Here is a 288,358-nt window from a genome sequence, read left to right as displayed (position 1 = left end):
GATTTTATTCTTTTATATGGATGTTTCTAAATACTCTTCTAGCATGGGAGCAAGTGGAATTATCATGTGCAATGTTGAAGAAAGGAACAAAAATTGACAACAATGCTTTTGTCAGTGGACAACATTTTAAAAAGTCATTTATCAATCAATGGAATATAATCCTGAAGATTAAAAAACTAAGTTATATGGTAGAAGATGTATTATGTGCTTCAATAAACTAAATTTAAAAAGTGATTCTAAAAGTTTATGCCAGTACATACCAGTTAATAATACTAATATTGAATGTGTTTTTCCATTAATGAATGTTCAGTGGACAAGAAGAAACTAAAAAATTTTCCACGGACCACTGTAGAAACTATGTCACAATGCAAGACTGTAATGCAAAATTTTATAAGTAAATTTTGCAAGGTAAATAACTGTTAAATACAATCAAATCATGAGGGAAATATGATTAAAGAAAGAGGTATGTAGTTTAGATATTTTTAAAATTTGTTTCGGTTAAACAACAAATACTTTAGTATAATTCTGTCCCATGCAATATTTTGTCTTTTATCTCAATTTATATTAGCATAGGTGATTAGAAATCACTCAAATTTAACTGGGCATTCTGTATTTTCATTTGCTAAATCTGGCAACCCTAGGTTGGATTCAGTAAGAAGACAGAGTCTGCTCTCCAAGTGGTCATTTTGTGATTTTATTTTTTTCTTTTCAAAAAATGACAGTCAGAAATCTGAGGAGAATCAGTGGTCTCACACTCTGGCACAAGCATTCATAAGCCTTAGTAGGTTGCAGGGAATTCCCAATCTCGTATCCCATCACCTCCCAGACCAATTCAGAGGAGAAAAACAAACTAGGAAGGACTATGCTATAGAATTGTTTAGATAAAGCTTCCACAACTGAACTTTTCTGAATATGAACAGCTACTTCAGTCTGAAATAGAACTCTTCCAAGACTAGTTGTACCACCTTTGGCTACCATTCATATATAGCAAATTTGTAGAGAAAGGCATTGGGCTATAAGGCTCCATGAAGGACACAGGTGATTTGCTCCTAAGGAGTCTCCATTTTTCATATCATCAGTGGTTTTCTGTCAGTTACCTATTATGTTACATACTTTGCATGTCTTACCTATAGTATTTTTATTGTATTAATATTTATGTATAAACTTTGTGGCATTAATTAATATAAATATATTCATAAATTATTTTAGTTAAAGCAAACTTTTAATATCCAACAGCTTTTTTTTAAGTATAATTGGCATACAATGTTATATTAGTTTCAGGGGTATAACGTACTGATTCCACAGTTCTATACATTACTCAGCACTCACCACAATAAGTGTAGTAACTATCTGTCATCATACAACATTATTATGACTTTTTTTTTAAGGTATAAGTGTTTTTATTTAAATTCCAGTTAGTTAACATACAGGATAATATTAGTTTCAGGTATGCAATACAGTTATTCAACACTTCTGTACAACACCTGGTGCACTCCTTAATCACCATCATCTATTTAACCTATCCTCCCCACCTACCTCCCCTCTGGTAACCATCAGTTTATCAGTTTGTTCTCTATATTTAAGAGTCTGTTTCTTCATTTACCTCTCTCTTTTTCCTTTTTTTCCCTTTGCTCATTTGTTTCTTAAATTCCTCATAGGAGTGAAATCATAGGGTATTTGTCTTTCTCTGAGTGACTGATTTCACTTAGGATAATACTGTCTAGCTCCATCTATGTCATTGCAAATGGCAAGATTCCATTCTTTTTTCTGGATGAGAAATATTCCATTTTATATGTATACCACATCTTTATCCATTCATCTATTGATGGACACTTGGGTTGCTTCCATAAGCTATTGTAAATAATGCTGCAGTAAACATAGGGGTGCATATGTCATTTGAATTAGTGTTTTTGTTTTATTTGGGTAAATACCCACTAGTATTACTAGGAATTACTAGATCATGTGGTAATTCTGTTTTTAATTCTTTGAGGAATCTCTGTACTGTTTTCCACAATGGTTGCTCCAGTTTACACTCCTACCAACGGTGCCCGAGGGTTCCTTTTCTTCACATCCTCGCTAATACTTGTTATTTCTTGTCTTGATACTAGACATTCTGACAGGTGTGAGGTAGTATCTCATCATGGTTTTGATTTGCATTTCTCTGATGAAAAGATATTGAGCATCTTTTCATGTTTGTTGACCATCTGTATGTCTTCTTTGGAGAAATGTCTGTTCAGGTCCTCAGCTCATTTTTTAATCAGATTGTTTGGGTTCTTTGGTGTTACGTTTGTAAGTTCTTCATATATTTGAGATATTAATTCCTTATCTAATATATCGTTTGCAAATATCTTGTCCTATTCAGTCGGTTGCCTTTTTGTTTTGTTAATTATTTCCCTTCTATGCAAAAGCTTCAGTATATAACAGCTTTGATAGTCAATCCTGATTATTGAAAGATTCCATATTTGGTAATTCACCAACTCACTGATGTTTATTTATAACACCCAAATCAATATTACAGTCATTTTATGGTCAATTGAGGACATGAGCATGCAGAGAGAAACAAAAAAATTGAGTTGCCTTACATGTAAGTTCCTAGCTGAGGTCAAAAAATGTAATGCTTAGAGTTCTTGTTTCAGCTGTCATACTGTAAATAAGTGTCCTTTCTGTGGTCTGTTTAATGCCACACTTTAGTATTTTGTACTTTCTTTTTATGATTTTGCTGTTTAAAATTTCCCCAACCACAGTACTGAAATGGTATCTAGTGTTCCAAAATATAAGAGGGATGTGATGTGTCACATGGAGAAAATACATATTCAGTGAACTTCATTAAGGCATGAGGTGTAGTGCTGTCAGCCATTAATTCAATGTTAATTAATCAATATATATTAGTAGAGTGTCTTGAAATAGAAACACACAGAAAACAAGGATATGTATTGATCAGTGGATGAAAATGTTGTGACCCATGGTTCATAGGAACCTAACCCAATATATCCACTAGAAGCAATGGTTCAGTGTTTAAGGCAACTGAACAGAACATAACTACCTTGATAAGAAGAATCAACTGTGTGTGTGTGTGTGTGTGTGTGTGTGTGTGTGTGTGTGTGTGTGTGTATTTATATCAGAATCAGTTTTCCTGAAATATATTACTTACCTTTACTATGTGTGACACACTTGGATAATCTCTCATATTTCCTTTTAATGCTTACAAATGTCTGAACTCCCTGCATTAATTTATAACCCATTAATAGATTATGATTAGCAGTTGGAAACACTGTTCTAGCACAGAAAGAACAGCAGTTTTTTCTAAGATTGTAAATAAAGGTGGTATTCAGTGTTTATGGGAAAAATATTGGGACAAGTTAAATGATTGCATTCTGATGAAATTTGAAAAGTGGTAGCAGTACTGCACATTTATTATTTTTCATCCTTTCAGATACATTTTAGTTTCTATTTTCCCATTGGATATATAGCAGCCATTGAATGTAAGAACTGTTTAATTCATAGACACTATTTTTCTTTTGAATTTGAGGGAGTTCATAACCTTTTATAAATGAAGCAGTAAAGAAAAGGATGGTTTGTGATCAAGTTTAAGGCAGAAGGCCAGAAACTTCATAGGTGAAAAAGTGGACAATTATTCTTTGCATGCTAAATAAGACTGGCTAATATCTTTCAGCAAATATTTGGTTGGAACAGTTCTGTGTGGGATATTGGTTCGAAGGGGCAATGGCAAGATTGTCCCAGCTTTGTTCTGCTAGGTTATTAGCCCAATTTAGTCCAAATTAGTCTGTTCTGATATAATAAAGGAAGAATTTCTATCATGATTATTAATTAGTTTTTAATAACATAACAGTGTATTAGTCAGGATATATTAGAGTATGCTGCCAGAATGAATAAGTTCCAATAAATAAGCAGCTTAGTACATAGAGGCTTATGTTTGTTCATGTCTCAATTCAGTGCCAGCCAGATAGCTCTCCTGTGGGCAAAGACTCATGAACCCAGGCTGTTTCCTGTGTTTTTTAATTTTTTAATGTTAATTTTTGAGAGAGAGTGGATGAGTTGGGGAGGAGTAGAGAGAGAGGGAGACACAGAATCTGAAGCAGGCTCCAGGCTCCAAGCTGTCAGCACAGAGCCCAACACGGGGCTCGAACCCATGAACCGTAAGATCATAACCTAAATTAAAGTTGGACACTTAACCGACTGAGCCATCCAGATGTCCCTAGGCTGTTTCCATTTTGTTCTACCAATATGCAGCTTCAAGGTCACCCTGGCATTACTTTTCTGAAGATGGGGAAGGGAAGACAAAGAACATAAAAGACTGTTCTGGATATTTTAGACATCAAGTCTAGAAGTGGTTCTTTACTTTTGTCCCTGTTCCCCTGGCCAGGAGTCAGTCACAGGGCCAACCAAACTCCAAGGGAAGCTAGGAAATGTGGCGGAGCATTCAGATATGGAAGAACACTAATAGTCTCTGCCACAGACAGCAGTTTTTCCAGCCTCCATGCTGATGCTCGCATTTGTGCAGGAAACTTGAATCTTGGTTGATTATGTGGCTGAGGATACTTTAACTCTCTGTGTTCATGGTTATTAATAAATATTATTGTCTTTAATAAAAACATTTGAAGACATCTATGACTGTTGTAAAGATGGGACTAAGAAAGAGGCAGGCCTACAAAGTAGATTACTCCTACATATATTTTATAGTATCTAAAATTTGCATTTTTCCAAATGTGGCTCCTAGATAACTTGAATCTGAATCACCTTGATTAAAATTGTTAAATCTAATTTTTTAATGTAGATTTCAGGGAACCACTTCTGACCTATTAAATCAGAATGTGTCTTCGTAGAGCTCAGGAATCTGAATTTTAAGATACCTCTTTGATTATTCCTGTGTGCACTGGTATCTGAGAACCAGTGCCCAACAAACTGAAATCTCTTCTGCTTGAAAGCTTAAGCTTTCTGTGATTACAAAATAACCTCAGATCTGAGAGCCAATTTCAATCTTCTTTTCTAAATGAGAAAATCCAAGGACAGAAAATTCTAGGATTTAAATTGTCGCAATTTTGGCTGAAACAGATGGTAACAGAGCCCAGATAATCAAGGCCAGAAAAAGAGGAAAGCAGGACAGACCCAGCTCAGACACCAAAACCCCCCAAATCTTTATTTGATGTGTGCATGTGTGTAAGCATCATCTCTACTACTTCCTTTCTCATCACATTTTCTAAGTCAACCCTCCCTTCCCCTTCAAAGTGTCTACTGAACAAAAGCCACCTGCCAACCTAGCCTTTCTGCTAATATTAAATGTTGTAATAACATTCTCATCACAAGGCTACTCTGAAGATTCAATAAGAGAATGTGTGTGAAGTATTTAATCAGTTCCTGACCTAGAAGGCTAAATAAATGACAGCGATTATAAAAATCTGACATAACCACTGACAGACCAGTGGTGTTTCCGGGATTATGGTGGGCCAAGAAATTGAAAGTTCTGACAGACCATTTCCCAAGGAAGAGTTGTGAATGGTTGATACAGATGACCAGATGGATACATCATGACATCCACCAGAAGATGAGTTAGGAATGTCAGACCACCCAAGTACACCCTGTCCCATGGAGTATTGCCAGGGTAAATGATACATAGCCCAACCCCACCTCTACCACTACCCAACCCACCCACTCAGAGAAGGTTTTAAGCCAAATGTAAATCAGTGGATAACTTGCCTACATTTGCCTCTTATAGACATGTCCTTGGAGTCTCCTCAAACAACAAACCAACCATCAGTTCAGAAAATGACAGGGTTTGATTTTAATGGGTCTCTCTGCCCCCTCACAGGGATGTGGTCAGGAAGAGAGAGAGAGAGGAAGGGGGAGGGGAGTCCAAAGTGCCTAAGACCACAAGAAGAATCATGCTACAGTGTTTTACATGAGCTATTACAAATTTAAAGAAGCAAAGGCTAAGACAACATCCCCTTTAATTTGGGTATGTGAGATCTAAGCAAAACTGAAAAGAAGACTGTTGTTTAACATTGAAAAAGAAGGATTCTTCCAAAATATTAATGGAATGGTCGTAAGAAAGGGAAAATAGCTTGCTGTGTTTTTTAAACTGTGGGTCACAACCCATTAATGAATCATAAAATCAATTTTAGTGCATTTTTAATGGAAAAATAGAACAGGACATCATACATAGTGAAGATATTTGACAAAGGTTTATTTCTGTTTGTGTCTGTATTTGGGCTGTACTATAATATTTATTTTTAATAGTGGATTATAGTAAGAAAAGTTTCAAAATGTGTAGCAAAAAGCCACTTGCTCTGGAATCACAGGGAGTTTGAATGCAGGCTCTATTGCTTTTTAATTTTATGACTTGTAACAAGCCTCAATTTCTTCAGATGTAAAATGGGAATAATATCTATAAGAATTCTTGGGAAGTAAATAGGATCTTGTATATAAAACCCTTTAGCACAGTGTCTGCCACAAAATAGTCACCCAATAAGTGTCAGTTTCCTTCTATCCACTTAAAGTATTTTGTATATAGGTATATTCAGGTACCACAGCAGCAATTATTTAATTTTCCCTTGGCCTCAGTTTCTTCATTCTGAAATAATGTAGAGCTTTGCCTGCTCTATAATTGTCCAATTTAATTAAAAAAGGTCATTCTGTTATTACATCAGAAAGATTCTCATTGAAATGTATTACAAATCGCAAATGACAAATGGATTTTTTTAATTAAACTTTTTGTTTGGATATAAATAGATTCACATGAGGTTGTAAGAAATAATAGAGAAACTTTGTATACCTGTGATAATAAGAATATACATTTGGTCTTTGTCCTTGGTTCCTGGCACACAGCTGCTAAAACCTTTGGCATCTCCAGAATGACAAGAGTGCCTTTTGTATACTAATGAGATGGCTGGTGACCAGAGCTCCTAGGTACATTCAGCATGGATGCTGGTCATCAGAAAGACCAAAGCATGATCAGAGGGTTGAAACTTATTTATTTTAAGTTTTTATTTTAATTCCAGCTAGTTAACATATATCGTTACATTTGTTTCAGGTGTACAATAAAGTAATCAACAATTTCATACATCATCCTGTGCTCATCCTTAATCCCTATCACCTATTTAACCCATCCCCTACCCACCTCCTCTCTGGTAACCAGCAGTTCTCTATAGTTAAGAATATTTCCTGGTTTGTTTCTCTTTCATTTTTTTCCCTTTACTCATTTGTTTTGTTTCTCAAATTCCACACATGAGTGAAATCATGGTATTTGTCTTTCTCTGACTGACTTATTTCACTTACCATTATACTCTCTAGCTCCATCCACATCATTGCAAATGGCAAGATTCTTTTTCCTAGCTGGATAACATTATGGGGTGTGTGTGTGTGTGTGTGTGTGTGTGTGTGTGTGTGTGTGTACATACATATACATATCTTCTTTATCCATTCATCTATTGATAGACACTTGCATGATTCTGCTATAAATATGGGGTGCCTATCTCCCTTCAAAGAAGTGTTCTTATACTATTTCCCATGCCCTCATCCTCAAGTCTGATAATTTGCTAGAACCTTTCACAGAACTTTAGGAAGGCACTTTACTTACTGGTTTATTATAAACCATTCCTGCCCCCTGACCTCCAAGGAGGGGAGAGAGGCTAGAGATTGATTCAGTCACCAATGGCCAATGATTTAATTAATAATTCCCACATAATAGAACCTCCATACATACCACTAATGACAGGGTTCAGAGACATTCCAGGTTAGTAAAAAAAAAAAGTTGAGGTGCTGGGAGGATGGTGAACCCAGAGAGGACATAGAAGCTCCAACACCTCTCCCCTCTATACCTTCCCCTACACATCTCTTCCATTTGGCCATTCTTGTGTTGTGTCTTTACAATAAACCAGTAAGTAAAGTGCCTTCCTAAAGTTCTATGAACAGTTCTAGCAAATTATCAAACCTGAAGAGAAGGTTATGGGAATCCCTGATTTATAGCCAGTCAGCTAGAAGTGTGGGAGGCCTGGAACTTGTAGTTGGCATCTCAAAATGGGGGTGGTCTTATGGAACTGAGCCCTGTACTTGTGAGATCTGATGCTAACTTCATTTAACTTTTCTGAGCCTCAGCAATTTCACTGGCAAAAGGGTGAATAATAATAATGCTTTCTATGCCTACCTCACAGGGTTATTGTAAGAATCAAACAGGATTGTGCTCATGAAAATACTTTGTAAACAGAAAAGGACTATAAGTGCATTAGTTATTATTGTGGATATAATATTTTCCCTTTTACTATGGAAAAGGTAATTATACCTAAGTATTCTATAGCCTAGTTCTGATATGGTTCACATGGTAGATACTGCTAAGTAAAAGAATATGGTAGTATTTTCCAGTCTGCTGACTCCATGTTCTTCTTTAAACCCCCACTTCCTGCTGCTACTCCTACTGCTACAACCTACAGAACATGAGTGAGCTGGGGGCACCTGGATGGCTCAGTCAGTTGGGCATCAGACTTTGGCTCAGGTCCATGATCTCACGGTTCATGGGTTTGAGCCCCGTATCAGGCTCTGTGCTGACAGCTCAGAGCCTGGAAACTTCTTTGGATTCTGTGTCTTCCTCTCTCTCTGCTCCTCCCCCACTTATGTTCTGTCTCTCTCCAAAATAAATATTTTAAAAAAATTAGTGAGTTGTGTACCTCTACTGGGACAGCAGCCTTCCTCTGTTCTGGTGTGGAGGTGGTAACAGGAAAAAGTTGGCAGAGAGAGGATAGATGTAGACACCAAATCAGTGGACAGGGAAAATTATAGCAAATTGACATCACATGCACAAAATGTTTAGAAGAGACTATACCAAAGAACATTGCAAAGTAAATTATTCCCATTTAAAGTTAAAACACTGTCAAAGTTAGAAAATATAAACCAATATCTCAGTGATACATGTATTCAAGGAAGGTATTATTTTGCACAAGCTTAAGTTAATGCTTAGTTCTTTTGCTATAGAATACCCCCTCCCTGATATCAAAGGATGTGTCCTCTGTGAGAGACAGGTTGGGACAAGGATCAGTCCCCACAAGAGAAAGCTATTTAAGTTTGGTGGGCCTAGGTCTTCACTTGGAGTATTGTCACAGTGCTCAGTCATAAGGGAAATTTACCAAACTTTCTGGTTTTCAGGGCCATAATTATGTCTGTATTTTGTCTAAATTGATGGCTTCTATGTTTGAAAAGGCAGGAAGCTATACCACAGTCATCCTCAGAGTTTGAGGATGTATGATAATTAATGTCACCAACATGCCCAAGTTGCAAATCAGGACAGGATTGATTCATTATTCAGAAATGTGGATGCTGTTTTCATCAGGGCTGTATTTCATCAGTATCTAAAATCATGTCAGAGGATGGAAATAGTAAAAGGACACAAGATCACAGTGTACAGTTTGACTTAATCAGCACAACATAAAATCACATCTCTAAAATAATTCTGATTTGCACTAATGCTGGCAAATCAATTTTTTAACTTTATTTCTTTATTTTGAGAGAGAGCATGAGGAGAGGAGGGACAGAGAGAGATAGAGAGAGAGAGAGAGAAAATCCCAAGCAGGCATCAGCATGAAGTCTGATGTAGGGCCTGATCCCGTGAACCATGAGATTATGACCTGAGCCACAATCAAGAGTTGGACACTTAACCAATTGAGCCATCCAGGCACCGCAGCAAATCAGACTTTTAAGCAGGCATACTACAAAACAGCAGAAAAGAATATTCTTCATAAATAATTTTTTAAACTTTAAGTTTGAATTACACGTTTTAAGCACAAAAAATAGCTTCATAAAGGGGTGCCTGGGTGGCTCAGTTGGTTGAGTGTCCAACTTTGGCTCAGGTCATGATTTCACGGTTCGTGGGTTCAAGCCCCGCGTCGGGCTCTGTGCTGACAGCTCAGAGCCTGGAGCCTGCTTTGGATTCTGTGTCTCCCTCTCTCTCTGCCCCTCCCCTGCTCACACTGTCTCGCTCTCTTTCTCTCAAAAATAAACATTAAAAAATTAAGAAAAGAAACTAGCTTCATAAAAATAAGAAAATAAGCTTTTCTGTATATATTATGTGTATTATATGTTCAATATTATATAATGAAGTAAGAGCAATTTTAAGGTAGGACCAGATTTCTTGATTAGTTACTATCTAGATGAAAAGGTAAACAGAATTTTGATAGATATCATCCAAGGTACAAGTGAATGATACCAAGAGACCCTACCCTGGGGTCTACTACTTGGATACATCCTGTAGAAAATCCAAGTAGGTCTTCATTCAGATGCTCTTCTCCTCAGATTCTGAGCCATTGTTTCTTTCATGGATGAGGCAGACAATTGGTGTAATTATTCTTCAGACTCTCTCTTGTGGATCTGTCACATTAGGACATAGGGTTTTGAGGTCTCCATCAAGTTTTTATGCAGACACTTTCAGATAGCCATAGGTTCTCTTCTGAGGAAAGAGGCTTCCTGCTATATCTTCTGACATAAAGCAAGAGAATTGTCCAGATTCTTAATTTTATTAAGAATTTTTTTACCTTTGCCCCTTTTTGCTTGATAACTAAACGGTATAGACCTTTAATCAGTTATACTCAATAGGTACACTTCAAAATTGAGGACAGAAGCTTCAATTTAGAAATAACTATGACCAGGTACCTGCTGTCTGGTTGAGGAAGTGATATTGAGAAATTGTGAGAAGCACATTAAATTTCTAGGCCTCTAGATTGCTTTATCCTTGTATAAACTGGAGAAAGTAACCCTATCCCAACTAATAACAGTTGCTATATCTTTTGAGGATTTAAATATGTGCTAAGCAATAAGAGCTTTACATGAATTAATGTATTTAATTCTCACAACAATCCCCACTTCACAAATGAGGAAACTGAGGCACAGGGAGGTTAAGTGCTTTATTCAGAACCTGAGTAGTGAATAGTGGACTCAAGATCCAAACAGTTGGTGGAATGGGTAAGAAAACCTAGAGTCACTTTTCTGGCTCAATCCAAAGAAGTCTGTGAAACATTTTTGTAACTCATTTTTTTGGCTCGATTTTATATTCCTATTCTTGTTTTTCCTTCCTTCATCATCTATTTCCAACATCTTGATTGTATTAACTTTTGTATGTTCCCTTGGGTTTTTTCTCCTTAATCAAGTTTGTTCATAAATAAAATGCCAATTATGACTTTTATTCCAAAGTATTGTTATCTGTGATTAACCATAACCATCATTATCAATAATATGAAACAGGTATATTTGTTCAAAATATCCTGGACCCTTAACTGAAAAATATCAAAATTTAGTCAATAGAAAGTGAATGGGATTTGGCCAGATTGGTACCATGTAAAATCTGTGAAATGAAATTTATTTTTTTTTTTTTTTCAACGTTTATTTATTTTTTTTGGGACAGAGAGAGACAGAGCATGAACGGGGGAGGGACAGAGAGAGAGGGAGACACAGAATCGGAAACAGGCTCCAGGCTCTGAGCCATCAGCCCAGAGCCTGACGCGGGGCTCGAACTCACGGACCGTGAGATCGTGACCTGGCTGAAGTCGGACGCTTAACCGACTGCGCCACCCAGGCGCCCCGTGAAATGAAATTTAAAAGGCAGTGTCTTGTCCCTTCCCCTTCCCTTTCCCACTGTGAAGAAGTCAGCAAGATGGCTGAAAGGGTTAGTGCAGCAAAGAGTTCAGGGCATCATGGGGAGGCATAGGCCGACAGGTGTATTGGTCAAGGGCATAAGACAATAGGGAGCAAGGAGACTGAGGTAGCAGAAGGAGGAAATGACTGATTTAGTTGGGAATTGATTACACTGAGAAAATGAGTAAGCATATTGGGGAAAATAAGAGCCAAGTTTCTTACTGCCAGAAAAGGTATTTGAACCATAGGAAGGGGGAAATGTTAGGAAAAACCTTGACATATGGGATTAGAGTCAGAGGTAACAATGTAAACTTACTGTTTTATAATACATATATACACATGGAAATAGAAATATTTATGGATGCGCGCACACACACACACACACACACACACTTATATAGCCTAGTTCTGTCTACTAAGAAAACCTGGAAGCAATGATACTCCAGGAGTAATGAGCACACCAGGCACCTATATTTTGGTTTCTAAATACCGTTCTCCTCCAAAAAGAAATCAGAGCACTTTGGAAAAATCATTGGTTCTAACAATGAGGCAAATAAAATACAGAATGACCCGGGAATATCTTTTTATATCAGAAAGTGTGAAAATACTCATAGAAGGATGAGGATATGTCAAAGGAGCACAGGAGCCTGGGACCCCCCCCCCCCCCCCACTGGCCAATCTGGGGACAATTTGAACATCAAAATAAATAATAGTAGTAACTGATTACAACCAGTAATAAAATAGGAATCCATGAGTCAATACAGGTATAAAGGAATGAATAAATAAATAAATAAATAAATAAATAAATAAATAAATAAGAAGAGAATGTTTTTCTTAACATGTCAACTATTAAATGTAGAAAATAGAGAATAACTGTTTTTGCAACCATTATAAAGGTTGATTGAAACAAACTGTCAGTGGATAATTAAACTGGTGGGCAGAAATTGGATGAGGTACAAGATATACCCCAAATACTAATCTGTTGCAAAGGGGGAAATAATGACTTTGAGGTCAAGAAATCTGGTAGAGAGCAACATGGCAAGTAATCAGGATTAACACCACCAGCAGTAGGATGAGTTAATATCATGTCCCCTGGATGTGACGTGCTGAGAAGAGTACAGAGTCATTTCAGCAGTAACCCTGCTAACAATGCGTGGCCTGAGTCTGGTCATGAAAGCATCACATGGACCCCATTGAAGATTATCCTATAAAATTCAAGGCTTCTACTCTAAAACTGTCAAGCATGTGAAAGGCAGATAAAGAGTAGGAACAAATGGAAGATGTCTTAACAGACAAGACAGCTAAATGCAACTCATTTTCCTGGTAGCATCTGGAGTCAAAAAGGAAAAAGAGATATTTGGCAAAATTTGGATGATGTCTTTTGATTAGACAGTTGTGTTGTACCAATACTGACATATTTATATGAGTGTCATTAATTTTAGGAAATACACACCAGAGTGTCTAGAGGTAATGGAGCATTTCTGCATCTTTCTCTCCAAATATTCAGAAACAGATTAATGATAATGGAGTGTGAGTGATGGCAGCAAATATTGTACAGTAATATTATGCAATAAAATAGAAACATTTGAAGAATGTAGGTGAAAGAGACCCTTCAGTTCTTTATTCTGGCAACTGTCCTATAAGTTTGGGATTCTTTCACAATAAATTATTTAAAAATGTAAAAGTAAGTATATTATATCGATAGAATCGTAAGGCAATTTGATAAAAGGCAAAAAAACCCAGCCACTTATATTGCCATACACATTATTTTAACAAATGTTTTTCGACTAAAATGATCAGTAGTGCATAGATACTTATTCCCTGCCACAGAAAGTAACAGCAGGTTAGATTTAGTTTTGTGTGATTACCTCTTGACATAAATCTCTAACTTTGAGTCAAATTGTGTGTCTAGTTTTGAAACACAGATGCAAAAATTATAATTATCTGTCTATGAAAACACTGTTTTTCTATGAAAATACTATTCTTTGGAAAGCAGTTTATGTGATGCCATCTTAAAACTTATAAACTAGTGGCATAAAACACAAAAAAGGCCCTTAAACAAAAAGTGATTCTGGAGTTTAGACATAACAAGAGAAAGTACTGTCAAAATACATGATGTGAACCTGCTCTTTCTTCTAGTAGTGATACCTTTATGACCCACATTGGCCACAATATATGATCTTTTTCTAATGTGTATGTGTGTATTTATTATTTCAGTATAGTTGACATATAGTGTTACATTACTCTCAGGTGTACAACTTAGTGACTTGACAAGTTTATACATTATACTATGTTCACCACAAGTATAGCTATTACCTATCCCATTACAAACTATTACAATATCTTTAACTGTATTCCTTATGCTATGCTTTTTATTCCTGTGACTTATTACATAACTAGAGGCTGTATCTTCCTCTCCCCTTTATCCATTTTGCCCAACCCCCAACCCCTTCCCCTCTGGCAACCATTAGTTTGTTCTCTGTATGAGAACATTTATGAATCATACAGTATTTGACTTCTTAGTCTGACTTATTTCACTCAGCATAATACCCTCTAGGGGCATCCATGTTATCTCAAATGGCACAATCTCATCCTTTCTTATGATTAATTGTCCATTGTGTATATATGCCACATTTTCCTTATCCATTTGTCTATTAATGAACAGTTATTTTGCTTCCATGTCTTGGATATTGTAAATAATGCTACAGTAAACATAGGGGTACATATATCTTTTCAAATTAGTGTTTTTGTTTTTCCTGGGTAAATACCCAATAGTGGAATTATTAAATAATATAGTATTTCTAATTTTTAAGTTTTCAAGGAACCTTCATATAGTACTGTACCAATTTACATTCCCACCAATACTGCACAAGGGTTCCTTTTTCTTCACATTCTCCCCAACACTTGTTTCTGTCTTCTGGTATTAGCCATTGTAACAGGTATAGGGTGATACGTAGGGTGATATCTCATTATGGTTTGTATGTATATATTTTTTTAATGTTTTTTTTACTTTTGAGAATGAGAAAGAGACAGACAAAGCATGAGCAAGGGAGGGGCAGAGGAAGAGAGAAACAGAACTTGAACCAGGCTCTGAGCTGTCAGCACAGAGCCCAATGCGGGGCTCAAATTCACTAACCATGAGATCATGACCTGAGCTGAAGTCAGAGGCTTAACCTGCTGAGCCACCTAGGTGCCCCTCTCTTTGTGGTTTTGATTTGCATTTACCTAATGATTAGTGATATTGAACATCTTTCCGTGTGTCTGTTGACCATCAGTATGTCTTCTTTGGAAAAATGTGTGTTCGAGTCCTCTCGAACATTTTTTAATTTTTTGTTTTTAATCCAATTTTTTGTATGATCCAAATCTAAAATCCAATCCATTTTTTAATCCAATTGTTTGTATTTTGGGTGGTTGAATTGTATGAGTTCTTTTTATCTTTTGGATATTAACCCATTATTGGACATATAATTTACAAATATCTCCCATTTGGTAGGTTGTCTGTTTGTTGATGGTTTCATTTGCTGTGCAAAAGCTTTTTAGTCTCAATTGTTTATTTTTGCTTTTGTTTCCTTTGCCTTAGGAGAAGTATCTAGGAAAATTGTCCTGTGCCTGATGTCAGAGAATACTGCCTATGTTCTCCTCCAGGATTTTTATGGCTTCAGGTCTCACAATTTAGGTCTTTAATCAGTTTTGAGTTTGTTTTTGTATATGGGGTAAGAATGTACTCCAGTGTCATTTTTTTTTACATGTAGCTGTCCAGTTTTCCCTGCACTATTTATTGAAAAGACCATCTTTTCCCCATTGTGTATTCCTGCCTCCTTTGTCATAGATTAATTGATCATATAAATGTGGGACCTCTATCCTGTTCTGTTGATCAGTGTGTCTGTTTTTTGTACTGGTACCATACCGTTTTGATTACTATAGCTTTGAAGTATAGCTTGAAATCTGGAATTGTGATACCTCCAGCTTTGTTCTTCTTTCTTAGGATTGCATTGGCCATTCAGGATCTTCTGTAGTGCCATACAAATTTTAGGATTATTTCTTCTAGTTTTGTGAAAAATGCTGTTGGTATTTTAATAGAGATTGCATTGAATCTGTAGATTGCTTTGAGTAATATGGACATTTTGATAATATTAATTCTTTCAGTCCATAAACATGGAATATCTTTCCATTTGTTTCTGTAATCTTCAATTTCTGTCATCAGTGTTTTATAGTAACTGTTTGGTTAAGTTTATTCCTAGGTATGTTATTCTTTTTTGGTGCAATTGTAAATGGTGTTGTCTTAATTTCTCTTTCTGAAACTTCATTGTTAGTGTATAGAAATGCTACTAATTTCTGGTTGTTAATTTTGTATTTTGCCACTTTACTGGATTTGTTTTTTGCTTCTAGTGGTTTTTTGGTGGAATATTTAGGATTTTATATGTATAGTATCATGTTGTCTGCAAATAGTGACAATTCAACTTCTTTACCAATACATATGCCTCTTATTTCTTTTTCTTGTCTGACTGATGTGGCTAGGACTTCTAGTACTACATTGAATAAAAGTGGCAAGAGTGGACATCCTTGTCTTGTTCCTGACCTTAGAGGGAAAGCTCTCAGTTTCTCACCATTGAGGATGATGTTAGCTGTGTTTTTTTCATATATGGCCTTTATTATGGTGAGGTATGTTCCTTCTAGCCCCATTTGCTGAGAGTTTTCATCATGAATGATATTAAATCTTGTGAAATGCTTTTTCTGCTTCTATTGAGTTGATCATATGATTCCTATTCTTAGTTTTGTTGATGTGGAGTATTGAACCACATGTGCATCCCAGGAATGAATCCCACTTGATCTTTTTAATGTATTGTTGAAGTGTGGTGTGCTAATATTTTGTTGAGGACTTTTGCATCTATGTTCATCAGGAATATTGGCCTGTAGTTTTTTGTGTGTGGTGTCTTTGCCTGGTTTTGGTATCAGGGTAATTGTGGCCTTATAAAATGCATATGGTAGTTTTCCTTCCTCTTCTATTTTTTGGAATAGTTTGAGGAGAATAGGTTAGCTCTTCTTTAGAAGTCTGATAGAATTCACTTGTAAATCTATCTGGTTCTAGACTTTTATTTTTTGGTAGTTTTTTGATTCATTTTCATTACTTGTTATCAGTCCATTCAGATTTTCTATTTCTTCCTGGTTCATTTTTGGAAGATTGTATGTTTCTAGGAATTGTCCATTTCTTCTAGATTGTCCAGTTTGTTGACATATAATTTTTCATAGTATTCTCTTATAATCCTTTGAATTTCTGTGGTATAAATTTTTGCTTCTTCTCTCTTGTTTCTGATTTTATTTGGGTCCTTTCACTTTTTTCCTTGGTGGGTCTGGCTGAAAGTTTGTCAATTTTGTTTATCTTTTCAAAGAACCAGCTCTTGGTTTCATTGACCAACCCTCCTTCCTTCCTTCATTTTCCTCCTCGTCGTCGTCGTCCTCCTCTTCCTCCTCCTCCTCCTCCTCCTCCTCCTCCTCCTCCTCCTCCTCTTCTTCTACTCTCTGCATCATTTATTTCTGCTCATATTTTTATTATTTCCTTTATTTTACTCACCCTGGACTTTATTCTTTTTCTAGTAATTTTAGGCCTAGAGTTAGATTGTTTGAATTTTTTCTTATCTCTTGAGGTAAGCCTGTATTACTTTATACTTCCCACTTAGAATTGCTTTTGCTGTGTCCCAGAGATTTTGGACCATTGTGTTTTCATCTTCATTGGTCTCCATGTATTTTTTGGATTTTTTATTTGCTTCATTAACCCATTGGTTATTTAGTATCATGTTGTTTAGTCTCCACATGTTAGCATTTTCTCCAGTTTTTTTCTTGTGATTTGTTTGTAGCTTTACATCATTGTGGTTATAAAAGATGCATGTTATGATTTTAATCTTCTTAAACATATTGAAGCTTGTTTTATGGCCTAGGATGTGATTTGTTCCGGAGAATATTCCATGTACCCTTGGAAAGAATGTGCATTTTATTGTTTTGGGGTAGAATGTTCTGTGTATGTCTGTTAATTCCATCTGGACCAAAGTGTCATTCAACCAAATTGTTTTCTAATTGATTTTTCTGTATAGATGCTCTATCCTTAGATTTAAGTAGAGTGTTAAAGTCCTCCACTATTATTGTATTGCCATGAGTTTCTCTCTTTATGTCTATTTATATTTGCTTTACGTATTTAGGTGCTGCAGTATTGGGTTCAGTGTTATATCATCCTGTTGGATTGATCCCTTTATCATTATGTAATGCCCTTCTTTGCTTCTTGTTACAGTCTTTGTTTTAAAATCTATTTTGTTTGATGTAAGTATTGCTAACCTGGCCTTTTTTTTTTCACTTCCATTTGCTTGGTGAATATTTTTTTATCCCTTCACTTTCTATCTTTATGCATCTTTAGATCTGAGGCAAATCTCTTGTAGGCAGCATGTAGATAGTTCTTGGTTTTTGATCTATCCCACCACTCTGTGTCCATTTAGGTCATTTACATTTTTTTTCAATATATGAAATTTATTGTCAAATTGGTTTCCATGCAACACCCAGTGCTCATCCCAAAATGTGCCCTCCTCAATACCCATCACCCAGCCTCCCCTCTCTCCCATCCCCCCCCCCACCCCCGCCATCAACCCTCAGTATGTTCTCAGTTTTTAAGAGTCTCTTATGCTTTGGCTCTCTCCCACTCAAACCCCTTTTTTTTTTTCCTTCCCCTCCCCCATGGGTTTCTGTTAAGTTTCTCAGGATCCACATAAGAGTGAAAACATATGGTATCTTTCTTTCTCTCTATGGCTCATTTCACTTAGCATAACACTCTCCAGTTCCATCCACGTTGCTACAAAGGGCCATATTTCATTCTTTCTCATTGCCACGTAGTACTCCATTGTGTATATAAACCACAATTTCTTTTTTTTTCAGAATTATACTCTATTTATTTATTTATTTATTTATTTATTTATTTACTTAATATATGAAATTTACTGTCAAATTGGTTTCCATACAACACCCAGTGCTCATCCCAAAAGGTGCCCTCCTCAATACCCATCACCCACCCTCCCCTCCCTCCCACCCCCCATCAACCCTCAGTTTCTTCTCAGTTTTTAACAGTCTCTTATGCTTTGGCTCTCTCCCACTCTAACCTCTTTTTTTTTTTTTCCTTCCCCTCCCCCATGGGTTTCTGTTACGTTTCTCAGGATCCACATAAGAGTGAAACCATATGGTATCTGTCTTTCTCTGTATGGCTTATTTCACTTAGCATCACACTCTCCAGTTCCATCCACGTTGCTACAAAAGGCCATATTTCATTCTTTCTCATTGCCACGTAGTATTCCATTGTGTATATAAACCACAATTTCTTTATCCATTCATCAGTTGATGGACATTTAGGCTCTTTCCATAATTTGGCTATTGTTGAGAGTGCTGCTATAAACATTGGGGTACAAGTGCCCCTATGCATCAGCACTCCTGTATCCCTTGGGTAAATTCCTAGCAGTGCTATTGCTGGGTCATAGGGTAGGTCTATTTTTAATTTTTTGAGGAACCTCCACACTGTTTTCCAAGTGGCTGCACCAATTTGCATTCCCACCAACAGTGCAAGAGGGTTCCCATTTCTCTACATCCTCTCCAGCATCTATAGTCTCCTGATTTGTTCATTTTGGCCACTCTGACTGGCGTGAGGTGATATCTGAGTGTGGTTTTGATTTGTATTTCCCTGATGAGGAGCGACGTTGAGCATCTTTTCCCGTGCCTGTTGGCCATCCGGATGTCTTCTTTAGAGAAGTGTCTATTCATGTTTTCTGCCCATTTCTTCACTGGGTTATTTGTTTTTCGGGTGTGCAGTTTGGTGAGTTCTTTATAGATTTTGGATACTAGCCCTTTGTCGGATATGTCATTTGCAAATATCTTTTCCCAGTCCATTGGTTGCCTTTTAGTTTTGTTGGTTGTTTCCTTTGCTGTGCAGAAGCTTTTTATCTTCATAAGGTCCCAGTAATTCACTTTTGCTTTTAATTCCCTTGCCTTTGGGGATGTGTCAAGTAAGAAATTCCTACGGCTGAGGTCAGAGAGGTCTTTTCCTTCTTTCTCCTCTAAGGTTTTGATGGTTTCCTGTCTCACATTCAGGTCCTTTATCCATTTTGAGTTTATTTTTGTGAATGGTGTGAGAAAGGGGTCTAGTTTCAACCTTCTGCATGTTGCTGTCCAGTTCTCCCAGCACCATTTGTTAAAGAGACTGTCTTTTTTCCATTGGATGTTCTTTCCTGCTTTGTCAAAGATGAGTTGGCCATACGTTTGTGGGTCTAGTTCTGGGGTTTCTATTCTATTCCATCGGTCTATGTGTCTGTTTTTGTGCCAATACCATGCTGTCTTGATGATGACAGCTTTGTAGTAGAGGCTAACGTCTGGGATTGTGATGCCTCCTGCTTTGGTCTTCTTCTTCAAAATTACTTTGGCTATTCGGGGCCTTTTGTGGTTCCATATGAATTTTAGGATTGCTTGTTCTAGTTTCGAGAAGAATACTGGTGCAATTTTGATTGGGATTGCATTGAATGTGTAGATAGCTTTGGGTAGTATTGACATTTTGACAATATTTATTCTTCCAATCCATGAGCAGGGAATGTCTTTCCATTTCTTTAAATCTTCTTCAATTACCTTCATAAGCTTTCTATGGTTTTCAGCATATAGATCTTGTACATCTTTGGTTAGGTTTATTCCTAGGTATTTTATGCTTCTTGGTGCAATTGTGAATGGGATCAGTTTCTTTATTTGTCTTTCTGTTGCTTCATTATTAGTGTATAACAATACAACTGATTTCTGTACATTGATTTTGTATCCTGCGACGTTGCTGAATTCATGTATCAGTTCTAGCAGACTTTTGGTGGAGTCTATCGGATTTTCCATGTATACTATCATGTCATCTGCAAAAAGTGAAAGCTTAACTTCATCTTTGCCAATTTTGCTGCCTTTGATTTCCTTTTGTTGTATGATTGCTGATGCTAGGACTTCCAACACTGTGTTAAACAACAGCGGTGAGAGTGGACATCCCTGTCGTGTTCCTGATCTCAGGGAAAAAGCTCTCAGTTTTTCCCCATTGAGGATGATGTTAGCTGTGGGCTTTTCATAAATGGCTTTTATGATCTTTAAGTATGTTCCTTCTATCCCGACTTTCTCGAGGGTTTTATTAAGAAAGTTTGCTGAATTTTGTCAAAGGCCTTTTATGCATCGATTGACAGGATCATATGGTTCTTATCTTTTCTTTTATTAATGTGATGTATCACATTGATTGATCTGCGAATGTTGAACCAGCCCTGCATCCCAGGAATGAATCCCACTTGATCATGGTGAATAATTCTTTTTATATGCTGTTGAATTCGATTTGCTAGTATCTTATTGAGAATTTGTGCATCCATATTCATCAGGGATATTAGTATTAGTTCTCTTTTTTTACTGGGTCTCTGTCTGGTTTAGGAATCAAAGTAATAGTGACTTCATAGAATGAGTCTGGAAGTTTTCCTTCCCTTGCTATTTTTTGGAATAGCTTGAGAAGGATAGGTATTATCTCTGCTTTAAACGTCTGGTAGAACTCCCCTGGGAAGCCATCTGGTCCTGGACTCTTATTTGTTGGGAGATTTTTGATGACTGATTCAATTTCTTTGCTGGTTGTGGGTCTGTTTAAGCTTTCTATTTCCTCCTGATTGAGTTTTGGAAGCGTGTGGGTGTTTAGGAATTTGTCCATTTCTTCCAGGTTGTCCAGTTTGTTGGCATATAATTTTTCAAAGTATTCCCCGATAATTGTATCTCTGAGGGATTGGTTGTCATAATTCCATTTTCATTCATGATTTTATCTATTTAGGTCCTCTCCCTTTTCTTTTTGAGAAGCCTGGCTAGAGGTTTATCAATTTTGTTTATTTTTTCAAAAAACCAACTCTGGGTTTCATTGATCTGCTCTACAGTTTTTTTAGATTCTATATTGTTTATTTCTGCTCTGATCTTTATTATTTCTCTTCTTCTGCTGGGCTTGGGGTGCCTTTGCTGTTCTGCTTCTATTTCCTTTAGGTGTGCTGTTAGATTTTGTATTTGGGATTTTTCTTGTTTCTTGAGATAGGCCTGGATTGCAATGTATTTTCCTCTCAGGACTGCCTTTGCTGCATCCCAAAGCGTTTGGACTGTTGTATTTTCATTTTTGTTTGTTTCCATATATTTTTTAATTTCTTCTCTAATTGCCTGGTTGAGCCATTCATTCTTTAGTAGGGTGTTCTTTAACCTCCATGCTTTTGGAGGTTTTCCAGACTTCTTCCTGTGGTTGATTTCAAGCTTCATAGCTTTGTGGTCTGAAAGTATGCATGGTATGATCTCAATTCTTGTATACTTATTAAGGGCTGTTTTGTGACCCAGTATGTGATCTATCTTGGAGAAGGTTCCATGTGCACTCGAGAAGAAAGTATATTCTGTTGCTTTGGGATGCAGGGTTCTAAATATATCTGTCAAGTCCATCTGATCCAATGTATCATTCAGGGCCCTTGTTTCTTTATTGACCATGTGTCTAGATGATCTATCCATTTCTGTAAGTGGAGTGTTAAAGCCCCCTGCAATTACCACATTCTTTTTTTTTTTTAACGTTTATTTATTTTTGAGACAGAGAGAGACACAGCATGAACGGGGGAGGGGCAGAGAGAGAGGGAGACGCAGAATCGGAAGCAAGCTCCAGGCTCTGAGCCATCAGCCCAGAGCCCAACGCAGGGCTCGAACTCGCGGACCGGGAGATCGTGACCTGAGCTGAAGTCGGACGCTTAACCGACTGAGCCACCCAGGCGCCCCATGGAAACCACATTCTTATCTAAGGTTGCTTATGTTTGTGAGTAATTGTTTTATATATTTGGGGGCTCCGGTATTCGGCGCATAGACATTTATAATTGTTAGCTCTTGCTGATGGATAGACCTTGTGATTATTATATAATACCCTTCTTCATCTCTTGTTACAGCCTTTAATTTAAAGTCTAGTTTGTCTGATATAAGTATGGCTACTCCAGCTTTCTTTTGACTTCCAGTGGCATGAAAAATAGTTCTCCATCCCCTCACTCTCAATCTGAAGGTATCCTCAGGTCTAAAATGAGTCTCTTGTAGACAGCAAATAGATGGGTCTTGTTTTTTTATCCATTCTGATACCCTATGTCTTTTGGTTGGCGCATTTAATCCATTTACATTCAGTGTTCTTATAGAAAGATATGGGTTTAGTTAGAGTCATTGTGATGTCCTTAGGTTTCATGCTTATAGCGATGTCTCTGGTACTTTGTCTCACAGGACCCCCCTTAGGATCTCTTGTAGGGCTGGTTTAGTGGTGACAAATTCCTTCAGTTTTTGTTTGTTTGGGAAGACCTTTATCTCTCCTTCTATTCTAAATGACAGACTTTCTGGATACAGGATTCTTGGCTGCATATTTTTTTCTGTTCATCACATTGAAGATGTCCTGCCATTCCTTTCTGGCCTGCCAACTTCCAGTAGAGAGATTGGTCAAGAGTCTTATAGGTCTCCCTTTATATGTTAGAGCACGTTTATCTCTAGCTGCTTTCAGAATTTTCTCTTTATCCTTGTATTTTGCCAGTTTCACTATGATATGTCGTGCAGAAGATTGATTCAAGTTACATCTGAAGGGAGTTCTCTGTGCCTCTTGGATTTCACTGCCTTTTTCCTTCCCCAGATCCAGGAAGTTCTCAGCTATGATTTCTTCAAGTACACCTTCATCACCTTTCGCTCTCTCTTCCTCCTCTGGAATACCAATTATGTGTAGATTATTTCTCTTTAGTGCCTCACTTAGTTCTCTAATTTTCCCCTCATACTCCTGGATTTTTTTATCTCTTTTTCTCAGCTTCCTCTTTTTCCATAATTTTATCTTCTAGTTCACCTATTCTCTCCTCTGCCTCTTCAATCCGAGCCGTGGTTGTCTCCATTTTATTTTGCAGCTCATTGATAGCATTTTTTAGCTCCTCCTGGCTATTCCTTAGTCCCTTGATCTCTGTAGCAATAGATTCTCTGCTGTCTTTTGTACTGTTTTCAAGCCCAGCAATTAATTTTATGACTATTATTCTAAATTCACTTTCTTTTATATTGTTTAAATCGTTTTTGATCAGTTCGTTAGCTATTGTTATTTCCTGGATGTTCTTTTGAGGGGAATTCTTCCATTTCGTCATTTTGGATAGTCCCTGGAGTGGTATGGAACTGCGGGGCACTTCCCCTGTGCTGTCTTCAATAACTTGTGTTGGTGGGTGGGGCCGCCGCAGTCAGACCTGATGTCTGCCCCCAGCCCACCGCTGGGGCCACAGTCAGACTGGTGTATGCCTTCTCTTCCCCTCTCCTAGGGGCAGGATTCACCATCTGGGCTACTTGCACAGTGCCAGGCTTGTGGTGCTGGGAATCTGGCATATTAGCTGGGGTGTATCAGCAAGGTGCACGGGGGCGGGAGGGGCAGGCTCAGCTTGCTTTTCCTTGAGAGATCCGCTTTGGGAGGGGCCCTGTGGCACCGGGAGGGAGTCAGACCCGCCAGAGGGATGGGTCCACAGAAGCACAGCGTTGGGTGTTTGAGTGGTGCAAGCAAGTTCCCTGGCAGGAACTGGTTCCCTTTGGGATTTTGGCTGGGGGATGGGCGAGGGAGATGGCCCTGGCGAGCACCTTTGTTCCCCACCAAGCTGAGCTCTGTCGTCCGGGGCTTAACAACTCTCCCTCCCATTGTCCTCCAGCCCTCCCGTTCTCCGAGGTGAGCTGTTATTTTATAACCTTCCAGATGTTAAGTCCCGCTTACTGTCTGAACACACTCCATCTGGCCCCTCTACTTTTGCAAGCCAGACTCAGGGGCTCTGCTTGGCCAGCGGGCTGCCCCTCTGCCCCGGCTCCCTCCTGCCAGTCCGGGTAGCGCCCATCACCTCGCCACCCTTTCTACCCTCTTCCGTGGGCCTCTCGTCTGCACTTGGCTCCAGAGACCCCGTTCTGCTAGTCTTCTGGCGGTTTTCTGGGTTATTTAGGCAGGTGTAGGTAGAATCTAAGTGATCAGCAGGACGTTTGGTGAGCCCAGCGTTCTCCTACCCGCCATCTTCCCAGGATCCTCAGGTCATTTACATTTAAAGTAATTATTGATAGGTTTGTACATATTGCTATTTTAAAAATTTGTTTTCTGCTTGTTTTGCAATTCTTCCTTGTTCCTTTCTTCTCTTGTTCTCTTTCTTTGTGATCAGTAGGTATCTATAGTGTTCTATTTGTCTTTCTCTTTATTTTTTGTGGGTCTACCATGAGTTTGGTTTTGTGGTTACCATGAGGTTCTATATAACATCCTAAGTAAAAAGCAGTCCATATTAATTTGATGGTCATTTAAATTCAAACACATTCTAAAAACAAACAAAACAACAACAAAATTTTAAAAAGATTTTTTTCTTTTTCTTTCCCCCTTCTCTTCCCTTTTTACTCTCTTCTCCACATTTTATGTGTATGTTGTCATATTTTATTTTGTCTTTTTATTCACATTTTTTGTATAATTATGTCTAATTATGGCCATTTCTTTTCACCTAAAGAGATCTCATTAACATTCTTGTAAGGTTGCTTTAGTGGTGATACACTCCTTTATCTTTTGTTTGTCTGGGAAACTCTTTATCTCTCCTTCAAATCTGAATGATAACCTTGCTGGGTAGAATATTCTTGGTTGTAAATTTTTCCTTTCAACACTTTAAATATATCATGCCACTCCCTTCTGGCTTGCAAAATTTCTGCTAAAAAATCATCTGATAGCCTTATAGGTTTTCTCTTGTAGGTAATTTTTGTTTCTCTCTTGCTGCTTTTAGGATTCTCTATCTTTAACCTTCAGCATTTTGAATATTATATGCCATGATTTGGCCTTGAGTTCCTTTTGTTTCGGACTTTCTGTGCTTAGATTTGGATGTTTATTTCCCTTCTTAGGTAAGGGAAATTTTCAGGTATTATTTCTTGAAATAATTTTTCTTCTTTTTCTGGGACCCCTGTAATGTGAATGTTTGTTTGCTTAATGTTGTCCAAGAGATATTTTTTCCCATTAAAAAATTTTTTTCTCAAAAAAAAAAAAAAAAAAAAAAAAAAAAAAAAAAAAAAAAATTTTTTTCTCTTTTTGCTGTTCATCTTGTGTGCTTTCCATTACCCTGTCTTCCAGATCACTAATATGTTCTTCTGCATCCTCAACCTGTTGATTGCCTCTAGTGCGTTTTTTTATTTTAGTTATTATAGTCTTTAGCTCTGATTGGTTCTTTTTAATATTTCCCATCTCTATTTTTAATGTTTATTTATTTTTGAGAGAGAGCAAGACACAGACCATGAGAAGGGGGAGGGGCAGAGAGAGGGAGACACAGAATCTGAAGTAGGCTCCAGGCTCTGAGTTGTCAGCACAGAGCCCGATGTGGGGCTTGAACCCACAAACTATGAGACGAAGTCAGGCGCTCAACTGACTGAGTCACCCAGGTGCCCCTTTTCTATCTCTTTATTAAAGGTCTCACTGAGTTCTCCCATTCTTTTCTCCAGCCCAGTGAGTATGTTTACAATCATTACTTTAAATTCTTTACCAGGCATATTGCTTATCTCTATTTCATTTCATTCTTTTACTGAGGCTTTTTTTCTTATTCTTTATTTTGGCTCATAGTCTCTCCCCCCCCCCCCCCCCCCCGCCATTTTGCTTGATTTTCTGTTTGTTTCTATGGATTAGGCGAAACTGCCACTTCTCCTAAAGTTGAAGGAATGGTCATGTGTATGTTGACCTTTGTGCAGACTCTGAGTGCTTGGTGACTTGCTGGCTGGCTGGACCCTTGGTTATATATGCTAGTTACTCTTTTAAACCATAGCTTTTTACAGGAATAATAATAAAGAAAAAAATGATGAAAGAAATGAAAAAGAAAAAGGAGAAGAAAAAAGAAAAACAAAACTAAAAGAAAAAAATAAAAACAAGAAAAATTTTAAAAAGTAAAAAAATAAAACAGTAAAAATTTAAACATATATACACACACAAAACCACATATTATTTTTTGTACCACAGCACCACAAGGCAGCTGATATGGGCTCATGGACCCTAAGCTCACTGAGGTCACAAGCTTATGATGAGCCAGACCTTGGTCTGGTCTTGATTTGGTCTGGGCTTTTAAGGTGGGAAGAGAGGAAACATTTCCTACAGTTCGTTGACTCTGTTAAACTGTGGCTTTTTTTTCTGTGCTTCAATGAGACCAAGACTGGTGTGGACCTCAGGATCCTGAGCTTGCTAAGGTCACAAGCTCCCTGTGATGATCTGATTCACCAGTTATGGTGTCTGGACCCTCCCTCCATGGCACCCAAACCCACCCATTATGGCAGCCAGACCCTGCTTCAGTCTGGGCTTTTGAAGTAGAGGGAAAGCATTCCTCTGCACTTTTAAACTGTGTTGGTTTTGTGTGTGTGTGCCCCAGTGCATGTAGAGCTGGTGTGGGCTTATGGACCCTGGGCTCATTGAAGTCGTGAGCTCCCTGCAACAGCCAGATGCTGGACTGGCCTGTTATGGTGTCTGGACCCTGCTCCATTCTGGGCTGTTAAATTTTTTTATGTTTATTGGGGCACCTGAGTGGCTCAGTTGGTTAAGCGTCTGACTTTGACTCAGGTCAGGATCTCATGGTTTGTGAGTTTGAGCCCCATGTCAGGCTCTGTACTGATGGCTCAGAGCCTGGAGCCTGCTTTGGATTCTGTGTCTCCTCTCTCTGCCCCTCCCCCCCACCCCCACCCCCCTCCCATCTCTCTCTGTCTTTCTCTGTCTCTCTCTCTTTCTCAAAATAAATAAACATAAAATTCTTTAAAAAATTTTTTTTAAAGTTTATTTATTTATTTTGAGAGAGAGAGACAGAGAGCAAGCAGGGAGGGGCAGAGAGAGAAATATCAAGCAGGCTTCATGCTTGCAGTGCAGAGCCGAATGCAGGGCTCAAACTCATGAACTGTGAGGTCATGACCTAAGCCAAAACCAAGAGTGGGACGATTAACTGACTGAGTCACCCAGGTGCCCCAGGCTTTTAAAGTGGGGTAGGAACATAAACCATGTCATTCTTTAGTGCCCGTAACCTGCAGCCCTTTCCTGTAGGTCCTCCACTATTTGGCAGAGTTCTAGGGTTGTCTCTTTTATATGCCAGTTGCTCTTTTAAACCATGGGTTTTTTCTTGCCCAAGGACAGAGGGATCTGTTCTCGGTCCCTCAGTACCATCCTTCCCCACTACCATTTGAAGCATTAGAGATGGGGGTTCTTTTTGTTACCATGCCTCTGCATCTCTTGGTGTTCTGTTGCCTTTCTTTGTCTTTGGTTGTTTGGTAGCTGTTCAATCAGCCCTCAGTTCTTTTTTTAGAAGGAATTGTTCTATTAATAGGTGTAATCTGGTATTTTCTGTGGAGAAGGGGAGTTTAGAGTCTTCCTACATCACCATCTTAGCTTATAATGTTGCAATGGTTGAACTATGCTCTACTTAGTTTTATTCTTTCACTCATTCACTCATCCTTTCACCCAACAATAATTCAGTGAATTGCTAGTATGTTAATGGCAACTTGGAAAGCTCCTTGAGAATTACAAAGAAGTGTGTAACATATCTTTGCCTATGAGAACTGCAAATTGGTTAATCAACTTGCTTGGAAATATGCCAGAAATGTGTACCTAGTACACTTTCTGCATAGAACTGGACTTGGACAGAGGAGAAAAATCAATGATATTCAATACCTTGGACTATGAGGTTTGCAAGTTACTGCAAACCTCAGGATCTGAATATATGTGGAACATGAGTTTTTAAAAAAAGAATTCCTGGAATAGTCTTTTCTAGTATTAGCAAAAGGGTCTTTATTTTTGGATTATTTTATTTTTTGTTACTTTCACAGCCCCACGGATAAGGATAAGAGTGAGAGTGGAGTTGAAAACGTACCAGCTCCACAGCACAGTGTGTTTGCTTTTTAGAATAGGGAAGAATCAAGTTCATTAGTGCCCCATCGTTGATAGCACCAGACCCCTCCCACCCCCTCCAGTCCCCTCTACACCCAGCCATACAATAGTTAGACACACTATCCAACTCCTCTGCATACACCTGAAATTGCGCAGAGGAAAAAACCTGATGACATTTGGTATTTCAGGCTGAAAGGTTGACAAGGTACTGGAGGTCTCTTAGGACCTAGTGTACTTAGAAAATAAATAAAAGAAGAAGGAAGGCTAAGCTTGCAGGATACCCTCAGTGTGGGAAGCAAAATGTTGACTCCTGTGACCTTTGTCCCCTGGTGTTACACACATGAATATATTACCTTACATGGCAAAAGGGACTGTATGTATAATTGAGGTTATGAATCAGTTGACTTTAAAATAGGGAGATTATCTTGGATGACTTGGGTGGGCCCAAGGCAACCACGGAGACCTTGAAAGCAGAAGACATGGAGAGAGATTTAAAGCAAGAGAAGCATTTGATGCACCATTGCTGACTTGAAGTTGAAGGCAGCCACCAAGGCAAGGAAGTCAGAACCTCAGTCTTACACCTGCAAGCAACTGACTTCTGCCAACAACCTGAATGAGTTTGAAAGTTATAATTCCTCAGAACCTTCAGAAAAGCATACATTCCTGCCAACACCTTGATTTTGGCTTGTAACACACTAAGCAGAGAATTCAGCCATGGCCATAGAACTTGAGATAAAAACTGGGTGTTATTTTAAGCCATTAAGTTTGTGATATTTGTTATACAATAGAAAACTAATACACTAGATACTGAGGTTGTCATCTTATGTGATAAAAGATAATGACATAGTTAGACTAAAGGCCTAAAAACATAATCATGTCTTACTCCTACTGCTTAAAACTTTATCAGAATCCAGAAAATACTGTGGTTCACTGATGCATTCCCTTCCTGCACACACACATTTTCTAGGTATTCATGCATCTAGAGTGAGACCATAGGACTGAATGCTGATCAAAGGAATGTGGGCAAAACAGGCAAATGCTCTTCCATGCCCATGCAATCTTTTGTTTTCTTTCCTCCTGTCTATACATGCTGAAAGCAAAGGAATCTGTGATAGCAGAGCCAGAACATACAGGGACTGACCTAAGTTGGCAAACTTAAAATTAACTCTCTATTGTCACCAGTATTTCAAATAAGGAAGGATATTTTTAACACTGAATAGAAGGGATGTACTCTCATTAAAAGATGACAGTCTTTCTTAAGAGAGAACCATGGGCAACTCTACATGACATACATATATATATATATATATATATATATATATATATATATATATATCACACTGTCTTTCCTTTTCCTTTCATTTTATAATATTGAAAACTTTGTCAGGAATAACACTAACCTGAAGGCAAGTCCTGGGGAAACACTGTACTAGGTAGAAACCTCACATGACATTTATGGTATGGGGACAGCAGAGCTCCTACACATTTCGCCAAGGTTAGATTTCACGAAGACAAAAAAAAGAAGCATAAGGTTCAGAGCCCTCACCTGTACAACCCCTTCCAGAACCCTGACCATATTTACATGGTCAGATGATTTCATAAAATCTGAAAAAGTAAGAAATTTTAACCACAATCCATAAATACTTCTATCTCTTTCCACGGCAGCTTCTCCTTATGTCCACTGATGCAGGCACTTTTCAAATCTAAAGTGAAATGTGAAATGGAGATGCATTCAGTTTGAGTTAAGTGGGATATATTTATGTGGTTTACAGTCATTTCCATATATAGTAAAGTTATTGCTAGCTGTCCCATTGTAGAAATGGCTTCCAGGAATACCCCTACCACCTTCTGTGCCAACTCACCCAGCATCATGAACAGAGCCAGTTTAAGAAATGAGCCTCTCATATTGCAATTGGCACCGGAAGCATCTGGGTTGTCAGTGAGAACCAGAACTAAAATGTATGGAGGCAAAAGTTAGTTTTGAACACCAGACATGCAAAATGGTAGTGGAGGATTCCGTTATCATGTATATCTTGCAACACCAGACATGCAAAATGGTAGTGGAGGATTCCATTATCATGTATATCTTGTCAAAACGGAAGCTCTTGCCTGTCAAAATTATATACTCAGTGATGCAGCATGTAGACCTGCTAAAACACCATACATTATTTTTTTCTTTTTTATGAAAATGGCATACTTGATAAAGCTCAATTTCAATCTGGCAAAAAGTTTAGTTTTTTAAAAACAATATGAAATTGTAAACTCCTGATTTAGTTTTATATAAAGTGTAGCTTCTTTTGTAATTTAAGTTTATTTAATAAATTTTAAAAGGTTAAATAAAAACTAGTGGATTTTAAATGAAAAGCAGTAAAGATGAGAATGAAATAAATTAAAATTAGTTTGGTGTTGAGAAGGAAATTGTAAAATCTTTTTTAGAATATACCAAAAGCAATAATTAATTAAAGGAAAGTAATAAATTTCAAATAGTAGTAATATGTAGTTGCCTAGATTGTTTGAAAAATCTAAATAATGAAGAGATGTGAATCATTGGAAAATGTTTTCAATTTTCTTTTTCCTGATTTGACATCTACAAAGATAATGACAACAAATCAATATAATGAAGACATAGACACCAAACCAGTTAATGTATCACCAATTCAAAGTATTAACAATCAATCACTGCACAGGAAAAAATATAATGTACTGAAATCTTTAATTTCATAAATGAAAGAAAGTTGAGAGATATTTCCTCAAATTTCACAATGTTACAGGCAGAATTGTAGTCCCTCAACATTCATATATTGAGTCCCTAATCCCCAGTGCCTCGGAATGTGACTATATTTGGACATAGGGCCTTTGATGAGGTAATTAAGTTGAAATGGAGTCATTAGGGTGGGCCCTAATCCAGTATGACTGGTGCCCTTATAAGAAGACATTAGTATGCAAACAACAAAGAGGGGCAACCACATGAGCACACAGAGAGAAGGAGGCCATCTCTGAGCCAAGGAGAGAGGTCTCAGAAACAACCAAACCTACCAACACCTTGATCTTGGACTTCTACCTCAGAATTGTGTGAAAACATATTGTTGTTTTTGTTATGTGGTATTTTGCTATGGCAGCCCTAGCAAATTAATACAACAATCTAACAGTTTTATATGACATTTTTCAATAACAAGTTGCAAAGCTGGAAGAAACTTTTCTCAGCTATCATCAATAAAAAATAAACTTGGGCACCTGGGTGGCTCAGTTACTTAAGCATCAGACTTTGGCTCAGGTCATGACCTCACAGTTTATGGGTTCTAGCCCTGCATCTGGCTCTGTGCTGACAGCTCAGAGCTGGAGCCTGCTTCAGATTCTGTGTCTCCCTCTCTCTCTGCCTCTCCTCTGCTTGTGTTCAATCTCTCTCTCTCTCTCTCTCTCTCTCTCTCTCTCTCTCTCTCAAAAATAAACATTAAAAAAATTTTTAATAAATAATAAACTTCAGTCCAACAATATTGAAGGAAAGGCCAAACAGTTGTTTTATTCTCTCTAAACATAAGTTATAGTATGAATCTAATAAATATAATGTAGAAAGTACTAAAGAGGCTATGTAATGCAGTTAATTAGTAAAAATATTTTTATGGATTTGTTTATGTTCATGAGATTTGTCAGCCTTTTAAAATTTGTAATATATTGGGGCAACTGGGTGGTTCAGTCAGTTAAGTGTCTGACTCTTTTGTTGTTTGTTTGATATTTACTTATTTTGGGGAGAGCATAAGACGGGGGAGGGCAGAGAGAGGGGGACAGAGGATCAGAAGCGGACTTTGCACAGACAGGCTGACATCAGCGAGCCTGATGTGGTGCCTGAACTCAAGAATGGTGAGATCATGACCTGAGGCAAAGTCAGATGCTCAACTGACTGAGCCATCCAGGCATCCCAAGTGTCTGACTCTTGATTTTGGCTCAGGCGATGATTTCATGGTTCATGAGATCAAGCCCCTCATCATACTCCACGCTAACAGCCTGGATCCTGCTTGGGATTCTCTCTCTCCCTTTCTCTATGCCGCTACCCCACTCATATGCATGCATTCTCTCTCTCTCTCTTCCTCTCTCTCTCTCTCTGTCTCAAAATAAATGAATAAACTTTAAAAAAATAAGATTTGTAGTATAACTTGAAGTCGGGAATTGTGATGCCTCCAGCTTTGCTTTTCTTTTTCAATATTGCTTTGGCTATTTGGGGTCTTTTGTGGTTCCATACAAATTTTAGGATTGTTTGTTCTAGCTCTGTGAAAAATGCTTGTGGTATTTTGATAGGGATTGCATTAAATGCGTAGATTGCTTTGGGTATTATAGGCATTTTAACAATATGTGTTCTTCCAATCCATGAGCATGGAGTGTTTTTTTCATTTATTTGTGGCATCTTCAGTTTCTTTCATCAGTGTTTTATAGTTTTCAGAGGACAGGTCTTTCACCTCTTTAGGTTTATTCCTAGGTATCTTATTAGTTTTGGTGGAGTTGTAAGTGGGATTGATTCCTTGATTTCTCTTTCTGCTACTTCATTAGTGGTGTATAGAAATGCAACATATTTCTATACTTTGATTTTGCATGTAGTGATTTTACTGAATTTATGTATCAGGTCTAGCAATTTTTTGGTGGAGACTTTTGAGTTATCTATATAGAGTATCATGTTATCTACAAATAATGAAAGTTTGATTTCTTCCTTGCTGATTTGGATGCCTTTTAATTCTTTTAGTTGTCTGATTGCTGAGGCTAAGACTTCCAGTACTATGTATGTTAAATAATAGAGGTGAGAGTGAAAATACTTGTCTCATTCCTGACCATAGAGGAAAAGCTTGCAGTCTCTCCCCATTGAAGATGATATTGGCTATGGATTTTTTGTATATGGCCTTTATGATGTTAAGGTATGTTCCCTCTATCCCTCCTTTTTGAGGGTTTTTATCATTAATGAATGTTGTGCTTTGTCAAATGCTTTCTCTCCATCTACTGAGAGGATTATACGGTTCTTATCATTTCTTTTATTAATGTGGTGTATCACATTGATTGATTTGCGAATATTGAACTACCCATGTAGCCCAGGGATAAATCCCTCTTGATCATAGTGAATGATTCTTTTAATGTACTTTTGGATATGATTTGCTAGTATTTTGTTGAGAATTTTTGCTTCTATGTTCATTAGGGATATTGGCCTATAGTTCTGTTTTTTAGTGGAGTCCTTTGTCCAGTTTTGAAATCAGGGTAATGACGGCCTCAGAGAATAAGTTCGGAAGTTTTCCTTCCATTTGTATTTTTAGGATAGTTTGAGAAAAATAGGTATTAATTCTTCTTTAAATGTAGTAGAATTCCCCTGGGAAGCCATCTGACCCTGGCCTTTTGTTTATTGGGAGATTTTTGATTACTGATTCCATTTATTTGCTGCTTATGAGTCTGTTCAAGTTTTCTATTTCTTCCTGTTTCAGTTTTGGTAGTTTATATATTTCTAGGAATTTATCCATTTCTTCCAAATTGTTCAATTTGTTGGCAGATAATTTTTCATAATATTCTCTTATACAGTAAAACCTTGATTTGTGAGCATAATTCAATCTGGAAATATACTTGTAATCCAAAGCACTCATATATCAAAGCGAATTTCAAGAACTATTGGCTCAGTTGTGATCATGTCATGTTTGGCATCATGTGCTATTTGTATTGCAAGACATGGCTCATTTATCAAGTTAAAATTTATTAGAAATATTCATCTTGTGAAACACTCACAGAACAAGTTACTCACAATCCAAGGTTTTACTGTAATTGTATTTCTGTGGTACTGGGTGTTATTTCCCTGCTCTCATTTGTGATTTTTATTTAGTTGGGCCCTTTTCCTTTTCTCTTTGATAAGTCTGGCTAGGGTTTTGTCAATTTTATTAATTATGAAAAGAGACCAAGTGTTCACTGACTGATGAATGGATAAGAAGATTTGGTATATATATGCAATGGAATATTACTCAGCTATCAAAAAGAATGGAATCTTGCCATTTACAATGACATGGATGGAGCTAGAGAGTATGATACTAAGCCAAATAAGTCCAGTAGAGAAAGACAGATACCATATAATTTCACTCATACGTGGAATTTAAGAAATAAAACAGGTGAACATAGGGGGGAAAAAAGAAACCAAGAAACAAACTCCTAAATACAGAAACAAACTGAGGGTTGCTGGAGGGGAGGTGGATGGGGAGATAGGTTAAATGGGTGATGGGTATTAAGGAGTGTACTTGTTGTGATGAGACTGGGTGATGTATGGAAGTGATGAATCACTAAATTTTACACCTGAAATTAATATTGCACTGTATGTTAACTGGAATTTAAATAAAAACTTAATAAATAGATAAAATACTATTTGTAATTTATTGTGCTTTATTTTGTCATTCTACATAAATGTTTATTTTCCTACTTAATTTGTACTGTTTCTTAAAAAGGACTCCAAAATTGTACAACCTTCATGCTCCACCAAACCTGGATCTACCCCTGCAGTTCACTGATCTCACTTCTTAGTGACAAGTGAACTCATTCTTGTCACTCCCCCAGTCCAACTGTACTCCCAAATCTGTCAAGTGAAAAGTTTCAGAAACTTCCCTCTTAATTCCCTGGCTATTCTGATTTAATAAGTCCTATGTGAGACCTGGGTATTCATACTTTTGCAGTTTTACAAGTAGTTCTGACGTATGGTCCAGGTTCTGAAAGCCACAGTCCCGCGATGCCTGGGATGCCACGCTTTGGGACACTTGACTTACAAATGGTGGGTCATCACTCATTATGGGTTGTGAAATCAATTCCGTGGGCCCCAATCAGCATTGTTTTAACAGAATGGAATTAAGTTAGCATGCATCACAGAGTTAGTGGTTTTTGCCAAATTTTTGTTTTGTTTCAAAATGAAATAAAATCTACAAGATCTACATTGCCTTGGGGGACCCAATTCTTAATGTCTTGGTGATTAGAATTTTCATAGCTTCGATGTCAGGGATACTAGAGACTGTTAATGACGAAAGAGAACTACCTGGATTTAACTAATTGTAAACAGCCTATCTTATTTATGTCCTTAAGGATAACTCTGTTACAAGACTTACAGGGAAAACTTCAGAATAGAGAAATTATCAGCTCACAGAACTTTTTTTTTTTTAATATAGGGATTGTAGGGGGTGGGGTGTGTGTGAACACATGCTTTGAAATCCTGGAAATACTAAAATAGCTGTAGAAAGAGGAAAAGCAACTTGAGATATTTTTTTTTAAAAAATTATTGTTTTACTATGGAATGTGGTAAGGAAAGGAAATAGGAGTTTGGAAAAGTTTCATTCCATGCTAGCAAAAGTTTCTATCTGTGTACCTAAGAAGTAAGTAATAACCATAGACGAAAGAACATGGTATGAAAGCAAACTATATGACATTTGTAGGGCACGAAGACTGAGTTCTTTTTACTAAAAATAAGATGCTTAAGTTATGCTGTCTGGCAAAACCTACTGAGTGTTTGTAATGTTCTAGTACCTGGATATCTTTGCTTCCTGGAGCCCTAAAAATAAAAGGACATATTCTATGTGGCATTTAGATTTAGTCCTTAACTAACCCGGGACTTAGGTTTTCACTAAGAACCTGCTGCACTTTAATTTAGGCAGCAATGATTCATCTTTTCTTCTAGCATTCATGAGCTGATCATCATAAACTTGGAAGATCTTGAAAATTAAAGGTAGTGTTTTTTTGAAGCATTTTAACAAGAAAGTTTAAAATGATGAATCAATAGAAACTACACTTTCCTATGAGAAAAAGTATTTCATGTGTTTTAGTTTGATTCCTGTTGAGTGATGTTAGGACATTTTTCTATTAAATATATTGGTATTTACTGAAGATAGTATTGTAAATGAATTGAAGCCATGGGCTCAGGAGTCAGACAAACTTGGTGGCGAAACTACTGTACTTAGTTGCATGAGCATTTGTAAGTAGGGATACTAATGCATGTAACTCATGCGGATATTGTGAACATTAAATGAAATAATACATACAATGTGCTTAAGATGATTCTTGGCATGTGGTAAGCATTCAGTAAATTAAACACACACAGAGAAAGATCAAAGAAGAGACTTTTAATTCAACATTCATCTAACTGTTTTGTCCAGTTTCAGTTCCAATATATTGGAAACAAGCAATGTCAGGAAAAATGGAGCTGTTATTAAAGAGGAACAAAAATTGATTTTTAAAAAAGACTCTAACGGAGTGATTTTCAAATTAAGGCATTGAGGATTCTCACGTTTCGTTTAACAACACTATTGTTTTTAAACAAATTCTGGGTTTTTTAAATTAAATATGTTGTCAATAAAAATTTTATTTATTACTTTGTTACAATTGTATAACCTGAGATTATTTGGGCTACCCTGGGATGACCAAACTAGGAAGCACAGTTGTATGTAAGAAATGTTGACCAACAGAGGTAGGAGGGATTGGAGGAGGGGATTGTCAGGAATCAGAGGTACTTGGAAAACTTCTGTAGAGAGGCAGGGTATAAAATAGGGAGGAAAATATAGGTACATGTTAGAAATTATGAATGTTCTCATTTTCATGCTGCATGGTGCATATACAGGTATTTATTTAATAAACAAATATGTAAGTAAACAAAAAAATAAATAAATAAAGTCCAGGCCTGGACCAAGGTTGAGACTATGTCATGGGCCAAGGATTATGATTAATCAAATTTTAAGCACCAAGTATTGGAAAGACAACAACTGGACTTTTGATTGTGTAGGTACATTGCTGATTGAATCAGTGTTGGAAACAAGAAGAGCTCTGGACCTGAGATGGGAGGAGGGACAAGATAAGGCCTAAAAGGTCAAGGGAAAGGAGGCCTAAGAAGGTCACAAACATGGCCTAAGGAGAAAGGCTTGCGAGAAATTCCCTGTTGAGAATGGTCTGGGAGCTAGGAAAAAAGAGATGTGTAGGGTTTCATTTTAAATTGTTTTCCCATTCTGAGATCTGATTTAAGTAACCTCCATTATCCAAAGCTCACAGTAAAAGTCTGCTATGTAGATTAAATAAATAAATAAATATCATTAATAATAATAAAGTTTTCAATCATTCATTCATCACGCACATATTTATTGAGTTCCTTCTGCATGTGGAATAGCACTTAGGGATGTAGGAACAAATAGAACGGACCATGTCTCTGTCCCCATGAAATTAATATATAATTTTCCAGATGATGATAAATTCTAGGGCAAAAAATGAGATAGAGTAAAGGAGAGGGAGAGCCAGCAGTGGAGGTGAAATATATTAGTGGTACTTGAGTGAATGAAGAGAAAGTAAGCACAGAGGGCTACTCACACAGTAGAGTGAGAATACAAGTGAGTGGGGATCCAGAATTCTGCAGAAGCAGGAAACTTCAGTAACAAATGTCTGGAAGAACATTAATCTCTTTTACAGCAAATCACAGGATCATTGGAGAAGGTTCTGGATTTCCCATTGTATGCGGAATGTGACTTAGATCACTTCGTTTGTAAATTAAAGAAAAAGTTAATTCCAAAGGTTGGAGAACTTGGGAATGCTTCCATTATACTTCCAACACTTCAACTATTAAGTTGTTTCTCTAAATTCTTTTGTATCAGTGGTTCTTGCTTTAAAGGAGCAGTACATGGGGAGCATGGGCATTTCTACTTTTTTCCAACATGGGGCTCAAACCCACAAAACCGTGAGATCATGACCTGAGCCAAGATCAAGTGTAGGCCGCTCAACCAACTGAGCCACCTGGGTGCCCCACGAATCTCCAATTTTAAAAGATAATGCCAGATTATTTTCCAAAGTAGTTCATCCAATTTGTACTCCCACCAGCAAAGTATAAGCCAGTCTACTTATCCACATCATCTTCAGTGTTTGATTATATTAGACTTCTTCAGTTAACTAATTGGGTTTTAAATGGTATCTCATTGTGGTCTTCTTATTACCTTATAGATATCTTGTATATATTCTTGCTATCAGTTCTTTGCCAAGGTGTTACAAATATTTTGTCTTCATTTATCTTTTTGCTTTCTTAAGGATACCTTTTCATGTCAGAAGTCTTTAGTTTAATATGTCAAATTTATTGTATGATAGAAATTAGGTATCATAAATGTTTAAGTGATACCCTTGAAACATAGTGATAAGGGAAATCACCCAGTAGGCAGAGCTTCAGGGCTGTATACCTAATTATCCATTTTGTGTGAAGAAAGAAACCACCAAAGGTCAGAATATACATGGACTCTTGCATAGTAGCAGATGCTTGGCCAGCTGGTCAGGGACTATGCTCATTTCCTAGAGCTGCCATGCAGATTAAACAGCTTAAATTTATTCCCTCATAGTTCAAGGAAGCCCGAAATCTGAAATCAAGGTGTTAGTAGGGTTAGTTCTTCTGGAGGCTCTAAGGACAAAACCATACCAAGCCTCTCTCCTAGCTTCCAGTAATCACCAGCCATCCTTGGCATTCCTTGGCTTGTAGACTCATCATTCCAATCATTGTCAATAATGCCTTCTTCTCCATGCACCTCTCAGTGTCCTCCCTTCTTCTTATAAGAGCCCCAGTCATTGGACTTCGGGCCCACTCTAAATCTGGTATGATTTTATCTGAAGATTTTTAACTAATTATATTTACAAAGATGCTAATTCCAAGGAAGGTCACAATCTGAGTTTCCAGGTAGGCATGAATTTGGGGGAAACACTTAAACCCACTATATGGGCCTATAAGGAGAAAGACTGGAATATCAGGAAAAAGGAAACCTGGTAAGTAGGCAGATAGTTGAACATTAGAGAATGAGCACGAAGTATAAAGAGCCTGAAAACATGTAACACCTACCCAAGATCAACCAACATGGAAGGGGTACCAAACAGCCAGGTAGACAAAAATGACTCAGCCAGGTGACATTATTCATCCTCTCATCAGCCACCCATTGCTAGCACAATGGGAAAATGGATGAAATAGCTTTGTCTCAGGGAGAGAGACTATGCATATGCCCAATATATGCTCCTGTTCACCACGGCTAATTTATTGCACCTGCCAAATGTATAACCTGCAAGCAAGAGAGACCAATTCTGTGTACCACATATAGTATCACACTCTTCTGTATCTTGTTTTCCTCACTCAACAATAATTGAATTATTGTGGGAATTGCAGAAAATCATTTGTATTAGCTGGAAATTCATTATTTTTAGTGGCCATGTAATACTCCATGGCATTCCAAAACTTTTCCTGCTATGGCTTCCTTTCACATACAACACCCTATCAAATTCCTCTTGCTGTAGGGAAATGGGACAAGTACCCACGGACAAGAGATGGTGAGGACACCTGAGAAGACCCTATGTGACCTGTCCCCTCCCACCCCCATCAAACAGCATGCTCCTGCTCCAGTTTCACAGTTCGCATCCAAATTTAACAGTTCAGAGAAGAGTTGAGTTTCTGCAGCTGGTAAGTTTAATTTTGGGAACTAATTATATTTTTTAAATCCATTTTTGGCCCCAAGCTAATAAAGCTACTATTCTCTTAAATGATGAAAGCAGAGAAAACTCTTTGAAGAACTTTCCAGGACACTTGGCAGTAAGATAATAGTGTTGAAAAAGTTAGCTGCAAAAACATTCTCAGAGTCAGAGTAAGTGGAGGAAGGTCAAAAGCAATTATCCAGTGTAGGTCCTTTTAAGGATCACTGTATACGTACAAGCCTCAAATTGATTTAGGAAGGGGAAACGGAGATGGTGAAAGAGAACATGTCTACCTTCCAGCTGCCAAAAAGTAGCAGCTGCTACAGGATGCCCTTACATGGAGTTTGTTTCCTGTTGTCCCCGAGTGAAGTCTGCCGGGACCAACTAAGGCAAGTGGTATTTGCCATTTCCTGGAAGACAACCACAAGGCCAACTCTATAATTACCCCAGAGGCCGTGTCTAAGCACTACAGCTGTAATCAGGCTTTGGTCACTGGGGTAAGAAACTTACTGGGGCTCTGGGTAGGTATGTTGGGCATGTAGAGTGAAGGGTCCAAACCACATCTGGTCAGATCCTACCAGGAAAGCTTTGCCTCTACAGGTGCCGCAAGAAACATCTCTGTATGAGGCAGCTGTCAGCCACCTCAAACTGCTCTGCTGTCCAAAATACCTGCATGAGGGCAACATTTCATGGGAGCAAATAAAGATTTTTTTGAATATTTAGAGGTGCAGTTTATATTGGCAACAAATCCTACGTTAGGCCAAGCTGAGTAGTTTTGTAGCCGTTCTTGTCTTGCCTAACTGGATCTCAGATTGAAAAATCACTGCTCTACCAGCTAACTGCCAGTTTTAAATGACTTCTAGGAAAAGTCCACCAACAATTTCATTTCCCTGCAATGCAACAAGCAGTATGTTAGCTCTGGTTAACGTCAGCATCTGTAATTTCATAACAAACCAGGTCTCATACCATGTCTAAAATATGTGGCTATTTATAATAACTTCCCTTGGAAGCTATAACTCTTTGTTACCATAAATAATAATCAAAATGCCTTCTAAAGCATACCTACTTTTCTTGATTAAAAACTAAATTATTGTACATGATTTGATTTTGTCTCAAGAAATGTCTATAACTTTTTATTTATTTTTTTTTTTTTTTTTTAAATTTTTTCCCAACGTTTTTTATTTATTTTTGGGACAGAGAGAGACAGAGCATGAACGGGGGAGGGGCAGAGAGAGAGGGAGACACAGAATCGGAAACAGGCTCCAGGCTCCGAGCCATCAGACCAGAGCCTGACGCGGGGCTCGAACTCACGGACCGCGAGATCGTGACCTGGCTGAAGTCAGACGCTTAACCGACTGCGCCACCCAGGCGCCCCTGTCTATAACTTTTTAGAAGTGGTTTTCAGACTGTATCCCAAGAACTGTGTCTACATAAGAAATCTTCCCATAGGTAAAGCAGTGTGGAGGTTCCTCAGAAAATTAAAAATAGACCTACCCTATGACCCAGCAATAGCACTGCTAGGAATTTACCCAAGGGATACAGGAGTACTGATGCATAGGGGCACTTGTACCCCAATGTTTATAGCAGCACTCTCAACAATAGCCAAATTATGGAAAGAGCCTAAATGTCCATCAACTGATGAATGGATGAAGAAATTGTGGTTTATATACACAATGGAATACTACGTGGCAATGAGAAAGAATGAAATATGGCCTTTTGTAGCAACGTGGATGGAACTGGAGAGTGTGATGCTAAGTGAAATAAGCCATACAGAGAAAGACAGATACCATATGGTTTCACTCTTATGTGGATCCTGAGAAACTTAACAGAAACCCATGGGGGAGGGGAAGGAAAAAAAAAAAAAAAAGAGGTTAGAGTGGGAGAGATCCAAAGCATAAGAGACTCTTAAAAACTGAGAACAAACTGAGGGTTGATAGGGGGTGGGAGGGAGGGGAGGGTGGGGGATGGGTGTTGAGGAGGGCACCTTTTGGGATGAGCACTGGGTGTTGTATGGAAACCAATGTGACAATAAATTTCATATATTGGAAAAATAAATAAATATTAAAAAAATTTAAAAAAAAAAAAGAAATCTTCCCATAGGAATAAACAGATAAAAAGCAGAACTGTTCTGATTAAAGCAGTTTGACATTCTTGCTCCTCCTTGCATTACTTCCCATAAAATAAAATAAGTAGATTAAAAAGTAAACTGTAGTATTTGGTGAGTTAATATAATCAATTTAAATTTTTTTATTTGCAATAATTATAAATTGACAAGAAGTTGCAAAAATAGTATAGAGAGGTCCCATGAACCCTTTACCCAGCTTCTCCAAAACTAACATTTTGCTTAACTGTAGTACATTATCAAAACCAGGAATACTCTTCCTATAGAATTTACTCAAATTTCACTAGTTTTCACATACACTCCCATTGTATGGTTCTATGAAATATTATCAGCATATAGATTTAATCACCACTGAACTCCTTCACGATGCCTAGTCATACTTCCCTCTTCCCCCATCCCTAACCCCATTGATCTATTCTCCACTGATCTGATTCCTATAATTTTGCTATTTTAAGAGTGGAATCATATAGTAACTAATATTTTGAGTTAGGCTTTTTTCATTGAGCATAATGGCTTGAGATTTATCCAAGTTGATGTGTATATAAATAATATCTTTGCATTTCAGAATAGTACTCCATTGTATAGATTTACCTCAGTTTGTTTATTCATTCACCTTTTGAAGGACATCTGGGTTGTTTTTAATTAGGGCTATCACAGTTAAAGTTGCTAAAAAAAATTTGTATACAGATTTTTATGAGAGTAAGTTTTAATTTTCCTAGGATAAATGTCTAAGAGGGCAATTGCTAGATTGTTAAGTATATGTTTAATTCTCTAAGAAATTGCAAAACGTTCTCTGGAGTAATTGTCTGCCTTTGTATTTGACCAACTATGTGTGAAAGATCCAGTTTCTCTGTATTTTTGTCAGCATTTGGTGTTAAATCAGTATTTTCCCTCAGGCTACTTGGTGCGTAGTGGGGTAATCATTTATTTTTAAGATCAATATTACCTGTCTTTCCTTTGTCTGATTTAAAATTGAGTACTGTTTAAATTATTAAGAATAGTACTCCCCCAGAAATAAAATTAGCATAAAAATACATGTGATGGTACGAACTCAAGGATAGCTATTCCAGACTGAATCTTTTTTTTATTTATTTATTCATTTTTTTTTTTTTTTTAAATTTTTTTTCAACGTTTTTTATTTATTTTTGGGACAGAGAGAGACAGAGCATGAACGGGGGAGGGGCAGAGAGAGAGGGATACACAGAATCGGAAACAGGCTCCAGGCTCCGAGCCATCAGCCCAGAGCCTGACGCGGGGCTCGAACTCACGGACCGCGAGATCGTGACCTGGCTGAAGTCGGACGCTTAACCGACTGCGCCACCCAGGCGCCCCTCCAGACTGAATCTAATGGATGAGATTAATGATCTGGTCCCAGATCTAAATATTCAGAAACTTTCATTTACTCATTGACTTAGAAGTAAAAAGATACATAGGCATTGAGCCATGTCAAAAAAACTTCTAAAAGATTTATCTGCAGGCTAGAAAATTAGTTGTAACGATATCAGGCAAACCTGGCCTAGAGAGAGGGTACCCATTTCCTCTGGCATGGTGGGTCGATCCAAGAGCGCAAACCTCAGAGCAAATGTTTACAGAAGGAAAGGACAGGATGTGGATGTTCTTACAGGCATTTTTATTAAGCTATGCTAGCCTGATGAAAGGCTGCCTTCACTTTAGATATTCCCTGATGAATCATAATCACAGTATGTGAGATGAAATCATCCTTTGGCCATGACTGTGTGGAAGAAAAAGGTCTACTTTTAATCTCCTTTCTACCACAGAGTCACTTACCTTTTTTTGGATTTCACACTGCAACATGAGCCTGCTTCTTTCAATTTCCATTAACATGCCAATTCCCAATTGTACTAATTTTCAGTTATTACATTTTACAATTGACTTCCTTACAGTCAACGGTATTATAATAGTGCTATATGGTGACAGAGGGTAGCTACACTTGTGGTGAGCATAACGTAATGTATAGAGTTGTCAAATCAGTATGCTGTATACCTGAAACTAATGTAGCATTTTGTGTCAAATATACTTTAATATTTATTGAATGTGTGTGTGTATATATATGTGTGTGTGTGTGTGTATATATATATACACATTTATATATATGTTTATATATAATTTATTTATATATATATATATATAAATTAAAATACTGACTTCCTAAGGATGCTTAAACTCACTCTCATAGAGCAGTAAACTACCTCTAAATCAGAGGATAATTCTAAACTTGTAAACAATCAGTCACAACCTTAGCATGTAATTTTCTTTAAAGATTTTGTTAAACATAAAAGCAGTACATACAGTAAATGATTCAGGCTTGTAAGTCTTGAGCATGTCATTCCCTGATGTGATTGTATCAACTTCTTACTGGCATTTTAATATAGTTGTCTTTTATCCTAAATTTTAGGGTCTATTTTACTTTGGTGTCTGCATCTCTCTAATCCATGAACTGAGTATGTTAAAACCCTAAATAAAGGCGATGTAGATAATAACATTAGCATTTGTTTGAATTCTAACCATACAAAAGAGTATCTAACCACAAACCCAAAGAGCACTGGTAATTGATACCATTGCAGACATAACTGTTATGAGAAAAAGACTTGAAGAGTGCTTTGAAGTTCAAAACTTAATGTAGTCTTTTAGATTTAAAATGATCTACCTGTGGGGCACCTGGGTGGCTCAGTCAGTTTAGCATCTGACTTCGACTCAGGTCATGATCTCGCCACCCATGGGTTTGAGCCCCACATCAGGCTCTGTGCTGACAGCTTAGAGCCAGGAGCTGCTTCAGATTCTATGTCTCCATCTCCCTGCCCTTCCCCAACTCGCACTCTCTTTCTCTCAAAAATAAATAAACATAATAAATTAAAAAAATAAAATAAAATGATCTACCTCAAAGACTGAGGTATTTCCTTTCTGAAAATGTTTTCATTACATTCAAGCAGTATGACATTGTCTTCCTTTATGATTGTGGTTGTGTAGAGTGCCATTTTTATTGAGTTATTTTGGCTGTATTAGTTACAGGCTAAGAGATCCTGAAGTCTAGCAGCTAATACAATATAGAAGTTTATCGCTGTCTCTCATGTGAAAGTTCAGAGATAAGACAATCCAATGTTGGGAGGGTATCTGTGCCATCCTCATTAAGAACCTTCCATCTCTGGATCTAAAGCAGATGCTCTAACACCCCCCATCATATGTACATCCCAGGTAGTGAGAGGAAATAAAGGAGAAGACATGTGTATTACTCGTTTCTTTTAAGGTGTAACCTGGAAGTGGTACATATCACTTCTATTGCCATTCTATTTCAAGAACTTAGTCACAAGGGCACAGCTAGCTACAAATAAATCTGGGAAATAGAGTCTCCAACTAAAAATCAGAGTGCCCAACTATGACTCAGGAATTTTAATATTAGAGAAAGACAAAACAGATATTCATAGAGAACTTTCTGCCTCTCCCAGAGTGACCAGTTATTCCTCAGTTACAGCCAGCTCCTTGTTCCTTCCATTATTTTCAGGGATGTCAAGTTCCAAATAAAATGAACCGGAAAACAGGGACTTTTGCCCTCAAAGATGCTGTTCAAATTATAACCCAAGGAACTCCACGCCTTCTAGAATCTAGAGTCTAGAATCTGAAGTGCATCCCCTTATTCCGGTATCTTGATAACATTCACCAATTTCTTTTGATAAATGCACTGCAGGGATAAACAAAGGAATATGGATAGGAAGGTGAGAGAAAATGTCTTCAAAATCTGTAAACCAAAGTCTCTATGAGAGTAAAAGTTTATGGGTTTTTTTCCAGCCTTCTCACATTGCTAATATGGTAATAGCAGCATCAGCTGTGGTTGCAGTAACAGTAATAGTAGTGGTAGTAATTGTAGTGGTAAGAGTAATAACCGTTGCCTTTTATTGCACACTTGCTATGTGTCAGGTGTTTCAGAAGTTATTTTCCTAAACTGTTTTGTTGAATTCTCCTTGGCAGTAATTTTTCCCTTAAAAGTGAAGCTGAAGCAGAGTGATGTGAAGTATCTTGCCCCAAGTTGCAAGGCAAGAAAGTAGTAAAGCCAGGATTTTAATATAGGCAATCTGACTGCCTGTATTATACAGTATGCTTAAGAGATACCCTTTGCTCAGCCTTGCTGGACACTTTACATATATAGCACCTCATTTTATTCTCACAATAATCTCACAATACTATTAACAAATGGGAAAAACTGAGGATGAAGAGACTAAATAACTTTAGTCATAGCCATTTAAGTAATGGAATGAGATTTAGACCCAGGCAGTCTGATTCGTAATTCAGAGCTCATGCTCAGAGCTGTGCTCACTAGCAGAATCCTCATACTGGGGAAGAAAGTGTAAACTAACGTGACCTTTTAGTCTTCTAATAAACTTTCCATTTTGCCTTCTAATTCAGCTGGAGCACACTGGAATATCACATTAAAACAGCTTCCCAGGAGTGAGCAGGTGGGTTTGTAAAACTAGATTTGTTTTGTCTGATGAGTCATCTTTGTCTTGTGTCTGGTAAAAATGAAGTTGTTTTGTCTCACTGTGGCCCTGAGAGGTATTTAAGGTTATATCCAAAGATGTCTTGAGTTTGTCATCTTTGTCTGACTATAAAAATAAAACCAGATGGCATGCTGCAGGTATCAGCATGCTGGTTGAGTGCATGGAGGTGGAAGGTATGAGAGGTCAAGTGAGTGACAGGAAGTTTCTTAGCCATACTATTGCAATGCCTTCCTCTCTCTCTCTCTCTCTCTCTCTCTCTCACACACACACACTCTCACACACGCACACACACACACACACACACACACACACACACAACACTTAAATACACTGGAAACAGCTGCCTATGAGCACCTATATCCAAGAATTTTCCTATTCCTCAGATATCCATCAGCAAGGCCAACCCTAGAAAAAGATTGTAAAATACAATACACATTACCCCCTCTCCCCTACCTCTGTCTTCCTTCTGTCCTTGTTTTAGGGTGTCTACAAGATGCCCTCTTGAGAGTTGCAACCTCCTCACAGAGACCCCTGCCATAACTAGAGCTCTCTGTCCCTGCTTATGTTTAACCAACCCATTCATTTATTCAATAAATATGTATGGAATGGCTACTATGAGCCAGACACTGTTCTAGGCTCTTGAGATATTTTGGGGAGCAAAACAGACAAAAGTCCTTGCCCTTGAGAAATATTCTAACAGAGGCAAGTAGGAAATAAACAAGTCACATTATAAATGAGTACATTATTTAGTTTGTTAGTTTGTTAATAATACTGTGTAAAACCAGAGAAAAGTTGAGTAGGGAAGAAGGATCAACAAAGCTGAGGGGAGAAGGCAAAGGTGTGTTTTGAAATATGAAATATGAAATAGTGTGATCAGTGAGAAGAAAGTAGAGCAAAGACTTGAGTTTGGAAGAAAGCAAGTGGATAAACCAGGAAAGAACATTCCAGGCATAAGGAACAAGTACAAAGGTCCTGAGACAGAGAGTGTCTGAAGAGTTTGAGGAAGTGCAAGGAGGCAGAGTTCTAGAACAGAGTAAGTGAGTGAGGGGAGAGTAGGAGATGAGGTTAGCAAGATGGAGGCAGCCATATCCTCTAGACCTTATAAACCAATGCAAGGATTTTGGATATTAAATTGGGTGAAAATGGAAAATAAGTTACATTTTCTCTTAAATTTAATTGATATAGACAAAATATTTCTCCTCTTCTAAGAAAACATATAGAAACCTAAGAAATAACATAATGGGGTGGACCAGTGGCCTAGTCAACTCAATCTTCTACATCTAACATGTTTCCAAATTGCTGAATAGAAGAGCCTTGTGTTATATCCTAATCACTAACCTCCCCTTAAAAATCTTTTAGACATTTATGTAGAAGTGCACATAATATTCTTTTAGTTTCCATAAACTCTTGTGAGAAGATAATCTGTGTTGAAGATAGGGTGTTCTGACCCTTCAAGATTACCACTTGGGTCCTCCATTTACATAGCAGCCACTACCACTATGCCAGCCCTCTGTCACCATGAACCCAAGACTTTTATAAAATTAAAAAACAAACACAGTTTCTTCCAATAACAATTTAAGGATTTAGGTGCCTTAGACATTAGGAACCTTGTTTAAAGCCACAATGTTCTCTTTTTAGCCCCAAATTAAAATAAATGAAGTAATTCTTTGCTCTGGTTTCTATTTTATGTTAATTACTATTTATCCATTTCCTAATTAAGAAGGGCTATATGAGATAAAATTATTAAGTATTCAAGGGGAAATATTTATATTTATATTTAGATTTATTTAGAAGAGAATATTTTTTTCATCCAAATTTATCTTGTTAAGACACTATATTTGTTCAGGAAAAATACGCAGTAAGCTACTTGAGTGAAGGGTGAGACCCCAAGGGAATGCTTGAGTAAAACAAGATCGTTGATGAAATACTCAGCAAATTAAGGGGAAATGAAAGAGGTTGGAGCAAAACTATCCTTTAGGAAGAGGAAGAAGCCAGAGAGGTCAGAGGCAGGGATCCAGAGAGGGGAGACAGTCTGGAATAGAACAGCCACAAAGAGACCTAGAAGAGGAAACACAATGGCTATGGATTTTTTTACAGGGATTTCTGCACCCTTTGTTCTGTGACCTTCTATGACCCCACAGGGGATCACTAACTAGACATTTTAAGCTTCTATAAATTATTTAAACTTTTAAAAAGCAGCCCTGAATCAATATAGCCATGAAATCTAGAGATACAATTTAATCTTAATAAGTAGTAATAATTCCCTTCCTTAGGGATTTTTAATGCTTGAATGATTTGCAGTATTGGACAGTCATTATCTTCTCCCAGTGATAGAGGAAATAGACACCTGTTATTAATCCTAGGTTGCATAGGATGACATCACTAAGGCAACAAGAAAGCAAATGGCTTAGAAAGGGAAAGGAAAAGTATTAACTATATTATAGGACAGGGTTTTTCAACCTTGGCACTGCTCACATTTTGAACAAGATAATTCCTTGTTGGGAAGTCAGGGGTACCTGTTCTGGGCATTGTAGAATGTTTAGAAGCACCCCTGTCTGATGCTGTTACACTAACATGCCAGTAACACCTTCTCAGTCATGGCAATTAAAAATATCTCCAGATTTTGCTAAATGCAAAATCATCCCCAGTTGAGGCTGGCTATCATGGAAGATCCACTTCTGCCACACCTAACTCTTAGTTCATGTTTACCGCCCCCCCCCCAAAAACTATCTAAAAACAATAAGGAGACTGATACACCTGTGCTTTTGGAAACTACAACTGAAGTAGCAATTAAAAAGCAGAAATAAAAAATAGATTTTCAGAATTCTGATTACATGGGTTCCAACCTTAATGCCTTTGCAGTAACTTTGTGAATATTTTGCATAGACAAGAGACTATATAAATTGGTGGTTGTTAATGTGCTCAAGAACTGTAACCCACATGGAAAAAAAATTTATCAATTACTGAAGGAACTGGAAGGTTGAATCTTTTATTTCCTTGATCAAAAGGTGAGCTTATCCCTTCCCCTCTTCTTTTAAGTGAAATAAAGACATAGTTTGAAAATGCACCTACCCATTTGGCTCAATAGTTAAGTCTTGTCTGGCTATAGTGTAAAAATAGACCTTCTTCTGTCTGAACCTGAAAATAGTACTTCCCCAACAAAAGCCAAATGTCTTAGAGCTGCAAAAGATGTTTACTTTTATAAAAAAGCCTTTTCCTCTGGTGTTTATTTTAGGATCGTGTAGGTGTTCTAGTGGAAGTAGGCAGGTATATAAGGCTTAGAGACAAACCCGTAAAAGCACGCTTCCCACCATAGGTGAGGAAGTCTTGTGGTAGTCACAACTGTCTACATGTTAGGTTGGGAATATATGCTGGGGTAATATATATCCTTCCCTTTTGAAAAGTTGTGGATATACTGAAATAATAATGACCATAATTAATCTTTTTGGAGCACTTTATATTCATTCACTCATTCATTCATTCAACAGTTATTAAAAACCTACCATGCAATTTGCAGTCTACATTGTCTCTCAACTCTGCTGTTATAGGGCAGAATTGGCCACAATCAAGATATTAAAAAATGAAGATGGTTGTGTGCCGATGGGCCACAGTTTGTCAACCCCTAAAATAGAGAAAAAGGAATCAGGAGTTCACGGGGGCCACCAGTTTTAATGTTTATTTATTTTTGGGCGAGAGGACAGAATGTGAGTGGGGGAGGGTCAGAGAGAGAAGGAGACACAGAATCCTAAGCAGGCTCCAGGCTCTGAGCCATCAGCACAGAGCCCAATATGGGGTTCAAACTCACCAATGGTGAGATCATGACCTGGGCTGAAGTCAGAGGCTTAACCAACTGAGCCACCCAGGCGCCCCAAGGGGCCACCAGTTTTAAATAGGATGGATGATCAAGTGAGCTTCATTGAGAAGGTAACATTCAGTACAAAACTAGAAGGAGGTGAACAAGTCAGACTTGTGGTTACAGAGAGGAAGAGCATTCCAAGTAGAGGGAGCAGCCAGTGCTAAAGTCCTGTGGCAATAGTGTGTCTGGTGTGATTTGAAGCATCGAGAAAGAGCTCTGTCAGGTTAAGGCACAATGAATAAGTGACCCTACTTGTAACCACTCTCACTTAATAGAACGTGTTTTACTACAACTAGTAAGGGCCCAGAAATCCGCCTTTTTCGGGCATAGAAAAGATAAGCAGCATTGATATGTTTTGTGTTGTCCTCATTAAGGCCTTGTTTCAACTTAATACTGAGAACAAAAGCAACAGATGAAGGCAAAATTGCCTAACCATAGAGGTTTCCTCTAGGAATATTTAATGCATTCTAATCCTCAGCAAAGTTCACAGAATGAAGGTTTATGATCAAAAAGCGACATAAAATACCGCCTTTTTATTCACTCGGCCTGTTTATTCCAGAAGTGTTTTTAAGAACTAACTAGTGGTAGTATTTATAGAACCAGAAAGCAGGCTTGTTCTTTCTAAATTGTCAGTAAACCTAATGTCTAAAGAAGACTCTAACTCTTGATCTGGATGTGCTGCAAAGCAAGAATAGCATGAGCCTCCAGATGCCATGAGAGCAAAGCCAGTCTGTGTTCTCAAGTCCACAAGCTCACTCAGAGTGGGCCAGCACACCTGTGTCTGTAATGAGCCTCAGTGGACCTGAGCAAGCCTTGGTGGTGATATATGTGGGAAAATGTTTTTATATAATGTTTGATGGAGCCAGCTTGTAATGCAACCTAGAATAATAACTTTTAATTTATACCCCATTTTGTTCCACAAAAATATGTTTATTAGGAAAGGATAACATAGACAAGAGATAGAGGGTAACACAGAAGCCTCAGTAAAGCCACCAAAACCTCACTGCCCTCTCAAGCCTTGCTCCATCCCTTCCTCATCTTTACCTGTACTTGAGGCCCCCTGGAATTCTTCCAGCTGCCGAATGCACACTGTGCCCTTCTGAGCAGGAATGTCTGTGCCCCATCCCCTTTCACTCAGGCAACTTATATTCATCCTCATGTTCAAAGAGCACTTCTTCCCAATTAAATTCAGTATTCCTGTTACACACTTTCATGCTATGAAGCTTACTCTCCTTCATAATACTTTTCAGTGTGTAGTTTATACGTTCTTCGAGTGATTATATCAAATTGTGATTTGGCATGTTATCCTAGGCTTATCACAATTCATTATAAACATTCCTTTTTTTAAAAGTTTACTTATTTTGAGAGAGAAAGCATGTGAATGGGGGGAGAGGCAGGGAGAGAGACAATTCCAAGCAGGTTCCACACTGTCAGTGTGGAGCCTAACATGGGGCTTGAACTTGAAATAGGGAGATCATGAACTGAGCCAAAAGCAAGAGTTGTTTAACCAACTGAGCCACCCAAGGTGCCCCTCATCATATAAACAGTTCTAAATGGGGCAAAACAAGGTAATTAAAGAACACAATTTTCTCAGGGTCTGGTTTAATGCAAAGGTGAAATAACATTAGTGGAATTGAGAGAGAGGGACTGTATGTCCTTCAGACCCTTTCCAGAAATATTTCTTTTAATTAGTATTATGGTTTGATTAGACAGCTGGAAGTTGAAGGTTATATGCTCTGTGAACACATAAAGAGCAAACCCCCATTCATTCTTTGACAATCAGCTGAAAGGAGTATGATTATTTAATTGACTGTTCAGAATCAAGCATGCATTCAGCTGGAGAAAGAATGATTCATCAGGTCACTCATTTGTGAAAGATGATAGTGGTTGATACTCCCCTCTTGTGGCCACTTGGAAGTATACCGGCTCATACATAGGAGTGTAGAAAGGCAAATGAGAAATCAAATTCCTTTATTCAAGTCAGGAACCTAAGAATCAGTCATTCTTTAATCCTTCTCAATGTCAGACCAGTTTTTAAAAATTGTCAGGATGTTTAGCAACATCTCCAAACAAGAGTCATTAGACTTTGTATTAAATCTTTAATGATTAACATTTAAAAAGGTTTTAAAGGCTCAACATCTGAAATGATAGAGGATTTAATGCAAATATATGAGAGACCTGATCATTTCTTGCACATTACCTTTCCTTAATTATATATGCCTTATCTCAATTTGGTCCCCCTCAAGTAGCACTTTTGTAGATTTGGAACTTTGGGGGAGTGTGAGGAGGAATGATCTGGTGGATGAAGCAATCAACAACATCACAAATGCTCACTTTACAAATATTTATTGAGTACTTGCCACTGTAGGGAATCATAGTGATATAAAAAATAATCCCTGTCTTAAAATATTACCTGGGAGGGGAGAAGGGACATATATATATATATATATATATATATATATATATATATATATATATATATATATATTATGTGATGAAGAGTGATAAATGCCAAAGAAAAAAACTTTAATTTTCTGTTGATAAGCTGCTTCTTCAGAACCAACATATTCTACTGCAGGACAGATATGGGTATAGCACTTACTCTGCATCAGGTATTCCAAGCACCTTTTCAGATAATATACTATTTACCACACACCCATTAGGATGGCTACTATGCAAAAAGAAAATAACAAATGTTGTCACGGATGTGGGGAAATTGGAATCCTTGTGCACTGTTATTGGGAATGTAAAATGGTACAGCTACTGTAGAAAACAGCATGACTGTTTCTCAAAAAAAATTAAGTAAAATTACCCTGTGGTCCAGCAACTCCACTTCTGGGTATATACTGAAAAATTGAAAGCAGGATCTCAAAGAGATATTTGTTCACCCATGTTCACAGCAGCATTATTTACAATAAGTAAAACATAGAAGCAACCCAAGAGTCCATTGACAGATGAATGGATAAGCAAAATGTGGTATATACATACAACAGAATATTATTCAGCTGTGAAAAAGAAGGAAATTCTGACACATACTATGGTATGGGTTAACCTTGAAGACATTATGCTAAGTGAAATAAGCAGTCACAAAAAGACGATTACTGTATGATCCATTCAGATGAGGTACTTAGAATAGTCAAAATCATAAAGACAGAAAGTAGAATGGTGGTTGCCAGGGGTGGGGGCAGGGAGGAATGGGAGTTATTGTTTAATGGGTACAGAGTTTCAGCCTTACAAGATGAAAAGAGTTCTTGAAACAGATGGTAGTAAGGTTGCTCATTATAAACACAGTTAATATCACTAAACTGTAGGTTTAAAAATGGTTAAGTAGGTAAATTTCATCTTGTGTATATTTTACCACAATAAGAAATTCTTTTTAAAAATGCTATTGAAGTTCAGAGAAAGAATAAATTTTTTTTAATTTTTCTAATGTTTATTTTTTGAGAGAGAGAGAGAGACACAGCATGAGCAGGGGAGGGGGCAGAGAGAGAGGGAGACACAGAATCCGAAGCAGGTTCCAGACTCTGAGCTGTCAGCACAGAGCCCGATGCAGGGTTGGAACCCATGAGCCATGAGATCATGACCTGAACAGAAGTCAGATGCTTAACCTACTGAGCCACCCAGGCACCCTGATAAAGAATAACTTCTATCAGAAATAGCAGAGAAATCTTTTGGAAAGGAAGCATCTAAGTTGGACCTTTAAGCATTGGTAGGGTTTAAGCATGGAAATTTCCAGCAGAGGAAACCACGTAAGGAAAAGCATAGAGGCAGAAAAGAAAATGTTGGTGTTCAGTTAAGTAAATGGCAAGATAATATATAACATGGCAGTTGGCTTTAAACAACTGTCTCGTGAGTTTAGAATTGACTTGGTAGGCAGTGAGAAGTTATTGAGAGCTTTTAAGTAGGAGAGGGATGTGATGTGAATTACGCTTTGAGATGATTAAATTTTTAAAATTCTCTTCAAGATGGATTGGATTGGTAAGGGAGGAAGTATCTGGAACTGAGGTCAAAAATTAGTGTTCTGTGGCTCAATCCAGCTCATAGACCTGTTTTATTTGGCTTAAAAAGTGTTGAGCAATATTTAATAATCACAGAAAGTTTCAGATTTCTGGCTTCTTTTTAAAATGCTAAAATGATCTGGCAACAGCAGACTGTCATTTCCCCATGACAGTAAGACTACAGGAGTTGAGTAACAACTACCATCTTTCCGTGGGCCACATATTTTCCAGCTCCCAAGTCCCAAGAACTCCTTCTTGTCTTCCTAACACAAAGGCCTGGTGTCAGGTGCCAGTCATCATTGTCTGGGGTGTGTGGTTTTCCTACTTCTGACCTTCTTTCTTAGTTTATGTGACCTTCCTGATCCATGAGGGCAATTGCATTTGTGGCAATGAAATTTGCATTGTCCAGAGGGAGACAACAGTTGTTGGAGATCTGAGGAGACCAGAACTTTCATCAGGAATATGATCACAGGATAAGAAGAAGGACATTTGCAAGAGATCTTTCCCCTGCTATTTTTTCTCGATCTCACCAACTATTAACATACAATACGAGAAGTGCTGAATTGGATGGAAAAAAATTATAATTATGAAAATTTTGACTAGATTTCCTCAGAAAGTCAACTATAATGTCTCCAAAGTTATTCTGTGTGTGTTCTTCCATAAAAGTTTTTAGAGTAATGAATGCTGTTATAAATACTATATAGAGTTCAACAGAAAAACAGGAATGACTCAGTTTCTCCAACCATAAGTTCTGATAGTCAATTGATTACACCACAGTAAACTGTACTTTTAAGCATGAGATGTGTTTCAGTCAGTTAGTGAGGCTCATTAGTCAAGGGGGCAAAATTGGCTCATTAGAGGGACAAAAGCATCCTTTTTTTAATATATAAAACATAGCTATGGGTATAGTACATAACCGGATATACAGAGTATCTGTGGTATTACAATTGCATGGAGAGGGGACACAGGAAAAAAGTTCAAAGGACCCCTTGGGAGAGTGATATTGAAAAGAATATTTGAGAAATACTAGAGAGAATGGACATTGAACAAATCATTTGTTTTGTCTCCATCTGAATTGCCAACCAGTTAATGCCAGTGTAGACTCTAACCATTCCTAATCTGCTTGCTTATCATTTGTGAGAGATTGAGCCTCAGTCACAGCATCACCAATGCTCATGTGTACAGACCACACAAAAGCTCTGTAACAAACCCAGTACTTTTCATAGCCAAAATATTGACAAAAATACAGATGTCCTTGCTCAAAACCATGAAGAAAACACAACCACCAGAACAAATTTCCAGAATAGGATCACTTACTTCATTACACAAGCCGTACTTCTTAGTCTAAACCATCTTGCTCTGGGAACTTACCACTGCAGCCAAAAAAACATCAGACAGATTTGGAAGAGGGTGGTTTTTGGCTAATACCAGCAAAGTGACCTCACCCATGAGAAGGCCTGAGTGCAAACTTCAGTGTTGGTGAACAAGACACATCCTGCAAGTCAAATGCACAGAAGCATGAAGACATCCAGCTGCCCCTCAACTTAGACAAGAGATCTGAACACCAGGTGCTTCGATAGCCTGGGCTCTGTGTCTCTCCCAGTGTGAGCTCAGAGTGAGAGTGCGGCTAACTTAGCTCACGTTGCTCGTGCATGGCCAGCCCAAATTCCCCCGAACTCAATGAGGGTTCTGTCTGAAAAAAGACAACAGCACAGGACTCCAGGGATTGCTGTGAGCAGCTGCTGTGTTTGCAGAGCTTGACTAAAAGGATGTGTTTCATCCCTCACAATGGATATTAGCAGTTCATGTGAAAAGAGGAGGCATTCTAATTCTTTTTGTAGGAGGCTCCATGACAATCTCTAGCAGTGTTTGGCTTTCTTATTGGTGGCCTTAATCATCATCATCATTATCTTTTTATTATTATTATTTACTGAGCCCTAGTCCAGTCACGCATTAGACGAAGCACTATGTAAACATCATCTCTTTTCCTTGAAATTACCCTGTGAAGTAGGCATTATTATCATCCTCATTTGAAAGATGAAAGAGGACATGGAAACACAGAGAGGCTAAGTAACTTGTCCAAGGTCACACAAGTAGGAAGCATCAGAGCGAGGGCTTGAATTCAGGTCTGTCTGACTCATCAATTCTCTACTACTTCCTCCAGAGAGAAGAAGGATTTTGAACATGTGTTCCATCCTCTGAGGGCTTGATTGGTGTCATCTAGATTGAGAGGTAGTCGAATTTATTTCTAGTAGTATTCAGTGGCATCAGTGATTAGCAAGATCCTATCAAGTCTTTCTGATGTCCTTTGATAATCTAACACCTGATGAGGAAGTGGGCACAAAAGATTGGAGGTATGAGAAGACAGAAGGCATTTTAGAATTTACCAATTCTGAATCAAAGCTATGGATATATGTACCTAAATGTAACTCTTTGGGCTGGAACTCAGATATATGTTTCTTGCACCTTGATTATGCATTTGACATTCCATATTCTTAGCCAAGTACCATTAGACTAGGTTCTTTTGGAATCTTTCAATGTTGATTAACAACTTCTCAGAGGGAGGGAGGGAGGGAGGGAGGGAGGGAAGGAAGGAAGGAAGGAAGGAAGGAAGGAAGGAAGGAAGGAAAGGAAAGAAGGAAAAGGAAGGAAGGAACAGGGAAGAAAGGAAAAGAGAGGAGGGAAGGAAGGGAGGGAGGAAAGAGTAAAGAAAAAATATTTCTTGTTATTATGATGAAGGACTTCAAGAATACAAAAAGAACTCATAACCACTAAATTAAAATCTGCTAAACAGATGCAAGAATATCATGAACTGGGCCACATAAAAACAGGTATAGATTTTTATAAACCTGAGAATAATCTGAAACAATTTCAGAAGAAATCTCCTATTTCCTTTCTCAAGCCACTGCAGCTTTACTTCTTTGACTTTCAACTTTACTTTTTAAACTCAGCTCTTCATCACTAAGTTATGCTCAATCATTATCTCCCAGATTTCTCATCTGTTCCTAGATTCCCAGTTAATCACATGATGTCTCCCATTTCCATAATCTCTTGGCATGGCTCCTCTGGGGTTATTCACTGCCTGGAAAGCTGTATGAGATCAGAAGCCCTGCTCTGAGACCCATGATTGAGCCACCTCTCACCAGCCATGCCCTCTACCCCCATTGGGTTCCACTATGTTTTCCAGACACCACAACCTCTAAAGGGCATCACTATCCTTGCTGAACAGCACCGACCTTATCAGGACTCTGCCTCTGCTGAGCACTGTCACCGCAAGTCAGCATCACTACCACCATCCCCCTGAGGGTCTACGCTGTGTACTATTACTTGTGGCTGGTGCCACTGAGATGCCAAAGTAACTCTGTGTGCTCTGGAGTCATCCATACACTGAAGCCTACTGGGCTTGCATTGCACTGAGTCACATGGGTATGAAAGCAAAGCTGCTTATGCCCTGGATTTTCAAGAGATTTGATTAAATGGCTTGTTGCATTTAAACCCAGAGCCTCACCCTCTTTCCAGGATGCACTTGCATTCATTGAAAGCTGGGTAAGGAGAAAGCAGGCAAAAACCTCTTTGATCTTGCCCACAGCAACTTCTTACTCAACACGTCTCCGGAGGCAAAATCCCTCTGGGGAATTTGAATGAATTCAAATCAATTACTGGGACCTCATCAAAATAAAAAGCTTCTGCACAGCGAAGGAAACAATCAGCAAAACTAAAAGGCAACCGATGGAATGGGAGAACATATTTGTAAATGACATATCAGATAAACGGTTAGTATCCAAAATCTACAAAGAACTTATCAAACTCAACACCAAAAAAACAAATAATCCAGTGAAGAAATGGGCAAAAGACATGAATAGACACTTCTCCAAAGAAGACGTCCAGATGGCCAACCGACACATGAAAAAATGCTCAACATCACTCATCATCAGGGAAATACAAATCAAAACCACAATGAGATACCACCTTACACCTGTAAGAATGGCTAACATTAACAACTCAGGCAACAACAGATGTTGGCGAGGATGCGGAGAAAGAGGATCTCTTTTGCATTGTTGGTGGGAATGCAAGCTGGTGCAGCCACTCTGGAAAACAGTATGAAGGTTCCTCAAAAAAATAAAAATAGAATTACCCTGTGACCCAGCAATTGCACTACTAAGCATTTATCCAAGGGATACAAGTGTGCTGTTTCAAAGGGACACATGCACCCCCATGTTTATAGCAGCACTATCAACAATAACCAAAGTATGGAAAGAGCCCAAATGTCCATTGATGGATGAATGGATAAAGCAAATGTGGCATATATATACAATGCAGTATTACTCAGCAATCAAAAAGAATGAAACCTTGCCATTTGCAACTACGTGGATGGAACTGGAGGGTATTATGCTAAGTGAAATTAGTGAGAGAAAGACAAAAATTATATGACTTCACTCATATGAGGACTTTAAGAGACAAAACAGATGAACATAAGAGAAGGGAAACAAAAATAATATAAAAACAGGGAGGGGGACAAAACAGAAGAGACTCACAAATATGGAGAACAAACTGAGGGTTACTGGAGGGGTTGTGGGAGGGCGGATGGGCTAAATGGGTAAGGGGCACTAAGGAATCTACTCCTGAAATCATTGTTGCACTATATGCTAACTAATTTGGATATTAAATAAATAAATAAATAAATAAATAGAAAATAGAACATTGAAGACACACACACACACACACTAAAGGAAATAAAATACAGGCCTACCTTATTTTATTGCACTTCACTTTATTACACTTTGCAGATACTGCATTTTTTTTACAAATTGAAGGGTTGTGGCAACCCTGTGTTGAGCAAGTCTGTCAGCACCATTTTTTTAATTGAAGTATAATTGACACACAATGTTACATTAGTTTCAGGTGTACATCATAGTGATTCCACAAGTCTATACAGTGTACCATGCCTGACCACAAGTCAAAGCTACCATTTATCACATCAGCAATATTTTTCCAACAACTGCTCACTTTCTGTCTCTGTGTCACATTTTGGTAATTCTCATAAAATTTTTCTTATTCTCACAAACTTTTTTTTTTGAACCGCTGCACTCTCAAGGTAAATCTTTAATGAACAAGGAGTTGCTTCTTATAGATGAGCACAGCAAGTGGTTTATTTTTTTATTTTATTTTTTTTAATGTTTATTTGAGAGAGAGCACAAGCGATGGAGAGGCAGAAAGAGAAGAGGACAGAGAATCTGAAGCCAGCTCTGTGCTAACAGAGAGCCCGAGGCAGGATTCAAACTCACAAACCATGAGATCATGACCTGAGCTGAAGTTGGGCGCTTAACCAGCTGAGCCACCCAGGTGCCCCACAAGTGTTTTCTTGAGGTAGAATCTACTGTGAAGATTACTGGGACACCTGGGTGGCTCAGTCAGTTAAGCATCCGACTTCAGCTCAGGTCATTATTTCACAGCTCATGAATTCGAGCCCCGCGTAGGGCTCTGTGCTAACAGCTCAGAGCCTGGAGCCTGCTTCAGATTCTGTGTCTCTGTCTCTCTCTGCCCCTCTCCCCCTCACTTTCTGTCTCTGTCTCTGGAAAATGAATAACCCTTAAAAAATTTTTTTTAAAAAGAATCTACTCTGAAGATTATTAAAATGACAACAAAGGATTTAGGATATTACATAATCCTAGTTGATAAATCAGTGTCAGGGTTCAGAGAATTGATTCCAGTTTTGAAAGAATCTCTACTGTGGGTAAAATGTTATCAAACAGCATCACATGCTACAGAAAAATTGTTCATCAAAGGAGGAATGAATCACAGCAAACTTCATCATTGTCTTATTTTAAGAAATTGTCACAGCCACCCCAGCTCTCAGCAATGACCACCCTAATCAGTCAGCAGCCATCAACATTGAGACAAGACCCTCTACCAGCAAAAAGATTACAACTCACCAAAAGCTCAGGTGATGGTTAGCATTTTTTAGCCATAAAGTATTTTTTAATTAATGTATATGAATTTTTTAAGGCATGTTATCACATACTTAATAGACTATAGCATAGGGTAAATATAACTTTTATATGCACTGGGAAACAAAAAAAAAAAAGTATTTGACTTGCTTTACTCTGTAATATTTGCTTTATTGCAGTGGTCTGGAACCAAACCCCCAGTATCTTCTTGTATTCCACCTCTCCCCTGGCTATATAATTGAGCTAATCTTGTCTGCCTAGCTTCCTATTCCCTTAGAATGAGTCTTTCCCAAAAAATCCTTGGCTCCTCCTAAAGGGCCCACCCCATTCATCCCTCAGTACATGTCCAGATTTTTCAGTAGTGCATGAAACTAAGTTCAAACTGAACCTACAGAACAGAGATTAGGATTTAATCACAAATAGGAGTTACATGTATTTTTGCAGGTTTGTTAATGTCAGCAGGGAAGAATAAAAACCAAACAATCACAGATCATTTGTTACTTGTCTCATAGAATTTATTTTACTTAATCGGACTTTAGCCATTTTCCATTACCTGTCCACCCAGGGATGTTGTAGGAAGTAATAAAATGAAATGTGATATTGCAAAAGCATGCAGATGCTGTTAGGGCACCATTTTCTGCTTTACATAATGTCTCATATATTCTTTCTGAAATTATTTTACATTATGAATTTTACCGCTAATCATATTTTCCTCCTTCCTTTGGTCACCCAGTTTAGAGTCAAATCTGCAACCCACCTAGTAGTGGCTTGAATTGTGTTCCCTCCAAAAAAATATGTTTGAGTCTCAACATCTGGCTCCTGTGAATGGGGCATTATTTGGAAATAGCATCTTTATTTTTCTTATTAAAATTCTTTTATGTTTATTTATTTTTGAGAGAGAGGCAGAGGCAAGTGAGTTAGGGGCAGAGAGAGACGGAGACACAAGAATCTGAAGCAGGCTCCAGGTTCTGAGCTGTCAGCACAGAGCCCGTCGGGGGGCTTGAACCCAGAAACCGTGAGACCATGACCTGAGCCGAAGTCAGACGCTCAACTGACTGAGCCACCCAGGCGCCCCTTAATTTTTTTTTTTTTTTTTTAATTTTTTTTTTTTTCAACGTTTTTTATTTTTTATTTTTGGGACAGAGAGAGACAGAGCATGAACGGGGGAGGGGCAGAGAGAGAGGGAGACACAGAATCGGAAACAGGCTCCAGGCTCCGAGCCATCAGCCCAGAGCCTGACGCGGGGCTCGAACTCACAGACTGCGAGATCGTGACCTGGCTGAAGTCGGACGCTTAACCGACTGCGCCACCCAGGCGCCCCTTAATTTTTTTTTTAACATTTATTCATTTTTGAGAGACAGAGTGTGAGTGGGTGAGGGGCAGAGAGTGAGAGGGAGACACAGAATCTGAAGCAGGTTCCACACTCTGAGCTGTCAGCACAGAGCCTGATGCAGGGCTTGAACTCACAGACCACAAGATCATGACCTGAGCCAAAGTCGGACTCTTAACTGACTGAGCCCCCCAGGTACCCCTGGAAATAGGGTCTTTGCAGATGTAATTAAGTTAAGATGAAGTCATACTGGATTTGAACTGACCTTAGATCCAATGACTGGTATACTTAAAATAGGACAGGGGCACCTGGGTGGCTCAGTTGTTTGAGCGTCTAACTCCAGCTCAGGTCATAAGCTCGCAGTTCATGAGTTTGAGCCCCACGTTGGGCTCTGTGCTAACAGCTCAGAGCCTGGAGCCTGCTTGAGATTCTGTGTCTCTTCTCTCTCTCTCTGCCCCTCTCCTCCTGCCCCTCTCTCTCACTCTAAAAAATAAATAAACATTTTAAAAAGGAAAGAAAGAAAGAAAACAGGACACACAGAGATTCAGAGGAGACACACAGGGACCAAAGTCATGTGAGGATGGATGCAGAGATTGATAAAATGCTGCTACAAACCAACGTATGCCAAGGATTTCTGGGAGCCATTAGAAGCTAGGAAGAGGCAAGGAAGGACTCTTCCTTAAAGCCATCTTAAGGAGCATATGCCTGTTGACACCTTGATTTCAGACTTTTATCTCGAGAACTTTGAGAAAATAAAGTTCTGCTATTTAAAGCCACCCAATCTGTGGTAATTTGTTATGACAGAGCTAGAAAACTAATATATAACTCTTAAAACTTCATAGAACCATCTGATTGGTATTTCTCTAACCTAATCTAACCCCTTTTATTTCTGTTGTCTCAGTTTTCTTGGTTATTTACTTGTGTCTTCTGTAGAGCTGCCTCTTATTTTCCCCTCTCTCTTCTTCCTCCCTTGCCCTTTTTATCCTCTCCCCTTTTTTTCTAACTTCACTTCTGCCCCTTTATTTTCTTTTCTTCCTTTCTCCTAATACTTTTTTCAGTGGGCTATCCTATTTTTCCATTCTGATTAAAATCTACGTTCTGGTTTTCTTGACTATAGTTCCTCTTCTCTGTAGGAAGAATATACTTCCCCACACTGTTAAGCTCAGGTGTGGCCACATGACCTGCTTTGGTCAATGAGATGTAGTCAGAAGTGATATGTATCACACTCAGGCAAAAGCTTTAAAACTAAGCGTAGTTTGCCATATTTCTTTTTCTTCATCAAAGGGAACTGATTGATCAGCCTGGATCCCAGAATGAAGGCAATGTATAACGCAATTCCAATAGACCTACAGTAAACATGTAGCATGAATGAAAAATAAACCTTTGTTGCAAGTCCCTGATGTTTTGGGGATATTTGTTATTGCGACTCAACCTATCCTGATAGATACTATTTTTTTTTAAGATTTCATTTTTAGGTAATCTCTACAAACAACATGGGGCTCGAACTCACAACCCCAAGATCAACAGTCGCATGCTCCACCAATTAAGCCAGTCAAGTTCCTGCTAGATACAGTATGCTGTGTTTGTTCCATCCTCTTCTTCCTAACCTTAAATGGGTCAAATCTTCCAGAGCTCCCTTTTACCTAATGAATAAAAGCCAAACTGCTTAGACTGACATATAAAATTCACCTCACCCTAGCCAGTCTTTCTCCTTTTATTTTTATTCCTTTTGCTTTGAAAGTTATTATGAGAAAAATAGCAGTTAATCACATTAGCTACATTATATTTAGCAAAATACTATGCATATTTTGCTATTCTCTTGCTTATTGTTTCTGTAAGTCACGCCTCTGCTGAAGGCCAGATAGAGAGTATGACTAAGCCCATAGAAGAGCCAGGCTGGGAAAGGATGGCTAAAGTCCTGCAAAAACCCATGGTCAGAAATTGACCCAATAGGTTGATGACCAAGACAGCTGAGAGATCTGAAATGGTTCAGGGCCAGGATATGATGGTAGTGCTGAGAGGTAGGGGAATGTCACAAGAAGTCAGTAGCTAAGCCAGAACTGAGAAATGAGTATGGGTCCCAGAAGTAAAACCTTAGGGAATTAAATATAAAGGTATGAAGATAATGGGGTGTTAATGGACTGAATTGTGTCTTCCCCAAAATTTACATGTTGAAGCCCTAATCCCTAATGTGATTGAATTTGGAGATAGAGCCTTTAAAGAGGTAATTCAGGTTAAATGAGGTTTTAAAGATGGAGCTCTAATCTAATATGACTGGTATCCTTTTAAATATTATTTATTTATTTGGGGGAGGGGGTTGCAGAGAGAGAGGGAGAGAGAGAATCCCAAGCTGTCAATGTGGAGCCTGATATGGGGCTCAATCCCATGAATTGTGAGACCATGACCTGAGCCAAAATCAAGAGTCCTTAACCAACTGAGCCACCCAGGAGCCCCTGGTGTCCTTTTTTTTTTTAATTTGTTTAATGTTTATTATTTGAGACAGACAGAGAGAGAGAGACAGAGAGCAAGCAGAAGAGGGGCAGAGAGAGAGGGAGACACAGAATCGGAAGCAGGCTCCAGGCTCTGAAGTGCCGGCAAAGAGCCCTACGCAGGCCTCAAACCCACAGACCATGAGATCATGACATGAGCTGAAGTCGGACACTTAACCAACTGAGCCACCCAGGCACCCCCTTGATGTCCTTTTAAAAAAAGGAAGAGTCACCAGGATTGTGTGAGCTTAAAGAAAAATCCATGTGAGGACACCAATGAGAAGATAGCCATCGATAAGCCAAAGAGAGAAGCCTCGGAAGAAACCACCCCAGTGAGTACCTTGATCCTGGACTTGCAGCCTCCAGAACTGTGAGAAAATAAATTTTTGTTAGGTAAGTAAGCCACCCAGTCTGTGCCATTCTGTTACGATAGCCTTAGCAAACTAATACATGGAAGGAGGAAGGTCCTACAGGCCAGGTCCTGGACAAAATAATTATTGAAACTCTGCTTTCACTGCACTTCCTACCTTCATCCATACTCACTTCCTACCTGGAGCTCTCCACTACTCCACAGGAATCATGCTCCTTTCTGACAATGAATGCATGTCCTGTGTCTTAGACTGCTAATAGTCAGGAACTGTATTTCTCTCACATCACCCAGAAACCAAAAAAGCTTATTCAGTGCTTAAGGATTGATTAATGTGTTCTCTGTTTACCTAAATCAGAGGTTCTTAAGTTCATGGAACCCCTGGGAGGGTGGGTAATTCATAAATGTATTTTAGGAGCTTGCCCACAGCTTTTGTCAGATTCTCAAAAGGAATCTTAGCACTTAGCACTTAGTTAAAAAAAAAAAAAAAGCTTTGATGTTGGCTTTTGTGAGACCCTTTTGATCAATGCTGATGTTATATGGATCAGTTCATATGTAGTAATTGATATGCTCTTTATTTGTCAAAGTTCTCCAGTCACATTTAGGCACTGGGTAAGTTTCTCTGGCTTTTGTTTGTTTTGTTTTGTTTTGTTTTGTTTTGTTTTGTTTTGTTTTGTTTTGTTTTGTTTGAGGGGGGTGGGGCAGAGAGAGAGGGAGACAGAGAATCCCAAGCAGGCTCCACACTGTCAGCACAGAGCTCTATGTCAGCACAGAGCCCGAACTCACAAACTCTGAGACCATGATGTGAGCCGAAATCAAGACTCGGATGCTTAATGGACTGAGTCACCCAAGTACCCCAAGATGCTGGGTGAGTTTCTAAATCCGATCTACAGCTCCATCTGTTAGGTGGATATTATAGGTTTATTGTCTTCAGCTTCATGCACTGTAAACTATTTTAGAAATGACAGCCTTAGAAACAATAAGAGTTTGGATATCTGTCCATGAACATTCCTGAAATAAAGCCATACTTAAAAGACATTGTCAATTCAAAGTTTTTTTTATTAAAAAAATAATACTCTGTTATCTAGTTATAAGAAACACAGTCAAAATTCTCAGGATTTGCCACCTACAAATGAACTCTGTAGCTATATATTTACACTTAAGAGATAAATCGCATATTTTCATTTAAGAGATCTAGTTTGCATTAACCAAATTACTTTTATGTTCATATAGATTCCTTAAGAAATTTCACTTTGATAATTTCATAGAAATGTAAAATATCAATTTTAGTATTAGAAAAAAGTATTTTTGTTGAGCAAATTTTTTTCCATTGTCCTCTAGGTCAAACTTTCCCTACATTCTCAGTGAATTGATGTAATTACCTGAAATCAATCTCATAAAGCTATCTCAAATAAATAGGGAATGTGGTTAGAATAAGAAGTCAATATTTGGGTTCCAGAGAAAATTTCCATAGCCAAACCAGGGAAAATCTTCAGAAATGCTTATCCTACATACCCTGCAATAGAACCTCATCCCCGTGGCCCTCGGGAACTGTTGGAAAAATGGTGCCTCTGTCTCCTCCACCTCTCAGACCCAGATGTGCACAGAGGCAGAGAAACAAAATTGAACACAGACCACTCCTTTGATCCTGCCTCTGAGGAGACTGCTTACACCCTAGACCTTGGCTAAGGAAAAACATCCCATTGTCTGAGGCAAAAGGACATCACGTCATTTCATCCTGTGCCTGCAAAGGCCGTTAGGAACAAGTAATCCTGATGGTAGAGTCGTGAGACACTTCCCAGCTGCGCAGTGACTTGTTTTCGGTTCCTAGGCAAATTGCCCAGTTTCCTCTGCTTCCAAATTTCCCCTACTGCAAAACGGAGATAATTATTGTTACCTTTCTTTTGTGGTGTTCTGACAAATAAATAGGGCAAATGTTCCTAAAGTGGCTAGAGACAGTTGTCTGAGGACATATTTGCCTACAACTGTAGGTGGGGTGTTTGTTTAGTTTTGTTGTCATTGTTTTGCTTTTGGCCTGACTTTGGCATAAATGTAGAAAATCTAAATTAAATTATAACCATACATTTGAAGTTAATGGAGCATTTACAGTCTGCAAAGCACTGTGCCAGGAAGAAGGAATACATCTCTACCCTCAAGGAACTCACAGCTCACTCAGAAGGAGGTATTATAGCCTGTAGTTTGAGTAACACAAGCATAGCAATTGGCCAAGGTAGCTGGGTTGGAATCCCGCTCTTTACCTTTATGAGCTGGAGACTCTGGAAAAATCACTCATCTACTAAGCCTAGGTTTCCTCCAATAACATTTGAGCATCTGCTGGGTGACAGGAGGTGTTCTGTGCATTTGTATTTACCTAAAACTCAGAACAACTGCCTGAGATAGATATTATTCTCATCCCCATATTTGTATCCCCCATCTTATAGATAAGGATACTGAAGCTTTGAGAGGTTACATAATTTGTCTCAGGTCATATAGTTGGGAAGTGGTGAAGCCAGGATGTAAACTCAAGCTGTGTGGCCTCAAAACATGCAGACTTTACCACTTAATACTACACCATGCTCAAATGGGAGCATACTCACCTCATATAAATGTGTGAGACTCAACTGAAATAATGCACATAACAAACTGTTAGCACAGTGTCTGACACATAATAAATGTACAGTAAATGTGAGAGTAGCAGTAGAACAGATTAGACACAAACAAACAACCAGAATGCCAAGTCAAAAATAAATGCGTAACGCCAGTCTATTTCATGAGAAAATTTCTTAACAGATCAGTCATTATACGGGGAGGGGGGGGGAGGACGGTTAGTAGGGAGTTGTGTGGGGAGAATAATAGTCTGTGAACCGCAAAGGTTTCTGAATCAGCATACAAGTGATCTATAATATGAATGAGTGATGCTTCATATATACATAAATCCCTGAAGGTCATTTAAAGAAAGTTTGAAGTATCTGAAGTACCCTGCTGTGATTAAAATCGAGAGTATATTCGTGAGACAGTTTCCAATTAAAAAATTTAAAAATGCATCTGCAATTATTCTTCTCCCCTTCCTTAACCCCCCCCCCCCTCAATTTCCTTTAAGAAACAACAGTAGAGTTTCTTTTCAAAGTCTTAAAATAAAAAATCCCCAAAAAAGGGATCCTGCTTGCTTTTAGAGTTGTTTGAAAAAGGGGGAAAAAAAAAAAAGCATGAAGAGCCACGTGCTTCTCTTCTGGCCAAGTTATTAGCTTCTGAGAACAAGAGCTTGAGGGGAGGACTGTTAACCCCATAGTCTCTCTGGCAGAATGAGCTCTTTCCCTGTTGGCTTGCACTGCCTGGAAAGCTCCTCGCGCCCTCGGAGAGGCCAGCCTGCCGGAGAACTGCAGGAATCTGCAACAAAAACGATGACAGCCTGAAATACCCCCAGTGCCAACCTCCACATTTGTCTGTCACCTCAGACCCTGACTAGTTGACAGAGCAGCAGAATTTCAACTCCAACAGACTCGAATGTGTATCTGGGCAGAGAAGCAGAGCTAATGAGGGAAGAGATTTTTTAAAGTGTATTGGGTATTTGTCAAACTTTTATTTCTTGACTGTGTGCAAAGAGAGGATTCAACTGCAATTTTGTATCGAGGCTCTGGGTCCAGCCACCTACCTGAAGGTAAATTTTAATGTTTACTATATCATCTAATTGCATTTGTTATACTACACTGCATGATCCAATGAAGATGTCTAGTATTTTTTTCCTAAGACAAAGCCATTTATTTACAAAAAAAAACAAAAAACAAACTTTTGTGTGATTTACAGAAAAGCTACTTAGTAAGAAATTTTAACTCTTGTATTCATGTTTCCTTTTCTTCTTCAAGATTATATAGTAAGTAGTAATAAATGATGGTTTTAATGAAGACCAAGAACACAAATGTAGAACTGTTTTTGGCCAGATTAGCATTCAGATCTTGGTGAAGTCTGAATCTGGAAATGTGTTTTATAGAAATATTTTACTGAGTATATTAAGTAAATCATAAGGGAAGTAGTTTAAAAAAGAACTTTCAAATCAAAGTAACATGTATGTTTTCCATGTTTAAATTATCTGAAATTATTTCATCAGTACCACTGTCCCAGTGTGTACCTACCAGCAATATAGACATGGAACATTTTGCTTTTCCAAAAGGCAGGAAAATTGCTGCACTACTATAATCTTCTTTTATTGTTTTTTAATTATTATGACTATTATTCCTTTCCTAATTCCCTTTTATACTTTTATGACTAGCTGTCTCTTGTCTCCCTCCATTGTTTTTTAAGGTGCACACACATAAAATTTATCTAATTCCTGATGATGTCCTACTTGGGGAGGGAAGGAGGTAGGGAAACCAGAGAGCTGAGGAGATTATGGCAAATCCTATATCATACGGTATTATCATTCTGGCTCTACTAGAATAAAACAATAATGTACATCATGCTCACTCATTCCTCCTAGGTATTAGAGGTCCCCCTGCAGGAGAAAACCATCCTTTCAACTGTAGATGGGTACTGTTGATACTATAACCAAGCGGTACTGAGGAAAGACTGTCTCTTTTGCACTGCCTTTAATCTGCAAAGAGGTTAAATATGTCACCTTGGCATTGTGTCTGAGCTTTCCTCTGGCCCACTGCCTGACTGCACTGAATAGAAATGTTCACTCTATCCAACTCAGCAAAAATCTTTTTAATAAATTCTCCCCTCTCTCTTGGATACCAACTTTTTTTGAGTTCGGAGCTTACTCATCTAAACTTTGGTGGTAGTGACTATTGTTAACCATGACTGTTTAAAAAAAGGACACCCCTCTTAGGAAAGATTTAAGTTTATATTTCTATTCATTCAACCAGATCTAGCAAAGAAGAGCAATCAGTCTGTTTCATCTACTTATCATCCAATCAACTAATGCTACTTCCCAAATTTTTAAAAAGAATGCGTACGTGTTATTCATGAATCTTGCCTTTTTCCTTTTATGGAATTTCTGTACACCTATTTAGCAATTCCTGAGGTTTCTTCTCCAGGTCTTTTGGGGTTCAATCCCCAGTACTTTCTCATGTGCAACTTCACTTATCAACTACATAAAAATAAATAGTGATGACAAGAATGAAATGAATAGTGATGTCTCTAGACAACTCCAGAACACTATTCATTTCATTTTCTCTTGACTATTATTTTTATTCCATTTAATAACAGTATACAAACATTTGTTTGTTTATGCTTTTTCCACCAAGAAAAACATAAACAACTGCTGTTAAAAGACTTCAGGTGCCCTTTTCCTTTACATGTCCTTCTGGAACAGCCTTCAGTGAAGGGGAAAGGGGCCCCATAAGTCCAGGAGAACTTCCCCAGTAGACCTGGCTGCCCAAGAGATGCCCAGCTAAGCTGGGGTCTGGTTCACACAAGGCCCACAGGACATCTTCTGCCAAAGGCTGAGCTTGCACTGGTAATACCACCTGGGCCTGGTTTTTGTGTTGGGCATCAAAAGGTACACAGAACTCTGGGGGACAGAATGTGCGGTCTCTAATAATTGTAGGAGATGGTGTAATAAAGTAAGACCATGAATTCTGGAAACACACAGACGTGGCTTATACCTGGGCTTTACCAGGCTCTGTGACTTTGGACAAATGAGTCTTTGAGCCTCAGTCCCCTCATCTGTGGAAATAAGGATCATAAAATTATTTGCCATTTCAGAGATTTGTTATGATAATTAAGTCAAGAAGACACCTATGCCTGGTGCATATGAAGCAATCAGTTAATCATAGCTAATAATGAAAATACCACCCTACCTAGGTGTCCCAACTGGAACTCTGTAAAAAGGAATTTACTCTCGGTTTTCCCTCAAGGTTTCTTAGTTTACCCATCTATTAAGCAAGCAGTGATAATAATACCCACAAATGCAGTTGTTGTAGGAGTTAAATGAGATGTTTTTAAAATACCAAGTGTAGCACCTGGCAGAGTGGCACAGCGTGAGAAAGTATTCAGTTATACACTTGAAATGATTTTTCAGATAACAAAATTGGGGGTTGAGAAGGAAAATATTCTTTGAATTGTCTTTTTTTTTATCCAAAGGAATGGAAAAATAAATCTGAATCTACTGTACGCCCCTGGGGGGGGGGGGGGTGCTCAACATGAAGTATTTATTACTGTGAGTCTTTACTGCTTCATCAATTAGTTTCTTCTTAAGGACCAAGTCAAATGAAACCAAAGGGAGTTTTCTGTTTCAGATTGCGATTAAGAGAGTGAGATGAAATGCTGCTTTGCAGTTGATTCTGTTTTATTGGCCTAGTTGGACAGGGGAGAAGGCCCCCAACATTTCTCCTTTCTTATCTTTTCTAAAGGCAAGAATAGGGGTTTTGACTTGCTCCAGGGGTATTTTTTCCTTTCTAACTGAAATTCAAACGAAAGGGTTTGGGTTTTGTTTTTTGTTTTTGTAAACCTCTCCCCCTGTGCTCCTAGCATTGAAATGTCAGCTGCTTTTTCTGGCTACATGTAGCAGGAGCAGCCTGTCGTCATAGCGATGAAAGGGTATAGAGAGACTGAGTTTCATGACCCACTCTGTGAAATAACTCTTAGTCTGCTCTAAAATCCTTCTTTAGAAATGAAGTCTCCAGTCTTGGCTTGTTTCCTTCCTATTATGCAATCAACTATGTACACCAATTGGAGTTAGCTAAATGTTTTCTTTAGAGATTCGATGAATAGGTGTTAAGAAAATGAACAAGAAAGCTACTAAAACAGTGACCAGTTTACTCTGGAGTGCGGGGGGAGAACTACTGGGAAGGCAAAGGAAGAGAGATAGAAATAACCTCACTTCAAAGCACATACTGCACAGCCCAGAATAAATCCATTTCCCGAGTTCCTGCCGGCTCCTCCCATCTTCGCAATGCACCACAGTACAGTGGTTATCCAGGGGGATTCTGGGGCGTCTACCAGGACTTGCATCCGGGCACTCTCTAGTGTTTTACCTTACACACTCTTTGCCTCTGTCTTCTCATCTGCAAACAGAGATAAGAATAGTCATGAAATTGTTGTGGAGATTGAATGAGATAGTGTGTGTAAGGCTCTCATTACAGTATGTGACCAGTGGTCAAGGTTAGCTGTTAGGCTTGCCAGGCCCCTATATCCCTTATTTGTTAAATGGGGGTAACAGCTAATTCATTGTCAGATTAACTGAAATGATGTGTGTAAGTGCTCGATAAGTAGTAGTTCTTTTAATGCTTTTTAATACTTTTAATAGTCTTTTAATACTTGTCATCGCTATGTCCAACTTGGATGGAAATAGCTTTTTTTTTTTTTTTTAAGAGAGAGCTTGGGCAGAGTAGAGGGGCAGAGCGAGGGGAGAGAGAGTGCAGGCTCTGCTTCCTGCTCAGCATGGAGCCCAATGCAGGGCTTGATCCCAAGACCCTTAGCTGAAATCAGAGTCAGACACTCAACTGACTGAGCCACCCACATGCCCCAGAGCTAGCTGTTTTGAACTTGGAATTTCCCAATGAGTAAACTGTAATGAATATAGGCATCAGAATTATCATTGTATAAATGTGAACCATTGAATTTCTAAAGAAAAATAAATAAATAAATAAGGGTTTTTACATTTGTAAAGAAAATTCTCATCTTGATTAACAGAGTAAAAGGTTATTAAAACATCTTTTATTAAGATGCTTTGCATTAAAGCATCTTAGTGTTTTAGTCTCTCCAGTGTTTTCCAGACCATGCAATTATGTCAATAAATAATCTTATGTCTTGAACGACTCATGCATTTCAATGTTCTATACCATGAGAAATGCCAGAGATGCTGCAGGAGTGAATATAGAGAGGGCTGTGCTCTAGTGGCACTTACTGTGTAGTTAGGGAGACTGTCATTAAGTAAATCATCACATTAATAAAAAAGTGCTTATGCCCAAACATAAGGTGACCTTGAATACAAAGCCATCTTTATTTTTCTAATGAAAAGATTCTCAGCCAAAGTCCTTGGCCAACCTAAATGCACAAACGGGTAGTAAATTGTAATATGTACTTAGAGGATACCTAAGATCTACTCACTGAATCCACTCTGTAATTATCTAGTACAGACTAACGCATCATCAGTCCTCCGCAAGTTGTTTATAACACACTTGTTAAAAATCTGTGGATGCTGCAAATTGGATCTCTAAGCATAAATTCTCATTCTATTTATTACTTCTTTGTTTTTTCCAGCCCTATTCCAAGGCTTATTTGAAAACACTTGAGTTTGTAAAGTGTGGTTTTCTAAAACTGCGATTTTAACACTTGCAATAATGAAGTCATACCTCACGAATAATTACTAAATCTGCTTTAAATATCTTTACCTCCTTTTTTATTGTCAAGATGACCATCTTAAGCATGACAAAAATAAGCATTGCTTGAGGTCATTTCAGGCTGTTTTCCTGAAACGGTACTTTGTTGTTCAAAATGAAGTCATTGAGACAGTGGTCTTTAATGTGAGAGATCTCGGAAGCACTAAAATATAAAGCAAATCCCTCTTTTTTATAGCATAATTTGGGGGATGAAAAAGTCACAGTATATTTGAATTTGTATTGTATATAATCATCTGCTGAAATAAGTGTTAAGAGGGTAAAGCACCTTTGTTCTAAGGAAAGTATGTTTAAGGAGCCTGACCTCTGCCGAAGGTCACTGATGGCTGTTTTGATCTGAAGGCTAAATAGATGTTACTGTGTGGTGTCTCTGTGTGTGCTTGTGTGTGTGTGTGTGTGTGTGTGTGTGTGTGTGTGTGGTGATTGGGGCAAGTGGGTGCTGGCAAGAGAATTCTAACAGTGTGACACCTTGTACAAAGACCCTGCAGCAAGTGAGATCATGGTCTGTTTGAGGAATACAGAGAAGGCCAGCTCCTCTGAGAGCAAAGAGCAGAGCGATGGGAGATGCAAATCCTAAGCAACTCTCCACAATACCCTATTCCCTGATCACTAAGCATTTTTATTATCTGCTTGATTCATGTTGAACTCTTGTCAAAACCAGGTTGGACTCCGTGCCCCAACTGACATAAACCGTGTTTATCCCTCACTCGACCCCACATGATTGGTTAGGAAGGATGACGGTGAGTTGAAGGTCAAGGCTCCAGAAAATCTTTATCATTCATAGGGCTGGGTCACCTTGATGTCAGATGGTGACTCAGCAGAGAACTCAAAATAGAAGAACATCTTTTTTAATCCTTCAGATGACTTTAATGTCAAGCTACAGAGCTCTCCTAAGAGACTCATTAATACTTTAAAAGCCCTGAAGCATCAGTGTTAACTCTGGATCAGGTAACAATATGTATATGTTAGCCAAAATGTGACTAAAGGGTTTGCTCTCTAATAACAAAAGCTTTGACTATTATGTAAAGACAGGGTGAAGGAAAATGATCTGTTTGTGATTGATTATGAAATAACCATGATAATCATTTTGTTTACTACATTTCCCTGAAAGGAAATTTTTCCACAGTTAAAATAATTACTAAAAATAGCAGCCTACAGGCTTCCTCTGATATAAATGAATTCAACAGAAGATATACCTAGCCTTATTTAGAAGCATGGATGTGCATACTCTAAGAAATGATATGCCAATAGTAAGAAGAAAAATAGGGAAAATGGTCAATGCAAACCTCTCCTTTTTCTAGGATATATGGTGTGTCTTTCTCAGTTTGTTGGACTTTAGATGAGGTAAGATGAACAGATCAAGTAATCATAATCTGCCTTGAAAACCAAAAGTGTTGAAGCAACGTTTGTTTAGTTTCCTTGGCCTAGAAGGGAAGGAGGAAGACTTGTAAGTTTGGCTGGGACTGCCTAAGAAGAAGCCAACATCTAGGGAGAAAGGGGGCAGTTCAGCTGCCTGGGTAACTCCAGGCAACAAGAGGGAAGTTCAGTTAAAAAGACTTCAAACAATAACTCCCAGCACTAACATTTCCAAGGAGTCATTTACATAACCAATAGAAGAGCTAGAAAAGAATAGACTCCAAGCCTGTTCCTCCTTTTAGAGGAATGGATAGCTGTTTACACTAGTTCATTGGTCAGAGAGCTTGTTAATGCTTAAGAGAAAAGAAAAGAGAAGGGATATAAAAAGAAGAGGTAGTGACACAAGAAGTGCCAGGTGGAGAAAAATGGTTACAGTAGGTAGATTTAAGCAGCAAGATGACAGCAGAACTTCGAAAAGAAGACTTATCTTTTTAAGTTTAAATTTAAATTAGTGCTTTAAAGTAATAAATTTATTTAGTGTTCTAAAAAACTTTAGAAACTAAAAAGAAATCAAATACAAAAATCTACTCTGACCCAATCTTACTCTAATTTAAACTTCTAGAAAATACCCTAGAAACTGAAATGCAACCAATTACAGATAAGAACTCAAAACGAATCAGAGTACCCAAAATATATTCTGGTAAGTTTGTGTAAGTTCACTCTTAAATCTAGATGGAGGATGATATTCTCGGGAGTGCCAGACTTTAGGTGCCCTTCCTTTCTCTGGGAGATAGAAATTGCAGGACATCAAAAGATAGACCGATTGTCAGAGGGTTCCTTTTAGAAATGTTCCACACCAAATGCAGTGTCCAAGCAATATTTACCTATCGCATGCACTGCTTTCCACCCTCAATCTAAAGGACCAAACACTGGTCCTAGAGGCCAGAGAGGTCTTCACTCCATCATATGGGGTTGGATGATACACACATGGCCTACTTTGCCTGTGCCTTTCATTAATCCCTTCAAGCTTAGCTGGGCTACCTTCCCAGCTAGAGGAAAGGATAACCAGGCCCTTTTCCTTGTTTTTCCAGGGAGGGAGCTTGTAGACCTGCTGAGAAATCTAATTACAACCTCCTTTCATGGTAAAATCCAATTACAACCTCTCCCATGGTGAAAGCCAATCCTTTTGATACAAAAGGAAGCCAAATAAAGGGGCTTCAAGCAGCGGGTATGACTGTGTTCTGCTTTCTCTTAGGCAACTATGCAGAAAGGTTGCAGTGACCTTCACTTGCTTGAGTAGGAACAGTGGCCATAATCTATTACTACTCCCATTCTCATAAGAAGGAAAAATATTTTCATATCTGATGCTGGAGTTTCTGGGGATTTTCTCAAGCATCCATTAGTTGACCAAAGAAAATTTTGAGCCTCTCTCCAGACACATATTTTTGATTCAGTGATGGGGTTTTGGAGTGATGAGAGTTCAGAGCCAATGGCCAAGAAAGAATTCTTGAGACATCTTTGGTACAAAAAGGTGATTTTATTAAAGCACAGGGACAGGACCCATGGGCAGAAAGAGCTGCACTGGGGTTGTGAGGAGTGACTGGTTATATACTGTGGAGTTGTGAGAGGTAAAGGCAAAAGGGAGGCCTCCAGAGGGACTTTAATATGCTAAAGAGAACTCCTAAGATACCTGAGGCCTTGCTATTGTTGAGCTGAGGTTGTTTTCCCTCTAGCAAAGCATTATCATTAAGACGGTAGGGGGTTCCTGGAGAAATGTTATACTCTGTATTTGCCTCAAGTATTTGTCAATGAGCTGCAGGTTATGAGGAAATTTCATTTTACCTGCCATTTCCTTCTTGTTTTTGCTCCCTGAGTCACTATAGAGGGGAGGGTGATATTAAGGGCTCCAGGAAACTGAGTCTATAGGTTTCTGGAAGTTAAGCTATTGATAAGATTGCCTTTTTCTTATAATTCACTAAGATATTTGTAAACTGATAGAGACTCCTGTCCTGCATGATTGTGACCTCTATCAGTTAACCATTGGTATTCTTTCCCTTTCCTTTGTCTCTGGGCAGCCAGGAGTGCCTGAAGAATGTAGCATACATGCCACCCTGTGGGGGGAGGGGGTTGGAATTGGTGCTAGCTTGTGCTTTGCCCTCTGCCTACCTTATGGTCCCTCATCATCAGCAAGATGACTTTTTTTAATTGAATTTGGAATATGTTAAATGAACAACAAAAAAAAGTAGTGAATTATTTAATATCCTCCTATAATCTGTTCCTGACATCTTTGACCTCCTATGCCACCCTGTCAGCCACCTGTTCACTTGAGGATAATGAGAAACTGCAGCGCTGTTTACAGAAGTGTCACCCAAATTCCTGAAACCTGAATGAGATAAACAGAGACAGTTCTCAAAATAGTCATTTGTGAAAATACTATTTTACAAGTACCTGGCATAAGTCTATAATTGCTGAAACAATAAAATTTAACCACATTCGAATATCTATCAGTCTACACAATCACTATAGCCACAGAATATGTATAAAATCCAGGTTTTCAGCTTATCCAAAAACATGGGCAATTTAGAAGGAGCATCCAGTTATCTAATAGGTTTTTAATCAGATATGTATGGAGTAGTGGGTTTTTTTAACAGGATAAAGTTCACCCTAGGTTCAGATAAAGTGCTACACCCATAAAGTTAATATAAGTACATAAAGAAGTATAAAATCCACCATTTAAAGATTCTCAAATACCTCCGAAAGCAAAACATTTTTACTATACTTGATTCAACCTCAGTTACCTAATCATCTATATTCTCTCTCTCTCTCTCTCTCTCTCTCTCTCTCTCTCTCTCTCTCTCTATATATATATATATATATATATATGTATATACATATATATACACATATATATGTATATATATATATATACACATATATATATATATATGTATTTGTAGGTCAGTGAAAACCTCTAACTGGTTTTAAGACACATGTTTATTCAGATCTTCATGCTCTCTTAGCCCACTGGATCATTTTTAACTCTCAAGCCATTAGTTCAGAGGGTTTTCTCAACCTTTCATTGAGGACCAAACAACTTTGAGCTAACTCTAAATCAATGCATCATTCTGTTGGAATTCAGAAGAATCAAAACACAAATGCTGAACCCCAAGTGTCTTCTTTCCCTCTCTTTTTCTTTCTTGATCCCCAATTTTACCACATAATAGTAGCCTTCAAGGACCTCACAGTGGAGTGCAGGTTAAGCTCTTTCCAGGAAAACTTTTCAGTAATTTCCTAACATATAGGTAAAGGAACATACTACAGGCTTTTGTTTTAAACTGAGAAAGCTTTTGGTTTAAATCTTGGTACTCCCAGTGATCTTGCATTTTAGTAGCTTCTTAGATAGGTATGGGGGCAGGGAAGGAGTACAGCATTAGCTCACTGATAAAATCAACTGATTGATGTCCCCTTGTAATCTGAAAACAATTTAAAGTGATTGATTTCAAAAGCAAATGTTTTCTTATAATTTGAAAAATACTCTGGGTAGAAACATACAAGGTTACTATAGTCTGAGTTCTGGATATGATTGACTTCTTTTCTTTCCCACAAGGTAACGGACAAAAATCTAGCCTATGTTTACTATACGTTTGGTTCTTTGTTTTATTTTTCTCAAATCCTCTGTGTTTGGATGGTGGCCACAGTAAAGTTTGAGGTTATAGTCATGGCTGGAGGTGGCTGACTGACCTCACACTTTCCAGCATAATGATAATAGGCTAATAGCTCTAAAGATCTGTAGCCTAGTTATTGAATGTGGTATGTACATTTTTAGTGTCATGAAACCAAAAATAGTCATTGTCCAAAAAGAATTAACAACAGATTCCCTTGTACAGTGTTATTCATCCAAAATGCAACTTTGTTTCAATTTGGCTAATTAGACTACTCTTGATTAGGCAAATTTCTACATGTTCCAGAACTAACCACCCAAAAACAATGGTTTTAGAACAGTGTTTAAAATGTTTAGTCAGACTGAACTAATGAGTTAGATTTCCTTTGGCATAGAAAAGACTGCATAATGGAGGGGAAAAGAGCAGAGGGACTAACTTACTTTCTAAGGTTTCAGATTAATCCTGGTGTCAACATTCTAGAGATTGCATGACAAGAAAAATGGGAGAGGACTATAAAGTGAAAAAAACCATAGGTACTCCCAGACCTAGTTGTCCATATTTGTTTCTAAAACTCTTTGATTCACCCTTCAAAATTTGTGATTTTATCAGCAAAATCATCTTTATCGAGTGCTGATCACATTTGAATACCTTGTAGCTTTGGGTTCTCTCCAAAGATGAGGACTGCTATGCTACATTTAAAAAGAAAAACATGGCGATTCCTGGGTGATTCAGTTGGTTAAGTGTCCACACTGGGCATGAAGCTGACTGGATTGAAGCCTACTGGACATGAAGCTTACTTCAAAAATTAACAATAATAAACATAAAGAAAAAGAAAAATGTGCCCCAGCTAAGGCAATGTAGAGGAGGAAAAAGCTTTTCCTCACCCTCTTATATTCAGTATTTGGGGTCTGCAAATTAAACTGACAAAAGACAGATTAACAGGAGAAAAAAGTTCATTCATATGCACACAGAAGCCAACAAAAGTAGCTGGCTCCTTAAGCAGGTCAAGTTTAAGGTTTATATAGATAGCTAACTTCAAAGGGGAAAGGAAGGAGTAGGGGAAGAAACAGCATCTGTGAGAAGGACAAAAGATTTTTTTAGCAAAGACAAGGGTTTTTAAACAAACTGGAGATAAGAAACTTTGTGAAAATGTTTGTTTATACAAGTATAAGTGGCCACAAAACTCTCCTGGAGAGGAATTTGTGGTAGGTTTACTCTTGGTCTCTCTCCTGGGAGTACAATCTGCCCTCAAGAGGGAATTCATGGCAATGTCTCATTTCTCAGAAGTTTCTGCTTTTGGTCAGATAAAGGAAGCTTCAAGAAGGTTTCTTTCTGCATCTGTTTAATCTCAAATGCCCTTAGCATCGAATAATCTTCATACCAACAAAAGTTCCAAGTGGATCCCCACAGCAACTGTTGGACAGACTTGAAACAGGGCAGCACTGGGGAGCAGGAGGCAGCTTTGTTGGCAAAGGATCTGAAAATATCCAAACCCATGAATCCTAAATTTTGAATCAAGTGTTGTGTGGTCAAGGTTTCAGGAAGGAAATGACAGATCCAGGCCAAAAAAATTGAATTTGGGGACTTGAGAAAATGTATAATGGGATTATTTATCAAGGTGTGGGCAGGGTATAGAGAACCTGCAAGGGGTTCTAAGAACAGACTGATAAGAACTAAATTTGTTCATACCATGGGAGGGAGCATTTTCCGAACCCAGACAGAAAATGCTGCATGGAGAGGATCACTGAGAGGTGAGAGGAGCTATGACCTTCAGGAGAGTGACATAGTCACAGAGAGGGCACTGAGAAAATGTATACCTTGATTTTGCTCTCCTCCGCCCAAATTTCTCCTGCAGTGCACTCCACTGGCTGTACCCAACAGAAACCATCAGGCAAGAGAACCTGATGATGCAATTCACAGGCCCTGGGATAGCTCAGGGTGGAGAAGAGTGGAGAGTGGATATGGTGTGCATCTGGAGGAACAAATGGAAGGTTTCTAGATTCTGGGGGGAAAGAATCTTTTCCCAGTGTGGGAGAGGTAGAAAACAGCTGTAGACCAGCTGTGTCCTCTCCTTGCTTAAATGAATCTTTTGGAGCTTCCTCTCTGAAGGCCTAAATATGCTTTGGTTTTTCACCCTATTTTCAAAGAATTCCTCAAATCTCAACCATAAAATTCATGAGGGTTATTGTATCTGCTTCTTTCAGAGAAGGCAGGTAATGAATAACATTGCACCACTGGGGCAAGCAATTGTTCTCCCTGTTTAATGTGTTGGCCCTCACCAAAGCACATGAGAAGCTTCAACCATGTGCTGAGTCCTGGAGGGACTTCTACTTGGAGTGAGTGCTTTCATTAGTGGTTCACACAAGAACTACTCATCAAAGCCCACCATTGTTCCCCAGCAGATCCCAACACCATGAGAATGAGGCTACTTGGAACTGCTCTTAGGTATGATTTACTGTTTTTCTTAATCCTGGAAGAGAACTACCCCAGTGAATAGTTCTTGGTACATTCACAAAGCTGAAAGCACTTGAAATTCCTCTCCCAACTAGCAGAGCTTAACAACCAACTTACTCTATTAACAAAAGGGAGACATTTTCCATTGAATCCAAAGAGGTTTTATATTATGCTGGTAGAGTTTAACTAATAAGGGAAATTCAAATAAGAATAGTCAGAGCAGAAAGTTAAGAACCTGGCATTCAGGGGAAAATAATTCCAGGGACGTAGGGAATAAAATAAACTGGGGGGAGGGGGGACGGGTAGAGAAAAGAACTAAAGGCAGAAAAAGAATAGGAATAATATGTCTGATCACATCATGGGCTAGGCTTCAAAAGGTGAATTGTCATGCCATTAACAACATGAAGCAAACCATTCGGATATTATTAAGTCTGCAATATGACAAATGCCCCAAGCCTTCAGGTAAGTCATACTCAGGAATAGATTCAGAATTTGTGAACCAAAAGTTTGCTGTATGTGTGGGGACTTCTTTTTCCAAATAGGAAAATCAAAATTAAGTGTAGGACTTTGTAAGGAGCCCATTCAAGTGGGGAGCTCTAAAGCTTAAGCTTCTTAGCTTCGTAGTGTATCCACCTCTGGCCACACTCAAGTATCTATTACCCCAAATGATATACAAAAAGATGAGGGCAGGAAAAAAATAAGTATGAGAAAACCCTGCATGCACAGAGAAAGAAGAAATAAAAAGACATTTATCATAATATTATCTGAGCAAAGAAAAATAAATATGGCCAAAATAATTTCTCCCGCTACACCATTCTCAATCAGCTCCAAAAGCAAAGCATTTTTACTATACTTGATTCAGCTTCAGTTATATATATCATCTATATGATATGATAGGAACCAGAGGAATCATAGCCTGAGATTTACTAAAGTCAGAAGACTTGACCTTGGGGTGCCTGGGTGCAGTCAGTTAAGCACCCAGCTCTTGATTTCAGCTCAAGCCCCATGTTGGTCTCCACGCTGGGCAAGGAGCCTGCTTAAGATTCTCTCTCCCTCTGCCCCTTCCCTGCACACTCTCTCTGTCTCTCAAAAAATAAAAAAGACTTGACCTTGTTTATAGGTCAGTAAAAACCTGTAACTGATTTCAAGATACCATGTTTACAGTGGCATCAAGTCAGTGGAGTGTGTGACTCTTGATCTTGGGGTTGTGAGTTTGAGCCCCACATGTGAGTGTAGAGATTACCTAAAAATAAAATCTTAAAAAAAAAAAAGACACCATGTTTGCTCAGATCTTCATGCTCTCTTAGCCTGTTGGAATCATTTTTAACATAGGCAACAGTGGAAACTTTCAGAAGGGCTGGCAAATGCCTGAGGAAAAGAAAAGAGCACGGCCTCCATGGCTCCATCCTATACGGAGTTATGAAATGAGACCCAGTGAGATTAGTGAGTGATGAGTGGTACAATCAGATGAGGAGATCTGAGAGGAATGATGAAGAGGTGTGGAAACATGGCTGTTGCACAGCCTTGCCTAAGATAAGCCTGTGGGATCCTCTAGATAATAATTAAAGTAATCTTTCAATTACACATTATAGAAGAGGAAGAATGTACTCATTTCTCCTGAGCTGGAGAGAGAAAGAAATCTTTGAGAATGTCCCTGAAAAATAATTCCATCTTCCATGACTCCTCATCCATGACTGGTCACAGTGGTCCAGAGTTCAGGAAGCTCTCACTGAATAAGCCTTCCTTGAGGTAGAGGTGAGGCAATAGGTAGGAATACATGGATGATTCATAGATGAAATGTTTAGTGTAGTACCTGGCATATAGTAAAATCTCAAAAAATAAAAGCTAGTATGTTACTTATTATATATAATAGTCAATGATAAAGATCTACTTTTTCTTTTTTTTTAATGTTTATTTTTGAGAGAGAGCAGGGGATGGATGGGCAGAGAGAGGGGGGACGCAGAATCTGAAGTAGGCTCCAGGCTCTGAGTTATTAGCACAGAGCACGATGGCGGGGCTCAAACTCATGAACCTCGAGATCATGGCCTGAGTTGAAGTTGGATGCTTAATCAACTGAGCCACCCAGGTGCCCCAAAGCCTACTTTTTCAATAAAACTATATTTGGGTGAAGATAAGTGATGCTACTACTAATGACTATACCTGAGTGCTATTTCACTCAAAATATTTAATATTCCGATTGTGTATTGCTGCTTGCACACTTAGTGACTTAAAACAATAACCATTTCATAATGTCTCAAGCTTGTGTGGGTGTGGAGTTTGGGCAGGTCACTCAGAGGTACTGAAATAGCAAATGAGCTACTCTGGAGGGTCCAAGGTGGCTGTGCTCACATATGCTATGCCTTTGCAAAGACAGATGGAAAGCTGTAATCTGCAGGCACCACTGAACAGTGTCTTCGGTGGATTGAGTTTCCTGTAAAGAAGATCAGGCCTCCCAAAACAAATATCCCAGAGATCTAGGTCAAAATGCCAAAGCTTCTTATGAGCCAAACTCCAGAGTCCTCAAACATCACTTCTGCCTCAATCATATGGTCAAGTAACTAAAGTCAGTCCAGATTTAAGAGGAAGAGAATTAGATTCCACCTCTTTACAGGAGGAACAGCAAAGAATTTACAGTCATCTTCACTGTACTGTAATGTTTATGTGTATTAAATAAGAAATGGTAGAAATGGTCTTAAAACAGCTACCCATGTAAGCTGTTGACATTCGTGGATGTTTGGTCCTTAATGGGGAGACCTGTTTCTGCCGTGCTAAATATTTCATCTGGCTGTTTGTTTCCATGCTGCATGGGCTGGCCAGTAGAAGAACTTCAGGCATATGAAATGTCAAATCCTACATTTCCCCAGAAAGGCCATTCCTATAAAATGCAGTCTAGCTATCATCTTTTAAAATTCCAAATGAGGTTCTCCTGAAAGTTTGGTAATGAGACATTCTGCTCCTAACAGAGGAAAAAGGCTCGCCTCAAAGTTCCTTATCACCTCTCATCTCTAACCTCATCAGACCCATGAAAAGAAACAGTGGTACAAAGGAAAGAAAGAAAACACTTAAGAACTCTAAAGGGATGAGTTAAAGTCTCAGTGAAGCATTAATTATTGGAGTTATTAAGCCATTTTTCCCTCATGAATGTTGTAAAGAAATGATACCCTTCATTTCATTTTTTACAGGTGAAATCATCAAATGACTATATGGTCACATTGTGTCTCAAAACAACCCTAGAAGGTAAATAGGAAAGGTACTATAATTTTTCCTACTTTGTAGATGAAGAAACCAGTGACTTGACAAAAAGTCTCTTGGTGGGGCGCCTGGGTGGCTCAGTCATTTAAGCATCCAACTTCGGCTCAGGTCATGATCTCACAGTCCGTGAGTTTGAGCTCCACATCAAGCTCTGTGCTGACAGCTCAGAGCCTGGAGCCTGCTTTGGATTCTGTGTCTCCCTCTCTCTCTGCCCCTCCCCTGCTCATGCCCTGTCTCTCTGTATCTCAAAAATAAATAAAAACATTAAAAAAAATAAAAATAAAAAAAGTCTCTTGGCTGGCAGATGCAGTTCAGGTCTGGAACTTAGATTCCAATTCTATATCAGTGTTCTTTCAGCCATGCCAATGTCTCTGGATAGACTCATTCAGTTGGGCTAAATAACGATCTAATTTCACATCAACACTCCATATTTAAGTCTTCAAGACTAATAACTTTGTATTCAAAAATTTGTCTCATTTCTTCATTTTTCACCAAGAGTTTTATTTGTTTTTTCTACAAAAAGGACATTCTGCATTTTGTAGACAGTGCACACCAAATTTGAGTGCCTCAAAATATGTGACTTCTTACTTATCCAAGATTAAATGGTATTCATCATACTTAGCAAGGACATCATGAATTTCATTTTCAAAGTACTTTGCAAGCATCAGCTAATTAAGCCTCCCTGTAGTCTTCAGTGTGACAGTTATTTTCAAAATATCTCTCATTTTCCAGGAAAGTTCTCTATTCTGTCTTATTTATACAAATCAGCACATTTGTTCAGTTCTTAAAATAAGCTAAAGGCTGTGAAATTATTTTGATCAGTGTGTGGCAAATACAATTAGCTCAGTGAGACAAAAATGCCCAGTGACTGGTCTGAAGGACAACATAGGACACAGCACAAGAACTCGAGGCCTTCTACATTCTGGATACTAGATTGTTCCACGAGGTCCAGTCTTTAGAAGATAACACTGTTATCTGCTTTGTAAGTGAAAATTTGAAGGGTGCCTGGGTAGCTCAGTCTGTTGATCTCAGGTAGTGAGTTCAAGCCCCACATTGGGCTCCACGCTGGATGTGAAGCCTACTTTAAAACAAAACAAAACAAAACAAAAAATTGAAAATTCAGGGTGATTTCCCACTTTGGTCATTCTAAATGACACAGCTATATTCTGTCTTCATATTTTGTTTTTTACTTCAGGATGGAAATAAACATGAGACCCTTAAAAAATAGTTCCATCCTGGACACAGCCAATAATCAGGGATCACATAGGAGATGTTGAGTTGATGGTCAAAAAACCTGCACAGTTGGCTGACATAGGTCATGTGACAAACTCTATACTCGCTCCAAGTCTTATTACGTCTTCCCACAGCTATGCCAAGATTTTCAGCACTGTGGTAGCCTCCTATGGGCTAAAGCCAATGTGAAAATACCTCTTACCTGGAAGACATTAGTTCAGGAATATCCTTTTCTCCTAAGTATGGATTAGAAGCATGTAGAAAACTAGAATTTAAATATGTGTTATATAGGACAGGTTTGTTTTTGTTTTTAATGAGTGAACTAAACATAAACATGTTTGGAACTAGGTCTCCTGGGCAGTTTGAGATCACCAAGGAGAAGAAGACAGGGAACAATGGAGGGAAAAAGCAAAGGAACACTGAAGATTCATTTCCTTTATGTCATACTTAATAGAAGACATAAATGACTATAATAATATTGATGAGATGCACAAGGCAAGGCAATGGAAATAATAATTACTTACATGTGTCTGTTACTTCAGAGTTTGCAAACAGCTTCTCCACCTCAATGATTCCCATTTTTTTAAGTTTGTTTGTTTGTTTGTTTATTGAGAGAGAGAGAGAGAGAGAGAATTTCAAGCAGACTTTGTGCTGTCCGACACGGAGCTTGAACTCATGAACCGTGGCATTGTGACCTGAGCCAAAATCAAGAGTCAGATGCTTAACCGACTGAGCCACCCAGGTGCCCCTCAATGGCTCTCTTTGACATTGCAGGGAATTGTTATTTTCATTCTATACATGAAGTTTGGAGAGATTAAGTAATTTGCTCAAAAGTAGTATTTAGTACTTGGCAGAGCCAGGGCGCAATGCCCAAATCTCTGATTTCTTGTCTGCAGCCTGTTCTGCAGCCATGTGAGAATCTTGAATTCAGAGTCCAAAGCAGTGCATTCTAATTGTTCACCTCTTTTTTCTTTTGAAGTTTTATTTAAATTCTAGTTAGTTAACATATATGGTAAAATTGGTGTCAGGTGTAGAATTTAGTGATTAACCACTTACATACAACACCCCAGTGCTCATATGTGCCCCCCTTAGTACCCATCACCCATTTAGCCCAGTCCCTACCCACCTCCCCCCATCAACCCTCAGGTTGTTCTGTATAATTAAGAGTCTCTTGTGGTTTGCTTCCTTCTATTTTGCCCCCTTACCCATGTTCATGTTACTTAAATTCCACGTAAATGAAATCATATGGTGTTTCTCTTTCTCCGACTTATTTTGCTTAGCATGATAAACTCTAGCTCCATCCGTGTCATTGCAAATGTCCTTGCTCACCTCTTAAGCCTTGCATTTAGCAAAGTAATCAGATTCTTTAAGCTTCTGTTTATTTATAGTTAAATGTTGTCTACTTCCTTTCTTCATTGGATCAAATGAAGAGAGTATAAAGAAAGTACTTTATCACAGTGAAATGTTATATAAATGTAAAAAAGGTATAGCTAAGTCCAACTTCATGAATTCCTGGGGCCTTGCCTCAATATATCCTTATAGTTAAGCCTTCCTCCCTTCTGTCTGAAAGAACAAAGAATCCCTCTTCTCTTCAAAATTAAACCTTCCACCTGTGCTTTAATATTAGACCAGCAAATATTTATCAAAGGCTTCCTGAGATCCTGTCATCTCACTTCATCATTGTACAGATGAAGAACTGAGACTCAAAAAAGCTAAATTTTTTTAATGTGTTATTTATTTTTCGAGAGAGAACACATGCACATGTGCGCGCAAGCAGGAGAGGGGCAAAAAGAGAGGGGGGACAGAGGATCCAAAGTGGGCTCTGCACTGACAGGCTGACAGCAGCAAGCCCGATGTGGGGCTTGAAATCATGACCTGAGCTGAAGTTGGATGCTCAACTGACCGAGCCACCCAGGCGCCCAAAACTAAATAATTTAACCAAGATTATGCAAATTAAGTAGTGAGCCCAGAAGGCCTGTGTCAGAGCCTGTGTCTTTAATCACTGTGCAATATTGTCTTCACAGTGACTTGGGCAGCTTCTCTGTTTTCTCCATTTCAGTTATCAATTAATGTGTAATAATCCAACCCAAAACTAAATGACTTAAAACAATCCCCTTATTTGTACATGATTCTGCAATCTGAACTGGGCTTACCCTGGTGGTTCTTCTGGTGATTTTTGTCTGGAGTCATTCACATGTCTCCAGCAAGCTGGGAGCTCAGCTGGGGCCAAACCATCCCAGATAGTCTGTCATTTCCCAGGGTTCTATGTGGCCACTTATCATGCAGTGGTCCAAACTAGTCTCTAGCCCAAACTGTCTTACAGCATGGTAAATGACTTTCATAGAAAGACAAATCCCAATATGCAAGTACTTACTAAACCTCTGCTGGCATCATGTTTGCTAATGTTCCATTGGCTGAAACAAGTCACAAGACCAAGGCCAAAGTCACAGGGCATGAAGCCCAGAAGTTGTGGTTCACTGGGGTTCTCATTGTTTAGCAAATCTCCTTTCTCCCTTTTTCTTCTCATTCGTTACTTATGCTTTCCCCTCAGCATAGAAAATGCTTTAATGACCACATTTAAATACAAATAAAAATTTCCTGTGACCACATGTCCCCCCTTAGCTACCATCTTACCTTCCTTTCACAGCCAACCATCTTAAATAAGTAATCTACATTCATTGTCTTCATCACATCACTGTCTATACATGCTCCAGTCACTGCAGACTGGCCTATACCAACACTATTGCACCAAACTTACTCTCCCTCCACTCTCCAATAACTTCTGTATTCGCAAAGGCAATGGATAATTCACTGGCCTTGTTTACTTTGACCTCTCTATGACATTTAACACTTTCTTATGTGACTCTCCTTTCCCTCATCCTTTGTATCTTTACCTTTTCTCATCCTCTAATGTTACCTAATGGTCTTTACTCACCAGGGTTGTGGCTCCTGCCCTCTGCTCTACTCACTGTATGGTTTCTGATAGTAATAGCATCCAAAACTCTACTTTAGCCCCAAGCTCTATGCTTACCTCCACACCTATTTATCCAAGTATGTCTCTACTCAAATGCAATGAGTCTGAAACTAATTCATCATCTTTCTTCTAAAACCAGATCCTCCTCCTCCCCAGGGCACCTGGGTGGCTCAGTCAGTTAAGCCTCTGACTTCAGCTCAGGTCATGATCTCCCAGTCTGTACGTTCAAGCCCCATGTTGGGCTCTGTGCTGACAGCTCAGAGCCTGAAGCCTTCTTTGGATTCTGTGTCTCCCTCTCTCTCTGCCCCTCCCCTACTCATGCTCACTCTCTCTCTTTGCTCTCTCTCTCTCAAAAATAAATAAACATTAAAAAGTTAAAAAACAAAAATAAAACCAGATCCTTCTCTTATAATCCCTTATCTTGGTGATAAATTTACCCACCTGCCCAAATTATAAATGTGATAACCCAAGACTTTTCCTTCTCTTCTTCCCACAGTGTCGAATTGGTCATTAATGCTTATCTGTTCTGCCTTTAAATAGTTCTCAGAAGTCTCCAGTGGTAAATGTTTAATAACCAGCTTTGGGCAGGATGGGGTGGGGATAGAGAGGTTGTTGGGTGGCATTTGATGATTTTCATGTTATAATCGTCCCACCATGGCTGTTTTCAGGCTACTGATATCAGACATGACATCACTGAACAGAACTGGGAAGAGATGCATGGTAGCACACATTATAAAATATTTCCACCCACAGATATAACAGGCATAAATAACCTTGAGAGTAAGTAACAGCAAAATGTAGTAAAATGAGTATGAAGTGATGAGTTTTGAATATTTATTTCCTTTGTTTTTAATATAATTAAGTGTATATAATGTAATTTTTAGTGGTGGCTTTGTTTAATAGTTCCCAGTACTCCTAGAAATTTAACAGTTGGCTCTCACAAGACAGTACAAGCTGGATCTATCCCTTCTCCATTTCCAAGACCACAGCCAAAATTTAAAGGTCTGTCCACTTCTCACTGTGATATTGCAATTTCATTTTAGTAAGTCTTTGTACTGGTCTGTCTCCACATTGGTCTGTCTCCCTTTTTAACATACAAACCTGATTATACCACTCCCCAGCTTACAGTCATCCATTGAGACTTCATAGCTTTTTAATTGGAATTCCTTGTTTAAAGCACAAAGATTTGCCTTGTTTCTGAGCCTTATCTCCTTCTACTTCCCCTATTAACACCCTAGTGACTCAAATGTTTGCTATCTTATGTCCCTGGACCTTCATCTATGCTGTTTCAACTCTCCGGGTTGTCCTTCCATCTTTGAGACAGCAAACTACCACTGATTGGTTTTCCAAATATCAGGTCAAGAATTACTTTCTCTGAAAGCTTTTTCTATAGAAAAGCAAATTAGCATAGTAGTTAAGAACACAGACATAAAACTAAACAGCCAGGTCTCAAATATGGCTCTGCCACTTGTGTAACCATGAACATGTTATTTAACCTTATTTTCCTTACTAGTAAAATGATGAAAACAAAATGCTATTTCATAAGATCATTGTGAAGATTAAAGAGGTATTATGTGCAAAGCCCTCAGAGCAGTGTCTATAACTTAGCACCTAAGACTTAGTAAATGTTAGTAATATTAACTATCTAATTTTAAATGCTTCTTATCTCTGTTTCTGTTGCATTAGGTAGACATCACACTATACTAAATCATTGATTTCCTTGATTTCCTCCTTTTTAACTCTTCAAACAGAAACTTTGTAGCCTTGTAGGGGCACCTGGGTGGCTCAGGCTGTTGAGCATCCAACTTCAGCTCCGGTCATGATTTCATGGTTTGTGGGTTCAAGCCCTGCGGCAGGCTCTGTGCTGACAGCTCAGAGCCTGGATTCTGCTTCAGATTCTCTCTCTCTCTCTCTCTCTCTTTCTCTCTCTGCCCCTCTCCCACTCGATCTCTATCTCTCTCTGTCTCTCAAAAATAAACATTAAAAAAAAAAAAAAAACAGAGGTGCCTGGTTGGCTCTGTCGGTTAAGCATCCAACTCTTGGTTTGGGCTCAGGTCATGATCTCATGGTTCGTGGGTTCAAGCCCTGCATCAGGCACTGTGCTGATGGTATGGAGCCTGCTTGGGATTCTGTCTCCCTCTCTCTCTCTGCCCTTCCCCTGCTTGTTCGCTCTCTCTCTCTCTCTCAAAAATAAATAAACATTACAAAAAACAACAACTATGTGGCCTTGTGCTTAGGCAGTGTCTAGTAAGCACTTAATGGATAAAAGAGTGAATGAGTGATGCACATTATGGCCAACTGGACATGTGTTTCTTCTTGATTCATTCAGCTGCATTAGATTCAAGAAAGTGAAGAGAATTTATGAGATCCTATGATCAAGTTAAAGGGCAATGTTTTCTCAAATTTAATTAACTATACATATTGCTATAAAAACTAAAATCAAAGGAAATTAGTCTTGAAACCCACAACACTTTTGATGATTCTTGCTTACTCTTTATGTTGCTATTATTTATAAGAAAATGTGGTAACAGTCTCTTAGCCTAATTTCATTGTCATTTGTGATGAGTGTAGGAAAAACTGAAGTTAAAAGGAACTTTGGTAAATGTGTAGGCAAAAGAGACTTTAAATATTCCACTGGAAAAATATTCTGACCTCACAGCAAAACCTACATTATTTTCTGAGGCTCTGAGTTGTTTATTCAGGATTCACAATTTGAATGTGTAGATTGCTTTGGGTATTATTGGCATTTTAACAATATAATATTTATTCTTCCAATCTTTGAGCATGGAATGTTTTTCCATTTCTTTGTACCTTCTTCAATTTCCTTCATCAGCTTTCTACAGTTTTCAGCATACAGATCTTTCACACCTTTGGTTAGGTTTACTCCTGGGTATTTTATGGTTCTTGGTTTAATAAACAATTTCTTTCCTGGGGCGCCTGGGTGGCTCAGTCAGTTGGGTGTCCAACTTCAGCTCAGGTCATGATCTCACGGTCTGTGAGTTCGAGCCCCGTGTCGGGCTCTGTGCTGACAGCTCAGAGCCTGGAGCCTGCTTCAGATTCTGTGTCTCCCTCTCTCTGTGACCCTCCCCCATTCATGCTCTGTCTCTGTCTCAAAAATAAATAAACATTAAAAAAAATTTTTTTTAAATTTATTTCCTTCAAAAATAAAAAGAATCACATTTGACTTTTATGAAAGAAGAGAGAAAAAATAATAAAAATGTATTGAGTGTCCTGGGTATCAGGCAGTTTTACAACTATTATTTCTTCTAATCTTCACAAAACTGAATTAGATAGCATATGCCGTATTAGCATAGATATGCTATAGATCTATGCTATAGATCTGCTGTAGATATGCTATAGATATACTGTAGACATGCCAATATCTCCTGGAAACAACCTCACAGGCATACCCAGGAATAATGTTTAATGGCATATCTGGACATCCTGCAGCCCAGTCAAGTTGTCACATAAAATTAACCATCACAGACATTATCCCCTTTCTAGGTGGGGAATCTGAGGCTTAGAGGCTTAAGTAATTTGCCAAAGATCACAAAGTCGGCAAAGCACCAAAGCACCATTCCCCTTCTACTAAACTAGTAGTTCTCAGTCAGGGCAATTTTATCGTCAGGAGATACTTGGCAATATCTGGAGACACTTTTGGTTGTCATAGCTGGTGGCAGGTAGGGGACTTGCTATGATATCTAGTGGGTAGAAGAGGGGACTTGCTATGATATCTAATGGGTAGAAGTTAGGGATGCTGTAAACATCCTACATACCACAAAGAATTACCCACCCAAAATGTTTACAGTGCCAAGATAAAGAATCCCTGCACTAAATGTACTATTTTTTTAAACTGTACTCTTTTATATTTTTATAGTTTTCCAAAACTATTCTACTAAACAGTATAGGCTGATCTAAAATATAAATGATTATAGGGGCGCCTGGGTGGTTCAGTCAGTTAAGCTTTTGACTTCAGCTCAGATAATGATCTCACGTTTCATGGGTTCGAGCCCCACATCGTGCTCTGTGCTGACAGCTCAGAACCTGGAGCCTGCTTCAGATTCTGTGTCTCCCTCTCTCTCTTACCCTCTCCCAGTCTCTCTCTCTCTCTCTCTCTCAAAAATAAATAAACATTAAAAAAAAATTTTAAATAGGGGCACCTGGGTGGCTCGTTGTTTGAGCGTCCAACTTCAGCTCAGGTCATGATCTCACAAGTGGGTTTGAAGCCCGCATCAGGCTCTGTGCTGACAGCTCAGAGCCTGGAGCCTGCTTCGGATTCTGTGTCTCCCTCTCTCTCTACCCCTCTCCCACTCATGCTCTGTCTCTGTCTGTAAAAAAATGAATAAACCTTAAAAATATTTTTTTAATTTTTTTAATAAAATATAAATGATTTAGTTTCATAAATCTGATAAAATGAATGAATGCTAAATTCTGAATATGGAGGAAGGAAACTGCATTTTTCAATGACTTTTTACATTAGCATTCACTGAGAGAATAAAATATTTTAAATTATCATCAATAATAAAGATAGGAAATAGATACCACTTATATGCTCGAAGCAGTAAATACCATAATATAATATATTTAATTTTGATACAATAAAATCATGAATATATTTTCAGTGGATTTAGTAGTTTACAGAAAAAAGCAGCAGTTTATGGTTCATGAAATTCATAGAATTATCTTCAATTTTAGAATTATAAAATATTAAAGCTAAAGGATCATCAAGGTCATCTGCTTCATTGTTCATCACTTAAGGAAATTGTATCTAAGAAAGGGTAAGCTACCCAAGGCCTCTTAGCCAGTTAAGAACAGTGTTGGAGCCAGAATTCAGCTCTCCTGACAGTTACATGCTTTTTTTGATTCCAAGGTGTTTTTCAATATCCCTGAAGTGTTAGAATGTGGGGTAGAGGGAGTTGCTCTATATTTTTATTTAAACATGTTCTTCATTCAAAGGAAATTGAATTTCTATGCTTTTGCCTTGTTTCAACTAAAAAAGCATTGAAAGGGACTTTCAATATCAAATAACCCAACCAACTTTCTATGATAAGACTTTTTTTCCTCAACACAAAAAAATGTATCTACTAAGTATGCAAAATCTTAAACCTTAACATTTCAGAATGCTTTGTTTAAAAACTCAAAGTGAATTCCAAATTTTTCCCAGTACTGGTTCAGAAGTTTTTTTGGTTTTTTTTGTTTTTCCTCCTTCCCTACATCTTTGTGTAAGAGGTAAAGTAGAGGTCTTTATTTGCAAAATTGCTACAAAAGCACCAGAGCTGGAGCCAGGAAAGCTCAGTTTGAGCCCGATTCCCTTCTTAACATCTTTCCAACTTCCAGCCTATCCTGTCGTAGCCTTTCTAGTCCTGTTCTTCATCTCCCACATCATGGGGTTGTTGCAAATGTCAAATAAGATAATATCTCATTTGTAAATCTGTTTGATAAACACAAGGCACTTTGATAATATAAACTTCCAGTATTTGTTACACATCATTACTAGTTCTAAATGTTTATTTCAAGATATAAATGGAACACACATGCCACTGTCAGTATTCTGAGTTTCTGACATTATGTACAATCATTTTCAGAGGGGTCCATTAGAGGAATTAAATTTAAGTCTCCAAGCTGAGTACATGTTACTTTCATTAAACATGGAATAGATTAGTTTTTTTAAGGTGTTATAAGGTTATATGTGATTTAATTTTTTCCCCCAAGACTTAATCTCCATTCTTCCAACACACTGTTCCCTAGTCTGGGCGGCCCACCCTCGGGGGTTTGAATAGGAGGATAGGTGAAAGAGTGTTTTTATTTTTTCTAACATGATAAGGAAGTCTGTGCTAGTACCTGTAGGCTCCTTTTCTTCAATAAAATCTTTGTTAGCGAAGTTAGAACACAGACCTATAGTAATTCCTATGTGTCCTCGAAGCAGCAGCAGTAGCAGCAGTAACAGTAGTAGTGGTAGTAATGGGGATATAAATCTGATGAAGAAATGGAAATAATCTGTTGATTAAAAGGGGTAATGAAGGGGTGCTGGGTGGCTCAGCTGGTTAAGCATCTGACTTCGGCTCAGGTCATGATCTTGTGGTTCATGCATTTGAGCCCTGCGTCAGGTTCTGTGCTGACAGCTCAGAGCCTGGAGCTTGCTTCAGATTCTGCATCTCCCTCTTCTCTCTGCCCCCCCTCCACTTGCTATCTCTCTCTCTCTCAAAAATAAATAAAGATTTAAAAAACTTAAATGGGGTAATGAAACATATTGCCACTCCCTGCTAAAATTCCAGTATAATGATAGAAAAAGAGAAATAATAATATACACTCACAATAACAAAGAAAAAAGAGGAGGTGACAAGATAAAAGATTCCAGCAAATTTTTAGAAGGTAGCAAGCAGTTGGAAGAATAGGGAAAGCTTAAACCTAAGGATTTTCAGAGAAGGGTACCATAGACAAAGAAGACAGTTCACACTGCAAAACCCAGAAAAGTTTCAAGAATTGGAAGTACCAGGTAATTTGAAAGTTGAGGTAAGGGGAGAGGTTGAAACCAGGAGGACTGATGGAAAGCCCGTCGGATAAACAGACGTCAGATCTTTCCTTCTGTGTCTACTGCCAGAGGACTCCCCATTTCAACCTTAACAAAAAGGGAAGGTTATTCTCTGGTCCTGGGCTCTAGATAGGCACCATAGGGACAGGCAGGGGGGATGGGGGAGGATATGGTGCCATAGAGAAATCTGGGGAGTGAGAGTCAGTATATTGCACTGAGAGACCTCCAGTCCCTTCACTCCTACACCTCACAGAATGTAGCAACCAAGCTTTTACCCACTCCCTGGGGTTGGAGGTATGGAGATCTTCTCTAGAAAAAAAAATCTCTCCAAGAACAAAAAATCTGACAATGACCACATCAAAAATGTTAGGTTCCTATCTCAGCCCCTCCAAGGTAGCTCTCCAAGGTGTCGAGCCCTGCCCATGAAATGTCTAACTGGTCGTTTAGTGACTTGCTACTAAATATTACCATACAACCAAAGACATTGGACATTCGAGAAAAGCTTTTAACATAAAAATCAAAGACCAAAATATACCAGAAAAACTGGGATAATATGGAAACGGAAAATGCAGGGCTCAAAGGAAAATTTTAAAATATTTAATTAATATCCTCAAAAAGATAAGAGTATATATCACACTAATGAAAACAGAAGAGGATAATATTAAAGAGGGGAACATCAGGAAATAAGAAATTGAAAGTTTAAAAATGTTTGAAATGTTTTTAATATGTTTAAAAATGTTTAAAAAACCAATAGTAGAGATGAAAGATAAAATTAAGGAAGTTTCCAGGGCGCCTGAGTGGCTCAGTCGATTAAGCAGCCCACTTCAGCTCAGGTCGTGATCTCACAGTCCCGCATAGGGCTCTGTGCTAACAGCTCAGAGCATGGAGCCTGCTTCAGTCTCCCTCTCTCTCTGCCCTTCCCCTGCTCATGCTGTGTCTCTCTCTCTCTGTCTCAAAAATAAATAAACGTTTAAAAATTTTTTTAAAAGATTAAGGAAAAAAAAAAAAGATTAAGGAAGTTTCCAAAAATAATATAACCATGGAAAAAAAGAACAAAAACTGTAAGTAAATTAGAAAACCAATCCCAAAAGTCGACATTTAACTATTATGAATTCCAGAAAGAAAATACAAAAAACTAGAGGGAGAAAAATTATCAAAGAATTACATATTAAAATCTCTCAGAACTGTTGAATTTCCAAATTCAAAGAGACTAATGAGTGCCTAAAGTAAATTTAAAAGGATTCAAATTAAGGCAGATATTGTAATATTTTATTTTTTTGGTTTTTTGTGTGTTTTTTTGGTAATATTTTAGAATACTAGAGATAAATATTAAAACTTGGGACAAAAACTTAAAAGCTTACAGAAAGAAAAAAAAACAGTTCTCATTTTAAAAAAATGGGGAAAACCAACACTGGTGTTCTTACTAGCACCAGAAACTAAAGAAAATGGATCATGTTTTAAAATTCTGAGAAAAAAAAATTGATCTAGAAGCAGCTTGGTGGCTGTCAGTTAAGCATTGGCTCAGGTCATGGTCTCATGGTTTATGAGTTGAAGTTGCTCATGAAGCTCTCTGTTCTCAGCAGCAGAGACTGCTTTGGAAACTCTGTTCCCCTCTCTCTCTCTCTGCCTCTACCCTGCTCTCACTCTCTGTCTCTCTCTCTCTCAAAAATAAATAAACGTTAAAATATTTTTTTTAATCTAAAATTCTATATCCGGTCAAACTATCAAGTGAAGGATGAAATACTCATGTTTTCTTGCTATGCAGAGTCTCAAAACTTTTGTCTCCTATATACCGTTTCTCAGGAAGCTTCTGGAGTATGTGCTCCATAAAAATGAGGGAGAACACCAAGATAGAAAAATATATGGGATCCAGGAAGCAAGAACTCAAACACAAGAAAAGAGCAAGGGGGATCCCCAGGGTGGTGGTAACTAGAGATCCCAGGAGGAAAGCAGGGTAGCTGCTTGGGGAGGGGGAGGAGGGGGGCTTCTGTCAAATGGAGCAAGAGAGCCAACACCTGGGAGGGACATGTCCGTGAGGAAAATGGGGCTTGGGGATCCCCTATGGGTTTGTTGTTGTTGTTCTGTTGTGGTAGTTGTTGTTGTTAGCATATTAAAATGAACTTTTAAATTTTGTTGGACAATTTGGGAAGAATAAATGTACCTGGAAAAGTACATTAAAAGAGGAGGCAATTTCTAGGGCCAGACAAAACACAATATTGTTCAAGAAATAAATGTAAGTATGATTCAACACAGGAAATTACTAGTTGACTCAGCTATGAAGAATATGCACATTGTCATAAATGTTAAATAGTGATTTAAATAACAATTGTGATGTAATTATTTTAGGAAGGGAGCATTTGTGTGTGTGTGTGTGTGTGTGTGTGTGTGTGTGTGTGTGAAGTGATAGCTGTTACAGTATTAAATCACAGAATGTTTGACATTAATGTATTTTTAAATATATATTTATTTTAAATATCCATTTAAGTATTTAGAAATATACACATATTTCTATTTCAGTAGAAGAACTTTATAAACCTCAAAATATTTTTTAAAGCTCTATAGATTTATACATTTATGTATAAAACTATGATTGCAAAAAATAATTTAAAAGAGACATCTATTTCTAGGCGATCCAGAGAATCTCTTTTAAAGACTAAAAACTCTGTTCCTAATACCAGTGGGAGTTGGACTACTAGGCTTAGAGATACTCTGCAGAGAAATGTATACAGCTCACTGCTTTTAAGAAAATTCCCCTGGAGGCCAATTTACTTAGCCTCTTTGTGCCTTACTTGCCTCATCTCTAAACTGAAAAAGTTCATTTGGAACAAACGAAACTCAAATTCGAGGCAAATAACAAGTGAAACAGACCAGGTACAAATGCCAGCATCCCTTACAAAGGACAGTCTCTACTCAGAACCAGCCGGCTTTGCCATGAAGACCTTTTGTTGCTAAAAGGCCCAGTGGTTCAAGAGAAACTGCAAATCTGAGTTTTTGCATGAAACCTCTGATTTTTAAAATGCTAGTTTAAAATACACAATGCTTTGAGACACTTCAGTGGCTCAGTCAGTTAAGTGTCCAACTGTTGGTTTCGGCTCAGGTCATGATCTAACGGTTCGTGAGTTTGAGCCCCATGTCAGGCTCTGTGCTGACAGCATGGAGCCTGCTTGGAATTCTCTGTCTTCCTCTCTCTCTGCCGCTCCCCTCCTGCTCACTCGCTCACTCGCTTGCTCTCTCTCTCAAAATAAACAAACTTAAAATAATAATTAAAATAAAATAAAATAAAATACAATAAAATACACAGTGCCTGCCAAACCAAACCCATCTGCAGGCCACCACCAACCCACAGATTGCAATGTGAGACTTATAAATTAGCTGAACATTGATGACCACTTTAGGCAGTACAATGTCTCATTCCTAAAACTCCGCATTGAATGCATGGGTTTCTTCACCACCAAAGAGGCAGGCTATTTTATCCCAACCTGACAAACTATATTACTTCACTTTGCCAATTTTATCTTTACTGTGAACACTCACAAATCTTAAGACTTCAATCTGCATAGCATCTTTATTCATGGAAACACAGTCAAAAACAGAGATAGGTGCTGCCCAAACACAGCTGGGCCAAAAAATCAAGGAGTCATTCTCACAGACACAATTGGATAAAAACTGTCATTAAATCCGTCTTTCCAGACATGTTAGTTCACATGTCTATAAAGGCATTACTGTAAAGACAGTAATCGCGTTTAAATACAAAGGTCAGTATCAAGCTCATTATTTGCTAAGAAGATTATCTTTTAATTTTTCACAAGGAAACTTTTACCCACCACTGCTAATTATCTTCTTCGCAGGCCTAGAAAGCATGAAGACTGTAGTTTTTCTCCTATACATTTTGGGAACTGCAACTGCAATACCGGTAAATATCCTTTTTTCTGTTATTACATCTCTCCTCCCTACATTTAATTTAGAAATCCTCCATTGAAAAGAAAATGTGTTTATATAGTGGTTTGAAATTCTCTTTTTTGTTTTAATATTATTTTTTCCCAAGCAGAGAATGAATGACTCAAAATATTGATATAAAATACTTTCTGAAAGAATATTTCCTTCAGAACTACCAGATTCTACAAGATACAATAAATATAAATCTGAAAATGTTGATTATCATTTATTAGAAAGGGGATCTTCCAGGACCCAAAAGCCAAAGAGAATGGGAAGAAATAAATTTTCCTTTGGAAGTTTATCACTTAGTATGAGAAACCTAAGAAATTAGTATGAGAAGTCTTGGGAATGCACACCCATACTCTTTAGCAGCATTTTCTTCAAGATCAAATATATACTGGCTGATCAATTCTGAGTCTGTAATAAAACAAAACCAGTGGGTTAGGGCCAGGAAATGGTATGATGATCATAAATTGGCTCCTAACTCGTCCTTGGGGGTGGTTGGGGAGGGGGTACTTTCCAAGCAAACATGCTGATAATAGACAGAACTAGAACATTCTTTTCTTCACGATCAGATATCCTGGCACCACCATTCACACAGCAGTAAATCAGACACACACAAATCAGAGACCATGTCAGCAGCCTTAAAATAACCTGAAAGTTATTATTGTTGTTGTTTTAATGTTGTTTTTAATGGCTTGGATGATCATGTAGATGTCTCCCAAATGATCCATATCATCCAAAATCAAGCTAAAGGATTTATGCCATTTTTTTTTCTTTTTTGCCAAATGGAAGAATCAATCTCCTTTAAATAGACAGAGTAATTTTTCTCATCCCTTCTCTTCCTCCATCTCTACTATGTCTCAGATTCTGTCCTTGTTTTTTGGATAGCTGGTGGCTAACATTTGGTTGACAGATGTGTCCGCAAAGGCCAGCATCATGCCACCCAGACAAAGCATTTCTTAGAAAACAGAATTTACGACCACTCCTAGGAATTGTGCTTTAGTAGTTGGAGCTACTCCAGCTGAAATTATACATGTCCTCTGCAATTACAAAAGTGGGATAAATTATGTTCAGCACAGAAAGAAGCTCCCACAGACCCATTGTTTTCTCCTAAAAATGTGTTTTCCCTTGCAGCTGTTGCCCAGTATATAAACAGGCATCAAAAATGCTTTTGAACCAAATGTTTGAATAACACATCTGCATATAGACACATTTTAAAGGTTTTCTTTTGGGGACAATTTGTTATGTAGATCCAGTCAAACACTAAGAAGCTAAATATCTTCCCATAGGGTTTACCTCTTACAAATCTTGTGTCATTTTCCCAGATTGCCTGAATTGTACGGAAGTAAGTGGATTCTGTGTGGTTCAGGGATTCCACACATTTCCAGAGGGTATGGTGTTATAGATGTGGGAATAATAATAATAAAACAGAGTTTGATTGCAGAAAATTTCTGAAAGAAGATAAGCTGCTGTCCTTCTGCATTTCTTTCAGCTTGGAGAGGGAGAGCAGAGGAGGAAGGGTGCAGAGGGGGAGCAGTTCTCTACTAATAAGCCGAAAATCTCCTCCATCCCTTGCCTTCCATAATGCCCTTGCTGGAAACCTGCCAAACTGGCCACCATTCTTTATCCTTTCTCCCTTACAAATGGCTTCTTTGGAAATTTTTTCAAATGTTATTACTCCTTTTGGTTGAAAAGGTGATAAGCAAGAGAGCAAACCACATCTAAAATGAACCCTGAACTCCATGTCTTTCCTTATATTATACAATTGGTACAACAGAATGTGCTAATAGAGTAAAGACAAGTCAATGCAAATAAAATCTGGTTTTGTACTTATACCTCGATCTGCCTGACATGAGTATCCATAGCATCTCTGTAAGAAAGATTTGTAGTGAATACCTGCTTACAGTATTGGACAGTTCATAGTATTACCACTGTAGGATATTACTTCTAGCAATAGTCAGTTTTCACTTGGTTACTTTATAATTTACAAATGACTAATATACATAAACTTATCTTGATATTTCTGCTCACTTCACCTTGACAGATGATAGGGTGGGATTCACAATTCGTCAAATGACAGATAGATAGCTGATAGCAGAGTCAAGACTTGAAGGAAGATCTTTAATCTCTAAGTCAGTTGTTAAACTTCTCCATCATGTATCACTGCCAATTCTTCATCTATGCCTTCAGTCTTGCTAGAAATAGAGCCATCCTTCTAGTTGAAATAATACTCCATTGCTGTTCTTCCTAACTAGACTTAGTGTACTATTTCACACAGTTTTTGAATTAGTTCTATGTTAAATTATTTATCACAAGAGTTTTTGATGAATATAAGGCTGCTAGTGTTAAGAAAATAAATATTGAATAAAGTTTAAATCTTTTCTGCTATTTATCAGTGAATACTTAAAATTTAACTTAAGAAAATGTACAATGTTAAAGAACTTCTCAAACTCAACACCCAAAAAACAAATAATCCGGTTAAGAAATGGGCAGAAAACATGAATAGACATCTGTCCAAAGAAGACATCCAGATGACTAGCAGACATATGAAAATATGCTCAATATCACTCATCACAGGGAAATACAAATAAAAACTATGATGAGATACAATCTCACATCTGTCAGAATGGCTAAAATTAACAGCACAAGAACAACAGGTATTGGCAAGGATGTGGAGAAAGGGGAACCCTCTTGCACTGTTGGTAGGAATGCAAACTGATGCAACCACTATGGAAAATAATATGGAGGTTCCTCAAAAATTTAAAAATAGAACTACCCTATGATCCAGTAACTGCACTACTAGGTATTTACCCAAAAGATACAAAAAGACTGATTCGAAGGGACACATGCACCCCAATGTTTATAGCAACATTATCAACAATAGCCAAACTATGGAAAGAGCTCACATGTCCATAGACTGATAAATGGATAAAGAAGATGTGGTTCATATATACAATGGAATATTACTCGGCCATCAAAAAAAAATAAAATCTTGGCATTTGCAACAACATGCATGGAGCTACAGTGTATTATGCTAAGTGAAATAAATCAGTCAGAGAAAGACAAATACCATATGATTTCACTCATGTGGAATTTAAGAAACAAAACAGATGAACGTATGGGAAGGGAAAAAAAAGAAAGAAAAAAAACCATAAGAGACTCCTAACTATAGAGAAAAAACTGAGAATTGCTAGAGGCAGGTGGGTATGGGATGGGCTAGATAGGTGATGGGTATTAAGGAGGGCACTTATGATGAGCAATGGGTGTTGTACATAAGTGATGAATCACCAAATTCTCCTGAAATGAATGTTGCACTGTATGTTAACTAACTAGAATTTAAATAAAAATTTAAAAAGAAAACGTACAGAGTTATATCTTTGGTAAATTTAATTTGACTTTGACTTTCTGCTAACAACAGTTCTTAAAATTATAGAGTATGAATGTTTTTTAAGTTTGGAAAGCACAGAAAATAATTCCAAACCTCAAAGGTGACAATTATTGAAATAATCTTTGCTCTATTTTCACCCAGTCTCTGCATACATAACTTTTTCTTAAATATGTTTGGGAGTCTGTTTTCACCTAAGATTATAATCTAGCCATTTGCTTGTATTCTTAAAAATTCTAGAGAGTATTTTTTAATTGATGTTATGTATGAACCATAGTGCTACTAAGAATGATGATGATAAAGGAGTAGCTAGAAATTTTAGACATCAGCATCTAGACGTGAATAACATGAGCCAGTTTCTACTTTTTTTCAGACAAATGCAAGGTTCCTGTCTAATCATCCAAAACCAACTGCTGATTCCTTGAGTTCCATCCAACAGGCTGAAGTGTTAGTAACACCTAACAACACTGCAATCCCCATGTTAAGGGTCGAAGATGCAGAAAATGAAAAGGAAATTGCAGTGCCTGTAGAAGACCATCCCAACCATAAGGTAAAAGTAACATGGTTATGCGATTATAATTTAAAATTTTTCCAAAGGTCTCAATTTCAAAGCATAGTTAAGGATATTACCTCATTCTCACCTCAGCTTAATTTTTAGAAGATGATTATTGTATCAGTGGTCTCCAATTATCAAAAGAACTGTGAAAATTAGTGAGTTTTGTGTCTTTGGCCAAGGTGCTATATAATTTCATACCACAAAATTCAAATTCAGGTTATAAACTTGCAACTATAAAGTGTGAGGAACATTGTATATGAGTTTACCTGATATTATGTGAAAAAAATAATGAACACTAAAGGTTAGCTTATGAATTAAAATATGATGTAGATATTCCATTACCAATTGTTTCAGGAGTAAACTTTTTTTCTTGTAAGGCTGAAAAATCTTCAGTACTAAAGCCAAAGGAGGAAAGCCAGGACCAGTCAGCAGATCAGGACCAGAGTTATAGCCAAGAGCTCGGGTTACAGGATGAAGAGGAGAGTGAAAGTGACTTAAGTGAGAATGTGGAGTACATACCATCTGAAGGTACATTGGACCCAAAAGAAGATACGAATGAGCCTCAAAAGAAAAAACGCCCAGAGAACATTGATTTCCTTGCTCCTAATATTAGTTCCATTGTAGATATTAACCAACAAGAAAGCATCACAAAAACAGAAAAAAAACAAGAACAACCAATGAATGAATTACATTCTCAGTTGAACAGGAGCAACAAACATAGCCAAGATGTAAATGATCAAGGAAACCAAGAGCAGGATCCAAATATCCCCAATGGAGAAGAGGAAGGGGAAGAAGAGCCAGGTGAAGTCAGTACCCACAACAATAACGAAGAAAGGGAGAGAGAATTTCCCAAGGAGCATTCTAATAGCAAGGAGGATGAAAATAGTACCAAATCTGATGATGTTTTGGAAAAGTCCAGTGAACCAACTGAAGTAAGCAAAATGCAGAAAGATGAATTTGAGCAGGGTGACCAAGAACAAGAAGAGGACAGTTCCAATGCAGAAATGGAAGAGGAAAGTGCATCAAAAATTACTAAGCACAGCCAAGATGCTGAATGGCAGAGCCAAGAAGAAAAACCTGAAGTTACCAGCAACCATGAGGAGATGGATAAAAAGACTGTTTCTGAGGCTTTGCTCGTGGAGCCTACTGGTGATGGTAACACCATGCCCAGAAATCATGGGGCTAATGATGATGGTGATGATGATCCCAGACATGATGCAACTGATGACTACGAATTCATCCCAAGTGAGGCCTTCTTGGAGGCTGAAAGATCTCAGTCCATTTTCTATCACCTCAAATATGAAGAGGAAAGAGAAAGAGAAAAAGAAAGAGCACGTGAAAATGGGAATGTAGATGCCAGTGAACCTGGAGAATACCAAGGGGTGAGATTCTTTACATTGATGCTTGTCTGATAGAGCACTTAGCTTTATAAAGAAATAGCCATGACCTTTCTCTGTGCTCTCAGTCTTCCGTGCCTATCTCTACCAGTACATTACTAAAATGTATTAAAATTATTTATTTTCCTCTGCTCTCCATCACCAGGCTGAAAGTGCCTATTTTATTTGGGTTCCCCTAGAAGCAGAGCCTGGATTTAAGTAGTTTATTTGAGAAGTTCAGGGAACAAAGAGGAATGGGACATGATATCAGGAAGGGAAGGAAGCTAATCAAATGTATATCATTAAAGCCATGTACAGCACATTCCTCTGAATTACCCCATTTGGAGAATGAGGGAGCTGGGGCATTTGTACAGACTGAGAATTGCTAAGAGAGGTGTTAATTCCCCAGCACTTTCAGTCCTTTGAGCAGGCCAAATAGATGTCATGGTTTTCCAGGCACAGAGATGCAGATACAGGCAGTTGAAAGTGCCTGGAGCTAACTAAAATGGTAAATTCTGACAGATATGAGGGATGGGAAACACTAACAACTACTGCTCTAATGTCTTAAGAGTAGATGCCATGTAATATTCAGGTTAGATCACCAAGGTCTAGCAAAATGTCTCTAATGTAATAAGAAATCCAGGAATGTTTGTTGATTTAGCTATAAAGATGAAGAATAAAGACTTCAGCTCCAACTTTAAGTAAATACACACCAAGATGATAATCAGGAAACTGCAACAGAGTGGGAGTAGGGAAGAAGCATATTGTCATTGGTTGTTTAATCATTTGGAGCTTTCAGGCAAAACGCCAGCAGCCACCCACTAGGAGGACTTGACACAGCTTTTGGTGGCCAAGGTCAATAGTGACCTTGATTACTGAGAACTCTCCTGCCATTTTAAGGTAGGAGTTTTATTACACTTTAGAAACCTGGTAAGAAACCTTTATTAACAGCTCCATAGAGATTACTGATGTAATTGTGTCTTAACTATAGAATCACATGATAATACTACATTTCTACCATTCCAAAATCCAAATGGGAGGTCCCAGCTTTGCTCCTGATGTTAGTTCCAAGTTTTATTGAATAATCCCCAGAGATACAGCACTGAATCCAGTTGAGGAAGAAACAAATGGCTCCTATTCTCAAAGGGTTACTGTCTATTTCCACAGTTATGGCTGGTATCATTTTCAGATCTGAAATGATTTGGGTATGAAAAGCTTTGTGAAGGTACACACAGTGGAAATATAAATTATGTAATGGCTTTCCTGTAAATAAACTTCAGCTTCTGCTCTTGTTGTTATAAAGGCCAAGAAAACAGAGAGCCTACCAAATGAAGGTGAAAGTTCATATGAAGACAACAGAATGGTACATGGTACTGGTGAGTCCAGGCTAAGCTGCTCATGACTGTATCAAGGAAGAAATGGAATGGCCGCGTTAGGCTATCCCCATTCCATCATTTATTTGTCACTGCTTCTCAGAATTTTTCCTCTCTTACATCCTCCCCACAGAAATGTTCTCATAAACTGTTGACATTCTCTTGCATACATTTTATACATAACTATGGGCAAATGTGTTTACAAACTGGAAGTCTTGTAATAGTATGAAAGCTAGAATTCTTTTTTCCTAAATCCTATGCTTCTGAGAAGAATTCATTCTACTTTATTTTTTTCTCTTTGACGTCATATTTATTTTTGAGAGAGAAAGCATGAGATGGGGGGGTTGGGCAGGGAGAGAGAGGGACAGAGGATCTAAAGTGGGCTCTGTGCTGACAGCAGCAAGCCCATTGTGGGGCTTGAACTCACAAACTGCGAGATCATGACCTGAGTCAAAGTCGGACACCCAATCGACTGAGCCACCCAGGTGCTCCTACTTTATTTTTTCTCAAATCCATAACTTACTAGTGAATTTAAATCCTGTATTTAATTGAGACCTAATTCCCAATAGCATACCCCAATCACAAAGATTTTAAATTTCAACACAAAATTTTCATGACTTATTTAACTTCTGACCAACCTGCACAAACTTAAATTATAGACTTCAGACTATGACCATTGTAGGCAGGCCAAGAAGAGCTGTTTGTTCTTTTTATATTCCCAATTCAAACTGCCCAGAAAATCTAGACTATTGTGTAACACAGTTTGATGTCAGAGGGTCCCATCTGAACATTAAGATGTCCATTAGAATGGTTTCTAATATTTTCCCAAATTTTCTTTAATTAGTGAAAATGGAGCTCATGTCTAGATAAATTTGAGGTTACATACTCAGTTTAGCTTTGCTCATGCTTCCTGTTCAATCTTTCCTGTCAGATTCTTGCATGAACTTCCAGTGTAAAAGAGGACACATCTGTAAAGCTGACCAACAGGGAAAACCCCACTGTGTTTGCCAAGATTCAGTGACTTGTCCTCCTACAAAACTCCTTGACCAAGTAAGTATTCTACAAAATAGTCTCTAAGGGGCCCCAAGTAGTTAGTGATTTGGATGAAAGTGGCTTGCAATTGAAATGTTTGTCAAAAAAAAAATGTCCAGGTTATCATCTAATACTTGAAATAATATTGAATAGGAACAAATGCCAGCAAAAATAAGGAATTTCAACTGTACCTTGAAAAGGTAATAATGGCATTGATATCTTCAGAACTCATTTTAAAACTCACTGTATCCTTGAAAAGTCTGCAGTTTGCATTCTACTGAACTTATCTAGAGCTAGATTGTCATCACCATTGGTATAATTTAGTTGATTTTTTTAAGCAAATAGGACAGTTATGATTTTAATAACTTCACTTACCTGGCTCAGCACAACTGATCAGTCTGCCTATGAGCTTTAAGAAGCAGAGTATTTTCCTAGTGTACATTCAGAAACATGAGCTCAAGGGGCACCTGGGTGGCTCAGTCAGTTAAGCATCCTACTTCGGTTCAGGTCATGATCTCAAGGCTCGTGGGTTCAAGCCCCGTGTCAGGCTCTATGCTGACAGCTCAGAGCCTGGAGCCTGCTTCAAATTCTGTGTCTCCCTCTCTCTCTCTGCCCCTCCCCTGCTCATGCTCTGTCTCTCTCTCTCTCTCTCTCAAAAATAAACATTAAAAATTTCTTTCAAAAAAATGTTTTAAAGAAACATGAGCTTTTTCTCATGCTTGTCTTTCCTAGGTTTGTGGCACTGACAACCAGACCTATGCCAGCTCCTGTCATCTGTTTGCTACTAAATGTAAACTGGAGGGAACCAAAAAAGGGCACCAGCTACAACTGGATTATTTTGGAGCCTGCAAATGTAAGATTCTGCCACTCTTGCCAACCACCATTGCTGAGAGGATTTGGGGTGAATCTATGCATATCTGAATAATCTATATACATACTCCCACATGCAAATGGAAAAAGGCTAATGTAGTTCTGAACCTAGGATGCTCATTAAAATCTTCTAGAGAGACTTAAAAAAAAAATAAAAAGAATAATTCCCCAGCCTTAACTAAAAGAGACTGATTTAATTGGACTGGGTTGGGGCTTTAACATTGCTTTTTCATTTGTTTTTAAAGTAACCTAGACAATTCTAAGGTGCAGCCAGGGTTCAGAATTACTATGATAATGTTACCACTTAATAATTGAAATGAATCATTGGAATTTTGCTAAATTACTTGTCCTCTTTCCAATGTACGTTAAGTCTCTGCCAAGAAGTTTTATGACAATATATTCTTCTAGAAGTTTTTTTTAATGTTCTTCTTCCCCCCAAATACTCTCAATTGTGTTTGGATCTCCTTATCACTAAGTGATTCTCCACATTAGCAGTGCTTACTAATATTTCCAGTTCTCCTGTCTTTCCTGACACACAAGAGTATTAAATTTCTCAGCCCTCTTGATGTTAGATGTGGCCATATGAGTTGATTTGTCCAGTGAAATTTCAGCAAAAATCATCCATGTGAGTTCTGGGCAGCTGCATTTAAGAGCTAGCATATGTGTGGTCCTGTATGCAGAGCCCTCCTGTCAACTTGTATTGGCCTTGAATGTACAACACAGTGACTGTAATTAACACTGCTGTATAGTATATCTGAAAGTCGCTAAAAGAGTAGATCCTAAAAGTTCTCATCACAAGGAAAAAAATTTTGTAGCTAGTGAGGTGATAGTTAGTGAGGTGGTCATTGCACAACATATGGATGTCAAGTTATTATGCTGTCCGTCTTAAACAGTGTTGTATGTATATTTCAGTAAAACTAAAAAAATTAAAAAGTTTTTGTTCTTTTAAGTCACTGAGATTTAACATTGTTACCACAGGATAATCTAATTTCCACTTTTTTCTCTTTTCTCCTGATAAATAGTTCTTGCAGCCTCTACCCTCCACCTATAAATTTCAACTTTCTGATTCTAGAGCAGTGGTTCTCAGACCTACCTGCATATCAAAATTATTTTTGGAACTTTTAAATCATCCTGATGCCCACATTCCACCCCAGACCAATCAAATCAGAATGTCTTTGAATGGAAGCTGGCATCTGGTATGTTTTGAAAACACCACAGGCAGTTCTGTTGTGCTGCCAGGTGTAAGGACCCACTGTGCTGTGACAGTGGGACAGTGAGCGTACCGTCAGTCACCAGATGTTATTAAGCTTTCTGTTATGAGGACGTGCCATAAGATAGGAGTAAGATCCAAAGATTAAAATCTATTTTCTTTCTGCTTGGAACAGCTATTCCTATTTGTACAGACTTTGAAGTGACTCAGTTTCCCCTAAGGATGAGAGACTGGCTCAAGAATATTCTCATGCAGCTTTATGAGCCAAACCCTGAACACGGTGGATATCTAAATGAGAAGCAGAGAAATAAAGTAAGTTATCTACAGGTCAACTACCCAAGTGTCTATGTACAGAGCCTAAGAAAAAAGGGTATGTGTGTTGAGGGGAGGAGGGGGCCTACCTCCCTCTGCATATCAGCAAGAGCCCACTTGGTTCGCCACACCTGCTAAGTTCACATGCAGTAACAGAACAGTAGTGGTCACCATTCATGCCACAAGGTTTGAGACATGGCCAAACCACCCCCATTCCTGTCCAAAGGGCAGTGGCCTGAGCAAGGACTCTTCACCTCATACCCCAGAGCAAATCCTGGTTGAGCAAAGGGAACCTCCATTCAGCATTTATATATTCAGGCCCAAACATTTTATTTAAATCTATTATTAGATTTAAATAAATTTAAAAGATTTTTAATACATCTTTTTGCCCTCATAGACCAGACAGATTTATGATATAAGAGAAATCCCTTATTTGCAATGTCAGTAATATAGTAAGATTTAAAAGTGCAGAATATTCATTCCAGAAGTTCTCAGGGAAAATGCACTCATCAAATAGCTATTGAGCGCATCCTGTGTATCTGGAATTGATTTACATGATGGGGATACAGCAATGAACCAAAGAAAAATCTCTGCCTTCATGAGCTAACATCCTAGGAAAAGAGACAGACTCTGAACAAATAAGTGTGTGTGTGTGTGTGTGTGTGTGTGTGTGTGTGTGCGCGCGCGCGCGCACATGCGTGTTTATAGACATATTGCAAATATGAGCATACATGCAAATATATAAACATGTAAATAAATATGCAAATATATAAGGTACGTCAGGTGGAATGAAACATGCTATGAAGAAAAAATTAAACAAGAAGGAAGGTGTGCATTAACTGTGTCAAATGCTGCTTACAGGTTGTAAAATGAGGAATGAGTTGAGCACTGATTTGGCATGTGGTGGTCACAGAGTTAACCTTGACAGAAGCTGTTTCTGCAGATTGGAGAGGAGAAAAGCTTGAGTGACAGGGTTCAAAAGAGAACAGGAGGAAGGATGTGGAAGCACCAAGTATAGACAATATATTCAAGGCATTTTGCTAGAAAGAGGAAAAGTGAAATGGGTGGCAGCCAGACAGGAATGTGAGTTCAAGAATCCCATCTACCAGTGGGAGATAGTAGAGGATGTTTGGGTGCTTCTGGTAGGACCCTAGTAAAGATGGTAAAACTAATAAGGAATAGAAAAGGTACGCAACTGCCATAGGGTGGTTTTGAGGAGATGGAAAGGGGTAGGCTTCTGAGTACCAGTGAAGGGTTGGGCTTATATTCAGAGCACAGGAAGTTCATCCATGATAACAAGGAGAGAAGTTGGTGGATGTGACCATGGAGATGGGTAGTTCTGTTCTAAATGCTTCCAATTAGTTCATGAGTAACATCATAAGCTGAGAGTTTTATATGCATTGCCCAGAAATAATTTCTATCCTCTCTTTTTAATACATCATAGTGAAAGTCTTGAGAGCATTAGATGCAAAACAGGGAAATTTTAATGGGGCTGATCAAATGGTGCCACACCACAGCTGATTCTGATCAGACACTGGACAGAAATACTTAGAGAATTAATAGTATGCCAATGTGGTGATTGGGACTTTTCACTAACCAACAATTTTGCCTAGGTCATTTCAGGCCTTTTCATTAAAACCTTCTCATAATTTTAAGGAATGTGATGAACAGTACTCGGTTAAAAGAAAGATAAAAAATACTTAAATATCTTCTAAAAACCACAGGTTGTATTTTTTAATGTTGGCTGTTATTCTATGTAGAAATAAGAAAGTCTGTATAGTGTTGACTAGAAAGGATTTCATTCGGTCTCATGATGGCCTGGGCTTGTTTTCCTCTGTCATGTCACTGTTACTCTTCGAGTAAAGTTTACCAGTGATAATTACATTACATTTGTCTGATTCTCTGATGATCTTCTCCCTTCCTAATCCCAGGTCAAAAAGATTTACCTGGATGAAAAGAGGCTGTTGGCTGGAGACCATTCCATTGACCTTCTCTTACGGGACTTTAAGAAAAACTACCACATGTATGTGTATCCTGTGCACTGGCAGTTTGGTGAACTTGACCAACATCCTATGGACAGGTAAAAACTCTTAACCTTCACATTACTAGGTCATCTCCCTGATAGAATGTCTAATTATCTATACAAAGATACTTCTAAACAAATCTAGGAAGTTTCCACCTCTGTTTTAGAACACTGACATGCCAAACAAATGTGGTTAGGTGTCTAAACACAAAACTGCTTTGAAGATAGCACAATATGGCCACACCATGTTTCCCAAGTTTAGATATTAGGACCCAGCCTGTAGCAGAGACTCCTTAACATTCCTTCTCATTCTTAATCCTGAATTCCCAAGATGTTCTGATTGGCCCAGTTTAGGTCAAGTGCTTACATCTGGATATGTACAATTGGGTATGGTCAGTGGGTAAGAGTCAGGCTGTACAAACATGATTGTTGGTGGGGGGTGAGGCACATCCCTATAAATTTAAGTTGGCAGGAGAGTACTTCCCAATGAGGAAAGAAACTTTGTGACATCTCAAGTGCTGTGTATCTTACCCATAATTTTGCGCCTTTTCATGAGTGTACTATTTATTTGGCATTCCGAGCAATCTTGTGGAAGAAAAATGCCTTGGTTATCCTAAGAGTTAACCTTCATATACAAGCTGGTCATTAATATACCACCGTTTATTTCATTGCAGAGTCTTAACACATTCTGAGCTTGCTCCTTTGCGAGCATCTCTGGTGCCCATGGAACACTGCATAACTCGCTTCTTTGAGGAGTGTGATCCCAACAAAGATAAGCACATCACCCTGAAGGAGTGGGGCCACTGCTTTGGAATTAAAGAAGGTAAACTCATTCATCAGTCAGGGAAAGGGGTATCCTCTTCTCCAGGAGAGCACCAAGGCCTGCAGCCCTCCTGGAGAGGTCCTGCTATGTGCTCAGATTGACACCTAGGGACAGCAAGGTGGCAGCATCCCAGGTAGGACTTCCTCAGGGCACGTGCTGTCATTGCAAGGTTACTTCATACTTCCCTTGATGATACTCTTTTTTTCAGAGAGTAAAAGTGGGAATACCTAGGGGATCGCAACATTGAGCTCTTAGCAGTTGGCTAAGCCTGAGAAAATGATGTCAATCCAGAGAGCTGTGCTACCCTTCTGAAGAAGGAGGGATTTTATGTCATTTCTTAACCTGACTATTGGTCCAAACTTTAAAAAATCATATGTGAAGAGTAAAACAATAAGTCTGATTCTGCCAGTGGGAGATGTCAGAAAAATCTTAGAATTCGTTACCAACTCACTAAAGATTGGGCCTCATATCACAAGTTGTGTCCAGATATTATGTCTTCAATCTATTACTGCATCTTCAGTGGCAAGAATAATAATAATCAGAGGGTTCTTTCTTTCTCCCTGTGATGGAGGAACTTAAATGTAGATATTTGTTTTGCCAGTCTATGTCTTAACATACTTCCTTTTGTTTTCCTAAGTTAAAGCTGATTTTTGTTAGCAAGCATGTTTTTAATAATCAAGATTTGAAAGATTCTCAAAAAATGAGCACTCAAAACTGCTTGCACAATGTAAATCAACAGTAAACAGCCTCTAAAGCAGAGGTTTTATATGTTATATTCACAACATACAAGTAGGATGAATGTACAGCCAACCAATCATGAAAAGTAAGTTCATCAAAGGTCAGAATGTCTTAAAAGGAGTCAACTTGTATGACATTCACTTTAAAAATATTCTTCATGGGGCATCTGGGTGTCTCAGTAGGTTAAGTGTCCGACTTTAGCTCAGGTCATGATCTCATGGTTCATGGGTTTGAGCCCTGCGTCTGACTCTGCTGACAGCTCAGAGCCTGGAACCTGCTTTGGATTCTGTGTCCCCCTCTCTCTCTGCCCCTACCCCACTCACACTCTGTCTCTCTTTCAAAATTAAACAAACATTTAAAAATTAATATATTTATTATATATATTCTTATATATGTAATATATATTCTTATATATATTATGTGTGTGTGTGTATATATATATATATATATATATATATATATATATATATTCTTCATGATATGTAGAATGCCTTGAAATTATAAAGAAAGAGCTGAGAGTATTGAGTACTTATTGATAAATAGGTAAGCAGAAAGGGTTAGCTCTTTGCCTCTACAATATTATTCTGTGAAATAAGCACAACTGTAAGGAGCAAAGAATGTATATTTTTGTAACCACCAAGTGCTGTATATTGGTTGCCTATCACTGCATAACAAATTACCCTAAAGCTAAGCTTACAAGTTCACAGTTTCCAAGGATCAGGAATCTAGGAGTTGTTTATCTGGACAGTTCTATCTTAGGATCTCCTCTGAACTCGCCCACATGGCTACTGCTGGAAGACTCCATTTCCTCACCATGTGGTCCTCTCCATAGGACTGCTCACAGCTTGGCATCTGTGAGAGAAAAGAGAGAGAGCGAGAACCCAAGACTGAAGTTATAATGTCTTTTGTAACCTAATCTCAGAAGTGACATACTTCTGCCATATTCATTTGGTCACACAGACCAACTCCTGCTATAATGTGAGAAGAGGTCTTAGAAGCTGTGACATATTATTTATACCCTATTAGCATTAATAAGAAATTAATAAGCTGTTAAGACCCCGACCCATATAAATAATACCAATTTCCCTTCTAACATCTATTCTGTAAGTACAGTACTTATAAATTCAAATATATTCCCCAAAATGGCTAAAACTACTTTCCTAATTCCCATGTTAAAAAGACAAAGTGTACCCAAGTACAGCTGCCCCACTCCCTCCACCCCACCATTATCAAAAGGGGGAAATGTAGCTGGGACAGGATATATTGTGCCCTTTATAAATTTTTTTTAATGTTTATTTTTGAGAGACAGAGACAGAGACAGAGTGTGAGCAGGCAAGGGGTAGAGAGAGAGGGAGACACAGAATCCGAAGCAGGCTTCAGGCCCTGAGCTGTCAGCACAGAGCCCGATGCGGGGCTTGAACTCACAAACCGTGAGATCATGACCCGAGCCCAAGTCAGACGCTTAACCTACTGAGCCACCCAGGCACCCCAGTGTGTACCCTTTTATATGGCACTTGATTTTAACAGAGTGATTGAGTTTGAACAGAGTCCATTTATTTAAGGAAACCAGTTTCACTGTTCCTCTGAAACTTCTGGCAGCTCTTCAGCATGTAGGCTCACTCAGGCTCTGTGCTGGGTGGTTGTCTGGGAGGAGCAGGAAGGGCTTGAAGTTCAGCGACTCCAAAAGCTCCTAATGATTTTGTTTGTTCACTGTGGTTTGGCCATGATTACATTATTTTGAAGGAGGGAAAGAATTATCACATAGTAAACCAAGAAAGCAGATATTTAATATTCAGTCAGAACAAGCAAACAAGTTACGGCTTTGGGCTGTAGCTAGGGAAAGCAAAACACAACAAAATCTCTATTTGTAAGTGTGCCCTTCCTTCCCTCATGGCTGGGAAATCCATGAAAGGACAAGATAAATTTTAGCCATGGCCATTCTGAATTTTAACTGCCTTTTATCTGGGCTAGGTGTGCTCGAATATCCAGCTCTGTCATGAGTTAGCTATGTGAGTTAGGGCATACCACTTAACCTCAGCAAGTCTCATTTTCCTTCTGTGTAAAAGTGGGGTTTAATTGAAAGGTAGAGGAGTAATGTTTATTTGGTGTTCATGACATACCATTCCACATTAATCTTGAGAAAAACCCTCCAACTGAGACGCATAGGCAAACGAGTCAGATCATGCAGGTCCTACTGAGCCAGTTAAAGACATTATCCTAAAAGTACTGGAGGATCACCAAAGTGTTTTAAACAAGGGAGTGGTTTCACTGGATTTGTACTTAAGAAAGATTCTTTTGGTTACATGGTGGAGAAGCCAGAGAACTGGCTGATTTGCCTGTGGTAAATCCAGGCATAGTTGATTAGAACTTGAACTAGAGCAGTTACAGTGGGGAAAAAGAAAAAGAAACACACTCAAGATAATATTTAAAAATATAAACATGATATATTCAAGAATATAAGCATATTCAAGGTGTATATAATATAGAAATAATAAGTATTTGCTAGGAAATATGTGGGGGCAGGGAACAGACAGTTGAGAGATAGAGACAAAGGGAAATATGACACCCAGGTTCTGGGCTCAGGCCAGGCAAAGAGACAGAGGAACAGAGACAGAAAACACAAGCACAGAAGCCGATTTTGGGAAGATGATAACTTCCGTTTATGATGTGAACTTTTAAGTACTTGGGAGACAATGAACAGTAGATACATGAATACATGGGTCAGCTTTTCAAGGCAACATTTTGGAATGTAAGTACATAGTTGAGGATTACAAGCATACGGAAAGTAATTAACACTATGGAAGGGAATTAATTCCCCCACAAAAATGTGTTGAGCCACGTGGGAAAAGGTCTAGGGTTGAACACCAAGGAACCAAGAATAATGGATAGAGGAGAAAGAAGGAGTTCATGAAGGACAATGAGAAGTCTCCTGAAAGGAAGGAAGAAAACAGGATTGTGCCATTTCAAAGGAGGTATTTGAAGAGGAAGAAGAGATCACAGTGCCAAATACTGCTGAGACGTCAAGTAAGATAAAAAACTAAGAACGGTCCTTTTACATAGAAATAAGGGTATCCTGGGTGACCTTAGTAAGAGCAACCTTGATGGAACAGTAGAGATGGAGGCCAGATTCCATAGGTTGAGAAACAATAGATGAGAAAGGGTAAAGAGTGGCTGCTTGAAGACAGGAAAGAACTAAAAAGGGGTTTAAAGTTGAGGGAAGCATTTCTGGGAATAAAATAAGCTTGAGCATTCATTCATTCATTCATTCATTCATTCAACAAGTGTTTACTGATGGTCCCCATAGTGCCATGCACTGTTCTCAAGGCTGGCTATGCAGCATATTTGCATGTTCATGGGAAGGGTCCAGTAAAAAAGGAAAGATTAAGGATATGAGAAAAACACGGCTGTCTGGTTGGCTTAGTAGGGCATGCCACTCTTTATCTCAGAGTTGTGAGTTCAAGCCCTATGTTGCAGAGCCTGATTTTTAAAAATTTTTTAATTAAAAAAAGAAGAAGAAAGAAAAACAAAAGAGTAAAATTAGGGGGAGAATTTCTGAGGCCAGAAGAGATCCTGGGCATAGGCAGAGGATTAGCCTAAAGTCAAGGAAGGACATCTCTTATCCAAACAATGAAAAGAAGGCAAAAAGTGTGAGCACAACAGTAAGTAAATTTATAAATAATGAGACTAAAATCTTCATTTTACAAATGAAGCCAGTGTTCAAAGGAAATGTACCAAAGTTCATAATCTTTCCTACTCTTGTGTAAGACTTACACTGAGCAGGAAAATCACCTGGTGTCCCAGACAGTGTAGTCATTTGGTATGCTTCAAGTTAATCTGTTTAACTATTTGTTCAACAATGCTTGAGTGAGGGTGGGCCATACCGGTAGGAGTGATCTTATACCCCCTAAAGGATGTTCTCTCGTCCATAGGTGTGGCAACAAGTTCTTTTACAATTACTTGGTTGGAAATTTGATTTAACTGACCCTATACTTCTATTTATTTCTGTTATATCTTAGCAACCTTTATAGGTTAGTATACTTGGCATTTCTTGGCTAGGTCTCTATTGGTGCTTCTCAACCTTACATTTAGAACTACCAATGGAGTTTCTAGATGTATACATGCCATTGGCCCACGTCTGGAGATTCTGATTCAGGAGGTCAGGGGTAAGGCCTGAGAGTATATCTTTTTTTACTTGAAGTATAGTTGACCCACAATGTTACATTAATTTTAGGTGTACAGTACAGTGATTCAACAAGTCTATACGTTATGTTGTAATCACTACAAGTATAGGTACTGTCTGTCACCATAAAACGCTATTATAATACCACTGACTATATTCTCTACGCTCTGCCTTTTATGCTTGTATCTTATTCCATAACTGGAGGCCTGTACCTCCCACTGCACCCATTTTGCCCATCTCCCCATGCCCTCCCCTCTGGCAGCCATCAGTTTCTGCTTTTTGTTTGTTCTTTTTGTTTTTTAGATTCCACATATAAGTGAAGCCATATGGTATCTTTTTAAAAGTTTCACAGATGGGGTGCCTGGTGGCTCATTTGGTTAAGCGTCTGACTCTTGGTTTCAGCTCAGGTCCTGATCTCGCAGTTCATGGGTTCTAGCCCCATGTTGGGCTCCATGCTGACAGTGCAAAACCTGCTTGGGATTCTCTCTCTCTCTCCCTCTCTCTCTGCCCCTCCCCACCTCCCTCCCTCCCTCCCTCCCTTTCTCTCTCTCTCTCAAAATAAATAAGTAAACTTTAAAATGAATAAATAAAAGCTTCATAGGTGGCACTAATGCCCTATCAGGTTTGAGAACTATCCTATAAGTCTTATTAGATAGTTTCTCTAATCCCCCAGTTCTATCATTGTTTGTTTATATTACAACTCTGGCTGTTTTCTAAAAATGTGTTTTGTTTTGTTTTTGTTTTTTACAGAAGACATAGATGAAAATCTCCTGTTTTGAATTAAGATTTGAAAGAATTCTAACATTCCAGCATCCTTCTCTGTCCTGACCACTCCTGAAAATATATGCATCCATGATACTTGTAGATTTATATTTAGCAAAACTTTTGCATGTGTGAGATCACAATAAGAGTAATGGCTTGCTGACAGTGTATGCACTAAGCATTTAACATTAACTTTGGAATTAAACTTTAAAATAAAGTCTACATATGCAAAATCCTGTATGCTGTTTGTGAACACTTTCTACATCTGTTTGTGAGATACTTCCTAATTATGAAACTTGAAGAAAATACTACATTCGTTTTGTTCATAATATCATGTACACTTCAAGAAAGTGGAATAATGCTCTTTTGTCATTAATGTGCATTATTTTCAGTATCTTAATATCCTAATAAAAATCCAAATGCTTACTCAAGTTTATTTCCAGTCATTTATTTAAACAGCTATATGTGAAAGACCAACTCAAGGCTCACACTTCAAACCAAATTATAATTGTGCTTCCCTAGACCCTACTACTTAAAAAAAAAAAAAAAAAGGCAGGAGTATGGTTGGGAGAGATGTTTCCTGTGGGAAACAAATATTCAGTTATTAAATGGTAGATGCTTTTTAATGTCCTTTGTCATAATGTAACTTCAAACAGAAAAAAATAAATCCAAGTGCTGTTTACCAAATTCAGTTTAAAATGTGGATGATTATGCACTGCTTGGTACAAATGGTTCTAGCTCTTGTGCAGCTGTCCGTGTGTGTTCGGGGAAGTGGAGGTCCTGCAAATTTTTTGTGTGTCTCATATACTCAAAATAAGGGTAAAGACAACACAGACAGAAAGCTCTGAAGTGTCTTAATCTTCAGTGTAGTCAGAGATAAATATTACTACTGCAATTTTATAGCAAGAAATTGTGTCATAAGAGAAACTTTGTGTTTTCATTAGGACTCGTTTTTGGTAACTGTTAATACAGTACGGGCTAGGTTACAAAAATAATAAAAGATACCATAATAGAGTTTTTCCTAACGTCTGAAACAAGGCAGTAAAAGAAACTGTCAACTTCTATATTCTACTTACAATATCTATAAGGAAATAAATTATTTTTATTATTTTATTTATGTTTTATTTTTTTAAATTTTTTAACATATTTTCCTATCTGAAATGAAAGATATCAATGCAATTGCCTTTTGTTATTTTTTCAAATAATCAAAAATGTGTTGCTGTTGTTGTTGTTAAGAGCCTTGATAGTCACTGAGACAAGGTACCTCAAGGAATTTCATCTGAAGGAACTTATGGAAGAGTATGCTTTTTATCAGAAAAATTTTCTCTGATTAACCTCAAAATTTTATTTATGTCTTTTCTTAGCTCTGAGTCACTTGTTCTTAGACATATCACACCATGTCATTTCAAAATAATTAAGTTCAGTTTGATTAATCGAAATATAAGTATTTATAATTTTTCCAACTAGGGAAATAATTTTAGAACTTATTCCAAAATTCAAAACGTTCTTATGTGTAGCTGCAAAGAAATGTCATGAGGTCTTAACCAATAACAATTGTAAATTTGTGAATTTGTCAGGAATGGTGAAATTATATTTGGAGGTGATTAGACCTAAATTGCCATTTTTAAACATTTTAGAATAGTGAAAAGTGATTTTAATTATTTTTTTAATATTTATTTTTGAGAGAGAGCAAAAAAGCAGGGGAAGAGCAGAGAAAGAGGGAGACGAAGAATCCAAAGCAGGCTCCACACTATCAGTGCAGAGCCCAATGGCAAGGCTCAAACTCAGGAACTGTGAGATCATGACCTGAGCTAAAGTTAGACATTTAACTGACTAAGCCATCCAGGTGCCCCAAAATGATTTTAATTCTAAAGACACTACCTGTTTATTTAAAATGTTTTCTTTGAAAGTAAGTTCATTTTGAAATAATAAATGGTATTTAAAATAGAAAGTTCTAGAGCCTTTAATTTTTCTGTCCATTAAGTCTCCCTTATGTATAGCTGCCCTAGATGATATATTGTAGAAACACTGTAATATTCTTGGTAGCCACAATTTTTAATTGTGGATTATTTGTGATAAAGATGTTGCTCTGATCCCAACTGAGGAGATGAAGTTATTTTCTCAGTAATCAGTCTTTAAGCCTCTCTCTGTGTGAGATACCTGAGGAGTTGGAGTTCTTAGTCTGCAACCAGTTATTCAGTTTAGCTTTAAACCTTGTGACTCATATTGCCCATGACCATAAAGGTATTAGTAATATGGCTTAAATACTAGATGGGCATACAGATTCTAGAAGATCACACTGTTCCTTGAATTCATTGCTCCGAGGGCCATTTGAAGCAAAGGTAATTACAAAGACATACAATATAATTTGGACTGATTCTATTGCACTGAGTAGAAGACTGTTAAGATATTCTTGTGTTGGGTAATTTAATGATATCTAATAGGCCCACTTATCACACAAAAAAATTCAAGGGTTTGGATCCAAAAGGAAGAAAAACATAAAGGAGAAACGTGAAAAAGAAGGAAAAGGGAGGTAAGTTGCCCAAATTCAGGCAAAGTAAAATAGGATGAAGGTAAGTCATAGTTGAGTTTAAAATACATCTAAATTAGTTGACTTTTATATTAGTGACTTTTATAAAGAGATATACCTTGTTTCCGATGCTGGGGACAAATCTTAATGAGAACATGATGGGTTTGATTTTTCTTTCAAAATTTAATTCCAGAGTACAGTGGTTGGGTTTGAAATTCATACGGTAAGTTAATTTGAATTAAATGTGATTTAAGACCATAAAAATGTTTGCTTTCAGAATCTACTGGCCAGTAAAGACCACACTGATTTACTTGTTTTATTGAATCCACTCATATTGTGCTATTCTCTACCAACCCATTTGCCTTACAAGATTTTTCCCATATCATTTTCTCCTTGAGAAATTATAATTGTCAGTAACAGCATCCAGGCTATGTAAAGGTCTAGTAAGTCTCATGGGGGTAGAAGCTTAAGGTGGATTTATGTGTATATTATAAAAAAAAAAAATCTCATTTGAGCCACTGGTGATATGTCCCCAATACTAAGCATGACGCAACAGTGGTGTTGGAGATTGGTGGGTAGAGACTGCAAATTCAAATAACTTCAGGGGCCAAACAAGTATGTTGAACTATGAGATTATAAGGAAGTGTATGAAGTGTATGCAATGTTATGAGCCAGAGAATGCATGTCTTGTCTAAAGGCATCCAAAGTTTTTTAAAGCTCTGTTCTAGGCTTACAAAACCTGAATTGAGGCATAATTTAGCCTGACCACTATTGCAATACCTCTAACTAAGCAGCCTATTTACGACAGGAATGGGACTTAGAAAAACTAAAAATCTTCTAACCCTTTAATTCCAGACTCTTCCTTCAGAATGAAAGTTCTCCTCTTGGCTGGCCTTTTGAGCACTGCCGCTGCTCTGCCCATCCCTGTGAGTACATCGCCTCCATTTTCCACTCCATTTCCATTCTAGAGATAGTATTTCTGGGCTAGGAGGCATATCCTGTATCTTTTCCTTTCACAAAAGAGAAAGGTAGAGTCCAAGGAAGTTATAGAATCAGGAATTTATCACTGTTCCTCAGCCCAGTGGTCTCAGCACAAATCTCAGTTCCACATAGCATCTGTAAACCACGTGACCTTGAGCAAGGAACTAACCCATGACTTCCCAGTCTGTAAAATGAGTCATAAGAACTACCTCAGAGTAGTGCAAATATAATAAAAATGTTTCTAAAGCACATAAGAGTCCTAAGTGGAAAATAGGAAGTTCTCAAATAAATTTAGGAAGCTAGAACTCAAATTCCACAGTGACCTGGGTCTTAGTTATGTAGTTTGAATTGGGTTTCATTATAATGCCTTTACCCCAAACCATCTCATGCTGACTATACCCGTGCCTTCCACATCTATACAAATGAGATCTCTGAGTGTGATCTGTGTCGATTACAGTCTGAATACGGAGGACACCAAGTAGACAAGAAATCCTCTTTCCTGCACATTTTTTAACAAAGGAGCTTTCAAAGTGAGGGAGCTTTCAAACTTTGTGTTTGGGGATTCCAAATTTAAATTTACATTTCTACATGCTCTTCACTTTGAACTTCTAAATGCTGAGAATGAAATTGAGATCATTGCTGATTCGAAGATAAAGAGGCATGCAACATGTCATTACTCTTAAGAAATGTAAATAAAAACGTCATTTGGAAATAAGTTTAAAAGCTAAAAGTACACCTTCTAAATCACTGGACAAAATTAATTCAACCTTTCCCCATTGGATACACAACTGCTTTTCATTTCAGAAGTGAAGGTACACCACTGACCAGCGTAACGCTCAATAGTGGCTTGTTACCTATTCTCATCAAATCTCTTTGTAATAAATAATGTCTTGCCATATGTTGCTTTACCTTGTTGCCGGTGCTGTTTTACAAGCTTGAACCATCTGGAGGAAGTTCCAGTGGACAGGTAAACTTCTAGTTGTTTTTTTCAAATGACATGTTCATCATTTTAAAAGTTTACAGTTGTCTGAAATGACTGGCATCATGTCTCTTTTTTTCAGAGACTTGGTTTTTACCCGCCACAAGGACCATCATTTTTTCCTCAGATCCTGTTTCCCCCACCTCCACAACTGCCCTTGGTAAACATGGGTTTGGGGAGTCTCAAATTGCAAACAAACAAACAAACAAACATTAAAAAACCACTTAGTAGTTAGATGATAGTTATTAAATTTAAAATTTGGGGCTTTCACATGTTGCCAGGCACGAGCTATTCACACCCTCTCCCCGCATAGCCTGCGGTGGAGTGTGACAAGGAGCTAGCAAATTTTCCCCAAAATTTTTGGTGACTTCTTTCAATGTCCTTCTATACTTGCCATCAAAAAGGTGTTTATACTGAATTTTCTTTGACTGTGATGAGCCTAGTTGCACTTCATGAAGGATATACTAAACTCTTTCTATAATACCTGTTCTTTTTCTAAGTCATCTTGCTACTTACTTTTTTCTAAAAAGTTTTTGTTTTTTCAGCTTTCTCCCACAGGTCAAACAGTATAATTATTTTGCCCTTTCTGCTGGATCCTCTCCTAATGTCTGGATTCTTGGACATCTTTTAATAAAGCCCAGAACAGTGCTAAATATACAAATAGAATTTCCTTCACTTTATATGTAATACTTACATTTGTACAGACAGATAGCATTCAATTGATATTTACTGAGTGTGTACTGCATGATAGGGTCTATAGTGAGTGCTAGAAATACAAAAATTATGAGCTAAGTTCACAGTCTGATGAGAAAAAGATTCATAAATGTAAAAATGTATTTTGATAAGTACTTCTAGGTGCAAATACAAAGTTGGCTTAGGCTGTGGGTCAAAGACTTCATTCACAGAGGAGACATTACCTGAGCCAGATCATGAGGGATGGGGGGTGGGGGGGGGGGCGCGCACTGCAGGCAGAGGGAACAGCAAATGTATCTGAGGGACCTGAGGACATGGCAGTTTGGGAGAAGAATGATCAGTACAATGAGGTTGCAACACAGATTGGAGACATGTTAAATTTGGACAGTATTTAAGCAATGATGCTGTGAAAAATTCACACACATTTTAAAATAGCATCTGGCTTAACTTCTTGTCTACCACCTATTTTTAAAATAAACATGATTTTGCATAGTGTTATATCTAAATGTAATAAGCACCTTCCTTTTGCTTGTATTTAACTTCAAACTGTTTCTCAACTTTAAGTAGGCTTTTGGAAATTTGTCACTAAAGTTGAGGTCCTCAGTGGAAGTCTTTCCCTTTAATGTTTTCATGTATCCTACTTGAATCCTAGCCACTAAATTTCTGACTACTTGGATTTATCATTAATTGCTAATCATTTTGGTTTTAGTCAAGGGGCGGGGGCATTGTTTCCCTTTTGTGGTAGTGGTGTTGTTGCTGCTGCTGTTGTTGTTTTGGCTGAAATCCAGAAATATTTTTTTCAAATTAATGAAAAATTCTGAAGTTTTGGTTTATAATTAGAATATAAGAGTCTCTGTTAACATCTTATGTAAATCTGTGTGGCAGTAAAGAATCTCTAGCATTTGAAGTGGAAACTCTTCCTTCCACCAGATGGCAGAGTAGTATTAAAAAGCAAGCAAAGAATCAACTACTGTAGACAAACTGGTGGTGAATTTGCAAGAATTATCAAACACATCAAACAGATTCCTTTTGGCTTTAGATTTGACTAATGAAGCAAAAGAAGCATATGTCTTGAGAGAGAAAAAAAAATGATTTAAAATCCATTAGAATCTAAGCTCCACCAAGTAGAAGGTGGGCTCGTTGAGAGCATATAATTGTTCAATAAACATTGGATGGATGGATGGATGGAAGGATAAGTAAATTAGGAAAAAAGCTAAAACAAAATTGTTTTATTCACACTTCACTTGTTTTCCTTCTTTTTTTGTAGATTCCAATACCTTTTCCTTTTCCTTATTATCCAAATCAGGTAATTATACTTAAAGTTTCCTTTAAGAAAGTATAAAACAGTGAATTATTTATAAAGCCCATTTTACCTCTAAAACCTTATGCTTACATCTGCCATTAATGAGAGAAAAATACATTCTAATTGAAATGGAATCTGTCCTAGAATCCTTTGAACTAGATTTAAGGTTATGGTCGTGTTATAAAAGGATTTCATTTTTTACAGGATTTTGCTGAATGGAGGGAAAATTACATGATGAGATTGACTTAGTCACAAACCAAAAAATATGTTGTATATATTATAGCATACTGTTACTAAATTTTTAAATGATACTATTACAATGATAGGGAATGACATTATTAAAGTATTTCTTTCATAAGGAAGTGATCCTAAAATACAGTCTTTGCTCCAACCCAGTGAGCCTAAGTTTAATGATCTTTCCGAGAAGTCCCTGCTATGTTTGGAGACCACGAAAGAAAATGGGGACTATATGCTTCCAGAAATATAGGTTTGAAGGGAGGATGGGTACTTAAAATATTAGTGAATATGAATCTTAATGCCATAATTTTAGAAATCTAAGAATTCTAAAAAGCATGTGTTCATTAATCAAGGTAATATAAAATGTATAACATAGAAAAGATAGTTAAAATGCTGAATTACAACTCCCTGATTATTTAACTGCATTTCCTTTATTCTAGGTCCTGACACTTAATGATCTTATAACGGTAAATATATCTGCCCTGTTAATCTACAAAGTTCATAGACATATTATATTCAACTCCCTTTATAAGATAGGCCAGCTCATCATAAAAATTTGTCTTTATTAGTCTAATTCATTTGGAAACAAAATAAATCACAGCTATTAAATTCAAAGTCAAAAAACAATCTCAGTTCATTTCTACATTCTACAAACAGTGCTACATTCATTATTCAATTCATACAAACTATAAATTGACAAAACAACCTTTTCCATCACTGATGAGGGTGAAAGTGAAGAGTCAAAAGACTTAGACTTACAGAATAAATTCCTTTTGGAGAAATGAAAAAGACTTATTTCTTCACTAATGAAGCATTAGCATAAACACATTATACATTAAAGATTATCAAAGCTAAGTTCCAATAGATAATGCTGCTTTTTTTTTGGATGAAAGGCACACAATTCAATTTTTTAATAAGGCCCTTTATTGATACAGTAAGTTATTCAGAATATTAGTTCATGAAAACAGAGGAGAAATACTTGAGTGGAGTTACAAAAGATAACACTGGAAAATTCCATTTCCTTATCTAAAAACATATTTTTCATACTTAAACATTTTCTGAAATCAAGACACATCTCACAACAGATACATTTATTCTAAGATTTCTTTTTTCTTTAAAATACTATCATTTAAAATGGTACATTTTACAATTGGTGTATCTTAGAATCAGGGACATGGCAGTATTTTGTAAAAATGTCAGAAATTTAGGCCTAAATCATTCGTGTGCCGGAGATAAAATTTTTCAGGATTTGAGACTATTTAAAGCCAACCATCTTGAGGAATATTTAAGTGTCCCAGAAACTTGAGACCAAACAAGCTTCTGAGTCTAATCAATAAGAACCTAAGTCTCTTGAGTTCAAGTGCTAGTGCTCTTCCCATAATCCACTGTTTAAGCAATGTTATAGTCCATTTCCAAATGGCAGACAATAAAAACTCTAGCATATTTCTAACGAAAAATGTTTTAGGAAACTGCCTTCAATGATTAATCATTAACGATTACAAAATTGGCAAGTTCACCTTTATATCAAAACCTGCAGAAAGAGCACTGGCCTGTGGTTGGAAAGCCTAGATTCAAACCTCTCTTAGATTCTAATTTCTCTCTTGATTTAAATCTCTTTTACAATTAAATTAGCTGTGTGACCCTGGGTAAAGGTATCGGTTTACCTCCCAGGTCTCTTCCAGTGCAAATATACTCCTCAGATACAGGACTCATTCACATTACCAGATCTGGACACTTAATACCTATTTATACTTTCTTTTTTGGAAAATTTTTAGAAGTACTCTTGGCCACAACCTATATCCTGGAAAGAATTCTGACAGAATAACTTCTAGACCTGCCATACCTTCATAGCCCAGGATTCTCCCAGGAATCCTAGTTAAGTCAGAAACTTGGAAGAGTCACCCTTAAGAAACAAACACCACCTCAGGTATTGTTCTTGCCTAAGCAAATATTGGGACAGTGTTTGACTTACATATTCTTGCATACACACCGGGATGGACAGCTCTACAAATACGAAGGGATTCACTTTCTTTCACTGGTCAATTCCTTGAGCAAGCTGCCAGTCTGTTACAACAGAAGGACCCGTGGAAGCTGCAAAGCAATACTTTTCCAGTGACACCGCTTGTGTAAACAAACTCTTGAAGCCAAGTATTTATAGTTGTCCTAAAATTTTGGGTCAAGTATCATTCACATAGGGAATTTTCATACTTCAAGAAACCTAGCACTTGCATGGATATGTACACAGTGAGTTTCTTAACTGTTCAAGTTTTTATTCTTCAGATACAGTAAATAGAATTACAATAAGATATTTCTGTGAATTAAGGGAATTTAAATCTAGATATTGCACATTCATTTTAAAATCTTATATCATGTAAATAAACCTCTAAATAAAATGGAATTCATTTTTCAATAAAAACAAATTTTCATATAGAAAATCTTCTAGCTTATATGTGTGCTAAGTTACAAATATGTTAAAAAAATAAGCCCATTAACAGCACTAGCATTGATCGATTTTTCTTCTTTCAGTTAATCACTTCTATTCTGAACGAACTTGAGGTAAGTTCATATTAATTTTAATTTTAATGTTTATTTATTATTGAGAGACACAGAGAGACAAAGCATGAGCACTGGAGGGGCAGAGAGAGGGGAGACACAGAATCTGAAGCAGGTTCCAGGCTCTGAGCTGTCAGCACAGAGCCGGATGCGGGGCTCAGACTCACAAACCACGAGATCATGATCTAAGCGGAAGTGTGACGCTTAACCAACTGAGCCACCCAGGCGCCCCTCATATTAATTTTTAAGTTATTATAAAGTATAAACCTATTTAATGGACTGAAGGTAATGTCTTTATTTTTTTATCTTTTAGGGCTTCTTTGGGGTAAGACTTTATTTCTATGATTATATTGATAAAAACAAGTGACATTTAAGACCAGGAAAGGTAAGAATAACTCTCCTCAACTATAAAAATATATGGCAGAATCAAACCCAACTGACTTACCCAAATTAGAGCTCCTGAGTTATAAACTCTAAACAATTTAGATCAGAATTTCTGCAGGTCTAAAAAGGTATTTTCATAATGCCATGGTATTTGACAAAATTTCAGCCTACGAAGTATATGCAATGTTAAGAAATTTCAAACAATAAATTTTTCCTCAAGCTTGTTTTTGTTTTATGGACAATTCATAGTAAGCAGAAAAGTCTGCTGTGAAACTACCAAATCTAGAAATAGCCTCATTTCAAGGCAAGGCAAAACATCTCCTTAACACCAAAGCATCAGCTTGCTCGATGGAGAGGCTGCAAATCTTGAGACTTCTTTGACTCTCATCCAAGTTTGTTCTCACTTTAAAATATATACAAAAGATAAGCTTTGTGCAGTGGGTGTATCATAGCCAATGAGGTTTATCCAAGGCACGATTATTGCTAATTGAAAATACATACAAAAGATAGATATATTCCTTTTTTAAATATCTGAATTAATGTCAATCAAAATTATTAATTATATATAAATTAATGTTAATCTACCTTGAGAGAAGCTAATGAGTCAAAATATTCTGAGTCCCAATTTTGAGAAAGAAATTGGATTTCACCCGTTTTCCTCCTTATACATTTCATTGCCCCCAAATGCTTACTTAGTATTTCTTACCACTTCAAATGCTCTTATCAGGCCATCAAAGGCCAAGTGGGAGAAGGGAAGTGCTTTGTTGCAGAAAAACCCAGTTGAGGATTCAATTTATCAGCATTTAAGATGTAACAGGATCATGTTATTTTCTATCTGCCAATACACATGATTGTATGAATACTAACCCATCAGCAATAAAATAACCATAAGATGGGAGATGTGAGTGGAAGCAAAGAAGAAATCATGGCAAGAATACCTTCATATAATAACTGTAATCTGTATTGTTTATTTTGGCAGAGATAATTCTCTCCCTCCTATGAAGTTATATACTAAGGTTAGTAAAATCTCCAAATATCTTTCAAGTACTACTATATATTTAATTTTTTTTTTTATCTTAGGAGTTTAATAGTCTCAGGTCACATCCATATTGATAAATTAATAGCATGATGAAAGGTGTACTGATGAAAGCAGTAATTAGCCTACTTAAATTATAAATGCTTCCTTCAAATGATGTATTTTTAAATCAGTTTATTAAAACCTCACAAATATGTTACAAAATAATACCAATCACCGTTTCTTATACTGTAAGAAAATATAGCATTTAGCTTCTAAAAGTGGTTGGAATTTTCAAGTGCCAAATATTCAGGTTTTAGATTGTTATGTTCTTACTATGCAAGTTTAGCATATGCTTCCATTTGAGTCTGAAATGCTGGCAAGACAAACACCGAATTGCCACCACATATCCTTAGGTTCAGATATTATCAAGTAAATTCTCTTTGGGTTCAAATTATGCAGTTACAGTGATGCTAATTAAATCAGCTGTGACCTTAAAGTCAAGTCATAAACCATTAAGTGTGTTACTGTTAACGTGAGTACTGCTTAAATAATAAATAATCTTCCAAACTGCAGACTTAACACAACAAATCATCAAAGCTTCATGACCTTAGTAGGGAATACGATACAGAATAAGTTTCAGAACCTGGCAGACCTGGATTCAAATCCCAGCTCTGTCCCTTACTGAATAACCTTGGGAAAATCTTTAGAAGGATCATTTTCACCTGTGAAATGGAAATAATACCACCTAACTTCAGAGGATTGTTGTGAGGATTGCATGATATAATGTAGATACTCAGTAAATGGTATCTGTTATTACTATTTTACTAAATAGTAAAATATTTTTAGATAAAAAGTATTCAGAGAGTATTCTTCCTTACACCTAAAATATAAGAAAAGCAAATATGGCATCAATATCACCTAGTGATATAGGAGCAAATATTCCTCCAGAAAGGTCTTCAACTAAAATTTTAATATGGTTTTTCTTATTATAGATGATGCTGGATATTTATAACACTTATCAGAAGATTACTTCTATTTTATAATTTTGCATACTTTAGAAATGTTCCAGAGAAAACTCTAAAATGCCATGAAGAATTCATTATCAATAGACCATGTGCTTTAATCATTCTTTAAATAAAATATTACCTACTATCTTTTCTAATGTCAATTTAAATGTTTCAACACTATTAGATGTAAGTAAATGTTGACCTTCAGGGAATTGCTCAAACTTTCTCAAGAGCTTTTGTAAGCAGCTTTAAAAATTCTATTCAGTGCCAGGAAAAAGCAGTCTCTTCCTGCCAAACAGTAAAAGTAGAATTCAACTCTGATTCTGGGAGAAGGCCATCCTACCCCTCAGCTAGTGAGTGGGTCATCCTGGTCAAGCACAAGTCCCTTATTACATACCAGGGACCAGGATTTTATGGATTTTAGAAAATTAATACCATACTTAAACCTTGTAATTCTTCCAGAGGGGTCTGAAACAGCATCTGGAAATCAAACATTCTAATGTTTCTCAGCAAACCTTAAGTCGCACTAATGAGGAAAAAGCTTCCTGTCAGTTTAGTTCAGGTTTACCACCAAAGTAAAAGTAGCTTTGACACTAAATTAGCAGGGGTTGAGGGGACTTCTGATTTACATTAGCCCAAGTTCTGTTCTCAAGCTACAGAATAAGCCTAATACCTTTTTCAAATATGTGAAGAAAAGGAAACCACCATGTCTCTATCCCTTACACCTCCTTTTCTTCAGATGCCCCATCTGTAACCCAACTAGAATGAAGACGGAATTATGATGGTCCCTACTCAAGGTTGACAGGAGTAAATATCATGGGATTTTCTCAATAAATATCTTAGCCAGGATGTAATACACATGTCCACTAAGACAAGTATTATTTTCATTCTTCTTCCCTAAGTATCTAGAACGTCAACAACTCTTTCCTTTCTCTGGGAATTATTAACGGTGGGCCTCTCAAAAACCTATTCCAATCCTTATTCCCTTCCTAACAAATAATATGTTTAACTCTCAAAGGCTTCCCTCTCTCATTTCAATCCTTTCTGAACATCTATTTTTATTTTTATTTTACTTCTTAGAGAAAGCATGGGTGGAGGAGAGAGGCAGAGGAAGAGAGAGAATGAATATCCCAAGCAGGCTCCATGGTGAGTGTGGAGCCCAACATGGGGCTCGATCTCACAACCCTGGGATCATGACCTGAGCCAAAATTAAAAGTTGGACACAACCAACTGAGCCACCCAGGTGCCCCTGAACATGTATTTTTACTTTATTTATGATACATACAGTTACAATAGAGTGAAATAAATACATCAATTTAAATTACTAATTTCCAGGACATATTTTTAAATTCAGAATTTTTAAAAAATGAGAACACGAGCTGTTTATTGATATTGATCTTTATTAACAAGATCAATTTCCTCAATAAACTGGTAATTCTGAAGTCAAAACAAGGTTTTCATTTTTTAAATCAGCTTCAACAACATCACATAAAGCAAATAATTTAAAGACAGGTTAGACACTGGCAGTGTTCTCCTAAAGGAGCCTGATATTTATGCCAGGAACATCCTTCAGACCCTAGATCAACAGGAAAAAAAGAAAAGAAAGAACTAACATGGAAGGCAGAAGTAATGGCTGACCCTAAATGTATCTTTATTCAGGTTATGGTTCTTCAAAGAACATTAGCTGTTTCGATTTGGTTTAAACCATGCTTAAATAGAATACATAAAAAATATGTTGTTTATATTTCTTCTGACTGGAAAGCAGAAAAATTATGTGTTGCATTTCATCATATTTACTAATTTTATTCTGATTAAAACCTTCTAAATGCAAACAGTTTTGAAAGTGAATGAAATAATTTCCAAGTGACCGTGCCTGCCCCCCTTATCTATCCTATGAGCTCTGTGGTACCGCCTTCTTTTCACCACGTGCTCTTCTGCACTTGGCTGACACAGAGATGAGGCTACAACCCGCGACACTCAGCATCAGAGTTCTCACTCCAGTGTGCATCTCGTTTCTCTGCCACAAGTTTGATGAATTGAGAGTGACTGGCATAAAGCTGGAGTTGATCACTGATGTCCACCCATTTCACTTTTCCAGCATCATCTCCAGCTTCTAGGGTAAGGTTATCCATTATCTCACCTATTGCCAAAGCACAACATCACCAAGAGAAAGTAATTCATTTATTTATGTCCTTTTCAACATAACTCTGTAGCTTCAAGTATTCTTACTGAAAACAATTTAAATCATTATTGTATTAGGTGCCCCAGGGAATTAATAACTAGAAGGTTCCAAATTTTCCAAATGCCCAAATTTTAACCACATTGCTAAATTTTAAGTAGAGGCACCAGTAAGGAAGCTTTTCTCTTTAAAAAGTAAGAATATTGGCTTTAGCTTAAAAAAAAAAAAAACAGTCCGTATTAAATGAGTATGAAACTTACATCAAAACAAGTTCTAGAGGGATTGGAGATTTAAATGTAAAAAAAAGAAAAAATTATTGGCAATTCATTTTACACTCTTAAGTGGACCTTTCTAAAATAAGCATGGGGTGGGGGGCGCCTGGGTGGCTCAGTCGGTTAAGCATCCGACCTCAGCTCAGGTCACGATCTCACGGTCCGTGAGTTCGAGCCCCGCGTCAGGCTCTGGGCTGATGGCTCAGAGCCTGGAGCCTGCTTCCGATTCTGTGTCTCCCTCTCTCTCTGCCCCTCCCCCATTCATGCTCTGTCTCAAAAATAAATAAATGTTAAAAAAAAATTAAAACTCTAAAATAAGCATGGGGGTGCCTGAGTAGCTCAGTCAGGTAAGTGTCTGACTCTTGGTTTCAGCTCAGGTCATGATCTCATGGTTCACTGATAGCACAGACAACATGGGATCCAGCTCTGCATCAGGCTCTGGGCATATAACTTGGAGCCTGCTTGGGAGTCTCTTTCTCCCTCTCCCTCTGCCCCTTCCCCCCGTGCCCCCCCCCCAAATAAATAACCATGACACCAAACCAGAAATCGTAAATGAAAATATTTATATTTACAAATAAATATATTTATTAAAATCTTTATAATTATCAAAAAAAATTAAAAATAAAGCTCTTAATCACTGTTGGGAATGTAAATAGACTATTTCTGTAGGACAATTTGGCAATGCTTATCAAGAGCTTTTAAAAAAGCAAATGCTACGGCACCTGGAAGGCTCAGTCGAGGAGCCAACTCTTGATTTCAGTTCAGGTCATGATCCCAGAGTCGAAGGACTGAGCCCGTCATTGGGCTCCATGCTGAGCATGAAGCCTGCTTGAGATCCCCTCTCTCTTTCTGTCTCTTCCCCTCTCCCCCTGCTTGCACGCTCTTTCTAAAAGAAGAAAGGCACCTGGGTGGCTCAGTCAGTTAAGCAGCCGACTCTCGGTGTTGGCTCTGGTCATGATCTCATGGTTTGCTGACAGCACAGAGCCTGCTTGGGATTCTCTCTCCACCTCTCTCTCTGTCCCTCTCCTGCTTGCTCACGCTCTCTCTCAGAATAAATAAACTTTAAAAAAAAAAAAAGAAAGAAAAGGAAATTGCTCTTTGATGAGAATTCATTCCGCAAATACCAGAGTGCCTCTTATCAAGTCAGTTTAATAAACACAAGTTTACCTGTTTCATCATGGTAGTTCACAGCTTCTGTCTCCATCCATGCATTATCAGTGTTTCGAGGATCATCGACATATCCTTTATATATCTATTTTTAAAAGGAAGCAGACAAAAAAGGTGTACAGTCAAACACGAATGGGCGGAGCAGATGCCTGCTACATCGGAAATGTAAATATCCTATTACAAAGCAGTGTGCATATAATTAACTGTACATTACAAAGTTAAGATGGTAAATTATATGTCATGTATTTTTTACTACAGTAAGAAAAAAGTGCCAACCTAAAATTGTCAGGAGGCAATAATTAAGCATTTATTTATTATCAGAGAACTGCAATTCTGGGTACAGAGATGTGGGTAGCAACCCAGCATCCCACTAGGGAGCAAAGTCAGAGGTTTTTAAGATGGAAAGAAAATGCTTGTATAAGTTGTTTTCAAAGAATTTTGATTGGCGTTGCTGCAGAAAACTAATCTTGAGTGAACATAATTGGTTGCTAAGGCTATCACTAAGCAAGTCCCTTTTGTAGCAAGTTGCAGGTGTTTGTGTAGTCTTTGGAGTATTTGCGGTTTAGCCCAGTTTAAAAGATCAGGGCTCCACCTGGTGAGGAAGTACGTAAGTCCCACCTCCCTAAAGGCCTCTCAGCTCCATTTTAAAACCCCTTGATAATAAGTGACTCCTTATTTCACCTTTCACAAGTGAAATGTAAGTATCATAGAAACTTTCATGTAACATTCCACATGCTTGTTTTAAATTTCCTAGGATAAGTATTCTCAAGGTCAGCTTTAAAATTCACAAAACCCTCAACTCTTCAGACTCTAATTTCATAATTTGAGAATAGTCTTATTTGGGCCATATGACTTTTTTAAAGGCTCTATAAGTATTTTTCTGTGATTATATATAAGTATATTTTATATATATATATAATTTCTGTGATTATAGTTTCAGACATACAAAGATTTTTTTAGTTTAAAAAAGAAGATCTATAAGTAAATTTAGTAAAGACTAATACTTAAGCTATTAATATAGGGAAAGATTTGGATCTAGCCATCTAACACAAACGTGACCCCAAAAGACTGAACGTAAATAAATAAGAAATCCTAATTCTAGAAAGAAAACAAAGCAATTCAAACAAAAGCCAGCAAAAAAGAAACTCTTTTTCCTTATTACCAGTACACATATACTTTATAAGGTGATTTTTTTAAATCACAAAGGGTATGTAGACAAAACATAAGACTTAAATGGTTATCAACCAGAAAAACTCTGAATAACGTAGTTTAAAATGTAAACGTACTCTCAAAAGAGCTAAATTTATGTAAATTTTTTAAAAAGGTTTCCGGATGGATGGGTGTGTTCAGTGTCACGTTGGCTCACATCTAGTCTAAAGAAAAACTAAGAGGAAAAAAGTGTATTCTAATAAATGTAACTGACCTAAAGTTGGGCTATAAAAGTTTAAGCAGAAATCTATTCACAGTGAAGATCTATAATTTGTTTCTATGAATATGTATTTCAAATATACAGGTTTTACCTATCAGATTTCCAGGTGAACTTTTAAGGAATTTTCACTAATCCGTGAGGCTAAAATCCTTCATGGGAACCACCATTTCTTACCACTAGATGTTCCTGGCTGAAGAGTTTGTGCAACTGTTCCTCTAATTCTCTCTTTTCTGCACTGGATTTCTGTAAGGAGTTGAGAGCTTCCTCACCAAATTCTCTTTTCAGTGTAGTACTAATCTTTTCTCCTGGGTCCACCATCCCCTAATAGCCACATTATTTAAAAAAAAAAAAAAAAAAAAGTAATAAGCTTTAATTCATTCAACAAATATTTACTGGGTGATGCAATAGACACATTGTTCTACCTGGCCATAATCATGATTCCCATTCTCCTATGATATCTTCTTCTCTAAACCATTTGATTCTAGTAGAAGTAGCCAATCAGGGTATCTCATGTATTTGATTGCAGTAATTTGTCCAAGGTTAGCCAATAGTAAACTGAGCCAATAAGACTCCTTTCCTGGTATCTTCTAAACTCAAGCTAAGGAAGGAAGGCCTGGAGGCAAGATGGAATATAGCAAGCTGAAATTTCCCCATTGTTCATCCCATTCCAGCCACACTGACCTCCTGAATCAGTGTCTATGACATGCCAAACAAATCCCACCTAAGGCCTTTGCACCTGCTATTATTTGTGTCCAACATGCTTTTCCCTAGATACCCACATGCATCGCTCATTCACCTTCTTCAAATCTTTGCTTAAATGTTACCTTCTCAGAGAGACCTTTTATAACCACTCTAATCTCAAATTGCAAACTCTCAAACATTTCCTAGTCTCCTTCTTTGCTTTAGTTTTTTCCTTAATATTTATACCTTTAAACATACAATAACATATTTTATATTATCTGTTTCCCCCACTGGAACGTGAGCTCCAAGAAAACAGGGATGTTTATGTTGCTCTGTTATATTCTCAATGTCTAATATATCAGCTGACAAAAAACAGATCTCAAAATATACTGATTAGATGAATGGTTTTCAATATGACATCAGGGACAACCACTTCCTTACTGATCAGAATTTCAGATGACAAAAATATAAAATCCTACGATGAAATCATTACCGTGTTTTACACTAAGCATGGGTAAAGTTTGACAATTTGGCTCATAATAATTAACCTAAGCTTTTGTTACAGTCACCTGGGATTTTTATTTCCAATCCATTTTTATCCTACAAAGAAAAAAACAACCATTCTTGCAGATAGCAGTATAAGAATCATCCTCTTTTCAAATTATCTCCATTTCACAATATGGCATAAAATATAAAACCCTCTGTTGCACACATACACATTTCAAAAAGCCACTTCAAATTTACCACTGAAATGAACTCAACAAAAGTACAACTGTTCCTGATGATATTACAGAAATTTTAAAAACTACAAGGAGGGGTGCCTGGGTGGCTCAGTTGGTTAAGCATCTGACTTTCGGCTCAGATCATGTTCTCACAGTTTGTGAGTTCTACCTCCACTTCAGATCCTCTGTCCCCACCCTCTCTCTGCCCCTCCCCAGCTTGCGCTCTCTCTCTCTCTCTCTCTCTCAAAAGTAAATACACATTAAAAAAAATTTTTTTTAACTACAAGGAAAAGTAACAAGAATTATCTTTTTTATGTCTAAAGTTAATGAGAATTCAATAAACCAATGCTAACAGTCTTACCTTGGACTTGGAAGTAGGGGTTGAGTTCTGAGATGGGACCCAACATGTATGAATATCTACTTTATGCCAGGTGTTTTATATGCTATTGCTACTAATCCTATGAAGTAGATATAATTATGTAAATTTTAAAGAGAAAGTTCTGGGGTACCTGGCTGTCTCAGTCAGTAGAGCAACTCTTAATCTCAGTGGTGTGATTTAGAGCCCCAAACTGGGTGGAGAGACTACTTAAAAAATAAATAAAAATTTTAAAAATTTAAGGTAAGTGTCTGAATTCTGTATTCTCAGCTCAAAGTGGGAAGGCCAACGTACAAGCCTAGGTCTAACTCCAAAGTCCATGTTCTTTTCCAATGGCTTTATAATTAGACTCAAATTCTAACAGCCTTGATGTATTATCCTACACTTGCTATTGACAGACTTCATTGCAGTGATAAATGACAAAAGAATTACTAAGTGAAGTGTGAAGGAATGGAAAATAAATGGAGGATGAAGATCTACATACAATAACCTTGCAGTAAATGAAGCTAAAAAGAACTTTAATTTAATTTTAATTCTTACCCCTGGGATTGCCCATTCTCCACAGTCTTTCCTTTTTATTGCCACAAACTGTAAGATGTTTTTCCCAGAAACAGGGTGGGTAATTTTATTTCCACTTCTATCCCTTTTCCACCTGTAAATAGTAATATAAAATCGTAATGGATTTTGAAGAATAAGGATCTATCTCAAACTTGAGACAAAGTTATAACAATGTATTTTTCTTTATAACAAGAGTATATATAAATTCACCTCTCAGCTACTTTTACCAAAAAAATTATTTTGTATTAGAAATATCCTGGGGTGCCTAGGTGGCTCAGTTGGTTAAGCGTCCGATTTCGGCTCAAGTCATGATCTCGCAGTTCGTGAGTTTGAGCCCCGCGTTGGGCTCTGTGCTGACAGCTCAGAGCCTGAAGCCTGCTTTGGATCTGTGTCTCCCTCTCTCTGCCCCTCCCTCGCTCATGCTGTGTGTGTGTGTGTGTGTGTGTGTCTCTCTCTCTCTCTCTCTCTCTGAAAAATAAACATTAAAAAAAAAAGAAATATTCTGTATTGAGCACTGTTACAAACCAAGTCAGATGTCTACTTTCCAAAAAAGATATTCTCTGTAATAAAAATTCAGAATATAAGTAGTTTTTATTAAAGTATTGTCAAAAAAAGTTTAAAAGCAGAACAGAATTTAGAGGATAGGTCATAAAACTTAAAAACATAGTCGAAGGATCCTTTTTAAGAATCACTTTAATATAAGAGATCTGGTAATATTTCCTTTTAATGGGTCACTCTGTTATCAAAACAGAGATTACATAATGCAGATTACACAATACAAGTTCAGCTGGTCTCAACAGTAGTGCTTCTCAATCTTTATGCCCTTTCTTAAAAAACAACAAAAACAAAAAAAAAACACAAAAACCTCACTCTATCCTTTAGTTTTTAAAAAAGTATCAAAGTGGGGCACATGGGTGGGCTTAGTTGTTTGAGCATCTGACTCTTGATTTCAGCTCAAGTCGTGATCCCAGGGCATGGGATCAAGCCCTGCATCAGGCTTCACACTCAGTGTGGAGCCTGCTTAGGATTCATTCATTCATTTTCTCTGCCCCCCCCCCCATTCCCTCTCCCCCACTCAAGCTCTCTTAAAAAAAAAAAAAAAAGTATCATGGTTATGTTAATTTTAGAATGAACTTTTTCTTTTTTTTTTAAGATTTTTTTTAGGTTTTATTTTTAAGTAATCTGTACACCCAACATGGGGCTCAAATTTACAACCCTGAGATCAAGAGTCACATGCTCTACCAACTGAGCCAGGCAGGCACCCCAAGAATGCACTTTTTCTAACCACAGCCTCTTGCCCAGAGATGCTGATACATCTCCCTTTCCCTTCTCTACCCCCACCACACCCAATTTTAAGAATTGTTCTAAAACTATCTTAGGCAAAGAAAACGATTTTGAACCTCTAGTACTAAACCAAAAAAGAAAGCCTATGATCTAATCATTGCTTTGAATTAGAATCAATGAAATTAAATGAGTTTAAATAGGAGTTCTCCCCCCTCCTGCAAATAAATAAATAAATAAGAGTTTCCAAATTTCTTTATATAGTGGTTGACTACCATATCTAACCCATAATTCCTGCCCTGAAAGAGCTCATAGTCTAGGGATGGAGCTAGACATGTAAGTGAATAAATTATAAGAGAGTGACAATTTGATGAGGACAGTAAATAGAAATGAAAGAATAATTAGTACAAGAAGACAGCATCTGTTTTTAAGGATGCCAGACATAGGTATGACATGAGCAAGAAACAAAGGTATAAAATAATATGTTCAAGAAACTGAATCTATAGGTGGGGTCTGGCACCATGGGCACCACAGAGGGAAAGAAGGATGATGAGGCCAGACGAGTAGGCAAAGAATTCATCAAATTCATCTGCTTAGAGAGTCAAAGAATATTTTTTTTTTTCAACGTTTTTTATTTATTTTTGGGACAGAGAGAGACAGAGCATGAACGGGGGAGGGGCAGAGAGAGAGGGAGACACAGAATCGGAAACAGGCTCCAGGCTCCGAGCCGTCAGCCCAGAGCCTGACGCGGGGCTCGAACTCACGGACCGCGAGATCGTGACCTGGCTGAAGTCAGACGCTTAACCGACTGCGCCACCCAGGCGCCCCAAGAGTCAAAGAATATTTTTAAGCAGGGTAAAACCATAAGCAATTTGTATTTAGAAAGCTCACTCACTTTGACGAAAGTGTGGAGGCTGGTTGGGAAGAAAGCAAGACTGGACGCTAGAAGACTGTTACCATTGATGAGGAAGCATAAGGCAAGCTGAGAGCAAAGTACAAGCTAGCATACCCACCCACCCCCAAGTGGGATATGTGTGGTATTCCTCAGGCACTCCTAGATGCCCAAGAACAAAGGAAAGGAAAGAAAACAAATGGTTAGCGATCACAGTCATGCAGGACAGGAGTCTCTATCAGTTTACAAATACCTTAGTAAATTACAAGAAAAAGGCAATCTTATCAATAGCCTAATCTTCTGAAACCTAGATTCAGTTTCCTGGAGCCCCTAATATCACCCTCCCCTCCACAGTGATGTGGGGAACAAAGGCAAGAAGGAAATGGCAGGTAAAATTAAATTTCCTTATAACCTGCAACCTGCAGCCCACTGACAAATACTTGAAGCAAATGCAGAGTATAACATTTCTCCAGGAACCCCCTGCAGTCATAATGTTGATGCCTTACTAGAGGGAAAACAAGCTTAGCTTGACAACAGCAAGGCCTCAGGTATCTTAGGAGTCCTCTTTAGCACACTGAAGTCCCTCTGGAGGCCTCCCTTTTGTCTTTACCTCCCCCAACTCCACAGTATGTAACCAGTCACTCCTCACAACCCCAGTGCAGCTCTTTCTGCCCACAGGTCCTGTCCCTGTGCTTTAATAAAATCACCTTTTTGCACCAAAGATGTCTTCAAGAATTCTTTCTTGGCCATGAGTTCTGAACCCCACCATCACCCCAAAACCTCATCACCATGATCCAGGTACAAGACTGAGAACAGGACTGAAGGTAGACGTGGTACTTTTACTTCTTAAGGCCCATTTCTATAGCACTTATTATGTACCTGATACTGTTAAGTCTTTCATGTATTTATCCATTTAAGCCTCAAAACAACCCTATAAAGTAGTTGCATTATTATCTTTATTTTACAAATGTGGAAAATGAAGCACAGAGTAGATTAAACTTGTCCAAGACTGCAGAGCTAAGTGGTATAAACCAAAATTTGAACCCAGACAATCTGCTTCCAGAATCTGCACTCTTAATCACCATACTGTCTACTTAAAACAGAATGTTTACACTAATTGGGTAAGAGGAGGGCGTGAGAAGGTGAAAGATGCTCTGTACACTCACACACACTTACCAGCACCTACTATATATACATCACATTAGAGAAGCTGGGAAAACCAAGACAGACATGCCGCCAGTTTTGGCTGCAGCACAGGGAGAAGCAGGACTGGGGGAGAGGCGCTGCTGGGCTAGAGAGGGCCAGACTGATGATGAACAGTCACATAACCTGTTTACCTTCTCAGATTTTACCCCAAAGGCACTCATTTAAAAACTACCGAGCAGAGTAGTTTCTTCTTTTGTTCCTTATTGTAAATACCAACTGATGAGGGAAACAAAGGCAGAAGGAAATGGCAGATAAAGTTAAATTTCCTTACAACCTGCAGCCCACTGACAAATACTTCAGGCAGGCAGGGTATAACATTTCTCCAGGAACTCCCTGCTGTCTTAATGTGAATTCTTTGCTAGAGGGGAAAACGACCTAGCTGACAACAGCTAGGCCTCCTGGATCCTGTGAGTCTTCTTCAGCATATGAAAATCCCTTTGGAAACTCCTCCCCCCACTTTAGTCCCCAAACTTCCAAGTACATAACCAGTCTCTCCTCAGAGGTCCCAAGGCAGCAATTTCTGCCCCCGGGTCCTAACCCCATGTTTTAATAAAATCACCTTTTTGCACTGAAGAAGTCTCAAGAATTCTTTCTTGACCATTAGCTCCAATCCCCATCACTCCAAAACCTTATCATCAAATAAATTATTACCAAATTTAAAACAAAATCCTTGATATAATGGAAATAATGTATATTTTAATTAATGAACCTCATTAACATTTGTTAAATGCCAAAGATTATTTCTAAATACTATTGATATTCCCTCCCCACTTCTGATGGCCCACACCTTCCTGTTTCACCAAAACTGGAAAGAAAATGAGAATACCACTAACTATGGATCTGACTTTACTCACAGTAATGTATCAACACTTCCCACCTCATTTTCACTTTAAAGGATCTAAAGGAACATCAGATAGTTGTACCCACCCAATCTCTAGGAGAGGTCCCTGAGAACAGAAACATTTAACACTTTCCCTGGAGCATTTGTTAAATTACACTATACAGAGCTGTTCTGAATCATGAAGTACTTGAAAGAAAAGGGAATGGAATCTTTAAAGCGCCTAGATGATTCCTATGATTACTCATTAGTGAAAAACTGGTATAAAAGAGAAAAAGTATAATATCTGGAGCCAAATACCACGGACTCAAATTTCAGTTCGACATAAACATTTAGGCAAGTCACTTAACCCCAGTGAGTCTTCATTTTCAGATCTATAAAACAGAGATGTTAATATCTACTTTGAGGAGTTGTGTGAGAAACAAATGGAAAAACTGATGACAGCACCTAGCAGAGGAGAGCAATACTTTTTAACAATGTGCTTTAGCCTTGTTGATGCTTCCTTTTTAACATCTTACATTCTTCTCTTCCTTCCATTTCCACTGCCACTCACTCATTTAGACCAACTCATAGGTCAATATATGCATTACTGAGGTAATAAAGAGCATCAACCTAACAGTACAGGTGAAAGCTAGACTCTGCCATCTGTGGGCTTTTCCATAGCCTTGGACCCTCTCAAAGTCTTCAGCTATTGCTGAAGCTGTTGTATAATGGCTGCATTAAGCTCAAAAAGTCTATTTCAAAACAATGCAACCCAATCACCACATACACTCCCATGTATTTGGCCCACCAGAGATAAAGATAAGCTAATGAAAGGCTAACTTCCAAGTGTCTAGCTTCCCTTTTCTGCTTCTTGTCCCCTTACTGGCATTTCTACTTCAAATGCTTTCACACCTTCCTGATTTTAGCCAGCCTTACCAAAGTTGGAAACAAAACTGATACTGTCATTAATATTTTTTACTTACATTCATTAAAAGTATATTAACTCTTCCCATTTCATTTAAACCATAAAGTTTCTAAAGTAATTTTATTTATTTAAGTTTATTTATTTCTTTTGAAATAGAGAGCATGCATGTACAGGGGGAAGGGGCAGAGAGAGAGAGAGAGAGAGAGAGAGAGAGACACACAAAGAGAATCCCAAGCAGGATCTCTCACAAACCATGAGATCATGACCTGAGCCGAAATCGAGCTGGACACTTAACCAACTGAACCACCGAGGTGCCCCTCTAAAGGAATTTTAAATGGATACGTGGGTTGGTAGGTAGATACATAAGCATCTATACATAAGATAGGTAGATGGCTGGGCGGGAGGAAGCAAGAAAGGAAGGAAGCAGAAAAATGGAGTGAGCTGTGGGGTAAAGACCTCTTGTCAGGGAAATTGAAAGGCTGAGGAGAATAAGATGGGACAAATATTGGTGCCTCTTCCAGTAACTTGAAAAGAGGGGAATTAAGCTGTTTTCTTAGAGTTAACCTATGAAATCATTACTGGATCTCGGATCAGAGAAAAAGTTTCCTGAAAGAAAGGAAGACCCTCAAAATATGAAAATTAAAAAATAAAAATATTGAGGGTATTTGCATTATTTAAAGCAAAGTGACAATTATTTGTGAAGACAGAGTTGGTCAGTGAAGAAATCCTAACAATACAAAAATTAAAAGGATGACAGAGATGACAGAATATTCCAGACATGCTGAAAAGATGATTCCTATGGAGAGGGTCAAGTCCATCTAAACCTAAGATTCACCTGCCTTCCTTATTCTGATTCATGCTTACCAAGGGGCCTTCTGAATATGATGTGGCTTACCAGATAGATTTACCTCAGGAAAAGAATGCCTGTCCCCTATTCCGAAATCTTCAAGGGCTCCCCTTAACACTCCTAAACTTTGTTATTGTAATATTCTCCACAATAAAACTGCATAAAAATTACATGTTTGATTACCCACTATTCTACAAAATTTTCTGCTTCGACCAGCTGATCCTTTCATTGTCCCTCAATACTCAAATGGAGGATTTTGAGGGGGAAGATGGCGGCATAGGAGGACACTAGGCTCACCACGTCCTGCTGATCCCTTAGATTCCACCCACATCGGCCTAAATAACCCAGAAAACTGCCAGAAGACTAGCAGAATGGACTCTCTGGAGCCAAGCATAGACAAGAGGCCCACAGAAGAGGGTAGGAAGGGTGAAGAGGCGGTGCGCACAACCTGGACTGGCGGGAGGGAGCCGGGGCGACGGAGGGGCAGCCTGCGTGGCAAGGCGGAATCCCCGAGTCTGGCTTGCAAAAGCAGAGGGGCCACACAGAGTGTGTTCTGACAGCCAGCGGACTTAACATCTGGAATGTCATAAGTCAACAGCTCTGCTCGGACAGCAGGATAGCTAGAGGACTACGGGAAAGATAGTTGTTGAGCCCCGCAGGACAGAGCTCAGCTTGCCAAGGAACAAAGGCACTGGAAAGCACCATCTCCCTCTCTCATCCCCCAGCCAAAATCCCAAAGGGAACCAATTCCCGTAACGGAACTTGCTGGCACTGCACAAACACCCAAGGCTGTGCTTCTGTGGATCCATCCCTCTGACGGGTCTGCCTCCCTCCCGGTGCCACAGGGCCCCTCCCAAAGCGGACCACCAAAGGCAAAGAGAGCTGAGTCTGCCCCTCCCGCTCCTGTGCACCTTGTGGATCCACCCCGGCTAATACACCAGATCCCATCGAAGCACCACAAGCCTGGCAGTGTGTAAGTAGCCCAGACAAGGGCCACACCACTCCACAGTGAGTCCTGCCCCTGGGAGAGGGAAAGATAAGGTACACACCACTCTGACTGTGGCCCCAGCGGTGGCCTGGGGGCAGACATCAGGTCTGACTGCGGCCAAGCCCACCAACACAAGTTACTCCAGACAGCACAGGGGAAGTGCGCTGCAGTTCCATGCCACCACAGGGACTATCCAAAATGACGAAACGGAAGAATTCTCCTCAAAACAAACTCCAATAAGTAGCAACAACTAACGAACTGATCAAAAATGATTTAACCAATATAATGGACCATGAATTTAGAATAATAGTCATAAAAATAATCGCTGGGCTTGAAAAAAGTATAGAGGACAGCAGAGAATATTGCCACAGAGATCAAGGGACTAAGGAACAGTCAGGAGGAGCTAAAAAATGCTATAAATGAGCTGCAAAATAAAATGGAGGCGACCACAGCGTGGACTGAAGAGGCAGAGGAGAGAACAGATGAATTAGAAGATAAAATTATGGAAAAACAGGAAGCTGAGAAAAAGAGATAAAAAAATCCAGGAGTACGAGGTAGAATTAGAGAACTAAGTGATGCTATGAAACGCAATAATATACGATATTGGGGATTCCAGAGGAGGAAGAGAGAAAGTTGCTGAAGGTGTACTTGAAGAAATCATAGCCGAGAACTTCCCTGATCTGGGGAAGGAAAAAGGCATTGAAATCCAAGAGGCACAGAGAACTCTTCAGACGTAACTTGAATTGACCTTCTGCACAACATATCATAGTCAAACTGGCAAAATACAAGGATAAAGAGAAAATTCTGAAAGCAGCTAGGGATAAACATGCTTTAACATATAAAGGGAAACCAATAACACTAGTGACGGATCTATCTACTGAAACCTGGCAGGCCAAAAAGGAATGGCAGGAAATCTTCAATGTGATGAACAGAAAAAATATGCAGCCGAGAATCCTTTATCCAGCAAGTCTGTCATTCAGAATAGAAGGAGAGATAAAGGTTTTCCCAAACAAACAAAAACTGAAGGAATTCATCACCACTAAACCAGCCCTACAAGAGATCCTAAAGGGATCTTGTGAGACAAAGTACCAGAGACATCACTACAAGCATGAAACCTACAGACATCACAACGACAATAAACCCATATCTTTCTATAATAACACTGAATGTCAATGGACTAAATGCTCCAACCTAAAGACATAGGGTATCAGAATGGATAAAAAAAAAAACAAGACCCATCTATTTGCTGTCTACAAGAGACTCATTTTAGACCTGAGGACACCTTCAGATTGAAAGTGAGGGGATGGAGAACGATCTATCATGCTACTGAAGTCAAATGAAAGCTGGAGTAGCCATACTTATATCAGACAAACTAGACTTTAAATTAAAGGCTGTAACAAGAAATGAAGAAGGTCATTATATAATAATTACAGGGTCTATCCATCAGGAAGAGCTAACAATTATAAATGTCTATGTGCTGAATACAGGAGCCCCCAAATATATAAAACAATTACTGACGAACATAAGCAACCTTATTGATAAGAATGTGGTAATTGCAGGGGACTTTAATACTCCAATTACAACAATGGATAGATCATCTAGACACAGAATCAATAAAGACACAAGGGCCCTGAATGATACATTGGATCACATGGACTTGACAGATATACTTAGAACTCTGCATCCCAAAGCAACAGAATATACTTTCTTCTCAAGTGCACATGGAACATTCTCCAAGATAGATCACATACTGGGTCACAAAACAGCCCTTCATAAGTACACAAGAATTGAGATCATACCATGCATACTTTCGGACCACAGTGCGATGAAGCTTGAAATCAACCACAGGAAAAAGTCTGGAAAACCTCCAAAAGCATGGAGGTTAAAGAACACCCTACTAACGAATGAGTGGGTCAACCAGGCAATTAGAGAAGAAATTTAAAAATATATGGAAACAAATGAAAATGAAAATACAACAATCTAAACGCTTTGGGATGCAGCGAAGGCAGTCCTGAGAGGAAAATACATTGCAATCCTATCTCAAGATATAAGAAAAAACCCAAATACAAAATCTAACAGCACACCTAAAGGAAATAGAAGCAGAACAGCAAAGACACCCCAAACCCAGCAGAAGAAGAGAAATAATAAAGATCAGAGCAGAAATAAACAATATAGAATCTAAAAATCTGTAGAGCACATCAATGAAACCAAGAGTTGTTTTTTTGAAAAAAATAAACAAAATTGATGAACCTCTAGCCAGGCTTCTCAAAAAGGGAGATGACCCAAATAGATAAAATCATGAATGAAAATGGAATTATGACAACCAATCCCTCAGAAATACAAGCAATTATCAGGGCATATTATGAAAAATTATATGCCAAGAAACTGGACAACCTGGAAGAAATGGACAAATTCCTAAGCACCCACACACTTCCAAAATTCCAATAGGATTAAATAGAAAGCTTGAACAGACCTATAACCACTGAAGAAATTTAATCAGTTATCAAAAATCTCCCAACAAGTAAGAGTCCTGGACCAGATGGCTTCCCAGAGGAATTCTACCAGACATTTAAAGCAGAGATAATACCTATCCTTCTCAAGCTAATCCAAAAAATAGAAAGGGAAGGAAAACTTCCAGACTCATCCTACGAAGCCAGCATTCATTTGATTCCTAAACCAGACAGAGACCCAGCAAAAAAAGAGAACTACAGGCCAATATCCCTGAAGAATATGGATGCAAACATTCTCAGTAAGATACTAGCAAATCAAATTCAACAGCACATAAAAAGAATTATTCACCATGATCAAGTGGGATTCATTCCTGGGCTGCAGGGCTGGTTCAACATTCACAAATCAATGTGATACATCACATTAATAAAAGAAAAGATAAGAACCATATGATCCTGTCAATCGATGCAGAAAAAGCATTTGACAAAATTCAGCATCCTTTCTTAATAAAAACCCTCGAGAAAGTCGGGATAGAAGGAACATACTTAACCATCATAAAAGCCATTTATGAAAAGACCACAGCTAATATCCTCCTCAATGGGGAAAAACTGAGAGCTTCCCCCCTGAGATCAGGAACACGACAGGGATGTCCACTCTCACCGCTGTTGTTTAACATAGTGTTGGAAGTTCTAGCATCAGCAATCAGACAACAAAAGGAAATCAAAGGCATCAAAATTGGCAAAGATGGAGTCAAGCTTTCACTTTTGCAGATGACATGACATTATACATGGAAAATCCAATAGACTCCACCTAAAGTCTGCTAGAACTGATACATGAATTCAGCAACTTCGCAGGATACAAAATCAATGTACAGAAATCAGTTGCATTCTTATACACTAATAATGAAGCAACAGAAAGACAAATAAAGAAACTGATCTTCACAATTGCACCAAGAAGCATAAAATACCTAGGAATAAACCTAACCAAAGATGCAAAAGATCCGTATGCTGAAAACTATAGAAAGCTCATGAAGGATATTGAAGAAGATATAAAGAGATGGAAAAACATTCTGTGCTCACGGATTGGAAGAATAAATATTGTTAAAATGTCAATACTACCCAAAGCTATCTGCACATTCGATGCAATCCCAATCAAAACTGCACCAGCATTCTTCTCGAAGCTAGAACAAGCAATCCTAAAATTTGTATGGAACCACAAAAGGCCCTGAATAGCCAAAGTAATTTTGAAGAACAAGACCAAAGCAGGAGGCATCACAATCCCAGACCTTAGTCTCTACTACAAAGTTGTAATCATCAAGATAGCATGGTATTGGCACAAAAACAGACACATAGACCAACAGAATACAATAGAAACCCCTTAACTAGACCCACAAAAGTATGGCCAACTAATCTTTGACAAAGCAGGAAAGAATATCCAATGGAAAAAAGTCTCTTTAACAAATGGTTCTGGGAGAACTGGACAGCAACATGCAGAAGGATGAAACTAGACCACTTTCTTACACCATTCACAAAAACAAACTCAAAATGGATAAAGGACCTGAATGTGAGACAGGAAACCATCAAAACCCTAGAGGAGAAAGCAGGAAAAAAACCTCTCTAACCTCAGCCGCAGCAATTTCTTACTTGATACATCCTCAAAGGCAAGGGACTTAAAAGCAAAAATGAACTATTGGGACCTCATCAAGATAAAAAGCTTCTGCACAGCAAAGGAAGCAATCAATAAAACTAAAAGGCAACCAATGGAATGGGAAAAGGTATTTGTAAATGACATATCGGACAAAGGGCTAGTATCCAAAATCTATAAAGAGCTCACCAAACTCCACACCCAAAAAACAAATAATCCAGTGAAGAAATGGGCAGAAAACATGAATAGACACTTCTCTAAAGAAGACATCCAGATGGCCAACAGGCACATGAAAAGATGCTCAATGTCGCTCCTCATCAGGGAAATACAAATCAAAACCACACTCAGATATCACCTCACGCCAGTCAGAGTGGCCAAAATGAACAAATCAGGAGACTATACATGCTGGTGAGGATGTGGAGTAATGGGAACCCTCTTGCACTGTTGGTGGGAATGCAAACTGGTGCAGCCGCTCTGGAAAACAGTGTGGAGGTTCCTCAAAAAGTTAAAAATAGACCTACCCTATGACCCAGCAATAGCACTGCTAGGAATTTACCCAAGGGATACAGGAGTGCTGATGCATAGGGGCACTTGTACTCCAATGTTTATAGCAGCACTCTCAACAATAGCCAAATTATGGAAAGAGCCTAAATGTCCATCAACTGATGAATGGATAAAGAAATTGTGGTTTATATACACAATGGAATACTACATGGCAATGAGAAAGAATGAAATATGGCCTTTTGTAGCAACGTAGATGGAACTGGAGAGTGTTATGCCAAGTGAAATAAGTCATACAGAGAAAGATACCATATGTTTTCATTCTTATGTGGATCCTAAGAAACTTAACAGAAGTCCATGAGGGAGGGGAAGGAAAAAAAAAAGAGTTTAGAGAGGAAGAGAGCCAAAGCATAAGACTCTTAAAAACTGAGAACAAACTGAGGGTTGATGGGGGATGGGAGGGAGGGGAGGGTGGGGGATGGGTATTGAGGAGGGCACCTTTTGGGATGAGCACTGGGTGTTGAATGGAAAACAATTTGACAATAAATTTTATATTAAAAAAAAACTCAAATAGATATTACTATAAGCTTTTTTCCTTAGGCCTCCTGTTGTCCCCCTATCCAAGCTTCAAGTTCAGCTCAAGTCTGCCTCCTTCATAATGCCTTTCTTCGATGTTCCAGTTTACCGTCATCACAACCCACATCTAATCTAGTTCTTAAAGCAGACTGTCTCACCCATTGTACCTTGACACATTTTCTTATTTCATATTTTTCATCTTACAAATTAAGCCATAGCTCTTCTGTGATAGGGAGCTGAAACGTAGAATTCTTTTATCTTTTTTATATCCTCCAAAGCACCTACTCAATTTTGAGAACAAACAGATGTTCAGTAAATTCACTATGTGAATTAACTTTGTTCAGATAATGCCTAGCCTACTCATATAAAACTACAACTTTACACTTGTATCACATCAGTATGATTTCACATCAAGACCCTTTAAAATATACATTTCAAGGGGCGCCTGGGTGGCTCAGTCAGTTAAGCGTCCGACTTCAGCTCAGGTCATGATCTCACAGTCTGTGAGTTCGAGCCCCAGATCGGGCTCTGTGCTGACAGCTCAGAGCCTGGAGCCTGCTTCAGATTCTGTGTCTCCCTCTCTCTCTGCCCCTCCCCTGCTCATGCTCTGTCTCAAAAATAAATAAAAACATTAAAAAAAATTTTTTTAATATACCTTTCCAGTGTTTGCGCTTATGAGCATATACATACACATATACATATATGTATACAAACGCATATATTTATACACGTGTACATATACATACATACGTTTGTGTGTGTGTGTGTGTGTGTGTGTGTGTATAAACACATAGTTACAGTCCATATTTCTCCAATCACCTGGCTCTTTGCTATTGAAATGTTTTTTTTCATTCTTACCTGGTTATGATGGGATCTGCAGCATGATTTGGGCCCCATCGCCCCAAAAGACCCCGGCCAATCAGTCCTGTCCGTCCTGCAGGATTTCTGGGAAAAGAATATAGAAAATCAATTGAATATGTTCATCTTTTTAAACCCAACTTGACATGGCCCAAAAGAAGGCAGTAAGTGCAATAAGAGGGAAATAGTATCTCCTCCCAAATCCAGGAACGCTATCACATATCTGCCACTAAAATCACACATTTCCTTATGCTGTTATTTAACTTTTCTTTTGTGCACGTCTTAAGCTTTGCACTTGATCCAGGAGGAAGATCTCATTTCTGAAGCTGTTCTATAAGAGAATTTGTTTCAGTTTTCACGTATACTCCTAAATTCAAACTAACACCTTACTGGACTCTTACAACAGGGCAGGTGAATGGTCTGCACCTAATGATCCTCTAGCTCTACAACAATGATGATTTATCATTCAAGATACCCACATTTCTCTTCACTTTCTCAACATCCCCTTTTCTTACTCTCATCTCATACAACCCTTCCCATTATTTTTGTTACTTTTTAAAGAAAATGTTTTCTCAGTGGGTTCTGGATGTTTATTACCAATAATATATATTTTGTAGCATATAATGAGGTAGTATTATTCAATATTTCAAGATTTCAAATATACCAAAATTCAAGTTTTAAAGAAAACAATTTTATAAAAATGCCAACTATTTAACCAATAGCACAACCCAATGTTAAAAAGTCTGTCAGGTGAACATAGCAACACTCAGGCCTGAGTAATTTTCTTCCAATGAATATTCCTTAAATGTTCAACTTTCATTATGTCCCAGTAAAATGCCCTAATCTACAATCTTACCTTTTTAAGATTATATCTTTTGTCCTCCCAATATATGAAAGTAAATACACAAACAGCCAAAATTTTCCCTGTCAGCCATCTGTTTGTATTCTGGTCTTCCTTGTGACTGTTATTCAAGTTGAATGAATTTTTATACTGTACTAGACCAAAAATATATCAGCAAGACTTTCAATTAAGACAAGGCACCTGCCCAGGTGACAATAATTTTACTTTTCAAATTCACAGGAGGAGGGGCAGGGTGGCCAGCAACTATGTTTTATTCCAAATAAGTATACATCCCTGAACACAAATGATCAAAGCCAATATTTAAAAAGTGAAAGTTCATTTTTATAGATGACCAAGCTTATAACTGGTAAATCAGAAACTATGGAAAAGACACATAGACTACCCTATAGTCTGAGAAGCAGAGAAAGTTGTTTGCAGTGAAAGAGAAATAAAGGCAAGATAGAAAGAAAAGCAGAGACAGATTTTCAATTCTACCTAAAGTTAGCTGCATTTACACTTCAGACTGCTTGAGATGACCCCATAACCCTAAAGTTCACTTTTTACTAAGGCAAGCTAGAATTGTTTCCATTAGACTCTTGACTAAAACAACATGCTAGCTTGCCTTTGCTGCCTATCCTTTTTCATGGATAAATGTCTTTTAATATATTTTTTTATCCAGAAAAGAACCTAAGGAATAAGTCAAATGCAAAGAAGGTCTGACTTAAAAAGACAGAAAAGTGAAATTATGACCAAAGAAAGAGTTAGCAAAACTAAAGGACCAGTTGTGGTGAGAGAAGCCAGATCATTGCCTTGTCCTTGAGGAAGGAAGAATACAAGTTGCAACATTTTTGCAAGATAAAAACCATGATTACAGAATCTGATCCTTCTTTGTTTTATTTGGGGCATGCTAATTTTTACATTTTTTCCTAACTTTTATAATGTCTTAAGGAAAATGGAAATTGTTGGAGTTGTGTATAAAAATCATTTTTAAAAGTACAGAAAGAATCTTGATGTTAAATTACTGGGTTATTTTTATTTTTACTCTTACATGTTTGGGTAAATTCTTAGTTTAAGGCACTAATTTAATAAATTTAATAAAGAACTAATAAACACAATTCTCATTCCTTCCTCTGTTAATTTATTCAACTAATTATTTCTACCTTCAAAGTGGAGTTACAAAAAAATGCACTCAAATACTGCCTCTGCCACTTACTATATGCAAATTGCTTACATTCTCTCTCCTTATCTGTAAATGGAACTAAAAATATCCACCCACAGGGTTATTGTAATGATTTAATCAGATCACATATATAAATTCTTTTGTACATTGTCTGGCACACACAAACACTCAATAAAGGTTAATTACATTTTCTACCTTTCAAAGACCTATTTATTGTAAGATATCCATCCCCAGTACCTACCTGGGTCTTCCATTTTCAATCTCATATAGACCATTCTGGCTCTTTCTCTCAACATGCCCATCCTTTTCATTAAACTTGGGAAAGAAGTTACTTTCACTGTAATAAGAATACCAAAGCAAAATAAGAAATAATGGCCCAATACTACCAACAGCTTACTAATGCCAGTCAGCCTGTTATTTATAATAAAGTATCCCTGAAACTAAAATTTTTAAGAGTTAGTTTTCATTTACAAATCCATTTAGTCCTTCAAAACTGTTTCTGGAAAAAAAAGAAAAAAGTTAACCAAAACACCTTACAATACAAGGATGTGTATTATAATCCCTCTGGGAAGGACTAGGCAGAGAAACCACAGTTCCTCCCACATGGTACAAAAAAAGTCTACATCATTTATCAGCATGGAAGAATTGTCTGTGGGCACAATATTGCAATTAATGGTTCCTATGTGGTTCCAGAAATAATATTCTTTGTGATATCTTGATGTTTTTACGGTCTCAAAGTAATTTTAATTTCCTCAAATGTACACTGGTTAGTATTTTCATCAAATAAATCCATAAAACCGTGAATTTACCCCAAAACTTCATAATAACTATGATCTAGATTAAAATCAATGTTATATGTTAGAAATGTTCTGAATTTTAATCTGGATGGCAGTTACAGCTATAGAAATAAAAAGTTGTTCTGAGCTATAGCTGCACACTTAAGTGTGCATTTTATTTCATTTGTCATACCTCAATAAAAATATTTTTGGGGCACCTAGGTGGCTCAGTTGGTTAAGCAATCAACTCTTTTTTTTTTTTTTTAATTTTTTTTTTTCAACGTTTATTTTATTTTTGGGACAGAGAGAGACAGAGCATGAACGGGGGAGGGACAGAGAGAGAGGGAGACACAGAATCGGAAACAGGCTCCAGGCTCCGAGCCATCAGCCCAGAGCCCGACGCGGGGCTCGAACTCACGGACCGTGAGATCGTGACCTGGCTGAAGTCGGACGCTTAACCGACTGCGCCACCCAGGTGCCCCAAGCAATCAACTCTTGATCTCAGCTCAAGTCATGATCTCACAGTTCCTGAGTTCAAGCCCCATGTCGGACTCTGTGCTGACAGTGCAGAGCCTGCTTAGTATCCTCTCTCTCCCTCTCTCTCTCTGCCCCTCCCCTGCTCATACTCTCTCTCAAAATAAACTTTAAAAAATATTTATTTTCAAAGTAGACATAAATATACTACTTTCCTCACCATTACAAAATCACTGATATAACTGCGTTGATAGTGAATAAAGAGTTGTATAGCACTACATAATTCATAGGTGGTTCTGACAGAAGATTCACTTTTTTCCTTGCTTTAATATCAGTTAAGATAACATAGAAATATTTCTGCTCTATTTTGGAAATAATTTCCAATTTGAATGATCCAAAAACTCTCTCAAGACTTCTAACCAATCTTCCATCTAACACACAAATAAAAAATAATTAAATGGTAAAAATCATGAAATTTTACAACCAGGGTTACAATGCTCTTGGGACTCTAGAAATTCACCAGAGGAAAAAAAAAAGCATGAACATAATCATAATTGAAATATTAATATTGGTAGTAAAGCTTGATTTTAGATGGTGATATAAATTCAACTCTTAAAAATTAAACTGAATGAAGAAAATGTATACAATCTTCCTCTATTTACACTATATAGCACCCCTACCAACATCAATTTTGTGTATAATGTATATGTATAATGTATGTGCAAATATGTAAATACTCAAAATGGGGAAAATGCAACTTATTAAAGCTACAAATTTCTCTACAGATTAGCTTCATGATTAATTAAAATCCAAGTAGTATCACAAAATGACAAACACATCTTTGAATAAAATAGGGAAACTGTATGTCAAAATCTAGTCACAGCAATAAGTCCATAGTAAAGTTTAACCTAGAACTAATACTGGATCTATCCAACTTGCAACAGTTTTTACTTACTTGACTAAATTATGCGAGGCATTTATAATAAATTTTCCCATGGAATCAAATTTGTAAAGCTGTTCTAAAATTAGGGTAGCAGCTTAGCAGAGTGATTAAGAGCATGAATTCTGGAGTCAGACTGAGTTCAAGTCCACACTATACCATCTACTAGCAGCTCTGTGACAATATGTAAAGGGCAAACTTTGTGTGCTTCCATTTTTTGTGTGTGTTTTGTTTTTCTATAAAGCACAAATAACAACCCTATCTTCCAGAATAGTTGTAAGAATAAAATAATGTTTATAAAACGTTTAGTACAGTACCTAGTTCATACTCAGTACATTTAAACACTCTACGTATTCATTAAAAGGAACATAAATAGAAAATGTGAATCAATGTACTTCTATGAATTTAGTCAAAGGATTTTTGCTTGAGTTTTTTTCTTCTTTATCCCTTTTCTATTTTATCACATTACTCCAATTTTATCATCATGCTGTTCTTGGTAATCTGAAAAATTTCTGAAAAATATTTTCACTACTTCAAATACAAGTCTAGCTATGGTGGAAAATAACAGTAAGAGATGTTCTACTGATAACCTAAACAGAACAAATGAAAACAGATACCACTACTTGTCACCTCATAAAACAAAAATCTCCATAGTAAAATAGATTTACCTTTTTGGAAGGATCATAAAACTCCCAAAAGAATAAGCAAACATGGACTGTCTAGCTTGAGAAAGAATCCCAGCCAAATGTTGGAAACTGCTTTATAACAAAGTCAAGCACTAGATGAAAATGATTTTTCAGCTATCAAAATGGTAATTTACAAATACAATCATTCTCTTCTCCATCTTACACCCAGCTACCAGCTAACACTGACTAGTTTGCTCACCTGATCTGAGGGTCGGCCCACCTGGGTCCTGCCAAGACAGAGACAGCAGTGTATTCCACAGGATTATAGTCTTGCCACTCAACAAACCATCCTACTTTCTCATTTGGAACCTGGCTGCGTTGGACTTTTGAACCAGGATACGGAGATGTTCGAGCCTTGTTGTGCGAATTCTCTTTGGCACCATTAGAACTAGACATGATGTTGGAGTTAAGATGAAACCCACAGGATAAAAATGAGTTTCTGGAAAGAAAAAAAAAACAATCAAAAAACAAAGAAAAGAAAAATGTTTTACATACATACCAAAATAGAAAAAATAAAGAACCTATGGGGCACCTGGGTGGCTCAGTCAGTTAAGCATCCAACTTTGGTTCAGGTCACAATCTCATGGTTCACGGGTCCACACCCATGTTGGATTTTGTGCCTACAGCTCAGAGCCTGGATCCTGCTTCTTATTCTGTGTCTCCCTCGCTCTCTGCCCCTCCCCCACTCATGCTCTGTCTCTCTCAAAAATAAACATTAAAACATTTTTTAAAATTAAAATTAAAAAATAAAGAACCTAATTCAAAGACCCCAAAACATACTTTTGAACTTCAAAGTATAGAAGCCCAACATCTGTGAGAAAATTATTTTCAAATATGAATTTTTTTTTAATATTGCTAGATCTTAGTTGAATCTACTCACTGAATTTCTTTTAGCTGAGAAAAAGGAACAGGTTTACTTTTGTTAGCACAAAAGTTGGAGAAGTTTGTTGTGAAAATTACATAAAAACAAATGTAAAAGAAAACTGTAAGTCGATGTGAGGGAATACATTTTTTTTAAATGGTCTACAGTCTAACACACGTGTAAAATGTATGGCAAAGATGGTACAAAGGACAAGATAATGAAAATATCGGTTGCCAGGTTCTTACATTGTACATGAAGTAATGTAATATTACTTGAAGTCAGACTATAATAAATATACAAATTGTAAACTTCAGAATAAAATTTAAAGTAACATTAGGAGGCACAGAACTGAGGAGCTCCTGGGTGGCTCAGTGGGTTAACCCTCTGACTTCAGCTGAGGTCATGATCTCATGGTTCATGGGTTCAAGCCCCAGGTCCAGCTCTGGGCTGACAGTGCAGAGCCTGAAGCCTGCTTCAGATTCTGTGTCTCCCTCTCTCTCTGCCCCTCCCCTCCTTGTGCTTGCTCTCTTTCTCAAAAATAAATAAACATTAAAAGAAAAAAAGGCACAGAGCTGAAATAAGTAGAAAATATATACAAAAACAAACTGAACCTCTACCTCACAGCATACACAAAAATGTTTCATGTCTTCTCCTGCCTAAAAACTTAAATGGCTTCTCATTATTCTTAAAATAAAGGCTAAATTCCCTAATGACCCTAAGTGATGACATCTTGAAAGGGTGGGCCTACACCAGCCGACTCCATCTTGTTCTGTGTCCTTCACCTTGACCACACCTCCTCCCCTTGAGTAACCCCCCCCCCTCACCTGCCTAACAGGACTCGGACCCTTCCCCAGCCAATCGGCTGAGGCCATAGCCATTACCTCACCAACTGCCCTTAGGCCCCAATAAAACCTTTGTCCTTTTGAAACTCGCTCTCTTTCCCTGGTATCTCACTTTCCCTGGTATCTCACCGCTGCGTTGGTGCAGGTAGGGGATTGAGCTCGAGCTAGCTCGAATAAAGGCTCTTTTGCTTTTACATCGGACTTGGCTCCCTGGCGGTATTTGGGGATCACGAATTCTGGGCATAACAATCTAAAGTGGAAAAAAGGATTCTGAGAACATGATGAACTGATGACAGCTCCCTTCCCCTGCTCTCACAATACTTTGAGACAAATGGTTAAGACAAACAAAATGTGATAGGATGGTGAAATAAGTCAACATCCTGTGCCTCCTGACACCATACACTGAGAAGTACACAGTGATCATTTCTGAGGTACTCCTCACAAGAATATATGACCAGAATCTAATCATGAAATATAGAACAGATCCAGGTCAAGGGACAACTTGCAGAGTAAATGTCTGTACTCTGTCAACTGGTAACATCATGAAAGACAGAGGAACTCTTCCAAATAGATTCAGACTAAAAAGACATGAAAAAGAAAAACTAAATGCAATCAGTGATCTTGGATTGGTTCTTGAACCAAAAAAGAAAAAAAAAAATTGTAGGCAAGTGGTGAAACTTGAAAGGGTTATATGAATAATTTTAAAAGGTGATACCAAACCTTATTTATTTCCAACAAAGAAAAGCTTGAAAGACAATGGCTTCATTGGTGAATTCTATGAACCATTTAAAGAATTAAAACTCAAACTCTTCCAAAAAACTGAAGAGGAAGGAATACTTCCAAAGTTTTTTCTATGAGGCCAGCATTATTACTGTGACACCAAAGCTAGACAAAGAGACTATCAGAAAACTACAGACCAATATCCTTGATGCATATCAATGCAAAACTCTTCAACAAAATAGCAGCAAACAATTCAATAGCACATTCAAAGGATTATACACTATGACTAAGTGGGATTTATTCCTGGAATACAAGCATCTTTAAACATACAAAAACCAATCAATGTAATACACATTAACAGAATGAAGGAAAAAAACACATGATCATCCCAAGTAATGCAGAAAGTCTGTCCTAATTCAACACCCTTTCACAAAAACATTTAACAAACTAGAAGAAAACTACTTCAACATAATAAAGGCCATATATGAAAAGCCCACAACTTTTTGGAGTGATGGTGAAAGACTGAAAGCTTTTTCTCTAAGATCAGGAACAAGGGACCCCAAATAGCCAAAACAATCCTGAAAAAGAAAGAGATGGTGAGAGACTAAGAGAAAAATTACCAGGTGTACTCACAACTGCAAAGAAAAGACCTCCCCCCCTCCCCGTTCCTGGAACCAGCCAGGGCATGCCCGGTTGTGGTCTGACCTAAAGGTGGGAACCAATCAAGTTCTGAGTGGTTTGAAAAAAAGGCGGGAACCAATCAAGTTCTGCTGAGTGTTCAAATTTAAATGTCAACCAATAACAGCTCTGTAACCTCGAAAAATCCCTAACTTGTTTGTGCCTGTCTATAAAAGAAGCTGTAAGACCCTCGCTCGGGACCTCTTAGCGTCACCTGTAACGAGTGCGCGGAGGTCCGGGTTCGAACCTGCAATAAACGACCCTTGCCGCTTGGCTTTGACTCTGGACTCTGGTGGTTTGTTCTTGGGGGTCTTTCGAATTTGGGCATATCAATGAAGGTGTCATACTTCCTAATTTCAAAACTTACTGCAAAGCTACAGTAATGATAACAGTATCATACAGGCATAAAGACAGACATAGAGACCAGTGGGATAGAACAGAGAACTCACACATAAAACCTCACATATATGGTCAAATGATATCCAACAAGGGCACCAAGACTATTCAACGGGAAAGGACAGTCTTTTCAACAAATGGTGCTGGGAAAATGAGACATGCACCTGCAAATGAAGATTGTCCCTTACTTTATAGCACATGCAAACACTAATTCAAAATGTTCAAAGACCCAAACATAAAACCTAAAACTATAAAACTCGTAGAAGAAAACATACAGGGAAACTTTCATGACATTAAAATTGGCAATAATTTCTTGGATATAACCAAAAGCACAGGAAACAAAGAAAAAGATAAATTGGACTACATCAAAATTAAGAACTGCTGTGCACTAATGACTCAATCAACAGAGGGGAAAGGCAAACTATAGACTGTAATATAGATGACATTCAAAGGATTAATATCTATAATATACAGCATTGTTACAAATTGCAAGAAAAGGCTAAACTGGAATAGAAAATTGGGCAAATTACAGGACTAAACAGTTACAGAAAAGCAGATCCAAGAGCCAAGAAACATTAAAAGATTATTTTTTAAAAAGATGATTTATAATTACTAGCAATGAAAAAATGAAAATTAAAGTAACATTAAATTCTTTTTACCAACTAGACTGACAAACCTTCAAAAAGGTTAACACCACCTCCCAAATATTGCTGGTAGAGATGTGAACTGTTACTGACTTTCTCAGAAGCAATCTGGCAACAATGATTAATATATTTATATCCTTCAACCCAGTAATTTCATTCCTGGTAATCTATCCCACAAACAACAACAACAACGAAACAGTTATATATATAAAAGATGCTTATTTCAGCAGTGTTCAATGGGAAGTAAAAGAAATGCATAATAATATGGGGATGGTTTAGAAGAGCCACACCATGAATTAAACATTAAGTAGCTATTAAAAATAATGACATAAAGTAATTTGTCAGTATTTTCACAAGGTATTGTTGAAAAGGAAAAGCAAGATGGAGAATAGCATGTATAATATGATCCCATTTTTAAAAAGCAGTAACAAAAAATAAGTACATATTTAAGAGTATGTACATAATGTTATTAGTTTTCTATTGCTGCATAACAGACTCCCACAAACTCAGCAGCTGAAAACAATGCAAAATTATTATCTTACAGTTCTACAGGTTATAAGTCAGACACAGGTCTCACAATGATGTGGGAAACAAAGGCAGAAAGAAATGGCAGATAAAATTAAATTTCCTGATAACCTGCAGCCTATCAACAACTACTTCAGGCAGGCAGAGTATAACATTTCTGCAGGAACTCCCTACATCTTAATGTTAATGCTTTGCTAGAGGGAAAAATAACCTCAGCAGGACAATCTAGGCCTCCAGTATCCTTTGAGTCTTTTTGAGCATTTGAAAATCCCTTTGGGAACTTCCCTTGACTTTACCTCCCCCAATTCCCAAGTATATAATCAGTCTCTCCTCACAATGCTGGGGCAGCTTTTCCCGCCCATAGATCCTGTCCCTGTGCTTTAATAAAATCACCTTTTTGCACCGAAGAAGTCTCAAGAATTCTTTCTTGGCCATACACTCGGAACCCCAACACTTAAAACGGCATCATTGTGGCACCCAATGTTAAATCAACAAGTTGTCAAGGCTGGATTCCTTTCTGGAGGCTCTAGAGAAAAATCCGTTTGCTTGCCCTTCCCAGCTTCCAGAAACCACCCCTATTCTGTGGCTCACAGTTCCCTCCCTCCTCCTTCAAAACACACAACAAATCTTTCTTTGATCCTTTTTCAGTATAGTCCTCCCTGACCACAGCTGGAAACATTTTTCCATCTTTTTTAACTCATGATTAGATTGTGCCCACATGGAAAAGCCAAGATACCCTTTCCATCTCAAAGTCCTTAACTTTAATCATATGTGTCAAGTCTTCTCTGCTATGTAAGGCAAAGTATTCACAGGTCTCAGGGGTTAGGATGTGGACATCTTTAGGAGCCATTATTTTGCCTACTGCAAATGTCTATACTATTTGTTTCACGAGCATGGGAATAATATAAAAGGATCCATATCATCAAGTTCTTAATATGGGTTAGAGAATGTGGTGTGAATGTGGGTAGAAGAAGGAAAGACAAGTAAAGGGGAGGGAGGAAGAAGGGAAGGAGGGAAAAGGTAGAGGGAAGAAAACAGGGGGGTGGCTCTCCCCTTCACCCTTTTTCTGAAAGGGAAGAGGTTTGGAAGAAGGGATAAGAAAGTGTTAAAAAGAAAACTACTGGCCCAAAATGGTGTCACTTAGGCCAAGTCCTCAAACTGAGTCTTAATACCTAATCTAATCGCAGCTTCAACCTCCACCAAAAATGTAGTCTTTACCAGTCTAATCAGCTAATGAGGTAATCTGCCACCTGGGCCCTGTCTGTCTCCCAAAGGTAGACGAGGTAATCCTCAAAGCAACACCCCCTCCTCTATCCCCTAAGGAAAAGCAACCTAGGCTGGAACAATCCTTTTCTTGTGCTAATAACTTTCTTGCCTCCACTTCCTTTCTATAAAAACCTTCCATTTTAACACCTCCCCACTCCCCTCTACTTGCTAGACCCCATGCTGTGCAATTCACAAATCATTAAGTCTATTAGATCTCTCAATTTACTTGGCCGAATTCTGCTTTTTAACAACAGGAAAAAGGAGAAAAGGAAGTGAGCAAAAGAAAGAAAGAAAAAGAAAACTACCCGAACATACCAGTAAAAGGAAGTATGAGTGATCACATTTATGCATTTAGGTCAATTTATGTATTTATATTTGCATAGAAAAAAATTATTTAAAAAAATTAAATTCTTTTTTAAATTTTTTTAACATTTATTCATTTTTTGACAGAGAGAGAGTGGGGGAGGGGAAGAGACAGAGGGAGACACAGAATCCGAAGCAAGCTGCAGGCTCTAAACTGACAGCACAGAGCCTGATGCGGGGCTTGAACTCACAAACTGTGAGATCATGACCTGAGCCGAAGTCGAATACTTAACCGACTGAGCCACCCAGGTGCCCCCCAAAAAATTAAATTCTTAACTTGACCTACAAGGACTGCCTATCACCCTCCACCTCGCTCCTTTGTGCTTTTGCCAAATGACCTGTCAGTGCCTAAAAACGCCCACATTCCCTCTCCATACATGGCCTGACCAGCAACAGCTTCCTCCTCTACCTTACTAACCTACATTCTTCCTTCAGTGAACTTCTAAGTTCACTTCCTCAAGCAAGTCTTCCTCATTAACTACTAGGAGAAATAAGTTCTCCCTGCTACTTGCTATCAGAGTTCTATTTTCTTTTTCTTCATTGAATTACGACTGTGATTTTACACTTGTTAGGGTGCCACATGACTGTAAACAAATGGAGAACAAGGAGCACACCTGTTTTAGCTAACCATTATATCCCTTGTTTGGCATAATGCCCCGCCAACCATAGATGCAAGAAGTCCTTCCTCACATGAAAGTAACAGAGGAAGGCCACTTTAGAGACCAAACAAATTTTCACCGTAGTGAAAAAGAGTTTGAATATGTAGCTTCACCTTTTAAAATGAAATTTTAAATTATGAAAATAAATGTCAACATTTTAGTTCAATAAGTTATAACCAAATCTATACACTAAGCCTTAGAACAAAAAAATAAAAAAAAAAAAATTAAGAAACTTATGTAACTGCATAATACAGCAACCTTTGCTTTTACCTTCACAGTCAAATCATAAGGGATAATTTTGGCAAAAATATTAAAAGCCTTCATCAAAATTTCCCCAAGACCTCCTTTAATCAATCTTTTGATACACCATTCTTGTTTGAAACACTATCCTTTCACTGACTTTGTCAACTTTTTTTAAGTTTATTTGTTGAGAGAGAGAGAGAGAGAGAAGACGGAACAGAAAGAAAGAGAATCTCAAGCAGGCTCCGCACAGGCAGCACAGAGCCCAATGTGGGGCTCAAATTCATAAACCGTGATATCATGACCTAAGCCGAAACCAAGAGTCAGACGTTTAAAGGACTGAGTCACCCAGGCGCCCAGACTCTGTCAACCTTTTTTAACAAGAGCGGTATGTGTTTTATTTTCCATTTACCGGTCTCTGTGTAAATTGAAGAAGTAGCCAAGGGGGTCCTACTTGCCCTTTTTTAAATAGACTTTTTTAGAATAGTTTTAGGTTCACAGTAAAATTGAGCCCAAAGTACACCTAAATATCCTCAGCCCCACCCCTTACACCTAACCCCCACCCACACACACAGCCTCCCCCACTATCAACATGCCCCACTGAAGAGATTTGTTTCAATCAATTCACCTACAATAACACATTATCACCCAAAGTCCACAGTTTACACTGGGTTTCATTCTCTCAGTACATTTACTAGTTTGAACAATGTATAATGACATGAATCCACCATTATAGTGTAATAGTTTCACTGTGCTAAAAATCCTGAGCTCTGCCAGTTCACCCCTACCTGTCCAACCCCTGGCAGCCAAGGATATTTTTACTGTCTCCAGTGGTTTGCCTTTTCCAAGACCTTATGTAGTTGTAATCACACAGTATGTAGCCCTTTCACATTGGTTTCTTCCACTTAGCAATGTACATCTAAGGTTTCTCCACATCTTTTCATTGCTTAAGAGCTCATTTCTTTTCAGAGCTGAGTAATATCCTGTTGTCTGTGTATACCAGTTTATTTATCCACACACCTACTGAAACACATCTTGGTTGTTTCCAAGTTTCAGCAATTATGAAGCAGCTGTAAACGTAAGTATGCAAGTTTTTGTGTGGATCTAATTTTTCAACACATTTGAATAAATCCAAAGAGGGCAACTGCTGGATCATATGCTAAGAGTATAGTTTTTTTAAGAAACTATCAAGCTTTTCTTCTTCCTAAATGGTTTCTTTCATATTGTTTGTCTATAGCTTTATATGTAATTCAACTGTTCCATTTATCCCACTTAAAAACTTTGAAACAATTGCTATTTCATCTTACGCTCACCTTGCATCTGTGAAGTACTGTCAAATAGCCAACAATCAGGGAAAACTTAAACAGTAAAAGTCTATTCATGAGTGTGAGGTGGGAGAACACTTGACATGTAACTACTTTTATTAAAAGTGGTAGAATCATGGGGCCCCTGGGTGGCTCAGTTGGTTAGGCATCTGACTTCAGCTCAGGTCCTGATCTCACAGTCCATGAGTTCAAGCCCCGCATCGGGCTCTGTGCTGACAGCTCAGAGCCTGGAGCCTGCTTCAGATTCTGTGTCTCCCTCTCTCTCTGCCCCTCCCCTGCTCATGCTCTGTCTCTTTCTGTCTCAAAAATAAATAAAACATTTAAAAAGAAAATTTTTAAAAGTGGTAGAATCATTATTTTCAGGTTATGATGACCTGTACATGCCTAAGTTGCCACAGCGTTGGAAATCCAAACAATGAACTCTCAAAATAAGATCTTCCTCACCCACCCTAAACTCATACTCAATAAAAGGGAACAGATACGGAACACATGTATTTACCAAAAGTGGCAAACAGATTTCAGGTATGTGTGTTTTAAAAAGCAAAATTTTATATGGGGTGCTTGGGTGGCACAGTCAGTTGAGCTTAAGACTCTTGATTTTGGCTCAGATCATGATCTCAGGGATCTATGCTGAGGGTAGCCTGCTTAGGATTCTCTCTCCCTCTCTCTCTGCTCCTCCCCTGTGCACACACATGCTCTTTCTCTCTCTTGGTCCCAAAATAAATAAACTTAAAAAAAAAGGCAAAATTTTACATATGGAACCCTACTATCTAATGAATTATTATAAAATTAGTTACTTTTCATGGTTTAGGGGTAAAGTAAGAGTATTGATGAGATGCTGAACAGGAAACACTGATTTTGTTCCAGTCTATGCCAACCAAGTACCAAATTTCTTTCCCAAGTAGGAGACTCTCTGTTCAGCGAGCACAAATCTGCTACCCACTCTGACAAGAGAAACTTACATGCCTAATTGTTTACTTTTCCAAAACAAATTTAATTTTAAAAACTTGTAAAAAACAGTAAAAATTCAGACTCTATCTTACCACATTGAGAAGTGCTAAGCTGCTACTATATCCGCAGTTTAAACATGATACACCAAAAGGAAACAGAACAAGAATAAATGTAATATATACATATACAGCCTAGGTTCTTTTATTATACAAATGAATTGGTGCAAGAAATACACCTGACCAAGCACGTGAGAATTCAATAGCTTATAAAGTTCATTTCACAAAGCAAAAAAAAGTTCCCAAAATGGTCAAACTTGAAGAAATACAACATCGATATGGTGCTTTGAAATAAAGCAAATTTACAATAATACTAATAGCCATGATAGTAATTAAATGTATATAGTGCATGCTATGTGCAAGGTACTGTTCTTGTGCTATAATATATACTCATTTGTCCTCACAACTCTTAAGGTTAGATACTATTATCCTTATTCTAGAAATAAGACCCCTAAGGCCCAGAAAGACTACATAAATTTACCAAGCTCACACAACTGATAGCAGAATCAGGATCCAATCCCAAACAAGTTGGTTTCGAATTCCAGGCTCCTAAGATTAGGCTACAGTATCCTGACTTCATTTTTAGCTTACACATTTGTAAGTCTTCACAGGAATAAAATACACACTGTTCTCCACGTCACTGATAGATGCTGTTGGAAAATTTGAAAGCACTCCCTACATCTTTATGTTCTATCACTTTTTTCTAGAAAATAGACATTTGTAACCATTGAGGCAAATCACAAAAATCAACTGCAAAATTCTGACTTTCTGGATTTGCCCAAATTAAGAGTGGTAAAATTCTCAATGATAAATGTCTTACACCTCTTCCAGAATGCCTTGCAATATAAGATACCAACACTGAACACGTACTTGTTGGCTTAACTTTTGGCTTTTTCTTGAAAGTCAGTAATTAGTCACTAGTTTTAGATATAGCCCAGTTCACCTAGGGTTCCCAGCATTATAAAAATGAAAAATAATTGCCAAGCAATTTTACATTGTTCTAGCAGCATCTATCAAAAACAGGATTCATCACTTCCAAAGAATATAGTTTGGGGGCACTTGGGTGGTTTGGTGAGTGGAGTGTCTGACTCTTGATTTCAGCTCAGGTCATGCTCTCACAGTTCATGGGATTGAGCCCCACATGGGGCTTGATGATGATAGAATGGAGCATGCCTGGGATTCCCCCCCTCTCTCTGTCTCTCAAAAGTAAATAATAGTCTTATAAAAAATTTACAGTTTGATTTTTTTGTCTTTAACTAGAATATTTTGTAATTTTTTTTAATTTTACGTTTTTTAATAGGAGTTTGGTTGACCCACGTTACATTATAAGAAGCATAGATGTTTATTCCTTCCCTCCCCAAAACTTACTGAAAAGTGATAAAGATGTATAAAAGGCAACAAAATCCACGGCAGGAGAGAGAATAGGATACCATCAGTGAATAAGAAATTGTTCAGGAAGACAGATAGTAAATGGACTCATACTGACCAAAAACCAAAGTAAAACAAACTATATTTGAAAATATGCACAAGAGAGTGAATGAGAGATGCCATTCCTATAAAAGGAGGGCTGAGAGGTTTTAGGCTTGAAATAAGTGGGCCCAAATGTCATGGGCAGCGGGACAGTAACATAGAAATCAGTCCTCCTTCCCCAAATAACAAGTTAGCAACAGTTACGTTTGCCCCTGGGATAAAGCCCAAAGTTAAAATGAAAGATTAGGACCTCTACTGTGAATATTGGTGTTAGAGAATATAGCACCAATTTAGGCTTAATAGGCCTACAGTTCACACTAGGAAATAAAGTTAAGGCAGCTATGCTCAGCAGAGAATTTGCTAGTCTGGAAGAAACGGGAAAGAGGAGGATTCCCAGCCTGTCCACCTGTTACCTGCTCACACACCTTCAACTGAAACCTTCCAGTCTACGTGCCCTGGCACATGACACCAATATTCTATCAATCATCCCGTTTAGAGAAAATAATACCTATTACCTACATGAATCAAAATATAAATGAAAAACCGGTGTCCGCCAGATATGAGAAAAAACAGAAGGCAAAAGTACTGAAAATTAACAGAACCATGACCTATAACAGATAATTCAAGAAACAGAAGGTACTTTCTTTTTATTTTGATGACTGTTTTTATAGATTCAGGAACCTTTATATCCATAAAATAAGAAAAGGCTGCTATTAAAAAGAGCAATTACAGGGAAAAAAGGGTTGTCAAAATTTACAATTCAATAGAAGAAATGACTAACAATGCACAGGACTTAAATCTGAATTAGTAATCTGGAAGATAAATTTGAGTAAAATCTCTAAGAACATCGTACAAAAAGATGAATGTAAAATGAGAGAAAAAGAGAAGAGATTCAATCCAGAAGGTACAACAACTATCACAGGAGTTCCAGAGAAAAAGGGACAAGACAAAAATGGGGCGGGGAAGGAATATAAGAGAATTTCTTTGTGCCAAAAGGAAACATGACATGCCAAACAGGAATTTTTTATTAAAAACCACTCCTTTTTTTAATGAGGGACAGCCTCATAAAACTCGTTCATTACTATGTGCCTAATATAATATCTAGGACACCGTGTTTACTGATGAATTAAGAGAAGAAAAAAAAAAAAAAAAACAGAAAAAACGTAGGAGGCAGTGTGAGATACAAAAAACCTTAAATTTATCGAGTTGGCAAAACAAGAAAAAGAGGTAGATGATAAAGATATCTACATTTGAAATAAGAGGTAGAAGGGAGGAATGACAACTTATACTTTTCATTTTACACCATTTCTACTGTTCACTTCTTTAAGCTTTATGCATGTATTAATTTTAATATTTTAAGTATTAATCCGAAAAAAAGTGACACGGGACACCACCACATCCAAACTCTGGGAGAACAATAACGTTGGTGGCTTAGGCAGGATGGCAAGTTTCAATATCAGACACCAAGAAATATCGCTACCACTAGCTTTCCTCAAAAGGCAGATAAAACATTTTGGAGCCTTTTTGAAAACGTAAATACAACTATAAAAACCCTGGACGCAAGTAAAGCCTATGGAATCCGCAGCACTGGACGCTGGTTCCCACCCATACGCAAGGGCTCAGAAGAAGCCAGCAGCACTAGGAGGGGGAATACCTGCACGCCGGAATGCTGCAACAGCCCGAGGACTTGACAGTCACAGAGGCCAAGGCCACAGAGAGAGACACCGTGGCTAAAGTCTTTCCCAGAATGCGTTCGGCCATCAGCGCCCCGCGGGCGGCTTCGCGGAGCGAGGTCACGCTTAGGTAGGGCCACAACCTCCGTCCGCTCCACAGCCCCTAGTATTAGCGGGCACTAGGACCGGGCCGCTCTCCCGTTCCAGGAAAGGACTATCTACGTTCTTCTCAAAAATACACAAAACCAGGAGCCCTCCCCAAATAATCCCCCACTTCCAACAGTGAGACGCAGGCAACCAAATCAGCTGAGCACTTGGTCACTCCCAGCGCCTGCCGCTGCGTAGCAGCGACGCGGACCCCAGTGACCGCACTTTACGACCCCGCCGTAAAGCAACTACAGTGCCGAGCTCGCAGCGCTCGCGATCTTTGACGTCTCAGTGTGCGCAGGCGTACTTGGGGCTGGGCGGAGGGAAAATGTACCCGGAAAACTCAAGAAAAAGGAGAAAACAAAAGAAGGTGGGGAGCTGGAGTGGGGGCGGGAGAGGAATGCAGAAAGTAAAAAAAGGGATTGAACGTTGTTTACCTGTTTTTGTTTTTTTTAATCGGCTGGAAGGAGTTACAAGCAGCTCTTGTAGTGAACCATGGAGGACCTAGTGTCTGAATAATAAGTGGTTGCCCGAAAAGGAGGTAGTTAAGAGATTCGCAATCCACCTAAGGCTTTCTCTTCCTTTTTCACCAAGTTGTTGACTGCAAATGCTAAGTTTGACAAGGCTTTGCCGGATGTGACCTTAGCAAACCTGTGGAGGAGTAAACCAGCTGTGAGCCAAGAACGCAGCTTGGAGCAGGAATACAAGGCAACACCCAGCACAAACAAGGGGCAACAATTAAACTGCCAGGCTGAAAACTGGTAATTCAGATTGTCTAAAACAGTTTGTAATCTGGCTTTCATCTTTTATATTCATTATTTTATTAATGTGGCAAATACTCAACTTTTAAGTACATAACATACAATCTCAATGGTGTGGTATAGACACACATTGTAAAATTTTGTCTCAAAAACCAGATTAATCAAACTTTTACAAGTATTCTGATGACTACAGAATGCAGAACTCTTGGCATATAACAGCTCCATCACAACCTCTGCACTAAGAGACTCGGCGAAACCAGTATGGCTTCTAGCAGTTTAAGGCTTTGTCCCCAGGATAATCCGAGACCCCCTTAAGATGCCTGCATGGAAAAGCTAAGGAGAATTGACTATTCCAGGAAAAAACCTTGCAATAGGCAAATAGTAACCTAGACCCCTCTCTTAGAGCAATTTCTTTAGACTTGGAGTTACAAATATTTTTCCTGACCTTTGTGATGTATAAATCTACCAGCCAGAACTGTTTCCTCAAGGATCTGAGAAATCTTCACTCTGAAATGCAGTCATTCAGGGAGATAACTCTGTGTTAGTTCCCAGTGCCTGTGAAAGGATAAGGGCCTAACTTTAGTGGGCATCTTTCTTCAACTTGCACTGCTGCCTCTTATGGTAAAGATAGAAGTTTCTTTCATCTCAGGTGGCCTACTCACATGAATCATCAACTCAGCCCCTTAACACCCCTCAGTGTCTTTCCCTTAGCACCCTCCAGCCTTCTATTTCAGGGAAGTTGAGTTCATTCATACAATAGTATTAGTGAATAAAATGTGTCCTTACTGCTTTAACTAGTATCTAGGTTTGTTTATTTTTTGGCAGTTCTTCTAGTACTATTATTAAAGTGTGTTTGCTTTTTTAAAAATAAATATCTGGACATGTCTTCCTCTGGTCGGATAAATTTTGCCCTTCTTGTCATTGACAGCCATTAAACTCTGCTTAAACTGGAAATGTAATTAGGCTCTGTTTAAAAGATTCAGCCCCTCTGAAATGTCATTAGGAAGAAGAGAAGGCAGTGTGCTACAAAACCTCTGACCAGGAACAAGAGACAGGAAGGAATTCTCATAGAAAGTTCTTCAAGCTCTGGTTTTCTAACTCCACATTCCTTTTTTTTTTTTTTTTTTTTTTTTTAATGTTTTTTAATTTATTTTTTAGGGAGAGGCAGGGAGACAGGAGAGAGAGAATCCCAAGCAGGCTCCACACTACCAGCACAGAGCCCGATGCAGGGCTTGATCTCACAAAACTTGAGATCATGACCTCAGCTGAAATCAAGAGTCAGTTGTTTGACTGAGCCCCCCAGGCACCCCTCTACCTCTACATTCCTTAAGGAGAGATTGGAGCAGACTTAGCTTAAAGAACTATACAACTATGCAAGCAAAACCAACTTCTTGGTACTAGGACTGTACCATAATTAGCTCAGATAGTGGGTCTCCAGGGTTCCTTCCTGCAGGGACATGTACTAGAGTCTGCTAGATTAGTGAGCATGCCCTGTAGTCCACTCTTGGGTAGAACCCAAATGCCATCTCGAATATTTACTGTTTTATATTACCATCCATTTATCCACATCCCAAATTAAATGGGTATCATTAGAATTTAAGTAGAGAGAAGTGAAGGTTTTGTTGTTTTTTTAATGTAGTAACCACATACCAACTCTAAGGGCTTCTTACAATAGTTAGACAGGCAAAAGATCCTCAATAAAGAATGTTTTAAAATATTTATTTTGAGAGAGAGAGGGAGAGAGAGAATCCCAAGCAGACTCCACACTCAGCGTGGAGCCCGATGCAGGGCTTGATCTCACAACTGTGAGATCACTACCTGAGCCAAAATCAAGAGTCAGAAGCTTTACCAACTAAGCTACCTAATGAATGTTTTGAAATAGGAAAGCAGTGTATATAATTACTGATATCAATTTTACATATGCTAAAAATAAGAGTGACTATTAATTCCAACTGTTGGGGTGCCTGGGGGGGCTCATTCAGTTAAGTGTCTCACTCTTGATCTTGGCTCAGGTGATAATCTTACAATTCGAGCCTCTCTTTGGGTTCCATGCTGACAACGTGGAGCCTGCTTAGGATTCTCTCTCCCTCTCTCTCTGCCCCTCACGCACATTCTCTCTCTCTCTCTCTCTCTCTCTCTCTCAAATAAGCTTAAAACTTCAAAAAAAAATAATAATCCCAACTGTTTCCCCCTTTTTCTGTCCATTTCTTTATATAACAAATATTTATGGATTAATTACTATTTACCAAGCATTGCCCTGGGTGGCAGGAATAAAGTTGGGAACAAGATGAACAAGGTCCTGCTCTCATGAAACTTACTTTCTAGGGGAGATAAATCAACTATAAATAACTAAGCCAACTAGGAATTGCATATTATGAAGGAAGTAGACAACTTACTGTGTAAAATAATAATTAAGGCTGGAGTAACTATATTACAGGAGAAGTGTGTCAGCAAAGACTTTTCTGAGGAGGTCACATTTGAGAGACATCTACGGACATGAAGCTGCCAGCCACTGGAAAAGCTGGGTAGAGAGCATTCCAGGCAGAGAGGACTGCAAGTGCAACATCTCTAAGGTAGGAAAGGGTTTGGCCATAATCAAGGAACAGAAAGGTCAATGTGCTAAAGCATAGTAGTAAACTGGGGAAAGTATGATCTGCAGTGAAGCCAGAGAGGTGGGCCAGTATGCTGGACATAGCCCTCTGCTTCCCAGTACCCATTTATTCATTCTCCCTTCTTCCATGTCATATGTAGAAATGTGTCTGGTTAAAAACTTACCTCCCTGTGCTCCCTGAAGCTAAAGGGGCCACAGGACCCTTCCTGGCCAATGAGATGAATGTGGTAGCCTACTGTGTGGGTTTTCTAGGAAGGCCATTATTTTCCTGGGCAAAAGAGACTGGCTGATTTAGCAGGAACTAGTAACCCTTCACAATTTCCCCTCCCTCCTTTATTCCTGCTTGAAGGGAGGGCACATTTCCTAGAGAAGGAGCAGCCATCTTGAGATCCTATTGACAAAAGCCACACATATAGATGGCAGAATTGGGTATAAGAAGGAGACTGAGTTTTTTATGACTTCCTTAAGTAGTTGCACAAGTCCTGCATAGCGTGGTTCTGGGTTAATAAGGAAAATAAGCCCCTATTTGACTAAACTACAATGGTCGGGTTTATTTTATGTAAAAATCTTGACACAAGAGCCAAATCATATAAGGCTTAATGGTCTGTGGTAAGGAATTAGGAGTTTATCCCAAGTGCAACAGAAAGCCATTAATACTGTTGGAAACTTTATTCCTCACAACATAGAGAAATAGGTATTATAAAAGTTGGAACTGGACAAACTGTAATATAGGGGTAGGGGTTGGAGTCGAAGTCAAGTTATTACATTCTTAATACTTACCTTCACTGCTATTATCTCTCCTTTTCCATAAACCCCTGGGTCAGAAGAAGCCTACTTTCCTCTTTTTCTTTGCTTGAGGCAAGAATTTTCTTCATATCATTTGTGTTCTTTCAATCAGTGGAAACGTCACACCCACCGGTCCTGTCTCCTAATAAGTTAATGCATGCTGAAGGAAATTAAAACAAAGAATTTAAATGACTTGTTCAAAATCACACACCTAGAGAGTGACAGAGCTGGATTCCAACCTAATTTCAGAGTTTTTGCTTTAACGTTATGCTGCCTCAGATTTCATAAAGGCCAAGGGTGAATAGTTTCGAGATGACAGTGATTTCTTCTGATCCAGTCTGTCCCAGTTACGCTAGTAAGAGCCTTTTGCTAACGAAGGCCACTGTTTAGTCACAAGAATGTAAATACTATCTGTTGACTTTTACCTTTCAGAATCAACCATAGACCAAGCACAGAAAATGTTACAGTTACAAAATAGAAAGTCAGCATGATAAATCCTGAGCATATGAAAGTAAACCAGGTATTAGAAACTGGGAGGTAGAAATGGAATGGACTCCTGAGGAAAAGAATAGGGCTTACCCTCCTTTTACAGAATGGGAAACTGAAAGTTTCATCATACAGTGGCATAAATAAGACATAAAAAGTGTAAAAGTTTTAAATATGACCAAACAAAAGTAGTAAGGATAGTAACATAATTTATATTGGGAATATATAAGGAGAAGGGTGTTAGGGGAGGAATAAGTGAGCTACATCCTCAGCTGTCATAGAAGAAAATCAATTAATAATGTCTATTATTGGGGCACCTGGGTGGCTCAGTCAGTTGAATGTCTGACTTCAGCTCAGGTCATGATCTCATGGTTTGTGAGTTCTAGCCCAACTTCGGACTCTGTGCTGACAGCTCAGAGCCTGGAGCCTGTTTCAGATTCTGTGTCTGTCTCTCTCTGTTCCTCCCCTGCTGGTGCTCTGTCTCTCTCTGTCTCTCAAAAATAAATAAATAAATACAAAAGAAGTTTTTTTTAATGTCTACTATTGATTAACCAAGAAATGACACTGTAAGCTTTTATTAGAGGCATGGAATCAATTCTGCAAGAGATGGTTAAATAGATTACAAGTAGTTTATCTGGGGCACCTGGGTGGCTCAACTTCAGCTTAGGTCATGATCTCACACTTTGTGAGTTCAAGCCCTGTGTTGGGCTCTGTGCTGGCAGCTCAGAGCCTGGAACCTAGTTCAGATTCTGTGTCTCATTCTCTTTGTCCCTCCCCCACTTGTTCTCTGTCTGTCTCTGTCTCTCAAAAATAAATAAATGTAAAAAAAAAATTTTTTTTAAGGAGTTCATCTGAAGAATTAGACAAGGGTGGGACTCAGAACTGTGTCTTTTTATTATCTGCACCTTTGAACCATTTTTTTTTTTTTTTTAACGTTTATTTATTTTTGAGACAGAGACAGAGCATGAACAGGGGAGGGTCAGAGAGAGGGAGACACAGAATCTGAAACAGGCTCCAGGCTCTGAGCTGTCAGCACAGAGCCCGACGCAGGGCTCAAACTCACGGACCGAGAGATCATGACCTGAGCCGAAGTTGGCCGCTCAACCGACTGAGCCACCCAGGCACCCCACCTTTGAACCATTTTTAAACCAGATATAGTCATTACTTTGAATTCATAGATTCATGACTTTTTAAAAAAATATGCTTGGACAGGTTAATTTCTGACACCCTCCAGCTCTAAAATTCAGACTTCAGAACCAAGTATGAAGGCTTCTATCCCAGAATGACTGAAAAACTATTGGAATTACCTCCTTTAGCACAGTCTGGCAATCATTTCTGAGTGTTCTTCCTCAGTGTTCTTTAGAATAACGGGGAAAAAGAAAAGTGACTGTTCTTTATTGGCCTATATAATTGATAAGTACAGCGACCTTTCCTTCTGAATCCACTAGCATTCTACAGAGCCAGCCTTGCAAACATAAACCTCTTACTGATGGCTGGTTAAGATACAGTAATAGCTATCATTCATTAAGTATATTTGTATGTAAGGTGTCATGCTGTATGCTTTTTAAATATCTCATTTACTCAACCAAGCTGCTATTATACCCATTTTACAGATGAAGTAACTGAGACCTCAGGGGAGGGTAAATAATTAACCAGGTATCACATAGCTGATAAAAAAAAAAAATGGCAGGAATTCAAAATCCTTGTTTTTAGACACTTTTCCAAAGAAGATATCCAGATAGCCAACAGACACATGCAAAGATGCACAACATCACTCATCAGCAGGGAAATACAAATCAATGCCACACTGAGATACCACCTCACACCGGTCAGAGTGGCTAAAATGAACAAATCAGGAGACTATAGATGCTGGCAAGGATGTGGAGAAACGGGAACCCTCTTGCACTGTTGGTGGGAATGCAAACTGGTGCAGCCGCTGTGGAAAACAGTGTGGAGGTTCCTCAAAAAATTGAAAATAGACCTACCCTATGACCCAGCAACAGCATTACTAGGAATTTATCCAAGGAATACAGAAGTGCTGATGCATAGGGGCAGGTGTACCCCAATGTTTGTAGCAGCACTTTCAACAATAGCCAAATTATGGAAAGAACCTAAATGCCCATTACCTGATGAATGGATAAAGAAGATGTGGTTTATATATACAATGGAATACTACTTGGTAATGAGAAAGAATGAAATCCTGCTATTTGTGGCAACATGGATAGAACTGGAGGGTATTATGCTGAGTGAAGTAAGTCAGAGAAAGAGAGATAGCATATGTTTTCACTCATATGTGGATCTTGAGAAACTTAAAAGAAGTCCACGGGGGAAAAGAAGGGGAAAAAAATAGTTACAAACAGAGAGGGAGGGAGGAAGGCAAAACACAAGAGACTCTTAAACACAGAGAACAAACTGAGGGTTAAAGGGGGGGGGTGGGTTGGGGAGAGAGGAACATGGGTGATGGACATTGAGGAGGGCATTTGTTGGGATGAGTACTGGGTGTTGTATGTAAACCAATTTGACAATAAATTATATTTTTAAAAAATCCTTGTTTTAATAGCTGTGCTCAAATGCCTATTAGGGATTAAGTTACCTAATGGTATGAGAGGGAGGTGTTATGAATGTTGTAGGAGTTATGAATAATAGGAAGTATTATGAGTAGTAGGAGTTTTGATTCTTTTGAATTTTCAAAGTGATTTATGGTTGGCTTAGCTTTTCTTCTTTGCCCTAAAAAAAGAAGGAAATATAACATAGTGATAACGGCCTAGGTCTAAATTCCAACTCTTCCATTCATACTGTGTGCTCAGGTCATCCTTTGTTTCTTTATTCATATAATAGACATCTCATCAAACCTACTTCTTAAGACTGTTGGGAAGAGAAAATGAAGTGTGCATATGTGAATCACTTAGCACAATGCCTACTCAAGACATCGTTGCTCAAAACATCGTTGAAACGCTCCACATCCTTACCTTTTTTTTCTCGCTTTTTCAAATGCCATTTCAACAGCTAGAAGGGTAGCCTGAAATTAAGATGCTGCACACAGAAAACATTTTAAACTCTCCTAATGAAAGGCATTTTTAAAAACCACAAACATATAAAATCACACTTTGCCACTGTGTCAAATTAGTAGCTAATTATCACTCACAAAACCATCCACATTATAATTATATTAGTGTAAATTATAACTTACATACAGTTGATAGAATACTGTGCTTTATGTTAACTCATTTGAACTTCACAAGAATCTTGTAGGGTTAAGTATTAGTAACATCCCAATTTTACAAATTAGGAAACATCCTTAGGGAGGTAAAGTCACATACACATATGGGATTCAGGTGTGACTATTTGAAAACACTGGGTTTTTTCCCTACACCAGGGAAGCTCTGGTCAACTTTGTGGGTCAAAACTACCCAGTTCTCTTTAAATACAATTTTCTCAATAGAAAATGTTAGAGAAAGAGCCTGAATATGTATGAAAGTCAACATATATGAAAGTAAACACACACACACACACACGTAAAATGTGATTTCTTTGTATAGGTATTGGGCAAAAACGTTTGACAAATCCTCACCCTGCATCTAACCCAGTTATGCTTTTACTTGCTGTGGGAACTTTAAAAAATTAATCTAACTGATCTATTTACTTATAAAATGGGGAAATAAATAGCTTTCTTCTCTAGTTCCTAAGAGGCTTTAAAAAAAATCTAATGAGATAATATATGTGGAAAAAAGTTCTGGAAACTGTAAACTTTCTATACTATCATAAATGTGGATTTAAGGGCAATAATAAAAAGTTGCAGATGATAGATAGGAGTGTGAATTCTTTGTGAACTTCACTTTTTTTTTATTATTATTTCTTGACATTATACAAATGTGTAGGTAAGCATTTAGCTTCTTGCTGAAAATGTTTTGCTCTCAAGGGGGAAATGTTGGTGGGACCAAAGGAGAATTTAGTCTTTTTTTTTTTAATGTATGTTTATTTTTGAGAGAAAGCGAGTGCAAGGAGGGGAGGGGTAGAAAGAGGGAGACAGAGGATCTAAAGTGGGCTCTGCACTGACAGCAGCAAGCTCCATGTGGGGCTCGAAGTCACGAACAGAGAGATCATCATGTGAGCCAAATTCTGACACTCAACCAAGTGAGCCACCCAGGTGCCCCGTGAACTTCAATTTTTTGTGATCTTCCTGCCTGTTATTTTCTTAAGGTTTATTTATTTATTGTAATTTTTTAATGTTTATTTATTATTAAGAGACAGAGTGTGAACAGGGGAGGGGCAGATAGAGAGGGAGACACAGAATCGGGAGCAGGCTCCAGGCTCTGAGCTGTCAGCACACAGCCGCACACGGGGCTCAAACTCACAAACCTCAAGATCATGACCTGAGCCAAAGTCAGACGCTTAACCCACTGAGCCACCCAGGCGCCCCTTATTTATTTATTTTTAAGTCTTTATTTATTTTGAGAAAGAGAGAGAGCACAGTGCTCCAGCCCGCACACAAACAGCAGAGGGGCAGAGAGAGGCAGACAGAGAATCCCAAGCAGACCACACTGTCAGCACAGAGCCCCTTGCGGGGCGCCATCTCATGAATTGTGACATCATGACCTGACCTGAAATCAGAAGCCCCACACTTAACTTACTGAGCCATCCAGGCACCCCTTCCGGCTTCTTAAATATATAAATATAAATATAAATATAAATATAAATATAAATATAAGTATAAATATAAGTATAAATAATATAAATATAAGTATAAATATAAATATAGTGACCATCTGTCACCGACATGACTGAAGCCTCTTTTCAAAGTACTATAGTGTCTCACAAAAAGCCTAAATTCAATTACTGTCAAAAACTGAATTGAAAAACTACATGTAACAGACAATTATTAAGCTCTTACTGCACAGAAACCCAGAGTTGGGTCTTTTTTTTCAGTAACCAATCTCTAGGATTTTTAAAAATACTTATATAAATAGGCTACTAAACCAAAAATTACATAGATAATCTTTATGCAAGGTGATTTTCTATTTTGTTATTCATTCTGGAGGCAATGATTTATTAACCTGGATAAAGATGCAATTACCAAAGTGTAATATATATATATATATATATATATTTTTTTTTTTTTTTTTCCAAGTTCTAACAGGTTGAGTGAAAAAGGTTATCCAAAAAAAATATACTGATCTTCCTTGTGGAAACAATCCCCTATGATACGATCTGATTTTTCCTGGACCTTGATTATTGCTGTCCTTGAAAAGACAACATTTTCTCTGCTCTCCGGGAATCGAGCTTAGTTCAAACTAAAATGTGAGGCAGCATAATTTTTCGGGGCGGGTTTGGAAGGTATGGAACAACTGACCCCTCTCTCCACGTTCCTTTCAAGACAGGAAACTACATTTGCATCCCTTCGCTAATGATGGGCATCAAGTTTCAAAGAAGCCTCAGACCCGGGCCAGGGACACTGTCAGCTATCTTTGTAACTTTGAGAGGAAAGCAGGCGGCAGCTAAGCGTAGATGGTCGGCTCTCGAGACCCGGAGGTAGTGGGTCAAATAGGACCAGAAGGGGAAGCCTTGCCCTCCTCCGGACTTTGTCCCTCCCAGATTTCTGAGCTGGCGAGCAGCAGCTCCGCACTGCAGCCAGAGCCAATTGTGAAAGGCTGAACGAAGCCCAGCCCAGCGGAAGGAAAGGTTTCAGAGTTGGTTGTTTCTCCCTGATAAAGGAGCCCTTCCTTGCTTTTGCTTTTATTCTCTCTGGTATTGGACGGAACAGCCCTCCAGAAGCACTTTAGAGTGATTGGTGAAAGGAAACACACCAAAAGCTCGCAGCAACAAAAAGGATGAAATTCTTTCTGCAGTGTCTTCAGCTTCTGCCCTTACTGATCATCTTCAGCTTAGAGTCGCTTCTGAAGCTTTTCATTCCTAAGAAGAGAAAATCAGTTACTGGAGAAATCGTCCTGATTACTGGAGCTGGACACGGAATTGGGAGACTAACTGCCTATGAATTTGCCAAACTTAAAAGCAAACTGGTTCTGTGGGATATAAATAAGGTAATAGTGCTCACTGTGTTTTACTTTTTGGCACCTTTGATCTGTAGACAGGGATGCATTCTGTAGGCAACATCCCCTTCAGGCATCTCTATAAAGTAGGTAGAAAAAACTACTATTGGTATTTTATAGATTCATTAATGTATTTATGATTACAGGATAAATGGACTTAGACAATATAGGATTCCCAGTTACTACCCATCACTAATTTGGCATTGTAAACATATACTTCCTTTTGCCCTGAAAATAATTTGTAATCTCCTCCAAGGCCTGATTTCGCTGACCCTTCTATCTTAATCAGATGGGGAAAGTAATCTTTTTAAACTAGTCTATTAAAAGTAAGAGTTTTGCACCTGTTAAGAAAAAAAAATCCTACTGTCCATTACTGAGATAAGTGGGTTTAAAAAGATAGCCAACAGAAAGCAACATTATTGGATCATAGCAGTTGCCAAAAGTAATTTTTAAAATTATCTTTTTGTTAAAAACGATATAAAAGAAAAAACTCTTTGAGGTGCCTGGCTGGCTCAGTCGGCAGAGCGTGTGCCTCTTGATCTCGGAGTCGTTTAGTTCAAACTCCACATCGGGCATAGAGTTTACTTTAAAAATAAAACAAAATAAAAAATTTAAAAGAAAGAAAAGAAAAAAACCTCTTCAATGTACACAGTGTTTTACAAGAATAGGTGTAGGCTTAAGGAAGAGAGGAGGACTTTGAATCTAATCTTTTATTTGGCCAATGGTAGATGGCAGAGAGATTTCCAGAAGGCACCTGAAGGCCTGAAATGCCATCCCTTACACGTTAGGCAACACCCAGTGCTGAAACAAGAATTTAGGGATTGCAAGTTTAGATGAGAGTTCATCCAATGAGTGTGTGATTGAGATAGCAATCAACAAGCATTTTTTGAATATCTGTTGCATAGATGGTTAAGAACACAGTGCCCAACAGGACATAGGGTCCCCTGCCTTCAATCTCATAGGGAAAATAGACTTTAAATAATTATGTGCAATGAAAGATACAAACGAGGCCCAGTCCAATCTGATGTGGTCACTGGTGGTGAATGTCTGGCAGGTTGGTATGGTCAGACTCAGCAGAGCTCTCCACTTCTTCACAAGCTACCTTCTAACTTCATAGAGCTTTAGGTTCCTTTTCTGTAAAAGGAATAAAATAACAGTACTTGCCTTAAATTATACCAAGTAGCAGATATACCAAATAGCATGCACAAAGCATTTAGCATTTAGCACATAGCATTTAGCAATAGCATGCACAAAGCATTTGGCACATGGTAAACACACATTAGTTCTTATTCACAAAGTGAAGTTTAAGCTACCATTGAAGAATTCAGGTATAAGTATTAGGTTACACATCTGTGTTAATGACTCCCAATGCCCTGTGCCCATTTGTACAATTTTTTTCTGCTTTGGAGTCAAGTGCTTTTATCCAACAAGTATTTATTGAGCACCTACTATCTGCCAGACACTGTTCTAATGCAGAACTGAGGACACAGCAGTGAGAAAAACACAAACCTTATGAACTAGGGACAATAAACAGGACATGCTGTATAATAAACTATGTAATTGCTGAATGGTGATAAGTATAAAGAAAAAGTGTGAAAGGGGAGAGGGACTTTGTATGGTAGGTGGAGGACAGGGATCGTGTTGATCTTATACACAAAACCTCACTGAGATGGAGATAGTTGAGTCAAGATCAGAAGAGGCTGAGGGTGCAATGAGCCCCTCACCTATCTCTGCAGAAAGGGATCAGCAAATGCAAAGCCTGGCACAGAGTGAGGGAAAGGAGAGAAGTAAAAGAAAAGTCTAGATCTGTGCTTTCCAACACAATGGTTAGTAGTAGCTACTAGCCACTTGTGGCTGTTGAGCATTTGAAATGTGACTCATCTGAATTGTGATATAGGTGTAAATACACACAGGATTTCAAAGACAGTATGAAAAAAAGTATGTTGAATATCTTACAGCTTTTCTGTGGATTACATATTGAAATAGAATATTTCATTATAATAATAAATATTCCAAAATAATATTTTGGATTATTTTCAGTTAAATAAAACATATTACTAAATTAAATTTTATTTTCTCAGGTGTGGCTAGCAGAAAAATTGAAATTAAGTACATGGCTCACATTATATTTTTATGAGACAGCGCTGGTCTAGAAACTTAAGTAGCAGCAGCTCCAGATCATAAAGTTTCCTGTAAACTATTGTTTGTGCTTTGGCTTTTCCTGGGAGAGCCAATGGAGGATTTTGAGACAGATTCTAGGCTGCTGGGGGGCAGGGAGAGCGGTTAGGAGACCCGCAGTAATCCAAACAAGAGATGATGCTGGTTTTGTAGGCCAGAGAGGTAGTAAGGGAAGTGGCAGAAAATCAAGAATAATGTAGTATTTATTATGTTAAGTTTATTTCATTTAAATAAGCCTTCAACAATTTTGGGATTATATCCTTCATATATATATATATATATATATATATATATATACATATATACATATATACATATATATATATATATATATATATAAAACTGTGTTAGTTTTAATGTCCTTATTTGGCCACATAAAAGATTGGCAGTCCAGGATGCTTGGGTGGCTCAGTCGGGTAAGCATCCGGTTTGGGCTCAGGTCATGGTCTGGCAGTTTGTGAGTTCAGGCCCCTTGTCTGGCTCTTCACTGCCGGCTCGGAGCCTGGAGCCTGCTTCGGATTCTTGTCTCCCTCTCTCTGCCCCACCCCTGCTTGTTCTCTCTCAAGAATAAGTAAACATTAAAATTAAAAAAAAAAAAAAAAGATTGGCAGTCCTGGTTCAGTATATACACCACAGTCCACTTCCCTTGAAATTTTGCATATTTTAAAATTATGAAAGTCTGAGAACCACTAAACCTGACTGGGGAGGAGAGTAGAGTGGAAATTTCAAGCAGTCCATCCAGGCAGCAGATCCTAGAGACTTCTGGGCTGGTGGCTCAGTGGAGAAGGAATGAAAAAAGAGAGTTTCAGATTGTTTTCAGAACAAGCAGGAAGCAGGGAGGGGCCAGATCAAATTCTTCCTCCAGGGTTCAAAGACAAATTGTCCCCAGAGATAATTTCTCAGATTAAGTCAAGCAGCAAGGTTAGCCAGGTCTAAAGATATCCTACTCAGGGCAGAAGTCTTCCATCTTCCTACTCCTCCTGAGGTCCATAAAAAAGGAGCATGAATTTCAGGAGGGATTAGTGGTGGCTTCAGCTTTCTTATTCTACTGAGATTCATGCCATGAATTCCTTATTGCTTAATGTAGATATTCTCACATTTCTTGACCATTCTCACTCCCATGCCTCATTAGATAAGTCTGTGAAGATAAATTTATAGAAAGTGCTGAGCACCTAGTTAGTATATACTCAAAGACTTTATCAAATGGAGAAGTGAATTAATGAATGGGAAAAAGCAATGGAAATAATCAGAAAAACTTATAGAAGTTTAGTAGTCTAGGTAATGAACAGAGTTTTAGTTGTAGGGATAGAGGACAAAGGATTAGTAAGGACTTAAAGGAGAGCCCAGGATTAAAAATTGAGAACTGCATCCAACATACTAGGGAAAAAGGTTAACACGGGAAATCTTGAATGATTAGCAGTTCCACTGGGCTGAGAAAAATGTTAAGGATCTGCTTATTTTTTACTTCTCACCAAATGAATATGGAGGCTGTCTAAAATTTTTCCTGGCAGAATTTTAAACTTAAATTTCTTGCATTAAAAAAAAAACTTAAGAGACTCTTAAAAACTGAAAATAAACTGAGGGTTGATGGGGGGTGGGAGGGAGGGGAGGGTGGGTGAAGGGCACTGAGGAGGGCACCTGTTGGGATGAGCACTGGGTGTTGTTTGGAAACCAATTTGACAATAAATTCCAAATAAATAAATAAATATATAAATAAATAAATAAATAAATAAAATCTTTTCTGGCATAGTTCAGAAGGTGTGGAGTGCCAACCTTGGCCCTAAGTGAGGAAGACCAGGGAAGTAGGAAAAGTGTGACTGCCAGTGTAAAGGAAGGGCATATTTGCCAGCACCCACTCTGTGCATTGACAGAGCCGACCAGTACTAAGCAAATCTCTGCAAATGGAATACATGGCAAATGGAGTTTAATTGCAAAATCTGTTCCAAATAAGAACCAAACTTTGTACAGACCCAAAGAATCAGTGCAATATACTTACTGAAACTTTTTTTTTATAGTGGGAAAGTATGTATAACAAAAATTTCCATTTAACCATTTTTAAGTGTTGAGTTTAGTTGTGTTAAGTACATTCACGTCGTTATGAAATGACCTCTTCTGGCCATCTCCAGAATTTTTTCATCATTGCAAACTGAAACTTTGCACCCCTTAAACAATTACTCCCCAGCCTCCTCTCCCCCAGCCTTCGGCAACCACCGTTCAACTTCCTGTCTCTGTGTATTTGACTATGCTGGGTATCTCAAATAACTAGAATTTTGCAATATTTGTCCTTTTGTTTCTGGCTTGTTTCACTAAGCTTAATATCATCAAGGTTCATCTATGCTGTAGAATGTGTCAAATTTTTATACTTTTTTTTTTTTACTTTTTTTTTTAACGTTTATTTATTTTGAGACAGAGAGAGACAGAGCATGAACGGGGAGGGGCAGAGAGAGAGGGAGACACAGAATCTGAAACAGGCGCCAGGCTCTGAGCTGTCAGCACAGAGCCTGCCGCGGGGCTCGAACTCACGGACCATGAGATCATGACCTGAGCCGAAGTCGGACGCTTAACCGACCAAGCCACCCAGGCTCCCCTCAAATTTTTATACTTTTTTTTTTTTAAATTTTTTTTTTTTTTTCAACGTTTATTTATTTTTGGGACAGAGAGACACAGAGCATGAACGGGGGAGGGACAGAGAGAGAGGGAGACACAGAATCGGAAACAGGCTCCAGGCTCTGAGCCATCAGCCCAGAGCCTGACGCGGGGCTCGAACTCACGGACCGTGAGATCGTGACCTGGCTGAAGTCGGACGCTTAACCGACTGCGCCACCCAGGCGCCCCAAATTTTTATACTTTTGAAGGCTGAATAACATTCCATTTTGTGTGTATACTACATAAATGAAATATACTTTTTTTAATTTTATTTTTTTATTTCAAGTTTTAATTTACATTCCAGTTACTTAACTTATATGGTAAAATTGGTTTCAGGTGTAGAATTTAGTGATTCATCGCTCACATATAACACCCAGTGCTGGACACAAGTGCCCTCCTTTACCATCACCCAGTTAGCCCATCCCCCACCCACCTTCCCTCAGGCAACTCTCCATTTGTTCTCTGTAGTTAAGAGTAAAAAAGAGTCTCTTCTGATTTGCTTACTCTCTTTTTTTTTTCTTTCCCTTCCCCTACATTCATCTGTTTTGTTTCTTGAATTCCACATATGAGTGAAATCATATGATATTTGTCTTTCTCTGACCTATTTCACTTAGTATAATACACTCAAGCTCCATCCACTTCGTTGTAAATGGCAAGATTTCATTCTTTTTCATGGCTGAGTAATGAAATCTACTTTTAAAGGAAAGAGCCAAAAGCTGCCTGTTAGGTACAGGAGGGCAACATAAGGTTTCAGTGTCCCTTGGGGAGTAAGGGCTCCTCTCCAGAGTATACAACAGTTTGTGTGAGAGATTTCAGTAAAAGGGAAAATACCCTATTTCCTTTTATTGCCACAGTTAATTAAGTTCAGTGAGCAAACTGCACATTCTTTCCATAGCTCTCCAGATTTGGGTTTTCTGCAAGAGTAATTGCAGGTTACTAGCAAATTCGCAACACTAGTATTCTGTTCTACCATTCTTTCTGTGGGTAAATGTAGTAAGTCCATCCACTTGTGGGTTAGCTGACAATAATTTCTTGGCTTGCAGTGTTCACAGACTAAAACTCAATCCAAGGTATTATTTGAGACATTCTTTAAAATAAAAAGAAGCTACAAAATTGGTAAAGGCAAACCAACAAGCAAAAATGGAAACAAAAAAAAGGAAAAACAAAACAGAACTCTGTGGTCTGATCCTGAATTTAAGTGACAAAATCAGTGCTCCAAATTGGGCTCATCATTCCGTTTCTCAAATCTGCTCGTGACCTCCATCTGACTTGTTGCAACACCGTGTTGCGAGTTACATAAACTAAAAAGCAAGGACTTCAGCTTTGGTTCTTCCCACCTTCCTCATCCAGTCACCAAGTCCTGCTGATTTTATGCTTACCACAATGCATTAATGTGAACCCTATGACACTGCCATTATTCAGTCCTTTATTCTGACACTAACAATTTCATATGTCCCACCTAAGTCTTATTTTAGGTTTCTTTCTACTACACTGTGAGCTGGCTAAGGTCTATTCTCTGTCTCCTTCATATTTGTGTCCACCAGGTTCTTCCAAGCACCGTGATTAAAAATTAAAATGTTAAAGGAATGAGTGAATGAATGGATGAATGAACTGTAATTAACCCTTTATCTGTTTATTTTGTAGCCGGAAATGTATGTGAATAGTTTTTTAGTGACATAAAAAAAAAAAAAAGCTTAATGTTATTTTTTAAAATCTTGAAATGGAATACATACATGCATATATTCACAAAGTATGTAAAATTCATGACTACAAAACTAGTATTTTAAGATTTTTTTTTTGTTTATTTTTGAGAGAGAGACCTAGTGCAAGCAGCGGGAGGGACAGAGAGAGAGAGAGAGAGAGAGAGAGACACAGAATCCTAAGCAGGCTACAGGCTCTGAGCTGTCAGCACAGAGCCAGATGCATGGCTTGAACTCATAAACCACAAGATCATGACCTAAGATGAAGTTGGACACTTAACCAGCTGAGCCACTCAGGTGTCCAAGATTTTTATGTTTCTTAAAAAAGGTTGCTTTAAGTTCAGTTCAGAATAAAAGGAGCTAGTCAAAGTAGTGAGAGCAAAGTGTACCTGCATCCCTGCCAAAAATGCATCCAGTTAAATTATTGCCAAATGCTAGTTCAAACAACCTGACTATCCTTCATTATTTTCAGTTGTTGATATATGTTCATGTTATTTATTTTGTTCTCTCTTTTTTTGTTGTTGCCTTTCCTAGCATGGGATTGAGGACACAGCTGCGGAATGCAGGAGACTGGGTGCGAAGGCTCATGCCTTTGTGGTAGACTGCAGTAATCGAGAAGATATTTACAGCTCTGCAAAGAAGGTGAAATTTTACATTTGGTTAGGATCGTATCATGTCAGAGCTAGGAGGGATTCTGGAGGTGACCTCGTCATGATGCAGACAAAGTAGCAGAAGTTTTGTGACTTGCCCAAGGTTGGGCAGCCAGCTCATGGCAGACCCAGAACTAGAATCTAGAACTGAGGTTCCCAGACTTTGGTGTGTTCTGGAATCTTCCAGAGAACTTTTTAAAAAATAGACATGCCAAAGGTTTCTTTCAGCAAATCAAGGGCTGGGCCCAGGAATCTGCATGTATAATACCTTACACACCCACACCTCACCCATCTAATTCTGCTACAGGTAAATTCTTGGATGACACTGCGAACACTGACAGGGTCTTCTGACACCCAAAGAACTGGGTTAGGGAGTTAGGATAAATTTAATTGCTTATCAGGCTTTGATCATAGATAGATTTCTATAAAGCATTATTTGCTTTTTCTGTATATAACTGAGATGTGCTATGTATATATATCATGGAGTTTCACTCTGAACACATTCGTACATATATTTGTTAACTAAATACTACGATAGTAAGAAGAATCAGTAGAATTACCTGGGCAAATTCCTTAAAATACACATTCCTGGACCTCACCCCCAGAAAATCTGATTTCAGCACAGTATAAAGATTCTGATTCAAGCAGCCTTGAGAACCTCTTTGTTTAGGGAATTTGAGTTTGAGGACATTTTGAACTTCTATTCTTGAATTGTAATCTTTTATTTCAAACTGATGCCTCTATTACTGGTGAGGCCTGAGCTTAGACAAAACAATAAGTAGAAATGACCCAGGCTAGTGGTGGGAAATAGCTTTCCTGGAAGGGAGTACAGTAAGAGCAGGGCCTGGAGGTAAGAAACGTCTGTACTTAATAACTGTTTTACCTAAAATTAACAATGGTTTTCCTTCATAGAGACCTACATGCTTCCGGTTAATACTAGGTGTATCACTGCAAATTTCTTAACCCCTCTGTGCCTACGTTTTCTCAATTATAAAATGGGGATCACAGCAGCACCTACCTCAGGGTTGTTAGGAGAATTAAGTGAATTAATGACGTAAAGTTTTTATATCAGTGCCTGGCACACAGTAATCACTTCTAGACTCATCTTGGAATAAGCTGTTCTGGAAAAGATAATTTCATTATTTGAACCTATTCCATGTGTTTTAACCATGCTGTTTTTTTTACTGAAATTGCTCAAGGATAAACTATATGTTTAAACAGAATATACACAATGACATGTGATTATCAGATATTCTGAAGTTGTTTTAATGTGGTTATTTTAGTATCAGAACATTTTTATGTCACCTGACCATTTAAACTCATGACTTTCTTTCTTTTTTATTTTTAAAAAATTTTAAGTTTATTTATCTCAGAGCATGCGCATAAGCGGGGGAGGGGCAGAGAGAGAGGGAGACAGAATCTGAAGCAGGCTCTGAGCTGTCAGCATAGAGCCCAACACAGGGCTCAAACCCACGAAGTGTGAGATCATGCCCTGAGCTGAAGTCAGATGCTTAACCTACAGCCACCCAGACTCCCCATGGCTTGCTTCCATTATTGAGAAATGTGCAAACCAGACATTCACACTGTGGGGAGACAATAGATGCAGATGGGGAACTCAAGTATGAAGGAAGGGACAAGTGTGTCTGGGTAAATGCTTTGACAGTGTAAAAGAATCAAAGTCCTGTTACTTTGAAGGCGTTTTAGCAGCTCCATCATTTCAACCACATACATGTCCTGTTTTTTTCAATATCTTAGGGGCATTATTCTGAACAACAGTTTTCATTTTGTGCTAGAGATGTGGGTATACATACCAATAGTGTTGATCAAAGGCCAAATACCTTAGCTTGACTCTTTTTTTTTTTTAATTTTTTTTTTTTAAAAGTCTATTTATTTTTGAAACAGAGAGAGACACACAGCATGAACGGGGGAGGGGCAGAGAGAGGGAAACACAGAATCGGAAGCAGGATCCAGGCTCTGAGCCATCAGCCCAGAGCTCGACGCGGGGCTCGAACCCGCGGACCGCGAGATCATGACCTGAGCTGAAGTCGGAAGCCCAACCGACTGAGCCACCCAGGCGCCCCTAGCTTGACTCTTTAATAATTTAAATACAACCTGATGAAATTCATTTCTGTCTGACAAGCCTTCAGCAGTTGTTACATCATGTCCTGCTGGGTTGCTGATGGGTATTCCACCTCCTGGCTTCCTTTCTGTTTGAGGTTTGAGGTTTGAGGCTTGTCTTGGGCTCTGAGGTCAGAAGATCTGGGAGAGTCTCAGCTCCATGTGACCTTTAGTAGCCATGTGATCTAGGGCAAGAAACAGGCATTCAGTGTTTCATGTTCCTCCTCTCTAAAGTAAGCGTACCAGGAGTTGCAGGCTCATAGAATTATTGTGAGAATTAAATGAGGTAAATAATGAAATCGTGCAAAATGCATAGCACAATTAAAGCCTTTAATAGGCTATTTGTCACGTCCTCCTCAGTCCCCCAGCACACTGCAACACTATCTAATAATGGTAACTCCTAACAGAAGTTAGCTTTTATTTAGAACACAATGTATAACAGAATGCATTGTAACTCTAGGGTCCAACCACCAAGAAGCTTAGTTACTCAAAGAACCGTAAGAATATCAGATAAGATATGCTTTTGTTGCCAGCCCATAGGCCAACTGCCACCAGGGGAAGATAGTTGGTGAACAATAGAATGGAGTGACAGACCACAAAAATAAAGCAATAGAAGGTGTGACTAGCTTAATGGTATAATCAGTTTTACATAGTTTCTTATATAGTCCCTGCATTTGCCAATTAATTTTTTTTTTGCTTACCCTTTGAAGTAGTATTTAAAAAATAAATGCTAGGTTTTTGTCACCGGTTTTGTTTTTATTTGCCAGATGCCTCTCGGGTATAATAAACAGAGCAAAGTCAAGAGACTAAATTGCAAAAGAAAATTTCTACCTGCCAGACTTCCAGGTCTAGCTGTTTTGAAATTAAGTAGCTAAGATTAAAAAGTTCTTTTTTCCATTTTGGCACATAGATTACAAAACTACTCTTTTTTTCACATCTGATGTAAAAAACACATAGTTCTTTAATGATCCTTGTATGCAAACCTTCCTTTGTAACTCTTAATGATGCAGATATTTGTCTTATTTTTAAAGGTGAAAGCAGAAATTGGAGATGTTAGTATTTTAGTAAATAATGCTGGTGTAGTCTACACATCGGATTTGTTTGCTACACAAGACCCTCAGATTGAAAAGACTTTTGAAGTTAATATACTTGCACATTTCTGGGTAGGTATGACTTCTTTTACAAGAACATTCCCTTTTGTAAAACCCAAAGACTATGTTTAAAGTGGAGCTTTCAGTAGACATAAAGATGTGTCAAATCAATACGGAAGTTTTCTCCAGGCACTAAGGATAACATCATACAAAGAGGTCATTTTTGAGGGTGCCTGGCTGGTGCCATCCAGAAGAGCATGCAACTCTTGATCTCAGGGTCATGAGTTCGAGCTCCATGTTGGATGTAGAGATTACTAAAAAAAAATAAAGAAACTTTAAAAAAAAACAAGTCAATTTTCTTTTATTTTTAAAAAAATTTTTAGTGTTTATTCATTTTTGAGAGAGAAGGGGGGAGGGACAGAGAGAGAGGGAGACACAGAATCTGAAGCAGGCTCCAAGCCCCAGGCTCCCAGCTATTAGCACAGAGCCTGACATGGGGCTCGAACCCATGAACGGCGAGATCATGACCTGAGCCAAAGTCGGGCGCTCAACCAACTGAGCCACCCAGGTGCCCCCCAAAGAAGTCAATTTTCTTTCTTCCTTTTTTTTTTTAATGTTTATTTGTTTTTGAGAGAGAGAGAGAGACTGAGCATGAGTGGGGGAGGGGCAGAGAGAGAGAGGGAGACACAGTCTCCAAAGCAGGCTCAAGTCGGAAGCTCAACGGACTGAGTCACACAGGTGCACCCAGTCAATTTTCATGCTGTGGTCAAATCTCATCAACCATTTTCCCTCCCCGCCCCTTAAAAATATTAATAATAATAATTAATTAATAATAAACTTCAGCTGTTATATATGTTTTAATTTTGAACTGGATTCTTAAAAAAAATTAAAAACAAAAATAAAATAGATTCTCACATCTCTATGTGATCTTATTTATGAAAGAAGGAATTAGAGATAATCCAAGTCCTCTTCTGTGGTTCTGTTAAAAGTGAGCCCAGTTTGCTTTTCAGATTCTCAGGAGACTCAGGCCTTGAGTATTTTCTGGCCCCAAAGCTGCAAACTTTATTATAAATCTCACCATTCAAGGTCTATAGATTATATATATAGAGAAAAAAAAAAAAGAATTTCTGAAGAGGCTGAAAATTGCCCAAATAGCCCATTCCTGAAAGGGCCTCTTAAAGTTTTCTTGGATGTCAGTTTGGGAAGCATAATCTCAAAAGAATGTTGGAGTTGGTAAAAATGCAGTATTATCTTATGTCAGTATTTCCAAATTATTGACCTATGTCTTTGTATTTTTATAACTTACAAGTGTGCCTGTCTTTCTGCCTCTGTTAGAATGTAGGGCATTGCCTTAATTGTTTTTGAATCCTCATCACATAATAGGTGCTCAGTAAATATTTATTGCATTCGGTGACTACTAGAAGATTGGTGTTCACTTCAGTATTTTGGTAAATGACATAACCAAACTATTTGCTAACAATTTCACATTGCATATAAATTCTTTTGATAACTATAGATTATTATATCTATTCAATATATGAAATGATAGAAAGTATCAGTGACAAAAGGTAAAGAGAGGACCAGGGCATATTAGAAGTTCACAATTTAAGTGAAATGGATTCTTAAGTTTTCAGTATCCATTGCCTTGCTTAGTTTTTCTAATCCAGGCATCCTATCCATTTGCCTCATGTGGCCACATTTGGCAGTTAATCTAAATTTTTTTTCTTTTATACTAGGAAAATGTTAATAAAGTATAGTTTTGTCTGGAAATCTTCCCAATAGGTCTACAAAATCAGAAATAACAATATACCATTGTCTCTTAATCAACACTATTTCTAGACTACAAAAGCATTTCTTCCAGTGATGATGAAGAATAATCATGGCCATATTGTCACTGTGGCTTCGGCAGCTGGGCATACTGGGGTCCCCTTCTTACTGGCATATTGGTAAGTCAGGATGTGGTTCCTTAATTTGTTCCTATGCTTGTATGTGATTTCTTACCCTAATGAAAACTACCGTTAATGATGATAAACTTGAAGTTGCCGAAATAGTCAGTTGCACAGTCTCTTGTACAATAGCTTTATCAATCATTAATCCCCTCCAGGCTGACCATTCTAGAGGTGGCTGCAGGGAAATTGTCCAATTAGAAGGCAGCTCTTAAAGCAGTTCTCATCCCTTGTAGGAGCAAGAAATTATACAACAAGAGTAATCTTTTTGTACCATGAATAAAAGTTAATAATTTTTAATAAAGTAACTTTGTGGAAACAAAGTAAAGAGAAAGTATAATCCAGGATTCTAAATGTTGTAAACATCTAAATAGTGGAATTGTAAAAAAGAAAAACTATAATAGTTATCCATTTAAAAATCCCTGCCATTGTAATAACTGAAGAACTTAACTATCACAAGCAGGGAACAGTAATGGTGTGCTCCACTGTATACTGTAAAGACAATTCTTTGCAATATAGTGAGGCCACCATAGCCAACAGGAACCTACGGGTTGCACACACCCCAACAGTGCTTGGCCAATTTCTAGAAACAACAGATATAGTTGTATGTGTATAAATATATAAACACAGGCATGGGTGGGTATCTTGTTTTTATATAATATATACACGTGTATACATATGTATGTATGCATGTATATAAAAGATATATATCTTGCATTTAAAAGTTTGCAAGGTGGGAATGCAAGCTGGTGCAGCCATTTGAAAACAGTAAGGAGGTTCCTCAAAAAATTAAAAATAGAACTACCCTACAACCCAGCAATTGCACTACTAGGTATTTATCCAAGGGACATATGCACCCCAATGTTTATAGCAGCACTATCAACAGTAGCCAAAGTATGGAAAGAGCCCAAATGTTCATCGATGGATGAATGGGTAAAGAAGAAGTGGTATATATATACAATGGAGTATTACTCAGCAATCAAAAAGAATGAAATCTTGCCATTTGCAACTACATGGATGGAACTGGAAGGTATGATGCTAAGCGAAATTAGTCAGAGAAAGACAAATATCATATGACTTCACTCATATGAGGACTTTAAGAGATAAAACAGATGAACATAAGATAAAGGAACACAAAAATAATATAAAAACAGTGAGGGGGACAAAACATAAGAGACTCTTAAATATGGTGAACAAACAGAGGATTACTGGAGGGGTTGTGGGAGGGGGATGGGCTAAATGGGTAAGGGGCATTAAGGAATCTACTCCTGAAATCATTGTTGTGCTATATGCTAACTAATTTGGATGTGAATTTAAAAAAATAAAATTAAAAAAAAAGAAAAATAGGGGCGCCTGGGTGGCGCAGTCGGTTAAGCGTCCGACTTCAGCCAGGTCACAATCTCGCGGTCCGTGAGTTCGAGCCCCGCGTCAGGCTCTGGGCTGATGGCTCAGAGCCTGGAGCCTGATTCCGATTCTGTGCCTCCCTCTCTCTCTGCCCCTCCCCCGTTCATGCTCTGTCTCTCTCTGTCCCAAAAATAAATAAAAAACGTTGAAAAAAAAAAAAAAAAAAAAAAGAAAGAAAAATATAAGATGGTCCACAGTAATTAACTCATATATATTAGTATTTCCCAATATGTTAAGGCAAAGGCAGGTATATCTACTGAAAATGCCCAAGGAACAGCTTGAACTTTTTAGGTAGGTTAACCAATGAAGAAACTTATATTCTGTAATTAAAATAGAATCAACTTTTATCCAGAGAATGCGGTAATTTAGCCTTAATGACTGACATTTGACAGGGGAGACCAAGGTCATTCTAAGACGTCTGATTCTTAAGTTGCACTCTTTACAATCTTTCCACAAAACTCATCTCCCATAGGAAACCAAATCAAATCATTATTTGATATGCCTTAAGGTTACTAAAGATGAGGAGAATAAATTGTTTTAGTGTCTAGACATTTTCCTTTAACAAAAGTTGTTAATATCCTGGTCAGAAACCATGCCTAATTATGTGTTCTCTACTGCACTTGGACCTCAATACCTATTAAGTAACAACAGCAACAAGAGGGGTGTGTGGTTCCCAGCCTCATCCCTAGACCGTTGCAAAACTCCTCTGTCACATGGTATGCATAAGCTAAGGCTTTCCCATCCAGTCCAAAAGGAAATAGTCCAGAAACAATTCAGTTATCTTTTACCTGAGGGTCCCATATACTGTGGGTATAGTAAGTAATTCATGAATGTTTATTTTCCTTGAAAAGTCAAGATGAGCTTACTGTGCTTCTGTTTATCTGTTTTGTTTTGTTTTTACTCTTTGATCTCTCATGAACAGTTCATTGTAGCTTTATCCAGAAGCCATTGAAATGAGAGTTATCTAATTATCTTTGAACTTTACTGCAGTGGCAGAAATCATTCTAAGCATTGTAATTTGTGTATTACATATCTTAGTGATGTTAAAGATGGAATTTATTTTCTAATGTGACCTTGTGGCATGTACTATAACCCCAAAAAGCCTGTAACTATATTTTCTAATATGGCACAAAAAAGTATATAGACACTTATTAAATCTGGAATTATGTGAAAAAAATAAATAAAAGTTTGCAAGGATATATATCAAGCCATTTTACTCGAACCACACCTAGAGAGTGGTTATTCTTTGGTAATGACAAGTAATTTTATTTTGTTCATCTATATTTTCTGTCTTCCTTTCCTTCCCTTCCCTCCCTTTTCCTTTCCTTTCCTTTCCTTTCTTTTCTTAACATATATTTGTTTTCTAATAGTTTCTAAAATGGGGTGCCTGGGTGGCTCGGTTGGTTGAATGTTTGACTTTTGTTTTTGGCTTAGGTCAAGATCTTACATTTCATGAGTTTAAACCCTACATTGGACCCTGCACTGGTAATGGGAAGCCTGCTTGGGATTCTCTCTCTCTCTCTCTCTCTCTCTCTCTCTCTCTCTCCCCCTTCCCCACTTACTCTCTCCATCTCCCTTGAAATTAATAAATAAACTTAAAAACATTTTTTTTTATGAACATAGACTTGGATTGAGTTTTTGGGTTTTGGGGGGGTTTTGTTTTTTTTTAAGATGAAATAGCTGTTGAAGCAGTTACAGAACAGATGTGTGATGCAGATCATGTATTGTCTCTTTCAAACCCAGTTTAGGTTAGGTGATTGTCCCCTGGCCATCAAAGGCTCACATCATTTGGCATTGTTTCCCTTGATGAAAGCTAGCTGCAGGTGTTGCTACTCAGCTACTACACGAACTTCTACTCTCTGCCAGATTCTTAGTCCCCGGGGAATTGAGGTAACCCAAGAGAATCAGAGGATCCAACAGGGCTGTGAATGCCCTGTCATGCTTCCTCCTCTTTGCCATGGTAAATACTGTAACTCTCTTTTTTTTTTTTTTTTAACGAGGGCTGTGAATGCCCTGTCATGCTTCCTCCTCTTTGCCATGGTAAATACTGTAACTCTCTTTTTTTTTTTTTTTTTAACGTTTATTCATTTTTGGGACAGAGAGAGACAGAGCATGAACGGGGGAGGGGCAGAGAGAGAGGGAGACACAGAACCGGAAGCAGGCTCCAGGCTCTGAGCCATCAGCCCAGAGCCTGACGCGGGGCTTGAACTCACAGACCGCGAGATCGTGACCTGAGCCGAAGTCCGACGCTCAACCGACTGAGCCACCCAGGCGCCCCTGTAACTCTCTTGATTCTAATTTGATTCTACTCCACTGAATGTTTAGCTATGAAAACCGAGAGAACATGTTCTGTATGAGAAACTATTGATAGTGCTTTCAGCAGAAGCAAAAGTTCTCATCAAGTGTTGTCAATGCAGGAATGGCATACACAGTTTGTGTGCAGATTGCACACTACACAATTCTAGGGGGCACTGTGCATATTCGGGTCCCCTTAAACTTAAAAAATCTTCCAGGAGATGGCAGTAAAGTAGCTTTAGAAGAGGAGTAGGTTTTTCTGACTCACACAAAGGCACCCTTTGGGCTAGAAATAGAAATGTGCTGTGACTGTCTGGATGTATATATGACTGAACCCAAAAGGCCTGTATATAAACTTGTAAGATTCTGGCAGGTGGGTGTGAGGACCTCACCCTGCGGCTGCCCAAGACAAACCTCCAGGTTCCCTTACTTGTTAAATCTGCCACTTGCCAATCTGGAGTGGCCTGCCTCTTTCTTTGCTCTCTCCCCGCCCTCTGTGTGCAGGGGAGGTGTGGGGGCAGTTTCAGATCGTACTCAAGGAGCTCCAGAGGAGATTGCAAACCAACAACCTCCACAGTGCTTCAGCTTCCTTTTTGGTAAATGGGGATCATAGTAATACCTATTTCAAAGAGTTGTTGTGAGGAGCAAATGCAGTTAATACATCGGAAAAACTGAGGACAGTGCCTGACGTGTAGTAATCAATTTTACGTGCGATTATTTTTGTGTGGTTTTTCAAGTTAAGATTTACATTTTTCTTTCTGTTTTTTTAAATTTTTTTTTTAATGTTTATTTCTGAGACAGAGAGAGACAGAGCATGAGTGGGGGAGGGGCAGAGAGAGAGGGGGACACAGAATCCGAAGCAGGCTCCAGGCTCTGAGCTGGCAGCACAGAGCCGGACGCGGGGCTCGAACTCACCGGCCAGCAGCTCATGACCTGAGCCGAAGACGGACGCTTAACTGACTGAGCCACCCAGGCACCCCAAGATTTACATTTTTCATGAGTAAATCTAGCCATCTATCTTTTAAGCCTTCAGTATATGTCTAAGGTTTAAAAGAAAAAAAAAAGTTGAAAGAGAACTTTGCATAGCTTTGTATTTTCCAAAGCACAGGTTAATTGGCAAGAATTTACAGCTACTTTGTGTAATTGCTAATAAATACAGACTTATAGAAAAATAATCTAGTAATTGATGGCACTGAGTTGCACATTTTAAAATGGTTAAAATGGCAAATTTTATGTTATGTATATTGTCACACAATTAAAAAAATTTTTTTAATGTTTATTCATTTTTTGAGAGAAAGAAATAGGGGGGGGGGGGCGGGTGCTGAGAGAGAGGGAGACACAGAATCCGAAGCAGGCTCCAGGCTCTAAGCGGTCAGCACGGAGCCTGATGTGGGGCTTGAACCCACGAACCATGGGATGATAACCTAAACCGGAGTCAGTCACTTAACCGACTAAACCACCCAAGCACCGCTATTTTCACATAATTTTTAAAAATCAGTAATATTCCAAAAACCACTGAATTATACACTTCAAGTGGGAGAGTTATATGATACATGAATTTATTTCTCAATAAATTTGATTTAAAAAGAAAAAAACCTAACTGGAAAAGTAATGTCTGCTTAAAATATTATTAATTTGCCTCTCTTGGCAAATGAAGGAGATGTGACAGTAAGAATTGCTTTGCATTTTGATTTATTTATTTGACAAATGTTTTTTGAGCAGCTATTATAAGCCAAGCACTATGGTAGGCCCTGGGGATTCCTTGGAAACCAAAATAGTCACAGAGCTTATAGTACAAGTTTGAGGGACAGATGTTAAAAAAAAAAAAAAAATTCACCCAAACAAGTATTTAATCACAAATCCAAAACAGGCTGTCATGTAAAACTGAAGATTATTACATAATGGAAATAATTTAGACTAGGGGTCAGGAAAGGCCTCTTTGAGGAAGTGAAGCAGAGTCTGAAAGGGAAAATGGGACTTGTCCAGGAGAATTTACCCAGGAATTCCCTGGATGTATTAAATAATTAACAGGCTATGGCGACATTAAATCTTATGGAAACAGCAACAACAAAAACCAACGCTTTACCAGTTTTCCTAGCAAGACCCACTCAGTTCTCGCTCCAATAAGTGTTCTGTGTCAATGCTTCTTAGACTTTAATGCCTATAAATTTACCTGAGGATCCATAATGCACGTTCTGATTTGGTAGGTCTGGGCTGGCCCCTGAGACTCAGCTGATGGCCATGAGGCTCGGCAGAGGACCACACTTAACTAGAGAAAACAGACATCTGAATTCAATAGATACCACAGCTTTCTCTAATTATCTTCTGGCCTGTTTATTTCCAGTTCAAGCAAATTTGCTGCTGTCGGATTTCATAGAGCTTTGACTGAAGAACTGGCTGCCTTAGAAAGAACCGGAATCAAAACAACATGTCTCTGCCCTAATTTCATAAATACTGGCTTCATCAAAAACGCAAGTACCAGGTAAGTTGAGACAGAAATGACGACAAAAGGATTGGTGATTGCTATGAATATCAGCCATTCTGTGGGTTTTCTTAAATATTTTAATCCTTAAAACACCTGACATTCAATTCCCTTAGCTCATCTCAATTTCAGCTCCTGCAGATTGTGGGAAAGCAGGTGAGGCAAAGAGAAGGGGAGAATATATGTGAACATAAATATGAGGAACTCAGGTGAACTTGGTAATCCTCCTTTTTTTTCTTTTCCTGAGCAGTGGTTTTCTGACTTAAGTATACATACCTTTCACCAGGAGTGCTTGGGAACCATGTAGAGGTCCGACTCCCAGAGATGTTGATTGTTTGCGTTTGGCTAGGAGAGGGTAGTGGTGGGGAAGGGGCCTTGGGACTCTGTTTAACAAGCATCATCGGTAATCTAGAGATTATCCTCCATAGTGAGCACTAGTCTTTACTTAGTTAAAAAATAAAACTATATGGCTCAGCATCCGACTTCAGCTTAGGTCATGATCTTATGGTTTGTGAGTTGAAACCCCATATTGGGCTCTTTGCTGTCAGCTCAGAGACCTCTTTGTTCGGATCCTCTACCTCTCTGTCTGCTCCTCCCCTGTGTGCACTCTCTCTCTCTCAAAAATAAACATTTTTTAAAAACTTATAAAACTATAAAGGATAAGCTCTGAGGTTAGTTTTTTTTTTTTAAGTTTATTTATCTTGAGAGAGACAGCACAAGTGAGGATGGGCAGAGAGTGAGAGAGAGAATCTCAAGCAGTCTCTGAGCTGCCATTGTAGAACCTGATGTGGGGCTCAAACCCATGAGGCTGTGAGATCATGACTTGAGCTGAAACCGAGAGTTGGATGTTAACCATTTGAGCCACCCAGGTGCCCCAGAGGTTAATTTTTAATGTTTCTTTTCTTTGGGAGTAGTTTTAATGTCTTTGTAACATGATGCATAACTTTAAAAAATTCCAACATACAGAAAAATACGAATAAGTAAGAAAGTTTCTTTTTAAATTGCCTTGAAACCTTCTATCTACTGCAAACTACTCAACATTTTGATGAACATCCTTCCAGACATCTCTCCATGTATAGCTTAAATGTCTAAATTATATGTAACTGGCATATATTACACGTGGGGTTCTGAAAACTGTAGGTAAACTACTTATTTCCCTCAGCATTATGTCATGGACATCATTTCATGTCAGTAAAGACAGAACTTTATCATAAATTGTGTTGGTTACTTAGTCTGAACATTAGTATCTACTAGTGATTTTTACCCTGGCACAGCTGTCATGAACACCCTAGTGATGAAGTTTTGGGGTGATGGGGGGTTCGTAAGGTCCAGAGTTGCCAGCCAAGAAAGAATTCTTGAAGACGTTTTTGGTGCCAAACTAGTGATTTTATTAAAGCATGGGGACAGGACCCATGAGTAGGAATAGCCACATGGGGTTGTGACAGGTAACTCATTGTATACCCTCAGGTTGGGGCAGAGTCAAAGATAGAGTAAGTCTCTAAGGTATTTTGGAAGCAAGGTTTTTAGGACCTTGAGTGGCTAGCTGTTCCTAGGGAAACACCACTTATTACCATTTAATAAAACCCCAGTCATGAGACTCTTCAGATGTATATGGGGAGGGGGGCATAAACTTGGAGGATAACTGACAACATATATCTTGGGGCAATTGAGATAAAGGAAGTAGACTTACAGGATCCTCAAGGTTGTGACAGTGTTAAGCCAAGGTTCTCTTTTGCCCCTAGCAAACTGTCATCATCCAGGCAGCTGAGCCCCTATAGAGGGAGGTCACTCTGCTGGTTTGAAGGACTCGTCAATGGGCTGTAGGCAGTAAGGGAATTTAGTTTTTCATTTGTCTTAGTTTCCCACATCACCATGGCAATTTGCTTTGTTCTTCGGTAGCCAGGAGTGTCTGAGGAATATCACACACATTCCACCTGGGGGGTGGGGGGAGTGGGTATGTGTGTGCCAGCCTGTATTTTGCCCTCAGCTTGCCCCAAGCTCCCTCATCACTAATGCGCACATATTTTCACATTTTGGTGGTGTCTCCTTCAGGTAGATTTTAGAAGAGGGATTACTGGGTCAAAGGGTGTACACATTTTAAATATTCGTACGTGCTGCCAAACTGCCCCGGAAGCGTTTCACCAATCTGCACCTGTACCCACGGGGGAGGAAGAGCGCCACCGCTTTTCTACTTCCTCAGCAGCCTGCTTTCTGGTGATGTTCTGCCCTTTCCATACAGGAAGGATCATCTTTGTTTCCTGATGACCTAGTAGCTACATTAAAGTGTTTTCTTATGTTTTTTGGTAGTAGGGCTTCTTTCCTTCTTTTTATTTTTTTTTAGGTTTATTTATTTATTTTCAGAGAGACACAGCACACACACAAGGGGGGGGTGCAGAGAGAGAGTGCGTGTGAGAGAGAGAGAGAGAGAGAGAGAGAGAGAGAGAGAATCTCAGGCAGGCTCCCCACTGTCAGTGCAGAGCCCATGAACTGTGAGATCATGACCTAAGCCATAACCAAGAGTTGGATGCTTAACCAACTGAGCCACCCAGGTGCCCCTTTTTAAATTTTATTTAAATGTTTATTTTTTGGTAGTTTGACTTCTTTTTTTTTTTTTAATTTTTTAAAATGTCCATTTATTTATTTTGAGAGAGAGACTGTGCAAGCAAGGGAGGGGCAGAAAGGGGAAGGTGGAAAGAATCCCACGCAGGTTCTGTGCTGTCAGCACAGAGCCTGACACGGGGCTCGATCCCACAAGCCATGAGATCATGACCTGAGCCGAAATCTAGAGTTGAATACCCAGCTGACTGAGCCACCCAGGCACCCCAGTAGTTTGACTTCTTTTGTGAATTGCCTGTTTCATGACCTCTACTCACCTTTTCTATTGAGCTATAGAGTTTTAAATTAATATCTATAAGTTCATTGTACATTCAAGATACTATCTTATATGTCATACACATTGCATATATTTTTCCCCAGTTTGCTATTTGCCTTTCAACTCCTTTTTATTTAGTTTTACATTAAAACTTCTCAGTTTATTTTCCATCATGGCCTATAGGTTTGGCGAGATATTTATAAAGGTCTTTTTCAGCCCAAGCTTTTAAAAATACCCACCTATATTTATTTCTCCAGTACTTTTATGGTTCGATTTTCACATTTGGAGCTTTGCTCCACACAAATTTACTTTAAGAAATAAGGTCATGGTAGGGGCACCTGGGTGACTCAGTTGGTTGAGCCTCTGACTCTTGATTTCAGCTCAGGTCATGATCCCAGGGTCATGAGATCGATTGAGCCCTGTGTCCCTGCTTGGGATTTTCTCTCTCTCCCTCTCTCTCTCTCTCTCTCTCTCTGCCTGTCTCCCCTGCTTGCATGTTCTCGCCCTCCTTCTAAAATTAAAAAAAAAAAAAAAGTCACCGTATAGCTTGTTTTTCCCAAATAGTTAATGAATTATTTTGCATTATTTATTAAATAATACTGGGGCGCCTGGGTGGCTCAGTCAGTTGAGCGTCCGACTTCAGCTCAGGTCACGATCTCACGGTCCGTGAGTTCGAGCCCGGCGTCGGGCTCTGGGCTGATGGCTCAGAGCCTGGAGCCTGCTTCCGATTCTGTGTCTCCCTCTCTCTCTGCCCCTCCCCGTTCATGCTCTGTCTCTCTCTGTCTCAAAAATAAATAAATGTTAATAAATAAATAAATAAATAATACATCATTTCCTTCACTACTTTGAAATGTTATCTTTATAGTAAATCTGCATACATACTGGGATCTATCATGCTGATAAGATTCAATTTTTATTTATTTATTTTTTAATGTATGTTTAGTTTTGAGAGAGACAGAGTGTGAGTGGGGGAGGGGCCGCAAGAGATGGAGACACAGAATCTGAAGCAGGTTCCAGGCTCTGAGCTGTCAGCATAGAGCCCTGCATGGGGCCTGAACTCACAAACCACAAGATCATGACCTGAGCTGAAGTCGGATGCTTAACCAACTGAGCCACCCAGGTGCCCCTAAGATTCAATTTTTAAATTTCATTTTGCCTCTTTCCCCCAATTCATCTGCCTTTGGTAAAAATATGTTTTAAATTAATGAAGAATATTCAATGTGGCACTTTGGGAAAATATCAGGTTCTATTTAAATACATCTTAATGTAAATATGTCTACCCACAGGTATAGAGTAGAAAGCCAACATCAAGCAGAAATTTGGTAGCTGTGCAAAGATCTGATGCCCTACAAAGAATCTATCAAATTGTCCTAAAAGTCCATTTTTAAGATACAATTTTGTTAGAAAACAAAAGCATATTTATTTCAGAAGACCTAGTGTTTAAACTCATCTGTATTAATCAAATAAACCCTAATTGGACTCTGAAGAGAAAACAAAAGATGAATTATTTCGGGGTCCTGAGGAGTGGAACTGACCAGAAGTAGAAAGAGGATAAAACTTCATTAAACTGTCAAACAAGTACTGTATGATCTCACTTAAGTGTGGAATCTAAAAAAGCTGGACTCATAAAAACACATTAAAATGGTGGTTACCAGGAGTGGGGGAATTGAGGAGATAATTGTTTCAGGATATAAGCTTGCAACCAGTAAGTTAACTCCTGGAGTTCTAATGTGCACCATAGTGATCATAGGCAGCAATACTGTATTATAAACATCAAAGTTGCTAAGAGGCTAGATCTTAATTGTTCCCATCACACACAAAAAATAACCATGTGATATGATAGAGGTGTTAGCTAATTCCACAGTGATAATCATATTGCAATATATAATTGTATCAAATCAACACATTGTACACCTTAAACTTACATGTGATATGTGATGTGTCAATCATATCTCAATAGAACAAATAAATTTTTTTAAGAGTTCATTAAAATTAAAAGGGAGTGTCAGAGAGAAGAGTACCATCCTCAAGGGTAAGATTTGCCAATTTCCTCCATTATTTAATTATTTTCAGGGGGAAAACTCTCATTGGATCCTAATATAATATTTTGAGTCAACTTTTTCACTCAGACTGTCTTTCAGCAGTTAAAAACAGGTACCATATTTTTATAAAATTATAATTGGGTTTTTTAACCTTGCCCCCAGGACAAGGCTACATAAACTAACGTTCCTTGTGGGCAAGAGTGCCCTCTCTGGCAAAGCTCTACTAGTGACAATTAAAAAAATAATTGGGGGAAATAAATAAATAATAATTGGGAAGCTTGCTATGGGGGGAAAAGGATAAATCGAAGTTGGCAGGAGTCTAGACCAATCACAGGAATATAACCTGGTTTAACAAGGGTCTGGGTCTTGGTCCCTGCCACATGAACCCCTTTGAAGATAAACTGATATTAGAGTAGATACCAACGGTGAAGTTGGTTTTAATCTAGAAACTTAGTGCTAATTAGAAGACAGACAGATCTTACTCTATATTGTGGACACTACATAAAATTTGTAATTTTCTTTTTTTTTTTTTTTTAATATTTTTAATGTTTATTTATCTTTGAGAGACAGAGAGAGACAGCATGAGCGGGAGAGGGCAGAGAGAGAGAGAGGGAGACCCAGAATATGAAGCAGGCTCCAGGCTCTGAGCTGTCAGCCCAGAGCCTGACGCGGGACTCGAACTCACAGACCGCGAGATCATGACCTGAGCCGAAGTTGGACGCTCAACCCACTGAGCCACCCAGGCGCCCCAAAATTTGTAGTTTTCTTAAAACTCATGACAATGCTTTTGCTTGTAGAGATTAAGTAATTTACCTGTAAGGAACAGAACTGAGCCTCAGGCCAAACCTTTTCCCTTTTTACACAGAGGAGGGCCTTTCTGAAAGAAGGAAACTAAACAAACCTCGAAATGATTGATTCCAAAGAATTTGTATCATATTAATGTTGGGACTTACATTCCCTTTTAAAGCACATCAAAGATACCGTTTATTGATTCTTATATTTACACATCTAACACACTGCAAAGAAACTGGTTTACTATAGCAGTTATAATTCAGCATAATCTGAGTTAATTGGAATTAAGTGTAATCAGGTGTTCTGAGTAATTTTTTTTGACAGCTAAGAGTTATTTGCATTAAATAAACTTGGATATCAAGAAATCGTTTTATTAAAAACATTTTTTGAAAGCCTGCTAAATAGGTGCCCGACTAGGCGTAGATACCTTATATAAATTACCTCTAATCTCTAATCTAGGAGGACTAGATTTGGCACCAGGACATAGTTTGCCTATCCTTGCTCTAATGTTTATCTGCAAGATAAGTCTTACAATGCCCATTTTATGAACAAAGAAACTGTAAGTTGGAGAAGTTAAGAAGATTGCTCAAGGTCACACAGCCTGAAAGTGGCAGACTGGAATTCCTACTAGCTCCCTAACTCCAACTGCCCTGCTATTCCTAGCTTTATTTCTTAACATAAATTAAAAAAAATTTTTTTCAATGTTTATTTATTTTGAGAGAGAGAGAGAGAGAGAGAGAAAGAGAGAGAGAATGGGGGAGGGGCAGAGAGAGGGAGACACAGAATCAGAAGCAGGCTCCAGGCTCTGAGCAAGCTGTCAACATAGAGCCCGACACGGGGCTCGAACTCACAAACCGTGAGATCACGTCCTGAGCCGAAGTCAGACACTTAGCTGACTGAGCCACCCAGGTGCCCCACTTTACATAAATTTTTAATTGAAGATTTTGTCCTGAGAAACACCATATTTAAAATGTGTACTAGATATGTCATTGGAGGTATCTTTATTGCTTTTGTGATAATGTATAATGATTATAAACAAAATTTAAATAATGTAGAGAAAAGCCCCTTCAAAGCTATAGATACTGTTAGGTCTAGTTGATTTATATTTTTGTTCAAGTCTTCTATTTCTTTGCTAATCTTTCTAGTTGTTCAATTCATTTTTGAAAGTAAAATTAATGTCTCCAATTCTTATTTTTAAACTGTATTTTCTCAATTCCATCAATTTTTCTTCATGTATTTTGGAGCTATATCATTAGGTATATGAATAGTTTTTCATAAAATGTTCTTCCCTTGGGGCACCTGGTGGCTCAATCAGTTGAGCATCTAACACTTGATTTCAACTCAGGTTATGATCCCAGGGTCATGGGACTGAGCCCCAAGATTCTCTCTCTCTACGCCTTTCCCCTACTCCTGTGCACACTCTCTCCCCAAGATAAAAAAAATTTTTAACGTTTGTTTTAAAAAATAAATAAATAAATGTTTTTCTCTCAAATAAGTTATCTCTCTCTTTCCAATTAGTGATATAAACAATGTAACATAATCTGAATTTATGAATTAAGTGAAATTGGATATTCTGATGGAGTTTTTTGACAGTCAAGATTTATTTTTGTTTAATATCCTTTTAAAAACATCTATCCTCCTACATAAAATATGCATTAAAATTTTTCTCTAAAAATTTAGTTTTTGTGTGCGCTACAGAAAGATACTAGTTTTTGTTGGCTAGCACCATAAGAAAGAAAATGTTATGAAAGAAGGTGATGGGTAACATTTGTGTCATATGACTGTATTAAGTACTTCCCTACACATTACCAGTGGAGTGCTGAAGTCAGCTTAGACTCATTTGGGGGCACAATGTTAATAGCTTGAAATCGGCCATGGTTCTTACACCATAGAAAGTAAATGGTACAAAACAGATAATTCTGTGCCCTAAAGAGCCAGTTGTGAAACATTTACTAGCAAACCACTGCATTAACTCCAGTTTTCAGATAAAACACAAAAACAAAAACTTCTAAACTTTAAAGAGTAGAAATATCTTCCCCCAAATTACTCAGCTACTTAAGTGGTAGTTCGATTAATCAAACATAGTCCTTCTACCTGAAAATACCCTTTGTCCCTAAGTATTCCTATGCCCCACATGCATTCTCCTACCCCACACCAACAGATGGGCCTGAAGTGTTTTTGAATAGTTTCTACAAAATCGGTCATGAACATTTATTTCATAGGATTTACAACTCTTGTTAACATTAGACTGTCATAGGAAAACATTTTTCCATGTACTGATATTTTAATGTTTAAGATTTTATTCTGCCAATAAGTTGATTTTCTAGAAGTCTTTTGGTCTTTTAAAAATCATGATATTGGCTAGCCATTAAATTTCATGAAAATTATTCTGGCAGAGGCTAAAACTTTGGATAAAGAGATCAAACACACTAAGAAAAGTTTAGTCAGTGCAACACCATTTGATTGATAGGCTCACAAGACCACAGTGTGAATAAGGGGGTATGCCGTACTGTTTACACAGGTGTTTGTGAGCTTTCATGGAGCCTGGGAATAGTGAAGTCTGGCAGCAATATGCTAGAAAGTTAATTTCCTTCTGGATACTTCAAGGCACAAGCATCCTTCACTTCCTAGATTCATCATCCTATTGCCCTAATACCCTGCCTATTGCCACAGGCTAAAGGAGTGCTTAGTCTTCTTCAAGCTTCCACTGCCTCCTCTGGACCAAAAGCTATCGCCTTTATTATTATATTTTCTCTCCTGTTGCTCTCCAGATTTTTCTTATGTAATTCTTCAGAGTCCAGGGTGAACACAGTGTTCTAATAAATGACTGGCCTATGCTGAGAATGAAAGATGATATCCTATATATATATTTTAAACTCTGCCCTCCTTCATGTAGTCAATGATCACACTCACTTATAAGCATACTACTATACTTCTCAACTGTCCCAATTTTACTTTGCTGCATATGTTTTCTATCTGAATGAACTATTCTATATTTGTTCCTAATGAATCCCATCCAATTCTTTTTGTCTCACTTCTCTTAACTAGTCACACACATTTAAAGTCTGCCTCCCCAAAATGTTAGTCAGTTTGGTGATGTTGACAAATTTCATGAGAGTATTCAATTATGTACCTTTTTTTCTAAGTCATTAATAAAATGTTAAAAACTGACAATCAATTCTTGTGTAACACCCATCCTTCTTTTTTTTCTTAAGTTTATTTATTTATTTTGTGAGAGAGAGAGAGAGAGAGCGCGCGCACAATCAGGGGACGGGCAGAAAGAGACGGATAGAAAGAGAATCCCCAAGTAAGCTCCACACTGCAAGCACAGAGCCTGATGTGGGCGTTGAACTGAAAAACCATGAGATCAGGACCGGAGCCGAAACCAAGAGTCAGACACTCAATCCACTGAGCCACCCAGAAGCCCCCCCACCCTTTTAAAATTTTTATTTGTTTATTTTCAGAGAGAGAAAGCAAGAGCAGGGGAGGAGCAGAGAGAAAGGGAGAGAGAGAATCCCAAGCAGGCGTCACACTGTCAGTGCAGAGCCTGACACAGGGCTCGAACTCACGAAACTGCGAAATCATGACCTGGGCTGAAACCAAGAGTCAGACACTTAACCGACTGAGCGACCCAGGCACCCCTTGTGTAACACCATTCTAAGTGCACATGTTCTAACAAAGGCCACTCTTTAGGGACCACATAGTGCATATGCCAGGGTGTTTAGACAGTGAAGATCCAACATGGAACTAAGTAACAAAGCTGAAAATTAAATCAAGACCTAGTAAATATAAGGGTTCCATATGGAGATCAAGGACCTTGAGCTGAGCACACTTTTGTATTTTAATTTTCCCTGACACTTTAGAAATTGTTAACTAAGAGTCTTAGTGTGTAATAAAACTTGTGTAATGGTATTTGACTTTTTCCCCAAGACTTCTAAAGATTTAGAAGTGAATTTGTCAGTCTTAATCTAGCTGATTTATTTTTGAGTCCTGGCTCCTTCTGTAATTCTTATTTGCAAAATAGGGACTGCTGTGTCTCCTTTACAGGCTGTTGTAAAACTTCAGTGAGATGTCCTCTGTAAGAGTGTTTAGCACAATGTGCAGTACATGATAAGCGCTAAATAAATGGTTGTTACTATTAATGCTAAAACAGCTGCTATTTTTGAGCACTTATAATGGATCAGATGCTACAAAGTCCTTTATGTTATGAGTCCTGTGGTAATTTATCATTTGTTTAGCACCAAACTAAAGCTAAAGTTTCAGTAAATGTTTTGTTGCTAAAGACTGCTTCTGATTTCAGTTTGGGACCCATTCTGGAACCTGAGGAAGTGGTAGACAAGCTGATGGATGGGATCCTGACTGAACAGAAAATGATTTTTATTCCATCTTCTATATGCTTGTTAACAGTACTGGAAAGGTAAGTGACAGTTATGTCTATCAGCATTATAAACAAAGATTTATGTGTTATATATTTTCACTCAGATTTAAAACCAGACATTTGATAAAGTACAATTAAATGGAATTAAAGTAATAAAAATGATAGGCTTAAATAATCCCTCAGTGTGTTTTTTTTAAGTTTATTTATTTTTTAAAGAGAGTGTGAACAGAGAGGGGGCAGAGAGCGAGGAAGAGAATCTGAAGCAGGCTCTGCACAGCCAGTGCAGAGCTGGATGTGGGGCTCCAGCTCACGAAACTGTGAGATCATGACCGAGCCAAAACCAAGAGCCAGATGCTTAATCAACTGAGCTACCTGAACCCCAGTCCCTCAGTTTTTAAAACCACATTTGTTAATACTTGAAGCAAGGTTTATATAGCAGTTGGGTAAATGAACTGAATAATTTCCACAAGTTTTAAAGTTTGGTTTTGTTTTTTTTTTTTTTAGAGAAGGTGTATATTTCTAGAAGTCTTGTCTCATAAATGAATGACTATAAAGAAGAATAGGTGTTTTTTTGTTTCTTTAAAAAAACATTTTTTTTAATGTTTATTTTTGAGAGAGAGAGACACAGAGAGACAGAGCTCAAGCAGGGGAGGGGCAGAGAGAGGGAGACACAGAATCTGAAGCAGGCTCCAGGCTCTGAGCTGTCAGCACAGAGCCCTACAGCGGGGCTCAAACTCATTAGCCATAAGATTATGACCTGAGCCAAAGTCCAACATTGAACTGACTGAGCCACCCAGGCGCCCCAAAGAAGGATAGTTTTTTAAGCATTGTTACATAATAGAATCATAGGACAACCATATTAGAGATTTAGGTTTTAGATATTCATTTAAATATACAACAGATAATCATTGAGCTCTTGTTTTGTACAAATCATACCGAACCATAGAAATTGTTAAATAATCTTTTACAACTTTAAAGATCCTTGAGCCTTGCTACTTCCATGGACCAGCAACATCAGCACCACCTAGGAGTTTGTTAGAAATACAGACTCTCAAAAAAAATAAAAAAGAAGGAAAGAAAGAAGGAAAGAAAGAAGGAAAAGAAAGAAAAGAAAGAAAGAAAGAAAGAAAGAAAGAAAGAAAGAAAGAAAGAAAGAAAGAAATACAGACTCTCTTGGTGTCCTGAACTAGAATTTGAATTCTAGTAAGATCTGCCATGTAGTTGATTTGAATACATATTCAAATTTGAGAAGTACTACTTTAGAGCAGTAGCTCTCAGCTTTGGTCACATTGGAATTCGCTTAGGAGTTTTCAAAATACTAACGCCTGAGACCTACTCCCCAAGACTGATGTCATTGGTCTGGAGTGTGGTCTGGTCTCTGAGAGATACAACTTCCCCAGTAACTCTGATGTACAGCCAAGATTGGAAACCACTGGTTTAACCACCTTCCTCATAACACATTGCCTCATTATTCATATGTTAACACTGTGTGACAGTGAGGCTGATCCAGGTAGTGAGGGGAAGGTGAAGAGATGGCTTAGGTTAAAGGAAGAGAGGGAGGGAGGAAGGAAGGGAGGGAAGAGAGAAGAGAGAGAAAGGAAGGGAGGGAGGAAGCCTCTTGATCTTTGTCCCTACAGTCAGGCTTCTGCAACATGGTGGGGCATCAGGATCACTTAGGAAGATAATTTTAAAAATATAGATTCTTGGATGTCACCCCTAGAGGCTTTAATATTGGATGTTTTGGTTGGGACCCAGACATCTGTATTTTAACAGGCAACTGCCACAGGCAGTTGGTTGAAAGATCATACTTTGAGAATTACTGACCTAGGAACTGAAAACATTTCAAGAGATCAAAAGCATACATGACACATGTCAGGCTTTTTAGCCCCTTCTACAAAGAATTATGGTTGAACATACCTTAGAGGTTTAGATAATGAAACTCAAGAAGATCACCAAGGATCTCCTTGGTGAGTAACTAAGTTAAAACCTGTGAAGTGTTGAGCGTTTTGCTTGTTACATTTCATAAGTAAGCACTCAGTGATTACAGTCCTTTAGAATGTAAGTCTATGAGGGAAGGAAATTTGCCTGTTTTTCATCACTGTATGTAGCCCCTGTACTTTGGAGAGTTGATGCACACATAGGGGGCACCAAAATGTTTGTTGATTGAATAAATTAATTGTATTTCCTAGACCTTTAGCATAGAGCCACAAAGTTTGTGCTCTGAGGTTAGGTGAAGCTGTGTTTGTGACTTGCTCACACACGAACACAGATGAGTTGTTTATTTTTATTTATTTATTTATTGTCATATATGAAATTTATTGTCAAATTGGTTTCCATACAACACCCAGTGCTCATCCCAAAAGATGCCCTCTTCAATGCCCATCACCTCCCCTCCCCTCCCCTCCCTCCCACCCCCCATCAACCTTCAGTTTGTTCTCAGTTTTTAAGAGTCTCTTATGCTTTGGCTCTCTCCCACTCTAACCTCTTTTTTTTTTCTTCCCCTCCCCCATGGGTTTCTGTTAAGTTTCTCAGGATCCACATAAGAGTGAAAACATATGGTATCTGTCTTTCTCTGTACGGCTTACTTCACTTAGCATCACACTCTCCAGTTCCATCCACATTGCCACAAAAGGCCATATTTCATTCTTGCTCATTGCCACGTAGTACTCCATTGTGTATATAAACCACAATTTCTTTATCCATTAAATGAGTTGTTTAATTTCTTTGAAGCTGTGTCGTCATCTGTCACATGGAGACAGTAAGGCTTTATAGGACTGTGAGGAATAAATAAAATGATGCATTTGGAGTATTCAATAAAAGTTATATACAACTGTTATTATTATAATTAACACTATTATTATCATTGCCCTGATTTTTCTCTGACTGTGAATGTTGAGTGCTCAATTGCCAAGCTTTATTTTAATGCCATCTGGTCAGATGTCTGTATATACAGTTGACCCTGAACAACATGGGTTTGAACTTTAGGGGTCCACTTATAGGTGGATTTTTTTTATAAGTACAGTACAGTATTATAAGTGTATTTTCTCCTATGATTTCCTTAATAACATTTCCTTTACCCTGATTTACTTTATTATAAGAATATAGTATAGAATACAAATAACATATAAAGCATGTGTTAATTGACTGTTTATGTTATCAGGAAGGCTTCCAGTCAACAGTAGACTATTAGTAGTTAAGTTTTGGGGGAGTCAAAAGATACATGTGTGTTGTTCAAGGGTCAACTATAGTTACCTGACTCATATATTCTGTTTAGATCCCCTCAGACTCATTGGATTGTGACAAGTTCCTCAATATTCTTAAATACAGGCATACCTCATTCTATTGCCTTTTACTGTACTCTCAGATGTATTTTTAACAAATTGAAGGTTTGTGATAATCCTATATCAAGCAAGTCTACCAGCATCATTTTTCCAACACCATTTTCTGACTTCATGTCTCTGTGTCACATTTTGGTAACTCGCCATATTTCAGACTTTTTCAAGATTATATTTGTTACAGTGATCTGTGATCGGTGATTTCAACTTGCTGAAAGCTCAGATGATGGTTAGTGCTTTTTAGCAGTAAAGTATTTTTTAATTAAGGTGTATAAAATTGTTTTAGACATAATGCTATTGCACCTTAATAGACCACAGTATAGTGTAAACGTCATTTTTATATGCACTGGAAAACCAAAAAATTCATTTGACTCGCTTTATTGTGATATTCGCTTTATTGCTGTATTTTGGAACAAGATCTGCAATATCTCCAAGGTATGCCTATATAGGGTGGGAAGAAAAATTTGGACCTACCACTTATCCATCATGCACAAAATAGAATATTTAAAGTATTTTATATTAACGCATTGATTTTTCACAAGAACAGTGTGGAGTAGGTGTTAATGTTTCCATTTTCATGTGAGGAGTTTAATCTCAAAAGTTAAATAATTTGTTCAGCATTATGCTCAAAACCAAGTTCATTCTCTGCATTTTCATTTAGCGGTTCTGTTTCTTTAGTCTCTTAGTGGAGCATTTGAACAATATTTTGAATTACAAAGTGTAAAAGTAGTTCCTATTCTCACTTCCTTCCCAGTGTGATGCTTCTTGTTTCAAAAGTCTTTAACATCTCAGCTCTTCAGTTCTACACACCTCTTCTCTGGATCTTCTGAAAAATACAGGAGCGTATTTATTTCAAAAACTAAATATTTCAAGTGACTCCTACCCTAAAAGGTGGTTAAACCTCCTTCCTTTCCCTTTTGAAACCAAAATGGATTTAATTGAAAAGAACATATAGTAGTGACTCAGAGTTAAAGTTCTTAATCTTGTTTAAGATGATACATGATAAAGGATACACCCATACTGGCAGATTATAGATGTATATTATCCCTACTGATTATGAAACTGCTGATGACAAGAAGTTGCTATTAATATGGTACTGCTTTCCTTATAATTGTTAAATTAGCTGTCACAGCAGCACGTACATTCACTAGAAAATAGTCCAGAGAAGTAAGAGACAAATCATATCTTCAGTTTTCAGACAAGGCTTGTTTGCACATATTTATCCAAGGCTTGGAAGCCTCCACCCTAAAGGTATTTCCATAACCAGCTGTGGATGAGAAAACAGCATTATAATGGGGGACTTTAGAAATATTCATTATTGGGGTGCCTGGCTGGCTCAGTCAGTAGAGCATATGACTGTTGATCTCAGGGTCATAAGTATAAGCCCCACATTGGGCATGAAGCCTACAAAAAAAAAAAAAATGTATGTTCATTATTAGGTGGGGACTAGGGCAATGGGGCTAAACTCTGGTTTTTTTAAGAAATATCCAAAAAATTTCCTTATTCTTAAATGAAGAAGAGAAAGAAAAAAGAGAGAGAGAGAGAGAGAGGAAGCCCAACACAATAGTTTCTGTCTTTTATGTGCCTGTTCCACTTTACTCTCATTTTATCACAGGGCTCCCTGACTGTATTCCAGTATGATTTCTACATTGCATATAGCTGCCTAATCATAGAACATATATTAAAAAGTTATTTCTCTCATGCAAAAAAAAAGATGATACATGATAGACATAAGTATTTTAAAAGAATATATTTTACAAGTGCATTTAATATTAATTTCCTAATTATTTTCATGTATCTTTTTTTTTTAGGATCCTTCCTGAGCGTTTCCTGGCATTTTTAAAACGAAAGATCGATATTAGGTTTGATGCAGTTATTGGATATAAAACTAAAGGACAATAAGTTCTACATGGGCTGCATTCTACATTTAGTTGATGTAAATATATACCTTAAAAATGCTTGCTTTCCAAAACATCATTATATTTAAGTAACATAACTTAAATTCTTCTTCATACGTTAGCCATAGATAAATAAAACTGATTTAGCAGGTTTCAGTGGATTTCATCTAATATTCACCAGAATTTTAACGTTTAGACTTCTGCTTTTCCTAATTATCTTTTTTTTCTTCAGTATCCTCTTTTGAGGCCCTGGCAGTGCACATTTATTACCATCTCTCCTCTAGCTGAAAGCTAATTTCATATAATACAAAGAGGGGAATATCTTAGGAATTGACCTCACAGAAAATGGAGAAAAGGAACAAAAATAATTTTATAATAATTTCTAAGAGTTTGTGGCTTGTGAAGGCTTTGCAAAATTTGTATTATAAATATGTAAGATATAGTGGTATTTCTAATTTCACTTAAGTTTTATATAATTCACGTGTTTCCTTTTCTATTCTCCATAAAAACAGAAACTTCAGGCTCTCTAAATTTAATGAAGAACTGTATCTAATGGCATTTCACAGTGAGTTTCATGTGATGTAAGAAATACTGCTCAAACATTTCATCCTGCACATTACCACACTGTTTCATTCCAAAGCCAAACATTTCAGCTCAAGGAAACTAGAGATGGACACATCTTGCAGGTATAGAAGCACCATTGGGATTTGAGGCAGAGAATTAAGAGAATGTACCCATAGTGGCAACAATAAACAAATCAAACTTAAACTTTTGTCTCTGTCTTTTTGTCTTGAAAAGAAAACTTGATTTATCCTTCAAATTAAAGGAAAATGCATTATATAATCAAATGTCTTTTTTTATTTTTTTAATATCTGGAAATTTCTTGGATGCAAGTGAGGCTCAGTGAGATGAGAATATGAATTGAAAAAATATTCAGGTTTGTTGGATTTCTATTGAAAAAAAATATTTCCAAGACTGTGTTAATATACACAAAGTAAAGAACTTTGATCCTTCCATCAGAAGGTTCATACTTAGAAAACATATAACTCAGAATCACTGACCCTGGTGAAATGTAGTAAATGAGTCACATTTAGGTACAGAAATTTCATGGTAAAAGATCTTGATTCTGTTTCTAAACAGAAACATACTTACTTATTTTTACTTTTTTAACTTTTAAAAAAAGTTTATTTGTTTTGAGAGAGAGAAAGAGAGCAGGGGAGGGGCAGAGAGGGAGATAGAGAATCCGAAGCAGGCTCTGTATCGCCAGCACAAAGCCCGACGCGAGGCTCGAACTCACGAACCATGAGATCATGACTTGAGCCAAAATCAAAAGTCAGACACCTAACTGACTGAGTCCCCCAGGCTCCCCAAAACTTATATTTATTTAATATGTGTCTGGTACTTTCCTAAACAGTTGGCTTATTGAACAATTAAGTTATGTCATCAGTGCCACTGCAGATGATAAGGATCATAAGATAATCAGCTTAAGGAAGGTTATATTGTAGATTCTATAATATATGAAAATGTTTCACAGCAGGTATTCCTGCAATAATGTTATCCCTGCCCATCAACTACCTTCTAATACAGAGAATCCAAATACAATTGCTGTCAGACTACATTCTACATTCGGTTGATGTAAATACATATCTGAGTCAAAAATTCCTCCTTCAAAAACATTGTCACATTTAAATAACATAACTTAGATTCTTCTCCAACATTAGCCATGCTCTGGTAGCACTCTACTGGAGTACCTATGAATAACCACAGAATTTATAGATTTACCTAAACTCTGTCCTGTTAGGTGAGAGTGACACTAGAAGGTTGGAGAGTCTCTTCCAGTCAGCTTGGGACTCATTTTGAAATACATGTAGTGTTTATTATTTTGATTAAGTTATACCTGCTCCAGCTTGCCAAGAATAATGAAGTAGGTGAGGAGAAAACACAGTGAAACTTCAGTAAGGTGACTGAGGCCCCAAGATTACTGATGACTTTCCTCTTTTCACAATAAACATGTTTACCTCTTTTTTAAAATTTATTGTTAGTATTTATTTATTTTTGACAGAGAGAGAGAGAGAGAGAGAGAGCCAGAGCATGAGTGGGGGAGGGGCAGAGACAGAGGGAGACCCAGAATTCGAAGCAGGCTCTAGGCTCTGAGCTGTCAGCACAGAGCCCGACGTGGGGCCCGAACTCACGGACTGCGAGATCATGACCTGAGCCGAAGTCGGACACTCAACCAACTGAGCCACCCAGGCACCCCAAAACATGTTTACCTCTTAACACACTTGTCTGAAATTAACACTTGGAAGGATTCTGGCATTAACCATTATGAGAAATAAGTACTACTTCTTGGATAGTACGCTGACAGAATGGTAATCTGTCCTTTTCATGCATGTTAACCATATGCTAGGCACACTTGGCCATTTAATCTTCCAGCGATTCTGTGTAGTAGGCGTCGAAGGCATTGCTGAAATTCCTGTAGCAAGCAGTAACTCAGAACCTTAGAGGCTGACGCCCTAACTCTGTTGAAAGGTTAATGAATGCTGTAGGAGTTCTGGGTTTTTGTTCCCTGCCTCCCCCCTCCTTTTTTTTTTTTTTTTTTTTTGTTGTTGTTGCTGTTAAAAAAAAAGCTTGTTCTGATTCACTAACATCAGTCAATTACTTCTTTGACTCTAAGTCTGAAAACTTTTAACTGTTATTTGAATGAATGAATTCTAACCCACGTCCTAACAGTTTAGTGGGAAAACTCATCTCAACCACCAATAGGGCCACTTCTGAGAGTCACACCAAAATCAAAGAGGCTTACGTTGCCTTGGGGTAAACAGGAAAGACTTCTCTATCAACTATCATGGTACTCTGTGGTCCTAATGTAGGACCTTGATAACAGACGGCTCTCTCTTTTGTGGGGTACAGAAATCCTGACTGTTGGTAAGGAACTAACACTCCTTGGACACATCATAAAGTCTTCCTGAGTCCTTGCTATCACCCTGGAGCCCTGCTATGGGACAACTAGGACTCACTGGCCTCTCCTATTCCCTTTGAGAATATTCCCATTCTTGCCTTCAGAAGCACTCTTCCCTGTCCCTGTCCTCATGCTACCATTCTCATGCCAGAAATCTATTCTTTTTAATGGAAATAAGGATTAGAAAGAGTAAGGAATCAAGCCAAGGAAAAGGGTTAAAATTGACCCTTAGTAGGTTGTCAACATCAACTTGGCTAGCAAGTAAATAGCAATGAGGATTTTACTGTGGGGGAGGGGAGCAATTATTAAGAGCCTCCTCTCCCAGGCTGGGCAATAGACTTACTCCCTTGAAGAATTCTGGGTGGTAGACATCATTATTCCCATTTCATAGATGAGGTAGCCCAAAGGCATTCACCAAACTTTCCTGAAATCACACTGCTACTCAGAGGTCAAGCTGAGGATTTGAGCCCAGGTTTTCTGACTCATTATCCTACAACCTCAGTGGAATTCCTGGATAGTTGAACCATCACCCTAAGCCCCCTCTGCTTCCTTTTACTCAAGCTCCCCTTGGTATTCAGACAATATTCCATAATTAGCCAATGAAAATCTCCAATGGGAATTGAAGCTATTTCATCTAGGAATTATTTTAAGGTAGAATGAAATCCTAAATCCTAGTTGCTCAAGTATTCTACCTAAAAAAAAAACAAAAAAACAAAAAACCTAGCCTGGACTGACCCAATATCACAACAGTCTAAAGTTTCCTGAAATTAAAATGCTGAGCCTGAAAATATTGGGATAGTCTTAATCTGCACTGGCCATCACATCCTTCCCCAAAATAGATAGAAATTCCTGGTACACTTTAGAGCCAATCTGACCACTCCAGTTGTTGTTTGTTTTGTTTTCCTTTTTCTTTCCCTCTTTTTTTTTTAATTGGTCTAGGGATGACTGGACAATCTCAGGATGAGAGAGATGTGCCTTTTACTTTCATAGACTTCCCTGTAATTGCAGGTGGCCTCGTGTAGTAATTCAAGCTAGCATCTTCTCTACACCATCTGTGTTCCCCAACAGAAAATGGCACATCTAACAGGTGTCCAAGCTAAAAACCTGGAATTACACCTGCCTCCTTTTGTTCACCTTCATCCCTCATCTCAGAAAAATCCTCTAGTCCTTGGCACACACGTTAAATATTGGTCACCATTCCCACACTTATATTTCCAGCCTGAATCTCTCCTCTGAATGCCACACACAAATGCAAATACCTTCTTGATATCTCTGCCTGTATGACCTGCAGGCATTTCAACGTAATATTTCTGAAACTGAGATTTTCGTGTTATCCAAAAACTGTTCCAAACCCCATTATTCCAGTTGCTCAGGTCAAAAAATGTAGTGTCATCCTTGATTCCTCTCTCTCACTCCCCACATTCATTACAAAAACAATTCTGTTTGTTCTACCTTGAAAATACATATGGGGGTGCTTGGGTTGCTCAGTCGGTCAAGTGTTCAACTCTTGATTTCAACTTAGGTCATGATCTCATGGTTCATGAGTTCCAGCTGTGTCAGGTTCTGTACCGACAGCGGAGCCTGCTTGGGATGCTCTGTCTCCCTCCATCTCTGCCCCTCCTTTGCTCTCTCTCTCTCTCAAAAATAGACAAATAAACATCAGATATATCTGTATCTATATCCAGAATTCTATCACCTCTTATCACCCCTACTGCCACCACCCTGATGCAAGCCACCATCACCTCTTGTTACCCCCAGCACAGCAGCCAGAATGGGTCTTTAAAATATGAGTTCACGTCATGCTTCAGCTCACAATACCCCATCAGCTTCTCGTCTAAAACTTAAAGCAAAAGTTTTTACCATGACCTAGAAGGCCATATGTAATCTAGTCTTCTTCCCCACTACCTTATTACCTGTATTAGAGTTCTCCAGAGAAACAGAGCCAGTAGGAGATTTTATATACATACATACATACACACATACATACATACATACAAGAAGAGATACAGTTCAAGGAATTGAGGAATTGGCTCATGTGATTGTGGGAGGCTAGCAACTCTGAAATCTGTTGAGGAGACAGGAAGACTGGAAACTCTTGGGCACAAGTTGATGTTGCAGTCTTGAGGCAGAATTTCTTCTAACTCAGGATATCTTAGTTCAGGCTGACAATATCAAGGATTTGGTGTCTAGTGAAAGCCTGCCTCCTGGTTTACAACCAGCCAGCCTGTCTTCTTTCTGTGTCTTTACATAGCAGAAGGGACAAGGGAGGTCTCTGGTATCTCTCTCTCAGTCTCTTTTTTTTTTTTTTTCCAAATGTTTATTTATCTTTGAGAGAGAGAGAGATAGAGCCCTGAGTGGGGCTCTGTGCTGGCAACTCGGAGCCTGCTTGAAATTCTCTCTCCTTCTCTCTCTCTGCCCCTCCCCTCTTTCTCCCAAAATAAATAAATAAACATTAAAAAAAATAAAGACTACTGATCATAGATATTAAGCACAAAATACCTTCACAGGAATACCTAGATTACTGTTACACTGAATAGCTAGAAACTATAACCTATCCATGTTGACCCATAAAAATGTCACACTACCCTCACCTTCTTTCAGTTCACGCCCTTGATGTTCCATGACCCACCAGACATGTTCCTACCTCAAGACCTTTGTATGTCACTGTTCCCTTTCCAGAATGTTCTTCCTGCAGATACCCACATGGCTAGCTCCATCTTCCTTTTAAATCTTTTTTCCCTTAGGTCTTTTCAGAACTTAGCACTCCTTACCTAAAACCCTGCCTACACAACCATGCCCTACCAGATTCCATTTCTGCCTCTGTTCTCGATTTTTCTCCCTGGCACTTACCATTGTGGAGCATACTATATATCTTCCTTATTTATCATCTTTATTGTCTACATTGCCCCTAGAGCATAAATTTCCCAAGGGAAGTGATTTGTTTTGATGTATTTTGTTCAATGCTGTATCCCCAATGCCTGGAACAGTCCCTAAGACTATATCAAGAGTTTGATGTATATTTATTAAATTAATGCCCATTTATTCTATTATTCCCTCTCCCAAATATCTCTTTGCCACCACTTTCATTCAGGCCACCACCATCTCTGGCCTGGGTGACCTAACAGCTGTCCAACTGGTTTCCCTCCATCTATTCTTGCCGTTCTTCCAATGCATCCTCCATCCTGTGGCATTTCTAAATCCTCTGCTCAAAACATTTCACTAGCCTTCCTTGATGCTGAGGCTCTCAATGATTGAGCCTCTATGCACCTATACATTATCTTCTCTCTGCCCTACACTCCCTTATCCAAGACAGACCTAGTCCTTCAATGTGCCATGATCTTTCACATCCCGGTGCCTCTACACATGGTTTCCTATATCTGGAGCATTCTTATCCTCTTCACCATGTGGTCAACCCCTGCTCGCCCTTTAGGTCCCATTTATGGCTCACCTCCCACCCACCTTCCATCTTCAGGACTGGTGATGCTCACATAGCTCTTTATATTTAGGACCACCATGGCACTATGCACCAGGTGAAGAATAAAGAAACAAGAGATTTCTATCCTCCCAAGGAAATGGGTAGCCAGAGAACAGAGGTAATTGCTATATAATAATTTGACAGTAAGATATGAAAGACAGGATGGTAAAAGGGGATTGGGTAGGGAAAGATTTCACAGAATATTTTTATAATTGAAGAGATCAGAAGGTAGTTGAAAGCAAAAGAGACAGGTCCTGTAGGCAGGAAGAAGTTGGAATTAATAGGGAGAAAAGAATAATTGGAGGAACAAGGAAAGAAATCTTGAGAAGTACACAATAGCGATCAAGACCCTTTCTTTGCTACTATAAGAAAAAAAGTAGTAGGATTGATATGCAGAGATGAAGCAATGGGTTTCATAAACAGAAAATATGCAGAGGCCTCTACAAGATGTGGACTTGGGATTTGTTCAGGTAGGAACTAGGTTTTGGAGCTTCAAGAAGTTTATAAGACATTTAAGACTACCTAATACTGCTTTATCAGTTTGGCAGGGCACAGAACCTTTGACAATTAAACCTCCAGAAAGGAAGGGGAAATTATTTATTTGAAGAGATTATAATCCTCAACTTCTACTTGGCAGACTACTATAGTTAGACTAAAACAGTGGGTTATAGCAATGTACATAAATCCTGTAAATGTCTCATGTTATAGTCTCCAAAGAAATAGTGGTATTTCCCAAAAACCACCGTTCTACTTTCTATTTCTATGTATCTGACTAATATAGGTTATATAAGTGGAGTCAAACAATATTTGTCCTTTTGTATCTTTTATTTTACTTAACATAATGTTTTTAAGGTTAATTCATGCTGTAGCATATATCAGAATCGCATTCATTTTAAAAGAGGAATGATATTGCATTGTATGTATATATAACATTTTGTTTATCCATTCATCTGTTGATAGACACTTGGACTGTTTCTACTTTGGGGTATTGGAAGTCACACCACTTTTAAGTGGAGACTTTTGGAGCATAAATCAGGAGATTTAATGCTCATTCCCATAGTATCACAAAGGGATTTGATTGCTTTGTATAACCTCCAATCTCCCCCAAACTTAAGAGGGTTTCAGGGAAATGTGCATCTCATGTAAAAAAAAAAATTAGTTAACTGAAATATTGATGCTGAGCTTTCATGAATAAATGAACCAAACTAAGCTTGGTTGGCCCATAATTTTATTTAAGTCTCCTTAGGACAATACCTCTACTTTCTCTTTTTCCTTCAATTAAACACACACACACACACACACACACACACACACACACACAAACACACACACGTTTACAGAAAGATACCAAGAGACTACCAAGAGACAATTAGCTTGCACCATATGCACCATCTCTAGAATTATTTGTAGAATAATTGCACTTAATTGTGCAACACAGCACAAAACTGCTTCTCCATGAGCAAGTCCAGAGAGCACTTTCTCCAGGATTCCTTTGTCCCTGTGCCAAGCTTTTAGTAGCAATTGCATCATTTCCAAACTCGCGGTGTAGCCAGCCTATCAGAACACGTAGAGGAAATCTGGCTTACTTCTGCCAGTCCTATCAACACCTGGAGCACAGCTCTCCCCTGGACCTTTGTGCAGAAGGTGGCTCTTAGCTGCGGGTAGACAAGGATTGAGCCAGAGAAGGAGTACAGAGCAGAGCCATGAATATTATCTTCGATCTCCTCCTTCTTCTGCTCACCATCATCTACTCCTATTTGGAGGCATTGGTGAAAATTTTCATTCCCCAAAGGAGAAAATCTGTGGCTGGGGAGACTATCCTCATTACAGGAGCCGGACATGGAATAGGCAGGTCGACTGCCTATGAATTTGCAAAACGGAAGAGCAGACTGGTTCTGTGGGATATTAATAAGGTAATGGATTCATTTGCCCCATCTTTTAAAGTCATAAGTAAGGCATATGTTTCGAAAATTATTTGACTTAGCATCTGTGTACCTTTGTATTTTTCTTTTTTAATGTTTAATAGCTAACTTCCCTGGTGCCTTATTCTACATGTATTGGGGTGGTTTGACGAAGGGAACATAAATGAGAACTAAGCAGTGATTTTTTTATGCCATGATATTTAAGTTGATAACACAGATTCGGGAGCCAGGCTACTTCCAAGCTTCCAGTTTCCTTATCTTTGAAATGAAGATAATACCTCACAGGATGGGTAATAACAGGTGTTAGCAAACTCTGGCTAATGGAACAAACCTGGTCCTTGGGCAGGCTGTTGAGCTAGCAATGTTTTTTACCTTTCTTAAGGGTTGTCAAAGCAACAAGCAAATAAAGAAACAAAGAAGAACATCCAACAGAACCTCTTATTGCCTCCACTCCCACCCACACAATCCTAAAATATTTACTCTCTCTCAGTTTACAGGAAAAGTTTGTGGACTCCTTGGCAAGAGGATTAAACAAGTGAATTTTATGCACTTAGAACAATGTCTGTCCATACTAAACATAAGCCATTTTAAAAACAACAACAGCAACATGCAGTGGGTCAGGCTTTCTCTTGAGCATTCATATTTTTCTTTGTAAACATTATATTAGCTACTCAAAAATAAAACTGAAATTTTGTATCATTTCCCCTACACTTGTGAATTCTGGAAGTCCATAAAAATAATACACAGAAAAATGTGACAGGATTTTTAGGTTGGAAAAACTGTGAAGTTTTTTTAAGAATCAGATTTTTGGGGCACCTGGGTGGCTCAGTCAATGATGCATCCACCTTTGGCTCAGGTCATGATCTCATGGTTCATGGGTTTGAGCTCCACATCGGGCTCTCTGCTGTCAGCACAGAGCCCACTTGAGACCCTCTGTCACTCTCTCTCTGCCCTCTCCCCATCCATGCTCACTCTCTCAAAAATAAATAAACATGAAAAAAAAAATCAGATTTTCCACAGATCACAGTGAGATTTTAATGGCCATTATATTACTACTCTCTGATGTTCTTTGCTGTCATGTCCAGTTGTCCTATTTCTTAAAGCCTTCAAAAATGTCATTTTGGGGCACCTAGCTGGTGCCCCAATCAGTCGGTAACGTGTACCTCTTGATTTCAGGGTTGTAAGTCCAAGCCCCATGTTGGGTGTAGAGATTACTTAAAAATAAAATCTTTAGGGGCACCTGGGTGACTCAGTCGGATAAGCATCCAATTTTGGCTCAGGTCGTGATCTCACAGCTCATAGGTTCAAGTTCCACGTCAGGCTCTGACAGCTCAGAGCCTGGAGCCTGTTTCAGATTCTGTGTCTCCCTCGCTCTCTGCCCCTCCCCTGTTCGTGATCTGTCTCTGTCTCTCAAAAATAAATAAATGTAATAAAAAAATTTTTAAATAAATAATCAATTTAAAAAATTAAACAACAAAAAAAAGAACAAAAGACCTGGCAGGTGGCATTTCTCTTCCCTACTTCCTCCTCCCCCCACCCAGCCAAGATCGCCCAACACTGGTGGAAAACAGCTCCAACACTCTCCATATAACTTTTTAACACTGCTTGCCCTGAGTGAGTCTGAGATGCCTGAGGGATATTCTGGTGAAGATATCTAATATGTGGCTGTATATTTAAATTAAAGAGCTTTGTGTTAAAGATATATAAACTCGAGGGGTGCCTGGGTGGCCCAGTTGGTTGGGTGTTAGACTTTGGCTCGGGTCATGATCTTGTGGTTTGTGGGTTCAAGACCTGCATCATTCTCTGTGCTGACAGTTCAGAGCCTGGAGCCTGCTTCAGATTCCATCTCCCTCTCTCTGCCCCTCCCCCACTCACACTCTGTGTCTCTCAAAAATAAATAAATGTTAAATTTTTTTTAAATAAAATCTTTAAAAAAATAAGTCACTTGATCTTAGAAAAGTAGTTCTTCTCTGGTTCTTTCCAGACAGTAAAGAATACTGTACAAGGAAAAGTTGATACATTTTGTATAACATACACAGGCATTTAATAGATGAGTTGATATACAGGGAAGTGATTTGGCATCAGTTGGTCCTTGAAGAGATTCCAATGAGCTTTCTAGAAGGGGAAAGATTTACAAATTGAGAAAACTGCTGTCTGCTGTTCTTAGGCATTAATGAAAGAAAGAAAGAAAGAAAGAAGAGAAAAAAAAGAAAGAAAGAAGTATAAATCCAGGAAAAAGCCTTGATAAAATATAACCTTTTAATCTCTTTCTAGATATGTGTTTGGGAGAGATGACTGATATTTATTACATTTTTTAATTTTTTTATTTAAAAATTTTTTTTAATATTTATTTTTGAGAAAGAGAGAGGGAGAGAGAGAGTGAGCAGGAGAGGAACAGAGAGAGAAGGAGACATAGGATCCAAAGCAGGTTCCAGGCTCTGAGATGTCAGCATAGACACTTAACTGACTGAGCCACCCAGGTGCCCTATTGATTACATTTTTTTTAATTCCAGTGACAAGGAATAAAAATGACTTATTTAAGATTCTGCCTGAAGGATGAGTCACCTAACCTCATAGGGTATCTTTGAATCCCTGAATTTTATGGTTAAACAATGAAGGTATTAAGGGCACCTGCATGGCTCAGTTGGTTAAGCAACCAACTCTTGCTTTCAACTTGAATAATGATTTCCTGGTTTGTGGGATTGAGCCCCAGGTCTCTGCCCTGACGGAGCCTGCCTGAGATTCTCCCTCTCCCTCTCTCTCTTCCCCTCCCCCACTTGCATGTGTGAGTGTGCTTTCTCTCAAAAAAAAACAAAAAAAAAAAAAAAAAAACTTAAAAACCAAACATTCAAGGTGTTAAATGATTCACTGTAAGGCTATAAATGTAACTCAGATCTCCTTCAACCTGTGGAAGGTGCCAGCTCTCTTGGTTATGGCTGACTTCTTTTGCCTTAGAGTCATGTTAGCAGTGTGCCCTCATTCAATCTAAACTGTTGCTTTAGGAACACTCTGAAAAGTGGAGTCACTGCAAACTGGGGTTGAGGTTACAGCAAATATTTTTGCTTACAAAAAAACAAGACATTACATTTTGTAATTCTCTAGCTCGGGTAGAAGACTGACACATTATTAATTCTTTAATCAAAGCATCTGATGAAAGCTCTGGTCATGAATTCTCTCTACTGACCATGAGTCTAGAGACAAAAAAATGCATGGTGGTTCTTGTAATCTGACTATGAGCAAGCTACGTCTAAATTGGTGAAAGAAAGGGGCACCTGGGTGGCTCAGTCGGTTAAGCAACTGACTTCGGCTCAGGTCTTGATCTCACAGTTCGTGGGTTCGAGCCCCGCATTGGGCTCTGTGCTGACAGCTCAGAGCCTAGAGCCTGCTTCGGATTCTGTCTCTCTCTCTCTGCCCCTCCTCCACTTGTGTTCTCTCTCTCTCTCTCTCTCAAAAATAAATAAAATGTAAAAAAAAAAAAAAAAAAATTAAAAATAAATAAATAAATAAATTGGTGAAAGAGCTCCTCTCCTCCCTCTTTACTCCTCTGCAAGCCCCAAAAGGCTATGAGGGGATATTGGCTCTGTGACTTTGTGTCCTAATGTCTGTGAGGGTCTGTTCTTTGGGATTTCAGGCTGCTACTCTGGGGCTGAGCCTGAGGTAGTGGAATATGAAGGACCCAAGGGAGGCAGCACTGGCTAAGGGAACCACTTGCCACTCATTCAGGGACCACCTCAAGTAACAGCCGCACTGTGAACATCCCGGTGTGAGAAAAGGGCTTTCAGGCGGCCTTGCCTCTTCATCACAGGGAAGAATCTACAAATTGTGAGAGGAAAAAATGTAATTAAAAAAATTTTTTTAATGTTTATTTTTCAGAGAGAGAGACAGAGCATGAGCATGAGCATCAGCATGAGCAGGGAAGAGGCAAAGGGAGACACAGAATCCAAAGCAGGCTCCCCACTGTCACCACAGAGCCGGAACTATGAGATCATGACCTGAGCTAAAGTCAGATGCTTAACCGACTGAGCCACTGAGGCACCCCAAAAAGTGTAATTTTTAAAACCTTATAATCTCTGTAAAATCAACAGATGTCAAAACTTGAAAAGAATTCTAGTTTTCCGGAAATACAGATCAAGAAACATCAGGACAGTTTTATCTTAGGAAAAAGGTCTTTGAATTTAGGCTGAAAAAAAGTTTCTCTACATCCATGTCTTGGGTTTCTGCATACAAAGTTACTATAAACTTATTATATGTATGAAGTTGTTACATAGATGAGACTCTAGCTGTGGCCTTTGCCCATTTTCACTCCAAAACACTTGAACATAATATTATATCACCAAGAGTGGTAGCATTGCCTCCCTAGGAAAGGCTTCCTCGAATAAGGATCCTTCTTTCTCCTTCCCTCCTAGTGGCTTAAATCAGAATCATCAAGAAAAGTATGACAGGCCAAGGCATATGGTTTAAAATTACCACTAGTTTAGAATTGCTACCTGGTGCTTTACTGCTACTATATGGTTGGTGCTCAACAACAATTTGACAATCTGTCAAATGAAAAGCTGAATTTTCTTTTCTTCTATGTACCCCAACACCTCCATTCATGACCCCACAAAGAGCAACATCTTTCAAGCATGTTCTTCTGTCTATGAGAATAGTCTGCTTTAAAAAAACTGCCTCTTGAGGAACCTCTAACCCAAGATAAAAAGCTGGAAAAACATGAAGGGTGTTTGGTTTGGTTTGTTTTGTTTAGATGCAGAATGGCTGTTGAGAATGTAGTCAAACAAGATAAAAACCCATATCTAGTATGAGCATTCACTGGCAGAAACACCACATACACTCCCTTTGCAAGTTAGGCAGGCAGTGTTTCTCATGAAGCTTTTGTACAAACAAGGAGGACATTTTGGACATGAATTTTAATCTTTTATTTGTTTATTTATTTATTTATTTTTAATTTTTTTTTTCAACATTTTTTATTTATTTTTGGGACAGAGAGAGACAGAGCATGAACGGGGGAGGGGCAGAGAGAGAGGGAGACACAGAATCGGAAACAGGCTCCAGGCTCCGAGTCATCAGCCCAGAGCTTGACGCGGGGCTCGAACTCACGGACCGCGAGATCGTGACCTGGCTGAAGTCGGTCGCTTAACCGACTGCGCCACCCAGGCGCCCCTATTTATTTATTTTTAAAGTAGGCTTCATGTCCAGTGCAGAGCCCAGTGTGGAGCCCAACATGGGGCTTGAACTTGCAACCCTGAGCTCAAGACCTAAAAGGAGAGCAAGAGTCAGATTCTTACCCTGAGCCACCTAGACATCCCATGAATTTTAATCTTTAAAGAAATGCCTTCTCCAAGTCTTTCTCCCTTTGTCTTGTCCCCTAACTGACCTACATCTTTCTACATTTGTTTTTTCCAATTACAGCACGGTGTTGAGGAAACAGCAGCTGAATGCAGAAAACTGGGGGCCACCGTGCATGTATCTGTCGTAGACTGCAGTAACCGAGAAGACATTTATAACTCTGTAAAGCAGGTGAGATTTCAAACTACAAATCCCTTCAAATAATTTTGTATCTATTTCCATGGACAGTGGAAAGATTCTTTATGGCTACCTGATTTAAATTCTATTTTAGCCTCTGCTAACTAAGGTGGTTGTATGAATAAGGAAGGATATACATTTCTTTCCTTGTATAGAACCCACTCAACTCTGCCTATTATTATTATTTCATATTACTAACCAATTTCTTTCTGATCAGAAGTTTGAGCAGTGGTATAGAGTGACAGAGAAGAGATTCATCACCAGGAGAAAGAATCACTTTCTTAGTTTTATCTTAATCCTATTACTTTTGTAGTAATTCCTTTTTTTTTTTCTTTATTTTCTCTATGGTATTTTATTTATGTTGCCAGTAATCTAGTCTTCGATAGAAAATGTAATGTTAGTAATTATTGTAACAATTTTTAAAAGAGTAAATATCGGGGCGCCTGGGTGGCGCAGTCGGTTAAGCGTCCGACTTCAGCCAGGTCACGATCTCGCGGTCCGTGAGTTCGAGCCCCGCGTCAGGCTCTGGGCTGATGGCTCGGAGCCTGGAGCCTGTTTCCGATTCTGTGTCTCCCTCTCTCTCTGCCCCTCCCCCGTTCATGCTCTGTCTCTCTCTGTCCCAAAAATAAATAAAAAACGTTGAAAAAAAAAAAATTAAAAAAAAAAAAAAAATAAAAGAGTAAATATCAAATGAACCAAGCACTCTGATAAACTACTGCATCCTTTAATTTCATCTCTACAATAACTCTATTAACCTCATTTGACAGATGAGCAAACTGAGATTTTGCTCTGCTAAGGAGGAGTTAAGCCAGTCCACGATCATATAATTAGTAGGTGGTAGAAACAAGACTACTCAGTTAGCACTATAAAAATGTTTGATCAGAACCAATATATCAATTAATCAACACGAATATTAATTCACTTTATAGATAAAGTTTAAAAATCTATGATTTACATAATATGAAAATTCAGATGTTAAAAAACATAGTTTCTCCTAACTTTATGACAGTGTTCTCTTTGCATCCACTTTTTGGACTAAAGCTCTTTCCACCCTGAACTCTGAGATTTCTTATCAAGTGGAATAAAGAATCTAATTCGTGGATTACATCAGCCCCAAAACTTTGAGTTTCTATAACATACCCAGTAATTTTTTTCCCTTCACAGGTAAAGAAAGAAGTAGGAGATGTAACCATCTTGGTGAATAATGCTGGGGTAGTATATCCAGCTGACCTTCTTAGTACCAAGGATGAAGAGATTACCAAAACTTTTGAGGTCAACATCCTAGGGCATTTTTGGGTGAGTGTGAGAAACATTTCTGGTTTGTGCATGTCTGACTCATCCTCTTAAGGTACATGAAATTTGTAATTGAGTTCACACCTTTATATTTGCCTAAAATCAAGAATTACCAAATTAATTTGAGTGGAAGAGTCTCTGAGAGAAGGACACAGAGTTTGAAGAGACACAACTCACCAGAATGTAGGCTAGTTGGTCTGTCTTATCCACCAGAATTTAACACAAAACATGGCATGGATGGACCAAGTGCTCAAAAAATACTTGTGGAGTTTTGCTAAGGGTTGTCAGTATACATTTTTTCAGTACTTTAGAGGAAATATATACAATATACATTCACTTGTGACCTCATGTCATGGAATTTTAGAACTGAAAGGACAACATAAATCACTACTTCTATGTATGCAGGGGTTGGACATTTTCTGCATGGGACTCAGATAAGCTCTAGATCCATGCTGGAACTTAGATAGATGGCTCTACAAACCTCTTGTAGTTGGTTAGTAGAAGACTGAAATATACCTTTGTAGAAAACATTTCTATGGATTAATCTTACAGTGCCCCAATATCAGTGTAGAGCAAATCTGGATTCTGGAAGAGAGAAGAAAATAGATATGTTCTTTCCATCTTCCCCAACCCCTCACACATGGTAATGAGGATTGATTATTATGACCACAAAAGTACATAGAGACCTCCTGTGTTAGTTGTCTATAGCTGCATAACAAATTTATTAAAATTTAGTGGCCTGAGTTGAGACGGTGGAGTAGTAGGGGGACACTATGCTTGCCTCATCCCTCGAACTCAGCTAGATAAATATCAAATCATTCTGAACACCCAAGAAATTGATCTGAGGACTCAGAGAACAAACTGCACAAATAGAGGGAGAAAAGAGGCCACATCATGGAAATAGGGACAGACTTCAGTGAGCAGCACAACATCCACAGTGGAGGTTTGAGCTGCTTACACCAAGCCTTGTCCATCTGTGCTCTGCAGGTATTTTTATATGAGGGCAAGTATACCTGAGAGCCAGAGCAGCAGTGGGCCCCTCCCCAGAAGACCAGCACAAACCCCCACATGCACCAAGTCTACTGACCATAGAGTGCTGCAAAGCCTTAGCTACAGTGGAAATAAGTTCTGTCCTCTTTTAACAAGAAGACCAAACCATATTAGTTGAAACTCACCTCACAGTGGACAAGGTCCAAATACTCCCCACTGAAGGCAAGGAAAAACTCTGCAGTGTACTGACCTGAGGGAAAGAGCATCCAAAACACAACAGCGGAGTGTGCATAGCATACATTAGAAACACTTCATGAAGCACCAGAACCTGGACCTCTTCTTAATAAAGCCATTACTCTCAGGAGTAGGAAACATAACAGGCTTTTCTAACACAGAGAAGAAAACAAAGATCTAGACAAAATGCCAACACAGAGGAATTCATTCCAAAAGAAAGAACAAAAAAGGTCATGGCCAGGGATCTGAAACAGGTATAAGTAATATGCTTGGCTCATAATTTAAAACAACAATGAGGGGCGCCTGGGTGGCGCAGTCGGTTACGCGTCCGACTTCAGCCAGGTCACGATCTCGCGGTCCGTGAGTTCGAGCCCCGCGTCAGGCTCTGGGCTGATGGCTCGGAGCCTGGAGCCTGTTTCCGATTCTGTGTCTCCCTCTCTCTCTGCCCCTCCCCCGTTCATGCTCTGTCTCTCTCTGTCCCAAAAATAAATAAAAAATGTTAAAACAACAATGAAAAGGATACTAGCTGGGCTTGAGAAAAGCATAGAAGACACCAGGAGTCCCTTACTGCAGAAATAAAAGACCTAAAAGCTAGTCAAGCCAAAATAAAAAATGCTATAACTGAGATGCAAACATGACTGAATGTAATGACTACAAAGATGGAAGAAGCAGAGGAATGAGTAAGTGATATAGGAGATAAAATTATGGAAAATAATTAAGCTAAAAAGAAGAGGGAAAAAAATATTGGATCACAAATGGAGACTTAGCAAACTCAGCAACCCCATAAAGCATAATAGTATTTGCTTCATAGGAGTCACAGAAGAAGAAAGAAGGGAAAAGGGCAAAAGGTTTATTTGAGCAAATTTTAGCTGAAAACTTCCCCAATCTGGGGAAGGAAAAACATATCCAAATCCAGGAGGCACAGAGAACTCCCATCAAAATCAATAAAAGGCCAACACCAAGACATATCATAGTAAAATTTGCAAAATACTGAGATAAGGAAAAAATTCTAAAAGCAACAAGGGAGATAATCCCTAACTTACAAGGGAAGGCAAATAAGGTTAGCAGCAGATCTAGCCATAAAAACTTGGCAGGCCAGAGGGAATGGCATGGTATATTCAACATGCTGAACAGGAAAAATATGCAGCCAAGAATACTCTATCCAGCAAGGCTGTCATTCAGAACAGAAGGAGAGATAAAGAGTTTCCCAGACAAACAAAAACTAAAAGAGTTTGTGACCATTAAACCAGCCCTGCAAGAAATATTGAAGAGGACTCTTTGAGTGGGAAAAAAAGACCAAAAGCAACAAAGACTAGAAAGGAACAGAAAAAAATCTCCAGAAAGAATGACTTTACAGATAACACAATGGCACTAAATTCATATCTATCAATAATCACTCTGAATGTAAAGGGACTAAATGCTCCAATCAAAAGACATAGGGTATCAGAATGGATAAGAAAATAAGACCTATCTATATGCTGCATACAGGACACTCATTTTAAACCTAAAGATACTTCCAGATTGAAAATGAAGGAATGGAGATCCATTACCAAGCTAATGGACATCAAAAAAAAAAAAAAAAAAAAAAAAGCCAGAGTAGTCATACTTATATCGGACAAACTAGATTTTAAACCAAAGACTGTAATAAGAGATGATGAAGAGCACAGTATCATCATATAAGTCTACTGCCAACAAGAAGATCTAACAATTATAAATATTTATGCCCCAAATTGAGAACACCCAAACATATAAATAACATAACATAACATAACATACCATGACATAAAGAAACTCATTGATAATAATATAATAATAGCAGAGAACTTTAAACCCCACTTACAACAATGGACAGATCATCTAAGCAAAAAAATCAATAAGAAAACAATGACTTTGAATGACACAATGGACCAGATGGTCTTAACAGATATATTCAGAACATTTCATCCTAAAGCATCAGAATACACATTCTTTTTGAGCACACATAGAATGTTTTCCAGAATAGATCACATACTGGGTCACAAATCAGGCCTTAACAAATACAAAAAGATTGAGATCATACCATGCATATTTTGTGACCACAACACTATGAAACCTGAAATCAACCACAAGAAAAAACTTGGTAAGAACACGATACATGGAGGTTAAAGAACATCCTACTAAAGAATAAATGGGTTAACCAGGAAAGTAAAGAAGAAATTAAAAAAATACATAGAAGCAAATGAAAATGAAAACATGATGATCCAAAACCTTTGGGATGCAATAGTCATAAGAGGGAAGTATATATCAATACAGGTCTATCTCAAGAAGCAAGAAAAATCTTGGGTGCCTGAGTGGCTCAGTTGGTTAAGCGTCTGACTTCAGCTCAGGTCATGATCTCACAGTTTGTGGGTTCAAGCCCCACATCGAGTTCTGTGGTGACAGCTCAGAGCCTGGAGCATACTTCTGATTCTGTGTCTCCTTCTCTCTCTGCCCCTCTCCTACTCATGCTCTCTCTCTCTCTCAAAAAAAAAAAGAAATAAACATTTAAAAAAATCTTTTTAAAAAGCAAGAAAAATCTCAAATATACAACCTAACCTTACCTGTGAAGGAGCTAGAAAAGGAATGAAGCCTAAAAGAAGGAAATAATAAAAATTAGAGCAGAAATAAATGATATAGAAACAACAGAAAAGAACAGTAGAACAGATCGATGAAACTGGAAGCTGGTTCTTTGAAAGAATTAATAAATTGATAAACTTCTAGCCAGAATTATCAAAAAGAAAAGAGAAAGGACCCAAATAAATAAAATCACGAATGAGAGAGGAGAGATCACAACCAACACTACAGAAATACACACATTTAAAGAAGAATATCATGAAAAATTGCATACCAACAAATTGGGCAATCTGGAAGAAATGAAGAAATTCCTAGAAACATATAAACTACCGAAGCTGAAACAGGAAAAAATAGAAAACTTGAACAGACCCATAGCCAGACAAGAAATTGAATCAGTAGTCAAAAATCTCCCAACAAAAAGGGATGTCTGGGTGGCCCAGTTGGTTAAGCGTCCGAATCTTGATTTCAGCGCAGGTCATAATCTCACAGTCAGTGGGTTTGAGCCCTGCATCGGGCTCTGCATTGACAGCAGGGAGCCTGCTTGAGTTTCCCTCTCTCCCACTCCCTCTGCCTCTCCCCTGCTTATTCTCTAAATAAATAAATAAATAAATTTTATTTAAAAAATAAATAAATAAAAAGATTTTTGAAATTTCCCAACAAACATAAGTCCAGGGCCAGATGCCTTCTCAGGGGAATTCTACCAAACACTTAAAGAAGAGTTAATACCTATTCTTCTCAAAGTGTTCCAAAAAATAGAAATGGAAGGAAAACTTCCAAACGTATTCTACAAGGCCAGCATTACCTTGATTCTAAAACTGAAGACCCCATGAGAAAGGAGAACTACAGGCCAATATCTCGAATGAACATGGATGCAAAAATTCTCAACAAGATACTAGCAAACTGAATCCAACAATACATTGAACGAATTATTCACCATGATCAAGAGGGATTTATATGTGAGATGCAGAGGTGGTTCAATATTCATGAATCAATCAACATGATATACCACATTAATAAAAGAAATGATAAGAACCATATTATTCTCTCAATAGAAGCAGAAAAAGCATTTGACAAAGTATAGCATCCATTCTTGATAAAAAACCTCAACAAAGTAGGGATAGAGGGAACATACCTCAACATCACAAAGGGACCCACAGCTAATATCATCCTCAATGGGGAAAAACTGAGAGCTTTTCCTTTAGGGTCAAGAACAAGACAGGGATGTCTGCTCTCTCCATTGTTATTTAACATAGAACTAGAAGTCCTAACCTCAGTGATCAGACAACAAAGAGAAATAAAAGACATCCCAATCAGCAAGGAAGAAGTCAAACTTTCACTATTCGACATGATACTCTATGTAGAAAACCCGAGGGGCACCTGGGTGGCTCAGTCAGTTGAGTGTCCGACTTTGGTTCAGGTCATGATCTTGAAGTTCATGAGTTCAAGCCCCACATCGGGCTTGCTGCTGTCAGCACAGAGCCCTTTTGGGATCCTCTGTTCCCCTCTCTCTGTTCCTCCCCCACTTGTGCTCTCTCAAAAAGAAATAAACATTAAAAAAAAATAAGATGAAACCCAAAAGACCCCACCAAGAAATGGCTAGAACTGATACATAAATTCAGTAAAGTTGCAGGATGCAAAATCAACATACAGAAATCTGTTGCATTTCTATACACCAATAATGAAGCAGCAGAAAGAGAAACCAAGGAATCAATCCCATTTACAATTGCACCCAAAACCATAGGATACCTAGGAATAAACCTAACCAATGAGGTAAAATATCTGTCCTCTGAAAACTACAGAACATTTTTGAAAGAAATTGAAGAAGACATAAAGAAATGTTAAAACATTCCATGCTCAAGGATTAGAAGAAAAATATTGTTAAAATGTCTGTACTATCCAAAGCAATCTTCACGTTTAATGGAATCCCTAACAAAATATTACCAGCATTGTTTGCAGAGCTAGAACAATCCTAAAATTTGTATGGAACCACAAAAGACCCTGAACAGCCAAAGCAATCTTGAAATAGAAAAGTAAAGCTGGAGCCATCACAATTATGGCTTTCAAGCTATATTACAAAGCTGTAGTCATCAAGACCATATAGTACTGGCACAAAAACAGACACATAGATCAGTGGGACACAATACAAAATCCAGAAATGGACCTACAACTATATGGTCAACTAAACTTCGACAAACCTGTTAAGAATGTCCAGTGGAAAAAAGATAATCTCTTCAGCAAATAGTGTTGGGAAAACTAGACAGCAACACGCAGAAGAATGGAACTGGACCATTTTTTTACACCATACACAAAAACAAATTCAAAATAGATGAAAGGCCTAACTATGAGACAGGAAACTATCAAAATCCTAGAGGAGAACATAGGCAGCAACCTCTTTGACCTTGGCTGTAGCAACTTCTTACTAGACATATTTCCAGAGACAACGGGAAAAGAGCAAAAATGAACTACCGGGACTCATCAAGATAAAAAGCTTCTGCACAGAGGTGCCTGGGTGGCTCAGTCAGTTGAGTGTCTTGATTGCTCAAGACATTGATTGACTCTTGATTTCTGCTTAGGTCATGATCCCAGGATTGTGGGATTGAGCCACGGGTCAAGCTCTGTGCTGAGTGTGGAGCCTGCTTGAGATCCTCTCTCTCTCTCCCTCTGCCCTTCCCCCCCTACTCTCTCTCTCTTAAAATAAAAATAATACAATAAAATAAAAACTTCTGTACAGCAAAGAACACAATCAACAAAACTAAAAGGCAGCCTACTGAATGGTAGAAGATGTTTGCAAGTGACATATCAGATAAAGGTTTAGTATCCAAAATCTATAAAGAATTTAGCAAACTCAACACCCAAAAACACAAGTAATCCAGTTAAGAAATGGGCAGAAGATATGAATACACATCTTTCCAAAGAAAACATACAAATGGCTAACAGACACATGAAAAGATGCTCAACTTACTCATCATCAGGGAAATGCAAATCAACAGTAGGAAGATATACCACCTCATATTCTGTCAGAATGGCTAAAATTAACAATACAAGAAACAACAGATGTTGGTGAAGATGTGGAAAAACAGGAACCCTCTTGCACTGTTGGTGGGAATGCAAACTGTTGCAGGCTCTCTGGAAAACAGCATGGAGGTTCCTCAAAAAGTTAAGAATAGAACTACCCTGTAATTTAGCAATTGTGCTACTAGGTATTTAGTCAAAGGATACAAAAATACTAATTCAAAGGGGCACATGAACCCCGATGTTTATAGCAGCATTATCAACAATTGCCAAACTATGGAAAGAGCCCAAATGTCCATTGACTGCTGAATGGATAAAGAGGATGTGATGTATATATACACAATGCAATATGACTCAGCCATTAAAAAGAATGAAATCTTAGCATTTGCAATGACATGGATGGAGCCAGAATGTATTATGCTAAGCAAAATAGTCAGAGAAAGACAAATAACATGATTTCATTCATATATGGTATTTAAGAAATGAGACAGGTGAACATAGGGGGAAAAAGAGAGAAGCAAACCATAAAACAGACTTTTTTGTTATTATTTTGAGAGAGAGAGCAAGAGCATGAGCAGGGGAGGGGCAAAGAGAGAGGGAGAGAGAGAATCCTAAGTAGGCTCCATGCTCAACTTGGAGCCTGACACAGGGCTCAATCTCAAAACAGTTAGCTGAGCTAAAAGCAAGAGTCCGACGCTCAACTGACTGACCACCTAAGAGTCTGAGCCCCCAGACTCTTAATGATCGCGAACAAACTAAGGGTTGATGGAGGGAGATGGGTGGGGGATGGGTTAAATGGGTGATGGGCATTAAGGAGGACGCTTGTTGGGATGAGCACTGGGTGTTATATGTAAGTGATGAATCACTAACTTCTACTCGTTAAAACAAACAAAAATAATTAAAAAAATTAGTGGCTTGAGGCAACAATAAGTGTTTATTTTCCTTTCACAGTTTCTATGGGTCAGAAATTTGGGAGTGACTTGGCTTCCCAGTTCTGGCTCTATGAATTTGCATAGGGTCCATAGGGTGTGTTTATAAAATTCTCATAAAATATTATTAATATTTCTCACAAAACAGTAAAAGCTTTTTGGAAATAAAGAAAGACTTTTTATTTCCTGTAACATCAATATATAATACATGATGTTGCAAATAGGGAGATACTAAATCTACTCATGATGGATAATGATTGTAAATCAGGACAGAACTCAGCTGTTTCTAGTTAACTTGCTATAGTTACACATGATTTCAGCTCTTCTCATTAGAATGGTAAAGCCCCAAACTAAGAAAAAAAGTTACATGATACCAGACTACCATAGGAAATCTTCTCAGTTCTGAAAACTCTGAATTTTTCCCTTGATATTATTGTTCATATGATATATCCATAAAGGAGATATTTGATTGCTTCTGAAGGCAAGACAGAGGAATATTAAGATGAGTTCTTAGCATGTGATATTCAATGCACAGCCCTCAATGCCAATTTAAACAAATAGATTTCAATCTTTTTCATTTCTGTAGAAGTAATCATGAAATCTTGACACATATTCCATTTCATCACAAAAGTCTCAAATGCTCTTTTTTCTTAAAAATAAAACTACCTACTTTAGAAACTTAACACCTGTGCCATTGTTTTTTTCTTTCTTCAATGATCTTTAAGATCACAAAAGCACTTCTTCCCTCAATGATGAAGAGAAATCATGGCCACATCGTCACAGTGGCTTCAGTGTGTGGCCATGGGGTGATTCCATATCTTATTCCATATTGGTAAGTATTATTTTCCAGCAATGCCATATAGATAGATGGATGGATACATACATACATAATATGTACATACACACTCACATACTTTTAAGGGCTTATTAGACCTTAGATTCTAATCTTCATAGCAGGGTTATCTATGAAACTGGTTGTAATTGTTTAAAATATTTTCAGATTTCTGAAAACTCCTCTGTAAAGCAATGAAATGTAATGCCATGCTTCCATCATATCCTGGAATGAGTACACGTTGATAAAAGAAACAGGGAACCCACGGACTAAGAAGCAAAACATACAGAAGTCCAAATGAACATAAATGTATGCCATAGCCTGCATGCCCAAGATAAGCTGATTAGGGCGACCCCTGAATCAAAACATTTTCCAGTATTCTCGTGCCATGAAAGATTGTGTGTGTGTGTGTGTGTGTGTGTGTGTGAGAGAGAGAGAGAGAGAGAGAGAGAGAGAGAGAAGAACAGAGACAGAGACAGAGAGATTAAGAGAAACCATCTACCTGATTAAAAGATGCAGATAGTACACTCCATGATCTACCAAGGACACAAAGAGAAAAGGTTGAGAGGCCCTGAGGATACACTATTTGTAAAATATCTTTTCCTTATAAACTTCTTCAATGGCATCTCATTTCCTTACTTCTGCTTTATATCAACTTCATAGAAAAATTTAACTTGCTAACATTTGGTCCAGTTCTTTTTGTAACAGTCAACACATGAGTATCAGTGGGAGGGTGTAGGGGTGCATAATTAATGGATTTATTATTTACTTGTACATAATGGTTAAGGTTAAACTGAGTCATGGACAAAATTACTTCTGACACTGAATGTGGTCACAGACATGGCTACATTTCAATGAAGTTAAGGGGTCATTGCACAGACATACGGTGTTTCAAGCTGTCTCTACCATCTTTTTTTTTTTTTTTTTTTTTTTTCAACGTTTTTTATTTATTTTTGGGACAGAGAGAGACAGAGCATGAACGGGGGAGGGGCAGAGAGAGAGGGAAACACAGAATCGGAAACAGGCTCCAGGCTCCGAGCCATCAGCCCAGAGCCTGACGCGGGGCTCGAACTCACGCACCGCGAGATCATGACCTGGCTGAAGTCGGACGCTTAACCGACTGCGCCACCCAGGCGCCCCTACCATCTTTTTTTTAATGTTTACTTATTTTTGAAAGAGAGAGTGAGTGGGGGAGGGGCAGAGAGAAAGGGAGACACAATCTGAAGCAGGCTCCAGGCTCTGAGCTGTCAGCACATCTTAAAACACAAGTAAGAATTTCACAGATTAAACATTTGCTATTGTTTTAAGGTTTAGAAATGTGGAATCCCAATATAATAATACTTTTCCGTTTTCTCTTCTCCCTTAAGAAAGCAGCCAGTCTTTAACTTTACTGTTCTTCTTGTCACCTGGGTCAAAACTACAATGAATAGGGGCACCTGGGTGGCTCTATCAATTGAGCATCCAACTCTTGATTTCAGCTCATGTCACCTGCCTTTAGAAACGAGAAAAATCAGGGGTGCCTGGGTGACTCAGTCGGTTAAGCGTCCGACTTTGGCTCAGGTCATGATCTTACGGCTAGTGGGTTCCAGCCCCATATCAGGCTCTGTGCTGACAGTTCAGGGCCTGGAGCCTGCTTCAGATTCTGTGTGTTCCCTGCTCTCTGCCCCTCCCCCGCTCATGCTCTGTGTGTGTCTCTCTCTCAAAACTGATTAAAAAAAAAAAGAAATCAGAAAATCAAAGAAGATAAAGTGATATGCTGAAGGCTGCACACACAACACACATCACCTAAGGTCTTTTTACTCCAGATTTTCACAATTAAGAAGCCAAAGTGGCCTCCAGTGTCAAAAGAGAAACTAGCAACTAAGTTAACAAGAGAGGAGAAATGTATACAGTCCCATAGAAGTTTCAATGTAGATATTAGTTATGTAGTTTTTCTAAATACGTCTTTCCTGATTCATATTTTTCAAAATAAAACAGCAATTAAAACTGATTAGGCAAGAGTTTGAAGACTGAATGGAAAACCTTACCTGTAGGGTGGAAAAGTAAGCAGTAAGCCAGTTAATACATTACTAGGATTTGTTCTATTGCTATCATCGCTAAGTAAGAAACTGGTACATTTAAGAAAAAGTAAATGAAAATTGATGACCAAGTGGAAGATTTGGAAAATTGGCTTCTACTTATTCTTGAACCAAATCAGCATTGCCTTCTTACAGAAAGCTGGAGAATGTGTTTCACTGTACCTTAGCTAACAATGGTGGGTAATTCTCTTACAGTTCCAGCAAATTTGCTGCTGTTGGCTTCCACAGAGCTCTGACATTAGAACTTGAAGCCTTGGGAAAAACTGGAATCCAAACCTCGTGTCTCTGCCCAGTTTTTGTGAATACTGGGTTCACCAAAAACCCAAGCACAAGGTGAGGTCAAAGTCAAGTCAGGATGAAAATATGGCATGAGAAATTGACCTGAAAACTGTAGGAGGTTTTTAGGTGGGTCAACTGAAAAAATAGAAAAAAAGTGAAAAAGGAAAAATGGTTTTTTTTAATGTTTATTTCTTTTTGAGAGAGAGACAGATCGGGAGTGGGGTAGGGGCAGAGAGAGGGAGACACAGAATCTGAAGCAAGCTCCAGGCTCCAAGCTGTCAGCACAGAGTCTGATGCGGGGCTCAAACTCACAAACTGTGAGATCATGACCTGAACCGAAGTTGGATGCTTAAAAGACTGAGCCACTCAGGCACCCCAAAATGTTTTTCTTAATGTTGTATTGCCTTTTTCACTTTGAAATGAGATGAACAAAGGGAAAAAATTCATTGAGGACTGGCAGGAGTGACCAGCTACCAATGATTTAGGCAATTGGGGTTTATTTGTGATCAGGTTAAAGGTTCAACACACTCAGGTGCCAAGAGGGAGTGAAGGGGTGAGGCAGGCTGGAGAGGTGTGCTTTTTTTTTTTTTTTTTGCTTTTTTTTAATGTTTATTTATTTTTGAGAGAAAGAGAGAGCACAGGCAGGGGAAGGGAAGAGAGAAAGAGGGAGACGGAGAATCCAAAGCAGGTTCCAGGCCCTGAGCTGTCAGCATGGAGCACAACGTGGGGCTTGAACTCACCAACCGTGAGATCATGACCTGAGCCAAAGTCAGATGCTTAACCAACTGAGCCACCCAGGCACCCCAGTGTGCTTTTTTTTCTTTAAGTTTATTTATGCATTCATTCTGAGAAACAGAGAGAAAGAGCATAGGGGGGAGGCACAGAGAGCAAGAGGAAAGAGAGAATCCCAAGCAGGCTCCTAGCTGTGCTGTTAGCACACAGCTGGACACAGGGCTCAAACCCACAAACCATGACATCATGACCTGAGGCAAAATCAAGAGTCGGACACCCAACCGACTAAGCCACTCAGGCGCCCCTGGATAGATGTGCTTAGGGGGTGTCAAGAATGTCCTCTCCTGGAAACCCACTCCCAAGATGAGCGATACCTAACATCCCCCTCTCCCATTTGTGGTTCATCCTCCTCAAATAGAGTATGGAAAGGTACTTTTCCATTTTCCACAGTGCTAGCATGAAGTACTCCAATATCTTTCAAACTTGTCCTAAGAATCATCACCTATGCTTCCATAAACAATAAATGTTCTTAGGGTCTTCCTTAGAGATTCTGATTCAGTAGGCTGCGATGAGCTCCAAGAATGAGTTGTTTTGTTTTGCTTTGCTTTACAAGCATACCTACCAGGTGAGTCTGGAGACAGGTTTGGAAAACATTGATGTATTAAATATAATCACAGTATTTGATTACCACCTTGATTACCATTTGATTACCATTACCACCTTGTCCTCTGTGAAAGTGCAAATATTCTTAGAAGCAGCAATAAATTGAGTCCCTAATCCTTTAGTCAAGGTGAACTTCTATGACAACTTTGTCTCTGGTAAAGGAGGATTTGAGACCATAAGAGAGGAGAAATTGGTCCTGAAAGGAGAGTAAAAAGGCAGAAAGGTGAGCAGAAAGGTGCTAAAATTAAGATACCTTCTTCACAAATTTGCCTCAATTCTGGTATTTTTCTGCTGCAGGTTAATAAAATCTGAAGCCAGTTTATTTCTGGAGGGGAATTAGTCCTAAATACATTCATTCAAAAGAGCTAACAGATTCTCCTTTAAGCTTAGCCTCATTTGAAGCTATCAACCCTGAACTCTGAATTATCTGGGTTGTCTCTGGAGCTGTGGTCACCCCCTGGCAGGGGAGTCCTTAATAGTGTTAGGCCATAGATACTTAGCAGTAATACAATATTTAAGTAAATACTATGGTACGATTGGGACTCTGGGCTCAGTTTTCTTAAAAAGCAAACTGGGCCTAATAAAAACCCTCCTGGGAAGCATTTAAGCTTAGTGTATGCCAAGAGAACCAGATACACTGGTAGGGAAGGCACAATAGATGAGAAGAGTAGGCTAATAAGATCCTAGGTGGTGTGGATGCCTGGGAGCAACCCCAGAGTCTGACAGCCAATGCTGAAGATGTGGGATTGATTACACCCAGACTGCTGGATTCTGAATATTCCTCAGCAAAAGCTAAAATGTCCATAAAGTGAGGTTTGGCTCAGAGACTGGGTTGATGAAACCAGCTAGGAAAAATCAGGGAGACAAAAGGCAGAACCCAATAATTTAGAGAGGTATTGATTTGTATTACTCTCTGCTGGCTTACTACTCAATGCCATGGAAACCTCAATCACATAATAACCTGTAGTATATCACAGAATATGTCAGGGAAGGAAGTTATAAAATTCATTAACTGCTTACTTAACTCTTCTACACAACCTTTTTATTCACTGGCCGTTCAGCCCATGCCTGGACATCTTCATTTTGATGCAACACTTCCAATCCATTTACATTTTAAACTCTAATCATCATCTTGAACTAATGGGCATTCTACACTGGGCCTGTGGTTATGAATAAATATTCAAGAACCCATGTAGGGGCACCTGGGTGGCTCATTTGGTTGGGTGTCCACCTCTTGATTTTGGCTCAAGTCATGATCCCAGGGTCATGGGATCAAGCCCCGCATCAGGCTCGAGCTAAGCATGGAGCCTGCTTGAGATTCCCTGCCCACACCTCTCCCCTGCTCTCTCTAGAAAGAAAAGAAAAAGAGAAAGAAAGAAAGAAAGAAAGAAAGAAAGAAAGAAAGAAAGAAAGAGAAAGAAGGCCCACAGTCTTCAGTATAAGCAAGGCTATATACCTCCAGTAGCAATGCTATACTCCCTGTGCACATCTGGAACTCTCATTAAATTGCAGTATAGGTGATTCAGAGGTGGATCTCAAGTACTGAATGCCTTCAAATCCAGCTTTATGGGATAACTCCAGAAGAAAGAGAGTATGCTTAGCAAAGCTTTGTATTAAATAAGCCCCGAAGAAAGACGTCAGATGTTTCCTTTCTGTCCCATGAGTAATCCTACCCACCATTCTTCCTTGCCTCTTCACATCTGTCATTTAATTCCTCTCCACCCTTTTGATATTTTGACTGAGTGAGCCATAAAACATGCATACCTGGTGTGAAAGTTTAAGACTGTGATAACAAAACATTCCCATGGCATGGGGGGGGGGGGAGTTGGTGGGGGCAGGTGGTGTTTGTGCAGTGAATCCTGGAACCTTTTAAATCCTAATTTGGTGATATAAGTTAATTTTCCTGCCTTTGTTAATTAAAACAACAACAAAAAGAACCAAACTTTTTTCTTCTTAATCATAGACTATGGCCTGTATTGGAGACAGACGCAGTTGCAAGAAGCTTGATAGATGGAATACTTACCAATAAGAAAATGATTTTTGTTCCATCATATATCAATCTACATCTAATACTAGGAAGGTAAGTACAGCACAAAACATCTAAAATGCTAAAACACCAGTGGAACTATTGTCATGATGAAGAGTCTTTCAGTTGTGAAAGTTGCTGTGGAAACTCTCTGTGCCTGAGGAGAACGGTTACATTGTCTCTGTTATTTCCTTATTCAATCTATAAAAAAAAGAATGATTCATTTGCTCTAACATCTCAGTTTAATCTTTGCCAGAGACTATTCCAACTGAAGGAAACACAGTTGCAAGAGAACACAGTATCGTTAAAAATAAAGGGTCTATTTAAAAGCCTGCTGGAGTTTTGACTGAAATTGCATTGAATCTATTGATCAATTGGGGGAGAAATAACATTAACAATTTTGAGGCTTTCAATCCAAGAAAACAAAGAACGCAAAATATCTTTCCATTTTGTTCTTTTATCTTCTTCAATATCTCCACACAACATTTTATAGTTTTCAGTGTAAAAGTCTTACACAGCTTTTATCAGGTTTATCCCAAAGCATTTCATGTTTTTGATGGTATTTCAAAAGGCAGTTAAAACAATTTTTCTATTTCCCATTGTTTGGTGTTGGTGAGTGTGTTTGATTTTTGCATTTTATCTTGTATTTTAGCAACCTTGCTAAACTCATCTCTAGCAGTTTTTTGTAAATTCTAACGGATTTTTTTTACAGACTATTTTAGATGATAGTATTGTCGGCAAATAAAGACCCTTTTACTTCTTTTCCAATCTGTATGGTTTTTCTTCTTACTATATGACACTGGCTAGAACTTTGCATGCAATGTCACATAGGATTGGTGAGAGCACACATCCAAGCAGTCTTCTTGAGCTTAGAAGAACAGTACTCAGTATTTCACAGTTAAGTATAATGTTAGCTGTAGATGTTTTTTCATAGATGCTTTTTATCATGTTGAGGAAGTTCCCTTCTGTTACTATTTTGATGAGAGTATCTACCAAGAGTAAATATCAGTTGTCAAATGCTTTTGCTGATGATATTAAGATCATATGTTTTTTCCATTTTAGTTTGTTGATATGGTGAACTACACGGATTCATTTTAAAGAATAAACCACCCTCGCATCGTAATGTCTTTGTCTGATACTGCATCCTGATAATATTGACTTCATAGAATGAGTTGGAAAGTACGCCCTCTTCTTCTCTTTTCCAGAATAGCTTGTGTGGTATTGGCATTATTTCTTCTTTAAACATTTGGAGATTTCACCAGTGAAGCCATCTAGGCCTGGTGCTTTCTTTAAGGGCAAGTTCTTAACTATAAATACAATTTCTTTAAAACCTACTTACTTTAAAGCTTGCTATTTGTTTTCTGTTTATCCCATTTAATCTTGGTTCCTTTTTTTCTCTCTGCCTCCTTTTGGTTTGATTGAATACTTTCATGTTTTTATTTTATTTCCTTTGGTGGCTTATTAGCTATAATGCTTTGTTTTGTTACTTTAGTTATTGCTTTAGAGTTCATAGTATGCATCTTTAACTTATCACAGCCAATCTCCAAATGATATTATACAACTTCATGTACAGTCTAAGAACCTTACAATGGTACACTTCTATTTCTCCCTTCCCACTTTAGGCTATGATTGTTGTACATTTTACTTTGACTACATAGTTTTTGTTTGTTTAAACAGCCAATATCTTTTTAAAGAGATTTAAATAACAAAGAAAATTCTTAAATGTTCATCCATGTGGTTAATATTTCTAGTGCTCTTTATTCATTTGTATAGATCCAGACCTCTATCTGGTATCATTTCCCCTCTGCCTGAAGGGTATCCTTTAACAGTTTCTCAGGGAAGTTCTGCTGGTTATGAATTCTTGCACCTTTTGTATGTTTAACAAACTCTTTATTTTGCCTTAAGTTTTAAAAGATACGTTCACTGATCTAGGTTGGCAGATTTTTGTCTTTCAGTACTTAAATGATATTCTCTACCACCTCCATGATTTCCATATTATCTCTGCTAGAGGCTGTTCTATCATTTTTAAAGGAACACAATATAATAAAGTGATTAGGAACGAAGGTTCCACCTAAGATCAAAAACCACTTATCCACTTACCAGTTCTTTGACCATGGATAAGCTATTTAGCCTCTATGGCCTCATATTTTCCATATATAAAATGGGGATGGTGATAATACCTCCTGTCTAAGCATACCATAAGAATAAAATAACATAACGCAAGGAAAGCCCCTGCCATTAAAAAAGACACAGAAGTCAGATGTTAAGGGTTTAGGAGGTAGAACTTACATAGAATTCTAGGAAGAGGGGTGCTTGGCTGGATCAGTTGGTAGAGCATGCAACTCTTGATATTGGGGTTATAAGTTCAAGCCTCACACTGGGTGTAGTGATTACTTTAAAAGACCTTTAAAAAAAATGCTAAGAAGAAATAGGATTATTTACCCAGAGGAGATAATCTCTCAGCTTTCTTCTGAGGGACAGTTTATAATAAATTGAAATTATATCAATGAGAACTATACAAACTTGATAAGCCCTTGGGTCATTTTGAAACAAATCCATATAAACTGCTAATTTGGAATAGACCAATTCAAGAACAGTGGACAAACTGCATTGCTGCGTCAATTTCAATCTTCCATTTTAGCTTAAATAGACTAACTTAAATTAGCCTAACCTTGACCTCATAGCAACATCATCTCAAGAGTTGACTAAGTGTTTTGTTGCCAAGCAACAGTAGGAAATGAGTTTTGTGGGATTCCTCATCTCTTGGGGCTCAAACCAGGTCATATTAATGTAGAAAAAATCAAAATCATAGAATATTTGCATATGAACAAGAGAAGGAACATCCCTATCCTGTCAGAGTTGGAGAATAAGTATCCCTGTACAATAAACAAGAGTCTCAAAATCTTTGGTACTATTGTGAAGCTGTCATGGTGGTTTGTTACTGAGCAACTGGGAAATATAGTTAATATTCTCCACATAAAATTCCTTTTACAGACATAGACAATTTTGTGAGCAGATGCAAGTATTAACATGGAGGTTTCCTTGTGAGAATAGTTACAAGTCATGTACAAGTTCTCTTATATTCGTCTTTCTCTCAGCCAGAACTTCCCTGCCTCTCTGCTTATTCATCCATCTTCCACTCTACCTAAGGCAAGGATGTAAATCTTGCATTAGTCAACAATACCAAAGTATTTTTCAATATGACTTTCTTTGCACATGACTACATCTGCTTTATTATATTCACATGTTGGCTCTTCCTTTCATCTGCCTGCTCAAATCTTACCCATCCTTGAACACTTTTGAAGTTTCCCTTCACTATTCCAGCCCATATTAATCCTCCTCACAGTTATAGTCCTTAATTAGAGAAGGCTAATATTTTTTAATAATTATTTCAAGGTGATCTCTCATCTCATTTTAGCGTCTCCGTTCAACAATAAGCTCCTCAGGCAGGAGCTGTTTTTCGAGGACTTTTGTCTACCTTATTATAAAGTACATAATGGATATTCAGTAAATAGTTAAGGAGGGGTGGAGGGAAGGGTGGAGTGGGTTCTGGTGGTGTCTCTCTGTGAATGCTTAATATCAGGGTTCATGGACAGTTTCAGCAGTAAGTCCAGACCTTCAGTTTCAGATCTTTATCACATATAATCTCATATAAGATTTTACTAATATGAGGAGGCTTGAAGAGTGGTATATATCAGTGCTTTCCTTATATATCTATAGTATTTGAATGATGAATATTAAAACACACACACACACACACACACACACACACACACACACACACAAAGGAAAGAGAGGTTGCTGTGAAGGAAGAAAGGAAGAACAGAGAAAGATTAAATGCAAACCAGATAACTCTCAAGGTATCCTAACTGACGACAAAAAAGAACTTTGGTGTCAAAAATTTTTAATTGAAAACTTTTCTACTTTTTTCCCATACAGATTTCTTCCTGAACGTGCCTTGGCAGCTATAAATCGTTTACAGAATATTCAATTTGAAGCAGTGATTGGCCACAAAACCAAAAAGAAATGAATAAACGAGCTCCAGCCAGAAATGCAGCTTAATGATGTAAATCTAAGTTTAGAATTAATGCTTCAAAGCTTTATTTCACATTTTTCAATAATGTTAATAATAAAAACATTGGTTTGACATTAGCAGCAGTCAAATGAACAAGACTAATTACCTGTCTTTCTCAAGAATATTAATGTAGTTTTACTAGTCAGATCCATTTTTCATTCCACACCTCTTAAAAACTTTTATGCTTACATAAACATACTTAAAAGGTAATTTTTCTTTAAGAGATTTTATTTTTTTTCTTTCTGCTAACGGGGGAACAAAGCTACCTCTCCAAAAGTAAACACAAAGAGAACTTATTTACACAGGGAAGTTTGAAGACCTTATCAACATGCACACAGTGTGAGATAGCAGTTAGAAACAAATTTAAACAGGCGACTGTGCTCCAAAGGACAGAGAGGTTATTTCTATGAAATTCAACATTTGGAATCTTTCTCTAGCTTCTCCCTTTTTCATCAGCCCAAAACAGTGCAACGGTATCCTATGGTTTCTTGTTTGATTCTGTCCTTTATATAGGTCTTATATATCCACTAAGAGTGGGCCCTCCATACTTTCTGTCCTTTTCATAATCTCTTAAAATACTATGACACTACAAAAGGTGACCCTCTCTTGAATCTCTGAATATCTAAAATTTTAACCTCATGATATCTCTTTCTTTATAGTTTATGCTTTACATATCATTGGTACCAGATATGTTTAGATAGTTTTGAGCTTCAAAATGGAAACTAACGCTGGAAAAGGAATTAGGCTGACTACCTAATACTAGACGATGGATCTGACAGGAGAAAAAGAGTGGTCTCTTTTTTTAATAGAGAAGAAATCTGATTCCCACCACATCAAGACTAATCTTGTTTTTATGTTTTTCTCATATGTAAGAGACTGCTTTTACATCAACTATCCTCCTGTTTTTCATTAAAAACAAATGATGAAAAATAAACCATTAATAAAAACAATTTATTGAAAATAAATGATAAATATGTTGTGCTTTTAAAAAACAACCTCCTGTCTTTATAAAATAGAGTTTTCATTTCTAATCTCTGAGTGTCTATGAATCTCCTTTAGGAAGCAAGGGTCTAGATAGTAATAGCATCCAGATATTAAGGGGTGCAGGGGTTCTCTCAACTTTGGCTTCTCTGATAGAGTGTTGGTTGATCAAATGACTTACTGAATCCTTTCTATGTGTGGCACTGAGGAGAGTATGATTGTTATGAGATATTTTTTTCCCTTGTTACTTTGGCAATAATTTTTGTTCATGATGACATTTTAATTTTTTGCTTTAAAACTAAGAACTGTAGGGATGCCTGGGTGGCTCAGTCAGTTAAGCATCCAACTGTTGATTTCAGCTCAGGACATGATCCCAGGGTTGTGGGATCAAGCCCCACATTGGGCTCCATGCTGAGCGTGGAGCCTGCTTGGGATTCTCTCTCTCTTTCCCTCTACCCCTTTCCCCTGCATGTACTGTGTCTCTTCCTCTCTCTCTCTCTCTCTCTAAAATGTAAAAATAATAAGATAATAAATTTTTTAAAAATAATAAAACTAAGAACTTTATAAGTGAAGCTTTAAAATATATTTTTTTTTAATTTTTTTTTTTTTTTTTTTTTTAGCATTTATTTATTTTTGAGACAGAGAGAGACAGAGCATGAACGGGGGAGGGGCAGAGAGAGAGGGAGACACAGACTCGGAAGCAAGTTCCAGGCTCTGAGCCATCAGCCCAGAGCCGGATGCGGGGCTTGAACTCACGGACCGCAAGATCATGACCTGAGCTGAAGTCAGACACCCAACCGACTGAGCCACCCAGGCGCCCTAAAAGGGGCGCCTGGGTGGCTCAGTCGGTTAAGCATCCAACTTCGGCTCAGGTCATGATCTCACGGTTCGTGGGTTCAAGCTCTGCCTTGGGTTCTGTGCTGACAGCTCAGAGTCTGGAGTCTGCTTCAGATTCTGTGTCTCCTTCTCTGTCTACCCCTTCCCCACTCACATTCTCCGTCTCTCTCTTTCTCAAAGATGAATGAACATTAAAAAAAAAAGTGTTAATTACATGCGGTGCCTGGGTGGCTCAGTCAGTTAACTGTCTGACTCTTGATTTCAGCTCATGGTTTGTGGGATTGAGCCCCACATCAAGTTCTGCACTGACGGTACAGAACCTTCTTGGGATTCTCTCTCTCCCTCTTTCTCTGCCCCTCCCCAGCTGGTTCTCTTTCTCTCTCTCTCTCTCTCTCTTCCAAAAAATAAATAAACTTAAAAAAATAAATAAAAGTGTGTTTATGAAGGTTCAAAAGAGAAATGTGGAAAATAGAAAACATAAGCCTATCTCCCACAATCCCATTCCCCAGAGGTCAGGCTACTAAGGCACAATCTTTTGATCAGTTTCTAAGGCATACACAAGGATACATATGATAAATACATTACATTCTTGATAAATACATTACATTACATTCTATGTATGTGTTACATAATATGTTGATAACATACATCATATTCTGTAACTTGTTTTTTTTAACTTACCAGTGCATCACAAAGAGCTTGTTCTTTCATTAGAGTTTAACCTCATGCTTTCTCTTGGGCAAACAGTACTAAATGATATTATAATTAATGATTGTTTTGTAATAGACATGTATGATGTTTCCAATTTTTCTCAGTTCATTCACTTGTTTTTTTTTTTGTTTGTTTGTTTTTTTTTTTGCTTAACCAATACCTGTTAGAGAGCCTGGGCAGATGCCAGAGTAAGAGGAGCTCACCTTGTCCCACGACACACCTACATAACAGCCACACAGGCACAACTAACCCAGAAAAAGACTGGCACAACAGACTCTCCACAGTTCATTGTAGAAAGGAGCCCACATTAAAAAAGGGTAGGAAGGGAGACACAGTCAGGAACAAAACTCCTGGAAACTAGCCACAAATGGAAAGGATGCCACAAGCATGAAGAAGGGAGAGGAACAGACCCCACATCAGGTACCCCAGAACAGGAGACCTGCACTGGGAACCCAAGTTCCCACAACATTTGGCTTTAAAAGTCAATGGGGCTTAACTTTGCAAGTTTTTATAATCAATGGGACTTAACTCCAGGTACCTTCAAAATCTGTGGGTTCAGGCTCTGGGAGAGCCAAAGGGCAATAGGAAATAGTCCCCACCCTTAAAGAGACAGCATAACAAACAATCCCTCCAAGATACAACATAGAAACAGCACTTTGAGAAGCATCTAAGGTATGTGAGAAGTAGATTTATTTACTAAACTCAGAACATGCCCTGGTGAGGCAGGGATCTTTAGGATATTTCTTTTTTTTTTTTTTTTTTTTTTTAACATTTATTTATTTTTGAGACAGAGAGAGACAGAGCATGAACGGGGGAGGGGCAGAGAGAGACTCCAGGCTCCGAGCCATCAGCCCAGAGCCCGACGCTGGGCTCGAACTCGGACCGCGAGATCGTGACCTGAGTGGAAGTCGGACCCTTAACCGACTGAGCCACCCAGGCGCCCCGAGGATATTTCTTTTTTTCTTTTTATTTATTTTTTTTCTTTTTTTAATATATGAAATTTATTGTCAAATTGGTTTCCATACAACACCCAGTGCTCATCCCGAAAGATGCCCTCTTCAATACCCATCACCCACCCTCCCCTCCCTCCCACCCCCCCATCAGCCCTCAGTTTGTTCTTATTTTTGAAGAGTCTCTTATGCTTTGGCTCTCTCCCACTCTAACCTCTCTCTGTTTTTTTTTTTCTCTTCCCCTCCCCCATGGGTTCCTGTTAAGTTTCTCAGGATCCACATAAGAGTGAAAACATATGGTATCTGTCTTTCTCTGTATGGCTTATTTCACTTAGCATCACACTCTCCAGTTCCATCCACGTTGCTACAAAGGGCCATATTTCGTTCTTTCTCATTCCCATGTAGTACTCCATTGTGTATATAAACCACAATTTCTTTATCCATTCATCAGTTGATGGACATTTAGGCTCTTTCCATAATTTTTTTCCATATTGTTGAGAGTGCTGCTATAAACATTGGGGTACAAGTGCCCCTATGCATCAGTACTCCTGTATCCCTTGGGTAAATTCGTAGCAGTGCTACTGCTGGGTCATAGGGTAGGTCTATTTTTAATTTTTTGAGGAACCTCCACACTGTTTTCCAGAGAGGCTGCACCAGTTTGCATTCCCACCAACAGTGCAAGAGGGTTCCCATTTTTCCACATCCTCTCCAGCATCTATAGTCTCCTGATTTGTTCATTTTGGCCACTCTGACTGGGGTGAGGTGATATCTGAGTGTGGTTTTGATTTGTATTTCCTGATGAGGAGCGACGTTGAGCATCTTTTCATGTGCCTGTTGGCCATTTGGGATATTTCTTCAAGAGCAAAAGAACTGGGGGTGCCTGGGTGGCTCCGTTGGTTAAGAGACTGACTTCAGCTCAGGTCATGATCTCCTGATCCATGAGTTTGATCTCTGTGCTGACAGCTCAGAGTCTGCAGCCTGCTTCAGATTCTGTGTCTCCCTCTCTCTCTCTGCCCTTCCCCCGCTCCCACACTCGCTCTCTCTCTCTCACAAAAATAAATAATCAATAGAGGTGCCTGGATGGCTCAGTCAGTTAAGTGTCTGACTTCGGCTCAGGTCATGATCTCACAGTTCGTGGGTTCGAGCCCCACATTGGGCTCTGTGCTGACAGCTCAGGGCCTGGATCCTGCTTTGGATTCTGTGTCTCCTTCTCTCTCTGGCCCTCCCCTGCTCATGCTCTGTCTCACTCTGTCTCTCAAAAATAAATAAATGTAATAAAGAAATTTAAAAAAATAAATAATCAATAAAAAAAATTAAACAAACAAACAAAAAGAACAAAAGACCTGACAGGTGCCATTTCTCTTCCATGCTTCCTTTCCCCCACCCCCCCAGCCCAGATCGCCCAACGCTGGCAGGAAACAGCTCCAACACTCTCCATATAACTTGCTAACACTGCTTGCCCTGCTCCCATGTTCTCTTGTGGACTTGTCCCATCCACCGCAGCACACCCCACTCCAGGGTGGCTCCTGACATAGCTCATTCTGCAAGCAGCTTCAAAAGTGACCAATGCCACTCTTTCCCAAAGGAGAGGGGAAGATAACCACACATGCCAGGTTGACAGCAGCCCCAGCAGGGATCTGGGGGCAGACACCTGATCTGACTGCCAGTCCACCCACCACAAAAAGCTCACAAGGGGTAGTACAAGGAGAGAGTCCTATAGTTCAGGGTCACTGAAATCCCAACAGACTGGGAGAAGATATCTGGTCTAACTGTAGGCACTGCCCATCAACAAAAGCCTTTCAAAGGACAACATAGGAATGGTGCCCTACAGTTCCATGCAACCACAGCCCTGGCAAACAAGTTTAGGGCAGGCATGTGGTCTGACCCATCTACAAGCTTAAGCCCCCCCCCCCCCCCCAGATTGGCCCCTTAACAGGACAGACACCAAATCCTGCCCACAACAGGCAAAGTGAGCCATTGCAGCCAACTGGACTGAAAGCAGACATGGCTCAGCCACAACATAAAGTGCAAGCCATACACACAGGAGACCCCCTGAAACATCTGGTTCTGATGAACTGGGGACACTGCCTAGGACCTCTTCTTTATGAGGACATTACTTTCAAGATCGGGAGATGTAACTAACTGTCCTAAAACATAGAAACAAGAGAAAGAGCATGCACACAAGCAGGGGAGAGGCCGAGAGAGGGGGAGAGAGAGAATCCCAAGCAGGCCCCACACTGTCAGCACAGAGCCTGCCACAGGGCTCGACCCCACAAACTATGAGATCATGACTTGAGCCAAGATCAAGAGTCAGATGCTTAACCAACTGAGCCACCCAGATGCCCCCATTCTCACCACTTTTATTCAACATAGTACTCAAAGCCCTAGCTGCAGCAATCAGGAGAAAAATAAATAAATAAATAAAAGGCATCCAAATTGGTAAGGAAGAAATTAAACTGACACTATTTGCAGATGACATGATACTATTTATAGAAAACTTTAAAGACTCTACCAAAAAAAAACTGCTAGAACTAAAACTGAAGCAGCAGAAAAAGAAATTAAGAAAAGCAACCTCATTTACTATTGCACCAAAAAGAATAAAACACCTAGGAAGAAACTTAACTAAGAGGTGAAAGACATATATACTTTGACAACTGTAAAACTTTGATGAAGAAATGCAAGATGACACAAACAAATGGAAGGATATTCCATGCTCATGGATTGGGAGAACCAATATTGTTAAAATGTCCATACTGCTCAAAACAATCTACACATTTAATGTAATCCCTATCAAAATACCAAAAGCATTTTTCAGAGAACTAGAAGAATTAATCCTAAAATCTGCATGAAACCACACAAGACCCAAGAAGAGCCAAAACAATCTTGAAAAAGAACAAAGCTGGAGGTATCACAATTCCAGATTTCAAAATACATTACAAAGCTATAGTACTCAAAACAGTATGGCATTGGTGTGGAAATAGACACATAGATCAATAGAACACAATAAAGGGTCCAGAAACAAACCCACAACTATATGGCCAATCAGTCTACAACAACGGAGGCAAGAATGTACAATGGGAAAAGATAGTATTTTCAACAAACAGTGTTGAGAAAACAGGACAGCTACATGCAAAAGAATGAACCTGGGCCATTTTCTTAGCCCATACACAAAAAATAAAGTCAAAATGGGTCAAAGACCTAATGTAAGATCTAAAACCATAAAACTCCTAGAAGAAAACCTAGGCAATAATTTATTTGACATTGGCCATAGAGACATTTTTCTATGCATGTCTCCTGAGACAAGGGAAACAAAGTCAAAATTAAACTATCGGGACTTTTGTGCAGTGAAGGAAATCATCAATAAAACAAGAAGGCAACCTACTAAACGGGAGAAGATATTTGCAAATGATATATCCAATAAGGGGTTCATATCTAAAATATATAAGGAACTTTAACTCAACACCAAAAAACCACAAATAATCCAATGAAAAAATGGGCAAAAAACATGAATAGACATTTATCCAAAGAAGACATACAGATGGCCAACAGACACATGAAAGGATGCTCAACATCACTCATCATCAGGGAACTGCAAATCAAAACCACAATGAGATATCACCTCATACCTGTCAGAATGACTAAAATCAAAAAGACAAGAAACAGTAAGTGTTAGTGAGGATGTGGAGAAAATGAACCCTCGTGCACTCTTTGTGGGAATGCAAAGTGGTGCAGCCACCCTGGAAAAGAGAATGGAGGTTCCTCAAAAAGTTAAAAACAGAATTGCCATATGATCCAGTAATTCCACTACTATGTATTTACCTAAAGGAAACAAAAATACTAATTCAAATGACACATGCACCCCTATGTTTATTGCAGCATTATTTACAATAGCAAACATATGGAAGCAGTCCAAGTGTCCATCAACTGATGAATGGAGAAAGAAGATGTGGTATACATATACAATGGAATATTACTCAGCCATAAAAAAGAATGAAATCTTGCCATTTGCAACAACATGGATGAAGCTAGAGGATATAATGCTAAATGAAATAAGTCAGAGAAAGACAAATACTATATGATTTCAGTCACACGTGGAATTTAAGAACCAAAACAAATGAACAAAGACACAAAGAGACCAAAACAACACCCCAGATTCTTAAACACAGAGAACAAACTGATGGTTACCAGAGGGGGGACAGGATGGGGGGAAGGATGAAATAGATAAAGGGGATTAAGAGTACACTTACCATAAAGAGCACTGAGTATGTATATTGTTGAATCACTAGATTGTACACCTGAAGCTAATATAACACTGTGCGTTAATTATACTTAAACAAACAAACAAACAAACAAACAAATGAGTATCAGCCACAGTAGTAGGCCTGGGGGAAACATGAGTTTCCTGCCTTAGTGAAAGTCACATTCTAGTAGGTGGGGTAAACAATAAACAAACGAAAAGTATTATGAGAGCATATTTAAAATGGTGGAGTCAGGGAAGACCTCTCTGAAAGCAACATTTGGGTGCAGAAATATGTGTGAAGTGATGGCATCCCTTCATGCAAATACCTAAGGAAAGGAACATGCACACTCTGACAAAAAATAAACTTCTGTGAAGGACTGTTTGAGGCCAGAGTGGCAGCACAAGTGGGTAGAATTGTAGGTAATACACTAAGAGAAGTAGGCAGGGACCAGATTACTGGGGACCACATAGGACACTAGTAAAAGTTTTTATTTTTCTGAGTGTAAGAGGAAGGATCTGAGAAATATGAGTTAGGGATTGACCCAAATAAATAAAATCCTGTGTTAGTTGCAAAGAAAACATTTCTTTTTATTTCCATTTTTGGTTTTAATCCTTTATGAGGGAAACTCAGAGAAATGCCTGGAAGCACAAATATTGAGCTCTTTTTTGCCCGTTTTCCTAAATATTTTGAGTGTAGACTTCTTCCTTATAAGTTCCAACTGAGTTTCTAAATGCTTTACTATGACAGGCATCCAGTCATGATCCTCCCTGCAGGTTCCCACTCCCACTAAAATCCCAGTTCTCGGGCTGTCTCGAGGGTATGCAGGTCCCTGGGTAAATATTTCTTCGGGGCTCCTGTCTATAAAAATAAGTTGATTTAGGAGCATCTAGATGGCTCAGTCAGTTAAGCGTCCAACTTCGGCTCAGGTCATGATCTCGCAGTGAGTGAGTTTAAGTCCCACGTTGGGCTCTGTGCTGATGGCAGGGAGCCTGAAGCCTGTGTGGGATTCTGTGTCTCCCTCTCTCTCTGTCTCTCTCTCTCTCTCTGTCTTTCTCTCTCAAAAATAAATAAAACATTTATTAAAAAAAAACAGTTTAAGGGGCATCTGGGTGGCTCAGTTGGTTGAGCAGCCAACTTCAGCTCAGGTCACAATCTCATGGTTCGTGAGTTCAAGCCTCACATTGGGTTCACTGTCAGCCTGTCAGTGCAGAGCCTGCTTCGGATCCTCTGTTCCCCTCTGTCTGCCCCTCACCTGCTTGCACTCTCCCTGAAAATAAATGTTTTTTTTAATTAAAAATAAGGTGATTTAAAAATATATTATAAAAGGATACCAGGCTGGCTCAGATGGTAGAGAATGTAACTCTCTGTCTCAGGGTCATAAGTTCAAGCTCCATTTTGGGGATAGAGGTTACTTAAAAAATTTTTTAAATACATATTATAAAATTCATAAGTCCATGTGAAGTATAGTGACTTATTGATGAAGACTTAAAATAATAGGTAGATTTCTTTATTGTTCAATCAGTGCATGTAAAGATTCTTCTTGATATCCAGCTATCATCTCTTCTTGTTTGGTCCAGGAATCATTTTCCACTTTCCTTTTTTTTTTTTTTCCTTTATTACCAAATGAGCTATTTATTGCTAATTTCATATGTTTTGCCACAAGAAACAGTAACAATGCTGTTATTACTCATAATTCCATGGCATTTGTAACATGTTTGTATTGAAATAATATGAATCTTCTAGCCTCCACAATACCTTACTACCATTTATTAATATTAGTTGCATCATTACCTTTCACTTTGCATTATCCATTGTGCTACCTATAAATACTGGCTTCCAATCATTCAAAGATTGCTATGGCACTTCTTAAATAATAATCACAAATTCAAATCTGATCTAGAATGTGCAGGAACATGTGAAGAATTTGTTTTCTGATCCTGTTGAATGTGTGATTTAGAATCCTATAGCATAGCATGGAACAACCATCTTCCAACTGTATCTTGTCTTGATATAATATTGAATTAGGGGCTTGACTTATTTAATATGAAATGATATAACTTGGATTGGATTAATATGAAATAAAGAATATTTCTAATAGTATAACATATAGGATTTGCTTAAAAATAATAGAAGAAAGAGGTGGAAGTAATCCAAATGTCCACTGACATACGAATAGACAAAGAAAATGTGGTACGTATGTGCAATAGAATATTATGCAACCTTAAAAAAGGAAGGAAATCTTGTCACATGCTACAACATGGATGAACCTTGAGGACATTGTGCTAAGTGAAATGAGTCACTCATAAAAGGACAAATACCATATTATTCTACTCATATGAATTATCTAAGGTAGTCAAAATCATAGAAACAAGAGATAAAAAGACGGAGCAGGAGGAAAAGGGGAATTCATATTTAACGATAAACAGTTTAAGAAAGTATAGTTTCAGTTTTGTAAGATGAAGAAGTTCTAGAGATGTGTTACACAACAATGTGAATACACTTAACACTACTGAACTGTGCACTTGAAAATGATTAAGAAGGAAAATTTAGTGTTTTTAAAATCATATATTTAAAAACTAATAGAGGAGGCGAAAGTCGGTAGAAATATAGATCAAACAAGTTGGCCAAGAGCTGACAACTGGAGAAGCTGTATGATGTGTAAAGAGATTCATTACACTATTTTAATGTATATTTTATAAATCTCTATAATAGAGAGCCAAGAAAAAAAATACAAAGGTTTTCAATTACTGGATAATATCTTAACATAATTTCTAATCACACAGCACTCTTTATCCAAAATGAAAATAGATTTTCTCTTATGAAAATTTTTTATTTTAAATGTTAACTGTTGGGATATCTGTGTGGCTCAGTTGGCTAAGTGTCAGACTTCAGTTCAGGTCTTGATCTTACAGTTCATGGGTTTGAGCTCCGCATAGGGCTCCATGCTGTGTAGAGAGTGCTTGGGATTCTCTCTCTGTCTCTCTGCCCCTCCTCTACTCATGCTCTCTCATCTCTCTCTCTCTATCTCTCTCTCAAAATAAATAAATAAGTGTTAAAAAAAATAAATGTTGGCTGTCAAAATGAAAGAGAAAAAAAAAGCCCTAACCCAGATAAATAAATAAACAAATAAATAAATACCTGAAAAGACCTTGAAAATAGAGATGAAAATAGAAAAAAATAAAAAATCATCACCTACAATCCACTGGAAATATTTCAGTGTATATCCTTCTGGAATTAAATATTTATATTTATATTTATATTTATATTCATATATTTTTTTAATGATTGCTTATCTTGAGAGAGAACGAGAGAGCACACACACGAGTGAGAGTAAGAGAGGCAGAGAGCGAGAGGGAGAGAGAGTCCCAAGCAGGCTCCATGCTGTCAGCGTGGAGCCTGACACAGGGCTAAATCTCGCGAATCGCAAGATCATGACTGGAGTTGAAATCAAGAGTCAGACGCTTAGCCCATTGGGCCACCCAGCGCACCCCATAAAAAATCTATTTTTAAATATTATTTGTTGCTATCAGATAAAAAGAGCCTATACTTACACCATATGGGAAATGACTCCTTCCTTGTTTTCTTTTTTTTTTTTTTTAAATGCTCTCCTTTTGTTTTAATTTTTTTTTTAACCTTTATTTTTGGGAGAGAGACAGAGCATGAATGGGGGAGGGTCAGAGAGAGAGGAAGACACAGAATCCGAAACAGGCTCCAGCCTCCGAGCCATCAGCACAGAGCCCGACGCGGCGCTTGAACTCACGAACCGCGAGATCATGACCTGAGCCAAAGTCGGACGCTTAACCGACTGAGCTACCCAGGCGCCCCTCCTTCCTTGTTTTCAAGAAAGTCTTTCAGGGTACCTGGCTGGTTCAGTCAGTGGAGTATGTGACTTGATCTTAGGATTGTGAATTGGAGGCCCATGTTAGGTATAGAGATTACTTAAAAATAAAATAAAATCTTTAAGATAAAAAAAGAAAGAGATCCATTTTGAAATCTTTCAAAATAGATTCATAATGAGCAACTACATATTGTATATGCAAAATTATGTGTTTATGTGCAGACTTTTTTTCCTCTAGAGTTAGTATTGAAAAAGATCACATTCTAGAAATGGAAGGATTATAGCCTATATACATCTGGATAATCATTATGTTAAATGATATGTAATTGGGCAAAGGGCATAATAAAAGAAGAAAAAGCTTATCAGTGAATAAAATGTTCAAATTTTTTAAATCCAGGAGCTTGTTGCATTGATATTGAAGCTCGCCAGTTTATCTTTCCAGAGTTAGGAGGCAACAAAAGTCCATTCAAGCTCTAAAACTGGATGATTTATATAGAGATTGCCTTAATATGACAACTTCAGGTTTTCACCAGTATCAGTGTTTGCTCTAAGACTACAAACAACTCAGATGGTAAACACGTTTTAGGGAAAAATTCTGAAATCAGAAAACTACATGTTATCAGCTATATCTTACTAAAACTCAGTACGAACATTTTAATTTTTTTCAAGTATAATTAACATACAGTGTTATATTAGTTTCAGGTGTACAATATAGTGATTCAACAATTCTGTACATTACTTCAGTGCTCATCATGATAAATGTACTCTTAATCTTCTTTATCTATTTCACCCATCCCCCTATCCACCTCCCCTCTGGCAACCACCAGGTTGTTCTCTAAGTAGTTTGAACATTTTATTTTATTTTTTTAAAGATTTTATTTTTCGTTATCTCTACACGCAACATAGGATTGGAACTCACAACCCTGAGATCAAGTGTCACATGCTCCACTGACTGACCCAGCCAGACACCCTTGTAGTTTAAACATTTTTAAAAAATTTTTTTACATTTGTTTATTTTTGAGAGACAGAGACAGAGGATGAGTGGGGGAGGGGCAGAGAGAGAAGGAGACACAGAATCTGAAGCAAGGTCCAGGCTCTGAGCAAGCAGTCAGCACAGAGCCTGATGCGGGGCTCGAAACCACAAACCGTGAGATCATGACCTGAGTTGAAGTCAGACACTTAACCGACTGAGCCACCCAGGAGCCCCTTAAACATTTTAAAATAGTAGAATAAATGGCAAATTTTGAATAAAATTATAACAATGTTAATTTCCCAGTTTTAATAATTGTACTTTGGTTTATGTAAGATATTAACATTTGGAGAAACTGGTTGAAGCTTATACTTGCACTATTTTTACCACAGTTCTGTAAATCTGAAATCATTTCAAAATGAAAAAGGTTTTGAGCGCTAGTTTCTCTATATATGATTGGCATCTTCTGAGTAAAACTTAGATTTGTCCACCCAGGGGGCTTGGGTGGCTCAGTCAGTTAATTTGATTTCAGCTCAGATTCGTGAGATTTCACAGTTCGTGAGACCCAGCCTCACTCCGGGCTCTGCACTGACAGTGAGGAACCTGCTTGAGATTCTCTCTCCCTTTCTCTCTCTGCCCCTCCCCTGCTAGCTCTCTCTCATAAATAAATTATATATATATATATATATATTAAATAAATAAAACAAAATAAAATTTCAAGCTTGATGGTTTAGAAATTGAGAAACGCACACTGTGAGAAGGTAAAAATAAAAGGATGATGGTCTTAGTTACCCTACATCCCAGCAAATAGCAGACATGCAGAGGGCTTCCTGCCCAGAGACCCAGCTACCTTTTTGATGTGTAAAGGAGAGCCAGATACCAATAACTAAGCATAGATACCCAACAAATTCTTAATCTTTGACTTTTTATATAAAATGGAATTCTTATCTGCACAAAGACAAACTAAATATGGAACTTAGAGCCATGCAGACTACAGGAGAAAGGGGACTTAGTGTCATTTTAATTTATTATCATTAGCATAAAGGAAAATATACAAGTTAAGTAAACTAATTTTGTTTTCCTAATAATTGGACATAATTATACTCTCATGAATGTCTTCTTCATGCTTTCTTCCTATGCATCTGAATGAACTTATCATAAGGTCTCTCTATGTTCAATAAATTTAAGCTAGTGCCTGACCCTTTAATGTGCAATTAAGAACATCTCTGAGCCTGATATTGAAAACTATGAGTAGCCACTAATTTCACAGTAGTTATTATCCAGTAAGCAGGCACAGGTCTTATCTTAAAGCTGTTAGCAACAGAGCCAAGTACGAAAAAAAAAAAAAAAAAAAAAAAAAACTGAGTTAAATTGATATAACACAAGGCAAATAGATGGCCTAAGAAAAATTCAAAGCAACCAAGCAATGGTGCCAAAGATCCAATTTCAGTAAACCAGATGGTTTTATATCATATAGACACTACTGAAATGTTAATTCTTTTCCAGCTTTCTGGTTTTGCTAATATGTTGAAGATAAGATCAGCTTCGTGGAAATGCAAGCTGTGCAATAGCACAGAACTCTGTGCTAAGAATGGCCCCACGATTGTTTAATGGTCTGCTATCCCCATCTTGAAATTCTTCATATATATATATATATATATATATATATATATATATATATACACATATAATTTATTGTCAACTTAGCTAACATACAGTGTATACGGTATACTCTTGGTTTCGGAAGTAGATTCCTGTGATTCATCACTTGCATACAACACCCAGTGCTCCTCCCAACAAGTGCCCTCCTCAATGCCCATCACCAATTTTCCCCTCTCCCCCTCTCCCCTCAATCAACCTCAGTTTGTTCTCTGTATTTAAGAGTCCCTCATGGTTTGCCTCCCTCTCTTTTATCCCCTTCCCTTCCCCCATGGTCTTCTATTAAGTTTCTCAAATTTTACATATGAGTGAAAACATGATATCTGTCTTTCTCTGACTTATTTCACTTAGCATAATACCCTTGAGTTCCATCCACATTGTTGCAAATGGCAGGATTTCATTCTTTCTCATTGCCAACTAGTATTCCATTGTATGTATAAACCACATCTTCTTTATCCATTCATCAGTTGATGGACATTTGGGATCTTTCCATAATTTGGCTATTGTTGATAGTGCTGCTGTAAACATTGGGGTCCATGTGCCTCTATGAATCAGCACTCCTGTATCCTTTGGATAAATTCCTAGTAGTCCTATTGCTGGGTTGTAGGGTAGTTCTATTTTTAGTTTTTTGAGGAACCTCCACACTGTTTTCCAGAGTGGCTGCACCAGTTTGCATTCCCACCAACAGTGCAAGAGGGTTCCTGTTTTTCCACATCCTCACCAACATCTGTTGTTGCCTGAGTTGTTAACTTTGGCCACTCTGACTGATGTGAGGTGGTATCTCAATGTGGTTTTGATTTGTATTTTCTTGATGATGAGTGATGTTGAGCATTTTTTCATGTGTCTGCTGTCCATCTTGAAATTCTTAATTTTGGAACAAGGGATCCTGCATTTTCATTTTGTACAGGGCCTTGCAAATTGTGGACCTGCTCCTAGCTGAAGGCACCTCCAATACCAATCAGTCTTCATCCATTCTCCTTTTCCTTTTTCTCCTTTCATTTCTTCCCCTCCTGATTCACCCACCAACTAGCCAGTTCTTCCTCCTTCATTGTGCCTCCTCTGTCCCATTTCTAATGCTTCAAATTCTCACTCTCCTCTTCTTCTTTCCTTTCTATCTAATCCTCACCCACCCCATTCCTCATTCAGGGTGAGACCCTCAAGAACTGGTGTCCCGGGAGCCAGTATGACCAGAGACAACCTGGCTTAGCATTTCAGCCAATGCCAGCTCTGTAGTCTTAAAATGACCATGCTCTCGGGTCCTTTTGATCCTGCAGAGATGGGGTGAACTACTGTCCCTTGACTGTTCCAATACACATTTAAAATTTGTATTCCCTGAGGCACCTGGGGAATCAGTCGGTTGAGTGTCTGACTTCAGCTCAGGTCATGATCTCACAGTTTGTGGATTCAAGCCCCACGTCAAGTTCTGTGCTGACAGCTCAGAGCCTGGCGCCTGCTTTGGATTCTATGTCTCCCTCTCTCTCTGCCCCTCCCCTACTGGTGTGCACTCTCATGCACTCTCTCTCTCTCTCTCCCTCTCTCTCAAACATAAATAAAAATTTTTAAAAATTGTTTTAAATTTGTATTCCCTGCTTCCTAATTATTCCAGACTGAATACAAGGAAAACCCACCTTTCAGTTAAAGGATGTCTTAGAAAACAAGCTATTTCTCTGAAACAACCTGAAAAATGGATCTGAGGGAGGAGATAGACCAGATACCTGGAGGGCTTCTGGAATCTTGGAAATCTGGGCAGTCCAGTCTGACTCTGTAGTCACTCTTCTCAGCATGGAAATGTTACTGTGTTTTATTCACACTTACGTAACCTGTCACCTGATGCTGTTAAGATCAATCTGTACACATTTCACAAAAGGTGATGCCTTCTGTTTGCAGAGCCTTACCAAATAAGGGAAAGGTGAACATTATAAATTTTGGCTAGCAAAGCTTAAACAAAAACAAATGAAACACATCTGGGTGTGGTGCCAACACAAATGGCAGTAGTTACTCTTGATTTTCAGGGCCCCTGAAAATTTTCAGGGCCCCTTGATTTTCAGGCCCCTGGCAGGTGAAGGCCTGATGATTTTGGCATGAAGGGCTTTGCGCAGTTTCATAAAAGAAAATTCAGTATTTGAACTAAAACATGATCCAGGGTCACACAGAAAAATATCTTAGTTCAGTCAAGGTAAAAGAGGAGCTAATCTTGAGTAGGTTCTGGAAAAGAAGTCACGATTCTTACTCTTAATGATGGGGGCAAAGTGCAAAGCCCCCTTTCAATATTGCTTGCTTTCTTGATTTTTGAGGGACTGTGGTTTTCTAGCAGAGACACTGTGGTGGTAGAGAGAGGGAAAAAATTATTTTTGTGGGTCAGTGACCAAAAAGTATTTTGTCAAGTAAGTAATGGAGAATGAGTAGCCCGTGGTAACACAAGATATTGGAGCAAATAAACTCCACATTTCCAGTGGTTAATTAATACAATGAAAGTGTGTTTCTCACTCAGATAAAGGACCCATGCAGGTATGCCTGGTCAGAGGGCAGTTCCCGTGGTTATCCCAGGGCTCAAGATCCTTCCTTCTTGTAGTTAATTGTTTTCCAAGATCTCAGGCTGTCTAAATTGGATAGTGTAAGAGGGATGGAGAAGCTGCATCTACTTCTAAAAATCCTGTAGCCCCATTCAAATATCCACCAATAGATGAATGAATAAACAAAATGTGGCATAAGGCTGCAATAGAATTCCACTCCACCATTAAAAAGGAAGGACATTCTGACACAAACTATAATATGAGCGAACTTTGAAGACATGGTCAGTAAGCCGGAGAGGAAAGGACAAATATTGTATAATTACAGTTATAAGAGGTATATGAACTGGTCAAATATGTGTAAACAGAAAGTAGAACAATGGTTGTCAGAAACAGATGGGAGAAAGGAATGGGGAGTTACTGTTGAAAACATGCAGAGTTTCAGAGCACCTGGGTGGCTCTGTTAAGTGTCTGACTTCGGCTCAGGTCACAATCGCATGGTTCGTGACTTTGAGCTCTGCATCGGGCTCTGTACTGACAGCTCAGAGCCTGGAGCCTGCTTCGGATTCTGTGTCTCCCTCTCTCTCTGCTCCTTTGCTTCTCATGCTCTATCTCGCTCTCAAAGATAAAGAAACAAAGAAACAAACATACAGAGTTTCAATATCACTCATCACCAGAGAAATGCAAATCAAAATCATAATGACATATTATTTTATACCTTTCAGAATGGCAAATGTCAAAAACACTAGAAACAACAAGTATTGTCAAAGATGTCAAGAAAAAGGAAACTTTGTGCACTGTTGGTGGGAATGCAAATTGGCACAGCCATTGTGGAAAAGAGTGTGGAGGCTCCTCAAAAAGTCAAAAATAGAACTACTCTATGATTCAGTAATTGCCGTACTGGGTATTTACCCAAAACTATAAAAACACTAATTCAAAAGGATGCATGCACCCCTATGTTCATTGCAGCATGATTTACAACAGCCAAATTATGTAAACAGCCCAAGTGTCCATCATCTAATGAATGGATAAAGAAGACATGATACATAGATGTATAGACAATGAAATATATATACAATGGAATATTACTTGGCCATAAAAAAGAATGAAATCTTGCCGTTTGCGATAACATGAATGGAGTCAGTCAGATCAAATACCATATGATCTCACTTATATGTGGAATTTAAGAAACAAAACAAATGAACATAGGGGACAAGAAAGAGAGAAACAAACCAAGAAACAGACTCTTAACTATAGAGAACAAACTGGTGGCTACCAGAGGGGAGGTGGGGGGACAGGTGAAATAGGTGATGGGGATTAAAGAGTATACTTACCATGATGAGCACTGATAATATCTAGAATTCTTGAATCACTATATTGTACACCTGAAACTAATATAACACTGTATATTACTATATTGGAATTAAAATACAAAAAATTCTAAAGCTTAAAAAATAATAAATAAATAAATAGAATGTATACAGCTTAATTTGGGATGATGAAAAGTTCTAGAGATGGGTAGTGGCGACAACTGTTACAACAACGTGAATGTACTAAACACCACTGGGCTGTAACTGAACCATTCAAAAATGGTTGCAATAGTAAATTTTATGTTATGTATATTTTACCACAATAATAATAACACAACCCTCAGCCAAGAACTAATTAAGAGGGTCTAGGAATGAATAGCTAGTGCGAACACCACACTGTAAGAGGAAGCACAAAGTTTGGATGGACAGCTAGCCTTTCTGCCATAACCAGGAAGGGAAAGGGGCAAAGCACTGAAGTATTCTTTTTAAAAATAATCCCTGCCTGATCCTCACTTCTCTCCATTCCAATAAAATTTCTGAGCCATTATTTGCTTTTAATGTTAATAGTTCATTCTCACCTTTTAAGATGTTATCAGGGCGCCTGGGTGGCTCAGTTGGTTAAGCATCCGATTCTTGGTTTCGGCTCAGGTCATGATCTCATGGGTTCGTGAGCTCTGCTCTACAGTATCATTTAAGGACCCAGACTCTTCTTGCTCCATCTTCTCCTAGCGTGTATCTCTTATGCTCTAGCACATCCTAGTTCCAGTCCAAAGGAAGTGGGAAAGAGGAAGAAAAAGGAAGGCAGCTTCCTTCCAAGTGAATGACCTGGAAGTCACATATGACTTCCATTCCTATGGCTCAGCCACAATTTAGTCATATTGTCACACCTAGTTATCAGAGGGAGCTGAGAGTTAAGTGTCTACCTAGACAGTGATGAACACATTGGAAACTCAGGGGAAATTTGATTATTAGCAATCTCTGCCATGCGTGGTCATCACATTAAAATCCTGTGCTTAACCATCAGACCATATGTAGTAACCGGGTACCAGAGATGGAGAGTTACTAAGAAGAATTTGTATTGAAAGCAGCTTAAAGAAATTCTAGGTCATAGAGAACAAGGTAAAAAATAGTCTGTAGAAACAGGTGGCACAAATTGGTAGTGGGATGAACCCTGATTTTGGATTCCAGAAGACTCAGGTTCTATTTTGCCTTTGCCATTTATTAGTGTACAGGCATGGGCAACTTGCTTAACTTCTCTCAACTTTGGTTTTCTCATCTGTGAAATGAAATTGACAACAATACCTACTTTCAGAATTACTTTGGCAATTAATAAGTTGATGCCTATGATATCTAAAAAACATGTCAAGTTTAATTTCCAAAATGAAGCTCTCAATATTCTTTCTCAAACCTGCTCTTCTTGTCTTTTCTGTCACAGTAAATGGCAACCTCATCCTTCTGACTTCTCAGACTACAACCCTCAGAGTTGTCATTGACTGTCATTTTCCATCTTCATATCTAAATCATCAGCAAATCCTGTCCACTCTTCACTCAAACCACATCCATAATTCAACCCCTTCTCACCACTTGTCGGGCTGCTGTCCTAGACAAAGTCATTATCTTTGCTTTGCCTGGATTATTGCAACAGCCTAGACAAGAGACTGGCAGCTATTTCTTTGAGAAACTGAATCACTCAAGAGAGAAGATCTATTGATTCTGACATTTGAGGGTCCAAAGTGGAAAAATTTAGTGGTCTTGCAAAAAAAAAAAAAAAACCAAAAAAACAAAAAAAAACCTACAGTGAAGCTGACCTAACAAGACCTACTGACCCATTTCTCCAGAACTTTTTTTAAAATTTTTTTTAACATTTATTTATTTTTGAGACAGAGAGAGACAGCGCATGAATGGGGGAGGGGCAGAGAGAGAGGGAGACACAGAATCAGAAGCAGGCTCCAGGCTCTGGGCCATCCCAGAGCCTGACACGGGGCTTGAACTCACGGACCGCAAGATCGTGACCTGAGCTGAAGTCAGACGCTCAACCGACTGAGCCACCCAGGCGCCCCTCTCCAGAACTTTTTTAATTTAATTTTTTTTTTTTTTAGTATCTGGGGACACAAAGATTGCCAGACACTTGAAAAATATGTTTTCTGCATGGCAGGTAAAGGTCATAAGCAATTTTTAAAATACTAAAAGAGAAACAATAAAGAGGAAAATAAAAACTTACTCTTTAATTGATATCATCAGAGAGATAAGAGAGGATATTATTAATAGGAAACAACAGAACAAAATCGAGTCCTTGACAATTACAAATTACATAGCAGGCATAAAAAATTCTGTGAAAACATTGACAGATGAAACTGAGGAAATATCTAGAAAGAGGAACCAAATGAGAAAAAAAAATGGAAAATAATAAGGAAAAGGTTTTTTTCTAGTTTGTTTTGAGAGAGAGAGAGAGAGAGTGTGTGTGTGTGTGTGTGTGTGCAAGGCAAGGAGAGGGGCAGAGGGAGAGAAAGAGAGAATCTTAAGAGGCTCCATGCTCAGGGTGGAGCCCGATGTGGGACTCGATCCTGAAACCCTTGGATCATGACCTGAGCCGAATTCAAGAGTCAGACACTTGGAGGAGTTAAGATGGCGGTGAAGTAGGGGGACCAGGCCTTCCCTCATCCCTGAAACACAGCTATATTGCAGTCAGATCACTTGGAACACCCAGGAAATCTATGGAGTGGCAGAAAGATCTCCACAGGTCAAGGGAGACAACTTGGTGGGGTCGGGGGCATGTATGTGAATTGAGGGAGATAAAAGGTGCAGGCACAGAGGGGAGGGAAGCCCTTCTGTGGAGAGACAAAAGGGAAAGATGGAGAGGCTGTGAGATTGTGGCACTGAATTAGTACGGGAGGAAAACCTCTCCGGACCACGGACTAGGGAACAAGAAATACAAAGCATACCTGTTACTATTGTGAAAGTCTCAGGAGCTGAAGATCAGAGTTTTCAAAAGTGCGAGACCTTCTCCAGACAGAAGCCACAGCCACATGTGCATGTCTGTGGGGAGGAAGCCGGCCCCAGTGGCAGTAGTGATCTCAGGGTCACATTGGGAGAGAACAGACCCCTTCCTCAAGTACTGTGCAAAGAGGGCTTATTGCCTCCCCAAGGATAAAAGACCCTGCAGGTGTCAGCCAAAGGCCCTTTATTGGCAGGGCAGAGTGGCACCACCACAGAACTGGGTCTACGTGGGTGTGGGATCCTTTAAGACATCAGGTTTTGAATCCCAGTCAAACATCTAGGAGACATGAGAGACTGTGGAGCAGGGCAAGCCAACTGTGGGCGCTGCTCTGTGAGGGCTGCCTGAACAGCGTGATATGAGACACCCAGTTCAGGAAAGAGAGACTGGGGTGTCGCCATTTTTCTCCCCATCACCAAAACAGTGGGCCTTCAGGGAACAGGACAGGAGCCCCCGGTGGAGGCGGGACCTGCTTACACCAAACCCCACTCCTCTGGGCCTGATAACTGATTATCTACTGGAAGAAGACTGACACTGAGCCAACCAGAAGACCTCTCCTCCAGACCAGCACAGCTACTGGTCCCAGGCACCAACAGACAGCTGTTTTGTGTTTTTGTCTGTCAGGCTGTCTTTTTCTTTTCTTTTTTTCCTTCCTTTCCTTTCCTTTCCTTTCCTTCTCTTCTCTTCTCTCTCTTTTTTTTTTCTTTCCACCCTCTTTTTCTTTTCATGTCAGGCTCATAGTTTCTGACTTTTTTTTTTTTGGTCAGATATATGTATCTGTAGATATATATCCACAGATAGATAGATATATATATATATATATATATATATATATATATATATATATACATTCTCTGTTTTGTTTGTTTAATCAGGCATTTTTACTCTATTCTTTAAATTTTTTTAATGTTTATTTATTTTTGAGAAAAAGAGACAGACCATGAGTGGGAGGGGGGGCAGAGAGAGAGGGAGACACAGAATCAGAAGCAGGCTCCAGGCTATGAGCTGTCAGCACAGAACACATGGGGCTCAAACTCACAAACCATGAGATCATAACCTGAGCCAAAGTTAGATGCTTAACCAACTGAGCCATCCAGGTGCCCCTTTTACTCTATTCTTTTTGCACCTTTTCTATATCTCCTTCTTTATTTTCCTTTCTCTCTCTCTGGATTAAGCCTTATGGGTTTTTTTTTTAATTCTCTGTTTGATCTTTTATGCGCCCCTTTCATTTTTCTGTTTGTGTGAGATAAGGCTCCCCCCACCCAACCACCTTCGCTTTTTTCCAGGGTTACTGCAACAAAAAACCAAAGCACACCTAGTGGAAGTTCCAAACACTCCACCACTGCAAGCAAGGATGAGTTTTGCAGAGGACTGACCAGTGCAATAGAGCAGCCAAAATGCAACAACAGAGTGCATGCAACACATTCCAAAAACATTTCCTGAAGTTCCAGGCCCTGAACAGTATATGACCCTTTTATTATAGTAGTACTTGCAAGTGCAGGACATATAACAAGCTATTAAAACATGTAAAAGACAGAAACCTGGCCAAAATGATGAAATGGAAGAATTCTCTTCAAAAGAAAATCCAGGAAGAAATGACAGCCAGAAAATTGCTCAAAACAGATATAAGCAATATATCTGAACAAGAATTTAAAATAACAGTCATATGACCAATAGCTGAGCTTGAAAAAAGCATACAAGACAGCAGAGAATCTAATGCTGCAGAGATCAAAGACCTAAGAAATAGTCACAGTGAATTAAGAAATGCTATAAATGAGATGTAAAATAAATTAGATAAAGTGACAGTGAGGATGGAAGAAGCAGAGGAGAGAATAGGTGAAATAGAAGAATAAAATTATGGAAAATGATGAAGCTGAAAAAAAGAGGCAAAGGAAATTATTAGACCACAAGGGGAGAATTAGAGAGCTAAGTGATTCCATGAAACTAAATAATATCTGTATCATAGGAACTACAGAAGAAGAAGAGAGAGAGAAAGGGGCAGAAGGTTTATTTGAACAAATTATAGCTGAGAACTTCCCTAATCTAGGGAAGGAAACAGGCGTCAAAGTCCAAGAGACACAGAGAACTCTCTTCAAAATCAACAAAAACAGGTCAACACCATGACATATCACAGTGAAAATGGCAAAATACAAAGATAGAATTGTGAAAGCACCTAGGGACAAATGGGCCTTAACCTACAAAGGTTGACACATAAGGGCAGTAGAAGACCTGTCCACTGAACCTTGGTAGTCAGAAGGGAGTGGCAGGAAATATGCAATGTGCTGAACAGGAAAAATATGCAGCCAAGAATCCTTTATCCAGCAAGCCTGTCATTCAGAATAGAAGGAGAGATAAAGGCTTTCCCAGACAAACAAAAACTAAAGGCGCTCATGACCACTAAACCAGCCCTGTGGGAAATCCTAAGGGGGACTCTTCGAGTGGAAAGCAGCAATGACTACAAAGGACCAGGGACATTACCACAAACACAAAAACCTACAGATAACACAAGGGCACTAAATCCATATCTTTCAATAATCACTCTGAATGTAAATGAACAAAATGCCCCAATCAAAAGACATAGGGTATCAGAATGGATAAAAAAAAAAAAATAAGATCTAATATATGCTGCCTATAAGAGACTCAGTTTAGACCTGAGGACACCTGCAGAATGAGAGTGAGAGCACAGAGAAACATCTATCATGCTACTGGACATCAAAAGAAAGCCAGAGTAGCCATACTTATATCAGACAAACTAGATTTCAAAACAAAGACTGTAAAAAGAGATGGAAGAGGGGCGCCTGGATGGCGCAGTCGGTTAAGCGTCCGACTTCGGCCAGGTCACGATCTCGCAGTCCGTGAGTTCGAGCCCCGCGTCAGGCTCTGGGCTGATGGCTCGGAGCCTGGAGCCTGTTTCCAATTCTGTGTCTCCCTCTCTCTCTGCCCCTCCCCCGTTCATGCTCTGTCTCTCTCTGTCCCAAAAATAAATAAAAAACGTTGAAAAAAAATTAAAAAAAAAAAAAAAAAGAGATGGAAGAGGGCATTAATCATAATTAAGGGGTCCGTCCATCAAGAAGAGCTAATAATTGTAAATGTTATGCCCCCAGCATGAGAGCACCCAAATATATAAATCAATTAATCACAAACATAAACAAATGTATAGATAATAATACCATAATTGTAGGAGACTTTAATACTCCACTTATAGCAATGGACAGATCATCTAGGCAGAAAATCAATAAGGAAACAATGGCCCTGAATGACACATTGGACCAGATGGACTTAACAGATACATTCACAATGGTTCATCCAAAACCAGCAGAATACACATTCTTCTCAAGTGCACATGGAATGTTCTCCAAAACAGATCACAAACTGGGTCACAAAACAGCTTTCAACAAGTATAAAAAGATTGTGATCATACCATGCATATTTTCAGATGACAGCACTATGAAACTTGAAATCAACCACAAGAAAAAATCTGGAAAGTCCCCAAATACATAGAGGGGACACCCTACTAAAGAATGAATGCGTCGGGGTGCCTGGGTGGCGCAGTCGGTTAAGCGTCCGACTTCAGCCAGGTCACGATCTCGCGGTCCGTGAGTTCAAGCCCCGCGTCAGGCTCTGGGCTGATGGCTCGGAGCCTGGAGCCTGTTTCCGATTCTGTGTCTCCCTCTCTCTCTGACCCTCCCCCATTCATGCTCTGTCTCTCTCTGTCTCAAAAAAAATAAATAAATAAAAAACGTTGAAAAAAAAAATTAAAAAAAAAAAAAAAGAAAAAAAACAAAAAGAATGAATGCGTCAACCAGGAAATAAAAGAAGAAATTTAAGAATATATGAAAGCAAATGAAAATGAAAATACGACAGTCCAAAACCCTTTGGGATGCAGCAAGGGCAGTCCTAAAAGGAAAATACATTGCAATTTAGGGCCATCTCCAGAAGCAATAAAGGTCCCAAATACACAACCTAACCTTACTAGAAAGAAAGGCAGAAGCAAAGAAAGGCCAAAGCCAGCAGAAGAGAAATAATAAAGATTAGAGCAGAAATAAACAATATAAAATTAAAAAAAAAAAACAACACAGTAGAACAGATCAGTGAAAAGAGCTGTTTTTTTTGAAAGAATAAACAAAATTGAGGAGTCAGATACTCAACCGACTGAACCATCAAGGCACCATGGAAAAGGTTTTTGGTTTTCTTGTTGATTTTTTGTTTATTTGTTTTGTTTGTTTTTTAAGGCTATCCAGCATGCCTAAGTACCTGTCTAACAGGAAGGCCAGAAAAACAAATGTCCAATTAAAAATAAGAAAGGAAGGAAATTTCAATAAAACCAAAGAAGAAAGGTAACCAGGAATGTTGGAAATAATTATTCAAACTGAAAGGGCAAGTTATATATACGTGAGTGTCCAGATTGAAAGATTGCTACAAACAGTGAATGAGAAAATATTTATACCAAAGTGCATCATCATGAAATTGCAAACCACTAAGGATAGAAATGATCCTCAAAGCTCACAGAAAGAAAAAAAACTTCACATTGAAAGTTTGAAGAGATAATGGTATCACACTTGTCAACAGCAACATTGGGAAACTAAAAGACTAGGGAGCAATGCCTACAAAATTCTGGGGAAATATAATTTTAAAACCAGAATGCTTTATCTAAGAAAATGATCAGAGAAATATAGGGTAGAGGGAGAGATTCTCAGAAACACAAGTTTGCAAATGTAAATGCAAGCAGAACTGGAAACTTGTCAACCCACTCTCCAGCCTTTCACAGGAAGTAATCAGAGGATATGCTTTGTCAAAATGACAGGATAAACTAAGACAACACCTATTGCAAGAATCAGAAGAAAAACAGGGAAATACAAGAGAGGTGAAGTTACAACAGGCCTACAGAATGACAAGTCCAGATTGGAGCAAGAGGAAGAGTTCCAAGAGGGCTATCTCAGTAATGTGACAAAGCCAACCTGTACAGGCTCGCAAGAGTAGATGGTGTGCTTCTCTTTCCAACTTTTCATTTGGTGGCATCACAAATGGTACTTTGAAATCTATCATGGTGGGCATATTTACACAATGGAAGGGAAAAAGCTTAGGGTTCAGTTCCTTCTACCCCCCAAGGAGGGCTAGTTGTTAAACATTTACCAGTCCACTCCTGAACTTAGCAGATTTGCTCCTAAGTTTGAATATATGGAAATTTGTAGCAAGAGATTTTTTACAAAGCTATTGGGAATGTGGGGAATTAGCCATAATTTGAAAACTAAACAAAGGGGAAAAAATGAAGCAATTATTATCTCTAGGAAAAACAAAAAGTACACAATAAATATACTATAATTATGATGCATTATCTGGCTCAGCGATGAGCAAATTTTACATAATCATAATAATGAAAGCACTAAATACGGATTTAATCAAAATTGGAGTATAATTATACTGGAAGGAAGAAATGAAGGTAAAGGGTCTGTGAAAGGGAGCTAAAATCTTCACCTGTCATACTGGAAGCAGTGGCAGGCATGAGAAAGTCCCTTCTCAGATCTCTAACTGCAGGGAGCATATCTATACATTGGGCCCTGTTGCTGCACTTTGAAATCTATCACTACATTTATGCAGAGGCCATACTTCCCATGGGCTGCTCCAAACCAGTGACTGAGAGAGAAAGGGATATTAAGGTAGACTGGTTTCTAGGAGATAGGGGATTTCTCCAATAGGTGACTATGATTCAAAGACTCCCCAAGAGCTTGCTGACCTTTCCTTTGAACTTCTCTGTGCTGTAAAGTGATTCTACACAATCTTCCCCCTTTTCCTCTCTCCTGACTTAGTAAGAACTACATAGCAGTCTGATAGCATTTCAGTTTTCCTTTAGTTCCCTCTCCATTTTTCCTTATAGGTATTTCCCTAATAAATTTCCCACTTTTGTGTCCGTCTCTGGGAGGGTCTATACTAACATAGATATCAATTAATAATACCTAAAATTAATTAATCAAAAGATAGCTGTATACACCTTTTTCTCTTAGAATATGTACTTAAATATCAAAAGAAATAGCTAAAAGGAGTGATAAAGGGGCATACATTTTTATTTTACTTTTTTAAATATGAAATTTATTGTCACATGGTTTTCCATACAACACCCAGTGCTCATCCCAAAAGGTGCCCTCCTCAGTACCCATCACCCACCCTCCCCACCCTCCCACCCCCCATCAGCCCTCAGTTTGTTCTCAGTTCTTAAAAGTCTCTTATGCTTTGGCTCCCTCCCTCTCTAACCATTTTTTTCCTTCCCCTCCCCCATGGTCTTCTGTTAAGTTTCTCAGGATCCACATATGAGTGAAAACATATGGTATCTGTCTTTCTCTGTATGGCTTATTTCACTTAGCATCACACTCTCCAGTTCCATCCACGTTGCTACAAAGGGCCATATTTCATTCTTTCTCATTGCCACGTAGTATTCCATTGTGTATATAAACCACAATTTCTTTATCCATTCATCAGTTGATGGACATTTAGGCTCTTTCCATAATTTGGCTATTGTTGAGAGTGCTGCTGTAAACATTGGGGTACAAGTGCCCCTATGAATCAGCACTCCTGTATCCCTTGGGTAAATTCCTAGCAGTGCTATTGCTGGGTCATAGGGTAGATATATTTTTAATTTTTTGAGGAACCTCCACACTGTTTTCCAGAGCAGCTGCACCAGTTTGCATTCCCACTAACAGTGCAAGAGGGTTCCCGTTTCTCCACATCCTCGCCAGCATCTATAGTCTCCTGATTTGTTCATTTTAGCCACTCTGACTGGGGTGAGGTGGTATCTGAGTGTGGTTTTGATATTTATTTCCCTGATGAGGAGTGACGTTGAGCATCTTTTCATGTGCCTGTTGGCCATCTGGATGTCTTCTTTAGAGAAGTGTCTATTCATGTTTTCTGACCATTTCTTCACTGGATTATTTGTTTTTCGGGTGTGCAGTTTGGTGAGCTCTTTATAGATTTTGGATACTAGCCCTTTGTCTGATATGTCATTTGCAAATATCTTTTCCCATTCCATTGGTTGCCTTTTAGTTTTGTTGATTGTTTCCTTTGCAGTGCAGAAGCTTTTTATCTTGATGAGGTCCTAATAGTTCATTTTTGCTTTTCATTCCCTTGCCTTTGGAGATGTGTCAAATAAGAAATTGCTGTGGCTGAGGCCAGAGAGGTCTTTGCCTGCTTTCTCCTCTAGGGTTTTGATGGTTTCCTGTCTCACATTCAGGTCCTTTATCCATTTTGAGTTTATTTTTGTGAATGGTGTAAGAAAGTGATCTAGTTTCATTCTTCTGCATGTTGCTGTCCAGTTCTCCCAGGACCATTTGTTAGAGACTGTCTTTTTTCCAGTGGATATTCTTTCCTGCTTTGTCAAAGATTAGTTGGCCATACTTTTGTGGGTCCAATTCTGGAGTCTTTATTCTATTCCATTGGTCTATATGTCTGTTTTTGTGCCAATACCATGCTGTCTTGATGATTACAGCTTTGTAGTAAAGGCTAAAGTCTGGGATTGTGATGCCTCCCTCTTTGGTCTTCTTCAATATTACTTTGGCTATTTGGGGTCTTTTGTGGTTCCATACAAACTTTAGGATTGCTTGTTCTAGCTTTGAGAAGAATGCTGGTGCAATTTTGATTGGGATTGCATCGAATGTGCAGATAGCTTTGGGTAGTGTTGACATTTTAACAATATTTATTCTTCCAATCCATGAGCACAGAATGTTTTTCCATCTCTTTATATCTTCTTCAATTTCCTTCATAAGCTTTCTATAGTTTTCAGCATACAGATCTTTTACATCTTTGGTTAGGTTTATTCCTAGGTATTTTATGCTTCTTGGTGCAATTGTGAATGGGATCAGTTTCTTCATTTGTCTTTCTGTTGCTTCATTGTTAGTGTATAAGAATGCAACTGATTTCTGTACATTGATTTTGTATCCTGCAACTTTGCTGAATTCATGTATCAGTTCTAGCAGACTTTTGGTGGAGTCTGTCGGGTTTTCCATGTATAATATCACATCATCTGCAAAAAGTGAAAGCTTGACTTCATCTTTGCCAATGTTGATGCCTTTGATTTCCTTTTGTTGTCTGATTGCTGATGCTAGAATTTCCAATACTATGTTAAACAACAGCGGTGAGAGTGGACATCCCTGTCATGTTCCTGATCTCAGGGGGGAAAGCTCTCAGTTTTTCCCCATGGAGGTGGATATTAGCTGTGGGCTTTTCATAAATGGCTTTTATGATGTTTAAGTACATTCCTTCTATCCCGACTTTTTCAAGGGTTTTTATTAAGAAAGGATGCTGAATTTTGTCAAATGCTTTTTCTGCATCGATTGACAGGATGATATGGTTCTTATCTTTTCTTTTATTAATGTGATGTATCACGTTGATTAATTTGCGAATGTTGAACCAGCCCTGCAGCCCAGGAATGAATCCCACTTGATCATGGTAAATAATTCTTTTTATGTGCTGTTGAATTCGATTTGCTAGTATCTTGTTGAGAATTTTTGCATCCATATTCATCAGGGATATTAGCCTGTAGTTCTCTTTTTTTTGCTGGGTCTCTGTCTGGTTTGGGAATCAAAGTAATGTTGGCTTTATAGAATCAGTCTGGAAGTTTTCCTTCCATTTCTATTTTTTGAAACAGCTTGAGAAGGATAGGTATTAACTCTGCTTTAAATGTCTGGTAGAATTCCCCAGGGAAGCCATCTGGTCCAGGACTCTTATTTGTTGGGAGATTTTTGATAACTGATTCAATTTCTTCACTAGTTATGGGCCTGTTCAAATTTTCTACTTCTTCCCGTTTGAGTTTTGGTAGTGTGTGGGTGCTTAGGAATTTGTTCATTTCTTCCAGGTTGTCCAGTTTGTTGGCATATAATTTTTCATAGTATTCCTTGATAATTGCTTGTATTTCTGAGAGATTAGTTGTCATAATTCCATTTTCATTCATGATTTTTATCTATTTGGGTCATCTCCCTTTTCTTTTTGAGAAGCCTGGCTAGAGGTTTATCAGTTTTGTTTATTTTTTCAAAAAACCAACTCTTGGTTTCATTGATCTGCTCTACAGATTTTTAGATTCTATATTGTTTATTTCTGCTCTGATCTTTATTATTTCTCTTCTTCTGCTGGGCTTGGGATGCCTTTGCTGTTCTGCTTCTATGTCCTTTAGGTGTGCCATTAGATTTTGTATTTGGGTTTTTTCTTGTTTCTTGAGATAGGCCTGGATTGCAGTGTATTTTCCTCTTAGGACTGCCTTCGCTGCATCCCAAAGCATTTGGACTGTTGTATTTTCATTTCTGTTTGTTTCCATATATGTTTTAATTTCTTCTCTAATTGCCTGGTTGACCCATTCATTCTTTAGTAGGGTGTTCTTTAACCTCCATGCTTTTGGAGGTTTTCCAGACTTTTTCCTGTGGTTGATTTCAAGCTTCATAGCATTGTGGTCTGAAAGTATGCATGGTATGATCTCAATTCTTGTATACTTATGAAGGGTTGTTTTGTGGCCCAGTGTGTGATCTATCTTGGAGAATGTTCCACATGCATTCGAGAAGAAAGTATATTCTGTTGCTTTGGGATGCAGAGTTCTAAATATATCTGTCAAGTCCATCTGATCCAATGTATCATTCAGGGCCCGTTTCTTTATTGATGCTACATGATCTATCCATTGTTGTAAGTGGGGTATTAAAGCCCCCTGCAATTACCACATTCTTATCAATAAGGTTGCTTATGTTCGTCAGTAATTGTTTTATATATTTGGGGGCTCCCGTATTCGGCGCATAGACATTTATAATTGTTAGCTCTTCCTGATGGATAGACCCTGTAATCATTATATAATGGCCTTCTTCATCTCTTGTTACAGCTTTAATTTAAAGTCTAGTTTGTCTGATAGAAGTATGGCTACTCCAGCTTTGTTTTGACTTCCAGTAGCATGATAGATAGTTCTCGATCCCCTCACTTTCAATCTGAAGGTGTCCTCAGGTCTAAAATGAGTCTGTTGTAGACAGCAAATAGATGGGTCTTGTTTTTTTATCCATTCTGAAACCCTATGTCTTTAGGTTGGAGCATTTAGTCTATTGACATTCAGTGTTATTATTGAAAGATATGGGTTTAGAGTCGTTGTGCTGTCTGTAGGTTTCATGCTTGTAGTGGTGTCTCTGGTCCTTTGTGGTCCTTGCAACATTTCACTCACAGAATCCCCCTTAGGATCTCTTGTAGGGCTGGTTTAGTGGTGATGAATTCCTTCAGTTTTTGTTTGTTTGGGAAGACCTTTATCTCTCCTTCTATTCTGAATGACAGATTTGCTGGATAGAGGATTCTCGGCTGCATATTTTTTCTGTTCGTCACATTGAAGGTCCTGCCACTCCTTTCTGGCCTGCCAAATTTCAGTAGATAGGTCTGTCACTAGTCTTATTTGTCTCCCTTTATATGTTAAAGCGTGTTTATCCCTAGCTGCTTTCAGAAGTTTCTCTTTATCCTTGTATTTTGCCAGTTTCACTACGATATGTCATGCAGAAGATGGATTCAAGCTACGTCTGAAGGGAGTTCTCTGTGCCTCTTGGATTTCAATGCCTTTTTCCTTCCCCGGATCAGGGAAGTTCTCAGCTATGATTTGTTCAGCCCCTTTCTCTCTCTCTTCCTCTTCTGGAATTCCTATTATATGGATATTGTTGCATTTGATTACATCACTTAGTTCTCTAATTCTCCCCTCATACTCCTGGATATTTTTATCTCTCTTTTTCTCAGCTTCCTTTTTTTTCCATAATTTTATCTTCTAATTTTCCTATTCTCTCCTCTGCCTCTTCAATCAAGCAGTGGTCACCTCCATTTTATTTTGCACCTCATTTATAGCATTTTTTAGTTCCTCATGACTATTTCTTAGTCCCTTGATATCTGTAGCAATAGATTCTCTGCTGTCCTTTATACTTTTTTCAGGCCCAGCGATTAATTTTATGACTATTATTCTAAATTCTTGTTACGTTATACTGCTTAAATCGTTTTTGATCAATTCATTACCTGTTGCTACTTCCTGGAGTTTGTTTTGAGGAGAATTCTTCCATTTCGTCATTTTGGATTGTCCCTGGGGTGGCATGGAACTACAGGGTACTTCTCCTGTGCTATCTGGAGTAACTTGTATTGGTGGGCAGGGCCACCCGATGTCTGTCCCCAGCCCACCACTGGGGCCACAGTCAGACTAGTGTGTACCTTATCTTGCCCTCTCCCAGGGGCAGGACTCACTGTGGAGTGGTGTGGCCCCTGTCTGGGCTACTTGCACACTGCCAGGCTTGTGGTGCTGCTTCCGTGGGATCTGGCGTAGTAGCCGGGGTGGATCCACAAGGTGCATGGGGGGGGGGGGGGGCAGGCTTAGCTCGCTTTGCTGTGGTCCCCCGTGAGAGGGATCCTGCAGCACCGGGAGGGACGCAGGCCTGCCGGAGGGATGGATCCACAGAAGCACAGCTTTGGGTGTTTGCACGGTGCAAGCACGTTCGGTGATGGTGAATCCCTTTGGGATTTTGGCTGGGGAATGGGAGAGGGAGACGGCACTTCCCAACACCTTTGTTCCCCGCCGAGCTGAGCTCTGTCTTGTAGGGCTCAACACCTGTCCCTCCTGGTGTCCTCTCGCCCTCCCACTCTCCAAGCAGAGCTGTTGACTTATAACATTCCAGATGTTAAGTTCTGCTGGTTGTCAGAACTCACGCAGTGCAGCCTCTCCCCTTTTGTAAGCCAGACTCGGGGGCTCTGCCTTGCAGGACAGGCTGCCCCTCCACCGCCCTGACTCCCTCCCGCCAGTCCGTGTAGTGCGCACCACCTCTCTGCCCTTCCTATTGTCTTCCGTGGGCCTCTTGTCTACACTTGGCTCCAGAGAGTCCGTTCTGCTAGTCTTCTGGCAGTTTTCTGGGTTATTTAGGCAGATGTGGGTAGAATCTCAGCGATCAGCAGGGCGAGGTGAGCCCAGCGTCCTCCTACACCGCCATCTTCTGAACCTCTCCTTCAAGGGGCATACATTTTTAGACGTCTTTAGCACTACTTGACTTTTAGTATATGTGTATATATTAACTATTTTTAAGTAAATTGTCCTTAAACATTTGTTTATTTTGAGAAAGAGAGAGAGAGTGAGGGAGGGGCAGAGAGAGAGAATCCCAAGCAGTCTCCACTCAGGGCTCAATCCCAGAAACCATGAGATCATGACCTGAGCTGAAATCAAGAGTCAGACCCTGAACCCACTGAGCCACCCAGGCACCCCTTAAGTAAACTGTTTTTAAAATGACAAACTACTGCTGTAGACATTGGGTGCTTTAGATTATTGAGAGAAACCAAGATTTTATCTTGACTTTATAATCTGTACTTCCAGGAGATGATCAGTCTTTACACGGACTCCTTTCACTTTCCTTTGGACATCAGTGGTTTCTGGTTGATTCATTAAACTCCTTGCAGACAGCTCCACCAAAAGGGAGCAAATGAAGCTGCCATCTAAAGGCCCATGCTGGAATGCAAGCATATTGACAATGTCCTTGAGTTGTTGTTTCTAGGTTTAATATATATGGAAGAATAATTTTTAGAGATGTTATTTTTTCCCTCTTCTCCTCCCTATTTTGGGTAGACAAATGTTTAGTATTACCTTGCCTTGGGATTTTTACAAATGTCATCAAAAGTAGCATACATCCTCAAAAATTTCACTAGAACTTTTAAATAAAATCCAGGAGAGTAATTTTACACTTACAAAAAAATATTTTATATGCCAGGACAATTTATTAAAACATTATATTTTATTATCTAAAAAAAATAATAACTCCACTCACCGTTTTGGGGATAAAGATTATTTTCCCATGCTTTGCTCAAGTCTTTATAAAAACATTACCTAAGCCTAATCCTTTAAGTTTTCACTGAAAATGTAGTGGGGAGTTCTAGTTAAATTAAGAGATTGAAACATAAACTTACAACTATTCCTTTTCATAATTTCTCAAAAATGGCAATTAGGGAATCTTTGAAAGGTATAAAGTGACAAGATTTTTTTTTTAAAGACTACAACAGAGAAGAGAATGTAGAAAGCAGATGGAGGAGTGGTAAATAACTTAGGAGAACAGAGAAAGCTGAAGCCTAACCCCCCAGAGGGATAAACCAAAAAGAAGCAAACTAATCTTCTTGGCACCTAAGTTTTGAGTAAATTAAAGTAAAAAAAGCAAACAAGCATGATATCCTCAAGATTTAAGATACATATAAGATATCAGATATTTCTAGAACAAGAAAAATGTGCTATTTTATAAAAGGAACATTTTGAAAACAAAAGGGGTAACTTGGAAGTTAAATATATTATGGACATTAGAAATGCCAAAAAAAGGGGGGGGGGGGTCAGGTTAGAAGATAAAGTGAAGGAAATTTCACAGAAATTAAAATAAATACAAAGAGATTTAAAATAAAAGGAAAGACAGATAAGAAAACCAATGCACCTGGGTGGCTCAGTCGATTAAGCATCTGACTTCAGCTCAGGTCATGATCTCCAATTTGTGAGTTAGAGCCCTGCGTCAAGCTCTGTGCTGACAGCTCAGAGCCTATAGCCTGCTTTGGATTCTGTGTCTTCCTCTCTCTATGCCCCTCCCCCACTCATGCTCTGTGTCTCTCTTTCTCTCAAAAATAAACATTTAAAAAAAGAAAAGAAAGAAAGAAAACAAGAAAACCAGAGGAGTTCTAGAGAATAGAAGAAAGAGAGGAAGAAAATTAACAAAGAACTATCACCAAAAAATTCTCCTATTCATTTAGTCATGAATTCACTTATTCACTTTTTAGTGAGTACCTAATATGTGCCAGACCCTGTACTAAGTGATGAGAATTCAGCAGTAAACAATAAAGCAGTTAATTTCCTAACGTCATGGAACTTTCTCGGAAATGAAGGTTATAACTCTTTAGATAAAAAGAGCCCACTGAATACCATTGGCAATAAATTTAAAAATATTGGCAATAAAGCACATCGTCATGAATTTTCAGAACACCAGGGTGATGAAAACCTCCTAAAATCTTCCAGAAAGAGAAGAGTTTATATTTAAAAAATCTTGTGAATGAAAAAAATAGGCTTATTAATTCATACAAGAAGCTAGAAGACGATGGGATGATGTCTTCACAATCCCAGAAGAAATTATATTCTACCAAGAATTAAATTCCCAGCCAAGCTATTAATCAACGTGAGGATAGAATATAGTCATCTTCAAACATTCCAAGTTTTCAAAACTTTTATCTTTATCATGTATCTCTTATTGGGAAGCTACTTAGAAGAGATTCTCTACACAATGGAAAGTTAACTAAAGAAGGTGAAGGATCTAGGAAACAGGGAGTCCAACACAAGAGAGGCCAAGGAAGTTCCAGAATGACAGTTGTGCATCAGACCTAGAGAGAAACCAATCCCAATTGGAATAAAAGACCAGGGAGATCCAAGGGGTGGCTGTTTGCAGAAAGAGCAAGAGTAAGGGGCGCCTGGGTGGCGCAGTCGGTTAAGCGTCCGACTTCAGCCAGGTCATGATCTCGCAGTCCGTGAGTTCGAGCCCCGCGTCAGGCTCTGGGCTGATGGCTCGGAGCCTGGAGCCTGTTTCCGATTCTGTGTCTCCCTCTCTCTCTGCCCCTCCCCCGTTCATGCTCTGTCTCTCTCTGTCCCAAAAATAAATAAAACGTTGAAAAAAAAAAAAAAAAAAAGAAAGAGCAAGAGTAAGAGAGAAAGGGCTTGTGGGGCACAGATAGCTTACCTGATACATATGTGTGACTTAAGAGGACATTTATCCTATTATCAAACATTATGAATAAATGAATAAAGAATGGGTGAATAAAAAAAGGGAAAGGGACACCTTGGTGGTTAAGCGCTGACATCGAGGAGTCTGCTTGGGATTCTCTCCCTCTGCCTCTCTCTGCCCCTCCCCTGCCCATGTGTGTGCTCTCTTTCTCCCTCTCTCTCTCAAAATAAATTTAAAAACTTTTAAAAAAGAATAAGCTAAAAACAAAAAAGGTAAGTTGTTGAGGTGTAAGATAACTAATTTGTAGAAAGCAATTAAGAATAGGTAAAATTGACAGCTCAGAGCCTGGAGCCTGCTTCAGATTCTGTATCTCTCTCTCCCTCCCCCTCCCCTGCTCATGCTGTGCCTCTCTCTGTCTCTCGAAAATAAATAAATGTTAAAAAAAAAAAAAGAATATGTAAAATTGGAGGGGCACCTGAGTGCCTCAGTGGCGCAGTCAGTTGAGCGGCTCAGGTCATGATCTTGAGGTTCATGAGTTCAAGCCCCATGTCGGGCATCGTGCTGACAGCTCAGAGCCTGGAGCCTGCTTCAGATTTTGTGTTTCCCTCTCTCTCTGCTCCTCCCCTGCTCATGCTCTGTCCCTCTCTCTCTCCCTCTCTCTCTCAAAAATAAATTTTAAAACATTTAAAAAAAAGTATGTGAAATTGGAGAAAAAATAGTAGGGTGAACTTGATATTTATCAGGAAATAAATACCTGACAGCCAGTTAAAAATAAGTAAATGATTTTTTTTCTTTGTTTCCATTGCCTCAGAAGATATATCTAGAAAAATGTTGTGATGGCCAATGTCAGAGACATTACTGGCTCTGCTCTTTTCTAGGATTTTTATGGTTTCAGGTCTTACCTTTAAATCCTTAATCCATTTTGAGTTTATTTTTGTGCATGGTGTAAGAAAGTGGTCCAGTTTCATTCTTTTGCATGTGGCTGTTCAGTATTCCTAACTCCATTTGTTGAAGGGACGGTCTTACTCCCATTGCATATCCTTGCCTCTTCTGTATTGGGACTACATGAAAATAAAAAGCTTCTGCACAGCAAATGAAATTGTCAACAAAACTAAAAAACGACCTACAAAATGGGAGAAGATATTTACAAACAACATACCCAATAAAGGGTTAGCATCCAAAATAAATAAAGAACTTACAACTCAACACCCAAAAAACAAATAATCCAGTTAAAAAATGGGCAGAAGACATGAATATGTATCTCTCCAAAGAAGACAAAGATGGCTAACAGACACATGAAAGGACGCTTGACATCACTAGCCATCAGGGAAATGCAAATCAAAACTACAATGATATATCACCTCACACCTCTCAGAATGGCTAAAATAAAAAACATAAGAAACAACAAGTGTTGGTAAGGATGTGGAGAAAAAGGAACACTTGTACTCTGTTAGTGGGAATACCAACTGGTACAGGCAACTCTGGAAGGGAGTATGAAGTTTCCTTAAAAAAATTAAAAATGTAACTACCCTAAGATTCAGTAATCATATTACTGGATATTTACCAAAAAAATACAAAAACATTAATTCAAAGGGGTAAATGCACCCCTATGTTTATAGCAGCTTTATTTACAGTAGCTAACATGGAAGCAGCCTAAGTGTCCATCGACTGATGAATGGATAAGGAAGATGTGAGATAGATATAGATACAGATATAGATATAGATATAGAGATCGAGATATAGATATATAGATATACATATCACAAGGATTAAGAGTACACTTACCTTTTTTAAAAATTTTTTTCAATGTTTAAAAACATTATTTTTATTTTTGAGAGCAACAGAGTGTGAGCAGCTTAGGGGCAGAGAGAGAGGAAAACACAGAATCCAAAGCAGGCTCCAGGCTCTGAGCTGTCAGCACAGAGCCCAATGCAGGGCTTGAACTCACAAACTGTGAGATCATGACCTGAGCCGAAGTCAGGGGCTTAACCAACTGAGCCACCTAGGGGCCCCTAAGAGTACATTTATCTTGATGAGCACTCAGTACTATATGGAATTGTTGAATCACTATATTGTATACCTGAAACTAATATAACACAGTATGTTAACTACTGAAGTTAAAAGTCAAACAAAAGAAACAAACAAAAAAGCATCCTCATAGATTCACATAGATCAGTAGGGATGGTTATGGTAGTGAGGACAGGAGAGGAGGCAGACTTGGGCTTTTTTTTTTTTTTTTTTTTTTTAGTTTTTCTGGTAATTCCAACAGGTTACACATCTTGGGGTCAGTTTCTATTCCTGTTTTTCTTGATTTTGTGTTCACTCTTTTCCACTTCTTGGCATGTCTAGAAATCTTTTTGTTTTGTGTAGAACATTGTGAATAACACACTGTTTAAAATTTTTTTAATAAGTAAATGTTTCTTCTGGTGAGAAGGATGATGGTTGGATGAGTGTGGCAGAGGATGACGCTTTTCATTACAAGCCTTGCTAAAATCTGGGGGCACCTGGGTGGCTCAGTCGGTTAAGCGTCTGACTCTTAAATTTCAGCTCAGGTCATGATCTCATGGTTCGTGAGCCCTGTGTCAGGCTCTGTGCTGACAGTGTGGAGCCTACTTAGGATTCTCTTTCTCCCTCTCTCTCTCTCTCTCTCTGCCCCTCCCTGGCCCATGCTCACTCTCTCTCTCCCAAAATAAATGAATAAACTTAGAAAAAAATCTGAGTACGTGTATTTAAATTAAATTATAAGAAAGACAGATGGTCAAAAATTGACACTACTTGGAGCAGTATCAAACAGTATATAATAAAATGAAAAATGATGACTTTATAAATCTGTTTTATTTAACATATTTTTAAAGAGTGGTCTATTCTGGCTAGTGCAGGTCCTCTCTGAATCTGAAGAAAGAGCAAAGTAATTAGTCATCCATGAAAATAAGTCCTGGTCCATGACCCTGGAACAAAGAGAAATTAGGTAACTACACCTATCGTGTGAGCATTGCATAGTGTGTAGAATTATTGAATCACTCACTGTGCTGTGCTCCTGAACCTAATATAACATTATAGGTCAACTATAGTTCAATAGTAAAAAAAAAATATTTTTAATCAGGAAAGGCCTAAAGCAATTTAGGCAGTGGGTCAACAATGGATCATTAAATAGGCATAAGCTTCTGATCTGCCTTCCATTCACCATTTCTCATTTTTCACAGAAGCCATGTTTGTAAGGAACACTGAGTCATTTTGCAGCCTGATTATATGCATATTCTCCTTCCTTCTGAAAAGGGAAGTGGCATACAATTCTCAGTGTCAAAAGAAGAAAGAGGGAACAATGTTAAATATTTGTAAAGTATTATAAACAGAATAAAACTGGAAAAGAAAGGGAGAGCACAAGTGCATTGAATGAAATTTTATAACTTGGCAATTTTTATTATTATATAAACCTTGGGCAAAGACTCTGAAGTCTCAGCTGGGATGGATTTAATACTGAACCAGGAAAATAGCTCTGTAAATTCTCCAAGCACTTAAAATTTTTAAAAAGTTGGGGCACCTGGGTGGCTCAGTGGGTTAAGCTTCCGACTTCAGCTCAGGTCATGATCTTATAGTCTGTGAGTTTGAGCCCCACGTCGGGTTCTGTGCTGACAGCTCAGAACCTAGAGCCTGCTTCAGATTCTGTGTCTCCCTCTCTCTCTGCCCCTCCCCTGCTCTCTCTCCCTCTTTCTCTCTCAAAAATACATAAACATTAAAAATATATTTTTAAATAAACATTTAAAAAATTAAAATTTTTAAAAAAGTATTCTTTAAATTCCTTCATGTAAGTTTTGACTAAATAAGTAAAATGCAGAGATTCCCCAAGAAAGAGAAATAATGGAATAAACAAAAGGATGAAACCTCCTATCCTCCCCTCAATGATTGATGATACTATAAAGATGAAAAAAGGCATTTCCTTATAATCCATTCTTGGTCAAATACTCCATTAATAGTTTGTTCTCCCCATCACCTACTAATATCATGCTTAATAATGTATATCAAATGGACTGGAGACTGTATAGCACATAAGGGAAAACAGCAGCAATGATTAAGTAGCCCTTCACCTCCCTTCTTCCTTTCATTCTTCCTCTAACTTTTCCTTCTTCTTTTCAAACAGTCTGTTTAAATAGGGACAAGTAGATAAGCAGAATAAGGAGAATGGCAAGGGACAAGGGTAAGGAGGATGTCAGCTTTACTTTTCGCAGCAATAAAGAGAAATCAGGTAATTACAATAGCAGCGATTCTGCATCACATTAGAGTCTTAAGGAAAAGTGATAAAATAGAAAGCATTATCAAATCAACAATATCTGGGTCAAAGGTGAAGTATTCCTCTATCTATGGAGCCTATCTATCGAATAAAAATTATTCCAGCTGGTGCTACTTGAAGCTATTTGGCAAAACAAACTAAAAAAAAAAAAAAAAAAAATAGACCACAAAAGTAAAGATGAAATATTACCTCCTCCTCCAAATGTGGCACTAAGTAGTTCTGGCCATAGCATGACCTTTCCAAATCTGTTTTCCTAGTGCATTGAAGTGGAAAAATTGAATTCACCAGAACTCCCTTCAGGGAGAGGGCTGTATTAGTACAGAAGACAAGCTTTGTCAAACCTGCGTATGTTGGAAGCTGAGAAATTGAGAGTGTCTGAGTGTGGGTAGAATGCCCTATGGAGGACAAGGGGATGAATTTTGTGGTGGTTTCAGGAAAGGAAGAGAGAGAGGCAGAGAGGTGGTAGAAGGTGGATAATAGAAGCCACAATGTGACAGCTCTTTAAGACTACCAACCCATTCTTCTTGCAGATCTACAGGAAAAAAATCATGGCAGGCTTGAGGTTAGTGAGTAGGAAATGGTGAATGTACAGATTTCATCTCCAGGGTGTCGTGGGGGCTGATCAGAGATGTATCCGAAGGAAAGAGGAATTAGTAAAGGCTGAGGAAAGCATGAGGAATCAAGAGGACATCAGACCCTCACAAGCCATGATATTAGGGTTTTGAATCAAGTTTAGCCAACACTTTGAAGGACCACGTGCCCAAAGGACATATAGGTAACCAGTTATTTGTTTGTGAACTGAGAAAAGAGACAGAGCAGATTAAACAAAAGCATTTATTTGCATCAATACTTACTGCATATCAGAATTGCAATTCAGGGAGCATAAACATGATTATAAACCCAAATTGTGTCCCCATAGGGAACAAAAATCAAGGGTTTTAAAAGATGAAAGGGAATGCTCGTACAATTGCTTACAAAGAATTTTGACTGATGTTGTCAGCAGAAAAACTAACCTTGGCTGAATATAATCAGTTGGTAAGGCTATCACTAAGCAAAGCAGCAAGTTGCAGGTGCTTTTGCAGAGTCTTTGGAATATTTGCAGCTTGGCCCAGTTCAAAAATTCATGGTTCTATCTGCTCAGGACATGCACAAGGCCCACTTCCTTGATGGTCTCCTGGGGAGCTCCATTTTAAAACCCCTTGACATAAGTGACTCCATTTCATTTTACCTTTCACAGTTTCATTTTGTGGTTTTTGTTTTTCAACTTTTCCAGGCTGCTTTGAATGAAGGTAGAAAGTCCAGTTTGATCTCAGATGAAATCATTTTAGAACCAGGCACGCCCCTCACAGTTACTGCCAAACTGTTAGACTCATGTGGAGGAAGGGGGTATGAGCTGTAAGCGCCTTTGGAATTCAAACTGTGTCACAGGGGAATTAAGGAGACTGCTGGGGTAGTGATTACAGACTGGGACGGGGGGTATTGAGAGTTACGGGAGGTGCAATTTAAGAGAGAATATTTCAGACAGAGGCCCAGGCATACCCAGTGAAGTATGAGCTTCCTGGAATGCAAAAATCCAAGAAAGTCTTGATGACCTGGGGGGCTGGATGTTGATATCCCCCACCCTAGCCCTTATCCTACTTTACCTACCTAAAAAGGATTTTCAAAAGACTGAATGGCTTCTGTGGAGACGGTGATCAAGCAGATACAGGGAACCCTCGTCTAGACTCCAGTTATTAGAGACAATTTGAAAGAGGGCAAGGATAGGACAGGAGGACTTGGAGTTATAAGCCAAACATACCACTGACACAAAGAAAAAATGGCTATTAATGTAAAATGAGCAGGGTCCAGCACTGGGCAAAGGCATCAGTGCATTTATATTGGTGACAAAATGCTTGCCAGACCTCAAGAAAAAATTGCTACAAGTCATATGCCAATTTTGAGGCTATTGCAAAATGCAAATTTGGAAAGATCTCTCTATATATGTTAATATTCAAAGGACTTTTGCATGAAAGATGCAACAAGGTGGCAGGGAACACAATTTGGAAAACAGGACCAGTTGGAAGACATTGCTCTAATAGTGATTTAAGCAAAAAAATATTATAAAAAGTCAAGTTCAAGGATCTCCTTCTCTCCCTCACCCAGGGTGAAAAGGTATACCACTTCAGATTCGGGAGTGCTATAGAGGTAACTTAGTCCCCTTTGTTCACTCTGGTCCCTTAAATAGCTGATTATACATCCACGTATTATACTCTCTCTAATCAGGAAATGGTGTTCCCATATACAAGCCATTCACCTAAGAAACCCCACATCTTCCCAGCTTTGATTCTTGGCTCTCTCTGCATATTCAGCAAACTGCATATGTTCTTACTCCTGGTATCTCCTCTGGCACTCTGTGCTAGCACCAGGATCTTGCTTAATTTGTACAGTTCCCTTGAAGAAGCAGCAATTATTATCTTAGGTGGGGATTCCACACCCTTGCCCCTGGACCCAAGATATAAAGAGAGGGCGTCCAGATGAAAATCAATATTTATGGCCTTAAAGCCCCAAATAACAACATTAAATAAACATAAGCAATATGCAAAGTATAACAAGTCTTTCTCCAAGGTTCCAACACCTGAAAAAATAAAAATCCAAGGAATACACCTAAAACAAAAACACTAGCTATAAAATATTCTAGAATATTCTCAACCTGTGTCTGGCAAGTGCAATTACTTGAATCCCAGCCTCTTCTAATTTTTTTTCTGTCCTTGAAACAGTTTCAAGATCATTTCCAAAAGGGCCCTGCTATGGCAGGCCAGATGAAAAAAAAAAAAAAAAAAAAAAGAATAAGGAAGCTGCCTTCTTAATGCAAATTACAAAATTGCTATATTTGAATCAGCTGAAGAGCAATGATCTGAAAATGTCTTGATTTGCCTGACAGTTTTATCATATAGAGGAAGTGAGTAGGGGAATTGCTACTCTGTGGCAAACTCTAACCAGTAAACAAGCCTTTGCTGGTGAAGTGGAAATGACTAGAATCTCAGGAGAGGGGTGCCTGGGTGGCTCAGACAGTTAAGCAGCCAACTCTTGATTTCAGCTCAGCTCACGATCTCATGGTCAGTGGTTGGAGCCCTGCATCAGGCTCTGCACTGACAGAGTGCAAGCTGCTTGGGATTCTCTCTCTCCCCCTCTCTCTCTCTCTCTTCCCCTCATCTGCTCTTGCTCTCTCTGTCTCTCTCAAAATAAATAAATAAACATTAAAAAAAAAAGAATCTCTGGGGCGCCTGGGTGGCTCAGTCGGTTAAGCAGCTGACTTCGGCTCAGGTCATGATCTCGCGGTCCATGAGTTCGAGCCCCGCGTCAGGCTCTGTGCTGACTTCTCAGAGCCTGGAGCCTGTTTCAGATTCTGTGTCTTCCTCTCTCTCTGACCCTCCCCCATTCATGCTCTGTCTCT

General features: G+C 38.4%; 4 protein-coding genes, 2 long non-coding RNA genes and 1 pseudogene across 15 annotated transcripts; 5 read left to right on the top strand and 2 right to left on the bottom strand.

Moving 5' to 3' along the window:
* Positions 1-67,919: 67,919 nt before the first annotated feature.
* On the top strand, positions 67,920-117,463 carry SPARCL1 (SPARC like 1). Of its 3 annotated transcripts, none has more exons than XM_060654660.3 (12): positions 67,920-68,309; positions 83,645-83,699; positions 98,302-98,366; positions 102,151-102,327; positions 102,711-103,715; positions 105,013-105,085; positions 106,014-106,132; positions 106,847-106,967; positions 108,370-108,506; positions 110,438-110,586; positions 111,204-111,352; positions 117,021-117,463. In XM_060654660.3, exons 2-12 carry the CDS (start codon positions 83,666-83,668, stop codon positions 117,047-117,049), a joined length of 2,058 nt encoding a protein of 685 aa, XP_060510643.1. In that variant the 5' UTR covers positions 67,920-68,309; positions 83,645-83,665; the 3' UTR covers positions 117,050-117,463. The 3 variants fall into 3 exon arrangements, with proteins under 3 accessions (XP_060510643.1, XP_081651679.1, XP_060510644.1); XM_081795553.1 differs by lacking the exon at positions 83,645-83,699 and adding an exon at positions 96,601-96,686 and having other exon boundaries at positions 67,920-68,310; XM_060654661.3 differs by lacking the exon at positions 83,645-83,699.
* Positions 70,711-167,445, bottom strand: NUDT9 (nudix hydrolase 9). 7 transcript variants are annotated; one of them, XR_013555208.2, is made up of 10 exons: positions 166,636-167,028; positions 154,184-154,423; positions 151,350-151,445; positions 149,088-149,174; positions 136,084-136,195; positions 133,939-134,085; positions 132,336-132,420; positions 120,405-125,819; positions 112,788-112,942; positions 70,711-71,655 (listed from the first exon to the last, which is right to left on the bottom strand). XR_013555208.2 is itself a non-coding variant. In XM_078445930.2 (8 exons), exons 1-8 carry the CDS (start codon positions 166,740-166,742, stop codon positions 112,929-112,931), a joined length of 888 nt encoding a protein of 295 aa, XP_078302056.1. In that variant the 5' UTR covers positions 166,743-167,028; the 3' UTR covers positions 112,695-112,928. The 7 variants fall into 7 exon arrangements, 4 of the variants coding, with proteins under 4 accessions (XP_078302056.1, XP_078302054.2, XP_078302053.2 ...); XR_013555210.2 differs by lacking the exon at positions 112,788-112,942 and having other exon boundaries at positions 125,728-125,819; XR_013555209.2 differs by lacking the exon at positions 70,711-71,655 and having other exon boundaries at positions 112,695-112,942; positions 125,728-125,819.
* On the top strand, positions 127,119-127,246 carry LOC132693375 (U4 spliceosomal RNA; annotated as a pseudogene).
* Positions 167,098-171,887, top strand: LOC132692335 (uncharacterized). Its single transcript, XR_013555211.2, has 3 exons — positions 167,098-167,171; positions 170,000-170,135; positions 171,392-171,887. It is a non-coding gene; the product is annotated as an uncharacterized LOC132692335 (long non-coding RNA).
* A 5,209-nt stretch (positions 171,888-177,096) lies between these two features.
* HSD17B11 (hydroxysteroid 17-beta dehydrogenase 11) lies at positions 177,097-212,087 on the top strand. The gene is made up of 7 exons (XM_060654664.3): positions 177,097-177,483; positions 184,551-184,658; positions 187,816-187,947; positions 189,715-189,821; positions 195,865-196,002; positions 206,009-206,125; positions 211,233-212,087. Exons 1-7 carry the CDS (start codon positions 177,274-177,276, stop codon positions 211,321-211,323), a joined length of 903 nt encoding a protein of 300 aa, XP_060510647.1. The 5' UTR covers positions 177,097-177,273; the 3' UTR covers positions 211,324-212,087.
* Positions 177,497-199,372, bottom strand: LOC132692334 (uncharacterized). Of its 2 annotated transcripts, XR_009616292.3 has the most exons (5): positions 197,693-199,372; positions 195,694-195,789; positions 186,779-186,969; positions 178,499-178,626; positions 177,497-177,571 (listed from the first exon to the last, which is right to left on the bottom strand). It is a non-coding gene; the product is annotated as an uncharacterized LOC132692334 (long non-coding RNA). The 2 variants fall into 2 exon arrangements; XR_009616291.3 differs by lacking the exon at positions 195,694-195,789.
* A 7,271-nt stretch (positions 212,088-219,358) lies between the features above and the next one.
* HSD17B13 (hydroxysteroid 17-beta dehydrogenase 13) lies at positions 219,359-245,876 on the top strand. Its single transcript, XM_060654665.3, has 7 exons — positions 219,359-219,666; positions 225,085-225,192; positions 226,363-226,494; positions 234,974-235,080; positions 237,354-237,491; positions 240,796-240,912; positions 244,798-245,876. The coding sequence occupies exons 1-7, from the start codon at positions 219,457-219,459 to the stop codon at positions 244,886-244,888; spliced, it is 903 nt and encodes a 300-aa protein (XP_060510648.1). The 5' UTR covers positions 219,359-219,456; the 3' UTR covers positions 244,889-245,876.
* The last annotated feature ends 42,482 nt before the right edge of the window (positions 245,877-288,358 follow it).

This window comes from Panthera onca, chromosome B1 (assembly GCF_046562875.1).
Source record: "Panthera onca isolate mPanOnc1 chromosome B1, mPanOnc1 haplotype 2, whole genome shotgun sequence".
NCBI classification, from domain to species: domain Eukaryota; kingdom Metazoa; phylum Chordata; class Mammalia; order Carnivora; family Felidae; genus Panthera; species Panthera onca.
This window is presented reverse-complemented; position numbering and strand designations above follow the sequence as displayed.

What these genes read in the sequence shown, in the direction of transcription:
- HSD17B13 (XM_060654665.3), top strand. Translation starts at nt 219,457, where the DNA reads ATGAATATTATCTTCGATCTCCTCCTTCTTCTGCTCACCATCATCTAC. An exon ending in TTCTGTGGGATATTAATAAG is followed by an intron (nt 219,667 to 225,084) that starts GTAATGGATTCA and finishes TTCCAATTACAG; the next exon opens with CACGGTGTTGAGGAAACAGC. An exon ending in CCATATCTTATTCCATATTG is followed by an intron (nt 235,081 to 237,353) that starts GTAAGTATTATT and finishes ATTCTCTTACAG; the next exon opens with TTCCAGCAAATTTGCTGCTG.
- HSD17B11 (XM_060654664.3), top strand. Translation starts at nt 177,274, where the DNA reads ATGAAATTCTTTCTGCAGTGTCTTCAGCTTCTGCCCTTACTGATCATC. An exon ending in TTCTGTGGGATATAAATAAG is followed by an intron (nt 177,484 to 184,550) that starts GTAATAGTGCTC and finishes TGCCTTTCCTAG; the next exon opens with CATGGGATTGAGGACACAGC. An exon ending in TTTACAGCTCTGCAAAGAAG is followed by an intron (nt 184,659 to 187,815) that starts GTGAAATTTTAC and finishes TTATTTTTAAAG; the next exon opens with GTGAAAGCAGAAATTGGAGA.
- NUDT9 (XM_078445927.2), bottom strand. Translation starts at nt 166,742, where the DNA reads ATGGCCGAACGCATTCTGGGAAAGACTTTAGCCACGGTGTCTCTCTCT. An exon ending in GAGAATGGGCAATCCCAGGG is followed by an intron (nt 134,086 to 136,083) that starts GTAAGAATTAAA and finishes TGTGGCTATTAG; the next exon opens with GGGATGGTGGACCCAGGAGA. An exon ending in GAACTACCATGATGAAACAG is followed by an intron (nt 130,858 to 132,335) that starts GTAAACTTGTGT and finishes CTTTGGCAATAG; the next exon opens with GTGAGATAATGGATAACCTT.
- SPARCL1 (XM_060654660.3), top strand. Translation starts at nt 83,666, where the DNA reads ATGGTCACATTGTGTCTCAAAACAACCCTAGAAG. An exon ending in TCTCAAAACAACCCTAGAAG is followed by an intron (nt 83,700 to 98,301) that starts GTAAATAGGAAA and finishes TCTTCTTCGCAG; the next exon opens with GCCTAGAAAGCATGAAGACT. An exon ending in GACCAACATCCTATGGACAG is followed by an intron (nt 110,587 to 111,203) that starts GTAAAAACTCTT and finishes ATTTCATTGCAG; the next exon opens with AGTCTTAACACATTCTGAGC.